Here is a 251,128-nt window from a genome sequence, read left to right on the forward strand (position 1 = left end):
CTTCCCCAGCATTTGTTCTCCCAAGGCTGAAGCCCAGGCTGTAAGTGGCAGTGGTGCAGAACACTTAGCTGCCTCAGGGCTTCCCCTAGCTCTTTGGCTGAAGATGAGCTGCCAGGGTTCAGGTTGGCTGCACAGATTGAGAAAGAAAGAGAGAAAAAGAGTGTGTGTGTGTGTGTGTGTGTGTGTGTGTCTGTGTGTCTTTCAGTAAAGAAAACAATAGTCAAGGAGTACTAGGAAGCCATTTTCTAAGGGGCTGGCCACCTCATTTGGGGGAATTTATCCAACATCACCATCAGCCTGCTGTATCAGGAAAAAGCCCTGCTTTTCTGATTAATTGCTTACCTACACTTTATAGGAAATCCAGAGATTGAAGTGGCCTTGAAGGATTATGAGGTCTATGCCCGTATCCAGGCAAGACTGTATTTAACCACCTAAACAGATGGGAAGCCACATGTTTGTCAAAACTGCCTTGAAGTTGAAGTTAAAATCTCCTTATAGAAGAATATTTGAAGACTTTTTCTATGACCACAAAAAGTTTGAAAATTATGATTTTTTTTACACATTGTTTTTAATTACAAAAGTAGCATTTAAAATATCAAATAATACAGAAATATAAAAGGAAAAAGTTAGTTTTCCACTTTTTCATTCTGTTTCTCAGGGGTAATAACTGTTAATAATTTGGCATATATCCTTATAAACCTTTTCAAAGCATATATGTGCTTATACACATAGATATGTAGGCTCTTTTAAAAATAAATTTATTTATTTTGGGCTGTGTTGGGTCTTCCTTGCGGTATGCAGGCTTCTCACTGCAGTGGCTTCTCTTGTTGTGGAGCACGGCCTCTAGGTGTGTGGGCTTCAGTAGTTGTGGCACATGGGCTCAGCAGTTGTGGCTCGCAGGCTGTAGAGCACAGGCTCAGTAGCTGTGGCGCACGGGCTTAGTTGCTCCGCGGCATGTGGGATCGTCCCAGACCAGGGCTCGAACCTGTGTCCCCTGCCTTGGCAGGCGGATTCCCAACCATTGCACCACCAGGGAAGCCTGATATATAGGCTTTTAATTTTTTGTTTTGTTTTTTACAAAAAAGGGAGCATACTATATGCATTCTACAATCCTTTTTTTAGATATGTCTAAACCATAATTCATTTAGGATCTCACGTTGTAGATATTCTCCTAAATTTGCCATTTGACTTTCTTCAGTGAAGAGAAGTGAGATTTACCTTAAGTTTGAACTGTGCAGCTCATTCTTTGCTCCCCACAACAGCTCTTCCTTCCAAGAGGAGGGAGGCTCTGTACCCTGGGCAGTTCCCGCTGTGTGTTCAGAGAGAACCTTCCTAACCATCATTTCTCCTTCCCTTTCCATTTCCTCTTAGAGATCAATGTCCTGTCCTTTCCCAGCCTAAGAGATAAGATTGAAACTTCAGGTTTACCTTTGTCAGTTATTATGTGCCACTTGAGAGAGAAAATTTAAATTAGCATGGCCTCATTATGAACATCAAATATTCGTAGGCCCCTTATTTGCGGCAGTTTTTTAAATTCACTTTTTAAAAAAGTAATACAGGCTAATTTTTTTTAAAGGTACAAAAGGATACATGATGTGAAAGTGAAAAATACTTCCCTACCTTGTCCCACTCCCTAGAAGAAATCACTGATAAGTTTCTTATTTATCTTTTCACAAATTTTCTAAATCCAAACATGCAAATATGTTTTTTCTTTCTTTTACATAAATGGAAATTATATTATGCATATTCCTAAACAATTTGCTTTTTTTTTTTAACTTGTCCTCACTTTTTGTAACTAGTTTTTGTTTGGTTTGAAGAAAAATCAATATATGTAAATGGTTTTTAAAAAAATAGTTCAAAAGGATACATGATGAAAAGTAAGCCTCCATCCCACTCTGGACTATTTATTCCGTCCCCAGAGGCAACCACAGTTAAGTTTCTTCTTTATCCCTCCAGAGGTTTTCTATATTTATATACTTACATCAGAAGAACGTATGCTGCTTAGACCTCTTTCCACGTCAGCATACCCAAATGTACCTTGTTCTTTCTCTGGCTGCATAGTATCCCATTGTATAAATTTATCATAATTAGTTTTACCAGTCCCTAATGATGATTTTCAGTTTTTTGCTATTATATGTATTGATGAAATGAGCATATTTCATCAATATAATACATACATCACTCATTACATGTGAGAGCGTACCTTTAGGATCAATTCCTAGGAGTGGAATTGTTGGATCATACAGGTATTGATAAAGTACTCTTACAAGGCGCGTGGATTCTCATCAACAGTGTTTGGGAGTGCTTTGTGCAGCTGCTGAGCTGGAAGCTAAGGAGAGATAAAGATAACTAAAACACAGCCCTCTGTGGGGCTGATAAACTAGTTGGGGCAACTGGCACAGATAAAAGAGTACAAGGTAATAGTATTGCATGAAAGAGCCTTGCTGTCTTCTGTGAGTATAATGGAGAAGCACTGCTCGCAGGGCCTGTGCTTGAACTTGAACCATACCAGCGGTGATCAGGCATTTGCTCAGTGGTGGTTTATAGACAGGGTGACCTCGTATTTCAGAATCCCATACCAGGGTACAGTCTTGTGAGCAGGAATATATGTATGGGGAACAACAGGATAAACTACTTTAGGTTGGGAGTGGCCTAGAAAAGCCAGGACACATGGTTATCAATCTGTGAACCCCTGCTTTGGAGAAGGTCAGTAGAGTAATGGCTTGTTGCCCTTGGAAATCCTACCATTTGACCTAACAAAATGAGGGTTTGTCTTGCCTGATCTACAGGATTCATCCCGCCTGGAGAGGATTATATGCATACGGAAGCATACTTAATGGAAGAAATGGGTATCCGAAGTGGCACGTTTGGAGGTCAGCAACTGATACAAGGAGCTGTTTTGTCACTGTTTTAACCAGTTCAGAGTACCAGACCATAATGCTGGTAGCAGAACATCATACCGTAAAGTCAGCCAAGCTGGACTTCTGGTGGCTTTAGCCACCTGCGCACATTCTTTGCTTCAAACACCGAGGCACCTGCTGGGTGCCAGGCACTGTGCTGAGTTCTGAGGCAGAGATAAATGGTTCCAGCTCTTTCCTCAACCCCTTTGCAGGTGAAGGAACTAGAGCTCTTAGAGCTCAGCAGCGGCTGGTGGCTGGGCAGTGTGGTAGGGTAGAAAGACCCTGGACTTTTGAGACCGATACTTGGATTTTAATTCTGGCTTCACAACTTGGTAGCTATGTGACCAACTAACCTTGGGCAAATAACGTAACATCTTTGAACCTCTTCTTGAACTGGGAAGTGGAGACTGGTAACTACTTCGTGGAGTGGTAAGGTAGGTATCAAGCAGGTGCCGAGAACAGTACCCTGGTGTCCAAGCTAACCTGTGACTAGTTCAACGTTCACTCACCATAACTCCTTTACTTTTCTGTCTCTCGTGCCCTGTTAAAAAGTGCATGAAAGACTTCCCTGATCTCCAGCCTTACAGACCTAATTAACCAAAAATAAAAATAACCCAAACATAAAAAAGTAATACTTCAGTCACCGTATTCCTGCTGCAGCTTTTCTCCTCTGAGTGCAAATCCCCCCAGCATGGTGAGCTCTGTGCCCTCTTGTCCTGACAACTGTCAGGAAGCCACCCCCACTCCCGTTTCTGAGCTCTTTGGGTGGCACAGGCCAGATGCTGACGGCACCAACATGGGCAAACAGGGAGCAAGGCTGTGGCAGAGTCCGAGGAGAGCCAGGGAACATCGTTTCCATACAGGTGCTGAGGGAATTTTGTTACTAGTCTGTGACTCCCTACCAAGGGGAACTGCTATCTGAAGATTTTTCTGGGTGAGGAAACTCACCCACCATCACCACCACCAGCAAAACTGTTCTCCAGCCCCCCCCCCCTCCGCCCCTTCACAGCCGTCAAAACAGCAGGAACAAATACCACCCACTCTGATTCCCCAGGGAGAAGTCAGGTCTCCTTTTTATGTGTCTCTTCAACTTAACCCAGTTAGGCTTTCTCTGTAACTAGATTTCAGACAAACCCGTTTTCTGGTGCTGCTAGAACACGCAGGTTGAGAGACTGAGAAGATTTCTCAGACTCCCTCCCTTGCTGACTGCAGGCAGGACTGGTAAACTGGCCTTCCGGCAGGCGGGGCCCACGGTCGACTGCAGTGTATCCCCACGGCCTGAAGTCCTGTGGTTGTTCACAGTGGGCACTCATCAAAATGACCATACCATCCCCTTTTAATAGGCTGTTTACCGAAGGATAGGACAAGGCACCCCAGCGTTGTGGCGCGGTAGCAAACTGCTGTCAACCTAGTTAACTCCCGGTTCAGATCTCTTTCCTCCACTTAACTAGACATGCGATATACAATAGCTTATCCAGGATTCCCTTTTAGAAAGTTTACTGTGGTTTCCTCACACTAGCTAGGATCCTCCACTAAAAGAAAAGGGATGGCCTAGAATGAGACAGCTGAGGGGCGGCCAAGTACTGGAGGCCTCAGAGTATTCCAAAATGTTGTGTTTGTTTTGGTGGGAATGGGGAACCTTCAGCGAGGCTTCATGCTGAGCTCGTTTCTGGGGTCCCAGCACCCAGGGGCAGGACAAGCGCTCAGGGGGACTCTCAATAACAATCACAACCACTTACTAAGCTCATCTCACTCTCTCCACAACCCTCTGAGAAAGGATCATTTCACAAATGAAGGAACTAATGCTCTTCGAGATGAGCGCCCGTCCCCCATCCCTGCCCAGGGTCACACAGTGGCAGAGCTAGAATTGAAACCTAGACTAGTTTGACTTGAAAGCCTGAGATTCCCCACCACACCACACAGCCTGAGAAGGAGAGACAGACCTGGGGACCTCCAGGAATGAGGGTGGAGAGAGTAGGAAGAGGAGAGGAGACGGGAGGGGCCCTGGACTGTTCCTCGACAGCCACCTGTTCTCACCGGCTGCACACAGAACTGACTCCGCCTGCACTTGGGAGGGGGGCTTTTTCCATCTTTTGTGTCTTGAGCGGTTTTTTCCTCGCTTTGCTCTTCCCTCCTCTCTCTCCTTGTTCCTTTTGTAGATAATACTCCCACAGGCCTCCCACGGCAGCTCCAAAACGCAGCCTCCTGAGTTTCTCCTTGTTGACAATGGCTCTGAGCTCTCTCTGAACAGGGCTCCTTCTCAACCTTCCCTTCCCTGTGACTCCCCACTGTGGCCAGTGAGTCAAGAACTGGGGAAAGGGGAGAGGAAGAGGAGATTATAGTGGGGAGCCCAGTGGCCCCTAACCTCCCCACACACACCCTGCCGTGCCCTGTTGTCTTCACGCGCGTGTGTGTGTGCGCGCGTGTGCGTGCGTGCATGGGGGGTGGGTGCGGGGGTTGTGGGGGTGGAAGGAGGAGGCAAGCCAGGTCTGGCAGGAAGACCTGAGGAACTAGGTAAAGTGAAAGAGTGAAGTGGGTTGAGATCTAGACACTCATCTAGACGGAAAAGGCGCCTTAAATCAGGCCAGGCCAAAGCAAAGGGTCAGTGGCTCCATCTCTACCCCATACACACTTTCACACAAATTCTTTGAAGGGCAATGGGGGAAGCGGTTTAAAGCCCAAAACATTGCTGTTTCATTCTGTGATAAGAAGAGTGATCATAACATTCAATAAACGTTAGTATATTTTCTTCTCCCAGAAATGGGAACCAGAGCACCAAAACAGTGACACAGGCATTGTGCCTGGAGCTTCTGGAGGAGGCAGTGCATCTTAACCTCTCCGCCTCAATGTTTTCACCTGTAAATTGGCAATTATAACAGTGACTACCTCACAGAGTTATAATAAAGGTTAACCGGATAATCCAAGGAAGGCACTTAGCACAGTGCTTTGACACCAAGTCGATCTCAGCTATGGTAATTCTTTGGGGCACCCCACGTATTCTGTCTACCGCCTGCTCACCCTGACCCAAAGCATATGGTTTGGCTCGATGTTCAAAACCAGCACAGGCGGATGAGCTTGAAGACTGAAAGTCTGAACACTTGGGCTTCCACGGGAGGGTCATCTGGATCTGATGCACACGCCAGATGACCAGTCCTTGTGAGTGCCACATAGCTAGCCTGGGGTTGTTTCTGAGTCCTCACAGTGGGAGCCGGCTATGCTGGAGTGAGGTAGACTCTGGACCTGGGGTTGGGAGTGTGTCAGGGTTGGAACCTTAGCCATTTACCACCTTGGTTACCTTGAGCGAGTCTCTCCTCTATCTCTGCCTCTGTTTACTCATTTGTGAGATGGAGAGTAAGTAGCATCTACTCTGCATATTTCACAGGGCTCCCATAAGATTCAAAATCAGATAATATTTACATGTTGCAAATGTCACATGCTGTTCTAGATCCTTTAATCTTTTAATCCACCTAACAACCCTCTGAGGTAGTTATTGTTCCCGTTTCACAGAGGAGAAAATTGAGTCACGCAAGGAAAATCACAACAGCAAGTGGCAGAACTATATTCGAACCTGGGTAAGTAGCCTGGTTCTCAAGTTGGGTGCTCTCCCTCATAGCCTCATCCTTTCTCTCAAGGTGAGCCGATTCCTAAACTGCACCCGCTCCTCAGCAGTGCGCTTGAACGTCGCCTGGAGGGGCAAAGATGAGCCGTTGGGGGAGGGGTTACTGTGCAGCCCTGGACCCATGTGAGAGGGTGGGACGCTGGGGACTGGGGGAGGGGGACGCTTCCTCTTTTTCCTGCCCAAGGACCAGCTCATTTTAATACAGGTGCCTGGGGCTTTGGCCCTTGTCACAGATGAGGGGTGGGTGGAGCGGGGGACACTCCTTCCTTTCCGATGCTGCTGACTACGGTTGTGTCTCCTAGAGGGGTGGGGGCGCTGAGCCTTCCGCATCTCTCGTTCGGGAACAAATTGCTGTTTTGGCCACGGCGGTTCCTCTGGGCGCGCGGGCGGTAGCCGCGCTCGCTGGCAAATCGTGGGAGGGAGGAGGAGCGGCGCTGGCAACGCGAGGCTGCTGGGACCGACGCAGCGCTGGAGACCAGTGAGAGACTGCCGCCCAGGGCCCGGCTCCGCACCGCCCGCCGGCCCCTCCTCCCCACCCCCTCGCTGGAGGTGGGGGTCCCTGCAGCCCCCGCTCCCTCTTCAGCGCAGAGCCTAGTTCTCTAGGACTAAAGGCGCTAGGGGCAGCGGAGACTCGGTCCTCTCATTCCCCGCCCGCAAAGACCCACTAGCGCACGGTTAGGAAGTTTCCCCCAGCGTCTGACATCTACCGTACCCTGCCTGTATTTGCAACCTGACCCTTCAGCGCAGCCTGGGAGCGGCAAAGGGGGACAGGGAGAAACACAGGGGCAAGACAAAGGATCTGGGGCGCCCCCATCCCCACACACCTCATTTCCACTCTCCACCCCTCCACCTCCCGGGCACACACGGAGAGCGTCGTCTAAACCCTATTTCCAGGACTACCCACCCTCCTATTTCCTGGCAGCTCCAGCCAGCCGCGGCGTCGCTTAGTGACGGATCGATCCATTCCCTGGAGGGTCAAGTTGAGGCTAAGAAAGGCTTGGATGCCTAAAAGCTGGGTTTAAACCCCCTCCCCCAAATCTCCTTTTAGACTTCCCCTGCCCCAACCTCCGCCAACCACCGGTCTTCACCACCTCCACCTGCTGGCCCAGCCCCCTTTCCCATTACATTTTTCTTAGGGGAAATCTTCTAAACCACGCACCCCCTGCTCATCCCCCGCCTGAGCTCTCCTCAGGTCCCTCCGGGGGAGGAGAGGCTGCCAGGCTCTCTGAGAACCCCCATGCTGCAGAGAAAGACGCCTCGCCCCTGCGGCTGAGTCTGCCCGAGCGGGACCAGGCGCTTGCCCGTCGTTCTCCGAGGGGCGGGCGGGGCGGCTCGGGGTGGCCCGGGCGGCCTGCGTGGCGCGGGGAGGGAGGGAGGGCGCCGCTTCCCCTGCCCCCACGAGGTCCCGAGGGGAGGGGGGAATCCCTCGGCGGGAGGCCTGTCCCTTTAAGGAGGCAGCCCTGCCTGGGTGTGCCCCGTCTCCATGGTTACCCCGGTGCTGGCTGCGGGCGCCGGAGGGAGGGAGGGAGGCTGCCGCTTCTCCCCGACAGAAGGAGGTAGCTGCGGGGATCTGGTGCCCAGCGGAGCCCGAGCCGGAGCCGACCCGCAGCCGAAACGGGAGCCGCTGCTGCAGCCACCTCGAGCCGAAGGTGCCGAGAGCACAGAGGGCGCGGAGCCGGGAGTCCGGGAATCGTGGGCGGCCAGGGCGCGAGGAGCCGCGCGCCATGCTCCGGGCCCCGACGGCGGGGACGCCCCCTTGCGCGCGGGCGGCTGGCGGGACCTGCGAGTCTGGGGTGGGCATTGCCCCCCGACGGCTGCGCTAGGGGGCGCGGGGCCCGGCGGGGGGCGGCCGAGTTGGGCGCCCTCCCCCGGCGCTGAGCCCCCTCGCCCCGGAGGGATGGGGCAGGCGGCCACAGCCGCCTAAGATGCCGGCCATGCGGGGACTCCTGGCGCCGCAGAACACCTTTCTGGACACCATCGCCACGCGCTTCGACGGCACGCGTGAGTCCCGACCCTCGCCCCACTGGCTCCCGGACCAGCTGTCCCTGGCCAGTGTTCCCGTCAGTCCTGCACCCAGACACCTCAGCCTGGAGCCCTCCTGCTCTCGCCCTCTCTTCCCCGAGCCCCACTTTTAGCTGGGACCACCGTCTCCTTCCAGACGCCGTTTCCGAAAAATTCAGAGTCAACACTGCCCCGGGCCAGGCAAAATGGCTAGAACTCTCTGGGTTTGGGGGCCGGTCATGTCGTCTGTTCCTGGGGTCGCGAACCCCGACCTAGTCAGTGTAACCTATCCCATCCCTGCGTCTGGCGCTATCCCACCGAGACTACCCTCGAACTGGCGGGTTGGGAAGTGAGGCAAGGAACCGGTGCTCAAGGGACAGCCTAGAGGCTAAAAAAACAGGTTTAGAAAAGAGGTTTGCAAACCAAGATAGAGTAGGCGGGACTCAGGAGAGCACTGTTAGTCCAACCTCACCTCACCACCTAAACCCACCAGCCTAAACCCACTGAGCCCTCTAGCCCCAAAAGGATAGGTTTGGGGACTCCCACTAAGACTGGGGAAGTTTGGAGAAGGTGACCAGAGCTTCTGGATCCTGGCTTTCCGGGGCTCTGAGCACTGGGAAAGTCGTGAAAGCCCCCTCCCTTCTCCTCCTCCCTCAAACTCACCCCCAGTGGGGCTTCCCAGCTCTCTGCCTCTGTCTCTGGTTCCTGATAGGGGTGGAAGCCCATCTCTGAGACCATCCCCACCCCAGGCTTCTCCATCTGCTTTGCCTGCACTTGGCTCCCGCAGCCTGCTGATTCAGCGCCCCCCACTACCCAATACACTCCAATACAGCTCCAGGCTGCCAGAGCTCAGCTACCGTTCTTACACCCCCATTGTGGATCACATTCACTAATTCCTGAGCCAGGGGCTCAGGCAACTGGGGCTCAAACAGAGTGCAGAATAGATGGTGGCTTGGATTGCCTCTCCGTCCAAGTGTGTCTCGGTGGGAGGAGCCAAATAGCCAACCCGAGTACCTGGCTGGTGAGTGAACCTGGCAGAAGCTGGCGGGGCGGGGGGAGGGGGGCTGAGGCTGGCCTAGAACTGGTCCTGCAGTCCTCCTTTGGATATCCCTAACCCCACCCCTTACCCCAAGCTGCTCAGGTCACACTCCAGAGGGCACAGTACCCACACGGGGCTGCATTCACCAACCTCAGGGCTCACACGTGCCAATTCTTGAATGCACTTATACACACGATGCTAGGAGTGGGACCTTGCAGGGCACCGACACACAGGTGACACTGTAATTCCTGTTCATAAACAGCTCCTGTCCTAACCCTCCCCCAACCCCCCCATCCCAAACACTCACACACAGGATTCCTGGGATTTGTAACACCTACCCTTTGATTGCAGGCAATGGGGAAGGAGGGGTAGTAGACCGTGTGCCCCTTCGCCCCACGCCTCCCCTGAGGGGTGCTCTCTTACAGATAGTAACTTCGTGCTGGGCAACGCCCAGGTGGCGGGGCTCTTCCCTGTGGTCTACTGCTCTGATGGCTTCTGCGACCTCACGGGTTTCTCCCGGGCCGAGGTCATGCAGCGGGGCTGTGCCTGCTCCTTCCTCTATGGGCCAGACACCAGTGAGCTCGTCCGCCAACAGATCCGCAAGGCCCTGGATGAGCACAAGGAGTTCAAGGCCGAGCTGATCCTGTACCGGAAGAGCGGTGAGGGGCCGCCTGGCCAGCCTGCCTTACTTTCGCGGTCTCACCCAGCCTGGTACCCACCCCATCCACAGTCCCTCCTTTCCAGTCCCATCTTCTCCATCTCCCCATCTCATCCCACCTTCCCACATTCCCCTCTCCTCTTTCTCCACCCCTCCTCTTGTTCCTGGCCCCTCCTTTCTTCGGTCCTCACCCCAATCTCAGCTGGTACTCATTTTCCCATCTTGGATTTTCCACCCCAGCAGAAAAATGTCCCCATCTTACTTAGCAGGACAGATCTATGAACACACATGTCTGACTGTCGTCTCTGCTCTCCCTTGCCTTCCCCCACCCTGTTGGACCGAGTCTAAGTGTCCTAAGTGGAGCTGGCATGTGCCTTGACCAGGGGTGTCAATGGCCCCTCTGTCACCTTGCCTCGGACGGAGAATGGGAGCTGGGCTGAGTCTGTCTTTGTGCCCAGGGCTCCCGTTCTGGTGTCTCCTGGATGTGATACCCATAAAGAACGAGAAAGGGGAGGTGGCCCTCTTCCTGGTCTCTCACAAGGACATCAGTGATACCAAGAACCGAGGGGACCCCGACAGCTGGAAGGAGACAGGTGGGTGCCTGTGGGGCTGCCGATTTGGCTGCTGCGGCTGGGGTGTTGGGTACCTCAAGCCTTGGCGGGGCCATGGTGGGCCCCCCACCCCGCCTGCACTCGCGGACCCCTGCTCTGCTGGCCGAGGAGCCTGTGCTGCTCTCATCTCCCCAGGCCCAGGTACGGAGAGCCTGTGGAGACAAAGTTGGACTTTTAAAGTCAACTTTACTAAGAAACTGAAAGAAACAAGTTCCACTAGTGCCCGTGAAGTACCATTTTCCCACCAATTAGTGAGGCTGAGCACAGACCCACCTGGTTCCTTGTCCTCATGCAAACCTGTCTGGGGAGCCCTGGCCAAAGCCCTCTTTTAAGTCCTTGTGGTCTTTCCCCTCTTGCATCCTCTAAGGGCTGGGGGTGGCCTTTGGACAGCTCACGAAGCTGTCTTCAGAAGCTGCTCCAAGGCCTCTTTGCCATTTGGGGGTGTTGGGGGTACTCTCTGTTCCCCATCCCCCGCCCCCAGCCCTGGGCGGCCTCGACTCTGCCCAGTGGCCTCTTGCTAGCTCTGCACTCCCCCACCCTGGGAACTACCTCCCACTCCCCTCTCAGGCCTTTCCCTGTGGTGTTCCTCTCTTGCCTGGATCCAAACCTCCTTCTAGAAGCAGGCACTGGGGGGAGTGTCTGTAAGCACCCCTAGGACTGCCCGTTGCTGGTGTTGGCAAGTGACTCCAGGAAGTGAGAAACGCTGGTGCCCCCAGCTCTAAATAGACTAACTAGGCAGTGAGCCAGACCAGTCCGTGGGCCAGCAACTGGTGTCCTACCCGCAAGCCCCCGGGCTGAGGCGTGTGAGTGCTTCGCCCATCATTCTCTCCCGCCCCTCTTCTTTTGCAGGTGGTGGCCGACGCCGATATGGCCGGGCAGGGTCCAAAGGCTTCAATGCCAACCGGCGACGGAGCCGGGCTGTGCTCTACCACCTGTCTGGGCACCTGCAGAAGCAGCCCAAGGGCAAGCACAAGCTCAATAAGGTGGATTGGCGCTAGGGTGTGTGTTTGGGGGGTGGGGCAGGGTAGGGGCCGGTTGAGGAGATGGAGAAGGGGAACCAAGCCCACCACAGAGAGAATGTCCAGGGGGCTACTCAGGCCCCACCAGCACTTTGGGGCTTGTGGTGAGAATGTCACATGCCTGATCTGTCGAAGGTATGGCGGAGAGTTTTGGACCTGGAGTCAGGTGGGCCCTGGCTCAATCTTGGCTCCTCCCCTAAGCAGCTGTGTGACCTCACCTAAGTCACTTGAGTTCACCGATCCTCAGTCTTCTGATCTATAACAAGGGGACTCTGATGCCTGTGTCAGAGGTTGTTCTGAGAATGCAGGGAGAGAAAGGAGGCAGATGCCTGTCCCAGGCCCTATCCAAACTCAGTCTGTGCCAATTTCCTGTCCTCCCTGCCTGGACCTGCCCTGCCTCTCATTCAGGGGGTGTTTGGAGAGAAGCCAAATTTGCCCGAGTACAAAGTCGCTGCCATCCGGAAGTCACCCTTCATCCTGCTGCACTGTGGGGCACTGAGGGCCACTTGGGACGGCTTCATCCTGCTTGCCACCCTCTACGTGGCTGTCACCGTGCCCTACAGCGTGTGCGTGAGCACAGCCCGGGAGCCCAGTGCCGCCCGTGGCCCTCCCAGCGTCTGCGACCTGGCCGTGGAGGTCCTCTTCATTCTTGGTATGTGTGCTCTGTGCCTCCCACCCCTCCCTGGACCAGTGACCCCGCCGGGCTTTGATGGGGATAGTCTGCATGGCTTCCACTGCCCCCCAGTGTCCCCCTTGCCCTCCCCCGTTTATGACCTGTGGCCCTTGAAATCAGACCTAGGCTCCAAATATGTCTTCATCACTAATGGGTTACTTGGCCCTGAGCTAGTCATAGCCTCTCCAAGCTGGTTTCTCCCTCCATCACATAGGCACACTATCCACCCTCTGGCTTACTGCGAAAACTAAGACAATGCAGGTAAAGGGCCCAGGACAGTGTTACACCCTGAGCAGGTGCCCAGGAAAATGTGGCTCCTCCCCACCGGTGCTGACTCCCGCCCCAACTTCCCCCAGACATCGTGCTGAATTTCCGCACCACGTTCGTGTCCAAGTCGGGCCAGGTGGTGTTTGCCCCAAAGTCCATTTGCCTCCACTACGTTAGCACCTGGTTCCTGCTGGATGTCATTGCGGCGCTGCCCTTCGACCTGCTACACGCCTTCAAGGTCAACGTGGTCAGTGCGGCTGGGCTGGGTGGGCTTTGGGGCAGGACGGGGGGGCCGGCCCTGGGGTGACCTCCCCCTCCCCCCACCTCAGTACTTCGGGGCGCATCTGCTGAAGACCCTGCGCCTGCTGCGCCTGCTGCGCCTGCTCCCGCGGTTGGACCGCTACTCGCAGTACAGCGCCGTGGTGCTGACCCTGCTCATGGCCGTGTTCGCCCTGCTCGCCCACTGGGTGGCCTGCATCTGGTTCTACATCGGCCAGCGGGAAATCGAGAGCAGCGCCTCCGAGCTGCCTGAGATCGGTACTGGAGGCTGCCTCTGTGTGTGTGCGTGTGTGTGTGTGTGTGTGCGTGCGCACGCGTGTGCGTGTGTGTGTGCGTCTGCCCAAGGAATCTGTTCACTTGAGGGTCCGTGCGTCAGGGAAATGTGAGTCCAAGTGTGTGTCTATCAGGGGATGTCCGTGAGCTGATGTAAGGTATCAGAGAGATGTGTGCAAGTCTGCATGTGTACATGCCCATAGGTGTGTATCAGGGGCATGTGTGCCAGTAGGTGTGTGTTTGTAAGGAGAATGAGGGGGCTGGCGTGTGTGTGTGCAGGTGGGAGCGTGACAGAGCCACCACCTCGAGGCAGGCCTGCTCTCCTGCAGGCCCACGTTGCGGAGGAAGCCTGGTGGGCTGCCTGGGGGAGTCTGTTCACCCATCATGGCCTCCTCGTGGTCAAGCTTGTGCCACATTCACATTCGCCCACTCCCTGCCCAGCTGGGTACCCCACCCCTCTCAGAAGACCTCTCCAGGGTTGCTCCGATGCCTGGCGCTTTCCGGCCACCCTCTCAAAAGCTCATCCCCCACCATCTTGGCCCCTAAGGCCCCTTGCCCACTCCTGTCACCTCCGGCAGCATGGTTCTCAGCTGCTTCAGCCCTTCCCCAGCCCGAAATGCAGCCTTTCTCTGCGTCCCACCAGCATCTTCACTCTCATTTCACCTCCCCTCTCGCAGCTCCTCTCTCTGCTCACCTCCCACTCACGTCTTAACTCCTGCCAGGAGGGCTTCCACCTCCACCCCTCAACCCCAAATGTCACCCTGAAGGTCACAGTGACCTTCTGGGGCCAAACTCTTATCCCTTTGAAGTCCCTGTAGCACCTGACCCTGCCAGCCATCTCTCTGCCCTGTGAGGAGGCCTCCTCCTGCCCCGGCCCCCCGCCTTGCTCTCCCTGGGCGATTCCACTGGCACCACGGTGTGAACATCTCAACTTCCATCCTCTCTCACTGTCTCCAGACTGTTCTGTTCCAACGACGTCTAACTCTCCACGCCCGCAGATCCAAAATTGGACACACCTTCTTCCTCCCATGCCCTCCAGCCCTCTGGCAACTTCCCCGTAACTGGCCTTTAGCCCCCGTTTCCAGTCAGTGGGCAAGAGCCCAGCTGCTCAGATGCCTCCCCCCCCGCCATGACTGTCTTCTCTTGATGGAGTCGGTCACCAGGAGTCCAGGTTGGCCTTAGAAACATGCTCTGATCAGTTCCCAGGGACGAGGAGACTCCCGCTGATCCTCCCTCCCTCGCCAAGCCCACGGAGACTGGTGTGTAGCCCAGAGGCCCACTTGGATATTCCCCAAAGCTCTCGCTGCCGAGCACAGGAACCGACACGTTCCAGGCAGTATGTCAGCTCCTCGGCGCCCGCCCTTCCCAGAGGAAGGCTGTGGCGGAGGCGGCTCTGGGGTCAGACGTCCCCAGCGAACATGCTCAGAGGACTGGGAGATGGGTAACAGTGATGTAGAGCCCCAACCCCTACGTGGGTGACACACCAAATCCCCAGGTCAGTCCCCTCCCCACACACAACCCAGACACCCCGTGTCTTGCGTCCATGGGGATCCTCCATTCTGACCACGTCACAGGGGCCGCTGAGCTGACGTGAAGAACACCTTTGGCTCCCAGAAGGGCTCTGAGCCCCTCCACGGAGAGCATGGGGCTTGTAAGGGGCAGGCTGACTGTCGGGCAGACCACACCCTTGAACCCTGAGTTCCAGAGGGGCTAGTTCACACTAGGGGAGTTCCCAAGCCCTTCACATCACCATCTACCCCTTCTTTCTCCAGGGAAGCCACCCCCCAGCTGGGCGGGAGCCACACCCAGACCTCCCTAAGTCCACCTCGGGAGGGATGTCCATGGGTGAGGGTGGCGCCTCTTGTTGGCCCAGCTCTGTCTGGCGGGAGGTGCCTTCCCCTTGCCTCCTTGCCTTGGTTCTACTGCTCCACTGCCCTGGTGTGGACATAAAGTTCCAGCCCCAGAATCCCATTAGCCCAGTGGAGATGGGCTGGATTTTCAAAAGACTGTGCTAAACACTGAGGGAGGTTGCTCAGAGCATTTCTCAGTATGAAAGCCTCCAGGACGGCCTACGCAGAGGGACCATCCCGCCACCAGCTCCAGGGGCTGCCAATGCCCCATGACCAAGACTGAGTAAGGAGGGACCCCTCTGCATCCTGCCCTCATCCTCCTGCTTCTCCACCCTCCAGCCCCCTCCTCACCCAGATACCGGCTTCACCTCAGAGGCCCAACTAAGTAACGACTGAAGGGTTTTGTGTACTTCCTTGCGTTCTCACAGCACATCTCAAATAACAGGAGGGTGAGTCCTCACCTTGGCTCAGGACTTTACACATCCCCCCAACTCCTTAGCCTGGAGTTTGCTCCCTCAGTGCGGACCCCACATTCTAGCTAAGCCAAGCTACTCGCCTGTACTTGTCTCCAGCTCTAGGTTTAGCCCACACCTTTCCCTAGATCAGGAATGACCCCCTCTCAGTTTGTCTCAAAACTACCCATCCTCTGAGACAAACCACCAGTGTCCCCTTTTCCGGGAAGCCTTCTAGCTCTAGCCAATAGCATGTGGGTTTGAGCCCCATCCCGGGACCCTCGGGTGCTGTGTACTTCTGAGACGTCGCTGCAGTAAGCTTCTGGGGGTCCCCCGGCTCCTGGCACACGTGTGTGAGATTGCTGAATGAATGGGTGTGTGGTGAGAGGAGAGGTGTGAGGGCCACAGAGAGCAGCAGCATGTGCGATGTTAGGGTGAGTGCGGAGTAGGGATCTGGGGAGGGGCACGTGGAGAGGTGGGTCCCACCGCAACCTGTGATCCTGAGCCCACCCTCTGGACTTCTATGCTAGATCTGCTCTCTCTCCCTTGCTCCCCATGGCCCCCAGCTCTGCCAGGACCCCTGGGACCTCTGTGGACCCTGGGAACCCCCATCTTACGCCCTAGAATTCCCACAGCCCTCCAGCTGGGCTGAGTGACTCTGGGCGGCTGTGGGCTCCTGAGAGACCCCAGTACGCAGCCCCACCTCCTCCAAGGCCAGACCAGAGAATGGGGGGTTGATGAGGAGACTGGGGCGATCTTTATTCTCCTCTCAGTGTCCCAGGCTGGCTTGTGTCTGCGTGTAGAGAGCTGTGTGCACGGCGGTGGCCTGCCTGTCTGTGGCCTCTGAGTGCACTCACCTGTGTGCTCGTGTCCATGCAGGTGTGTCCCTCTCCTACCTGGGTGTCAGTGTGCAAGCGCCCGCGTACCCTTGTCTCTCCCAAGCATGCACAGGCCGTGGCTGTGCTCCTGGGACTGTGCTCACACACGTGTGTCCTTGTCCTCTCGACTGCGTCTGTAGCCTTACTGGTGTGTGCACACGTCCACGTCGGTGTGCCCGAGAACGCGTGCATGAGGTTGGGTGGTGTGTGTGGTTGTGGGGTGGGGGGGATGAGGCTGAATGGGGGGCGGCTTTCCGGAGCTCAGAGAAAAAGCAAGAGGAGTCTGGGAGGACAAGGCAGAGGAGGCGGCCCTGCGGATGAGGCTGTGGCTGGTGCAATGAACCCCCCAGTCCCTCTGCCCCCTCCAGCTGGGCCCACCGCCCCGGGATTAGCGCCAGCACAGGGAGGAAGGTGCAGAGCTCCTCACTCCAGCCTCGGCACCCAGAGACACCGTCTGGGGAGATGAGTCTCAACCTCGTGTGCTTGTCTTGGGGAGGCGTGAGGGGGTGCACAGGGGCACGCAGGGCTGGCAGAGGAGGGACGGACATGGCAGGAAGCCGTGGGGGGTGGATTTGCAGCCATGTGTGTCCCCCCCCCGGGGGTACCAGCAGGCACACCTGCGCCCGCAGTGCAGCAGTGCTGTCCTGCCCCCTCCCCAGGCTGGCTGCAGGAGCTGGCCCGCCGACTGGAGACCCCCTACTACCTGGTGGGCCGGAGCCCAGCTATAGGGAACAGCTCTGGCCAGAGTGACAACTGTAGCAGCAGCAGCAGCGAGGCCAACAGGACGGGGCCCGAGCTCCTGGGCGGCCCCTCACTGCGCAGCGCCTACATCACCTCCCTCTACTTCGCACTCAGCAGCCTCACCAGCGTGGGCTTCGGCAACGTGTCTGCCAACACGGACACGGAGAAGATCTTCTCCATCTGCACCATGCTCATCGGCGGTGAGGCCTGCCCCGTTCCCAGTCCAGGGCCCTCTCCCCGACTCATGCCCTGGGCCACCCCTCCCTCCCCACCTCCCACAGGGCCCCGAGGTCCTTCCCAGAGGTGCTTCCGCCTAGGGGCCCCAAGGAACCCGAGCCCAGGGCCAGGAGAGCCCACCTGGCCGCAGGACTCCACCCCACACAGCGGCCGGGGGCCTTGCCCAGCACGGGGCTGCGGGTGGGGAGGACAGATGTGTCCCGCACGGTGTCCGGCCGGGCCAGGCTGGTCCTGGAGGTGACCCCTCTCGCCACCCTCCCCAGCCCTGATGCACGCGGTGGTGTTTGGGAACGTGACGGCCATCATCCAGCGCATGTACGCCCGCCGCTTTCTGTACCACAGCCGCACCCGCGACCTGCGCGACTACATCCGCATCCACCGCATCCCCAAGCCCCTCAAGCAGCGCATGCTCGAGTACTTCCAGGCGACCTGGGCGGTGAACAACGGTATCGACACCACCGAGGTGCGCAGGCCTCCAGGGCCGGCCCTTCCAGCCTTTGCTCCGTCAAGGAGTGTGCGCTCGGCCTAAGATTCCCAGGAGCAGCGGGCTGGAGGGCAAGAGATGCAGAATTCTGACACCCCTGCCTCCGCTCTGTCCTGGGCGGCCAGCGGCAAAGAGCAGAAGGCAGCCGGGCTGGCTCGGAGGCCCGTCTCCACGCTCGCTAGGTCTAGAGGCCCTGCTCACTGCCGGCCAGGTCTAAGGCCGGGAGGGGGAAAGCAGGGCTGCCCATGGGAGGCGGGGAGGATAAAGTGATTGAGAGGGAGGCAGAGGCGGCCCCCCTCACTGATTGGACCCTGTGTGGAGCTGGATGCTGTGCGAGTGGGGGGAGGGGGGAAATCAAGGCCCCTCCCACGCCTGCCCTTGCTCCGAGGCCCTCGGGGTGGAAAGGGCTGGCGGGAGGCTGCCTCCCACTCTCCACCCTAACCTTCGGCACCTGATCCCACCCGCAGCTGTTGCAGAGCCTCCCGGACGAGCTCCGCGCAGACATTGCCATGCACCTTCACAAGGAGGTCCTGCAGCTGCCCCTGTTTGAGGCGGCGAGCCGCGGCTGCCTGCGGGCGCTGTCCCTGGCCCTGCGGCCCGCCTTTTGCACGCCTGGCGAGTATCTCATCCACCAAGGCGACGCCCTCCAGGCCCTCTACTTCGTCTGCTCTGGCTCCATGGAGGTGCTCAAGGGCGGCACCGTGCTCGCCATCCTAGGTTTGTGACGGTGGGACGGAGGACGCCAGGGCTTGCGGGGAGGCGGGGGGAACCAGGGCCCCATCTGCAGAAAACGCGGAGAGAAGACGCAGGCAAGGCCACCAGGGAGAAACAGCCAGGGTGGGGTCAGGAGTAGCCATGGAGTCCTGGGCAAAGCTCAGAGCGGACCCAGTGACCACAAGGCGGCAACACAAGGAGGTGAACTCAATCTCACGGGTGCTGTAGGCCAGACTGAGCGAAGGACCAACCTTCTGTCTGTGAGGGGACGGAGGGGAGCACTTCCTGTCAAGGAGGAAAATCAAATGCTAAGGAGGAAAGTGCTGGAAAGAGTGTTCAGGCAGGAGAAAGGGAGGCATGGACGCCATTTTTTTTTTTTTTTTTTTTTTGGGCGGTACGCGGGCCTCTCACTGTTGTGGCCTCTCCCGCCGCGGAGCACAGGCTCTGGACGCGCAGGCTCAGCGGCCATGGCTCACGGGCCCAGCCGCTCCGCGGCATGTGGGATCTTCCCGGACCGGGGCACAAACCCGTGTCCCCTGCATCGGCAGGCGGACTCTCAACCACTGCGCCGCCAGGGAAGCCCTTTTTTTTTTTTTTTTAATTTTTTGAAGTAGAGTCGATTTACAACGCTGTGTTAATTTCTGCTGTACGGCAAAGTTACTCAGTTATACATGTATATATATGTCCTTTTTTTATATTCTTTTCCATTCTGGTTTATCACAGAATATTGAATATAGTTCCCTTTGTTATACAGCAGGACTTGTTGTGTATCCATTCTATGTATAATAGTTTGCATCTGCTAACCCCAAACTTGCAATCCAACCCTCCCCCACCCCCCTCCCCCTTGGCAACCACAAGTCTGTTCTCTATGCCTGTGAGTCTGTTTCTGTTTTGTAGGTATGTTCATGTGTGTCATATTTTAGATTCCACATATAAGTGATAACACGTGGTATTTGTCTTTGTCTGACTGACTTCACTTAGTATGATAATCTCTAGTTCTACCCACGTTGCTGCAAATGGAATTATTTCATTCTTTTTTATGGCCAAGTAGTATTCCATTTTATATATATATATATATATATATGTATATATATATACCACATCTTCTTTATCCATTTGTCTGTCGATGAGCATTTAGGTTGTTTCCATGTCTTGGCTATTGTACATACTGCTGCTGTGAACATAGGGGTGCTTATATCTTTTTGAATTAGAGTTTTGTCTGGATATATGCCCAGGAGTGGGATTGCTGGATCATACGGCAACTCCCTTTTTAGTTTTTTGAGGAAGCTCCATTCTGTTTTCCACAGTGGCTGCACCAACTTGCATTCCCACCGACAGTATAGGAGGGTTCCCTTTTCTCCACACCCTCTCCAGCATTTGTTATTTGTAGACTTTTTAATGATGGCCATTCTGACCGGTGTGACATGGTACCTCATTGAAATTTTGGTTTGCATTTCTCTAATAATTAGCGATGTTGAGCATCTTTTCATGTGCCTCTTGGCCATCTGTATGTCTTCTTTGGAGAAATGTCTGTTTGGTTCTTTTTCGATTGGGTTGTTTTTTATTTTGTTGTTGAGTTGTATGAGCTGTTTGTATATTTTGGGAATTAAGCCCTTGTCGGTCGCATCGTTTGCAAATATTTTCTCCCATTCCATAGGTTGTCTTTTCACTTTGTTTATGGTTTCCTTTGCTATGCAAAAGCTAGTATTTGATTAGGTCCATTCGTTTATTTTTGCTTTTATTTCTATTGCCTTCGGAGACTGATCTAAGAGAACATTGATATGATTTATATCAGAGAATGTTTTGCTAATGTCCCCTTCTAGGGGTATTATGGTGTAATCTCTTATGTTTAAGTTTTTGAGCCGTTTTGAGTTTATTTTTGTGTATGGTGAGAGGGTGTGTTCTAATTTACACGAGGCTGTCCAACTTTCCCAACATCCCTTGCCGAAAAGATTGTCTTTTTCCCATTGTAAATTCTTGCCTCCTTTGTTGAAGATTAACTGACCGGAGGTGTGTGTGAACGCCATGCTTATTCACTGCAACCTCCCCCCGCCCACCCCGGCCAGGCCCAAGAGGGAAGATGCTACTTTCCTAGGGAAGGTCCTCAAACAAGCCCAGGGTTGCGATGGGTGACAGCAGAGCTCAGACTCTGAATACACTTCCCTTCTTGGCAAAAGAAAGAGGTGAAGATGAGGGATCAATTCCCTAGACAAGGACGGGGAGATTGCAGTTTCAGAACTGACATGATAATAATGCTGGCCCCAGGGGTCCCGCAGCGGGGTCAGCCCTGTGTCCCGGCCCTTACATGCTTCAACTCACACAAACCTCACAAAACCCAGTGCGGAGGAATGATCGCTATTCCATTTTGCATAGAAGGGAACTGAGGCTCCAAGAGGTTAATGAACAGGCAGGCTAGGGCTAGAACCTGTTCGGCTAACTCTAAACCTCAGGCTTCTTAACATTGTGTTCTTAGGCGCTCTGCTCTGGGGAGACTCATCCCGCAGAAAGGGCGCGATTTCAGGGTAGCGGGCAACACGGGGCTGCAGGCTTCGGGGCTGTGGGAGGCTTTCAGCAGGGACCCCAGAGGGTGGGGACGCTGTGATCTGCGTGGGTCACGGAGGGCCTCACACACTGATGGAAAGCGCCAGGACCACAGCCAAATCCTCAGGCAGCAGCACTTGCAGACTCCCTGTGGGGACAGCTGACGCCTGGAGGGGCTGAAGTTTGTCATTAACCTGGAGAACCAGCAAGACCACACGCCCAGCAGCGACTGTGTGTCCATCCTCTCTTCCTTGAGGAGGATGGTCTTCCAACAGGAAACAGAAGAAAGAAATACCATGCGAGCTGAGAGAGGTGTCATTCATGAGTTTGACTTCTCGCCCTACGTGGAGTTAATGCCAGGACTCTGAACAAACGGAGTTATGGCCACTCACATATGGCTGGCAGTCCTTGAGAAATGATGGGGAACTGGAGAGATTCAGAAGGGCAAAAAGGCAGATTTTGACAGTGGCCGACTGGTCACTCCAAAGCAAGATTGTCTAGTGGATTTTTAAGCAGATGGTTTTCAGCTGGGAGCTGAGGAAGCAGCGTGGCTGGGAGCTGGCATGGGTCCTGAAAGAATCTCTCTTCTCTGATGCCAGGCACCAGGTCTCAGAATATCCACGTTCAGTATTAAGACAGCTTCACGGGTGGCCACCGCCTGTGCCGTGGCCTTTGCCTCCAGAATTCCCCAGCACCGGGACTTAAGCCACCTTTGATCCATCCTGTCCCTACCCACATGTTCCAGATGAACTGTTTCCTCTGTTGACGTGGCCCCTCTGGATGCCTTGGTGGATGCCTGGTTCCCCAGCCCTCATCATGGCCTGGTTTTCTGCTTTGCCTTCACCCCATCCCCCACCTGCCTCCTTAGTTGAACATCCAGGTGCTTCCTGCCTGCTCTTTGCAGCTAAGGCTCACGGCACATCTAGCAGTGTCAATTCTGGCCCTTACCTCTGTGTATGAACTAAGAGCTAAGTGTGCAAAGTTAGTTGGGGAGGAAAGAGGCAAGACGAAGAGAGGTGAGCTGGGCGACGGTGCAGGGAGGACCTTACAGGCCTTGATGAGCTGAGCTGGAGGCTGTGTCTGAGAGGCCAGCCTGGAGGGCAGCCTCTGGTCCCTGAGACCAGTGGTATGGAACTCCGTCCTCGGTCCTGTCCTATTTCTCGTTTTTATCTCCCCTCTTGGATGAAGACAAGAAATACATACTTATCCTATTTCCAGATGACACACGTGAGGACAGAGAGCTCATTCATCAGATGATCACACTGAGATCCAAACAGCTCTCCGAAGGAACCAGAAGGATGGCCTGAAACCAAGAAAATAAGATTTAACGACGATGCGTTCTGCACTTAAATTTGAGCAAAAGTCCATGAACATTTAGAGGAGGCCTTTAAGCTCAGTGAGTTCTGCTGGCAGCGTGAGGCAGCCCACAGCGGGGGTGGCAGCGAGCCATCGTTTTCCTTAAGGATAAGGAAACGCTGTCTAATCTCGTGAAATGTCTGGCCGTGGGTTGAGCTGCCTTGTGAGGGCCGTGAGTGCTCTGCCCAAGCCCTGGTGGCATGCCATACCTCTTGGGAATGATCGATAGGGGACTCTTTTCGGGAGGGAAGGGAAGGAAATGAACTTTGATTGGCCATCCATGTGTCAGGCACGTTATCTACACTAACTTATCACCACGTCCCTGGTTGGAGACATCCTATTTCATCGATTCTAAGTCACACATTTTTTCCCCACAATTTAACATCTCTGAGATTAGGATGCGGACTCGAGTTGATGCCATTTTACAATCGCTGTCAGCCAGGTGGCAGTCTCAGCCGGGTGGTGGGAAAACCCTCCATTGACACCTTCTGGTAAGATCGCGAAAGCACCACAGACTCAGTTCAATGCAGGATCTCTCATATAGATGAGGCACCAGGGCTCAGGGAGGTGAAATAACACGGCCCCCTGCCTTTTTCACTGTGCCACACAGCACTAACTTGCTGGTTCCACATACTGGTTCCTGGACACGCTCTACCTGCGTCACCTGCAGGGCTTAACAACTGTGGGGTCTCCAGTAGATATTATGATTCTGTAGGTAGTGATGGCCCCGGGGAGTCTGGTTGGTTTAACTTTCCCAGAGGATTCTGATCCACAGGCAACCTGGGAATCACTAGAACTGGTGTCTCAGATCTGAAATTTGGGTTGTTTCAGCACAGTGCTTTGATCCCAAATGTGCTTGAGCACCTGGGTCACAGTGCTCTTCACCCCGAGCCTGTCTGAGGAGCCAGTGAGGCAGGCAGCAGGGGTCAGCCAGGGCCCGGGCCCCGCTACTCCCCTCTTGTCCTGGCTGGAGAGGCCCCACCCAACCCCCATCTCGGCTCGGGTGGCTGAGGGGCAGGGCTTGCTGACCTCTGCTTCCTCTTCCCAGGGAAGGGTGATCTGATAGGCTGTGAGCTGCCCCGGCGTGAGCAGGTGGTCAAGGCCAACGCCGATGTGAAGGGGCTGACGTACTGCGTCCTGCAGTGTCTGCAGCTGGCTGGCCTGCACGAGAGCCTCGCGCTGTACCCCGAGTTCGCCCCCCGCTTCAGCAGGGGCCTCCGAGGGGAGCTCAGCTACAACCTGGGTGCTGGCGGAGGCCCCACAGAGGTGAGGGTGCTGGGGGGCCTGGTGAGGCGGGCAGAGAAGGGGTTTGTGGGAGTGTCGTATGAGCACCCCGCACGTGGTGGTGGTGGGGCTCTACACCCTGCTGCCCCTTCACACTCTCACACTGTCCTTTAGAGCCCAGCCCAGCTCTGCTCAGCCGCCACTCCCAGCTCTCCCGGCCCATGAGACGGCCCGCGAGTCCAGCGGTACCAGACAAGGAGGCTGTGAGGTCACAGATGAGGGGTGGTGCCCATGGGTCGGGGCCAGGCAGGCCGCACACTAGTCTCCAGGCCGCCTCTGCAGAGAGCCCTGCAGTGCCCCCTGCTTCTTCACAGTGACACAGGACTGCTCTGAAGGGCTTTTGAATTTTCCTGCCTTATCTTACTAATTCCAAACCGGTTTTTGGTACCAGGTCCTCCTGGATAGTTCAGTTAGCCTCAGGGACCAAGTAGAGGGACAGCGTGTCCACACTTGGCTAGCATTTTGAGGGACAGCAAACACCTCCGGGGCTTGGTGGCTTTGTGGTGGCAGCAGAAAAGCACCCCATTCCCTTGCCGAGTCTCTTCCTTGGGAGGTGGGAGACACTGGGCATCCTGTTTAACAAAAACAGCTCCTCCCGTCTAGGGCGATGAGACCAGGTCGGGGTGGTGGTGAGTGGGACATAGCGGGAGCTCCCCATGATGATTCCCTGTCCCCCACTATCCCCAGGTGGACACCAGCTCCCTGAGCGGCGACAACACCCTCATGTCCACACTGGAGGAGAAGGAGACAGACGGGGAGCAGGGCCCCGCAGCCTCGCCAGCCCCAGCTGATGAGCCCTCCAGCCCCCTGCTGTCCCCCAGCTGCACCTCATCCTCCTCAGCCGCCAAGCTGCTATCACCACGACGACCGGCATCCCGGCCCCCGCTGGGCGGCAGAGGGCGGCCGGGCAGGGCAGGAGCTTTGCAGGCTGAGGCCGGCCCCTCTGCTCACCCTCAGAGCTTAGAGGGGCTGCGGCTGCCCTCTGTGCCATGGAATGTACCCCCAGATCTGAGCCCCAGGTGAGCGAGCTCTGGGCCACTAAACTCTGGGCAGAGCTGCAGTGATAGGGCTGGGGCCCCGGCCAGGCACACCCCTGCCCTGGATGCCCATCTGTTCCTCCAGCCTCCTCCAAGAAGCCTTCCTTGACTCCTCCTCCTCCCTGCTGCCCCCGTTCCACCATTCATGCCATGCACTGCTCAGAACTCTCTTGCTGTTTCACCTCATTCATGTTTGAATCCCCAGTGAAACTGCGAGCTCCTAGAGGAAGGGACCACGTGTTACCCTTCGCTTGGGGCCCCAAGCCCCCGGCCCAGCTCCAAGCTTCTGCAGCCTCTGCGGACAATGGGGCATCTTGTCCCATGAAACACTGCAGTGGCTGTCTGTCAACTGATTTGTTGTCCTGTGTCCACAGGGTAGTAGATGGCATTGAGGACGGCTGTGGCTCTGACCAGCCCAAGTTCTCTTTCCGGGTGAGGAGGTCTGGCCCAGAATGTAGCAGCAGCCCCTCTCCCGGACCAGGTACTGGGGCCCGGGTCCGGGGGGAAGTTGGCAGGGCAGCCCCTTTGCCCTGGGAGCCTCTGAGAAAGTGGCAGGGCACAGACTTTGGGTGCCCTCTTGCCCTCACCCACCTGCATGGTTTGGGCAGGGCGGTGGGTAAGACCAGCACCTTGGTGTTGGAAGGTAGCTGGAATGGAGCTTGGTGAGATCTCTGCTGCCACATCTCTGTGTGACCTCGGTTCTCACCCCAGCTTCCCGTCTGTAAAAAGGTGGTTGTGCATGTTAAATGAGATAATGGTGCTGAAACCCTCAGCACCGTGTCTGGCCCACTGGGGGGGATACAGGACTGGGGAAGCAGAGTTGGAAGTGGCCCCTGGGCAGGCCAGGCGGCCCAGGTAGTGTCCCCTTGCCTGGAGGACAGAACAAGAGACAGGCACAAAGGCAGCTTCCTGAGAGAGAAGCACAAGCCAGTGTGCCCGAGGCCCCCTGGCGGTTTGCACAGAATTCAGCAACTCAGGTAAGGCTGTAAGTGGCTGTTCCTGGCGGCAGCAGGCCTGGCCAGGCCAGTGTGGTCTGCGCTAAGCGGGCGGAGGCCTGGACCCCACGCTGTCTTCATTCGCCAGCCCTGCCTGGTAACCCCACCCTACTGTCCACAGAGAACAGCCTGCTCACTGTCCCCCTTGGGCCCAGCGAGGTGAGGAACACAGACATGCTGGACAAGCTTCGGCAGGCGGTGGGTGAGGGGCAAGGGTGGGGGCGCCTGCTGTTGTACGGTCCCCAGCCCACTGACCATGCCCTCCTCCCACCCTCCTCCCTTCCCTGCAGGTGATGGAGCTGTCTGAGCAGGTGCTGCAGATGCGGGAGGGGCTGCAGTCCCTTCGCCAGGCTGTGCAGCTCATCCTGGCACCCCATGGGGAGGGCCCATCCCCTCGGGCGTCAGGAGAGGGGCCCTGCCCGGCCAGCGCCTCTGGGCTCCTGCAGCCTCTGTGTGTGGACACTGGGACGTCCTCCTACTGCCTGCAGCCCCCAGCTGGCTCTGTCTTGAGTGGGACCCGGCCCCACCCTCGTCCAGGGCCCCCTCCCCTCGTGGCACCCTGGCCCTGGGGCCCCCCGGCGTCTCAGAGCTCCCCCTGGCCTCAAGCCACAGCTTTTTGGACCTCCACCTCTGACTCAGAGCCCCCAGGCTCAGGAGAACTCTGCCCCGAGCCCAGCACCCCAGGCCCACCGCCTCCTGAGGAAGGGGCTAGGACTGGGCCCCCGGAGCCCATGAACCAGGCCGAGGCTGCTAGTACCGGAGAGCCCCCGCCAGGGTCAGGGGGCCTGGCCTTGCCCTGGGAACCCCAAAGCCTGGAGATGGTGCTGATTGGCTGCCACGGCTCTGACACAGTCCAGTGGGCCCAGGAAGAAGGCACAGGGGTCTGACCGCCAGCCCCAAAGCTGCTGCCGGACATGCTGCCATCGGCCCAGCCTCAGGGGAGGAGGAAGGGTGGCAGCCACGCCTGGGACTCCGTGCTGCCCGCTGGCTCAGGGCAGGGAGCTTGAGAGCAAACAAACAAGGGCCTGGCCCCGGACTCTCACAGGGAGGGCTAGAACTTCTTCAGCCGCAGGCCCCAGGCTAGGAATCTTTGGGCTCCTACTCCTGGGGCCCTTCCTCACCTCAGCCTGCTCCTCTGACGTCTCATCTCCCTCTGCAGGCTGGGGGACAGTGGCCTGAGGCCAAGGAGGGGGTTCTGCTATCCCCTGCATGTGCCCCTGCCTCACCTGTCCCCATATTTTTTATATTAAAAAAAGAATAATAAAAGAAACTACTTGGGAACTCAGTGCTTTGTATTTACAAAAGAAAAATAATGAAAAGTCTGAAGCTAATCAGCTGGAGACACGGAGCAAAGGTGGGAGTCTGGGGGAGAGGGTAGGGGCCTCTGCAGAGACAGAAGGCGAGGGGCTCTGGCACTAAGGCAGCCTGAGGGTCCCAGCCTCTGGGGGCTTCTCCAGGGCCAGCCCCGCCCTCCCACAGAGGCTCAGATCAAGGGGCCAGGAGCTGAGTCTCCCGCAGCCCCCTCTGGTTTTTCCAGGAGCCTGAGTTGCCAGCTCCAGGGGTCTGGGAGGGCAGGGGAAACTGAGGCCAGAGAGAGCCCGTGGGTCCTGCCACCACTTCTCACTGTGGTGTGATCTTGGCAGCCTCGGCCCGAATAAGGGCAATGAGGTCCTGGTTGATGAGGAAGACGAATCGCAGGCTGGCGATCTGCGGGCGGGAGAGAAGGGTGGCTAAGGACGGAGGTGAGACTGGGGGCCGGGGCAGGCCCACACGCTGCCTCACCACACCATGGGGCTCATCCCGGCCTTTCCACCTCCCCCCAGCTCACCTCCACCACGGAGTTGTTGCTAAGGCGCCATTTGGAGCCACAAAGCACAGGTCGTCCATCGATGTAGATGGGCCGCCGGCCCTCATTGGCAATGAAGAAATCACCGTTGTTCTTCAGCTTGATGACACCTATGGGAATAGAGAGGAACGGGGGTATGATGGGATGGGGGGAAGGCCAGAAGAGGGCCTGAAACCCCCATGTTCCCTCTGCTTCCTGGGGCTGCTAGAAGGCACCCAGGACTCCCAAGTTAGAGATCTTAAAATGCCAGCTCCTCAGCCCCACCCAGTCCCTGAGGTTCCCACGGAGACCAAGCCCCAGGGCTGGAGGGCAGTGAGAGGCTGGGAGCAACATCCTCACACTGCTTCCCGCTGGTACCTTGCTTCCGGGAGATCTTCCAGGCCGGACCCTCCAGAGACAGGTCCACATCAATCTGGTTATCCTTGGTTGCTCTGCCTAGGGTGATCTGGGGAAATGGGGCAGGTGAGGGCTGGAACCTGAGGAATGGGGAGGAGTCCACACAGGCCCAGGAAAGATGAGAAATCAGGGACCAGACATAGAAAGGGCAGTGAGGGGAAGATCGACAGAGAAGGGGAACCTAGGAAGGGGGAGGTAGGGGTGGGGATGGGGATGAGGACAGCGAGGGCTGGGCCGGCCTCACCTCTCTCGAGCGCATCAGGTACCGCACCATGCGGCCCCGCAGCACTGCCAGGGTCTGGTTGTCAAAGTCCGGAGAGCTCATGCCTGGGGGAGAGCAGCTCATGTCAGAGAGGAGCCCACTCTTAAGAGCCACAGCATGGAAGGCAGGGAGCCAGGGCAAGATCCACTGAGGGAAAGGAGCTAGAGGTCTGGGAAATGAGGGTGAACCCAGCCAAGCAACCAAGGGGGCTCAGGGAGGGGCAAAGGGATTTGGAGCACGACCCTGCTGGTCGCCTGGCCTTCTCACCTGTGATGCTATCTACTAGCACCTGCCACTTATGCAGTTCCTGTTCCAACTGCCGAATCTCTCGTTTCTGGCGCCGGTCAGCCACTGTCAGCTCTGGGGTGAGGTGGGGTGGTAATGAAGGACACTCTGAGGTCACCAGCACCTTGTACTGTTTCTCTCTGTTCCAGCAGGAGCTCCCACCCCCTCACTGTCCCCACCAGGGCACACTCACCATGTTCTAGGACTTCATCTCGCATTTCCCTGGGGGGCGAGAAGGGAAGGATGAATCAGGCTCCAATTTGAGCTCACCTGCCATCACCATTAGGTGCTACTGGGCTCAGTAGGATCCCTCAGTCCCTCAGCCCAGTGGTCCCGTGGGCTGCTCCTCTGGCCTTAGCCTAGCTTCCCTCCCTGGGGTGGGGGTAAGATACAACGGGGGTGGGGGGCTGGGGAGGGCGCTTAGCAGGGAGACTAACAGCTACAACTGGAGCTCCAGGCCGAGTCTGGGCTGGGCTCCGTTCCCTGCAGCAGGAGAGGCAGGGCCAGGCAGCACAGGGAGCTCTGTCCTGGGGAGACACTCAGCTCTCTGTGCCCTGCCTGTGGCCCCAGCCACTCACTTGAGCTTACTGTCATCAATCAAGTCCTCTGCATCGGAGAAATTCAGCACTTGGTCCCCCTTGGGCAGCGGCTGCACTGAACGAAGGACAGAGGGAGGGTCAGCGCCAATGCTCCTACTCAACCACAAGCTGCTGAGCAGACAAATGAACTAAGAGGACAAACTGTAAAGACAGCCCATGGGGATGGTCTCGTGCTGAAATCAACAAAAGTTAACCTGATACAGGTAACAGCATGCATGCAGATCAGACTGCACGCTACTTTGGCACAAAGCATTCCTGGGGTTTGCTGGGGGGCAGAGGTGGTTCTAGAAAGGGAAGGGAATTAAAATTGACCTTTGGGGCTTCCCTGGTGGCGCAGTAGTTAAGAATCCGCCGGCCAACGCAGGGGACACGGGTTCGAATCCTGGTCCGGGAAGATCCCACATGCCGCGGAGCAACTAAGCCCGTGTGCCACAACTACTGAGCCTGCGCTCTACAGCCTGCGCTCCACAACTACTGAAGCCCGCACGCCTAGAGCCCATGTTCTGCAACAAGAGAAGCCACTGCAATGAGAAGCCCGTGCACTTCAATGAAGAGTAGCCCCCGCTTGCCGCAACTAGAGAAAGCCCGTGTGCAGCAACAAAGACCCAACGCAGCCAAAAATAAATAAAAATAAAATAATTTTTAAAAAAAAGTTGACCTTTGCACGCTCTTTTCAGTGTGCGAAGAGTTCTCACTTACAAAGACTTGAACTACGTAGGGAAGGCATTACTATTAGCTGCACGTTACAGATGAGAAAACAGATACAGGAGGAAGGGTTAAGCTATGTGACTAGTTCAGGACACAGCCAGGAATCAAGGCCTGCTTTCCTGATTCCAAATCCAAACTGCCTCTTCTACCACATCACATGCTCCCAAACATTTTCTGCCACATTCGGCAAGGGGCTGAGAGGCACATGCCTGTCAAGTCTCACTCAGGATGTGTCAGAAGGGAGCCTTAAGCCAGTGTTTTCAAATTGTGGGTCATGACACGTTAAAAGGTCATGAAATTCACTTTTTTCCAAAAAAAAAAGGAAAGAAATGGAATGCAATAATATCAGAATCCATCAGATGTATTCAGGATAAATACTGTTTTATGAAAGTTTTTCAGTTCTTTTCTGGTCAAAATGTAAAAGCGATTGGGGTCCCCAAATCTGAGAACTCCTGCCTTAGTGTCAGTTGTTCCCAGGGCTGCAGCGTCTGCTCAGCCGCAGCTCCGACTAGCTAGTGAGACTGCCGGTTGAGGAGTCTGACAACCCCTGCGGTATCATCACTGCCAGGGAAGCGAGGGGGGCTGCACAGGAGCCACAAATGCTCCACCACCACCGCCCTCCACCTTAGTTCAGACTGTGGGGAGATGGGGTTGGGGCAGTCACCCTGCCAGAACTGCCTGAATCCTACCAACCTAATATTCAGCTGACTTGATAGGTAAGCAGTGTACACTCCCTGTTCCTAGGGACTCCAAGCATGAAATAGCAAAGGAGAAATCAAATATCCACATAAGACGACCCCTGAAGAGAAAAATTATACTTTTACGTTAACAAATATACACAATAGGGGCTTCCCTGGTGGCGCAGTGGTTAAGAACCCGCCTGCCAATGCAGGGGACATGGGTTCGAGCCCTGGTCCAGGAAGATACCACATGCTGCGGAGCAATTAAGCCCGGGCGCCACAACTACTGAGCCTGCGTGCCACAACTACTGAAGCCTGCGTGCCTACAGCCCGTGCTCTGCAACAAGAGAAGCCACCGCAACAAGAAGCCCACGCACTGCAATGGAGAGTAGCCCCCGCTCGCCACAACTAGAGAAAGCCAGTGCGCAGCAATGAAGACCCAATGCAGCCAAAAATAAAATAAACTTGTTAAAAACAAACAAATAAACTTTATCCAGTGTCTGTTCTCTCTGCAGGAGGTCATAGCTGAGCCTGAGGAAGCAGCAGATATCTGGAATAAAGACGGCTGCCCACTAGGCACTAAATTCAGAGATCCTCAGGAAGGAAAGATGGGGCCTCCCCTGACAAGATTTCCTAAAATCCTCTGGTAGGAATCTTTTATTATCCAGAAGCTGCAGGGCCTAGCGAGTAAGGTGACAGGCAGAACTGCAGCTTCATTTTCAGAACAGTATGAACAACTACATAGTAGCCAACGTGCAATAACCTTTAGGAAGTAAAGTGTGCTTGGACTGTGAAAGTCTGACCCTGAAACCCAAATCTAACTGAAGAGCTTCCTGCAGTTTAATCAGACTGCTTTCCTAGTATCTGTTATTAGGAGAGTGAGAGTTTTGCTGGTGAGGGAAGAGAGGAAGCTTTCTGGCCCTTGGGAAAGGAGAAAGACAGGCGGCCTGGGTTAAAGTCCCTGCAGGGATTTGGGAATGGCCTGAAGACAGCCCCACAGCACAAATGCTTGGTGGAAGGAGAGGCAGTGAGAAGGAGTGTGGAGAGAGGGAAGGGGCAGAAAGCCTTAGAGAAAGTGGGTGGGAAAGGGGGGCAGGTGAGCGGTGAAGGGACTTTCACATTTTACTCATGTTTGAATGTTACTTGTGAAGAATATACTATTATTTATGTAATGGTAAAACATGTCAAAAAAACCAAAAAAGTCAAGAAGTGGGAGACAACTCTGCCATTTAGTCTTTTTGTTCAGGATTCTAGGCAATTTTGGCTACCCTCACCATGATCCTAAGACCATTCCAGCCACTTTCCCTCCCTCTGGAAGGAAGTGGTTTTTGCTGCAAAGAGAGATGAACAAGACACCGGGGGCCATGGAGGGATTTGTTACAGGGCACCTGAGGGCAGCTGTGTCCAGCCCCCTTCACACTCACATACACGCACCCTCACTCTGCCAGCTCCTGGGCCCAGTTACCTGTCTGGTCCTCCAACAGGTAATACTGCTTCATGAGCTGCCAATGGGCCTGCAGAGCCTTGGCAGTACGGGCCAGGTAGAAGGCATCAGGGTGTCTGTGCAGCAGGTCCTGGAAGGTCTCCAAGGTGGGCTGGCTGGTCTGGAGGGCAAGAAGCACACTCTGGGCATCTGGGTTTCCTTGCTCCTGTCTCTGCTGTACCATCCGTGCCCCCTGCCCCAGTCCCCAGAAGGAGGTGGAAAAAGTGATAGCTACTGCCGCCCAGGAAGCCAGGCTTGGCTCTCCCTGAGGACCCGGTCCACAAAGGCCCTGTAGGTGTACGTGCGTCTCCAAGCAGTGGAGCCTCCCCGCAGTCAGTTTTCCAGGTTAGCCGGCTCCTGCCCTGCCCCTCGGCATTACCAGCCCTCAGCCTTACCGATCCCACTTTGCTCAGCAGCTGCTCTTCAGCCTTGCTAAACAGGGCCTTGCTCTGGATGGCGGCAATGGCCTCTGGGTGCAGCTGTCTCATGGCCTGGCAGGCCAGCCTGGGCAGGAGGGAGATAGAGGGCAGGGCAGGGTTGAAGGAAGGGTATCAGGCAATCTGGGGTTCCTACTTCTCCAAAGCCTGCAGGCCTCTGAGATCCAGAACTCAAAGATCCAGGCCCTCAACAGGAAGAGCCCAAGGCTTTAGCACAGGACCTGTGACCTCGTGCGTCTGCCGAAAACATCAACAGGCAACTCAGAGAACTCAGCTTCCTGTGTTCAACCCCGTGAAGAGGCTCAAGGGCACAGCCGCCTACAGGCCAGTCCGGAGGGAGATCCTGAGACCAGCTGCTGCTCCTGCCCCAAGAACTTTCTCCTTACTTGGCCAAAGCTGCCACCCACTAGCCACCTCCTCTTTCCCAAGCTGTGCCCTGCCCACTTCCTGGTGTATCAGGGCTGTGGCTATAGCTTAAGTGGTGACAGGGGCTGTGGAGTAGAAGATGGGTGTTAAGCATCCGACCAAATTCTGATGATGTCAAACGAAGTGACTGAGAAGGAAGAGTGTGTGTTGTGTGTGTGCATAGGTGTATTTGGACTATTGGAGCTGGAAGAGGCCCTGGTGCTCTTCTGTTCCAACTCCTTCTTCTGGAGGAAGAAACTGTGGGAGGTCAGTGTGGGAAGGCTGGGAGGTGACCGCCCCAAACCACAATGCACACGGTGGTAGAACAGGACTCCTGGCACTCATGTGGTGTTTTCTCTCATGCTACTTCGTTGGCTTCCAGGTCCTTGCTCCTGACATCCAGCCTGGATTAGCAGGGTTGGTATCAGGAAGCAGCTTCCCCCTGAAGCCTGGCAGGTCTCCAGTATCATCTCAGAAGATACAAGGCCCCAAGGAGCCCTGCCTCCCAGGCCCCTCCCCTGTACAATTCTTTCTGTTCAGGAGCCAAATTCTGGTGTCCCCAGTACCACGCCGCTGCTGGGGCCAGCCCACTCACTTGGAGATGACAGGATCGTAGAGCAGGGCGTACCAGCGCTCCTGGACTTCCCGCAGGGTGAAGCGGCAGCTGAACTTCACGCCCAGGTGGACAGATGTCAGGTCATTGGTCTGCAAGGCCCCAGAGTGGTTTGCTCCAGCCTCAGAGCTGGGAAGAACCCTCCCGTGCCACCTACAGGACACTGCCGGGCTAGATGGGGGGCTGGGAACTGGAGGCTGCGGGGAGAAGGCGAACACAACCCCTGTGGTGGGAAGCACTACCTGCAACACGGCATTGATGAGCAGGAGGTCGTCCGCAGGCTTCCAGCGGCCCAGATCCTTGGTCACCTGGAGTGGCTGTTTGCTCTTCTTCACACGTTTGGTGAGTCCAGGGGCTGGGGCTGGGCTGGGCGGCACAGGGGTGCTGGGGGCCTTGGACACCTGGGCAGAGGGCAGGAGCAGAGTGAGCTCATCAGGGCAGCTAGGGCTTCAGGCCTAGAGCTTCACACACTGTGTGGCAGCTCCAGCCCCACCCAACAACAAGCCACAGGCAGGGGGCCTAGCTTTCCAGGGCCCATCCCTCCCCCTTCCCGCCCCCATCAAAGTACTTCTACACAGTCCTTGACCATATGGGGTCTTCTTTTTGCTGGTGGCGCCCCCCCAACCCCAGCATGGAGGGTGGGTGGGGAGGATACCAGGAAAACTCTTGCTGGTACAGTGTCTGGGGCCAGAGCAATGCCACCTGGGGGTTATTTTTACAGCCAGCAATGCTCGGAACAGGCTGTCTGCTCCCAGAATAGATGCATGCTCTATGCCTCCCACACAGAATGTGATACAGGATGCACTGACAGGGTGGTGATGGGTGCAGCAAGAAAAGCAGAGTAGCGAGAGATGGGCTCCCAGGAGGGAGGCATCTGAGGTGGGCCGGGGCAGCTTGATCCTCTCACAAGCCTCCTCTGCAGGGCTCTTGCCAGCTGGCAAAGGTTGTGGGGAAACACAAAATCTGGCACTGGCCCCCACCCCTCTCCATTCCCCACGTCTCCCAATCCTTACCTTCTTCTTCTCACTGGAGGAGGGTTCACTCCCCGAACAGCGCCCTGGTTCCACCCCACTGGCCCCCTTTGCCCGGGTAGAGGACTTAGCCAGGCTGCTCTCCACCAGCTCATCGTCAAACTTCTTTCTCTTGATGAACCTGAGAAGAGTCCTACCCAGTGAACGCTCTGTGCCCCAACCCCAGTACCCACTCACACACACCCAGCCCCCAAAGTAGAGCAGGTTCCCAGCAGGTAGGATGCTAACTGCTCTGGCTCAGTGGATGGGGCATGGAACTGCTATGCTCCACCCCTGAGATGACAGTGTACTGCACCACAAAGATTTCCTGTCCAAAACCTAAGATCTCCCTCCCTTGCTCTCAGTCTCATTGGGAGGGACTTAGTAGGGACAGGAAAAGCACAAGAGTCTGCCAACAGTTGGGCTCCAGAGGGGCTCAGGGAGCCATTCCCAACAGGGGTGAAGGCATGCAGCAGTCTCAGTCTCTGGCCCTTCAAACCCTAGTACCTGGAGGAGCTTCTCCGTTTAGGGATGGTGCCCAAAGCCTGTGAGGAGGCCCGCTTCTGCCCTGCCAGTGACTCCTCATCCTCTGAGCGGCTGGCAGTGCCTGATGCCATCAGGGATGAATCTAGCAGCCCCTGAGAATCTAGAAGAAGAGAAGTGGTGAATCCAGGCCTCCTAAATGCCTAGCAGAGCCCTGAGCCTCTGTACATGGGACCCCTCCTCAGCCCCCCTTCCCCTGCCAGCCCTCTTGGTCCCTCCCCTGCTTCCTTGACACTTGAAGTTTTAAGGTGGGAGTTCCTTGGCCATCCAGATCCCATCTGGGCCCAGACCTTCCACGCTGGGCAGTTCTCCCGGTGCCACGTGTCATGTCGTGCAGCACATGGTGCTCAGGTCAGACTGGTGATGCCGACACACCGGGCTCTGGGCATAACTGCTCCCTCTGCCATCAAAATGCAGCCATGCCAAAGAGCGTCAGCTCAACAGCAAGTCAGTCAACTGTGGCCTCTGCTGAGAGGTACGTGGGTGGTGCTGGCCCAGGGGGAGGTGGCAATGCCCAGCCAGGACCGAAAGACACACGTGCAAGGCACGGGGTGGAATCAGCAGATGCTTGGCGCCTGAGCGTTTGGGGAGCTGGCCCGGCCTCATACTACCTTTGTCCATCCTCTCACAGTCCCAAAGCCACTGGTTCCAAACCACAGGGCTAGAAGGAAGGGTCCCACAGGTTCATCCAAGGATTCTGACCAGGTGAGCTTAGAGGCTGAGAAGAGATTCTGCAAAGAAGAAATGAGGCTCCCTGAGGCTCAGGTTTCGAACTGGCCAGCTTCACCTCCTTATACTGGAACAGGTCCCCAGGATCCCATAAGCTAGGGAAAACACCAGGAGAAGAGACACAATATATTCTGCCAATATGACCCTGATAAACCAGTAGCCTTTCGAAGGTCACCGACATCTCTGAGACAGTGATAAAAGCTATGGACCCTAGAAAAATGTACACATTAGAGTGGTTCACAAACCACTCTAATTCTACTCATAGCCCCTAGGTTAAGGGCCTTGACTATAAACTAGCAAGAAACAGGCGATTCTTGGCTCACTTTTTGTCAGCTGCCCATTCAGCTCCCCTCCCAGCCCAAAGCAGGGAAAAGGAAACGGAGATTGAACTCCCACCAGTCCATCTCACTTTTTTTCATCTGAAGCTCTGGCTGAAGATTTAGTGGGTGGTACCTCGTGGAAGCTAAAAAACGCGACTGGGGAACTGAGCAAATATCAACCACCCTGGGTGGGGGGCCCTCGCCTAAGCCCGGAGAACTCAGGTAGTAGGGACTCTGCGGAGCGCGCCGCTTCGGAGAGTCCCGCCCCTTCTGACCAGGGCGTCTCTCCGCGCAGCGTTCTAGCTCTGCCCCCAGGTGCGCTCCTCGCGCCGTACCATTTGATACGGCTGGGAATCTTGCCACCTGGGGAGAGGGTGAAGGGCCCGATTCCGCGGGTAGACTGGGGCAGGGTCAGCGCCGCCTGCCTTCTCCGGCCCTCCACCCCTCGTTCTCCCCCCAAGGGCACACCCACAGTAGGGGATTAGTCCAGGTCTGTTTCACGGGCTCGGGATAGGAGTGGTGACGAAGTCAGCCCTGCAACGCAAAAGCAAAGCATCGAGTGAACCCCGATGCCCTCGCAGCCTTGGTTTAAGCCCCACGAGCCGGTGGCGGGGAAAGGGTGAACTCCCAAACCAATTCTCACCCCACCTTCGGCATGCCACCTTTGCGCATGCGTAACTTCTAGGACCAGATTCTGGCCCGGTCCGGCCCACGCATGCGCAGATTATCGGGGCGCTCCCGGGGCGGGGCCCCAAACCTGGCGGGGTGTAGTCCCCAGCGGCACTCTGGAGAACTCCATTTCATCCCCAACTCTGCTCAGAACACTCAGAGGCGAACCGCGAGGTCTCACCATTCCTAGGCTGCCAGCTCCAACAATTTCTCCGCGGCGACGGCAGCAGCCGCAGGGCCAAAGCCGGCTTCCGTGAGGCCCGTCTACTTCCGGGTCTACGAACTAAGGGCTGCGCAACCCCTTCCGGTTCACCCCGGTAACTTGGGTAAGGGGGCGTGGCCGTGGCCGTGGTAGCGAAGGTCTGGCTGTTTTGTTAAGAGCCAGAATTAAAGGCTTTCCCAATTGGGACAACATATAGGGAGGCATCAGGGGTTATAGGTTACAGGTTGGAGAAAGTGATTAAAGGGAAAGTCGAGAATTGGGGCAGGATAGCCTGAGTAGCGAGATGAGGCAACGCTGGAAGGGGCTGGCCCGAGGGTGGGGCCGGGCGGCCGACTAGATTTCGGCTTCCGAATCTTGCAGCCTCCTGAGACATCTAGGACTCTTTGATAGTTTCTCAGGACCAATTATGGATTGTTTGATTCCACCAAAGGTTTTAGAGAAACTACTCTGTGGCAGGCCCTGTGCTAGGCACAACACGGGGAGATGATGTTGAGCTTCCTCCAGCCGGAGAGATGTGACATATAGAAGGGGCAGGGAGGTTGATGTCTAAGGAACGGAGGGAGGGTTGTAGGCCGCGGTTCTAGAAGGTAGAGGCCCTGGGAGAAGGAGTGCCCTTCCCATCAGCCCGACCCCACCTGGATTCCTGGAGGCAGCTGTGGGCCCCGGGAGGTAAGACGACCTAAGGATGCACCTTCAGAGGAGAGTGCCCTGGAGATGGGAGGACAAAACTACAGGAAAAGTTGGGAGTTTGGGGGTGTGAGAGCTATCTTGAGAAACCAGAAAGACTGTCCTCTAAAAGAGGGTTTCTATTTGTTTTATGCTTCCTTGGAGGGGCACAAAAGGGTAATAGCCTTAGAGAAACATACTGCGGCTCAGAATAAGAAAGATACAATTCCAAAGCTGTCCAGCAGATAGGGTGGTCCCCTCAGTGGAGGTGTCAAGCACACATCACCTGGACATTGCCAGGCGATTCAAGTGTCAGATGGGAGGCTAGCGCTTCTGGCCCTGACAGTGTATGATAGCCTTCTGCTTCAAGAGTCCCCTGTTCATTTGTGATTTTGCTTAATGAGTATTAACCTATTTTATTTCCCCTGAAAGATTGTGTTTTCTGATACAAGGTGTGATGGACTATACTAGATATAGCATAGTAGCTATACTAGGTGAGAGTTATCAGGGAGGTCTCTAAGGAGGTGACAATTGAATTGAGATTTGACAGCTGATAAGGGACCAGTTAGGCAAAGGGCTGGGCTAAGATGACCTAGTCAGAGGGGACAGCATAACTCCAAAGCAGAAAAGAGCTTGGTGAGTTTGAGGAGGAGGAAGGAGGAAGGCTGGAACAGGATGATCAAGAAAAAGAGGGAGGTAGATGAGAATAGAGAGGTCATCAGGGCAGATCACATTAGGCCTTGTAGTTCATGGTATAGATTTTGATCTTTATTCTTTTTTTTTTTTTGCGGTACGCGGGCCTCTCACTGTTGTGGCCTCTCCCGTTGTGGAGCACAGGCTCCAGACGCGCAGGCTCAGCGGCCATGGTTCACGGGCCTAGCCGCTCCGTGGCATGTGGGATCTTCCCGGACCGGGGCATGAACCCGTGTCCCCTGCATCGGCAGGCGGACTCTCAACCACTGAGCCACCAGGGAAGCCCCCGATCTTTATTCTTTGTTTAAACAATTTTATTTATTTATTTATTTATTGCCATGCCGCACAGCACGCAGGATCTTAGTTCCCCCACCAGGGATCGAACCCATGTCCCCTGCAGTGGAAGCACAGAGTCTCAACCACTGGACCCCTAGGGAAGTCCCCTTGGCCCTTATTCTTAACGCATTAGAAAGCCCTTAAAGTATGACAAGCAAAAGCATCCATCCTGTGATATGACTTAAGTTTTTAAATGATCCCTTTGTCTACTTGTGGAGAATGGATTGTAGGGGGGCAAGAAAGGAAGGAAAGAGATCAGATGAAGAGGCCATTGTAGCAATCCAAGTGAGAGAGGTAAACTCGGGGTTTAGCTGGGTTGTGGGGGCAGTGAAGATGGGCAGAAATAGTGACTTTGATGTATATTTTGCAGGTAGAATCACAAGGACTTACTGATGGATTGAATATAGGATATGAGGGAAAAGGAAGAATCAAGGATAAGATCTGGATTTGGGGCCTGAGTACCTGGATGGATATGAGACAACCCCCCCTCTTTAGAATATATCCAGAATCTGGTCATATCTCACCAGCTCCAACACTATTTCCTGATCTAAATACCCTGAATTCACCTTCTCTCACCTGGACTATTGCAAGAGCTCCCTAACTAGTCTCCCAGCTTTCATCTTTACCGCCTCTCCTCCAATTTCTTCACAGCAGCTAAAAGAAATGGAAATCCACTCATGTCAAGCCTCTGTTCAAAATCCTCCATCATCCTTGGAGTAAAAGCTCATGAGGTCATGACCTCATCTCCTGCTTCTCTCACTTGGTCTTTTAAAAATTTCAGTCCCCATCCCCTGCATTTTGTATCCCTTCCCTGCTTTGTTTTTTCGTTAGCATTTATTTTCTCCTAATGTGTGATGTAATTTACTTATTTTTTTCCTGTTTATCATATGTCCCCCAGCAGTAGAATATAAGGTCTATGAGGGCAGGGGGTTTTGCCTGTTTTGTTCACTGCTATAGTAGGTACTTAATAAATATTTGTTGAATAAGCATGTTAAATAAACCTAGGGGAAAGGGAAAGTCTGTGGGAGGAGGAGGTTTGTGTAGGCACAGAAATGAAGAGTTCTGTTTAGACATGTTAAGTATGAGATGCCTGTGAGGTATCCTGGTGGAGGTGTTGAGCAGAGAGGTGGGCACACTAGTCCAGTCACGGAGGAGACCTGGGCTGGAGATATACATTAGGGAATCATTCTCATGAAGATAGGATCTCTCTGCTGTTGGCTCAAATATACCTTCTTAGGAAGGCAAGTTTAATAAAGCTGTTGACCAGTACAAAGTTGCCTTTGGATTCACAATGCATTTTAAGTCAACATGAACTCTACTTGATATCTGTACACCTTTTTTTTTTTCTCTAAGGGAGGAGAAACCATTTGCAAAGGATGAGTCTCATACACAGACTGAATCTCTCTGAAATATCAATCCCCAAGGTGGAGAATCACAAACTTTATGAAACATCCGACTTATTTAACATGACAAAATGTATATATCTCAGTCCGAAAGCCAGCATCACAATGAGGAAACCTAAATTATTCCCATTGAAGTTAGGTATTCCACAAGGATGGCCCCTGTGACTATTTTTATTTAACACTGCTTTGGAAGTACTAGCCTACTTAATTACAGAAGAGAGAGGAATGAGATAAAAAAACTAGAGAAGAAGAGGTGAAATTACCATTATTTATTTATGATATAATAGCCTAACTGGAAAATCCAAGGATATCAACTGAAAAACTAATACAAATAAGACATTTTAGCAAAGTGGGTACAAATTAATATATAAAAAGTCAATGAACAACAGCCAATTAGAAAGTATATGAGAATAAAATGTATCATTTACAATAGCAATGAAAATGTAATGTAACCAAGAGTAATCTTAACAGTGTGCTAGATCTAGGTGCCCAAAACTAAAAATGCTATTGAAGGACACAAAAGGAGACATGAATAAATGGAAAGGCATACTCTATTTTTGGGTTGAAAGACTCACTGTCATAAAGACGTCAGCTCTCATTAATCTATAAATTTAACACAATCTAATTCCAACAGACTACATAACCTGAATACAAAGTTCATATGGAAATTTTTGCATCAAGAATAACCATGAACATTCTGAAAAAGAAAGTTAATGAAAGGGAATAGCTCTATTGGATATTAAACCAATAAAAGCTACAATATCTAAAATCGTAAAATCCAGAGGACACTAGTGCAAGCATAGACAATTTGATCAAGAGAACAAAATAAAGAGTCCAGAAATAGACACAAGACATTTAAAATGTTAGTATATGATAAAGATGGCATTCTCTATCAGTAGGGAAAAGACGGATTATACAGTAAGTGGTATTGAGACAATTGTGTAGCCACCTGAAAAAAAATAATGTGGTATCTCTACTTTAGTCCTTACGCTAAAATAAATCCATATGAATCAATTGTGTTTAAATAAATGTAAAATAGTAAAACTATAAATTTATATGTCGTAGTGGAGAAAATATCTCAGAATAGCACAAAGTTTCCCAAAGCATTAAAAAATACAATTCTGTCAACATAAAAATCTATAATTTCTGCAGAGCAAAAAACACCATAAACAAAGACAAATGGCAAACTGGGGGAAATATTTGCAGCTCATACCACAGACAAAAGGACTAATTTGCTCGGTATATACAAAATCCCTTCAAATCAATATGAAAAAGAACAAAAATCCAATAACAAAATGGGATGGTTAACATAAAAGGAAAGATAAATGGCTCTTAGACATATGAAAAAATGCTCAATCTCATACACAAGAAAATTGAAACTACATTTAGATATCATTTTTCACCTATAGACAGGCAAAAAAATCCAAATGTTTGACAATATGCCCTTGGCCTGGTTATGGAGAAACAGGCCCTTATATATGTTACCGGTAGAACCGTAAATTGTCAGTACTTGCCAAAATTACAAATGAATATAATTTCTAATCCAATATACTTTCACACATGCAAAATAAACTATATATAAAATTTTCAACAATAGCATTATTTACGGTAGCAAAAGTTTACAAACAATTCAAACATCTATCACTAGAGAACTACTTAAATAAATTATGGTCCACCATACAATGGAATATCATACAGCCAGGCTGAAGAGCTGTCGCACAAGTCTTTATAGGCCGTGATTAAATTCATGAAAAGCTATTAAAAAGTTTTTAAACGGGCATGGTATGAGATCTGGATTTTAGAAAGATCTCTCTGGCTTAGTATGGAGCATAGACTGACAGAGCAAAACTAGAGACAGGGAGATCAGTCAGTAGCCTAAATTAGGGTAGTCACGAAGGAGAAGACACATAAAATGTAGACTGGATAGGGCTTGATAACAGACTGGGTTTAGGGGTACAAGAGATGAGGCACTGATGGTACCCTGGTTTCTGGCTTTGGCAGTAAATGGAGAGTGATAGTTATGCATTGAGATAGGGAGCATAAGTGGAGAAGCTCGTTTGGGTAAGAAGGAAAGATGATGAGTTTTATTTGGATGAATTGAGTTGGAGGTGCCAGTGGGCAATCAGTTGAGATGCTTGGTTGGGTGTCTGGGTATACAGCTCTATGACTCCGGGGAGAGATTGGGACTAGGGATAAATTGGGGGATCGTCATCATATAGCTGATGTTTGAAGCCATAAGGGAAGATGAAGTCATCTTGGGATATCCTGAGGCATGAGGAGAGGTGAGGAGAGTGTCCAGGCCCTGAAGCGACCCCTGGAGTACAGGCAGAAGACTGTGCACTCCTACTAGAGCCAGAAGAGTGTGGGGAACAGGAGGGAAACCGAGTATCACATGACAGAAGCAAGGGAAGACTGTGGTAGCGTTTTAGTGGTCCATGTCTCTCACTTGGTTATAATATCCTTAAGGACATAAACTGGGTCTTATTTTTGTTTTCTCCCTGTCTGCTCCATCCCCACCTTCAGTCAATACAAGGTTTTGCACATAATCGAGATGTCTGTGAACAAAATAAGGGCATGAATGAGTAAATCCATTCAAAGCTGGGTCTTTACACTATTTTAGTTCAAATCGTCACTACTGTTCCTCTGATTGGTCTCCCTGCATCCATTCTCTAGCCTCTCCACATTGCCACGGCTGCCTCTCTAAAGTGCAGATCTAGTAACATCACTCTTTTCCTTGAAAATCATCAGTGGCTTTCCACTGCTGAGGAAAATCCTCAGCTTGGCCTTCAAGCTCATCCAAACCCAATCTCAGCCCAGCTTTGCTCCTGTAACACCTGGCTTCTTACCCACGAACTACGCCACACTGACTACTTTTTGGCCCGTAAACATGCTCCGTGCTTATAGTATTCTATTCCCTCGGATTCCCCACCCCCCTGCCACCTGCGTTAGTTCTATCCATCCTTCAGCTTTCTGTTGAAATCCCACTTAGACCTGAAGGCCTTTCCAGACCCTCACTGCAATGAACGTCTCCTTCTCCTGTTCTCCAATTATTTTGCATCTGTATTACATCACCTGCCCTGTACTGTATTTGTGTTTGTTACATATGCCAGCTCCCCCCTATTTACTACCCTGTCTCCACACTGGACTGTGAAAAGGGATTGTGTCTCAGTGTCATCATTACATCCAGCCTTCACACAGTACCCTAAGTAATTGCCGAATAAGTGACGGGTGGATGGGTGGACGGTAAGTCCTTGGGAGTACAAGGACCTAGTTCTATTTATTTTTATTCCCTCTACAGTGCTTTGCATGTGGTGTGTACCCTATGTTTGCAGTAAGCTCCTTAGAAGTTTGTTTTATTGACTTTTATACTCTTACTGCCTAGTACAGAGCATAACATCACAGTGGGTGCTCAATAAATGTTTAAGGACTCAATAATTACTCATTTAATTTGCTCTCAGTAGCCTCCAGAGAGGCCAATGGCTTTGGCAAACAGTGTTTGGTATGTGCTTCTTGCCAGCTCTGACAGGTTGCCTTTGCAGGCCATTGACAAGCTATGTCGTGTAGTATGGCTAACAGACCGAATTAGGGCTGTCATGATGGTTAAGCATTTAACACAAAGAGATGTGGCTCTCCAGGCAGAAACACAGCCCGGAAGAAGCCTCAGAGGCAAGAGCAAGGCAGCTCAACTACGGAGGGATGGGATCACTTATTCCTTAGAGAAAATTCTGACTTGGTTTCTACTATGTGCACAGCACTCTGTACTGGAGGCAGCTACAGCTGTGAAAGCAACTGGACATCTGCTCTTAAAGAGTTTAAGATCTGGGGGGATGAGGACAGCCCACCAATAATCCCAGAACAAAGACAAGACTGACCATTGCTGGAAGAGATGCATGAACAAAGGTTGAGAGAGCCTCCAGGAGAAGGGGGCATCTTAGGGAGGATTAGGAGAGGCATCTTGGTAGGGGGAATAGCATTTGTGCTCATTTCCTAAACTTTCCTGAATGCAAAAGGAATTGTCAGTGTTCAACTGGTCTCCCTGTTTCCCCCTTCTCAGACTTCAGTCTGTTCACATCACTATGGCCAGAGCAATGCTCTTGAAGGTGAGGTCCGATTATGTCACTTCTCTGCTCAAAATTCTGCAATGGTTTCCATTTTATTCAGAGTAAAAAATGGCTCCTATTCTTTCAGAGTGAAAATAAAGTCCTTACCGTGGCCTACAAGGCCTTATGTGATCTGTCCCTCCAGTCATTCTCCAACACTTTCCTTGCTTTTCTCCTCCCACTCACTCACCTGGCACCAGTCACAATGGAGATACGGCCATTCCTTGACTATGCCAGGCATGCTCCCACCTCAGACTGTTCCCTCGGCCTGCACACCCTTCCCCATGGCTCGCTTCTTCATCTCCTTCAAGTCTTTACTCAAGTGTCATCTCAGTGAGGCCTATTTTATGCCCTGTTTTAAACGGTAACCTTGGGACTTCCCTGGGAGTCCAGTGGCTAGGACTCGGCGCTTTTACTACCATGGGCATGGGTTCGATCCCTGGTCGGGGGACTAAGATCCCAAAAGCCTAGCGGTGCGGCCAAAAAAAAAAAGGTAAACTCTACATTCTGGTACGTTACCCCTCGTCGAAATCTGTGTTTCTCCATGGCATCTTTTACTATCTGACATACTGTGTATTTTACTAATTTTTTATTTGTCCATTTTTGCCCAATAGAATGTAAGCTCTGCAAAATCACTTTAAAAAAAAAAACAACTAGTTTCTTCAGCACTGTATCCCTAATGCCTACAATAGTGCCTAGTGTTAGTTACCCAATAGGTATTTGTTGAATGAATGAGGACGTGATACATGTTTGAAGAAGTCTTCAGGAAGGGCTTTCTGGAGGAGTTCCTAAAAAATAGTTGCCTGAAGAATCACTGACAAGGAGAGATCTCTGAACTGCACAGCTGAGGACCCTGCTGGGGGTGAGTGGTCAAGTGAGGAGGAAGTGGCCCTAGGCTGAAGCCACCAAGAATTGTCTGCAGGATCCAGATGTCCAAAGGATGGGTCAGGAATCCCTTGTCTCATTCCCCTACCTTTGCCATACTAGCTTTCCTCACTCAGCCAAGCACCTTCTCAGATGAACTCCACCCAGCTTCAGCTGTGTCCATCCTTCAGCGGTTCTGATACTTTTCATTTGGCCCTCTTGTTCTCGGGGCCAGCCGAGGCCCTTCAACAAGCACTTTGCTGCCTCCTTGTGGCTCCTGCAGTAAAGGAACTCTCTTCTGAAAGTGAGGTGACAGAGGCCTACACAGGGACTCTTAGAATGGGGGCTGTGGGAGAGGAAACCTGAATCTTCTTGACCCCCATGGAGACCCTGAATTATTGGCAGCTGCCCTCCCGCCCACAGACATTACTGCTAATAGCGACGACCATCCCCTCAGCAGACAGCAGAGCCCTGACAGGTATGCCAGCTGGACTCAGCTTTGGTTGTTCCAGGTTAGGTCACCTTTGGGGAAAGAAATTTATTTATTTATTTAGCTGCGTCATGGGATCTTCGCTGCGGTGCGAGGGCTTCTCTTTAGTTGTGGCTCACGGGCTCAGTTGCCCTGTGGCATGTGGGATCCTAGTTCCCCGATCAGGGATAGAACCCGTGTCCCCTGCATTGGTAGGCAGATTCTTAACCACTGGACCACCAGGGAAGTCCCCTGGGGAAAGAATCTGAGGCAACAGTCAGGTCCCAGGGCCTACCTTGAGGGGCATTCAGGCCAGTCAACTAGTATATCTAGCCTCTACCTACTCGGCCTCCTCCCAGCTCACAGCCAATAGTTTTTAAGGGGTGATGCAGCCACCAGCCAGCTCAGGGCTGGGTGTGTGTAAAGAGAGGAGGGGGCTGGGTGTGACACGAGTAGGAAGGCTGGGCACTGTGGAGAACTGGAGCCCATGCCCTGGAGGACACTGCTTCGCTGAGCCACTGCTCAGTTCCAGCCCGTTACTGTTTCTGCAGGTAACTGAAACCCACCTAAGCTAATATCAGCCCTTAAACAGGGGAATGTCCTGGAATACCACTGGGTTATCTTGTAGACCTATAAGGCAGGGATACAGCCAGGCCTCAGTAACCATCTGGCTGGCAAAGTTTCTGATGAGAAGACTTCTTACTTTCCTATGTAATTTGTTTTTCTTTCTGGCAGCTTTCAAGATGTTCTCTTATCTTTGGTTTCAGCAGTTAAGACTATGCTATGCTTAGGTGTTTTGTGTTTATCCTGTTTGGGGTTCTCTGACATTCTTGGATCTGTGGTTTGTTCTCTTTCATTAATTTGGGAAATTCTTGGTGATTATCTCTTCATATATTTCTTCTGCCCCATTCTGTCTCCCTTCTTCTAGGACTTCAATTATGTGTATTAGACCATTTGTCATTGTCCCACTCAAGTCAGTGCTTAGTTTTGGGTTTGCTCAATTATTCCTTTGTTTACTCTTTATGTTACAGTTTGTTTACATTTCTTCTGACTTAGCTTCAAGCTCACAGATTTTTTTCCTCTGCTTTTGTCCAGTTTGTTGATTAACTGGTTGAGGGAATTGTTCATCTCTGATATTAAGGTTTTCACTTCTAGCATTTCCGGTTTTCCATTTCTTTTTTACAGTTTCCTATTCTCTTCTCAAATTCCCCATCTGTTCATGCATGTTGTTCACCTTTTCCACTAGACTAGATCCTTTAACATGGTAAATATAGCTATCTCAAAGTCCCCAATTGATAGTTTCATCTTAGCCATGCTCATATTCTTTTTCTTTTGCGTTACGCGGGCCTCTCACTGTTGTGGCCTCTCCCGTTGCGGAGCACAGGCTCCGGACGCGCAGGCTCAGCGGCCATGGCTCACGGGCCCAGCCGCTCTGCGGCATGTGGGATCTTCCTGGACCGGGGCACAAACCCATGTCCTCTGCATCGCCAGGCGGACTCTCAACCACTGTGCCACCAGGGAAGCCCTCTTTTTTTTTTTTTCAAGAAGATGACTCCTCCAATCATAGTCATGCTCATTCTTTTTCTGACTTTTTCTAAGTTGGCCTCCCCAGCACATGGAACACACCAGACCCTGCATGGCTTTCACCTCCCTGGCTCTTTGGTTGGGTTGTTTACAAAAGGTTTTTATCCCTTCCACTTCACCGATGTCTCCTTGAAGGTCACAGTCAGGGCTAAAGTAGACCCTTCTCTCATGCCCCCTTTCACATTAGTGTTGATTCCTCATCTTGGAGAACCCTGAGGCCATGAGCCATGTAAGCAGAGATATGGCCAACTCCCAAATCTGGCTTGAAGAAATACACCAGTACTCCTTCTCATGCCCTGGCTTCCCCAAGTTTTTTTGAGGCAATATCTTGTTTGACCAAATACATCAACTTTGCTCTGAAAAAAAAAATGAGGTTCTTGGATAGTATTAAATAACCTCATTACCAGAAAAACACCATATACTATATCTATATATCTCCTTGGGTTTCAACCCAGCTTGGCCATCTATCAGACACTCTGCTTGTTTGCCAGAGAGCTTGCTAGAGGACAACCAAAAAGTCAAAGTCCTCCATCACCGGGGCAGGTTTAGCTGCTGGGCACCTTAATTTAAGCACAGTGCCGAAAGCGTATGGAAACATCTGAAACCTTTAAAAATGTCATTGGTGGGACTTCCCTGGCGGTCCAGTGGTTAGGACTGCACGCTTCCACTATGGGGGGCCCGGGTTTGATCCCTGGTCAAGGAACTAAGATCCCACATGCCGAGGCTTAAAGAATAGATAGTAAAAATAAATAAATAAATAATGTCATTGGCACCAAAATACAAAAATATATGTAATTAAATGTTTATAAAACATAATACTGTCAGTTTCATTATTCTGTCAAATTTAATATTCAGAATATTCTCATCTTATTTACAAAACTTGTTAGATTTCATCTCTATGCATGATGATTGCTGAGAAGTCACAGCCAACTATACATTAAAAAAACTTACTCATAGTCGTTTAATTTCCAAAGCAAAGTTATAAAATTCCCTTCAAATTATTTATAAAGCAATAAATTTAGTATGAGGGCATTTTAATATGTTGGCTACAGTGGGGTGAGGCCTCCAGAAAATAAGCCTGAAAGGCTAGACATGGCCCTTCCCTGCCACAGCTGTCCCATGTGTGTGACCTGCATCAGAAACGCCTCTCACCTTCCTCCCTCCGCCAGGCTTCCTTGTGATACGTTGAGCTGTGGTTCAGAAATTAAATCCTACTCTGGCATCATCCAAGGGCCATCAGTTTGCATCCAACATCCTCCTTTTCCTTCCAGAATTTCAACCTTAAGCAAGGATGGGTGTTCCATTCCTAAGAAACAGAATCACTGGATTGTGGGGCCTCTGAGAACAGGGTAATTTCCTAGCTAACGTTTTATCATGCCTGGTCCCTAGGTCTGGTCTGGCTAGGCGGGAGGAGGGGGAGGGGAGTGCAAGGGAGAGTGAGGATGGGGCGGTGCTCGTAAGCTGTATGAACCAACCAAAGTAGTGTCTTCCCTGAATTAAGACAATTAATTAATGGACAGGGATGGCCTCCTAAGCCCACACCATCTAGATTTGGAACCTCCGTGTCTCTATCTCTTCCATCTTTGTCCTCACTTCTTAGAGATGCACTCACCTTTGCTCCCACACCCAGTCACACCTTGCTCTGACTTGTACTCAGTACCTTCTCCTGTTCTTACCTTCTGAGTTTCACGATCATCATCAGTATATCTGTCACGTATTTGTCTGTGTCTCTGATTGATTTTAGAGTTACTGAGCCCTGCTGTGTGCCAGGCACTAATTATGGCCGTCTTGGCTGGTCGGCTCCCAGAGGGCAGACACAACACTGGGGGGATCCTCTGTGACTGGTGTCTAAGTCAGTGGCCAGGTGGTCATGCATCTGGTTTCAAAAATGAGTGAGTTGAGGAGGTGTGGGTTTTAGCAATGAGGCAGAAAATTTTAAAAATAAACACATCTCTATTTTATTAAAAATGTACAGTTTGGGGACTGAAGGAGAAAAGTAGTGTTTCTCAAAGTTCTAGGATTACTTAGCAGTACCCAGAGTGTTTGTTTAAAAACACCAGCTGGGAATCTGCATTTGGAACAACTTTGAGAATCACTGGTTAAGGCATGGAGCAAGGACTGCAATTGTCTCGATCCTTCTGGCTTTTTAGGGTTCCGGGGAAGGACTCGTTTGACTTTTTACAAACAAGCTCAGCTGGCTCCTCTGGGTGTTCCTGGCCTTCCTTTCTTTGGGTCACTGAGGCACTGAAACAGTTAATACAGTTACCGGTTGGGAAGCAGATGAAACAAGGCCCTGAGATGTGAGTGCCCACCCAGCCCACCCGAGAGCTTCCCTGGTCGTCTCTGGGAGACCAGCCCAGGGCTGGGCCCAGACTGACCCAGATGTGGAACTGCTTAACACAACATTTCTGCCACATCCCAGGGGCTCTGCTTCTTTTCTTGTGAATCTTCCTCCCGTTTCACGTTACAGAATACTCCCTCTTCCCTCCCCTCACTCTTCCCTGCTCCTTCCTACCCATCCACGTTTCTTCCTCTCCACCCCCACCTTGGTTCCTTCCCAGAAACCAAGTTTATAAGCTCTCTCTTCTGTCGGCACCACGTTGGAAGTCTGTGAATCCACAATCACTGCATCTCAGCACACGCGTGTGAACCATCGTGTACTTTGTGCAGAAATAGGCTCTGAGCAAGGGAGGGCAGGGCAGTTAGAGTCGAGGTTAAGATACTTCTCCAACTGCAGACAGCGCTCGGTGTGTACAGGCACATAGCTATCTTACCTGTCAGACAGACAGTCCAGGGGAGACACCTGTAAGACAAAGCAGAAAAAAGATCTTGGAGAAGGGCGTCTGCTGGTTTTTGAAGGACACGGTCCCAAATCACAGAGGGAAGATTAATAGCCCTTCCCCACATGCTGAGAGGACACCCCGGCGGGCGTTTGATGAGACAGGTTGCCAACGCCAGGCAGACCAGGAGAATGGGACAGTCGGTGCGAGGCTGGCCCTAGTTATGAAACTAGCTGGTGCTGTGAACTGGACAACTTGGCCAGGGGACCTGGTGAGGTCAGCAGGATCGTGAAGAGGTGAGTGACCTGGACCCACACAACAGGTGGGCCTGCAGATTTGAGGTGGGCCAGGGGCAGGCGGCCAAAGAGAAGGTGCACTTTTGGGAGTGGAAGCAGTGTGTCTCCAGAGGTGCACACGCACGGAGAATGCACAAAGAAAGCAGCACGACCACCACCCTAGGGCAGCAGTAGCCTGGGCAGCGGCAGATTCTCATGCCACAGCAGCAAGATCCCAAGACAATGTAGGCAGCACCCACACTAAAATCTCGAGGACCAGCTTGACACACAGGTAGGTGGTGCCAACCTGGCATGTGGATAAAGAAGACAGAAGCAGCAGGGCTTGGTCTCTACACCTGGTAGTGTGATAAACTGAAAAAACTGCTGTAGAGTTTGAAAAAGGGGAAGAAAATTGTATTCACCTAAATTCCCCTGGAAAGGAGAAACTGTCTTTGCTGGGAACAATATTTTGATTAGTGCTTAAGTCTGAAGCTGAGATCCCAGTGGCGGCATGGGTGTAGGTGGAACAGCTCTGCATGAGAGACGGGAAAGAGTTTTTGAATTTTGCATGTTAAACCAAAGAGAGAGGGGAAGAAAGGAGGCTGCTCTTCGGTACTGTTCACTGTGAGGCCCTTTCCCTATCGCCCCGCTAAATTTTCAGAAAGTTATGAAGATCGTGAAATGCTTGGGGTCAAGTGGAGTGTGTATACTTGATATTTACGTGCACATATTCACGTGTGCGGGGTTGGTGCCTCAGGTTGAAACAGATGACGAGCAGAGCCCAGGCACTGGCAGGGATGCAGAGGGAGAGAAGGCGCTCAGAGAGGAGAGATACCACTATAGGGGTGCTAGAGGCAGGGGCAAGTTTAGCCAAATCTCAGCAGGGTGCGGCCCCAGTTGATTTCTGGGTGACTAAATTCTGCCAGTGTCGTTTTGGTTATTCTCAGTTCTGTTTGCTGTATCCAAATCAACTAACAACAACAACAACAACCACACACACACACACACACACACACACACGGAAACTCTTCAGGAACTGAAAACCAGGTATCTATGTACTAGGTGGGCTATAATGTTGATGTCCAGCTGGGACTCTCAGGCCCACTTCAGAGCGGAATCACAGCCAAGGACCAGCCTCCTTTGATGTTGCCATGCCACCCCATCTTCCCTAAGTTCCTGTCGAGAGGATGAGGGTGGCACCAGCATCTTGCAGCCTTGGTTCTGGTTAGGTCTACACTGGCAGGCATCAGTGCCCTCTCCCTGTCAAAGATATTATTGATTGCTTGCTGGATCTTAGTTCCCCAACCAGGGATCCAACCTGGGCCCTGGCAGTGAAAGCACCGAGTCCTAACCACTAGACTGCCGGGAAATTCCCATCCCTGTCAAAGATCTTTAACTGGGGCAGGGCCAGGGCCACAAGAGGCAGCTGGGGTTAGTAATCTAGAAAGGCTCCTCGAAAGAGCCTTGAGTCTTCAATATTGACATCTTCAAGCCAAGAGAGGCAGAGTTGAACCTTCCTAACCAGAAAAGTCCCTTGTTGGCCCACTGAGTCCTGCCCGCCTCCCCTCAGCTGCTCTTCCCAGGGGCAGTTCTTGAAGGCAATAAGGAAATGACAATGCCAAAGACGGGCCCAGTTTATCCTGAGATTTTTGGTCTCTCTCATCTCTCCATACCTGCACCTGGCTCTCCTTGAGAATAACCCCCAGGCCTAGGGCAAGAAACACCTCTTGAGCAATTCACGTGCAGCCCAGGAAGCAAGTGGGAAGGAATGACTTCTGTCGTGATCTTCTGAGATGCCGTGTGGAGTCCTTTGAGAGAACTAGAATGGTGCTGGCGTGGGGACCCAAGCTCATGGCCAATGAGGCAGGTAAGCATCTCTCTGTCTGATGTGGTACAGTAAATGAGGTCATTATTAATGTTTGGAAAGATAGCTGTTGGGCGGTTGGACACAGAAGTGTGTACCCTTGGTGGGCAGATCTCCCTGAATCCAGATTAACCGTCCAGGCTTGCATCTTACCAGGCCTTGAGGGACATCAAGCTTTTGTGGTAGGAGGAATGCACATCCAATGCCGACAGCCGGGGAATATCTGGGTACCCCCCTAGCTGGTCCCAGGACAGGCTGGTGGGGGTCTTCTTTTCTACTGGGTGACTGGAGGAGGCCACATCAGTCTTCCAGATGGCCTCCAGCTGGTTCCCCTGTTGGCTGGGGTGTGAAGGTTGAAAGTGTAAGAAGAGATGAGGAGGTCTTTACAGAAAGGGAGAGACTGGGAAGCAACAAGCTCTGCAGGGTTTTCTTCCCTTCTCAAATAGTTGTCACTGCCTTCCTTGCCGCATCTCTTCCCTTCCCAACTCTAAATCTCACCTCTTTGGGTCTCCTCTAGCTGAGGAGCTACTGGAAGAGGCTGCCGAGACAGCCCCTGTTCCTCCAGGCACATGCTCTGGGCCTGAAGCCCCGAACTGGCCACACTAGGGGGGTGTGGATGTGTCTCTTCTTGGCTGCCAGAGACTCGTGGTGTCTCTCTTTGAGCCCAGGGGTCACGTGGTGGGAAGGATCAGGTTGATTTATATGGATGGACCAGGGGCAGGGGCCAGACCAATGCTCAGGGTGGAGATGGTTGTAAGTTCTCAGCTGTGGGTCCCAGGAGTCTTTCAGTTGCATAGTTTGAAACATACTTGGTCAGGCTGTGCCGTGAAGCCCACACACCACATACACACATATCCCCATCTGGGCCAATGGCCAGAGCTGGGCAGGCAGCTGAGAAGCTAGGTTCCTTGCAACTCATGGGGTGAGCTTTGCCTGTCTGTACCTTCACTGAGCTGCCAGCCCGCCCCCCCACCCCGAGTCTGGTCACCCCTGCTCCCTGCCTCCCTCACCCACCTAGCCAGCTACCCCTGGCTTCCGTGCACCTACTGGGCCATCCGCAGGGGCACACATTGCTGGTGCTTGGTCATAAAGAGTTCCAGGTGTCGCTTGCAGGAGGGGCTGCTGGAATGGATGTTCCGCAGTAAGGATGGGGGAGGTTTGCTTTTCCTTGACTTTGGGGAGGTGGCCACAGGGGTGTTCAGGTTAATGTTCCACTCCTGCTGGAGCTAAGAGGAACCAGCAGAGAGGCATCAGGGAGAAAGGAATTCATCCTCTCTCTAGTGCCAGAGGAGGCATTGCCTGACTTGGGGCAGAGCAGAAAGGGTGAGGCCCAGGGAATGCCTCCAATTAGATATGCGTGGGACCTCAGGGTATTGCATTTCCCAGAAATTCCTTGAATTGTTCTTTGCTGGTTTAGTTCCTGTTTTCTCCTTTGTTGTGGAGAATCTGGACAATGGGCAAAAAAGCAAGGAAAAAACTAAAGGAAGCCAGAGCAGCTGGAACTGTGAGAGACTCATGTTACCGGGCCAGGTTGTGTCAGGAATGCTCTCCATGTCTTGTCATTCAGCCTCTGCCCTGGCCCTGGGGAAGGAGCTGGAGGAACCCTCACAGCCATCTAAAACATTAATATATATAAGGTCCCTTTCCTTCTCAACCTCAAAACCAATTTAGCAAGTCAAGACACCTACAGGAGGTGAACAGGACTAATATAAAGTGACAGGAAACTGAATTGGGAGATATCCCCATGGCCAAGGCTCTTCCAACTGCCTTATGCCGGCACTTACACTGAATCCCTCAGGACACTGCTTCCCCCAGACTCTGGCCGTGGCTGCTCAGGACTCAGTGGGGTAACCTCCTGGCCCAGCCCTAGAGGAGATCTCAGCAGATTCTGAGTCACTGCTGCGGGATTCTGCAATCCCTCCAAGCCATCAGCTAGCCTCCTGTGGACCATGTCAGCACTCGCTGCTTTTCTGACCCTGGTAGCAGGGGAAAGAGTAGAGGAAACTGAAGGCAGACCTTAGAGAATAAAAATAGGTCAAACCCAATGGATTAAGACTCCGAATGACTTTGGACTCTCAACAGCAACACCAAAACCTAGAAGGCAATGAATGAGCAGTGCCTTCAAAATTGTGAGGGAAAATGAATTCTAACCTAGACTTCTGTATCCAGGCAAACTGTCAATTAAGAGTCAAGGGTAGGGGGGCTTCCCTGGTGGTGCAGTGGTTAAGAATCCGCCTGCCAATGCAGAAGACACAGGTTCAAGCCCTGGTCTGGGAAGATGCCACATGCCATGGAGCAACTAAGCCAATGCACCACAACTACTGAAGTCCACATGCCTAGAGCCCATGCTCCATAACAAGAGAAGCCACTGCAATGAAGAGTAGACCCCGCTCGCCACAACTAGAGAAAGCCCGCACGCAGCAACGAAGACCCAATGCAGCCAAAAAGAAAAAAATAAAATAAAAATAAAAATAAAAGGATTTAAGGGTAGGGACTTCCCTGGTGGTGCAATGGTTAAGAATCTGGCTGCTGGGGACTTCCCTGGTGACCCAGTGGTTAAGACTTCACCTTCTAATGCAGGGGATGCAAGTTCGATCCCTGGTCGGGGAGCTAAGATCCCACATGCCTTGCGGCCAAAAAAACCAAAACACAGAACAGAAGCAATATTTTAACAAATTTAATAAAGACTTTAAAAATGGTCCACATCAAAGAATCTGCCTGCCAATGCAGGGGACATGGGTTCAATCCCTGGTCCAGGAAGATCCCACATGCTGCGGAGCAACTAAGCCTGTGCGCCACAACTACTAAGCCTGTGCTCTGGAGCCCACGAGCCACAACTACTGGGCCTGTGCCACAACTACTGAAGCCTGTGCGCCCTACAGCCTGCGCACTGCAACTACTGAGCTCATGTGTCGTAACTACTGAAGCCCGCACGCTCTAGGAACTGAATGCCACAATTACTGAGATCCCACATGCCACAGAGCAACTAAGCCCGTGTACCACAACTGCTGAGCCTGCACTCTGGAACCCACGAGCCACAACTACTGAAGCCTGTGCACCCTACATCCCATGCACCGCAACTACTTAGCTCGTGTGCTGCAACTACCGAAGACCACGCACCTAGAGCCCATGCTCGGCAACAAGAGAAGCCACCGCAATGAGAAGCCTGCACACCACAACGAAAAGTAGCCCCTGCTCACCGTGACTAGAGAAAGCCCGCATGCAGCAATGAAGACCCAACACAGCCAAAAATTTTAAAAAATTTAAAAGAAAAGAGTTAAGGGTAGATATTAAGTAAAGACATTTTCAGACAACCAGGGTCTCAATGATTTTACATGCCAGGAACCCTTTGTCAGGAAGTGACCAGAGGAGGTACTCCACTAAAACGAGGGAGACCTGGCATCTAGAAAGCAGGGGAGGGGCTTCCCTGGTGGCGCAGTGGTTAAGAATCTGCCTGCCAATGCAGGGGACACAGGTTTGAGCCCTGGTCCCAGAAGATCCCACATGCCGCAGAGCAGCTAAGCCCGTGCACAACTACTGAGCCTGCACTCTAGAGCCCACGAGCTACAACTACTGAAGCCCACGCACCTAGAGCCCGTGCTCCGCAACAAGAAGCCACCGCAATGAGAAGCCCGTGCACTGCAACAAAGAGCAGCCCCCGCGCGCTGCAACTAGAGAAAGCCTGAGTGCACAGTAACGAAGACCCAATGCAGCCAAAAAAAAAAAAAAAGTTCTACCTCATAACAACAAAAACAAAGCACATTAAAAAAAAAAAAGGGCTTCCCTGCTGACGCAGTGGTTGGGAGTCCACCTGCCGATGCAGGGGATACAGGTTCGTGCCCCGGTCCGGGAAGATCCCACATGCCGTGGAGCGGCTGGGCCCGTGAGCCATGGCCGATGAGCCTGTGCGTCCGGAGCCTGTGCTCCGCAGTGGGAGAGGCCACAACACTGAGAGGCCGCGTACCGCAAAAAAAAAAAAAAAAAAAGAGAGAAAGCAGGGGAGCTGTCCCCAGAGAGAAGCAAAGGGAGTCGCCAGCACGAGGGTGAAGAAGACAGCTGTGACCAAGCCTGAAGAGCAAGCAGATCAGACAAGAGCAGGACAGGGAGACCCACAGGGGAGGGAGAATCTGAGCACAGAGTCGGGACTGCAGGCTCCAACTACCTCCCCTCCAGAAGAAGCTTTCTTGTCCAGCTCCTTTAGAGGGTCCCTCCCTCTCTTGCTCTCCCCATATATGGAGATTGGAAAACTGGCCTTCCTTACACTCAGGCTGTCTCCTGCCTTCCCCTCTTCCTGGTTCAGAGGCTTTAATCTGCTCTCTTACTTCCCAACTGCTCCCCCATGCCCAGGTACACCCCACAGCCCCATGGCTCCACCCTGGCCCCATCCCTGCTGGCTGTGCTGACCCCTGAGAAGGTCGCCGGGTGGGAGGCCCACCTTGGGGAACATGGTCACCATGGTGCTCAGGCACTCTCGGCGCTTCTCCTCCAGGTCCCTCTGCTTGTCTGTCCAGGCCTGCAGCTGGAGGTTCTGCAGGCCGACGTTTTCCAGGAAGAGGTAGAGGTTCTGGGCCTTGTAGGCAGCCCCAGCTTCTCGCACAACTTGTACGTGGTTGATCACTTCTTGTCTGGGAAGAGAGGGAAGTGATTTAGTGGGTGAAGGAGCCTCCTCCTGCCCCCAGCTCTCTGTTAACCAGAGATGACTCTGTGTCTGTGAGAGCTGGGGAAAACAGGGAACAGAGAAGCAGGAGGTGGTGTCAGGTGAGGAAGCTCGGGCTGGGCTGGAAACAGGAATAAAAGTAAGGCAAATGGGGGAGCGTGTTAGGCGGGTTACGGACAGGGCAGTAGGAAGACAGGAAGAAAGGCTTGCAGGAAAGCTCACTAGAGGGACAGCAGTGTGTAAGTGCTTGACCTCCCACACCTTCAGGGCTGCCCAAGGCTCCGAGGTCAGGTGTCCTTCACAGCTACCCTTCCTCAGGGGGACCTTGTCCGGGCCTGGGGTGATTCTCCCCATCCCACTTGCCCATGCTCCTCCTTTCTCACTGGGTTCTGGCTCTGCCCATATACTGCAGCGGTGTGGGTGGGTGCCGGTGGGTGCCAGGGAGGACCTACCGGAGGCTCTGGAAATGTCTGTAGAGGATGTACTTTTGGCACAGGCACCACAGCTTGAGCACGTTCAGCTCCACGGCGGTGGTGGTGAGCTCCCGCACCTTGTTGCTCAGGTAGTGGGGCAGCCCCAGCTGATCCTCCTCAGTCAGGAGCTGCAGGTTCTTCCTCTGGGCCTCCACGTCCACGTGGTATACCTTCCCCTTCGGAGTTACTGGGGATGTGTGCAAAGGGGGCTGGGCCACTTTTCGGAGGGATGTCCCCGTGACAGGAAGGGAGGCCGTCTTCTTGGGCTTCATGGGAACACAGCGGGCCCGTGGTTTCTGAGTAAACTCGGCTGAACTCATGGTCCTCTGGTTTCCAGGGGCAGGCTGCTGGGTCTTAGGGGACCTGGGCAAGTGTGGCCTCCTGCGTTGGTGAGCAGATTGGGCCTGGCTTGGGGGAGGTGCCAGTGATGCCTCCTCCAAGTCCCTCCATCGACTGGTGGGCACGAAGCCCATTCTCTCCACGTCCCCTCCTGTCCGCTCCGGCCCCCTCCATGGGCCCCCTTGCTCCTGGGCCAATCTCCACTGCCACCCCCTCGCTGCTTCCCCCTGCTCCCACTGCCGCTGCTTCTCCCGGTGTCCCACTCCAGCAGGGCCCACTTCTCTTGCCACTGCAGCCACATCTCCTCCTCCAGCCACTGCTGCCTTTGCCTCTCCCAGCTGAGTTCCTCTTCCCAGTGCTCTGCCTTGCTCTCCAAGGCCACCTTCCTAGAGCTCTCTGGGGACAGCTGCTTCTGAAAATGGGACTTCATCTGGAGTCCTTCCTTCTCCTGGGTCACTTCCTGGAAGAAGTCCTTCTGGTCTTTGACTCTGTGGCCTGGGCTTTCTGCTGATGGTCTTTCCCATTTCTTAGGAAACTTGTGATGCATGGAGGATGGCAACACGGGCTGAAGATTTTCAGTGTCCTGGCTGCTGTACACATCTGCAATCCTTGAATGCACAGTCATGGTGGAAAGTGGTTGACACGTGGAAGGCCTAGCACTACTATCCCAGGTCATGGCCAGGCGACTTGGGGAGAGCGGTGAAAACTGCTCCTCCTTGGGTTCCTGTTGGGTTTCCTCTATGACTGTTTCTTTCTTTTGGAGGGCCTCTTTCTTGGCAGGGGCTGGGGAGTCAACCAAGATCTTGACTGAGTATTCTGCTTGACCTCTAGCAGACTGAGCCTTGTTCAGCTGGAACTCTAAGGCATGCTTCCTCAGGAGAAGGTCATGGTACTTTCCCCCTAGAATTTCTACCTGCTTTAGTAGGGCATCTCTCTTACTCTTGAGGACTTGGAGGGACTTCTGGAAGTACAGCCTCTGGCTGCTGAGTTCTTTGGTCATCTCTATTTTCAGGTGCCTGTATTTGGCCTCCAGGCTTCTGTTCTCCTTGTGCTGGAGCATCAAGGCCTTGTTGAGGTTCTCGACCACAGCAGACATGTACCTGATGGCCCGAACCTCCCCCTGGTTGAACATTGTGGAGTCCAGGAGTTCCTGCAGCATGGACTTCACCTCGGAGACCCTTATGCAGGTAGTGTGCTTGTCCTGGAGCATCTGCTCTGGGCTCAGTGGCTGAGGGCAGGATATCACTTTTTGTGGGCTTTGTTCCCGCCAGCCCTGCCAGAAAGTGTGTTTGGACACTAGGAGAGGTGGAGAGAACAAAGGCAATAAACTCCCATGGATCCAAGGATTATACTGATTCTCCACACCCTGCTTGGCCAAATTCCCATCCAACCTTCTTAGGGCTTTGGCAATAAGGAGCTGGGGCATTATATGAGGCCAGGGGAGATATTGTCAGGAGAGATCTCTGCTGGGCTCAGAGCTTGCTCAGAGCTTACCTGTCAGGGTCTGTGAGCTCTACAGCACCTGCAGGACCCAGAGGGGTCTGGACCTATTCGAACCAGTTCAACCCAATTCAACACGCCCCTGATCCTCCATATTTCCCTGGAGTAGAGTGATTTTTCTAATCATGCTACTTCCCAGTCTCAATACCTCTGTTTGGCTACCTATTGCCAACTATCTAAATTCTGGAAGCCCACCTGGCACTTAGACTCTAGATCACCTGGGAAGTTGTATTTCCCTTTCCTGTTACCACTGGACTGTGTCTGTAGAGAATTTAACACATGGTCCTGCAATGGTTTACATTCTTTTATAATGACTAATATCTTTCTCCATTTTGGGGGTCATGAATTCCTTTGATACTTTGATGAAAGCAGGAAAATGTACATAAACACCGGTTGTGCACTTTGTGTTCAAACCCATTCATATGCAGACTTCAGCTCCTCAGGGATGGTCCACGGTCATAGCTGTATCCCCTTGGATCTACTATGTATAGAGCTGCTGGAGTGATTATCTTGGAGCATCCATTCATTTCTCATTCAGTGAACATCACTGGCAGACAAAACACTGGCTAACTTTGGATGAGGGGCTAAAGGAAATATGGAAATTAAATGACACTGAAATCAAGCCAGCATTTAGCTAATACTGTCAGAGAGGCCATATGCTCTAACGGTTCAGAGCATGGATTCTAGAGTCAGATAACTCGGACTTGAATCCCATCCCTACCACTTGCCTTAGGCAAGTTTCCTAACTTCTCAGCACCTCTATTTCTGAAAAATGGGGATAATCATAGCATTTACTTCATGGGACGTAAGTAGATTATGCATGTTTAGTACCAAGCACTGTACCAGGTACCTAGAAAGTGCTCAATAACTAATCCCTAAAAAAATGAATAAGACACAGCCTTTGCCCTCCAGAAATTTATAACCTAGCAAGGAAATAAATCAAGTAAACAAATAACTATATTTCAAGACATAATATGACAAGGATAGTAGGAGACATTGTCTCCTTCTCCTCCACCTTTCCTTGCTTCCTCCCTCCCCCATCTATCGACCTTGCTTAACTGGTAAGGAACCTGGCCATGAAAATCAATGGTAAAATGATAATGTCAGCTCTTGTTTATTAAGCCCTGAGTGTGTGTTCTGAGCACAGTGCCAGATGCCTCACACCACGTGCAACCCTGTAAGGTAGACAATGCTCTCCTCACTTTGCATATGAGGAAAGTGAGGTTCAGAGAGAGGGAGTAACTTGCCCAAAGTCACACAGCTAGAAATTGGGATTCAAACTCAGGTTTGTCTGACTCCGAAGCCCATGCTCTCGAGTAAGATTAAGAAGCCAGAAAACCTGTGCGTGGGGCCTAGGTTTGCCACAGGCTTTCCTTGTGGATCCTTCTCTCCTCTGAGCTTCAATGTTCTCATCTACAAAATGTGGCAGTTAGATAATCCGGGCCCATTCTAGTGCTGAGAGCAGTGATATTTCAAGGTTGAGCCATGTTGCTGACTGGCTACTTCTGGAGTAGCCACAATCGAGAAGGTTCTAGAAGGGCCTCCAGCTGAGTCTCACCAGACTGCTTGGCTCTGCATCTGGGTTTGGTTTAAGGAAAGGATGTTCCTCTAGCTCTAGCTATAAACTCCACCCTTTCTGACCTTCCAGCCTTGTTCCCCAGAACCTGCACGAGGCCGCAGCTCCAGGGACCACCAACGAGGACCTGTCTCCACATCACACCTTCCTTCAGCCCTGAGGGACAGCCCAGAACTGCTCACTTCTCAGCTTGGGTCCACCACCCCAAACTCTTACCACTGACCATCCATCTCAGCTAAAGCTTTTGTTATGGAGGAGAATCAGAAAGACTCCCATAGACCCTGGTGTGTGACTTCTTTCCTTGAGATGGCATCTGCCCCAGCTCCCCTGCCAGGTGCTCCTGGAACCTACTTTGTGCCCCTTTCCTTTGTCCTTCAATGAGAGTGGAGCAGAGGGAAATGAGAGACTCGATGCCTCCTTTGGTGGCGATGAGGGAGAGAGGTAACCCCTTCTCCATCACCTCGATCCATTCATCCAGGGCTTCCTCTTCCTCCTCACTCTACCTGTTCCTGATCTCATAGGTCAGACTGTCACCTGGAGAGAGAGTGGGAGATGCAGGCTGAGAATAGTCTGTCCTCTAGGGAGCCCCAAATAGCCCTATAGGATAGGGGTTACACCAGCAGGCTTTGAGGTTGGATTGGTTTAACCTCTTATTAGCTGTATGATGTTGAGCAAGTCACTTATTTCCCTAGCCTTAGTATCCTTGCCAAAAAAGGGTTGGGTATGGATTAAATAATACTAGTGAAATGATTAACATGAGACCTGCCATGTAGAAAATATGCATAGACATAGAACAGCACTGTTGTACTACAAGGTCAGCAATGTGCCTATCTTGTTATTGCTCTATCCTCACTGCCTAGTCCAATATCTGGACAATTAAATGAATTAACTGCAGTCAACAGCCCTGCTTAGTTCTTGGGGGCAGCTGAAGGACCACTGAGCCGAGAGCTCCTCAGGGGCAGGGCAACGTGAGTAGGGGTAGGGCATATCCGTATACCACCTTCCTCCAACACTGCAGCATCCGCCATACCTCACACCAGACTGAGGTCTCCTGATCGGATAACTCTGGTCTTAACAGGGGTAGCATCTGGCTCCAGGGCTGCATGCTGCTGGTCCACACCCAAATGGCTATACCAGTTGCTTACAGCTGGCATCAGTGCTGTTTGGCTCAGTATCCATTCAGTACTTTGAATATCACCCTTGAGTCCCTCTATAAAATAGCTAGTGTGCTTCACAAAAAACAATTAGAACTAATAAACAAATTCAATAAAGTTACAGGATCCAAAATCAACATATAAAAGTCAGTTGCATTTCTACACACTAACAATTAACTATCCAAAAAAGAAATAAAGAAAACAATCCCATTTACAATAGCATCAAAACAATAAAATACTTAGGAATACATTTAACAAAGGAGGTGAAGGATCTCTACAGTGAAAACCATAAGACATGAATGAAAGAAATTAAAGAAGACACGTGTAAATGGAAAGATAACCCATGTTCATGGATCAGAAGAATTAATATTGTTAAAATGTCTATACTACCCAAAGTCATCCATAGATTCAGTGCAATCCCTATCAAAATCTCAATGGCATTTTCCACAGAACTAGGAAGAACAATCCTGAAATTCATACGGAACCACAAAAGACCCCAAATAGCCAAAGCATTCTTGAGAAAGAAAAACAAGGCTGGAGGCATCACACTACCTGATTTTAAGCTATATTACAAAGCTATAGTAAACAAAACACTATGGCACGGGCATATAAACAGACACATAGATAAATGGGCCAGAATCAAGAGCTCAGAAATAAACCCATGCATATACGGTCAGCTAATATTTGACAAGGGAGCCAAGAACACTCAATGGGGAAAGGATAATCTCTTCAATAAGTGGTGCTGGTAAACGTGTACATTTACATGCAAAAAAATGAAATTGGGGCTTCCCTGGTGGCACAGTGGTTGAGAGTCCGCCTGCTGATGCAGGGGACACGGGTTCGTGCCCCGGTCCGGGAAGATCCCACATGCCGCAGAGCGGCTAGGCCCGTGAGCCTTGGCCGCTGAGCCTGCGTGTCCGGAGCCTGTGCTCCGCAACGGGAGAGGCCACGACAGTGAGAGGCCTGCGTACTGCAAAAAAAAAAAAAAAAAAAAAAGAAATTGGACTCCTATCTTATACCACTCACAAAAATTAACTCTAAATTAATTAAAAACTTAAATACAAGCCCAGAAACCATAAAACACCTAAAAGAAAACATAGGGGAAAAGCTTCGTGATATTGGTCTTGGCAATGATTTTTTTTGGGTATGACATCAAAAGCAAAGGCAACAAAAGCAAAAATAAATAAGTGGAACTACATCAAATTTAAAAGTTTCTGCACAGTAAAAGAAATGATTATCAAAGTGAAAAGCCTCAACCTACAGAACGGGAGAAAATACATGCAAACCATGTATTTAATAAGGAGTTAATATCCAAAATCTATAAGGAACTCACACAACTTAATAGCAAAAAAACAAATAATCTGATTAAAAGATGGGCAAAGGATATGAATAGACATTTTTCTAAAGAAGATATACAAATGGCCAACAGGTATATGAAAAGGTGTTCAACATCACTAATTATCAGGGAAATGCAAATCAAAGCCACAACGAGATAGTACCTCAGACCTGTTAGGATGGCTATTATGTATAAAAGACGAGATAACAAGCAATGGTGAGGACCTGAAGAAAAGGGGACCCTTGTGCACAGTTGGTGGGAATGTAAATTGGTATAACCATTTTGGAAACCAGTATGGAGGTTCCTAAAAAAAATTAAAAATAGAATTACCATATAGTCCAGCAATCCCACTTCTGGGTATATATCCATAGGAAACAAAATCACTGTCTCCAAGAGATTTCTGCATGCCCATGTTCACTGAAGCATAATTTACAACAGTCAAGACATGGAAAAAACCTAAGTGTCAGTCAGTGGATGAATGGATAGAGAAAATGTAGTATATATAATGAAATACAGATAGTCCCCAACTTATGATGGTTCAACTTATGATTTATTGACTTTACAATGAGACGAAAGTGATACACATTCAGTAGAAGTCATGCTTTGAATTTTGATCTTTTCCCACGCTAGTGAAATATGGTACAATACTCTCTCATGATGCTAGGCAGTAACAGCAAGCTACAGCTCTAAGTGGCCACAAAATCACAGGGGTAAACGATGGATACACTTACAACCATCTGTATGCATACAGCCATTCTGTTTTTCACTTTCAGTATAGTCTTCAATAAATTACATGAGATATTAAACACTTTATTATAAAATAGGCTTTGTGTTAGATGATCTTGCCCAACTGTAGGCTAATGCAAGTGTTCCGAACACATTTAAGGTAGGCTAGGCTAAGCTGTGATGTTTGGTAGGTTAGACGTATTAAACACATTTTCAATTTATGGTATTTTCAACTTATGATAGGGTTATTGGGACATAACCCCATCATAAACTAAGGAAGATCTATATTATTAAGTCATAACACAGAAGGAAATCCTGCCATTTGCAACAACATGAATGGACCCTGAGGGTATTACACTAAGTGAAATAAGTCAGACAGAGAAAGAAAGACAAATACCGTATGATCTCACTTATATGTGGAATCTAAAAAAAGTTGAACTCACAGAAACAGAGAGTAAATTGGTGGTTATCAGAGGCTGGGAGGTGAGAGAAATGGGGAGATGTTGGTCAAAGGGTACAAACTTTCAATTATAAGATGAATAAGTTCTGGAGATCTAATGTACAGCATGGTGACTACAGTTAATAACACTGTATTGTATACAGGCATACCGCATTTTATTGCACTTTGCTTTACTGTTGTTTGCAAATACTGCATTTTTTAAAAATTGAAAGTTTGTGCAAACCCTGCATTGTCAGATGATGGTTAGCACTTTTTTTTTAAATTTTTTATTTATTTACTTATTTATTTATTTATGGCTGTGTTGGGTCTTTGTTTCTGTGCAAGGGCTTTCTTTAGTTGCGGTAAGCGGGGGCCACTCTTCATCGCGGTGCGCGGGCCTTTCACTATCACGGCCTCTCTTGTTGCAGAGCACAGGCTCCAGACGCGCAGGCTCAGTAATTGTGGCTCACAGGCCTAGTTGCTCCGCGGCATGTGGGATCTTCCCAGACCAGGGCTCGAACCCGTTTCCCCTGCATTGGCAGGTGGACTCTCAACCACTGCGCCACCAGGGAAGCCCCCGATGGTTAGCACTTTTTAGCGATAAAGTATATTTAATGTACATTGTTTTCTTAGACATAATGCTATTGCACACTTAATAGACTACAGTAGAGTATAAACATAACTTTTACAGGTACTGGGAAGCCAAAACATTCACATGATTCACTTTATTATGATATCCACTTTATTGTGGTGGTCTAGAACTGAACCTGCAATATCCAAGGTATGCCTATATTTGAAATTTGCTAAGAGAGTAGATTAAATATTCTCACCACACACACAACAAAGGGTGACTATGTGAGGTGATATGTTATTGTGATAATCATTTCACTATATACATATATGTTTATATATAAAATAATCACATGTACACTTTAAATTTACAATGTTGTTTGTCAGTTATATCTCAATAAAGCTGGAAAAATAAAAAATAAAACAGCTAGTGTGAGTTTGCACTTAGGTTCTATCTTACTAAAAAATGAGATGTAATAATGAACCCAGGACTTAGGCTTCATCACATATGCACCTAATATCACAATCTATTATGTTTTGGACAATGACATGTTTGCCTCTCTAGGGAATAGAGGTGATATGCTACGACATGAGTGGGACAATGTTTCACTGGAGAGGCGCTGCGATGTGTCTTTTGCGCCCTCTGCACCCACCACCCTGCACTCCCCTCCCAGCAAATGCTGACCTAGGGTAGGGGAAAGGAGGAGGCTGAGTGAGCTGGGACCAGCATCTTGGGGGGGAAGGCACCCGCCCTCAGGACTGCACCCAGCCTGCAAACTCACCCCAGTCACCTAGCCAGTGGAGAATTTCATACAAGTGCTTTTCTTTAGTCTTAGCATCATTGGAGAGTGAGGTAATTTTCTCCAGCAAGATGAATGTGTTCTTGCCCTTTCGCTCTGTCTGGTGAGACTTTGCCTTTGTTTTGAAATCATATCCTAATTCTTCCTGGAAGCGGCTGATGGCACAGCTGACATTGTCCAAGATGTCTGGGAGCTGGGAAGAAATATCCTATGCGGGAGGCAGCAGACTGTAGTGTTTTGGGGTGTGAACTCTGGCGCCAGATGCCATGTCCTAGTAGTGTGATCTTAGACAAGTCAGTTAATTTCTTGGGGCCTCAGTTTTCTTATTTGTAAAGTGTAGATAATTATAGTACCTGTGTCACAGGGGTTTTGTAAAGATTAAATGAACCAGTATTTGTAAAGCACTTAGGACAGCGCCTGGCACATAAAGTAAGTGTTAGCTCTAATTACTGTCATTTTGATTATTAAGACCAGCTCGGGGAGAGAATACTAAAAATCCACAGCAAACATTTCTTCAGAATTTGCTGGGGACTTCTGGACATCTCTCCTCACAAGGATCCAGAGGCAACAAACTAGAAAAATGAGGCCCCAAGAAACCCTCAGGATCACAGGCTCCCGTTAAAAAAATGCACCAGAGGCTCACGTGCAGGGTGATTTGAATCTTTGGCCATTTCCCTGTGAGTTTCTAGGGCTCAGCTTGGGGCACTCTGACAGGTTGCCAAGAACAGACCCCAATCAGGAACTCTGGGCTCCTCCTCCTGCCCTGGTAGGACCCACCACGATGTGTCTCAGGGCCAACCTAAGGCTTCCCTGTGGGCTGTCTGCTTCCTGGGCCCATCCCTGCCTCGGGGGCAGTTTGATTCCAGCTCACCCTCCACTAAACTGTCCACAAACCCAGCTTGCTGAGGATCCCAGGACCCCTGAGGGCCCAGAGCTGGAATCTTACCCAAATCTGGGCTCAGTCCCTAGCCTCCACATCAGACCCCAACAGAAGGGTGACACCCTCATCTCAAGGGGTTACCTCCTGAGCCCGAGTTAGTTGGGCAGCCTCAATTCTTGAGATGATGGCTTTCACCGACACAGGGGTCACCAACAGTGGGGGTTCGTCTTTCTCCATTTGGGATCACTCTGTCAGTCACAAAGATGTCCGGTGTCTCTGGTACAGGGGCCTGGACACATGATGTTGGCTGCTTGCGGGTTAAGGACTCCAGGGCAGCTTGAGTACCCTCTTCCTAGCCACAGCTCCCTGTAACTGCCAGACATCACGTTCCAACTGACCTTCTTTTCTCCAGTGACATCATCAGGTTGATTGGAAGAATGACTCCCTGTCATCTATCTGCTTGATTATCTAGCTTTTTAATCCATCACCTAATATATATTAACTTGACCTGTTGCTTTTTAAAAATCGTTAAATGTTATGCTCCCAAACTAAATATTAACGGCTAAAAGTAGGAAACAGCAATTAGAAAAAGTTCTTTTCCCAAAGAACTTTTAATTAAAAAAAAATTACAGCCCATCAATAACTAATGGGAATATATTTCAATTTGCACCAGGGGTCAGGGCTTAACCAACACTGTCACTGAAGGTAATCATCAGTGCCAGAGGCCTTTTTAAAACAAATGATTAAAATGGACATCACTGTATGCCCAGGACTAGAACTTTGCCTGGTATATAGTAGGCACTTAATAAACATTTGTTGAATTAATGAATCTGTAAGTAAAAATACATATATGTGCAAATTATTCTTCCATGTTACTGAAACATTTAACAGATAAGGAATTAAACATTGTAACTTCAGTTCTTAGCAGTGCCATAGCCACTTAACAACTTGTCACCTGACACCCACCTGTCTTTTACATACTATCATTCATTCACTTATTCAAAGTTAATTCTTTCATTGCCTCACTTACTCAACGAACACTTATTGGTAACGTTCTATGTTCCAGGCATGGGGCTAGATGCTAGAAATACAAAAAACAGTGAGACCTAGTTCTGTCTTTGAGGCAGTCACACCCTGGTTTATGGATACCTGTCTATCTATACATCTGGCACTGGATGGTCCTTTAATCCCTTATGATTTCAGAGCATGTTGTAGGTTACAAATAACTTATTTATCCTTACAAACATGTAGAGCCAGCTGAGGCTCAGAGTTATGAGACTTATCTAAAGTTACAGAGCTGGGAAGTACAGACTCAGGACTTCAACCTGCTTTTCTGATTCCCAATCTGAGGTCCTTTCCCCTTTTCTCCCTTTCCCTCCCCACTTCTTCTTTCTTTTACATATAATCATACTGATAATTAGATCACAAATAGGTACTTCCCTGGTGGTCCAGTGGTTAAATCTGCCTTCCAATGCAGGGAATGTGGGTTCAATCCCTGGGCAGGGAACTAAGATGCCACATGCCGCGGGACATCTAAGCTGGCGAGCTCTAGAGCCCACGTACCACAGCTAGAGAGCCCACGTACTGCAATTACTGAGCCCGTGCACTCTGGAGCCTGTGTGCCACAACTAGAGAGAAGCCCGTGCACCACAACGAAGAGCCCGTGTGCCGCAACAAAAGATCCCACATGCCACAACTAAGACCCGATGCAGCTAAATAAGTTAATTAATTTTTAAAAACCCATACATTTATTTAAAAAATTAGATCACAAATAAATGATCTAAACAAGCCAATTAAAAGATAGATTATAAGATTCAATTAAGAAAAACCCAATACTCAACTATGTTCTGTCTACAAGAAACACACTTTAAATAAAAAGATACATATACATTAAAAAATGAATAGAAATAAACCATGCTAATACTAATCAAAAGAAAGCTAGAGTGGCTATATTAATTTCACATTTTAGAACAAGAAAGATTAGCAAAGATAAAAAGGGAGGGATATTCCATAATGATAAAGGTGTTAACTAATAAAGATGACATAATCTTTCATATATATATATATATATATATATATGAGCCTAATAAGATAGCTTCAAAATACATGAAGTGAAAAACTTATAGAAGTGAAAGGAGAAATGGATAAATCCACAATTAGAGTTAGAGATTTCAACACTTTTCTTTCAGGAATTGGAAAAAGTAGAAAAAAAAAAAGTAAGGATATAGAGGTTTTGAAAAACACTATCAACCAGCTTGACTCAATTGACATTTATAGAACATCTCACCCAACAACAGCAGGATGCATTATTTCCAAATGCATATGGAATAATAATCTGGACCATAAAACAAATATCAATAAACTTAAGAAGATTAGAATCATATAAAATATGTTCTCTGATCACAATGGAATTAAACTATAAGTCAATAATTGAGAGATATCTGGGAAAATTCACAAATATTTGTAAATTAAACAACACACTTCTATATAATCCATGAATCAAAGCAGAAATGACAAGGAAAATTATGAAATTTTGAACTGAGTGAAAATGAAAACATGACATATCAAGATTTGTAGGATACTGCCAAAGCAGTGCTTAGAGGAAGAAACTAGATAAGGAAGAACAGAGAAACTCAAGCAGAAGGAAATAATATGGTTAAGAATAAAATAAATAAAACAGAAAACAAACAAACAAAAATGGAGAAAATCAATGCAATTACCAAAACCTGGTTTTTTGAAAAGATTAATAAATTGATAAAGCTTTAGCCAGCTTTTACCAGGGGAAAAAAAAGACACAATTTACAAACATCAGGAATAACAAGGGGACATCATTACAGACTCTACAGTGGGAATAATAAGAGAGTATTATGAAAAAATGTTATGCCAATAAACTTGGTGAATTAGACAAATTCCTTTAATAGATATCATCTATTAAAGCTCAATAAGAAAGAAAACCTGAAAAGCCCTCAATCAACCAAAGATATTAAATTAATAATTAAAAACCTTTCCTTCAAGGAAAACTCCAGCCCCAGACAGCTTTATTGGTAAATTTTTTGCCAAACATTTAAGGAAAACATAATACAACTCTATATAAACTCTTTGAGAAAACTGAACAGTATGGAACACTTCTCAAATCATTTTATTCGGTTAGCATTACCTTGCTACAAAAGCCAGACAAAATATTACAAGAAAAACACAGACATAACATAGACATAAAAGAAAATAAAATGGAAGCTGCTGACAGGAAAAAAAATTATCTGCAAAACATGTATTTGATAAAGGACTTGTACCCAGAATATATAAAGAACCACTATAACTCCATTACAAGAAGGAAAACAATCCAGTTTTTAAATAGGTAGAAAATTTGAATAGACACATCACTAAAGAGGATATTCAAATGGTAAATAAGCACATGAAAAGATTCTCAGCGTCATTAGGGAAACAAAACTACGACTTGTTAACCTGTGACAAAGTGAGAGAGTGGCATGGACGTATATACACTACCAAACGTAAAATAGATAGCTAGTGGGAAGCAGCCGCATAGCACAGGGAGATCAGCTCGGTGCTTTGTGACCACCTACAGGGGTGGGATAGGGAGGGTGGGAGGGAGGGAGACGAAAAAGGGAAGAGATATGGGAACATATGTATATGTATAACTGATTCAGTTTGTTATAAAGCAGAAATTAACACACATTGTAAAGCAATTATACCCCAATAAAGATGTTAAAAAAAAAAAAAAGTGAGGATACCAAGTGTTGAGGATGTTGGGAAAGTGAAACCCTTGTATATTACTGGTGAGAATGTAAAATGGTACAGCCACTTCAGAAAAGTGTTTGGCAGTTTTTTAAAAGTTAAGTATACATTATCACACAATTCCCATTCCTAAGTATTTAGCCAAGAGAAATGAAATTTACCCAAGAGAAATGAAAACATATGTCCACACACAGATCTATATGCACAAATATTTATAAACAGCTCTATTTGTTATAGCTCAAACCTACAAACAACCTAAATGTCCATCAACTGGTGAATGCATAAACAAATTGCAGTATGTCCATGCAAGAAATACACTACTTCACATTAAAAAAGAATGAACTGGGCTTCCCTGGTGGCGCAGTGGTTGAGAGTCCGCCTGCCGATGCAGGGGCCGCGGGTTCGTGCCCTGGTCCGGGAAGATCCCACATGCCGCGGAGCGGCTGGGCCCGTGAGCCATGGCCGCTGAGCCTGAGTGTCCGGAGCCTGTGCTTCGCAACGGGAGAGGCCACAACAGTGAGAGGCCTGCGTACCGCAAAAAAAAAAAAAAAAGAATGAACTACTGATACATGCAACAACATGGATAATCTCAAAAGCTTTATACCAAGTGAAAGAAGGCAGGCACAAACTACCACACACTGTATGACTCCATTCATATGAAATTCTAGAGATGCAAAACTATAGTGACAGAAAGCAGATCAGTAGGTGACAGGACCCAGATGAGGGAGAAGCGACTGACTGCAAAAGGGAACAAAGAACGTTTCTGAGGGAAGGAAATGTTTTATGTCATGATTATGGTGGTGTTTACATGACTGTACCATTTGTGAAAATTCACTGTACCCTACACTTAAAATTGGTGAATTTTATTATGTGTAAACTATACCTCAATAAAGCTGATTTTTAAAAATGCAATGTTTTATAATGCCCAAGACTGTGGCGGGATTGTGGGCAGACAGTGCAAGGGGCTGGAAGTTAGGAGGGTATAAGGAAATAACTCTTTCTCTTTTCTCAGGTGGCAAGTCTTCTCTTTTTTCCTTCCCTTTACCCTTGGGGCTGGGATGCTCCCTCCTCCAAGCCCCTCTCCCATGCAGTTCAGGCCAGTAGCAGCTCCTTCACCACAGTTCAAGGGTCACACTAGTTGATCACTAGCCCAGAAGAGATGTTTCTAAACCTTTTTTAAAAAAGCAGCTAACCCCCTTTTGCAAGCAAAGCCTTCTGAAGAACCTCACTATCTAAAACAGATAAAAGCAATGTCTTATTAGAATACATTTGTAAGTTCAACTTCATGATATCTCTGTATTATAAAATCATTCGATATCAACAAGCTTGTTCTGACAAACCCAAAAATTTGATACGTAGGACATTTGAGTGTATATATTTTTAAACTACTGTTTTAAAAATATTTAAAATATATTTAAAGTTTCTGGGTAAAAATGGTAGATTGAACACACGTATCTAATTCTGTTCTACTAAAAATATACTAAAACTATAGCAAAGGGATTTTTTTAAGGCATAAGTGCACAAAGACAGGGAAACAGGAGAGGAGACGAGCAAAATACTTTAGGAAGCTGTTAAGCATATGGATGAGTGGTTGTTGATAGACTAGAGACGGATGAATCCTAAGGCAGAAGTGGGGCAACCATATGGCAAATGGAATTAGTTGTGCCAGATTGCTGACCACCCCAAGAAGGAAGACCTAAAGATGTGACATCAGAGGTTCCCTGCAGTGAAGCTCTTGGAGACAAGCCCCACCCATGTACCTCAACCCACAGAGCACAAACGCTTCTCACTGGGATTTTGGTAACCCATCCTTAAATGTGAGCAGACAACCAGGGATTATAAGACCTTCAAGCAAAGAATCTAACATGAAAGAGATCAAAACCACAGAAAAAGAAATTTAGAGAAAACAGTGATTATGCAAGAGAAGAAAACTTAAACCATCATTAGTAGTGTCAGAGATAAGCTATTGCAACATTGAAACAAAATAATATGCTATAAAAAGGAATAGCTAGAGAACAAAAATAAAGTGAGAGTAATAAAAGTCTTTAAAATATTGAAAAACTCAGTAGAAGAATAGGAAGATTTGAGGAAATCTCCCAAAGACAAAGTAAAAAAGATGAAAAGTAGGAGAGAAAAACAAGAAATGAGAAGGACCAGTCCAGCAGATCCATCATCTGAATTATAGGAGTTCCAAAAAAGAAATAAGAAAGAAAATGGAAGTGAAGAAATCACTAGTGGGATGATTCAAGATTATTTCCCAGAAGTTAGGGGCACTGAGTGCCCAGCACTGCCAATAGCTTCTCTAAGACATATCACTGCCATTTTAGAACCCTGGAGACAAGGAGAGGTTCAGAGAGGGGGTAGAGCCCTTGCTCCACAACAAGAGAAGCCACTGCAACGAAGAGTAGCCCCCGCTCGCCACAACTAGAGAAAGCCCACGCACAGCAACGATGACCCAACACAGACAAAAATAAAAATAAATAAATAAGTAAATTAAAAAAAAAAACTGTAAAAATAAAATGTGACTGATAAAAGTTTATGGAACCTCTGAACCACTTCTGCTGTGCCTAGAGGTCTCAATAATAATGTTTGAAAACAACAGGACTAGGCCTTCATTTGAGGCCATCTAGGTATTACAATGAAAACCAGATGAAGTTTTGGAATTCCCTGGTGGTCCAGCGGTTAGGACTCCACCCTTCCACTACAGGGGGCATGGGTTCCATCCCTGGTTGGGGAGCTAAGATCCCCCCACGTCACAGGGCGCTGCCAAAAACAAAAACAAAACACCCACATGAAGTTTCTCTCTACGTCGGCCCAAGAACGACTCTCTCTTCCTTTCCTCCCATTTGTCACCTTTAATTTAGGACTTCTACTTCGTATTTGTTGCTTTCCTACCTCTCCCCTGCTAGACTCTAAGCGCCTTGGAATTGGACCCAGGTGAGACTTCTTTGTATCTTCAGGACCTAGCACAGTACCAAGCACGGAGCACAGGCTCAATTAAGTGTTGATAAATAAAGGAAAAAAGAAACACCTTTACCCGGGCCTTGGACAGAAGGTGCTCGACCTTTCTGCACCCGTATGCCTGGAGCTCTGTAAGTTACTAGCCCTGAGACGTTCAGCAGTCATTAAATAGCTTTAGGCTATAATTCCCTTACCTGTACAACATAACATTTATCTCACATCTTTATTCCTAAAATAAATTGGGCCCCTCGCCTCACGATTTCACCACTTGGTGGGAGCCAAATCTCAAAAGAAGTACCTTTGGGGTCACGTAAGAAGCCCGTGTACGCCGCACAAGGGCAGGAGTTTCCCGGGATCTGTCTGCTTTTTTTCCCCACTGCTATTTGCCCAGTGCCTGGAACACTTCCTGGCACATAACAGGTGCTCAGTAGTTGTTGAATGAGTGAATTAAAGTGCTAAAAATACGCATCGAACCAAAAAAACGCTCTGTGAAGCGCAAAGATATCCCTACATTCGGAATGAATACTTGGGTCCAGCCTCTGGTCCTGGGAGCGAGCGCGTGGGATCCAGCCGCTCCGCGCGCCCTTGCAGTCGAGCCGCGAAGGCGGAGAAGCGGCGGGCCGAGGTCTGGAGGCGGCCGGCGGGAAGGGTGGGAAGGGTGGGAAGGGCGGAAAGGCAGGAGAGTCGCGGGCGCGCGCTGAAGGGTCGGGACCCAAACTCAGGCCGCGAACCGCAGCCTGGCGTCGGCCCTCCGGCCGTCACTCAGAGCGCGGAGCGGGCGTGCCCCGCGTCCCGCCCCCCGGTAGGCGGACCCCGGACCAGGAGGCGCAGGGGTGGGGCCTTGCTCTCCGCGCCGGGGGTGGGGCCGGGCCGGGGCTCTCTGGGCCGGTGGAGGACCCGGCTGGTCGGCGGGAGCGACCGGAGCCCCGGCCACCAGGGCGTGCGACCCCCCACTGGCCCCGCCTTCCCGGCTGCGGCCGGCCAATCAGAGCGGCTTTTACTGGTGGGTGGGCCGAGCCGGCCCAGCTGCTCGGAGCCTCTGGCATGGTAACGTCCCCGCGCGGGTGTGGAGGGTCCTGGGTCGGTCCCACAGCGCCCCCGGCGGCCCGGGCCTGGGCCGGGGGGGCGGGGAGGCCGCCGGGGGTACCCGGGACCCCGGGGCAGAGCTAGGGGAATGAGGGGTTAGGGAGAGAAGCCAGGGAGGGGGGAGGGGGCGGGGATTTGGGGGAGAAGGGGCGGGGGAGGCCATGATGGAGGATGGCGGAGGGTGGGGGTGTTGAGGGGAACTAGGGTTGCGGGACTGGGTGAGGAGGAGGAAGGGATGAAGCGAAGAGTGCGTTTGTGGAGAAAGGTCGAGAAAAAAGAGGGGGCGAGAGATGTGGGAACCGGTGGACTAGGGGAAAGCTGGGGGCCACAGTTTCCCCCCCTGGGATATTTGGCGTGCGACATGCCCCTTACCCAGACTCAGTGCTTCAACCCTTTGGAAGCCCTGGGTGCCCCATAAGACCTCTTGGAGACCCCCTCCTTCATTTCCCCGCATTGTCTGCTGAGGTGAGGAGGGGGCATTGTTTCCTGAGGAAAGAGAGGCTTCCGGCCCCCACGCAGTGCTGGACAGTCCAAGAAATGGGAGAGCAGAGGCTCCTTGGTCCCAATCCTGGCTCTGCCGTCAACAAACTCTGTAACAACTCTGTGTGACCTTGGGCAAGTCACTACCTTTCTTTGGGCCTCAGATTTCCTATCGATTAAAAAAAAAAAAAAAAAAGGAAGATGCATGGGAATGATATCCTAGATCTCTTTCTGCTCCAAAACGGGGGGGTTCTTGAGAGAGTTCAGGAGAATGGGTTCTAGGACGTCGGGAAGCAAAAGAAAGAAAGACGAAGATGGAGGCTAGGCCTTCAGCTGGGGGCTGCAGAAAATCCCCAGGGATGTGGGGGGGAATGGTAGGCACAAAGCAAGGATGGGGCAGGCTAGCCAGCGCCTCTGGAATCCTGTTGGAGGGATGGGAGAACTCTAAGTAGAGGAGGGGTTGAGACCTAACCCAAGAAAGATGAAGACCAGAAGTAACATTCTGTCCATCAGAAGGAGAGTGATGAGATGGCAGGATCAGAGAGAAGCAATGGAAGGTATTTTCTAGTATCTTTGGGGAGCAGGAGGAATAATGAGGCTGGTACAGGGGAGTGGGGACTAGAATGGTTTCGAAAACAGGGAGGGAGAGGCTGGTGCTGTTTGGGGCAGCTGAAGAAGGGCAGCAGGTAGATAATTAGAGCACAGGGTAATCAGCTGGTCTCTCAGTCTCCATGATACTTTTCTTTTTGATGATGGCTACCTCCTGAGAGGTGTGCCTCCCAGCCTTCATTTTCCAGCACAAATCCCTTCAGGGAGTGAGTTAGACCTGGCCAACCTTGGGATCCCCTGGCTGTTTGAGGATTTCAGGATTTTGTGAGGATTGGGGTAAAAAAGAAAAGAGGGGAATGAATTTGAATGTGAGAAATACCTGTGGCACTATTGTCCTTGTTGGGAGGCCGCTTTGGGGTCAGACTGCTTGGATTCCAAACTTGCCTCTGCCATTTAATCTCTTGGAACCTTGGTCAAGTTACTTGATCTCTCCGAACCTCAGTTTCTTTATCTGTAAAATGGGGATAATAACCTCTAATATAATTGCAAGGATTAAACGAGTGTTTGGCATGGTATCTGGCTCATAATAAGCACTCAGTAAATGTTATTTTTCCCTCTTTCCATTCTCTTTCTTCTGTCTCTCCAGTCTTCTCCTTTTCTCCTTTTGTTCTTTCTTCTGAATCTTCAGTTCTGAGATGCCCCTCAGATGTGGAGGCTGAGAAAAACTGATTGTATCTGGCGGGGCCAGGGGTGGTGGGGTGGTGGGGGAAATCCTCCAACTGGCCCAGGTGAACACATGATGATCAGATGATCAGTTATCTCTTCACTGTCTGTCCCCAGCCTACAAATGTGTTTTTGTTCCAGGGAAGACACATGATCTGCTTCTCTTTCAGCCCCCTTTCCTATATCCCTCTCTCATACAAGTTACGTCTTCAGATTCTCACACGGAAGTATAATAAGACCTGAAGTTGTATAGGCACTGCAGCAAGTGAGATAGGGGCAGGGGTGTTTCAGGAAAGAAAGGCTACACGTCACACAGGGGAGGCTCAGGGAAGGGAGGGCTTTGGAAGTTCCATAGTAATTTATGTTCATTCCATTGCTGTGTCCTCTCTGGGGAACTGTCCAAAACAGGCTAGCGTCTGGATTCTGGCCAGGGGTCTCCATTCCAAGTTAAAGATGGTCATATACAGTTAGTTTTTAAAATTGTTTAGGTTTTCCCGTGCCAGTATTTGGTTCTAGTTCACTTTCCCCAGCCACACAGACCTCTGCCAAACTGCCTCTCTCTCACATCACGGTCAGCTTTTACCCAGAGAATTTATACAAATGTACCTGGGTACATGTGCACACACATACACATTTGTCTGTTGTAGGATATTCCAGTATGCAAAAATAAGGGGTGAGTCTGCATCTTGTCACAGCACTTTGTGTGCAGGGCCCTGACTAGACACTTCAGAGGAGGCTTAAAAGGAGAAAACCCAATCCCTAAATGTAGGGAAATCCCCACCTGAGTAGGGAGACAGGCAGTCCCATGTGAAACACCCAGCAAGCATCCACAGAGTAGCGTGTCACTCTGCAAAGTAGTGCAGCATTTATCCTGAGGTAGGAGTGTGTATGTGTGGAGGATAGTCATAAAGGTAACCTGAAGGAGGTGACTATTGGATCATCTTGAACAAAATAAGAGACAAAGAATAAAAGAAACACATGGAGTAATCTAACAGTTTGTGCAAAGAGGAGGAGGGGAGCCATTGAGTCAGGGTGAGCCAAGAGGAGTGTGGGATGGGTCTTGTTTAAAGGCTTTGAATGAGATGAGATGAGAGATTCTGTAGGGTGGGCAATAGGGACCCACCACTGGTTTTCAAGCAAGAAAATGTTGGAACCTTCCCGGTTTAACCACATGGGTCTCAGGGGATATGCTAGAGTGAAGAAAACAGAACTGCTTCCTGTGGTAAGGACTGTGCTTTTAAGGGAGTAGGGCTAGAGGGCAGATTGGATCCAGCCCTGGGACCAATTAGTCCCCCTTAGTTTTTTATCTGAAAAATGAGGACTGCCTAGAGTGGTTGCCAGCATCCTCTCCAGCTCTGACATTCTGTGTTACCTGAATAACTGCTAGACCTTAAGATGGCTTTGTTTTGTGGGATTTGCCAAGACCATTCAGTCAGTAAGTCAAGAAATAATAGCACATACTGTGCGCCAATAGGAGGTGGTGAGGAAAATACAATGGGCATAGGATATTGGAGTAAGCAAAAACAGAGTCCCTGCCCCTTAGAGTTTTCAGCCTAGTGGAGGTGCCAGATATTTCATTGATTCTAAGACTCACATTTTAACATTTCTGAAGTCAAGATGCATCTTAAAATCAGTGGAGTATCATAATTTAATTGGCAGCATTTGTTTTTTATTAGTGCCACATAAAATAAGAATACAGTCAGAATTGTACAAATAACTGTAAAATTCCAGTGGATAATTGCTGAAGGGGGAGGTAACATGGTGTCTGAGTGTGTAAAAGAGGGCTCTGACTAGTCCGCTGGGTTGGAGAAAGGCATTCCTGAAGAAACGATGACTGCCAGATGTGAAGGATATGTAGGCGAGTTGTGTGGGCTTGGAAGGAAGATTGCCCCAGGCAGAGGTGGATGTCTGAGGTGGGAGGATTGAGAGAAGGAGCTCAGCATGGGTGAAGTAGGCAAGGCAGTTGGGGAGCAAACGTGCCACAGCCTCCCAGACCCATTAAAGAGTTTTAAGCAGGGGAGTAACATGCGTGGCCTGAGGTTGGAGTGGGTGTCGGGAGACCAGTCAAGAGGCCACTGAGGTAGGTCAGATGAAAAAAGAGGGGTGGTAGGGGTGGAGGAGGAAACAGAGAGAAATAGATGGATTCAAGAAATCTTTAGGAGGTAAAATTAACAGGACTCATTGATGTATTGACAAGAAAGAAGGAGGTGTGGTGAGTGACTCACAGATTTCTATCTTGGACAACTGTATGAATGGTGGCACCAGTCTCTGAGATGGGCGACCCTGGAGCCTGGGAGGACCCAAAGATGGTTACGTAGCATCTGGGAGGTTAGAGAGGATCCTGAGGCAGCTTGGGTGGGAAAGTGTGGCACAGAGAATTGGATTTCCTCCCATGTTGATTGGTTTCTGACTTCCACGTGGAAGAAAGTTTCAGGGGGCAGGAGCAGGTTTTGAATACAGGGCTTAGAGTGTGTGATCCCTGAGAAAAGGTGATCCATGTTGGAGTAGTTTGACTTACCCTTCCTTCTCAGGACAGGATGGGTGGGAAGAGAGGAAGTACAGATATTGCTAAAAGTAGAGATCAGAAGCATTTTTAAATGCTGAGCCTTCATACCATAGGGATAATTGGGAAAGTGGGGAAATTGGGCAGCAGTGAGCCAGCTCCCACCTTTCTATGGAACTCCTCCCTACCACCCCCCACCTTCCAAGCAAAGAGGAAGAAGGGCAGAGCCTTTTAGCTGCATCTCTGTGCCCTAGTTTACTTTAAAAAATTTTTTGAAAGGGTAAATATAGTCATATTCAAAGTTACAAAAGGGCAAACAGAATTCTCCTTTCCACCTGTCCCCATTCTCATTTCTTGTATGTCATCTTTTGTCTCCAATTTTTATACAAGTAATAAAACTTTGCTGCACTTTGCTTCCCCCCCCCCACTTGTTTATGTATCTTAGAGATTATTCCCTATCAAGACAATGAGCCTCTTCATTCTTTTCTATGACTGCATAGTATTCCATTTTATGTTTGTGTAAAAGTCCATAGTTCCTTGTTGATATTTAGGCTATTATAGTCTTCTGGTTTTACAAATAATGCTGATCTGAAAACCTTGTACACACATGTAGGGCTATATCTATAGGATGAATTTTTAGAATCGGAAGTTTCTATATAAAGAGGATTTGTTCCTTCATTTGTTCGTTCATTCACTTAATATTTGTTGAGTACCCATTATGTGCCAGACACTGCAGCAGATACCAGGAATCCAGCTTTCAACAAGTCAGATACGATCTCTGCCCTCATGGAATGTTATTATTCTCTGGTAAGGGGAAACATATCCAAGCAAACATAATAATTACGAAATTGTATATGTAAGGAAACTAAAAAGGGGATCACAATAAATTGGAAGTGCTTTAAATAGAGTCAGGAAGGCTTTTTAGAGCAAGTGATAATTACTCTGAGAACTAAGTGGGGTGCTGTGGCTAGCCATTAGGTGTAGGATAGGGAGACCTAGGCTGTTCAAAGCCTCATGCACTGGGACATGAATTCAGAATCTGTAGGGGAGGTGATGGCCACTGAGTGCAGGGACTGGGGAGTAAAGCTAAAGAGAAGAGGGAGGGAATGGGAATGGAAGATGTCAGAGTGAGTGAGTGACTAAAGATGAGGCCAATTAGGGGAGGGGACTGGTAGTAAAGAGAGGAGAGTTAGGGAAACTAGTACTTAGGAAGGACTAGTGACTATGTTTAGAGACCTTTGGGTTGAGTCTCTGTACTGGGTGAATTCAGGTAGGCGAACAGGAAAAGAGGCCACTTCCTCCCTGAGTACTTGGGGATGAGAGACCTCTGTTTGCCTGGTTTAAGAGAAGCACAGCCTTGCCCACAGGCAGGAGGGTGGGTGAAAAGCCTTGGGAAGAGCCCATCTGTGCCTGTAGTAGAGCCTCCTCCATCTTTTCTTGGCTTTGGCAAAGTGGAAACTTCCAAAATAAAGATGACATTGAAGGAGCTCAGCCAGCTGGCTCTGAGCTAGCAGAAGAGAGAGCAGAGCTACCCAGGGCTCAGAGCTGGGAGCGGGCAGGAAAATGGGCTTGGAGACCCTTCCTCTGAACTTTTGCTCCTTTTTCATCCTCACCCCTCTGCTTCCCTTCTGCAAAAGCCCATCTCTTTGCCCATCCTGGGTCCTATGACTTTTCTCTCCCTCAACAGTCGGTTCCCGATTCTGGTCCCCGGCCCCCAGCAGCGCCTGCCCCCTTCCCACCGGGGCCCCCCATGATGCCACCACCCTTCGTAAGTTTTATGTCTTTCCCTGGGCTTGGCTTTTCCAGCCTGCACCCCCAACTCCTTAGTCCCTAGCACTGCTGCATCGCCAGTATGGTTTTTGTGTAATGCCTCCGTCTGTTGCCCTTGGATGAGGGATGGTTTTGTTTGGGCATCGGGGTGGGAGGAGCTACTTTTAAGCTCTCAGTCCATAAAGTTGACAGTTCTCCCTTTGTCTTTTTGTCCTTGGGACACACAGGGGCTGGGGAAAGGAGAAGTGGATGGGAAAAGACCCCCTTAGTGTGAGGGCAGGGTGGGGCTGTCTTTCTCTTTCACTGCTCCTTGTCTATATTCTTTTTTTTTTTTTTTTTTTTTGGCCGTGCCTCATGGCTTGCGGGATCTCAGTTTCCCGACCAGGGATTGAACCCGCACCCTCAGCAGTGAAAGTGCCGAGTCCTGACCACTGGATTGTCAGGGAATTCCCCTTGTCTGTATTCTTTATACAAAAAAGTCAGGCTGGAATAGCAACTGGTGGTCATCAAACTGGGGAAAAAGAGGTAGGAGGCAGGGGACTGGGGGATTTGGGACTGGACACCTGCCTCTGGCCCTGCATCTGAAAGGCCTCTTTGGGGACAGGCATTGAAGCAGTGGAGCCTTCCAGTTGCAGTCTGGTGGCAGTTCCACCTCCCTTTTCCCTCTCCCTTCCCTGCCTCAAGAAGCTTCGTGCTTGCCTGTTATACCCAGAGGGACCCCCTGTTATCAGTCTCAGTGGTGAGGAGGGAGGCGGTTTCATGCCTCTCAAACCGAAACCTTGGAATTGTCTCAGAGCCAGGGTGGAGGGTTGGGGTGGGAGCCGAGTGGCTCTTTCCTGACAGGTACAAAGCAGTGTCTTCTCTGCTCAGGATCTCTTCCTTTCCTCATTTCCAGATGCCTCCTCCAGGAATCCCCCCACCTTTTCCTCCAATGGGGCTCCCCCCGATGAGTCAGAGACCACCGGCCATCCCCCCCATGCCACCTGGCATCATGCCCCCAATGCTTCCACCAATAGGGGCGCCACCACCACTCACACAGGTAATCCTCTCCCCTGTACCGGGGCCTCAGAAAACCCTTGTCATTTTAGCTGCGGGTAGAGGTGAGAGTGGATATCCGGACTTCAGAAGCTGGGGTGGGGAGGGAGGGAACGTGGGGCCAGGCCCAGGTGGATTTGTCTGCTGAATGGCTGGAGGACAGTCTGAGGCTCGGCTAAGAGCCCAGAGCCTGGGGATTGCCTGCGGAGGCGCCCATGTGAGGGTCACAGCCCCGACAGGATCTCTCAGGACCCTTTACAGCCTGTGCTTACCTTCACCTTGGTAGCTGGTTTTTGTCTTCTTTGTATCCATAGATACCAGGAATGGTACCACCCATGATGCCAGGGATGCTGATGCCAGCGGTGCCCGTCACCGCAGCGGTAAGCACTGAGGGGACAGGAAGTAGGTTCTGCCCTGCAGCCCAGTGGGCCTGACTTGGAGCACAGGGACATGGCTTCCATTCTTTCCCTCTTCTTATCGCATCCACCCTCGGCCCAGCTGCACTCCCCACACTGAGTCCTCCTCTCCAGTCCAGCCATGTACTCAGCTCTTCTAGTTTCTCACTCTTCCCCAAAGGCACATACATTCTCTCTTTTTACTCCCCCTGCTATGCCCAGCTCCCTTAAGGAAACACACTCATGCCAGACACTGCTTACCCTCACAGAGTTAGCACTGTGGACACTTGAATACAATTTCCTCTTCATCTTCTGTGTCTCTGGAGGAAGCAGCAGTACCTGGGGATCTCTCTGTACCTTCTTGTGCTGTTGTTCAGTGTAGTAGAGTCTGGGTACGATGTGGCATTTGGTGTTCACTGTGGAAAAGATGTGCCATGGAGGTTTACTCAACAAAATACTCTCACTTGAAAACGAAGAAAGGAGCTGCTGTGCAATTTCCCTCTGGGGTCTTAGAGCCATGGCCCCAGAGGGCAGGGGAAGCCTGTTAGGGAGCAGAGATCCCTGGGAGCAGGATACTTGGATCCTGGCCTGGCCTGCTTCTTCATCCCCCATGGCCTGGGTCTTGGGGGCCACTGGGCTTGGCCCCAACCCTTCCCCCTCCTCTTTCTTCGGCAGACGGCTCCAGGTGCGGACACCGCCAGCTGTGAGTCTTCTGGGGGTCTGTTCCCCCCAGGCTCGGAGGTTGGGGGGGAGAGGGGACCATGGACTAGAGCCCACCCCGGATCATGCCTGTTGGGATGCCAGGGATCCTGGGATGTTGATGGGACCAGGGGATATTTATTGGGGATGGAATAAGGGAGGAATAGATGGGGATCAGATAGGGGTTGGAGCAAGGACTTAATATGTTTCCTTTGGCTTCTTTTCTAGCTGCTGTGGCTGGGACGGGCCCTCCGGTGAGTTCTTTCAGCTCAGGGGTCTCTGGGTAGAAAGGCTGAAAAGGGGTGCTAATCGTTAAATTTTTGGGGTGAGGAGAAGACGCTTTGGGAAAGGGGCCTTGACCACCATTCTGTGCACCCTCCCCTCCCCCAGAGGGCCCTGTGGAGTGAGCATGTGGCCCCTGATGGGCGCATCTACTACTACAATGCTGACGACAAGCAGTCCGTGTGGGAGAAGCCCAGCGTGCTCAAGTCCAAGGCAGAGGTCCTGAGTGGGGCTTTCTCTCCCTTCCTTTCAGCTGCCCTGACCCTTCCACGTCCTTGGCTTCCCCTGAGTATCTAACCATACACGTGGTTCCTCTGATCCCAAGATCCCTGACCATTCCCCGACCTCCCTAGGATCTCAGGAAGTCCACCTTCCCCCACGTTGAGCCAGGCCAGGTGGTCGCTAAACACTTCTGTGTCCCTTACTCACTGGGTCCCCTTAGCTCCCCCAACTGTGGTATGCCCAGCCCACTGATGTTCCCTGGCCCGTCCTCTTACAGCTCCTGCTATCCCAGTGTCCCTGGAAAGAGTACAAGTCGGACACAGGCAAACCTTACTACTATAACAACCAGAGTAAGGAGTCCCGCTGGACCCGGCCCAAGGACCTGGATGACCTGGAGGGTGAGGAGGGGGTGGGCCCAGGCAGGGGCTCTGGGTGTGGCCCTTGCTACCCTATAACCATGTTATCCTTTCCTGTTGCAGCTCTAGTCAAACAAGAGGCTGCAGGGTGAGTGACTTGCCCACCTTGCCTACCTATCCACCTGTACCTGGGGCCACCTAAGGGGTGGGAGTGGCCTCTCCCCATGATCCCTACTCTGTGGGAGGAAGAGCCAGCTCTCAGTCTCCTTGTGGAGTGGTCTGCTCTGGCCCCAGTCCTTCACAGGATAGAAAGACCAGCCAGCCCCTGACCACCTCTATCCCTGCTCTACTGGACACTGCCCTTCCGGCTCACCTGCAGGAAACGGCAGCAGCCACGGACACTACAGCCTCAGCCTTCTCAGCCACAGCCTGACCCCCCACCTGTGCCGCCTGGCCCCACCTTGGTGCCCACGGGCCTCCTAGAACCTGAGCCAGGTGGGAGTGAAGATTGCGATGTGTCAGAGGCTGCCCAGCCTCTGGAGCAGGGGTTCCTGCAGCAGCCAGAGGAGGGCCCCAGCAGGTGAGGGCTGCCCCCCATGGCATTCCAGACACTGGCCTCAGGCTCCCAGCTGGGTTCAACCCTTGACCTCTGCCAGGTTTCTCGGGAAGGGTGTGAAGATCTGGGCATGACCTCTGAGGAAAAGAAAATGGCTTCCCTGGGGAGCAAGGGGGAGTGTCCTGATCGCGCAGGACACTGAAAGCTATAGGGACTGGGGGACACTGTGGCTGAGTCCCCTTTGCCCCCCAGTTCTGCTGGACAGCATCAGCCACCACAGCAGGAGGAAGAGGAATCAAAGCCAGAACCGGAGAGGTCTGGCCTCAGTTGGAGCAATCGGGAGAAGGCAAAGCAGGCCTTCAAGGAGCTGCTGAGGGATAAGGTGCTGAGAGTGGGGCTCCCAGGGTAGGCCTGGAGGGGGCAAGAGATGGGCAGGCCCCATGACCCCCGCCTGCTCCATTCCAGGCTGTCCCCTCCAATGCTTCGTGGGAACAGGCCATGAAGATGGTGGTCACCGACCCCCGTTACAGGTAGGTCTGGGCAGGCCCTCCAGACCTTGTTCATGGGGGCAGCTGAGCCAGGGATTCCCCAGGAAACCCCAAGGGGGCCAGGGTGAGGAGAGTGATAGATGGGTGAGTGTGCTGGGAAAGAGAAGCTGGAGAGCCTCCAGGAGAAGGAGGGGAAAGGGATCTGACGTGAGACATTCAATAAATGCTTGTTGAATTGAATTGATTTGAATTGAATTAATTGGGGAAACAGGGGGCTGGATAGGGCAGGGGCCTGACGGCAACTTGAGAACCCCAAAGCAAAAGGGCCCAGTGTTAGCAGTGTCTTAGAGCCCCGTCTTGTCCCCTCACTGCTTCTTAACCCTCCCCACATCCCAGAGACCTACCTGTCTTGCCTCCCTGTGCCTTTGGAGCCCCTGCAGCCTGCTGTGCCCATGCATGGACACCTGTTAGTTCTATGAGACCTGTCCCCAGTGTGCCATGACCCTGCTTTGTGGGCTGTGCAGCGTGGTTCAGGCTGACTCCTCTGTCCCCATCCCACTCCCACCCTGTCCACCCCAGTGCCTTGCCCAAACTGAGTGAGAAAAAGCAGGCATTCAATGCCTACAAGGCGCAGCGGGAGAAGGAGGAGAAGGAAGAGGCCCGGCTAAAAGCCAAGGAGGCCAAGCAGACCTTGCAGCATTTCTTGGAGCAGCATGAGCGCATGACCTCCACCACCCGCTACCGGTCAGGGGGCCGGGCTGGGGTGGGGCCTGGGAACCCTGAGAACCTGTGGGCCCAGTCTCTGTTCTCTGCCTGCCTACTCACGGCCCATATGCTCCACAGGCGGGCAGAACAGACCTTTGGAGAGCTGGAGGTCTGGGCTGTGGTCCCCGAGAGGGATCGAAAAGAGGTTTATGATGATGTCCTTTTCTTCCTGGCCAAGAAGGAGAAGGTAACAGTCACTGGGCTGGATCCATCAGTCACAGTCTCATCTAAGACCTTCCATGTTTTTGCTTCCTTGTGGACCCAGCCATTTACTTCTTGCTGCCCCCAGGGTCCCAGCTCCTTACTCAGAAGCTGGTGTGGCACCTATACATCCCCCATTTATGCTTTGGGCCTACAGCTCTGGGTGTGGGAGAACAGGAAGGTCTCTGAGGGCTTGGTCTGTAACCTGTTTTCTTCCCCTTTCCGGGGGCATGAAGGCCTTGAGTCTGGCCATCCCAGAGTCCCCAGGCTGCCTGCCTTTCCCCAGGTATTCCTCTACCCAGGCCCACTTGAGTAGCTCCAGCCTGCCCTGCCTCACCCTGACCCTGTGGCTCCCTAGGAACAGGCCAAGCAGCTCCGGCGCCGCAACATCCAGGCCCTGAAGAGCATCCTGGATGGGATGAGTAGCGTCAACTTCCAAACCACATGGTCCCAGGCCCAGCAGTACCTCATGGATAACCCCAGCTTTGCTCAGGACCATCAGCTACAGAGTAAGCCTGGGTCTCCACTCCTTCCTGTCCCTTCCCTTTTCCACACTGACCCCTAGCACCAGCCTCAAACCACTCCCCTGCACCTCTTGCCCTCCTGGATGTCTAGGAGTCCCCAGCACTTACTCAGCCCAGAACCTCTCTGGACTCTGGAGATCCCAGAGTGCTTCGGGACACCTCCTTTCTCCCTCCAGGGTCCACTGTTGACCTGGACAATGTGTGTCCTTGGGGGAAGAGCACTGGAGTAGGAATCAGAAGACTTGGAGATGATTTTTATAGCTCATGTGAATATGGTCTTAAATTGTTTGGTAGGGTGGGCCTTAAGTGGTCACACATGTTGCAATAAGCAGCTGTTGGCCTATCATCACAGGCAGTATCTTCAGATATTCACCTTCTGAAGTTATATCAAAGCCTGATTGATTCCCAGTCCCATAAAAAATGAAATCTCAGATCCTGAGATAACTGATTTCGTATGATGACTTCTAGTAACCAAATTCACAAGAGCTGAATACTTCTAATTTTTTCTCATATAATCAAGAAACCCTCCTCAAGAACCATCATTCCAATAGCTTCTCCTGCAGAGGCCCCTGCTCTCCCAACCCCACCACCCTGGGTGTCCCCAACACCTACAGGGGCAGCATCTTTGAAGCACTGGGGGTTCTGGGTCTGAGAGGGTACCCTGCTGGTGTGGTGCCCACTGAGCCTCCTCCCTGCGGTTAGACATGGACAAGGAAGATGCACTGATCTGCTTTGAGGAGCACATCCGTGCTTTGGAGAGGGAGGAGGAGGAGGAGCGAGAGAGGGCCCGGCTTCGGGAGCGGCGCCAGCAGCGCAAGAACCGGGAGGCCTTTCAGGTAGCTTTGCTGCCCTCTGGATCAGAGCTCAGCTCTGCCCCAGACCGTCACCTCTTCACCCATGCCCTGCCTCTTCTCGGCCAGTCCCACTGCTTTCTCTATGCCCAGCCCTGTCCCAGCTCCACAAGGCCTCTCTGTGCCTGCACTTTTGCTCCCGCTGTGTTCCCTCAACCTTGGGCTGTGCTCCTCTAGGGAGACTAGACATATGCACCACCCAGAAACTGCCAGCAGAGAGCGCTCTACAAGCGTGGCTCACCAGCTAGGCCAAGTTTATTTCCCTTCGCTGGGGAGCCAGACAGGCATAGCTAGCTTGTCCCCCAGCTTGGAGGTGGCCTTGGTATTGGTAGTGGTGGGGGTTACTTGGCTGTAACACATTTGGGAAGTTGAAACCAAGTCATGGGAAGATAATGCTGCAGGCAAGTTTCCACTGCTTTGCTTCCTGGTCCTGCTCATTTTCCTTTTAAGTCTGTCCCCTTCTGTTTTACACTCTGTGCTTTCACATTGCTCTCTGCCTCCCTATCCATATCTCTTCATCTCTGCCTCTTGCCTGCATTTCCTCAGTCTGGGTTGTCCCTGCCTCTCTCTGCCAGCTCTTGTCTTCTTCCCCAGTCTTTGGCTCTGCCTCCCTCCCTTGCTCACTCTCCCTGTAACTGGCCTCTCCCTGCTTAGACCTTCCTGGATGAGCTGCACGAGACAGGGCAGCTGCACTCTATGTCCACCTGGATGGAGCTGTACCCAGCGGTCAGCACTGATGTCCGCTTTGCCAACATGCTGGGCCAGCCGGGTAAGGCAGCTGGGCTCCCCCTCCTCTAGCCTGGCTTTCTGCCCTGCCAGCCTCTCTGCACTCCCACTCCCTGGTCCTGTCCTCAACCCCACCCTCAAACCTTGGGAAGCTGCCGCCCGCCAGGCCCCCCTCCCTCCCTTCCCCGCAGGCTCCACCCCTCTGGACTTATTCAAGTTCTATGTGGAGGAGTTGAAGGCACGATTCCATGATGAGAAGAAGATCATTAAGGACATCCTTAAGGTGAGGGAAGCCTGGGCCTGTGGATGGAGGCAGGTTGGGTGCAGGGCAAGCTCCCAGGACAGAACTCCCCAGTAAGGCCTGTTTTGTGGGAGCATTGCAGCTCGGTTCAGAAGATAGCTACTGTGATCCTTTACTGTGTGCTGGGGACACACAAATGAATAAGATACAATTTCTGCCCATAAGGAGCTCATGGTCTCGTAGGAAGGATGACAGTGGCTATACAGAGGGGCAAGTGTTAAGACAGAGAATCGAAAGTATTGCTATTTGAACTGCACCTCTAAGAACGAGTAGGTGGAGGAGGGTGGAAGTCCTGGGCGTAGGGTACCACAGGAGCAAAGAGGAGCGAGCAGCACAGCTAATCATAAACTGGTAGCCCACAGATATGTTCCTTCTGCCTGTACAGAGTTTTAGAAAAATTTGGAATTTGATGCTAACATGTTAAAATCAAGAGATTACAATTAAAATCTGGATCTTCAGCGTCTCTTGGAAATTTGGATTATCTAGCAGCACTAGGCTCGTTTTGTGAGTCATTCAGTGGACTTGAGCTGAGATGCCACTGCCTTTTAGAAGGGGCCTGTCCTCCTTATCTATCCTCACTCCTCCCTGTCACCTCCGTGATGTGGGAGCGAATTCACCTGCCATTTTTGATCGCACGTGCACGTTGGAGAATTCTCAATATCCATGTCTATCAAAGGGGGAAAAGTGAGTGATGGACTAAGAGAGCCCCATGTTTCAGAAAAAGATAACAAAGAGAAGCATGTTTTTTTGTGGAAGTGAAGACCATTCTCATGGGTTTGAGAGGGCAGTGTGGATAGTGGTTAGGAGCAGGACTGTGAAGGCAGACTGCAGGGGTAGAAGTCCAGCTTAACCACTTACAAATTGTGTGACCTTGAGCAGATTACTTAATCTTTCTGAGCATGTTTCCTCGTCTGAAAAATGGGGAGTATTCCTTCAGACTTCACCTGATTACCAAGGGGAGTAACTTGGTACCTGAGGTGGAGAGGGTCTGAGAACAAAGCGGGGAATGTCCCACTGCATACACATTTCTTTAAAGTCCTGTGTTTTGCCTTAAGAATTCATGCAGGTGTTGCATTTTAATACCATAATACTTCTCTGTTAATATAAACTTAATATTTTAAAATTACTTACCATTAGGTAAGATGTATCATAATGTCCTGTGGCTTCCTCTGTTTCTCTGGAACCACATGCCCCAGTTGGGAAGGAGAGCCCTGCCTGTAAAATTCCTTGAATGCTAAAATAAGGAATTTGGATTTTTATCTTGTAAGTAATGGGGAGCTGGGAATGATGTGATTAGCTGATGTCTTGGAAAAGCCCAGGTGGTTGTGTAGAGCAGCGCTTGCAGCCAGAGTGCTTGTACGCTTAGGGATAGGCGTGGTAGGAGGACAGGACTCGAAGCCCCAGGATACTAGAAGTGGTAGTGGCCAGTGATTAAGATAAATTCTGAGCTTGAGTCTTCCTCACTCACCCCCAGACCGCTTTCCTGCTGCTGGGGCCATTTGCTAGAAAAATCTGGGCAGCATGGACTCAAGGCAGGGTTCGAAGCATGGGGGGTGAATAGGGAGACCAGGCAGGAGCTGCTGCAGTGATCTAGGTGGGAGTGAACTCGGCGAGGGCAGTGGGGATGGCCAGTGAGCAGAGCTGTGATGTTCCAGTAGTTTCTGAAACTCCCTAGGTCTCCTCAGAGGGGCCTTGGGACAAGCCGGAGGGGGTGGGGGAGTGGGGGGGACTTTATGCTCCTTCCTGTATTTTCAAGTGTAACAGCTTGTTTCTCTTTTATACATCGAGGTTCTGCATAAGATTTTTATGGAAAAAAATGTTTCTGCTGTTAAAATAGAAAGAAAGTTTAAAACCAGTAGGCTAGAGTCACGCAGAAGTAGAATTGACGCATTTTTTTGTGAAACTGAGGGAAGGAAGGAGTTGGAGATGTCAGGAGTGGATCGATGGCACCATTGGTAAGGATTAAGCAGGAAGAACAGGGCTGGAGAAAATAGGAATTCCACTTCTGGAATTATTCTCAAAAGCAACCAGGGGCAGGGAGGAATAAAGCACATACCAAATTTTAAATAGGATAATTATATAAAGTAGAAATATCTAATCCAAGGAGAGCTAAATTTTATTGGACTCTTAACTTTTAGCCACAGAGCGGCCGGTACTGCTGACAGGCCTGTGGGAGTCCTATCCTTGCTGAGTCCTGTGTCTCCACACCTCCTGAGAAAGAATCTTCTTTAGATAGTTCCTCCTTCCTCTTCCCCCTTTTGGGCTCCTGCCTATGGAAGGCAGATGAACCCAGGGCTCCCTGAGACCATCTACCAGCCAGGCAGACTGTGATGGTACCTCGCATCCCATAGGGTAGTGCAGAGTCCTGGACTTGGAATAGCTGAAAGACAGAAGATCTGGGACTGAGAGATCCATGGGAGTGGGTTGGGGGTCTCCCAGGAAATGAATTCTCTTGGGATCTGCTGAATTTGAAGTGTCTGCGAAATATCCAGTCTAGTATGGGTCTGAAAATCAGGAGAGAGGTGGGGAATGAGATTGCGAAGGACAGTGTAGATTGAAAAGACTAACTGCACGTCTCAGGGGAACAAGCACATGCAAGAGAGGTGATAAAAGAGGTCAGAGACAGGAGGGGACCCTGGAGAGGGGAGCACTGAAGAAGTGAACAGAGGACGAGAAGAGTGGGGACCAAGGCGTCCTTGGAGTTGACTCTTGGGACATGCAACCTCTAGGAGAGCAGTGTCCGTGAAGAGGGCAGAGTGAGTGCAGCACAGGCTTTAGAGTTGGGTAACTCCTGGCTGTTTATTGGTTGAGACCTCTGCAAGTTATATAATGTCTCTGAGCCTCAGTTTCCTAATCTGTAAAATGGGGATGATAACACGTGCAAGGTCGTGAAATTAAATAACATTTGTAGTATCTTGCTTATAGTAGGCTTAATAAATGTTTGTTTTCCTTTGCGCTGCATTTAAAGATTTTGAAACAAAGGGAAAGAAGCAGAGGTTGTTAACTTGAGGAAGGTGGAGAGCAGAGTGGAAGGGGTGTTCCAGGTTAAGTGAGCTGTGTGCTTGACGGAAGGAGCCAGTGAAGAGGTGAGACTGAAGCTTGCAGTTCCCTAAGCGAGAGAGATTGGTATGTTTGAGGAGAAGGGCTGGAGAGCGTGGGTTGAGGAAGTCCTCTTGGAAGAAGCAAGAAGAGTGCGCCTCTGCCATCAGCAGGAAGGCCGGGGCAAGTTCGAGCTGAGTGGAGGGAGAGGGAGGGAACCTGGGCCCGTGCCCCAGACCTCGCACGCCAGTGGCTCCACTTTCCACTGAGTCATCTTGCGCCAAGTGAGAGAACTCCTAAGCCTCTGCTTCACTGGGGTGTTTTGAGGCTTAGGTGAGAAGCACAGCGCCAGGTCTGTGTGTGGTGTTTTTAATAGTGTTTCGGGAGTTGTACACCAGATGGCCTCTGTTTGTCCCGTGGATGAGGTGATCTGTGTGGGTGTAGTGCTTAAAAGTAGGGGCTTTGTTGTTAGAAAGACCTGGGGCAGAATTCTCCTTCAGCCGTATATTAGCCCTGAAGACCTTGGGCAATTGGCGCTAGTTCCTCCAAACCTTGGTTTCTTTTTCTGCATAAAATTAGGATACTAGGACTTGTGCTTAAATTCAGATACGTGAGGATTAAATGAGGTAATGTGTGTGAGCATGGTACCTGGTACATAGTAAGCACTCAATAAATATAGCCAGAGGGTGGGACCTGCAGATGCTGGAATGCAAGGAACTTACTGAGCAGCAGGAGGACCCAGTAGGGGCTCAAGCTTTAAGCCAAAGGGACAAAGAATTAATTGTGAGAAACACACACACCCTGCACACCTGCCCCTGTGATCCAACCCCCGCCCCCAGTTCCCTGTGACAACCAAGCCAAGGGTGGGCCATGGGAGTCTTAATTATCAGATGGTGAGGACTTGGACGACTTGGTCTCCAAGTGCATCCCAGTCCTGTGGATCCCTTCTGGGGGAGGGGCCTCCTTGAGCATCCTGTAGTCTGACCCTTGCCTGCCCTGGAGGCCAGCCAGCTTCAGGTTCGGGCCTGTGGTGCCCCCTGCTTCATGCGCTGCTGTGCCCACAGGACCGGGGCTTCTGCGTGGAGGTGAACACAGCCTTTGAGGACTTCGCCCACGTCATAAGCTTTGACAAGAGGGCTGCTGCGCTGGATGCAGGCAACATCAAGCTGACTTTCAATAGTGTGAGGGGCCACGTGGGGTGGGGCTGTAGCCAGGGCTCCGTTCTCAGACTCGTCCCTCACTCTTGTTCCGTGCCTTCTCACTCACTGCCCCAGTGTGACTCTTCCCCCAGTTCAGGGAATGATAGTAGGAGCCCAGGCTCCAACTTCCCACCTTTTAAGGTATGTCTGGGTGAGTCGGGGCGCCCACCCTCCTGGGTGACGCTGTTCTGTGTCCCGTCTGCCCTCAGCTGCTGGAGAAAGCAGAGGCGCGGGAGAGAGAGCGGGAGAAGGAGGAGGCACGAAGGCTGCGGCGCAGAGAAGCTGCCTTTCGAAGCATGCTGAGGCAGGCTGTGCCTGCTGTGGAGCTGGGCACTGCCTGGGAAGAGGTCAGGACTGCAGCCTGGCACCAAACACCACCCCCTCAGTCCTGAGGGCAGCGGTGCTTCTCCACCACCGGGGGCCCACCCCAGTCATAGCACAGCTCGGGGCCAGCTTCGGCTCCCTTCCTTCCTCTGCCCCAGCCCTGCCCTGTGCTCATGGCGGCATCATGCTGTGCTGGGGCTGGTCTGATCAGCAGTGCTCTCCTGTTCAAGGTCCGTGAGCGCTTTGTGTGCGACTCAGCCTTTGAGCAGATCACCCTGGAGTCGGAGCGGATCCGGCTCTTCCGGGAGTTCCTGCAGGTACTGGAGGTGAGGCAGAGCTTCTCGTCCTCTGTATCTGCCCCAGGCTCTTGAACACCTGAGGCTAGCTTAACGGAAGCCTCGGTAACCTCTTATCACCAGGGCTCTCCTTTCCCGGACAACTAAGGAAGGGGAGGTCTTGGGGTACCCTGGATAGACCTAAGGCCCTAGCCTCAGAAGAGGAGGCAAAACTGGATTGTGGAATGCAGGGTCCTTCCTGGGGCTAACCTTCCTCACCCCTCCCTCTGCCTCCACCAGACTGAATGCCAGCACCTCCACAGCAAAGGCCGGAAACACGGCAGAAAGGGCAAGAAGCACCATCGCAAGCGTTCCCACTCGCCCTCAGTGAGTTGGCGGGTAGAAAGGATGTGGGGTGAGGGTGGATTGTCTGGGGGAAATGAGAGCCACTTTTCTTGCTTTTCTCCTACATCACCTCCCCTGGAGGAAGATCTGAGGATTCCTTTGGTCCTGGATTCTCCTCTTTGTCCCCAGTTCCCATACTTGAGGGCCTCTGGAGCCCAGGTAACCTCTGTGCTGACACATGTCTGCCTGTCTCCCCAGGGCTCTGAGTCAGAAGATGAAGAGCTGCCCCCACCATCTCTCCGGCCCCCCAGGCGGAGGCGGCGGAACCCCTCAGAGTCAGGCTCTGAGCCCTCTTCCTCACTTGATTCTGTTGAAAGTGGGGGTGCTGCCCTTGGAGGACGGGGTTCCCCATCCTCCCGCCTTCTCCTTGGATCAGGTAAGCAGTTGGGAGCTGGAGAGGAGGCCTTCGGGGAGCCCCACCCTCTGAGGGTAGAGTGGATTGGGACGGCTGCACCTGTCGGAGAGTAAGGAGAACTTCCCGTCCCTGCCCAGGCAGGAAACAGAGAGAAGGAAGGAAAACTGGACTGAGACTTCCTCAGACAGGTCCCTGTCTGTGAAGAATGAGCAGAGAAAAGGATGAGGCCTCCCTTCTCCCAAAGGACTTAGTGGGGATTTTTCTGTCTCCAGATCATGGCCTTCGGAAAGTCAAGAAACCAAAAAAGAGAACTAAGAAGAGAAGACACAAGTCGGTGCGTAGAGAAGGAACTTCCATCCAAGGCCCTGCTGTTTTATGAGATGTCTTCACCCGCCTCCTGGGCTGTTCTCCACAGGAACTGAGGAGGCGGGCTCTGGGCTCTTACAGAACAGTCCTGAGAGCGAGACAGACCCTGAGGAGAAAGCGGGCAAGGAGAGTGATGAGAAAGAACCAGAGCAGGACAAGGACAGGGACCTCCGGCGGGCAGAGCTCCCTAACCGCTCCGCAGGCTTTGGAATCAAGAAGGAGAAGGTGAGAGGCAGGCACCCGGCCCCAGCCCAGTCAGCGCTGTGCCCAGGCCTCGGCAGCCCTCGGGGGGAAGCTGTGGGTGAGCTGTGCCTTTGCTCCACCAGACGGGCTGGGACACGTCGGAAAGCGAGCTGAGCGAGGGTGAGCTGGAAAGACGGCGGCGGACGCTCCTGCAGCAGCTGGATGACCACCAGTGACCTGATGAGGCACCGTGCCTCGGGTCTGTGTGAGGCTGTGGCCTAGTTTACCCTCGCTGTCTGCCCCAGACTTCTTCCTTAGTTGGGTCTGTGTCCGCTTTTCCTCAAGTAGCCCCAACCCCAACACGTCATCGCCAGCACCTCCCAAGGTTGCTCGCGGTGTTCAAGGGTCCTCCCAGCTTCCCGGACAGCTAGTGTGGTCCCTGCCCTCAGCCCCAGACCAGCGATTGGTGGTGAATGCCATGTGGGTGGGTGGTGCCAGTAATGTGAGAAGGGGCCCCCAGGAAGAGTGACAGGCTGGTGGACACAGCCTGGGTGGCAGAGGGCGGGGTCCTTACCCTCTAGCATCAGTACCTGCTCCTGCCTGCCCGGGCCCCGGGGCCCAGTGTATGTGTGTTTCGTTTTGGTTTTGGTTTTGTTTTTTAAATAACAATATTTATAACGTGCCCAGTGGCTCTTTTGTCTTCTCTGTGTGCTTGCACTGGGGCTGGCTGGGGCTGGACAGGTGCCCGCATGGCCAGCAGGGGGCACTGGTGCCACACGGCAGGCCTGCCTCCCTTTGTGTGGCTGGAGCCCATCTAGCCAGGTTCTCCTTCTCCAGGCTTCCGCACTCACCTCCCCAGAGCGTGGCAGCTCTGCCCAGCCTCCTTTCTATCCCTGTGGCTCGGGTCAGCCTAAAGGGCCAGCTTAGCCCCACCGCCACACTCAGAAAGAGGAGACAGAGTCAGGCCTGGTATTTCAAGCCTTTGTTGAGAGAAGGAAAGTCTGGAGTTTATGTACAAGAGAGAAGGAAGTGGTACATGTACAAAAAGGAGTGGGCCCCTGTATTCCCTCCCAGGGGCCGAGAAGAAACCGGCAGGGGACGGAGAAAATAGCTAAGACCGACACGACCCCGCCCCTGCCAACAAAACCTAGCTGGGGGAAGAAGGTGAGGACGTTCTTGGCACACCCTTTCTCTAGGCAGAGAAAACTAGTCCTCTGCCCACCTCGGCAAGGATAGTCAGCCTAGAACGCAAAGGGCCAAGGGCAGGGAGCATGGCATCTCTCCTCTCCCCTTATCACTAGGGCACACTGCCCAGGCTTAGGAGAGCCTTGCTCCTGGTAAAAGACGATCTGAGACTGGCAGGGCCCCACCCCAGGGCTCCCTAAGCTTGGACACTTCTAGATCGCAGCTGACCATTGGGTTGCAAAAAGTAAGGGGGAAAAAAGAAGGAAAAAATTGCTTTCTCCTCTCGTCCCTCTGGCTCTAGTGGTGGTGGGCCTAGGTGCCCATTCATAGCCTAAAGCTGGAAATGGTTTTCTCCAGCCCTGAGCTGACCCTTGAGGAAATGATGTTGAAGACCTTGGGAGCAAAGTGCAGTACTGGAGGCACCAGGGAAGTGCCAGGCCCTGAAAGACCTAGTGCCCACAGTGGCGGCAGGCAAGATGCAGCTTTGAGAGCTAGGATGGACACTGGGTTGAGAGCAGCATAGCCCTCTGCTGGGCCCTTGGCCAATTCCAGGGCTTCAGGTCCACTGGTTGGACTTGAAGGACTCAGGGTTGAAGTGCTTCTGCCTCCAAGAAGGTCTCAGTGGGGGCCTGGAGCCCGAGGGGGGCCAGCAGGTGGTGCGGCACTCCTGGCTTGGTGGCGAACGACAAGGGGCTGGTGGTAGAGGCCTGTAGGGGAAACAGAGGCCTGTGAACAGGCAGGGAGGCTGGGCCAGGCCCACCTTCTGAGGGCCCAGCCGCACAGGCAGGGCCAGCCAAGAGCCAGCCGTGAGGTCGATGAGGGAGAAGATTAAAGAGAGACTGGAGGGGATGGTCAGGGAGATTTCTGGGGCGGGCTCTGCACATTCAGAAGAACAGGTGGGGGTACTAGAGGCCACTGGGGAGTGACAGAAACAAGGTAGACTCAGCAAGATCTAGAAGCTGGGAAGAGACCCCAGGCAGGTTGGATATCAGGAAACAGAGGTCAAGGGTCATCTGATGCCCCTGGGCAGAAGCCACTGCCAGAGCTCTTACAGGAGACAAGGACAAATGATACCTGGGCCCAGGACCAGAGACTCTCAGCCTCAGTGATCAGCGGCGGCGCGCCTGGTCCTGCCTGTTTTGGCAACTCCCTACCCCTTAGGTCTTAGTAGAAGCCAGACAGCATTAGTGGGAGAGATAACCACTTCCCTGAGGGCACATGCAGGGGATAAGCCATGCTTCTCAGAGCATGGGGCATGCAAGGGAAGGAGTATGTGTCCCCATCACCACGGGGCTGCCAGAGGATGGTTCCAAGTCATGCAGGAGAGGAGGCGCCTGTGGGACCCAGCAGGAGTCCTGGGAGGTGGGCATGCAGAGAGGGCAGCTGTGGTGCCCAGTACCTGTCAAGGGCCCCAGCCTTGGGGGTTAACAGTTTGACTCATCATGATGGGCTGCATCGCAGAAGAAGCGTGAGCCCCGCTTGGCAGTACGGGCCGTGAAAGGGACACTCTTCAGCACTGTGGCCCAGGAGAGAGACACGGTGGTCAGGCCCCATGGGGGTGGGGTAGGAGGAGGAGGGCCCAAAGGGCTATGGTTGGGGTTTGGGAGCTGGGCCCAGTGGCCAGGAACCAGGGACGGAAAAGAGCCCCACCTGTGATGATGTCCTCAATGGTACCATCCTTCCCCTCGTAAACAGGCCGGTGCTCCTTGGCCTGGCGCCGCCTCAACTCTGCAATTAGCTCCTGCTGTTGCCACTTGTTCCGCTGGGATGGGGTCTAGAGCCGAGCATTTGAAGAGATAGGGAGTCACCGCTAACGTACCACGGGGCTGGTTCCTGCCCCAAGATGCAGTCTGAGGATGCCCTTGATTGTGCTCGCCAGCCCAGCCCCCATCATTGCCTAGGAATCCCCTCCCATAGGCCCCCTCTCCATCCCTCTGGACTCCATCATCAGGCCCTCTGGGTGGTCTGTGGGCTCCAGTTCTCCATCTCCTCTCCAGCTCTCTGCTCCACCCCCTCCTAATCCTTTGCCGTGTTTTCCAGGCCCCAGTTCTTGGTCCCACCCACCTTGGCATCCAGTTTCTTGGCTTCCTGAGCCAGCTGCTTCTCCCGCATTACCTCCTCCTGCTTCTTGCGGGCTTCATTCTCTTGTTCTGCTTCCTAAGAACCATGAAAGATGGTGTGTGTGTGTGTGTGTGTGTGTGTGTGTGTGTGTGTGTGTGTGTGTGTGTGTGTGTGTGTGTGTGTGTCACAGGGGCTGTGAGCTGTGAGGGGAGGGGCTGACACTGAGGGTGGAGAGTGGGTGTCAGTGGGACCAGCAACCCCAGGTGGCCACCCTCTGGAGGGGCACTTCCTGCCCCAAACAATGACAGGAAGGGCCTGGGCCCCCACCCTGCCCACCAGTTCACAGCTAAGAGGCCTGTGGCCAGCTTCCATCGCTCCCTCGCAGGACTCAGAGGAGGAGACGGAAAAGGCCCAAGCTTGAAGCCCAGCCCTCTCTCCCCCTACCAGTTTTCTCTCAGCCAAACTCCTCTTTAAAAGCCTCTCTTCTGCTCACCTTGTAAGAACGAATGAATCGGACAAATACTGGGAAGAATACAGAAGGAGGCGTGGTCTTGGGACTCTCACCGAAGTAGCGCACAACAGCATTGTAGGCCTCCTGGGGAGGGGGTGGGCAGAAGGGGTCAGCCTGGCGGGGAAGGAGAAGCCCGGCTCCCAGCAGGGGCAGGAGGCCCACAGGAAGCCGCAGCCCCCCACAGCCCCTGTGGGAGGGCAAAGAACTAGGGGCTCACCAAGCCCCCTAGAGTGCGTCTCCAGAGGCAGCTACCTGCCATCCCCAGCGCCCCCTCTCCCCCACGCTCAGCCAGCCAGCTGCTTGACAAAAGTTCTTTGACCCAAGAACCAGAACTAAGCCCGCCAGAGGCTCACGGCACCTTGGCCCCAGCCTCTCCCACCCGCCTCCACCCTGTGCTCACCTCGGCTGTCTTGGCATCACGCTGGAGCTTGTCCAGTTTGCCTTCGTTGGTGCTAAGGAAGTTGCGCAGGACGCTGTTGTCATGTATGCTGCACTCCCGCCGAATCAGCTCCATGCCCCGGCCCAGCTCCTTCACGTCTAGCAGCACGTTCTCCAGGGACACTGTTGTCACCAGAGCCTGGGCTGAGGACTACAGCCCAGGACTACAGCAAGCTCCAGCCCTCCCGCTCAGCATGGGCTCACTCGGTTCCTCACGCCCCCCTTCCAGAGCTACCAGCGTGGACGGAGAGGGGCGAACCAAGCTAGCCAAGCTCTCACAGGGGCAAGGAAAAGGAAAAGAGGCCGTGGGCTCATGACCCCGAAGGTAGCAAGGGAAGGTGAGCCGCAGACTGCTGGGCTCCAAAACAGAGCTGCCCCAGGCCTGCCCCAGTTTCACGAGGGGGGCAAAAATAACAGCCACCCTATGTCTGTGGGGGGCTTTGTGGGTTTTCTAAGCACTTCACATACATCACAGAGACACAGGCTCTGGGGCCAGCTCGGGGGAGGTGGCAGTGAAGAGCCACCGCTGCCTTTCCCTTCCAGCTCCCACAGCACCCAAGTGGAAAGGGCTGGGTGGGGCCTGGTGCCTGTAGGAAGGCTCCCTCTGGGGTGGCCCCTGCCCATGGCCCCAGCGGAAAACTTTGAAGTGGTCAGAAAAAAGAAAACAAAAGCAAGAAAGAAAGGCACCCAAGTGCTCCCCCTCTTCATAGCTTCCAGGGATTGTCCTGAGCTGGACACGAGGCAGGCTTGCTGGGCCAGGCTCCCCTCACCTGCTGCAGCTTTCTCCACAAAGTGCAGCTCATGCCAGAAGTTAGCCAGGTCTGGGTATTTCTCCTTTACCGTCAGGGCGATGAAATGCAGCAGTGTCATCTTCCTGTCAGTGGACTTGGTGTCCAGCAGCTGGTAGAGGGGGACAGGGGTCAGTGCAAGAGGGCTAAACACGCTGGCGCCACAGCCGCTGCCCCATCCAGCTTCCTGGCCACTTGCTGTCCCCACCATCTTACCAGATCCAGGCTCTGGAGCTTGAAGCCATACACAGCTCCCCGCTTGCTGCTGTTCATGTAGTTCCCCAGGGCAAGTATGATCTGTCCAAAGGAGGCACGGGAGGAACTCAGGGCAAGACCCGAGGGCTCCTTCCTCCTCTCTGTATAGCGCCAGGCCCCCACCCAGGACCTGGGAAGCCCCGGCACCTCCATCCCCAACCTCTCCCCACCTCCAACATCTGCTTCAGCTTCTGTGAGGACTTGACGGAGGCAGAGGCTGCAATGATGGCGTTGAGTTGCTGGAAGGCAAGATGAATAGCTGAGTGACCCCATGCCGGGATGCGGCAAAGTCAGAGAGGGGCTGGCAGGGGAGGGGACTAGCAGGTAAAGGGCGGAGGGCCGGCCGCAGACAACCATGATACAGGCGGGGGCCGTACCGGCGTGAGCATCTGCAGGTTGTCCTGGAAGTTGCCCAGGAAGGCCATGCCAGCCATTCGCTGGGTCAGCCGCTCCACCTTGCTGAAGAGCAGCATGAAGCGGTCCTCGGCCGCCAGCTCCTCCAGGGGCTGCCGCTCCCGCTCGTATTGCCGCAGCAGCTTCACCTCAGCCTCTGTGGGCAGGAAGCGCATCAGGCACTCTACGAAGTCCACGGGTAGTGTCTGGAGGTCAAACCTGTGTAGGAGGGAGGGACCACCTCAGGTCTTGCCTTTGCCCACATTATCTGTCATCCCTTCATTTTCCAGCTCCTACAAGGACGGAGGGTGGGGTCTTGAGCGGCACACAGCCAGAGGCAGAGGACTCACTGTCTCACCTCCAGTAACTCCAGGGCTCGTGTTACTCAGCACCAGTAGCAATCCTAGGGTCACATTCCATGCCCTGTTTAAGAACCCTTCAATGTCTTCCCTCTGCAACTAGGGAGAAGTCTTAACACCTGGACGTGGCTTAGGAGGCCCAGCCCGCAAGACTTCTACTCGCCTCTCTACTCTGTCTCTCCTACTCCCCTCCTTACACTAAAGCCAGAGTCAATTTTCAGTACTCAGGGCACCATGCCTCTCCCTCCAGGCCCTGACCTGGAGTTCATATACATCCTTCAGGTCGCAAGTGAGACATCACCTCCTCCAGGAAGCCTTCCCTGATCACCAAGCTCAGCTACCTAGCCCTCCCTGTTCTCCCAAAGGTGCCTGTACCTCCACTGGACTGTTCCCATTAGACTGGGAGCTCCTTTTTTTTTTTTTGCGGTACGCGGGCCTCTCACTGTTGCGGCCTCTCCCGTTGCGGAGCACAGGCTCCGGACGCACAGGCTCAGCGGCCATGGCTCATGGGCCCAGCTGCTCCGCGGCATGTGGGATCTTCCCGGACCGGGGCACGAACCCGTGTCCCCTGCATCGGCAGGCGGACTCTCAACCACTGCGCCACCAGGGAAGCCCTAGGCTAGGAGCTCCTTGAATGAAGGTCCGGGCTGACTCCCCAGCACCTCACAGTGCCTGGCACACAGCACAGATGCAGTAAATTCTGGCCAAGCCACTGGATGACTGAGGGAGTTCTGTCAATGCCCTGGAATCCAGGGAAGGCTAGGATCCTAGGTGGAGATCCTAGGTGGGTTACCAACTAGCTGGGGACCAGGGCAAGGTCAGTGGGAGCCTCACGTGTGGATGGCCCTGCAGATCTCCTCAGCTGAGCGGCCAGCCTTGCGGAGGGTGATGGCCAGGTTCTTGGCACGATTGGCTTCCAGCAGGGTCACCTTGCTGGCAGCCTTTTGTGCTGTCTTGTTCTTGGAGCAGATGAGGTCGAGGGCAGGGCCCTGGGCTTTTGTCTTGAACAGTTCTTCAAACTTGTCCAGATCCAGGTCCTGGCAGGAGTTGATGAGAAGGGAAAATGCTGTGGCCTCATCCTACAAGAGGACCCGCTGGCAGCACACCAGCATCAGCTCAGCTCTGGTACATGGAGGGCTGAGTCTGAGGGCTCTTCCAAAGCCAAGAGATCTACCTTAAAGGGCAACCTGGTCCCCAGCTCCCAACCCCAGCCCTGAGGGCCCCAGGCCCTGCTACCTCCAAGATCTTCTCATCATCAAGTTCGCTAAAGACAGTGCCGCTGATCTGGTTGGGTTTCAGTGCTGTCCAGTTGAAGACGGGCAGCCGGAACTTGGTCTTGATAGGTTTCTTAATGCGAATGGCTAATTTGGAAGGAGGATCAGTGAGGCAGGAGCCAAGGACACACTCCCTCGGTCCCACTAGCCCTGCCCAGAGCCCTCGGGACACTCACCTGACAGGCCTACTGTCAACACCACAGAGGGAGCAGCGCCGGGGAGAGGTGGGGCTGGGGGACACTTGTCTGGGAAAAGAAGAAACAGCACAGTGACCCAGGGGCCAAGAGACTCCCCTCTGTCCACCCTACCTGTCCTTAAAGACTATCAGGGAAGGAGGCTGCATGAACTCCCTGCCCAAGTGGCTCCCAGGGGTCCTAACTGACGGGGCAGGTCGTGCTGTCTCTGACCCACTCTCTCCTGCTTTGGTCTAAGCCCTCTCCTTGGATGTCTTCAGAGGAATCAGGAGCGGCATCTTTACGCTCCTTAAAACAGATCCACATCTGCTCATAGACATCCCTTCCCTAGTAATCTGAGCCTCCCTCGGATTCTAACCCTCCCTCAGCCTCTCCCACCTGACTTTACATCCTTCCAGCCACATCCCCAGTTTCTCCCTGTGGAGATGCTGCTGACTGGGCTTTTGGTCTGGCCCCACAATAAGGCTGCACCTCTTGCCTTTTACCAGGTAAGGGTCCTGCTTACCTGGTAACGGGGGAGGTGGAGGGGGTAAGGGAGGAGCCGGCGGCGGAGGCAGAGGTAGGGCCTCATCGGGGGGCGGGGCCGGAGCCAGGAGGTCCAAGTCGGAGGGGGGCATGCCCTCATTCAGTTCCTCAGGGCCTACCCGGGCCAGGGCCTCGCTGCCCACTGACTCTAGGTCCCGGGCGGTGGGCTCCAAGTGGCATCGGCGCTGGAAGGCCTCCTCCTTCTCTTTAATGAGCCGCCGCAGGGTGTGTACCTGGTGGCTCGTGTTCTCGTAAGTCTCCTATTGGGCAGACAGCACCATTAAGAAAAGAGCACCTGAAGGCGTGGCAGGCGATGCTCCTGGGAGTGAGACTTCCTACCCAAGGGTCTCCAGGAGGGTACTCAGAGGCAGAGAGCGGCAGAAACCCAGGGAAAACTGGAATGCAGCAGAACAAAAGAGGGGGGCGGAAGAGCAAGCCTGCTTGGCCGGCGCCCTGCAGTGTCCTTCCTCACTGCTCCAGCCCAGTCTCACTGGTCCCTCAAGGCCCAGGTAGAAGGCTGCCCTTGTGAAACTCTCCTTAACCCACCAGCAGCCTGCTATGGCAGCTCTCAGCCCTCTGTGCCTCAGTCCTGCTCTCATTTCATTTGGTTTGTACAGTCGCTCAATTGGAAGCCCCCTACAGACAAGACCCTGCCTTAGCCACCTCTGTATCCTCCATACTCCCAATTCAGCGCTTCAGACTCTTAGCAGGGGCTTGGCACATATGTACTGAGCTCAACAGAGCCAGCATAATTGTATTCCTGTGGAAGAAGAGATGGGTTGGGGCATGATTTTATAACTAACAAAAAGTTAGGTGAGGGACAGAGAAGACACTGAAATGTGAGGAGGCCCTGCTCTCCAATTTGGAATACCTGGGAGATATCCTAATAAACAGCCCCAAGTACCTGGGCTATTCTGAGCCTGTTCATTACGCTGGGCTGGGGAAGCACGTGGAGGTGCGGGTGAGGGAGAAGCAAGGGGGGTGGGCTGGCAGGAGGAGACAGGGGCCCCAGAGGTGCCCCACCTGCTCCCACCCCCCTGTGTGTCTGGCCCACTCTGGCTCCAGCTTCCCTCTCCAGCTAAAACACGGGGTGAAATCATCAGCCCACCCTCACCTGAGTGCCTCAGGGGTGAATTAATATCGGGATTCTCGAGGACGTGACATGACTGACATGGAACGAAAAGCAAGATCCCCAGGCCCCAGCACCCAGTACCAGTCAGGGGCTCCCTTCCCCATGTAGCCTGGTACCTTGACGCTCTCGAGTTCCTTCTCCCGCTGCAGCAGCTGCTTCTCTAGCTCTGCCACACGCATCATGTTCTCATTCTCTAGGTCCAGAAGCTTCTCTGTGAGCTGCAGGATGAAAAGGGCAGGTTTGGGGATGGCCCTAAAGTCTGGGCACTCAGCACAGCCTGAACCCCAGTCAGGACCCAGGCCCGACCCCTCCACCCAGGGCCCCAAAGGCAGCTTGGCCCCGTGGCTTCCCTATGTCACTCCTGTGAGCCCAGGGTCTGAGACCACATGAAAGAGTGCAAGACAAATGGCCACATCTGCCTCTCTCGAGCCTGAGGCCACCTCACACCCAGTCCTGAGGTCAACGTGTGTTCCACCGCGGATGAACTAGTGTCTCAGCCAGAGCATGCGCTAGAGAGCCCCAGTGGATTCTGAGGCTTCCCTGAGGCTCAGTCGGGAGGTAAGCAGGTCAGCTCAGGATTCCTGGGACTCAGATGTCCCCACTCTCTCCCCACCCTCAACAGTGGTTCTGGCAGCAAAGGAAGACCACCTACATGGGACACATGCTCCTCCAGCTCTTCCACCTTCTCCAGGGCCACATTCTTGGTCTCGGCATCCTCCAGCAAACCCCCCACATCAAACACGTTGTCCAGGTATGCCTGGATCTGCACCTGCAGCTTCTCGCTCTCTGTGTGCCTTGACTTCTGGGGGAAAGCAGAGAGAGTAGTAGTTGGGGGCGCCTCCTCATCGGCCTCCATGACCCCTTCCTAGAGCCTAGGACCCAGGGAGCTCCTGCTGTAGCCGTGTCAGATTCTCGCCCTGTGGAGCTGACTGACTGAGGAGCCCTCTGCACAAAGGCCAGAGTCCCAGGTCACAGAAGACAGGCAGGGTGCCAGGAGCATCCGTGACTAGGCTCTTGTAAAAGAAAAACTCCTCGTGATACAGCTAAGCTGGTCCTCTTCCCCGAAGCGCCTCATCCCGTGAGGACTACAGCCCAGCTCACCTGCAGGAACTCCTCCAGCCCCAGCTTTGTAAACTCATACTGCAGGTGGACCCGGAAGTTCATGTCCTCCACCGAGTGCACCACGATGTTGATAAACTGCATGCAGGCCACCTGGGGAAGGAGCAGCCCAGAGGGGCAGAGAGAGCGGAGACATGGAGGGGAGGCGGCTGTTAGAGCCAGCATCATCAGGTGGATAATCAAAAGGAGTAGAAAAGGTAAGTCTTTCAGGGAGCAATAAGAGAATTTTAACTTAAAAAACATCAAACTTAATATTCATTTTACGAAGACAAGTAAATTACATGAGAAATAGGTGTAAATGAAGATTTGGCGGATTTCCTTTGCACACCAGCAGGTATTCCTTGAGACAACCCTACTAGCTGTATACCCTAGACTGGGGGGAAGTGAAGCTAGAGGAGAAGCTGGGGAAGAGGAAAGCAGCTCAGAAAGGGTCCAAATCAGGGACAGTACGGCCACACAAAGCGGGAAAGGAGGCAGACCCAAGACAGAAATTGTCCTGGAGTTTCTAAAAGCTTTCTGGGGTGAGTGAGTGAGTGGATGAGGAGCGTTTACTGAGTAGAGAACCACTCTGGGTCCTACACAGAACGTCAGAGTACGCTGTCGGCCCAGCCCCGTTCTCAAGGAGTGGACGGCCCTGCTGGGCATGCACCTGACCCAGGACCAGCTCCTCACCATGAAGTCGATGTTGCTGTCCTCATTCCGGAAATACTCCATCAGCTTCTCAAAGCGGTGCAACTCCTTGCATACCTGAACAAGCAAACTTTCTCAGTAACAGGATCTGTCCCATGCAGAACCCAAGCCCCTGAGTCCTGGTTCCCAGGAACATCCAGCAAAGGGACTGGTACAGACCAAGTGTAACCACAATTCTTTCTATGTAATGGGTCACTTGGGACATGACAGAAGAAAGCCTGGGACCTGGCATCTGCTCTGGGTCCCTGAGGGAGCTCAGTAAAGCGTGTGCCCTTAGTCTGGGCTCTGGGTGCCTCTGAGTGTAGGCCAAGAAGAAACACAGGGGTCTGGTGTTGCCGAGCTATTGAAGGAAAGAGGGAGGGTGGAGGAAGGTTGGAGGCCATGGCTGAGGCAGAGGCTGAAGTCCTAGTGGGGACGCAGGAGAGAGGCCTGGGTGCAGGAAAGCCTCTGTGCTGAGAGGGGTCCAGAGACTCCTCTGAGCCTCTGGCTTCAAGGAGGAAAAGTCATTTCCTGGCTTGAACAATGGATGCTAGGGAAGAGGTCCAAAAAGGAGGAAGAGGTGGGACCAGCAGCTGCAGCTGTATGCCGAGGAATCCTATGTTCAAGCAGATGGGGGTTTCAAAGCCAGGCCAAGTCTGGGGAATTCCAAGTAGGAGCTCCCTCTCCCCTCACCAACGACAGCCAACACCCCAGGAGGATCCCTGCTTGCCTTCTCCTCCCACTACAAATATAACTGCCTCGGGTTCTACCAGTGGGTTCACTGCCTCAGAACGACCTGGGGAGCCTGTTAAAGCACAGATGGCCAGGCCTCCCAGGGGTCTGTGCATTTAACACACGCTCTTCAGGTATTCTGCTGCACAGCAGGTTAGAACTGCTGGACTATAGCCCTCAAGTGAGGGCATCCTTCGCTGGCCAATCAGGAGCTTTCCCGGCACAAGATCTAGTAAGAATGAAGTTTTGGTTTTGGTTTAAAAAAGCAGGGGGCAGACTACCTAGCTAAAAGCACTAGGCTGTTAAAATCCCTAGGATGTGTGAGACCACAGGAAAGGGCGCTTACCTACCTGGCTTACACCTCCTCCCCGCCAAAAACACACACACACACACACACACGCACGCACGCACGCACACACACGGGTATAGGAAACTGACCTCTTTGAAATTGTCAAAGGCAGCAAGAATGATCTCGTGACCTCCCCGTACCAAACACACGGCTGCCAGGAGCTCTAAGACAAGTGCTTTGGTCCTAAGGGGTGGAGAATGAAGATTAACACCCTAGCCCCTGACCCTGGCCACCACACAGCTCACTTCCACAACTGGGTGAGTCCTTTCAAGAGAGTAGAGACAGCCTCGGTGGTGAGGGAGAGGGTGGGTTTGGGAAAGAAGGCAGGGGAAGGTAGGCTTTCTCCCTCCCTAAGCTGTGTAGACCAGAGGAGAGCAGAACACTCCTCCTCCAGCAGAGGTGAGGGGCCAAACCAAGGCGCTGACCTAAGCCACAGGACCCGAGGCCAGGCAGGGCTTCTTGGCAGGGACAAGTGCAGCCCAGTTTTCCAGAGTCCTGGGCAGAGCGGGGAGGAAAGGGGAGGGAAGCAACTCACCTTGGATTCTTGTTGTTGAGGCTGAGCGCAATCTCATTGACAGCGTGAGGGTGGGACATGACCAGGTTGAATCCATACTGTAGCAAGGGGAAAGGACAGAAGGAGGGGAGACCATGACGGTGGGGAAGACAGGTCCCAGCCGGAGCTCCCTGACTGCAGGCCCAACAGCGAACTTGTCTTTTACAAGCTAGTGCCTTCCTAGCTCTCCTGGTGTGGGAGATGAGGCAGGGCACCCGTGCCTAGTGCTGTCGCCTTACCTGATAGTTCATGATGGCTCTGAGACAAAGGATGCAGACGTGGACGTCATCCTTCTGGCTCACCAGGCGGGAGTTCTTCAGCGCCCTGCGCCCAGGGAGAGTGCTATACCTGGGGGAGAGGGGCTGCTGGTGAAGGGTCTAGAAGCACTTGCCATCACCCAGACAGCAGCAGCAGAAGAAAAGGGGGATGGAGGACCTTGCACCAGCAGCCCAGAGAGATGCAGGGGGCGCAGGTGCAGGGGGCAGGGCACTCCACTGTTTTCACCTCCCTGGAACAGGTCTTTGTCAGTTAACTATCCAGGATCCCAGCATTACAACCAGTGCCCAAACCATCCTAAGCCCAGACGTCCTCCAAAATACAACACGAGGTGTGTAGGCCTTCCTAGACCTCAAGATGGGTCCAGGAGATATTCATTTGAGCCATCCTTCCTCTTCCTTCTAGTCACCGCATCTTCAACACATTCCCTGGGGCAGGGGCATCTTAGCTCCCATCCCACATCTATGTCCTAGAAAAGACAGAGCAGACCCCAAAGGCTATAGAAGGGCTAGGGACTATATCTGACTTTGCCCCTAGTGATGTTTCATGGAAAAAACAGGAAACACAAGTGGTATCTGCTCGTGCATGACTAGAATGGGCAAAACCCAAAGAAGACTGGGAGAAAAGCATGGCTGAGAGACAGAGGCCATGGAAAGGGCCATAGGACCCAAAGGAAAGCCTCCCTCTGTAGGAGGGGCTCTCAGAAATCATCCGGTCCGTCCACCAGCCTCCGGGCAGGATGGCTCTTCAGATACTACAGACAAATGAACACGCTGCAGCCTTGGAGGGAAAAAAAAGGCCTAAAGGAAGAAGTGATGGGAAGGTGAGCGCAGCAGGTTGGGTGGGAGCTGGTCTCCGGGCAGCTGATGGGGCTGCGTGCAGAGCAGAGGGAAACAGACATGAGGGCAGGTGCTGGACCAGCTGGTGAAGACTAAGGAGCTGGGTGAGGACCAGCCCTGCCCAGAGGCCTGGAGGAACGGCAGAGTGAGAATGATGAATGGAGGGGCCCCCAGAGACGGGGAGAGGAGAGGGGAGGGCTGGAACCCCAGATGGGGTGGGCACAGCCGAGGGTGACGTACTTACCCAGGACAGATCGCTGGGCAGAGTCAAGGAGACAGAGAGGACAGACCAGAAACAGACTGGCAGGCAGAGGGCAAGAGAGCTGAGCCTGGAAGCAAGAGTGAAGGGAGGAGCATGAGCACTCACCGCTGTCACCCAAGACCTGGACGGGGACGAGGGTGGGAGGCAGGCGGGCAGAGCGAGAGCACACATACCGGAGCACAGACTGGCGCGCAGAGCGAGCGAGGCTGTTGGTGAAGGGGGCTGACAGGGCGCTGGGTGGCTGCAGGTCCTCGATGGACCTGCTCCAGGACCGGAGCTTGTCAAATGCACCATCGTCACCACTCTCCAGAGCCTCAAAGTCAAACCTGGAGCAGGAAAGGACACAAGCGCACACACAGGAGAAATTCAGTGCCAAGCCGCCTGGTGAGCCCACCCCCGCCCTTTAGACGTCTAGGGCAACAAGAAGCAAGGGCAGCAGAAGAGAAAGCGGAATTGGGCAGCAGAGACCCAACCCTGGTCAGGAGGGCCGAGGAGGGCAGAGTAGTCACCGGCAGCAACCAGGAGGGGGATCTGAGGAGATGCGGGTGCTGACCGAGGCCAGCCGCTGCCCCCCACTGGCCTCCAGGAGTCACCTCCCCATGGGCCCGAAGGGACGCAGGGAGCTGGCAGACTTTCTGCACTCCCAGCCATAGAGGGGACATCTCAGAGAAGCTGCCGCTCCCCTCGGAGAATCTGCCCTGCAGAGCAGTGGTGGGGAACAGGCCAACTGAAGGGATTACTAGGGGGCAAATGGCAGCCCCCAAAGGGGCCTCTCAGTGCCCTGAGGGTGGGGCCCAGGTGGCTCTGGACTAGGTTCACGAGGCCAGGTCTGAGTGGAAGGGAATGGGGGTCCCGAGAAACCCAGAGTGGGACAGGCCTCTGTGTTCAGGAAAAGCACCATGGTCTCATCCTAGCACTGGGTTTTAATGACCGGGTTTTCTTTCCACGGTTCTACTTGAGGCTTCTAGGTTTTTCTGGTTTAGAGGCTCCTTGGGCTTCAGCTTCCCTCGGGGAAGAAATCACAGGTCGAGGGTGTGAACCAGGGTCCTTAGTCCCCACAGGAGTTGGGATGGTTTCTACGTCACTTCCTGCTGCTGGGACCAGACATCTCCCACCACCAGCAGTTTGGGAGCGTAGCCAGGGCAAGGAGGACAGCTCAAGATCACAAACCCACAAGGCCTTCTCCTTTACATATCACCATATCGGGATCTACCCCCTCTGAGAAACAAGCCCCACTCCTCTTTCCTGTCCTCTTCCCCCAGTAGGCCACCCAGGACTGAGCAAGCATTTCCTACAGGCTCTTCCCCCAAGGAGCCTTCTGCTCAGACACGCACAGCCCCAGGGTCAAAGGCACAGAGGCCGAGGCTCTCTGAAATAGGAAGTGGTATCTGCAGATGCCTGAGTGTTCCCAAGGAAGCAGGAGCAGACTTCAGGATCCTGACCATCAGATGCTTAACGGGGCTCTCAAGCAGACATCAGAGGAGTCTCCCGGACAGGGAAGCCACTTGCCAGTGGTTTCCCTCCGTGAATAATAGTCTTCCCCAGAGCTGGGATGTGCAGTTTACGAATAAGTGCCTTCACTCAAACTCAATTTGGCTTCGCTCTTTTCCCCTCAACCCTTCCCAAAACACACACTCTTACCTCACCTGCTCCGAGTCTTTCTTTCAAAAACACAGTCAAAGGTACTGCTGTGGACACTACAATACTGAGGTTCCAGTGTATTTTGGTTTCAAGCAGCTGGAATTTGTTTGCTTTTGAAGCAAGATATGCTTATTTGGAAAAATAATCTACATCTTTTTCTATAAAAGCTCTGAATTTAAAAAAAAATCGCTTCAGCAAATGTTTTTCATTTCTTTCTATAAAAAGAGTGAGTTTCTTTTAAGGGATAGGAGGATCATGAGGCTTGGCTTCTGTAGGGACGGGAATGGGGAGTGGGCCACTCTTGGTTTTAACAGGCGATGACCTGCAAAAAATGACAAAGGCCAAACCTAGGAGAGGCATTAGTTTGAAACCCTAAGGAGATGAGGGTGAAAACCTGCTGAGGAAGGAGAACAGCCCAGGGGCAAGGACAGTAGCAAGGAAAGTGGAAGTCGAGGCTGGGGCTGAGTCCCAGAACTGAGGAGTTCCCCAGGATGCGGGACTTTCAGCGCAAACACTCGGGAAAGTCACGGGCAAACCGGGGTGATCAGTCACCCGAGGGCCAACATAAGTCTTGGGTCTGCGTCTGAATGTGCTGGCCATGCCATGAACGATCAATATAATCCCTCTTTCCATATATTTAGGTAATTATGGTAGGGAACAACACCTTAAATAATAACAACTAACAAATAAAAAGCAGCCACCACAGTATAGACTATGTTCCAAATACTTCAACTGCTTTACACACGTTATCATCTAATCCTTATGGCAACCCTGGAATATGGATCTCCTCTTACATAAGAGGCCCTCAGCAAACTTGCCTGAGGTCACACAGACAGTAAAGGACAGAAGAGACCCACACCCGGCTTTGGGCTTTGTCTTAACTTGAAAGCCCTCGTTCCTTCCACTACCCACTGCCTTCTCCTCTGCGCTAATTCACTTCCAGCTGCCTCCAAACCCCCCACCTGCTTGCAAAAGGCTCCTGAACGCTTCACTTTCAGTCTGCGTCAAAGGTCATGCTCACTGCTCCTGGGGTGACCTGGAGTAGCCCTCTCACAACTGGAGACCCAAAGTTGCTTCTTGAAGACTGAGCTCTCCCAAAGCAAACGAATCCCACAGGGCCTCCCTCCCAGAAGCCAGGACATTTCCTTGGAGGCTCCCAACATGGAGTCTGGATCCTTTGGGCTCGATTCTGAGCTCCCTTTCCACATCTCTCCTCCTGCTCCCCAAAATGCACCTTCTACTCCAGCCACCTGGCATTCTTCACTGATCTCAGACAGCCCCTTGGCCACCTGTCCACCCCCACGCTGCTGCCCAGGCCCTCCCCTCCTGCCTGGGGTTCCCATTCCCATCTTCACTACTGCAAGCTCACCCTTCCTCGTCAAAGCAGAATGGGACCATGTCCTTCCTCACCGTTCCCCAACCCTCGTCCCAGGTGGTACTCACATGACGGAACATTGGGCAAATGACAGGTAATCCACCAGCACATCCAGGCCTTTGTTTTCATCATTCAGAAACTCCCGCACCCAGCTGCAGATAAAGGAAACACACTGGAGGGGTCTGCTAAAGTGGATTGAGGGGGAGGAGGAAAAGGTGTCTCTGACAAAACGACACCCCCTCCTGGATCCTCTGGAACTCAGCACCAGGCTGGGAGAATTCTGAAGATCAAAGCCTGTGGCAGACCCAGCCATGGTCACGTCACCGGCCTGGACCGCCCCTAGGCGGCAGAGCCAGGGATAAGGAAAGATACAGGCCTTCCAACACCATGTTAGCCAAACCAGCTTTCAGGAGCCCCCTCCTCAAGGGCCAGGGCCCCACTCAATCACGTTCTAGGTCTCTGGTGTCTAGCACGTGGCTGGGCGCACCGTCCTGATGCCACGTTCCTGGGAGGAATTGAGGGTTAGACAGAGCATTTACTGTAGCCCTCGTGCAGAGCTGTTCCCGACAGAAGCCAGCAGGTCCCCGACTTGACCGAAGTCTCAGTTAAAAGACAGGCAGGGAGCGTCAAAGAGGGTCCGGAACAGAGGCATACTGGGCCAAAAGGCTCTCCACCAAGTTCGAGGAAAGGTATTTTGGGAAGTAGTGAGCAGAGGGATACGTGGGACTTCAGTGTTTTGTCAGGGTGAGTCTGGCAGAATAGGAAAAGGATGCGGGGACAGTCAGGAACTCAAGTAACCCCAGAATGGCTCTGGCCACTAAGAGGGTGAACCAGGGAGGCAGCAGGGAAGACAACTAGGCACCCTAAAGACACTGGACCGGGGCATGTTCACCCTTCTGCCTTCAGGCCTTTTGAACTCAGACATCCCTGGAAGGAAAGTCAGGAGCGAGTCCCAGGCCTGTTACAGGACAGGCTCATTCCTGTCCTATAGACATACAGGACCCAGAGAGACATAAAACTCTCAGGATGAACCCTGACTCTCCTGTGCTCTGTTCCCTCCGAGCGTCCAGGTGTCCTTCTAGGTCAGCTGCGCCAAACAGCCCTGCAAGGCCGCTTCTCCCCCACAGCTGGAACACCAGCGCCATGTTTGATGGCCACACCCCGGGCTACAGAGAGAGGCCGGGCCAGAGCACCAGGCCTGGCTAAGATCTGGCAGCAGGCTCTGGCTGCGGCTGACTGACACCGGAGCTGCCTGAAGTTAGCTTCCTCTCTGGGGGCCGACAGGCCTCCCGTTTCCTGTCTGTCTGCGCTCCAGCTCCCCACCCCCTTCTCATTTCCTGTCTGAGTCTACACTGCTATTTTCGGGATCTTGACACTTTGAGGAGAGGTTAAAGGGCACTTAGGCAAGGCCGCAAACCAATACAAACCAGGGAGAGGAGGAGCAGGAGAGGCTCTGGAATCCTACTTCCCAGCCCGCCCACTCCAGGCCCGAGTTCCCATCTTTGCAGGCCTGGGGCTGATCGGGCTGCTGCCGAAGCAAGATCCTCCTCTCCCTACCTTGCCCTGGGCTCCTACTGCCCTGAAGCACCCACACCCAAGCCTGACAGCCTGACAAACTCTTCCTGCCCCAAAATTCGGGACGGATCCGGGCACTCCCACATAACTCTCCCAGAGAAGCCACAGTCCGGATGACAGGAGCTCCTAAAATGCCAGACACTAAGCTGCTCCTGGGAACCAAGGACCAGGTCCAGACCTCTAGCTTGTGTGCCAACCACCAAGAGGCCCGGGCCTGGGAACCATGCTGCTCTGGCCCCAGCTCCTGGCCAGTGGCCAGGGGGGATGGCGCCAGGTAGAAGGGGCAGGCAGAGGGGACTGCCCCGCACTGCTCTGTGGCCCTCTCCTGAGAAAAGCAGGCCCCCATCCTCACGTAGCAGGACTTAATAAGGAAGACAGGAGGGCCTGAGAGAGAAGGGAGCGGGGAGGGGTAAAGGCCCTGTGGAGCAAGGCAGGGTGGGAGATGGCGTCTGGAGCTGCCATCTGCGTCACTCTTGCTCTCTCACATGGGGTAGCTGCTGAGGCTCTGCAGTTTTTCCTGCTGGGAGCGTCACCAAATAAAGGTGAAGGCTAGTTACACATTTCCAAGCAGGTCAGTTCTCAATGTCTGGTTCACAGAAGAGGTGTGAAAGCCAACTCTGGCCATCAAGCACAGCTACTGAGGCCAGGAACTGCCCCTTTCCTGTTCTTTCCTGTGCCATTTCCCCTACCACTGTTGCTGAGGCAGCTGGCTGCATACAGGTAGCCTCCATAAGAACCCCAAGCAGCCTCAGCCTGGGGAGCGGACAGGAGGGCAAGGCATATGATGTCATTTGGCTCTTTCTACCCCTGCTCTCAGGAAGCCCAGGACCCTGGGGCTGGAACCTGCCCAGAAACCTCCACCCCGAACCCAGGCTCGACTTCTCACTTGTGTAAGCTCTCATTGTTCATGCCAGGCCCCTCGGTCAGGCCTGTAGCCCTGCCTGCAGTTCTCCATCAGGTGTCCCTCACTGTCCTTTGGGTATATACACACACACACACACACTCTCTCTCTCTCTCTCTCTCTCCCTCTCTCTCTCTCTCTCACTTTCACTATATTTACTCTGGCTGGTTACGGTTTTATAAAACTGAGACCATAGCCGTCTTTCACTGTATCTCACGCATTAGCCCTCTGTCTGTTCAGCAGGTCCTGGTTCCCCACTTCTCTGGCAAAAAAGACGCATGTAGTTTCTAGGGGCCCCGTCAATGGGTTGGCAGTACCCTGGTCAGTGAATACGGAAGATGTTCAGCTCCTGGCCCCCACTGCCTTAGATCTTTCCTGGTACTTCAGGAAGCTGCTTCTGCTCATGAACTAAAATTGTCTTATAATCAAGCAAATAATCTTCTGGGCACCAAACAGTCCATGAACTAGGTAGGTCTCGGCTACCCAGTGCAACACACTCCTCCATCCCCAGCCTTCTCTGGGCCTCCCTTGGCCCAGCCCCAGGCCACAGGCAGACTCCAGTCTCAGCTGCTGTGGGAATGTCTTCCACTCAAAGCCACAGGCTGAGGACCCCAGGAGAGGCCCCAAGCTTGCCAGCAGCATCCAGTCAGCAGCTGGCAGAGCTGAGGGGGAGAAAAGCCAGAAAAGGAACCGTCTGAAGCTCTCTGGGGAAATAAAAGCCATTCAAGAGCAAATCTGCCCCGTGGCAGGGAGATGAAACCAGGTCCTAAGAGGCCAGGTGAAAAGGCTCTGATGGTCACATCGGACTCACCCAATGTGGTTGGTACGAAGTGAGATCTCCAGCTCTCTCAGTACTTTGGTTGACTCCTGCACTCTTCTCCTGAACTTCTGTAAACATGGAATTTTCTGTCACTGATGGAGGTCCCCAAGCCAACTTTACAATACAAGCAAAAGGGGTAGAAAAAGAAAGGGAAGGCATACAAGAAGGCAGTTATAGTCTCTCCCTCTGTTACTAGCCAGCCACTCCAGGGCCATGGCCTCAGAACACAGAAACCCAACTCCCATTGCTCAGAAGCAGTCCCAACCCAAGTCAAACGGTTTGCCCCACAGGACAGTAAAGGGCAGCAAAACGGGGACTCCCTGCCTCGCACTTCACCTTCCGAGTTACGCTGGGGTCCAAGAAGCTCTGGAGTTTCTGGATGTAAGTGTGGGGAGGATTCTTCACCTGGAATCGTTCCTGTAAGGGAAACACGTGTGTGTACACAGACACCCAAGGTTCTGAGGGGAGTGCTGAGGAAGTAGGGCACTCACAGTGTTTGATGTGAGGGGACTCCTGAAGTTATCACCTGGCCCTTAACATCACCCAAACCATAGGTTCCCCTTCTTGACTTATCCTCAGCTACTTCTCATCTGTTGCCATCTTCTCCTCGTTCAATTAGTACTCCCTGACCCTCAAATATTTTTCTATATTAAAAATTATTTTAAGAGCCTGCTGCTTGCTAAGAAGATGCGGGGATTACATAGCTCTAAACAGCACCCAAAATAAAGACATGATTGGGAAATGTTGTTCACTTCCTAGCCAGCTAATGGACAGTGGTTAGGAAGGCGAAGGGGAGGGGAGCTAGGCCTTGTAGAAGCCAACTTTCTGAGCCCTGAGCCCAGACTTGGGACTAGACTGGTTTTGCTGTGATAACACAACTTAGGAGTGCAAACACACTTTCTGCTCCTTGCCCAGGTCCCAGGCCCCCACAATCCAAGCAACCCCAAATGCTGCAGGCTGCTTTCAGCAAGATCACTGCTCCGTCCCCTTCCACACAGGGCACAGGCTCCCCATTGTGGCCCAACCCTCTCATCTGACCCAAGGGAAAACTCAGGGAAAACTCTTAAGCATTCTGGTCCTGTAAGGGCCTCCACAACGGAGATATCTGAAGAGTTAGGGGCTGGAGAGGGTCCAGGAGAATGATATAATGTTAGGAAACAGAACCTAAAAACAAATGAAAGAAAAAAAGGAAAGGTTTAAGAAAGAGCTGACATTATGTGACCTAGAAAAGACTGAGAGATTATCAATTAAAGAAACTCAGTACCAAAGGGCTACTGTTCTCCAAACCCCAGGTAGGTGCTCAACTCCGCTTAATGCAGAATTCAAGGAAATTGGCCTTCCCTGGATAAGAAGCGACCTGGACTAGGTTCTCTGAAGCATGATTCTACCTTAGGTCAAGCAGCATGACTTGGGAAGCAGAGGAGCACAATAGTTAGCACAGATGGAGTTGGCAGCCTGAGCCCTGGCTCTATCACCTACCAGTGAAAGGCAAGTTACTGAGCCTCAGGTTCTGCTCCTATAAAATGTAACAGTGCCTTCCTCAGAGGGTTTCTGTGAGGATTTAAAAAAAAAAAAATATATATATATATATATATATATATATATATATATATATATATATAAGTGCTTGGTCCATAATAAGTACTCAATAAATGTTAGCTATTGTGATTTTTGTGATTTTGTTCAGGGCTTGAAAAAAATTATGTTTATGACAAAACTCCATCAGAAAGTGCTGGGTAAACAGAATGCCTACACTCTGGGCCAGGTGCTTCCATACCTCCCAAGAGGTAAAGCCAACTCTCCCAGCAGTGCAGACAGGCCTGTCTGAGTTCAGAAACTCATGACTTGTGATCTTCAAATGTGGGCAGGGGAAAGAGCAAGGCTGCAGGCATTAGTTCTTGATTCTGAGCTAAGTGATAATCTCTATTTTCTCTTCTGTCTATAAACACTTTCGTGTAGGGAGAGCTTCCAATCCTCAAGTTCTGAGATTTGGGAACAGGAGACTAGAGGACCGGGGCTTCTCATTCCTAGAGGCCTGTAAATAATTGGGAAAACCCTGCTATTTGCCAGGTCTGGAGCAGAGTGAGAGAAAAATGGTGCTTTGAATTTCCCAGCCAGGGACAGCCCTCACCCTGGGGAAAGGCAGAAACAAGCTCTGCTGGGAAAAACACCAAACTCCTCCACAGCAGACCCTATACCTCAGACCTACACAAACCTCCTTGAGGCTGCTGCTCACTGGGAAGAAATCAAGACAGTTCTTTGTGGCAGCTAGAGGGGAACTTGGCCTACCAGCCCTGTCTCTGTTAGGAGAGGCGTTTTGGATCAGGAAGTAAGCATGGACTGATGCCACGCCCAGGCCAGGGTTCCTCAAGGAACCCCAGAGCTGCAGTCAATGCCCACGGTCCTGCTGCCTCGTCCAGCTCAAGACACACCCCCCACTTCCGGGCCCACTGCAAACCCCGTACCTGGTCACAGATCAGATCCCACTTCTTCTCGTTGTCATACTGCCGCAGGAGCCGGGCTTTGTCAGGAGGCAGGTTCATGGAGCTCTGAGGAGAGAACCTGAGTCAACAGGGCTGATAGGCTTCCCTTAGGCCTGGTCCCTCAGGCTTCACCCTGACACTCTGTGGCTCATAAGGAAGGCTCAGAGAGGCATGACCATCCTCCTGCTTCCCCTTCATATTTGCTTAAGCTTGGTTGAACAATGTTTTCCAAACCACAGGTTGTGGAATCAATTTAGTCAGTCAAGAGTAACTTTATTTTAAATGAAAATGAACAGATTGGTTATCAGGGGGTGGGGGGGGAGGGATAAACTGGGAGATTGGGACTGACATATACACACTACTATAGATAACTAGTAAGAACTGGCTGTATAGCACAGGGAACTCTACTCAATACTCTGTAATGGCCTATATGGGAAAAGAATTTTTTTAAAGAAGAGTGGATATACGTGTATTTATAACTGATTCACTTTGCTGTACACCTGAAACTAACACGACATTGTAAATCAACTATACTCCAATAAAAATTTTTTCTAAATAAAATTAAATTTAAAAAAAGAAAATGAACAGATTAAAATAGAATAGGATTGAAGATACCAGAATTCATTGTAAGTAGGAAGTATAAATAATGTTTCACGGACTTCCCTGGTGGCGCAGTGGTTAAGAATCCATCTGCCAGTGGAGGGGATGCAGGTTCGATCCCCAGTCCAGAAAGATGCCACATGCCACGGAGCAACTAAGCTCGTGCACCACAACTACTAAGCCTGTGCTGTAGAGCCTGTGAGCCACAACTACTGAGCCTGCGAGCCACAACTACTGAAGCCTGCGCGCTCTAGGGCCTGCATACCGCAACTACTGAGCCCGAGTGCTGCAACTACTGAAGCTCACGTGCCATGCTCCAAGAGAAGCCACCACAATAAGCCCGTGCACTGCAACAAAAAGTAGCCCCCGCTCACCGCAACTAGAGAAAAGTCCCACGTGCAGCAACGAAGACCCAACACAGCCAAAAATAGATAAATAAAATAAAAGTTTCATGAAGTTTTGTTTCTTTTTATATGTTATGTATACACATACACACACACACACACGTATAGATCACGCTGTACTGTAAAATGTGTTTCTTAACATGGAACTGGGCAAAAAAGTTTGAAAGCTCCCAGTCTAAAGTGGCAACCTTCAATCGATTTACCCCCACGGTCTGAGAGCTGAGCGGGCTTCCTGCACCACGTGTGCCCACGGGTGAATCCTAAGCCACCCACAGCCTGTGCAGATGTCACAAGTCTACCCCTTTCCCTCATATCAGGATACAAGTGAATGAGCAGAACATTAACATAAAGGTAACTGCTCAAATTTTTAAGGAAATAATTTACAAAATTTCAGGACTTTATTATTAGTATCAATTACTTATGACACAGCTCCCAATTATTTAAGACACAGTAAAGTGTCCCAACCCCTCGTTGAGACACTCTAACCTAGAGTACAGGACAGACCAGGAGTCATTTTATTTTGTTCACTACTGTTTGCTGAGTGAATAAACGAATACAAGTGTAAATGAGTAAAAGCCAAGACATCCATGGGTGAGCTCCACCCAGACCAGCAGCCCTACCTTTCCCTCCCTTTTTACCCCTGTCCAGCCAAGGCCCTCCTCTAGCCAGTCCGGTGGCTGCCTTGGTGGCAGTCACAGCCCTTGCCTCCAAAGGCAGATCACTCACCTGCACCCCACCCCCAACTCCTGAATCAGATATGATCTCCTACCTGAAGTATCAGAGCTGTCTGACTACCCACAAATCTGGCCTCTTCCCCCAGCATACTCAGGCCACCTGGAAGGCCTTCCTCTCATCTTTCTCTCCTTTACCTACTGCTCCAAGTTCAGCTCTTAACTCCCGGGTAAACGAAGCATGACCACTTGGTTTACCTCTACCCACTCCTTGACATCCTCATCCCTGGGAACATGAATCGTGTGTGCCCGGGATCCCAAGGAGTCACACAGGCCCTGCATTATTCCAAAAGCATCAGGAGTATCCTGGGAGTGGGGCCTCCATTTTCTAAGAAACCAAAAGAAAATCCTTAAACACCATTTATTTCTGTTACATGTATCTATTTATTATGCATTTATTTACATACATACGATTAAGCCAGTTGTATGCTCATCTAGCTCCTAAAGGACTGTATCTATTCATACGATCTCCAACCCCCAATAATGTCTAACCCTGTGACAGGCGCTGAGTGGAGAGTAAGTTGATGGTAAACCTATGGTTAAGATGTCCCGGTTCTGAGCTCTGGGCCCAGCTCCTTGCTGGAAACAGGGTCACTATGGTTCAAAAAAGAAGTAGCGTTGGGATCTCTGCTCAGTGTTTAGAAGTAGAAGAACTCAGGAATACAGAAGAGGTCAAGAGAAGAAAAGAAGGGGAAGAGACCACCACTTCACACCTCTCCCCATGGTTTCTGCTGCCCTATTAACCTGCCTGAGCTTCTGCAGGCAAGAGGGGCTAACCGAATCCTCCCCACTGCCGATGTAGCAGGGATGGCCGGACGGGCAAATACAACCCCAGATGTTTCTCTCTGGAATTACTTTGCTAAGGGCCAATCTCAGCATGTCTCTGTGGATAACAGGACAGGAGCAGGAGGCCATAACAGAACAGGGACCCAAAGATCAAAGGTGGCCCAGAGCAAGTTCTCCCACCTAACCAGGGCCAGGCTGCTGCTAGCTGAGCCCAAGTGAGACCAGGCCTGGTTCTGGCTCTGTGTGCGTCCTGAGATGACTTCACTGTCATCTGCTCCTTTCTCCCAAGTCTGTGCCGTGAAGGTAGAAACAGTTGTCTCCCCTGGAAGAACGCGACCGGGCCGGGGGTGGGAGCTTGTTGCTACTGTGACAGACATCACATCCCGTCTACACCAACCTCCTCCCTCAGCCACCCACTGTCAGCTGCTGTGGCCTCACACTTCCCCACCAGGTGAACTGGTGAGAAAACGTCCCCCCAGGGCTTCAAAGACGAAGCAGGGTCACCACCTTTGGGAACCCTAGCCTAAGAGCATGGAGGAGGAACCTCAGGGACCCGGGCAAAATTTAGATGCCCAGGAGAGAGGGACATCAGTGTATGGAAATGGGTGGCAGAAGCATGAATCAGCTCCAACCACAGGCCTACATCCTCCAGTCCAGAGTTCTGGGTGGCACTTTCTGGACAGTGATGGCGGTCTTCTCTGCTCCTTTGGGGCCAAAGTGTGATGGGGAAGGAGGTGGGTGGGGGAATTCCCCAGCCTCCAACACTCACAAGAAGCCCATCACTGACTGGGGGGTGGGAGCCACTGGCTAGAGGGCAGGACCAGGGCCTGGCAGTTCTCCCCCTGCCAGACTAGGGAATCGGGGCTTCTGCCTCCACCAGAAAACATGCGTGAGGCCAGCAGGGCTCAACGTCCTGAGGAAGGGCAGCTTCCTGAGTTCCGGGGACAGCCAGGGAGCAAATCTGACATGGTTCCTTCTGGTCTCGGTCAGAGGTTTGTTTCCTTGACATTTTCCTGCTGTGGTTCCGCAGAGACCTCAGGCTCTCTTGAGGCAGAAGTTGGGCTGAGTTCTTGCTAACTCCTCACTGAGATCCTTGCTGAACAGAAAGGAGGTTCAGCTGTCTCAGAGCAGGGGGCACTGAAGGTGGAATCAGACAGCCCAAGATCAACTTCAGGCTCTTCAGAGTCACAGAACCTCAGTGAGCTCACCCATAAAATGGAGATAATCTCACGACTTCACAGGGTTTTATGAGGATTAAATGATAAATACTTTGGGCCCGTATGTGTCTGGAACACACAGTTCCCTGCCCGCTCTTCCTAGAAACACTGAGTAATGTTCTGACATCCCAAGGACCTGCCCTCTGGCTCCTGGATTGTCCCTCTATCTCTGCCTCTGTCCCTCCTCCTTCAGCACTGCTTCTCCACACTCTGGGGACAGAGCAATCCCTTACCCCTCCTTTGATCCCTCTCTGGTTTCCTCTAAGCCTAGGAGGAAATGAAATACCACCATCCTTGGGGAGGGAAGGGGAGACCCCAGGGAGATGGGAAGAGAGGGGGAAGAGGAACTCAGACTGAAAGCAACTCCGGGGCTAATTCCTAAATCAGAGGGAACCAGCCAGAAGTCTAATAATAAAAACCTACAACAGGAAGAAGCAGAAAGGGGTGGATCTGATGCTTCTCCGGCAAGGCCGCTCTGGTTTACTGCCAGTCTGCGGCCAGGCAGAGTGCCCTGCTCAGGGGCCAACCCCTTCCTGGGCTCTGCGGGGGCAAAAGGGCCCAGTCCCCCCAAGCGAGGCTTCCTTACTCCCCAGCGGACCCCTGTTGGCCCCAGAGAAGCAGAGGAGGAGGGAGGTGGCTCTAGTCGCAGAGGTTCCTTTCCCTTTCCTGCTCTGCACCCCAGGTCAGTTAGCCCCTCCTCGTTTCCTTCCCACTGCAGGGGAAGGGAAATGCCGGTAGGGTTGGAGTTTCCTTCAAAGCTGTGGCTCCTGTGCTGGGACTCACCCCTGCCTCTGTCAGTCTCCTTGGGCCAGGCCTGGGGAAAACCCAACAAACAGAAATAGGAACCACCCAAAATTCCCAGCTGCTTCTATTGGTCCCAGTCAATCACGATAAATCTCAGGAATAGAGACAAAAATGGCATAGGTCCTCTGAGGAGAGGGAGAGAGATGTCTGAAACTTTCCTGTGAAGGGGATTCTGGAGGCTTGAGGGAAGGCAGGCAAGGGCTGTCTATTTTGAGCAAATACAGAATGCGAGCTGGTGGTTTTCTTCATGTCTTCCCTCTCAGAACCACCTCCCCACCAAGTCCCCTACAGCTGGCCACTTCTCCCCAGTGTGGCAGCCCCAGCCGCCAGGCTCAGCCCACGGGGGTGGGGAGCCCTGGGAAGCTGAGTCTACAACTTCCCCAGAGATGAAATGAGGCACTGTCCTGGGCACTACATGCTGCTGAGCCCCAGCTCCGGGTCACAGCAGCCAGCAAAGCCTCTCGGGCATCCACAGATCAGTCCATTATACAGATGGCAGAGGAGAATGCAGTGAGGTCCCAGTTTGGGAGTCCAGGAGACTGCTGTAGGAGCAGCTGGAGCTCTGCGCTCCCGCCCTGTGTTCCTGCCAGGATCCCCTCACATCTCATGCCCCCAAGTCAATGGCGAAACAGGCAACACTGGGCACAAAGGGCCATGCCCAGCCACCAAAAGGACAGAGTGTTAGGAGTGGCCCGGCCTACTCTCCACGTGTCTCTCCTGGTGGGCAGTAGACGCAGCTGTGGCCAGCTGGGCACTGCTCCCAAAGGGCAAGAGCCCAAGGAGGTGGGAGGTACCGGCCCCTGCTGCCTCGGCCCCCTTGGCGGCCACAGCCAGACCTGCCAGCCCTGCGCAGTAGCAGCTCCCAGACAATGAGAGTTATTTTCAGCCAGAGCTTTAACACAAGCCAGCTGGCCAGTGTGCAGGGCGGGAGTCCTCCTCCACCCAGCCGGCCCAGACGGCAGGCCCAGCCTGCTGCTTACGCTGCTGCCGCCTCTGCGTCACTGTTTGTTTATCTCGTTGTTTCAGCACAGCTCCTCCTAACTGCCCCCCAGAAGTACAATCCTGGCAAAAGGAAACCAAAAAAATCAGAGAATTTGGTCAAAGGTCCAAGAGCTAAAATTAAGAAGGTCCAGACATGGGAAGCACAGCAGTCCCTGCAAACACCCACACCTTCCCCCAGCCCCGTGACTGGCGGGAGTAGTGCAGGGGAGGAAGCAGACCAGGTCGGTGGCCAGGTCTCACTGCAGCTCCCACAGACCGAGCCCAAGCCTGGCTTTGCTGCCAACCTGGGAGACGAAGCTCAGGATGGCTCTCCTTGCCTGCCTCCCTCCCATCCTTCTTTTCAGAGCTCAGGTTTGGAGAAGATAACTTGAGACAGAGTCTGGAATGAGCCTGAGCCAACTGGGAAAGGCTCTGGGAGAACTGTATCCTGCAGCAGAAAGGAAATCACAAGAACAGTTCACGACACTTGGCTGGAGGAAGAGGTAGCCCTGCCCGTGATGGAGTGGGATGAACACTTCAAGAATAGGAAGGGGTGGACAGCAGCAGTCACCTCCCTGGACTCGAGGCTTCCTGCCCTGGTGCTACCAAACCCCATAGCCTCAATGGTACAGCTGCCCCTCCCTCCTCACCTCCCTCTATCTGCAGCCCCATGCACAGGGGCTCATGGGTGTGACACAGCTCTAGCCAAACACACAGTTTCCTCAAGGTCTAAGCTACCCTACTAGACTTATGGGTGGGTGCTCCTTGACTTAAGTGTCTGTAAAGGCTTAGGTCTGGCTTTCTGGTTTTGTTTACTTGAAGCTATCACTTTGGGGACAAGCTGCCAGGGAAAAGCCAGCTTTCAGAGCCCTGTCTGGAGAACGTGCTTCTGTGGTCACTGATGACTCTATAACCAGAAATGACTTGTTGAGCAGTTACGGGCCAAGTCCCTGAGCAGCCTGGAGGAAAAAGAGATGGATTCGCCAGATGTCTCAGGCTGAGCTCTGCAACTCACACCAGGGAAGCCGGGTAAAGGAGAGGTCCTAGAAGGTCAGCATCAATCAAAGAGGCGGCTTTATCCAAATACAACTATACTCCCCGAGGCCTCTTCTTCACCCTGGAACACTTCCGCGTTGGATCCTGAGCCGGCACAGGAAGTTGGCCATGACCCCAGTGCCAGCAAAGCCCCCCAGCTCTACCCTCTGCCACACTGTCGGCCTCATACCTGACATCAGGTAACCTCGGCAGGTAACCTGGCCCTGGCTAAGGACACCTTTCTGGCCTACTCAGTCAAGAAGCACACAGCCTCGGATAGAAGGACTTTTGTTAGCTAGAAGCCCCAAGCCCCAGCTTGAAAAGTCACTGCCACAGCAACTTGATCTATCTGCTGGCTCCTCAGCCCCTCCTCGCGGTTAGCCAGACCCACACAGTCCCCAGTTACGCAGAATGGAAACTATTCTGCTGGGGGCAGCTGGCTTTCCAAAGCTAAGGAGTCTTGGGGCAGAGCCTCACATTATCCCAGTAGCCAACCAAGGTCGACCCTTCTCTTCATGACATTCTGCCCTCCCGCCAGGGGAGACCTAATAGGCAGTGCTACCTCACAGAGGACACAACGTTTCTGGGGTAACATCCTACAAAAGGCATCTTCTTCTCTCTCCTCAGACCACAGCCCATTACCACTAGGACCCAGGGCGTGTCCTTCCCAGGGTCTCTCATCCATACCTTCCCTTCCCTTCCATTCCCACTGCCACCATCAGATAGGCCCTTGTTCACTCCTGACCTTCTGGGATAACCTTCTAGCTGGCACCCCTACTTCCAAACTGCATGTGGATGAAATTTCTAAACTTCCTAGCACATAAGATAAATCATGTTTCTTTTCAGTTCAGAAATCTTCTCTGACTCCTTACCATTTACACAAGAAAACCTAAACTCCTTGGCCTACTGTTCTTAGCATCTTAAATAAGAAAGAGCTTCACAGGTAAGATTCTCCCTGGGTTGGCCCCAGCATCTCTGACCAGCTCATTCTCTCCTGGACTCTCTCTCGGAACAACCACTCTTGCCATAGGATTTGCTTATAACTGACGTTTCCCCAGTCTTCTGAATCCCTACCTATTACTACCTGACTCAAAATCCAACCCTGTGACTACCCAACACAGCTCAATCCCTCTTCTGAGCTCCAAAGCATAATCATATGTGAAGGATGATATGGCAGAGACCTGCTTGTTATCCCCAACCTCCTCTCACCTTCCTTATTAATGAACCTCCAATGTTCAGCTGAGCACTTAGCAACCCAGAATTAATATATTTCTATAAACAACAAGGTCCTACTGTATAGCACAGGGAACTATATTCAATATCCTGGGATAAACCATAATGGAAAATAATATAAAAAAGAATGTATATATGTGTATAACTGAGTCACTTTGCTGTAGAGCAGAAATTAATACAACATTGTAAATCAACTATGCTTGAACTTAAAAAATAAATTTAAAAAATTAAAAGAATTAATATATTTCTCATCTTCCCTAGCATTCAGGTGTGGCTATGTGACCGTGTGGGATGCAAGTAGAAGTAGTGTGTACAACTTCTGAGAAGTATCATTAAAGGGAGGGGGTATACCCTTCTTTTCTCCTTCCTCTGTCCAGCTGGTTGGAATGCAGAGGTAATGGCTAGAACTTCAGCAGCTATTCTGGACCATGAGGTGACCTTGGAAATGAAGTCCAGATGAGTGAAGCAAAGAGGAAAACAATAGCTGGTCACTGATACCATGGATCTTAACACAAACTGAATGAAGTCATATAGTGTCTTTTCATGTGTGTATTTCCTTTATTTACAATTAGAACATGAACTCCTGGAGGGTAGAGGTCATGCCTTATCCTTCTTTGAATCATGAGCAGGTGCTTAATAAATAACTGATTGATCCTGCTACTACCTCTCCCATCACCAAGTCTCTGGTTCAGTCCCTGGTTATTTCTGGAGGGGATTATCCAAATTCTTACAATTGTCCTTGCTATTTCTGGTCCCTCTCCTATAATCTGCCTAATGTGCTACAGCCCAAGTCACTTTCCTTAATGCTGCTTCTCCCTCAGCAAACTCCCACTTCTCATTCTGAGTTTCAACTCTGTCCTTCAGTTCACGCCATAAATCTAAGACACTCCCCTGACTCATCTTCTAACCAGACTCATCTTCTTAAAGCCCGCTAGCCCACAAGCTCCTGAGCACAGGCACCATCATCACCAGCTTGTTTATCACTGTAGTAGGTGCTCAATAAAGTTTGGGCAAATTGAATTTCCCCATACATATACTCCTCTTTTTCCTGCCCCTAAGATTTCTATTCTACATTATCCTCAGAGATCATCTCCTTCCCAATTGCCAGCCATGCCCCTCATCCAATTCACAACGGGTGAAATCCCACCTTCTCTAGCAAATCTTTCATAAGCAAGACTGGTAAGGTCTACACTCGCCCCCTAACAGTGTCTCCACACATTTACTAACGCCTTTAAAATATGTTCATGGAGTTGTAATTTATAGCTAATGTCTCTTCACCTTTTCTTGGGTGTCCAATAAATAGCCTATCACAAATCTCAGAGTGGTTAAAGCACAGAATGAGGAGCCACACTGCCCTGGTATGAATCTCGGTTCCACCACTTACTAGTGTGGCCTTGGGAGACTTATTTAATCTCTATGAGCCTCAGTTTCCTCATCTATAAAATGGAGGTAGAAATAATACTTACTTCATAGGGTTGTTATGATGATTAAAGTTAGTATACATAAAGCATTTAAGTCAGAAGTAGGTAGTAAACGTTACACATAAAGCTAGCTATGCTTTTTCAGGGGGGTGCGGTTTGGATTTCTTATTCAACAATCAGCTGGAAAATAACAATATGCCAATCACTAAGCTAGGAGCTGGGGATATAAAAATAAATAGGACAGGATCCTTACATTCAGGAAGTTTATATCCAGAGGGCAAGGTAGACAAGCAAACCAGGGATGAGTGCATACAGCACAGCTGTGAAACAGGTGCACGTGGCACCGTAGGATCCCGAGGATGCAAAATCTAATAGAGGAGTCGAGTAAGGCTTCCTGGAAGAAATGCTATAGGATTTAGTCTTAAAACATCAAGCAGGAGGAAGGCAGGAAAAGCAATGAAGCAGGGGAAGATGGTGATATGCTAGGCAAGGACATAGCAATTGCAAGTACACAGACACACAAAACGCCATAAAAAGTCTGGGAGTCCCTGATTTACAATAATGGAATAAAAGTATATATGAGGATATTACAGCAGGCAGGGAACAGCCAGATGACACAAGGTCTAGGGAACTAAGGTAAGTAGGTAGGCATGAGTAGGATAATAATGATACTACTATTAAAATGATAAAATAATGACAAAAGCTAACATTTATTGACAAAACTTTGATAAGAACTCTGTATGAGGGATATCCCTGGTGGTCCAGTGGTTAAGAATCCATCTTGCAATGCAAGGGACGCTGGTCAGGGAACTAAGATCCCACATGCTGCGGGGCTACTGAGCCCTCGTGCCACAACTAGAGAGCCCTCACACCACAACTAATGAGGCTGCGTGCCACAACTAGAGAGAAGCCCTTGCACTGCCATCAAGAGCCCACGCGCCGTAACAAAAGATCCGACATGCCACAACTAAGACCTGATGCAGCCCCAAAATAAATAAATATTTTTAAAAAATAAGAACTTTATACGATTATCTCATTTAATTCTCACAAGAACCCTATGAAGTTGGGACTAACATCATTCCTATTTTACAGGTGAGGAAACAAAGGCTTCGAAAGGCAGGCCGTGGAACTTGCCCAGGGTCACACAGCCAGTACGCGATAGAGCTGAGATTTGAATCCAGGTCTGACCCTGAGTTTGTATTCCCATACAATGCCTCTTCTGAGACAACCAATTGTTTTAGCCCTTCTCTGAACCTTTTCAAATTGCATGCATCCTTCAGGATCAATACGATCAATGTTCCTCATGAAGCCCCCTCCAAACAACCCAGGCCTCTGCACACTCCTTCCCCTGAACTTCTGTGGGGCTTCCTGCCCTTGCTTCCCATCCACAATTATATTCAATCATTCCTTCAATACTAAATACTGGTGTCTTCTAGGCATCATACACTGTGCCAACTGGAAGTCCTATTTTGCCTTGCGATAACTCTTGTATATTTACCAAAAAAGGGAAAACTATGGCCTATAAACGTCTACTCTGGGCCAAGCACTATGCTAGATCTTTTAATTATAAGATTTCACACAAAAAATTACTGCACTCTCATATTACTACTCACATTCTGTATTATTTCCTGAACTAGACTGTAAGCTTTGTGAGGGCATGGACTTTCCTTGACCACACCTGTTCCTAGACAAGGATGTCTGACACACAGAAAAAGCTTAATAGGTGCTGTGAGCTGCCTGTGTGGATGGCAGAGGCCGGCTGGGGGCAGCACTCCATCTCACCCAGTGTACCAGCTGGGGGCCTGGCTTGGGGTTTCTAGGCATCTCATAAATCCAGGAGCTTATTATCAAAACATAAAACTTAATGAATCCCTTCCTACATCCAGACTACATGTGGGAGGGGCACGACTCCTGCTTTATGCCCCAGCATGAGCTCACATCTGTCACCAGTCATATCAGCTGGGGAGAGGCAATACAAGTCCTTTGTCTCTCCTTGCTTTTTCAATTGCTGTCAAATGGAGGTGCATCTCAGTGCCTCAGTGCTCCTCTGCTCTTTGGGGAGGAATCATAAAGACCCCAGTCTGCTCTTGATCCACAAGCCACCCTCCCAACATTGTGCCTCCTCATGACTTTAAAGGCCAGAGCTTGACACAGAGGTTATGACTGCCCACACCCTACCCCATCTTTGAGTGTCCCAGCTTTTTTACATCTCATTTGATTGTCCAGCTAGAAAAACACCTCTTTGGAAGTAGCCTTCTGAGAGTTCCCACCCCAGAGAGACCCTGAATCTTGTCTGCTTCTCTCAATGTCTGGTGTCCTAGGTGCCATATTCACTTGGGGCCACAGATGGGGAGGAAAACATTACTGAGCGTCTCTTATATGCCAGGCACTTTTCTCACAAAATCTCACTTACTGCTCCTAATAACCAGTGGAGGTAAGTGGTATTATGCCTGTTTAACTGGTGAGAGAATTAAGAATCTGAGACCAACTGGCTCAAAGTCATACAGAAAGTGGCAGAACCCAGATTCAAACCCAGATATGTGACCTCCAATAGAACTTTTGCCAGGACATGGCTTTTTCCACCATACCCTGCCATCTCCTTACAAAGAAATCAAATCTCCATTTCTAACTTGGGAAGGTCCATCTGTGTTTGTCTGACTGGCTTTGGTTGATCATTAAATGGTGCCTCCCTGTCCAGCAAGCCTGGGTGAAACTAGCTGAACGAGGTATGTGTGCCAAACACCTGAAGTTCAAGGTTTCTGTCTCAGAGTAAGAAGGACACCACGCAGAGCAAAAAGACAAGGGAACTCCCCTCTTGGACACCACAAGGTGACAATTCCCTCATACCTGAATGGCATTTTAAACATTCAGAGAGCTATAAATAACAGCATGGGCTTTGGAACAGAGAGGACCTGTTCCTAGAGGACCTGTTCGTAGAGGACCTGTTCCTCTAGATTTGAATCCTGGTGCTTTTCATGAGACAGTGGGAAAGTTACTAGCCTTCTCTGAATCTCAGTTTCTTCATCTATAAAATGTGAATCACAATCTCTACCTCCTATAAGAATTAAGTGAAGGGATGAAAGAATGAAAAGGAGTTTGAATAGTGCCTGGCCCAGGAGAAGGGCTCTATAAATGGTAACTGGGATGAGCTACTCCAAAGAGTTGCAGGTGACTCAAAGATAGCTTCTAAGCACATTCATAAAATATAATTTCACAGTACTTTAAAATGCATAAAAGAGAGAGTATACATGTAGCTGAAGAGTATAGGTTAAATATATTTATACACTTATTAATTCTCTAGGTTAGAGCAGTTGCACACACGCCCCTCCGAAAGGTAAGACTGAAAACACCAACAGCCACCCAGAGGATTCACAGGAAAGCTGGGACCAGAATTTGGGGGGACAGAATTGAGGCACCGACTAACTAAGGTGCTCTGCTGAGTGATCTGGGACAATTCCTCTAACCTTTGGGATGAGATTTTGCAAAGAAAATTGTTTTTCGTGTTCCACCTTATCTCAAGTCCCTCACCTCCCCGTTGTCTCCCAACTTCTGCAGGTTAAACCTGCCGTCTGCAAACCTGAGGTTTGATCTACCACAAATCTCTGTTTTCGGCCCCCTCAGCTAACTACTCTTCTCAACAACTGTTTCTCTCCTTGTGACCTTGCATAAGTCTCAGGAGTTTTCCCTCCCAGTCCCTGAAGGCCTGTGCTGTCTGTGGGAATATAGAGAGAGGCATGAGAATGTTTTGACCCCAAATTTTATTTGACCAGGAGATACCAATGACTCTCAAATATGCATTTCCATCTCAAACTAGAAATCTGGGTATCATCCTGAATTCCCCCCTTTTCCCTTATCTCTACCTTTCCAATGTCAAATCTAATCCATCACTGAGTCCCCAAATTTAATCTTTTAAACCATTTATTGAGTCTGTCCTATCATCTCCACCATGCAAACCAGCTCTGGTTCAGGCTCCCATCATCATCACCACACTAGAAAGCCTCCCACTCGGCTGCCCACCTCCAGTTCTGATTCCCTTCCCATGGCTGCCACACTGACCCACTCACACCTCAAAATCTGACCATGACACTCTCCAACAAAAAGCATGAAGTATGGTCCATCCGCATGGCATTCAAAGCCCTCCTTACTGCTCTAGCCATCCCCACCCCACCACCACTGTCTGCCTTACACCTTACACTCCAAGAGCCCCGCGCAGCAGTGGGAGGATTCTCTGAATACATCACTCTGCCTCACCCTGATGCCGCCACTCTACCTGCTTTCTCTTCCACACTTCTCTCCAACTCCTAATTATCCCTTTAGCCAGCAGAGATTTCCTCCTACAGGCAGTATTCCCCAAGCCCCTCCCTGTGCTCCCCAGATGCTCCTGCATGTCTACACCATTGTGCTTCCCAAGCTGAAGACTGCAATTAGATGTTTAATGTGTTTGTCTTCCCCTCCAGACTGAACTCCTAGGGGCAGACACTGTCTCAGTCATCTTTATTTCTCTGGCACTTAACACAATCCTAAGTGCTCAATAAGTGCTTGCTGAGCGAATGAACACCGTGCTGCACTCGGGAGTCTCTGAGGGCTGGTACTGCATCCCTCTCCCTTCCTTGTCTCCAGGCGAGGAAGATGACACCTGCGCCATTCTCAGTTCGCAGCCTCCAGAGGCCTTCCAGAGTCCTGAGTAAATTTCCGCCTCGCCATAGGATAAGGCTGGAATAACCTCTCTGCCCTCTCACCTCCAAGACAGTCAGAAGCAGCTAGTAGTGCTTTTACAACATTATGACACCATTTGACCTTTCCCTACAGGCATCCATAGGCAACAAGTACTAGATGGTTTCTTTACAATTCTTGGAGGGAATCAACCGAGAAGCCAAATGCCACCCAATACTGTCTGGCTGGCTACCCTTCAATTCCTGAGGTTTTGCTCACAACTTTTAACAAGGGTATTCTGGGGAAATGACAGATAAACGCTTTGGGAGCTCACCAGGCCCTGCTGCCCCATAAAAGCATAAGAGATTCTTAATTCCTTACATACGAGGCCAGCAGTAATTAGCCAAGCCCAAAGGGAGCAATTGATAGTTGCTATTGCACTGTCAACCTGGAACTCGTGCCAGATACATCAGAAAATAACCTGTAGACGTGAGCACTTTACAAGGGACTCACCAAGTGCCCTGACTGCCAAGGGCCTGAGGATAATGAGTGTCTGTGTGATGCTGATTCTGCTGAGCGGCAAGTAAAAACAAAATAACCACAACCATTAGCAAGAAGTCTGTGCCAAGTAAGGGGCCCAAGCATACTCTGGACACAGAAGGTTCAAACTAAGATGCTCCTTCCCACTTAGCTATCTTTCGTCCATCAATTCTAGAACATTGTCTGGGCCTCACTCTGAGGCTGGTTTTGAGGGGAAGGGAGTCTGTGATCCCTTCAATCTGCAAATGAACCCACATAACAGTGGCCACCACCACCCCAGAGTTCAATACAGTCACAGGAGCAGAGGTCTGGACCTCGGTAGCCCTATGCTGGCTACTCTGGCCTTGGTAAGTTCCCCAGTCCAGAAGACTCTTAAAGGCCGATCCTTCCATGGCTGTACTAGAGATGAAATGTGCTAAAGGATAGGCCAAGGGCCACGTTAGTTCCTGGAGATCCTAAGGCCCGTGCAGAGGTCATGACAAGGCCAACATGGAGTAGGAAAGCCAGGTGACTAATATGTGGTGTGCAATTCAGTGATTTCACAACTTTGAGGTACACAGAACCAGTCTCTTACCCATCAATAATAATCCATATTTCTTGAATATTTTCGCTGGGCTCCTTAATACCAGACCCCTGACTTTAAGAGGTTAGTGGTCTTAGAATATTTCAACTTAAAATTTATTGAGCACCCACTATGCCAGACACTGTCCTGGATCCTTTATATATGTTATTTAATGCTCACCAAATCCCTAGAAGTCAAGTATTCCTATCCTGATTATATAGATAAAGAAAACGAGGCTTGAGGAAGTTACAGCACTGGCCCAAGGTCACAGAGCTAATAAATGGCAGAGCCGGGATTCAAATCCAAATCCATTGAGCCCCAAAGCCCCTGAAAAAGGCCTGGTGAGCAGCAGGCACAGGCAGAAGGAACCCCTGCACTCCTTGCAGCTTCCCAGGCCAGACTTCTTAGTCCTCCTCTAGCCAAGAACACACGGTGACTTCAGGAAATCTTGAGAGGATCAGGCTTGAGGAGCCCTGGAAAGACAAGTATCTATTTACAGTTAACCAGCACCCTGCCCAGCCCTGCAGACAGCTCTGACCAGTGGAGCCGGGAAGAGGCAACCACAGGCTCTGACTGGGCCCACCTGGGCTAGGAAGCAGCCAGGCCCCCCGCTGAGCATGGACCTAACCCTGCCCTGCTCAGGGAGCCCCTGTCCTGGGGGGCTCTCGGGAGCTGGGGTCCAGAGTCCACAGAAAGTTGTCTTCACTATTCCACTTCTCTCCTGTACTTCAACCCCTCAAACTGCCACTTCATTAAAATAGTGCCCCTCTTACTCGCCACCCCTTTACCTTCTTTTTCTTCATGGCACTTATCCCTGCTCAACATTCTATGACAGACCTGTATATGTGTTTATTGTTGTCCCCAACAAAAACGTGAACTCTGTGGGGCAAGTCCCTTTGTCTCTTTTGTTCACTATGGGATCCCTAATGTCTAAAATACAGAGTAAACACTCAATACATTTGTGTTGAATGAATAAATGAGTGATCACTCAATCAAACATTTAAAAACTCTACTTCCCTCCAAGTGGGTTATATGAGAGGCAAGACTGAATAACGCCAACCTCCCAGGAAGCGCCATCAAACCTGTTGTTGGACCCTAAATTCCCTTCGAAATATCTCCCTAAAGCTCACCCCCAGGCCCCAAAACCCTAACTCACTGCAGAGCAGGTACTCAAGGGAGAAAATGGAGCAGCGCTTAGGGAGGAGACACATTTCTCCTCCAGTTAAATACAGCCCAGGACCCCTGCAAATTAAAAGCTCCCTCTTTACTGAATCCACTCAGCTTTAGTTATAGGTCACACTTTTTATTTTTGTAACCAGCCAACCCACCAAATTATAGGCTCAGACCATGGACAGGCACACTAAACACTGGGGCCAGCCTAGCAGAGGCACTGCCCTTTCTGGCCTGAGGAGGGTGTAGCAAGGAGGGTTGAACACCAGTCAAACCTGAAAGAGCAGAGGGCACGATCACTCTGCTGGGCAGAGTTGACTGAGGAGCCCGGTCACTTCCCAAACTCCTTATCAAGGCTGATAAGGTTCCATGGCCTAAGCCCTGCTCACCTTTCTTCTGCCTTCCCTGATGTCTCTTTAGCATCCTTGCTGACCAATCTGGCATCTCTTCAGTTCCTCGAAATGTGCAAAGTTCCTTCCCATCCCAAGCTTTACTCTCTCTTCCTAGAAAACCTCTCACCCAGATCTTTACACATGGCTATAAGGATGAATGGGGGGTGGGGGGCAGGAAGGTGGAGCTAGGTCTGCAAGGCTGGAGTAGAGAGACAACTAAGGAGTCTACTACAATGGACCAGGCAAGAGATGAGGATCCTCTGCCCCAGCAGGTGGGGCTCCTGGCTGCCCTTCATATATCTGGCTAATTCTTCCTCTTTAATCCCCTCCCACACTGCTCTGGCCTTCAGTCTCCTCTCTCCTGATCCACACCTGTCCCCTGTAAGACCTGACAAAGTCCATGTCTTCCTGAGACCACTGCCTGATTAGCAATCCCATGCCACGCTAATCCTTCCCTAACCCTCTAGTCCTTCTGTGCTTGGAGCTGTGTGGCACCTCATCACTTCATGATCTCACTTGGTCTTCACAAAAACATGTGATTGGGCAAGACAAATATCCCCATGTTATGGATAAAATAACTGAGGCACATAGAGAGCCTCACGGATAATCTGAGGACACGCACTTGTTTTAATTCTCTAGTTGTTCAAAGTACAGTTCTATTTTGTCTCTCCAACTTGCATTATCTTCTATTTCTTTGTTATTCTCCAAAGCACTCGAGAAAGTGCTGCATATGCAGTAGGCACCTAAGATCTGTTTCCTTAATAAATCAAGAAAGGAAGGAAAATGAAATGAAAGTAGACAGTCTCTCAGAGATTCCAAGGCTGCCTCTGGCCTTCATTTAGAGGGAAGCCTTGGTTATACTCTCTCGTAACAACCTGTTCTTTGTCTCCCGAGGACATATAACTTGTAGTTAAGTATTTATTTGTTTAATATCTGCATTCCCATAAACTCCATGAAGGCAGAGGTGATATTTGTTTTTCACCACTGTATACCCAGTGCTATCACTGGCACACAGTAAATAAAAAAGGAAATACTTGTTGAATAGTGAAAGTCCTAGTGGGATAGCTGGGATTCAAACCCAAGTCTGGCTGACTCTAAAGCCCGAATCTTCCCACCACACCTCTTAGCAAAGGAAGACTTGTTCTACTTTCCCTGTGTTCTGCCGTAATGTACACAATCCCCACCAAAGCAGTACTGAAGGCAGAGGGGGCGGGCGGTGACCCTGGAAAGAGAAGGAGATTGTGGTTAAGGATGTGGGTTTTGGAGTCAAACTGCTTGGATTCAAATTCTGACGTCACCACCTACTAGCTGTGTGATCCCAGGTGAGCTATTTAACCATCCTGGCCCTCCATTTCCTCATCTATAAAATGGAGATAATTATAACTACTTCATAGTTATGGTGATTAAATGAGATAATGTGTATAAAGAGCTTTGCCAGATGCTTGGCATACCATTAGCATGCAATGAACATTAGCTGTGAAAATGATTAGCTATCCACATTTCTGGGAGACAAGAATCTAGAGAACATAGTTTCCTTGGGGGTTGGGGCTGCTGAACTGACTTAACTTTGAGAAGCTTAGCTGCAGTGAAGCCCAGAGCTTGTTTATTCTCTTTGCTGACTTCACCTGCTAAACTGAGGCTGGAGGTGCAACTTTCACTAGCCTAGAAATGAAACAGGCTAAAAATATACAACTTGGCTGTGTCTGGGAGACCAAGGTTGGGCCTACATTTAAGAATTTAAAATATAGCCTCAGGGCGTAAGGGCATCTCTTAGGATTCTTTCTACTATGAAAACTAGTGCCAAGCTCAGTACAGGGCAAGGAATGACCTCACTGGTGTCCTTTCTCCCTGTTGCTCTCTTCTTTTGGGTCAGCGCAGAGAGTAAGAGAGAGGAGCTTTCTTTTTTGCAATAAAAGTTGAGTCATCCTCCCCTATTTTTATTCCTCCTTTTCCCTTAAAGGAGGAACAAATACATGGGTACATATTGTTAAAAAATTAATCAACTCAAAAGCTTATAGAATAAAAAAGGAGTCACTGGCCCCCAACCCTATCCATCCCCCTCCGTAGGTCACCACAGGGACTAACAGCTTGGTATTGACTGTTCCAGGCCTTTTTTCTAAACATTTACATACAAACATGTGGCTTTATAAAGCATTATATATACTCTTCTTTTAATTCCCTTTTTAGACGATTATATTTATACATACACACACACACATATCTTCGAGATTCCCATCAGCCACAACCATTTATTGAGTGCCTAGCCGGTGCCAGGTATTTGGCTGGACAGTGATAAGCATACAGAAAGTTTCCACCCTCATGGAGTCAACAGTCTGGGGAGACAGATAATAAGCAAGTAATTAAACAAATAATTTTAAAATGGAAAATAATACAAAAGAAGTTAATAGGATGCTAAGAGAATAATAAAGAAGAGAGGCCTCTCTGAGAGGTGGCATTACTAAAACTGAGCCCTGAAGCATAAACTAGATTGAGCCATTTGAAGATCCAGGGGCAAGGCATTCCAGGAGAGGAAACAGCTTGTGCAAAGGCCCTGAGACAAGAAAGGAACTTGTCCCGAACTAAAGGAAGGCTAATGTGGAGGTCGGCAATCAGGAGGGTGAGTAAGGTTACAGAAGTCAGCAGGAGCCAAATAACGCAGGCTTAAGGGCCAAGGCCAGGGGTTTGCTTTCTTTTTTAGTGCAAAAGGAAGGCATTAAAGATTTCTAGGTAGGAAAATGATGCTATTTGACTTATATTTTAAAGTTGGCTGTTTTGTGGAGAATGGCTGGGAGGATGGAGAAAGGAGCAGTAGAAGAAATTGGGAGGCCAACTGTCTGGATGTAATACAAGCCAGAGTTGACATCGGCTTGGACTGAGGCAGTGGCAGTAGAGATAGAGAGAATGGGTAGATCTGAGACATATTTTGAAGATGGAATTGGCAGAGTAATAGACTGAGTATGGAGAAGGAAGAAGGAAAAATTAAGGATAACTCCCAGTATTTGCCGGGAGTAACCAGATGAATGGAAAAGAAACAGATATGGACAGGAAATGGACAATCAGGTTTCTCCCAGGTGTTTACTGTTAAACAATGCAGCCCTGAGGATCCTTTCCATGCACCTTCATGCCATGTGTAAACAGTTCCGTAGGACAGTTTCCCGGAAGTGAGATGACCAAGTTAAAGGGTATGCACATTTGAAACTGGTAGACCCTATAAAACGTCTTCTAAAATGTCTGTACCAAATTACACTACTACTAATGGTGTATTAATGTACCACCAATGACAACCATAGACATTGTCAATCTTTAAAAATTTGCCCAGATTATTAGTATAAAAGTGTATCATTGGGCTTCCCTGGTGGCGCAGTGGTTGGGAGTCTGCCTGCCGATGCAGGGGACATGGGTTCGTGCCCCGGTCTGGGAAGATCCCACATGCCGCGGAGCGGCTGGGCCTGTGAGCCATGGCCGCTGAGCCTGCGCGTTCGGAGCCTGTGCTCCGCAGCGGGAGAGGCCGCGGCGGGGAGAGGCCTGCGTACCGCAAAAAAAAAAAAAAAAGTGTAGCATTGGAATGTTCATTTCCTTGATTTCTAATGAGGTTAAGAATTTTTTATTTAACTTTTAATTATATAACTGACATATAAATACATTCTCCTTGTAAGAAATGTTAACATTATAGATAAAGCTAAATTCCCTTTGACTTTCCTGTTCCTCTTATTATGATTCCCTCCCTACATTTCAGAGGTAATCATTGTTATTAGATTTACTTGTATTCTTCCAAAAATTTTTCTAGGCAGTTTAAAATATATATATATATATAAAATCAAGGATTAAGCATCTTTTAGAAGTTGTGGACTTCCCTGGTGGCACAATGGTTAAGAATCCACCTGCCAGTGCAGGGGACATGGGTTCGATCCCTGGTCCAGGAAGATCCCACATGCCGCGGAGCAGCTAAGCCTGCGAGCCACAACTACTGAGCCCACACGCCACAACTACTGAAGCCTGCGAGCTGCAACTACTGAAGCCCGCACGCCTAGAGCCCGTGCTCCGCAACAAGAAGCCACCACAGTGAGAAGCCCACGCACTGCAACGAAGAGTAGCCCCCGCTCGCCACAACTAGAGAAAGCCTGTACATAGCAACGAAGACTCAACACAGCCAAAAAAAAAGAAAAAAGTTATATTTCTAGCAGTCCTTTTAGCATTAACAAAAAATCTAACCAAAAATTTTTACTTAAGGCCTCTCCAAGTGACATCTAAGCTGAGACTTTCTCAAGGTTACTTAACCCCTCTGAGCCCTGTTTTCATCACCTGTAAAACAGAAATAAAAACCATATTCAAAAAGATACATGCACCCAAATGTTCATTGCAGCACTATTTACAATAGCCAAGGCATGGAAACACCCTAAATGTCCATCAACGAAGGAATGGATAAAGAAGATGTGGTACATATATACAATGGAATACTTCTCAGCCATAGAAAGGAACGAAATAGTGCCATTTGCAGAGATGTGAATAGACCTAGAGACTGTCATACAGAGCGAAATAAGTCAGAAAGAGAAAAATATTGTATAATACCACTTATATGTGGAATCTAGAAAAATGGTACATATGAACAATTGCAAAGCAGAAATAGAGACACAGGTATAGAAAACAAACTTATGCATACCAAGGGGGGAAGGGGGAGCGGGATGAATTGGGAGATTGCGATTTACATATATACACTAGTACATATAAAATAGATAACTAATGAGAACCTACTGTATAGCACAAGAAACTCTACTCAATGCTCTGTGGTTACCAAAATGGGAAGGAAGGGCTTCCCTGGTGGTGCAGTGGTTGAGAGTCCGCCTGCCGATGCAGGGGACACGGGTTCGTGCCCCAGACCGGGAGGATCCCACATGCCGCGGAGCGGCTGGGCCCCTGAGCCATGGCCGCTGAGCCTGCGCGTCCGGAGCCTCTGCTCTGCAGGGGGAGAGGCCACAAAGGTGAGAGGCCCGTGTACCGCAAAAAAAAAAAAAAAAATGGGAAGGAAATCTAAAAGACAGGGGATATATGTATAACTGATTCACTTTGCTGTACAGCAGAAACACAACACTGTAAAGCAACTATACTCCAATAAAAATTAATAAAAAAAGAAGTGAAATAACTGCCTTACAGTATTGTTGTCGAGCTTAATGAGATAATACATGTAAAAGCATGTGGCATATACCCGACAAATGTTGAATTCTCTTTCCTTAACCTATACAAGTTAAATCTAGGCATTTGGTGGAGACCAGAAACTGAGCCATTCCTATAAGGATGAGATGGGAGACTCCACCCAGAAAAAAACAACATTTTTAATGTTGTTCTGAAAAAAACTTTTTTTCATAATAAAGCCCCCAAAAGATCTGAATTTTTCTTCAAAAATTTTGGTATGAAATATTCTGAGCAGTCAAAAAAAGTATAGGTAATTTTTGTTTGTTTGTAAGGTAGAAAGCAAAGGGATTTAAGCATAGAAGTAACTGCTAGAGACTGGATGTCAAAGTCCTCTTTAAGGCACACCCTGGGAAGCCACAACTGCCTGGATTTTCCCAGAGTCCTGAGGCCTGCTGGAGAGAGTTGTGGCTTCGGGCAGACAGTACCTCAAAACATAGGATATGACCTAACTTTTGGGCTTCACTGCAAGGATGCCACTGGTTCCCCTGGCTTGTCAAAGTACATCCTGTCATCCCTACCTGGATGTTCCTGGAGGTTGAGGGTCTGGCTCAAAGGGGAAGACCTCACCACAAAGTATCCTTAGTCAAAGTTAAATTAAGGCATCATCAGAAAATCTACAAACAACAAATGCTAGAGAGGGTGTGGAGAAAAGGGAACCTTCTTGCACTGTTGGTGGGAATGTAAATTGGTACAGCCACTATGGAGAACAGTATGGAGGTTCCTTAAAAAACTAAAACTGGAATTACCGTATGACCCAGCAATCCCACTACTGGGCATATACCCAGAGAAAACCATAATTCAAAAAGACACATGCACCCCAATGTTCACTGCAGCACTGTTTACAATAGCCAGGTCATGGAAGCAACCTAAATGCCCGTCGACAGACGAATGGATAAAGAAGATGTGGTACATATATACAATGGAACATTACTCAGCCATAAAAAGGAATGAAATTGGGTCATTTGTAGAAATGTGGATGGATCTAGAGACTGTCATACAGAGTGAAGTAAGTCAGAAAGAGAAAAACAAATATCGTATATTAACGCATATATGGGGAATATAGAAAAATGGTACAGATGAACCGGTTTGCAATGCAGAAATAGAGACACAGATGTAGAGAACAAACGTATGGACACCAAGGGGGGAAGCGGGGCGGGGTGGGGGGATGAATTGGGAGATTAGGATTAACATATATACACTAATATGTATAAAATAGATAACTAATAAGAAGCTGCTGTATAAAAAATAAATTAATTAAATTAAATTTTTTTTAAGTTAAATTAAGATGTCCAAGGGCCAGAGTATCTCCCTCTGAATGACAGTCAACCAAGTTTCAACAAGCTCTCTTTTTTGGAACCACCAACAGAGGCATTATTTTATCTGAACTGATAGCCCTTTTGTAAGGGCTCCATTCCCCTTACAAAAATATTGAGTACTGTTTGTGTCAAGGAGCTCCTGCAGTGGCTTCTCCTTGCCCAGCTCTCCCTTCCCATTCCTCTAGGCTCAAAGTCAGGGATTCCCTAGCAGATCCAAGAATGGGTTTTAAACCCCCAAAGGACTGTATGTGTGCACAGAATTAGGGGTCACAAGTTTAATCAGATTTTCAAAAGAGTCTTTTACTCAAAAGATCCAGAAGCACTGTTCAAAAAGCTCTCAAACATATTCCCAACCTAAAAGAACGTTTACCCTGGCTTGAGGAGCTAATGGGGTTAGTAAAGGTCAGCAGTGAGGTATGTATACCCCAAACTGCTCCTTGACAAGTTTTAGGGTAGAGCCCACAGTACAGAAGGAACCAGGGAATCAGTCCTTAAACCTACAGACAGAGGTAATAAAAAGATGGATGTCCACCTCTTGCTTGAAGGTGTAATAGGAAACGGGAAAACCAAGAAAGCACCAAAAACTGTTGCTCTGCCTTTACTTTTACTGCTCTTAAAGCTTCATCCCCAACTGGGACACAAGACAACGGAGGTACAGAAGAAAATCCAGGGACTTCCCTGGTGGCGCAGTGGTTAAGAATCTGCCTGCCAACGCAAGGGACACGGGTTCGATCCCTGGTCTGGGAAGATCCCACATGCCGTGGAGCAGCTAAGTCCGTGTGCCACAACTACTGAGCCTGTGCTCTAGAGCCTGCAAGCCACAACTACTGAGCCCACGTGCCTAGAGCCCAGCTCCACAACAAGAGAAGCCACTGCAATGAGAAGGCCGTGCATCGCGACAAAGAGTAGCCCCCGCTTGTCGCAACTAGAGAAAGCCTGCACACAGCAACAAAGAACCAACGCAGCCAAAAATAAATAAATAAAATAAATACATTTATAAAACAAAAAAAAGAAAATCCATAAAAGAGGGGTATATGTATACGTATACCTGACTCACCTTGCTGTACAGTAGAAACTAACACAACATTGTAAATCAACTATACTCCAATAAAAATTAAAAAAAAAAAAAAAAAAGAAACACCTGACTTCCCTGGTGGCGCAGTGGTTAAGAGTCCGCCTGCCAATGCAGGGGACACGGGTTCGAGCCCTGGTCTGGGAAGATCCCCCATGCCACGGAGCAACTAAGCCCGTGCGCCACAACTACTGAGCCTGCGCTCTAGAGCCCGTGAGCCACAACTACTGAGCCCGCGTGCCACAACTACTGAAGACCGCACGCCTAGAGCCTGTGCTCCACAACAAGAGAAGCCACTGCAATGAGAAGCCCACGCACTGCAACGAAGAGCAGCCCCCGCTCGCCGCAACTAGAGAAAGCCTGCACGCAGCAACGAAGACCCAATGCAGCCAAAAATAAATAAGTAAATAAATTTTTAAAAAACCAAAAAAACAGAGTTATCCAAAAAAATAAAGACAACAGAGGTACAGATTAGTAGAAGATAATTCTCAGCAGAAGCGCTATCAGCATTTTGGGTAAGATCATTCTTTACTGTGTGGGACTGACCCACATGCTGTAGGATGGTTAACATCCCCAGCCCTCGGGCACTAAATGTCAGAAGTAACTCGCCCCTCCCCACTCCAAGTCAGTGTGATAACCAAAACATCCTCACTTGCCAAAAAGCTCCCTCCTGGGACAGTACCTCCCCCAGCTGAAAACCACTTTAACTGATGGGAATAGGGGTGGTATATACTGGGTAATGTATATGCCACAAACATTTAATTGTAGAACCTTTATAGATTATAAACTATTTTCATTATGTTGTCTACTTTAAACATCTTCAAAACCCTTTAAAGTAGGTATGATCATCACCAATTTCATAAGGATGAAATTGGCTCAGAAAAGTTATAGACTTTGCCTAAGGTCATCAGCTGGGGAAAAAGAAAAAAAAAAAGGGTATCAAGCTGGACCAGAACCCAAGTCTTCTGATTCCAAAACTGATGTTTTTTCTTTCAAAACATCCTAAGCCTGCAAGAGTCTCAAACCAGCTACTTCCTTCCAGGACATATTTTTTTCAAGGTTTCACGGGAAATACTGGGAAGATCTAGGGACTGGCTCTCCAGCTCCCTGCAAGGAAGCTGGTAAAAACTGAGCGGAAACTAACTCTGCTCTAAACTGTAGCTAGTCCTTAAAACAAGATAACCATCTCCAAAAGTACCCAAACACAAGGCTCATGCCCAGCTCTTACTTAGAGATGGCATGAGCAATTGGAGGAGGGCTGTGACACTCTCTAGGCCAGGTCTAAGTAGAAATGAGCAAGCAGGGCAAGAAGAGAGTATATTCCTTCCCCGTTAATGTTTTTAGGGACCCAGAGGCAGGACCACCAGCCCATCCAGCTCTGTCAATAACCCGGGTGAGGGTGAGAAGGTGGTAAAAGAGATGGGGAGGGAACGAGGAAAGAGATGAGGACAAGAATTGAACTATCACGAGCATACAACAGCCTAAATCCTTCCTCTACTTGCAAAATTTGTCACGTAAATAATTCTGATATCCCCTCGTGGTTCTGAACATTGTTTAGAACACCCTTCAAGTACCTCAAAGTACTTTATAAACTGAGAAGAGTATGCATATTAGTAAAGGGGGGGGGGGAACTGCTCCGCCAAAACCCTATCCAGGTCCTCCCCTACCCACCACACAAACTTCCAACCCACAACTTCGTTGTAAAGTGATGGAAGACAGAAAGCATAAGAGATTCTGGAAAGAGGATTCTGAAAGGTGAAAACAGAAGAAGTAGAGAGGAGTGTGGGAGGCACAGACAACCAGAGTATTTTAAGGACAGAGAGGCAGCCTAATACCTTTATATCTTTCTTGGGGGACTCATTCTCCCATGGAAGGAAAACAAGATAGAAAAATGTGGCTCTGCTGAGGGAGGCGGAGAGACTGGAAATGGGAACTCAGGGATTCTAGCTGCCTAGTTCATCTCTATTCTGGAAACCTCTTCTTCATGGATGACAACCTCGAAACCCTTCAGTTCCCATGTGGTGCTATTCAAAAAGAGGGGGCCCTAGAGTACCCAGCAAGGAGCAGGGGGCGGGGGCTGTGTAGAGACAGCACCCTCTTTTATCTTTTAAGAAAAAGGTCCTTCCTCTTCTCTGAAGTGCATTTCCGAACTGGAATGAACCCCTGGCCTTTCCCTGGCGCTGCTTCAGCTCAGCGCAGACTTAGGAGAAACATTCCCCAGAATGGAGGTGACCAGCCTGGCTGAGCAGATAACACGCTGACTTCAGGCCGCCAGCGCTGCTGTCCCCTGGGCCGACTACAGTCAGCTCTGGGGCAGATTCTTTGGTCTCGACCACGGAACTGGGGCCCTGGCTCCGACCAGCCTTCCCAGGCAACCCCAGGGGCAGGGGAGGATCTGTGGTCTCATTTCCTCTCCACCTTGGCTTCTTTTTTCACTTCATTGAAGATTAGCTATTTCCACCACAACCAGTTCCTGTTCTCACCAGCTGCAGCGGTTGTTTCCCCACAGACAGAGCTATGAAGCACTGGTGTGGCTGCCACCTGGACTGTCCCAGCTGCAGAAACAGACCCAATAAGTCCTGAGCTAAAGGGCTTTTTCATCCCAGATAAAATAGCAGAGAGAAGAAATTAAGGGGCAGGAAGCAATTCCAAGAACTCTCCAGTGGATACACTGTTATCCATTTCATTATTATTTTAATCTTACATAATAGTTATATATGCTCTTTCATATATGAAAAATATTTTATAATGAACAAGTGTGGAAACATATACATTTATTACATAGAAATATGTATGTATAATAAATCTCCAGCAGAGAGCTAAGAACACATATAAAAGATGGCCAAGTGCTCGCTTTGGCAGCACATATACTAAAACTGGAACGATACAGAGAAGATTAGCATGGCCCCTGCGCAAGGATAATACGCAAATTCGTGATGTGTTCCATATTTTTAAAGATGTTAAAAAAAAAAAAAGATGGCCAAAACACTTATGATGAAATGTTAAAAGAAATACAAATTAAAACAAAATACCATTGCTCACTAATTAAACTGGCAAAGGTGTTTAAAGTTAAACCATGCAGTAATGGTTAGCTTATGGAGAAAGGGAGACACACTATCAGTGGAAAAGACAACTGGTACAACTTTTTTAGAAGGCATACTTCTCAAAGGCCTTTAAAAGCAATTTATCCCAAGGAAATAATCAGACATGCACCCAAATATTTATGCACATAAAATTCATCACAATGTTAATTATAGTAGCAAAAAGCGGAGACAGAGAGAAATATAAGGCAGTAATAAAATACTGTATTATGGAATATTTTACTAGCCATGAAATCATAAGACTGAAGAATATTTAGACAAATGAGAAAATGCTTCAAATAGTAAAATTAAAAATCAGTTTACAAAACAATATGCACAGTATGACTCTAACTGTTAAAATATGTATATCAAAATGTTAATAGTAAATGGAGAGATTACAGGTGATTTTAATGCTCTTTTCCATATGTTTTATACTTTTCACACTTTTTACTTCTAAATTTGCTTACTAAATATGTCTTATTTTCATAATCAGGAGAAAAGAAGCTATCCTCAATCCTGCAACCTCCCTTTAAGGACACTCACATGAAGTACTCTCTTTTAAAAAAAAATGTGGAAATATGTATTTAGGACCTTAAAAACATTATATCCTACAATCTAGGAAGTTCAATTTGGGGTTTCTATCCCAAGGAAAACTCTAACTATTGAAAAAGTACACCAAGATGTTCATCACAGCATTGTTTATGATGGCAAATAGAGGCAAACAACCTAAATGTCCAACAAGAGGAGAGTTAAGTAAACAATGGTACATTCACTTGATGGACCATTGTACAAGCATTTAAAAATGTTTACAGTGACTATCCTGGGAAAACTAATGAAATAACAAAAGCAAAAAAAAAAAAAAGCCATGTTGGATAAATATATGTGTGTGTACACACACACACACACACACTACTATCACAACATTGTACAAAACCCTATGCAGAGGGCTTCCCTGATGGAGCAGTGGTTAAGAATCTGCCTGCCAATGCAGGGGACACAGGTTCAAGCCCTGGTCTGGGAAGAGCCCATGTGCCGTGGAGCAACTAAGCCCGTGCTCCACAACTACTGAGCCTGCGCTCTAGAGCCTGCAAGCCACAACTACTGAAGCCCGTGCGCCTAGAGCTTGTGCTCTGCAACAAGAGAAGCCACCACAATGAGAAGCCCACGCACTGCAACAAAGAGTAGCCCCTGCTCTCTGCAACTAGAGAAAGCTCGCGCACAGCAACAAAGACCCAACGCAGCCAAAAATAAATAAATAAAATTAATTAATTAAAAAAAAAACCCTATGCAAAGACAAAAACATGAAAAGTTTTAACACACATTGTCGGGCTTCCCTGGTGGCTCAGTGGTTAAGAGTCTGCCTGCCAATGCAGGGAACACGGGTTTGAGCCCTGGTCTGGGAAGATCCCACATGCCACAGAGCAACTAAGCCTGTGAGCCACAACTACTGAGCCTGAGCTATAGAGCCCGCGAGCCACAACTACTGAGACCGTGTGCCACAACTACTGAAGCCTACACGCCTAGAGCCTGTGCTCCGAGACAAGAAAAGCCACCACAATGAGAAGCCCACACACTGCAATGAAGAGTAGCCCCTGCTCTCCACAACCAGAGAAAAGCCTGCACGCAGCAACAAAGACCCAATACCGCCAAAAATAAAACAATAAATTTAAAAAAATAATAAAAATAAAAAAAAAAAACACATTGCCTCCATTTGCTAAAGGAATGGAGAAAATATGGACTTTTTCCTTCAACCTAAATCTTCAATCTTTTCTTCTTTCTAAATTGCCCAAACTTGTTTTTAGAGAATGAGTATTACTTTAAGGGAAAAAAGGAAAAAAGCTGAGTTTCCCTTTGAGCCATGAAAACATTCCCAAATCACAAGGAGTCCACTGCATCAGTTCCATCTCCCTCCCACCTACCCCTACACCTCCCCAATCTAAAGCAGGGTCATATGGGAAAGTCAAGGAATGAGGTTTCCCTCTGTGCCCTAGGGTCTTCTCAGTGGGGTCTCTAAACGAGGGGGTTGCTCTGACAGCTGTCAAGGGCCCTTACCCTCCCCCAAGTTCTATCCCAGCCTGAACTAATTCACCACAATCCCCAGGGCTGGGAAAAACATTTCCACCATGGCGATTTGGAACTTGATATTTAGTCCAAGTTTTTCCCAGCCCCTTTCTATGTCAAAGGAGGCCTCTCAAAGCCTCTTGACAACTAGCACCCAGGCCAGCTTAGCTCCCACATCAATGCTACACTTATAGCAAAACCCCAAGTCATCAGTCTTCACCAGGGAAATGTGAAAGGAGGGGCCACGGCAGGGACAGCCCATCACACAGCCCCACCCTCATGCCCTGAGAGCCTCCTCTTGAGGGATATCCAGGGCTTTTTCTGGCATTAGAGCCTTTAGACTTCGTTTCAAATCTGTAGTAAGCCAGTAAACAGAAAAATCAGGGTGCAAACACAACAAAAGCAGACAGCTATCCTTTTAAAGCCATTAAAGCCCTCTGCCTCCCCTCTCTATCTAAGGAAAGGCCAGTACTGGCCAGCATACTAGCTTCTGAGCAACTAAGGTAGTAGACTAGTCAGGACTGAAACACAGAAGGGGGCTTTACCGGACCAGAGATCTCATCCTGGTATTAATAAAGAGGAGCTCCAATAACTGACCATCCTAAACTTCTCAGTCCTCAACAGAATAGGGGCTGCTGCCAAGGCAGGGGGTAAGGAAGGATCCCAAGAAAACAGTGTAACACAGCAGCTTCACAACCTTTTTAATATCAGGGCACACCTAGAAAATACTATTTGCACAGTACACAGGGTAAATGGTGGAAGCTGATCCAGCCAGACGGGACCAACCTGGGACCTGAGCTGCTGCCAGGGCTGAGGGGATCAGTATCCCAGCACACCAGTAGGAAAGCCCTGGATTAGGGCACTGGGCTGGGGTAGGACTATGTCCTGCACAAACCACCTCATGGCTTCAGACGAGTTAGCCAACCTCGGCTGACAGGCTGTGGGTCAGATCATGTGTCTGCACCAGAAAGCTGGGAGCCTGGGGTCTTGACTCAGCAACGATACAACTTCCCCAGCCAGGGTGCTTTTCAGGGGGGGTTTCCATAGATACACTGGGACTGGGGAAGCCCTCCATGTAACAGCAGCAGCATATCCTGAGTCTGGCTATACAGAACGGGGTAACTGGTTTCATCAGATTACTGAACCGTTTTGGGAATACAAATGATCTCAGATCTGAGTCACTGCTGAGAGTTACACATTTAAAAACTGCCATTTACCAAGCACACAGCAGATGCCAGACTCTGCTAACTAAGTACTTAACTTCTAGTTTCCTTAAATTCACACAATAACCTCATGTGGCAAATACTATTATTATCCTCATTTATAAGAGGGAACTGGGACTCAAAGAGATTAAGTAACTTGATTAAGGTCAAACACTTTTCTAACTGGAGACTGTGAGGAGCCAGTATCTGAGCCCACTTTGACTTGAAAATCCATATGCTTAACCAGGACACCAGCACATCACTTCAGCAAAACCAACAAATAGCTTGTCCGTAAACCAAATCAATCGGGGGAAGAAAATGGTATAAAAGGAGCAACCTGTCGTACTCTTTTACACAATCAAGAAAAGAAACTGATCTATACTGAGTACCTACTGTGTGCCAAGCACCTTATATACACCCCTCAATTCTCAAAATCCCACCAGGATGGTAATCATTAGCCCCATTGTACAGATGAGCAAATCTAGGCTCAGAGAGGTAAAGACGATCGCTAAGACACCGCTCCTGCTCTTTCTACTGTACTATGCTTCTCCTGACTGTCAGGAAATATACATGAGCCTGTTCCAGGGTCAAACATCCAACAGTCAGTACTGTTCCCAAAGGATGGTGGAAAGGGCATGTTTTAGGAACAGAGGAAAGAGGGATCTTTAAGAGTCCCTAGCGAAGAACTCAAATCCCCAAGAAAGCATGATTTCCCTGTTAGAAAACTGAGGTAAAATCTCCTCCCTTCCTAAGACAGCTAATTAGCCCTGGCCTGCCCTGTTACAACTCCCCATTAGCAGCGGCTCAGGCACACAGTAACAAGACCAAAACAAAAGCCAGGAGGAAAGAAATCAAAACTTTATGCTGAAAGTTAGGTTTACACGTGGGTGGTACGGTCCCCAGTTTGACCTAGGCTCTCTGGCTAGTAATCAGGATACCATATGCATTTTGTAAATATTAAGCCATTAATCTGCCAACTAAACAAATGTGTCAACCAAACTCCAGTGAGGACATGACCAACTCTGGTTCTGAGCTCTCACAACAAACAGCCTGGTAGCGCCTACCTAAGGCAGCCCCCTACCCAGTCCACCTCTGAACATCCCTTTACATCCCTTTTTCTCCGATTTCTGTAGCTACCTCATGCCACTCCATGGGGGTTTTCACACCCCCACTGGAGGGCAGATTCCCTCCCACTCTTTTCCCCCAACAGTTGAGCTCTTGTTTGCAAGGGCACCAAGTCCCGGGCTCTCCTCAGCCTCTGAGATGGCCACAGCACATTAGTAATCACTGACTCACCCCATCCCCCTGAGGATGCTGGGGGAAATGCAGAGGGCCACAAGACATGTGGCCCAGATCCCTTTGGCCCTTCACAGAGCTGATGGGCAGATAGGTGCCAGCTTCCCCTTGGAACCCCGTGAACCCTCTCTGATCTGGCTATGGTGCCAGTGGGCTGATGTCAGGCTCTGCACCATCGGAGAGGCCAGGATCTCTAGACAGCTTCACTGGTGCCAACAGATCTAATCTTCCTATTCCAAAGCAGATGAAATCCAATAAGGCTGCTAAGTCACAACTTAACCCTCCTCACAGGCAAAGGCAAAGTCAGCCTTTCAGGCCACAGTAACAATAACGGCAGCATTAACACTGCCTCTTAGAGAGTTCTTTGAGGAACTGGGAACTATTTCCCCAAGTTTCTCTAAGATTTACCTCTGTTAGCAAACGTTCCTTCACCTAGCTCACTTTCTTTCTCCAAAACTTCATTTTTAGCTCCGACATATTCTCTGCCTCCATCTCAGTGATACCAGCTCAGACGCTCTCTGTCCACAGAGCCACCGACATCAATGTCCAGTTCCCACATCAAAGAAGAATCCCAAAGTCAGCTCTAAAAACTCAGCCATACAGATCATTTAGGAACCTACAGAAAGACTAAAAAGAAGCACAGGCAAAAAACACAAACCAGCCACTAGGGCTTAACATAAAAGGGGTGGGGTGGGGGAGGCAGGATGGTTTGTGTATTGTTTCAATTGGAAAAATACACTAGTGAAATGGCTTATCCACATGTTCAGCTCTTTTAGGCAAACCCACTGTAACTTTGCAGGATGCCTGCAGGCCGTTCTGAAAGTAAGTAGAATGGCATCACTCTTTATTCCACCCCCTTCACGAGCTGCCAGTCCCCCTCCATTCCCCCTCCTCTCCCCCAAACATCTGGTCTGGGCTGGGAGTAGGACCCACTCCCTGGAAAGCCTCCATGTTAACACGAGAGGCGGTCTCCCCAGTCAGAGAACCCGGACTTAGGCTGGGGAGTGGGCCGGCCCTGAGCTTCTGAATTCCCCCGCACCAGCCAAAGGTTTAGGAATGAGAATCCTAGGGACCTGCGGAGACTGTCAGGGAAGTGAGGAGAAGTGCGAAGGGCGGCAGAAGGGGAAGGGAAGAGGAAGAAGTCTGGATCCTGGGGCGGTCCCGGGTTGGGGACCCCTCCTCCTAAGTGTCCAGCGGTTGAGGCGTCGGTTGGGAGGTCCCCGACGGGGCTGCTCAGAGGTTCCTGGGAAGGCGCTGGGGGCCGAGACCCATCGGGGGCCCTGACTGAAGGGGTGGGCCGGACCAAGGAACCCACCCGGGGCGCTGGGACCTGCGGGGCGGTAGGAGGGGGAAGGGACTAGGCTCAGCTCTCACCAGCACCAAGGCGAACCTCTCTTCCAGCTCACAGGGCTCAGGCATCGGCATTTTGCCGGGCGGCGGCAGCAGCGAGACAGAGGGAGGCTCGCCCTGGCCGCCCTCGGCGCTCTCCAGGTTGCCCATAGCGGCGGGGCCCCCTCGGGGGCCTCAGCCCCCCACCTCCACGCCCGGGGGTCTTTGGCGCGGCCGTTCGGACCCGACTCCTCCCTCAGCGCCGGCTACCCCAGACCCGACTCCTCCGCCGGGTCGGGGGCTCTTCGGGGTCCGGCAGGAGGCGGCGCAGCGGACAGCGGCACCGAAGCGACAGGAACCACGGCCACGGCTCTAGCTTACACCCGCCGCCTCGCCGCTCTCGGCGCGCCGCCCCGGCGCTGCCCCTCCCCGCCCCCCGCGTTCTTTCCCTCCCCTCCCCACCTCGCTTCCTCCCACCCACTCCCGGCCGGGACTCCCGCTTCCCCCCCGAGCGCCGACTGCAGCCGCGCGCCTCGCGCCCCATTCATGCAGGCCCCGCCTCTCGCCCACGGGCCTCTAGGGCGGCCCGCCCCACCCTGCCCCCGCCTGCGCCCGATTGACTGCCGCAACTGCCAATCACAGCGCCTCCAGCCCCCGGCTGCCTCGAGCCTGGCGCTTGGCGCGCCCTGGCGGCCTTGGTGCGTATCTAATCACCGCAGTTGCTGCCGCGGGAAACGGCCCTTTTCCACAACAGCTCGTAATGTGTACAAATAAGTAAGATATAGGGTACAGTGTGAAAAGATAACGACAAGAGAAGTAGAAACAACTAGGATGCTCAGAAGTGGGAGAGAGACCACATCTGTTAAAGAGTCATGGTAAGGGAGATCATATTTGAACCGGGCATTTAGGGACGGGGAATACCTTAACTGACAGAGACAGGTGAAAAGGCATTTAGGAGGAGAGGACCTTACCAACGTTCAGGGATTGATCTAGTTGGAGGTGAAAATGGAGGGGCAGGAGAAGAATGTTGTTCTGGACTAGGTCTGCTGGGTGGGCCATCATCTATGATGTGATAGACATCTGTTGTTTCTGCTGGCCAAATCTACATCCCTCTTCTTCAAGTGATAGCACCCCATTTCCTTTTAGGGAACTACATTCCCCTGTTCTCAGTCTACGTAGAGCTGAACTTCACCCCCATCCCAGGAAGCCCCATGACCCAGGCCTGGCCAGTCACAGCATTTTCTTGCTCTACCTTTAGAGACTGTTTTAGGGATTGACACTTGACCCAAGCCAGAATATAAAACTCATTTCTAAGGCTTTCACTGGAATAATTAGGAAAGAGGCACTCTCTTCCCATTAAGGCTGCTGAATTGTGAGAATGTAAATCTGGAGCTGCTGGTAGCCAGCGTGCCATTACCCGTAACACCTCAAGCCTGTTTGAGAATGAAGTCAATGCAGAGGAAAGCGAAGCTAAGAGAGTTCTAATAGCATGCTGAGAACCTGACTCCAACCATTTTCATTCATTTATTCAACAAATATTTACTGAAAAGTTCATTATAGGTCAGATACTGTTTTAGGCATCGAAGATACAGCTGTGAACAAAAACAGGCATAGAGGGAATTCCCTGGTGGCCCAGTGGTTGGGACTCTGTGCTTCCACTGCTGGAGGCCTGGGATGATCCCTGGTTGGGGAACTAGGATCCTGCAAGGCGCGCTGCACGGCCGAAGGAAAAAAAAAAGAAAAGAAAAAAAAAGGCATACATCTTGCTCTCCTGGAATTTACATTCTGGGTAGGAGAAGAGATAAACAATAAACTAAATAAGTAAAATGTACAGATGTTAGTGATCCATGTTAATAAAAATAAAATTGAAAGGGGATAGAGGTGGAAGGGGATTACAATTTTAAATAGGACGATCAGAGCAGACCTCACTATTAAGATAACATTTGGATAAAGATCTGAAGAAAGTGAGGAATTAAGCCATGTGACTATCTGGAGGAAGAATGATCCAAACAGAGGGAATGACAGGTACATACTATGCCTGATGTGTTAAGAGGAACAGAAAGGAGGCCAATGTGGCTGGAGTGCATTGAGCAAGGGAAAGAGTAGTAAAAGATGAGGTCAGAAAGGTAACGAGAAGCCATATTGTGCGGGGCATTGTAGGCTGTTGCAATGACTTTGGTTTTTCTCTAAGTAGGATCAGTAGCCACTGGAAGATTTTGAGCAGAGGAGTGACATGATCTAACTTATGTTTTAAAGGATCTTCTGGCTCTTGCATGGAAAATAAACTGAATAGAGGCATGGGCAGGAAGCCCAGTTAGGTTAGGTGAGAGATGATGGTGGTTTGGAGTGAGGTAGTAGCTGTACAGGTAGAGAGAAATGGTCAGATTTTCAATGGATTGAAAGTAGAGCCAATAGAATTATTTGACAGTTTGGAATGTGGAGGGCGAATGAAAGTTAACTCCAAAGCATTTGACCTGAGCAACTGGGAGAGTGGAGTTTTCATTAACTGAAATTGAGAAAGATTGTGGGAGGAGTAGATTTGGTGAGGGACAGCCAGAAAGGGAAGATCAGGAACAGTGTTTTGGCCATGTTGAGCTTGATTTGCTGATTGGACATCAAAGTAGAGTTAGCCACTAGGCATTTGGGTATGTATGAGACTGGAGATCCAGGCTGGCAATGTCAATTTAAAAATCATCAGGGGGTACTTCCCTGGTGGTGCAGTGGTTAAGAATCTGCCTGCCAATGCAGGGGCACGGGTTCGATCCCTGGTCCAGGAAGATCCCACATGCTGCGGAGCAACTAAGCCCGTGAGCCACAACTACTGAAGCCCATGAGCCTAGAGACCATGCTCCTCAACAAGAGAAGCCACCGCAATGAGAAGCCTGCGCACCGCAACGAAGAGTAGCCCTTACTCACCGCAACTAGAGAAAGCCCGCATGCAGCAACAAAGACCCAACACAGCCAAAAATAAATAAACTTATAAAAATTATCAGGAGGGCTTCCCTGGTGGCGCAGTGGTTGGGAGTCCGCCTGCCGATGCAGGGGACACGGGTTCGTAGCCCGGTCTGGGAGAATCCCATACGCCGCGGAGCGGCTGGTCCCATGAGCCATGGCCGCTGACCCTGCGCGTCCGGAGCCTGTGCTCTGCAGTGGGAGAGGCCACAACAGTGAGAGGCCCGCGTACCGCAAAAAAAAAAAAATTATCAGGACACTTCCTTGGTGGCGCAGTGGTTAAGACTCTGAGCTCCCAATGCAGTGCGCCCGGGGTTCGATCCCTGGTCAGGGAACTAAATCCCACATGCCACGGAGAAACTGAGAGTTTGCATGCCACAACTGAGCCCGCCCGCCGCAACTAAGACCCAGCACAAACACCCCCCCAAAAAAAAAATTGCTTAAAAATAAAAACCATCAGCATATTGATGCAATTTAAAGCTGGTAGATTCTACTTTTTTGTAAGTCAGTCTGAGTTAGGTTTCTAATGTTTACAACCAAAAAGTGAAGTCCCTGTCTTTGCAAACCATTGAAACTCCCGAAAAGCTCAGCCTCCTCCAGTCGGTTGGACAAATCAGTTAACTCACATCTTATCCCCTCTCCTCCTCCCCCCACCCCAAACACACTTTCCCAATTGCTGTAGCAGACTCTTCTAGGACAGATGAGTTATAGCACAGCTGAAGACTTCCACTAGACTTCCACTAGACAAAAAATTTAGAATTCAAGAGAGGAAATAACTCATCAGTCATTTATTATGGATTCTCAAGGAACATGTAGCAGAAAGGAGAGACTTGACAGTAAACAGCAATGTATTCACTTTGGTGCAGATTCTTGGTCCCAAACCTTTTATTTGTGGTTTTATTTGATCACCAAATATACATACTCTAGGGTCTTCTGGAGTCTGCTAGATTAATTCTTTCATTGTTAACTCTCTGCTCACCCACATTCAAAGCTTTCTTACTTTATACAGATAAAGCCGAAACTTAATCTGGTATTCAATGATCTGTATCATCTCCAAACCCCAATGCCTCTTCAATCTACTTTTCCTATCTCTTACCTGGCTCTAATATTCAGAAACCCTTTGCTTCAGCTGGAATGGTCCTTCTCCTAACATTAGCTGTGCATTCTTATGTCTTCAGCTTTGTTCTAGACAGAATAATGGCTCCCCAAAGTACCACATCCTAATCCCCAGAACCTGTGAATATGTTATTTTATGTGGCAAAAGGGACTTTGCAGATAAGATTAAGTTAAGGATCTTGAGATGAGAAGGTTATCCGGGATTATCTGGGTGGGCTCAAGGTAGCCACAAGGGTCCTTAAAGGGGGAGGCAGGAGGGTCAGAATGAGAGAAGGAGATGTGACAACAGAAGCAGAGGTTAGAGTGATGCAGGGTCACCAGCCAAAGAATGCAGCAGCCCCTAGAAACTGGAAAAGGTAAGGAAGCAGATTCTCCCCTAGAGCTTTTAGAAGGAACACAGCCCTAACACTTTAATTTTAGCCCTGTAGGATCTGTTTTCAGACTTCTAACCTCTAGAACTGTAAGATAATAAATCTGTATTGTTTTAACCCACTAAGTTTGTGGTAATTTGTTAGAACAGCAATAGGAAACACATACACTCCTGCTGTGTCCCTGATCTGTATTTCTGCTTTCTTCTGTGCAGCCTATTCAAATCCACCCCCACCCCAGGTTCAGCATAATCTTTGGTATTTAACAAAATGCAACAAACTCTATTGGATGCTTATCACATGCAAAGCATCTGGCTAAATACCAGTAGATAAAGAAGGCAAGATACAAAGATGAGTGAGAGACTCGCCCCTCCCCACTTCAAAAGAGCTCAGGGTCTGGAGCAGAGGAGGTAAGGTAGAGAGGAGGAGTATGGATGAAGTTTGAAGGCACCAGATAGGATAATTGGTGTTATTTTAGCGGATACCAGCTTTTAAATCCCATCCTGGATTTCTCCCAGATTTAAATGATCATAATTCTTATTTTCTCTACTTTTCCTTTGGAACTTAATTCAGTGATATTACTGAGAGTCTACTACATGCAAGACACTGGGCTAGGTGCCATGGAGGATACCTGATAACTCGTGGTTCCTCTACTGCCTTTTTTGTTTAATTTTTTTGTGTATGTCTTGTCTGGGCTGTGGGGTTTTTTGGTTTGTTTATGTAAGACATGCGTATGCAGTACTTGCTTTGTTTCAAGTACAAAAGAAGATTCAGTGATGGATAAGTGTCTTTCTTTCAGGTTCTCAGAATCTAGTAGGAAAGACTCTGAAAATAGTGTTTACAAAACAATGTGATAAGTTTTGTAACAGAAAGTTGTGCAAAGTGCTGCCTAAGGCTTCAGGGAGCAGATGACATTAGATCCAGGGCTGAAGGATAAATAGAGGTGCCAGTGGAAAAAGTGAGACAGTGTGAATGAGAAGGTGATGGAAGGAGGGGTGATCAGGAAGGGGAAAAGGCGTTTCAGGAAGGAGGAACCATACAGGTGAAAGTGGAGAAGTGTGAAAAGAGCACAGAATGTCTGAGCAATGGTAAGAATTTCAGTGAGGCTGGGGCATACGGTATGTAGTGGGAGGACAGGAGACAAAGCTAGAAAGGCATGGGAATCAAGTTTAGAGGAGTCTCATGCTCAGCTGAGTCTTTTATGCTGTAGATAGTCCTGTGTCCTAGTCAGTTTTTAAGTATACTCTTTGGAAGGATTCCTTTAGCAGCATTTGAGAATACAGAGATGATACGGAGAAGACAAGGGCCTGAACAGAATCAGGATAGGGGATGAAGAGAAGTAAAACAGGCTGCGGGGGCAGGGGGGAGGCAGAGATTACATTAGTCTGCTCAGGATGCTGTAGTAAAATACCAGAGACTGGGTGTCCTAAACAACAGAGATTTATTTTCTCACAGTCTTGGAAGCTAGAAATCCAAGATCAAGGTGCCATCAGGGTTGGTTTCTGGTGAGACCTCTCTTCCTGGCTTGTAGATGTCTGCCTTCTTGCTGTGCCCTCACCTGGGCTTTCCTCTGTACTCATATGGAGAGAGGGCTCTAGTCTCTCTTCCTCTTCTTAATAAAGACACCGTCCTGTTGGATTAGCACCCCACCTTTATGACCTCCTTTAACCTTAATTGCCTCCTTAAAGGCCCTGTCACCAAATACAGTCACATTGTCCACGTACAAATTTGGGGAGGACACAATTCAGTCTATAACAGAGATATACCTGTGATAGAATCAACAAGACTTAGGCACCTACTTGATAATAGTGACTGATATTTTTATAGCCCTTTATAATTTACAACATTTTTTTTCATATCCACTCTCTGGTTTGACCTTCACAACACTGTGGGAGGGAGATACTATCATTATCCTCATTGCATAGATGAGTAAACAGACTAAAAGAAGTTAAATAATATGTCCAAGACCTTATAGCTCATAAGCAGAGACCCTGGCACTGAACCTGGCTGTGGACTCGGAATCCCATGCCATTCTGATTCTCTTGTGAGAAGTGAGGGGTAAAGAGGACTGAAAAGTTGAGGCCAGCTTGAGGTTGCCTTACCCTTATTCTCTAGGGAAGCCCAGAATCTCTCTTAGGTCAACTGCTTCCACCCCCTTACTCAAAACACTTTCAAACTCCTGCCTCTGCCTGCTCTCTCCCCATCTAGGAGGCGCCTACATTATCCCCAGCCACCTCCTCTAAGGTCTTTAGAGACACACATCTGCTCTCTCCTTCTCTCTCCTGGGAAGGTGTGTGTGTGTGTGTGTGTGTGTGTGTGTGTGTGTGTGTGTAGGGGATGTGAATACAGACATTTAAAACTTTTTGATAATAACTTAAACTGTTATTGATAGAAGGATCTTCCCCTTCCTCTTGGCTGGCTAATTCTTATTCATCCATCAAAACTAGGCTTAGGGCTTCCCTGGTGGCACAGTGGTTGAGAGTCTGCCTGCCGATGCAGGGGACACGGGTTCGTGCCCCGGTCCGGGAAGATCCTACATGCCGCGGAGCGGCTGGGCCCGTGAGCCATGGCCGCTGAGCCTGTGCGTCCGGAGCCTGTGCTCCGCAACGGGAGAGGCCACAACAGTGAGAGGCCCGCGTGCCGCAAAAAAAAAAAAAAAAAAAAACTAGGCTTGGTCACCTCTTTCATGACTTCTCCATATTTGATGAGAACATGTCTATGAGCACATAGTTTCCTAATATATCTCTGTCATCAGATCATGAACCATCAGATTGCGTAAGCTCCTTCAGGGCAAGCTGATATTCCTAGTATCTAGCAACAGCGCCCACTTTGTGTCTGTTACATGCTCATTGAACAAATGAATGATTTCATACATTGTGACATTCTTCCCACACCACTGAGCCCTTTTACTCTTCATCATTCCTCTCAGATACAGTCTGACTGCTTGTATGACTGAGGGTTCAATGCAGGAAACAAAAAAGCCCTCCAAGTAGTACAAGGATAGCTCTAGCAATGAGCTCCAGAACATGATAAAAGTGCTCTGTCAGGGAAGGTGCTACCTCTGCCATAGTCAGAGAGGGTGGGGCACCTAGAGGTTTCCACTGATGATGGGGCTTGAGAACAAGTGGTTGCCAACTGTGATCCAAGGATCTGGAATCTATGATCAGGACACTGCCGCTGCTACACTGTGATGCAACCACCTCTCGATATTTGCAAAGGTTGAGACATCATTGGATTACCACAGTAGAAATAGATCATATCTCTATGGGCTTGCTTGCCTGGGGAAATAGCCCAAGCAGCAGCATGATGGCCTTTGTCTCACTTCTGCTTTCTAAATCTCACCCGCATACATCTGACTGGCTACAGGGTATTCTGAGAAATATAATCCTTACCTTTTCAGCCTCTGCAGTATAAGAAAGCACACTAGAAGGAAAATACATGCTGGGAATGTGGGAAGATATGCTGAATGCTAATAAACTATATCCACTACTCTGCTTGTGCGAAAATCCACCCAATGTCTTAATCACCCGCAACTGGGTCTCTTCCTCTTCCCCCACCCCCCTTGCCCAGGGCACCCCCCCCCCCCCCGACTGTCTCTGGCCCTGTCTCTTCAATCCTCTCCTTCAGGCTACAGTTTGCCCTTTTCTGTGACCTGGGTGAGGCAAAATTTCTTAGTTATCCTTAGCACAATCCTTAAAAAGACAAATGGATATACTGGACTTCGTCAAAACTAAAAACTAATGCTCTTTGAAAGGCATTGTTAAGAGAACTAAAAATAAGGCACGAACTAGGAGAAACTATTGCAAATCACATATCTGACAAAGGACTTGTATCCAGAACATAGAAATAGCTCTCAAAAATCAATAATAAGAATGGGACTTCCTTGATGGTCCAGTGGTTAAGACTCTGCATTCCCAATGCAGGGGGCCTGGGTTTGATCCGTGGTCGGGGAACTAGGATCCCACATACCGCATCTAGAGAAGCCCATAGGCCACAGCTAGAGAGCCCGCGTGCTGTAATGAAGACCCAGCACAGCCAAGATAAAATAAATTAATTAATTTTAAAAAAACAAAAAAATGTTTTTAAAAACTCAATAATAAGAAAACAAACAGCCCAATAAAAAAATTGGGCAAAGGATTTAGAGGATTGTTCAGCAAAGAAGATATATGGATGACAAATAAACACATGAAAAGATATTTAACATCATTAGTCATTAGGGAAATGCAAATAAAACCACTATACATACACCTAAAATTCAAAAGTCTGATCTGAGTGTTGATAAGGGTGTGGAGAAACTGGATTTCTCATACGCTGCTGGTGGGAGTGTAAAATGAATGGTGCGACCACTTTGGAAACAATTTGGCAATTTTTTTTAAAGTTAAACATATATCTACCATATGATTCAACCATTCTACTCCCAGATACTTACCCCAGGGAAGAAGAAACAGATGAGCACAGAAAGACTTGTACACAAATATTCTTGGCACCATATTTATAATGACAAAAAAAAAACCCACAAAAAAACTGGAAACAAACCCAGAATTCATCACCAGGTAAATGAATAAACAATTCATGGTAATCCATACAATGGGATACTTCTCAGGAATAAAAAGAAATGAACTATGGTACCACACAATGAATGAATCTTGAATTTATGCTGAGAAAAAAGAGGCCAAAGAAATAAAGTATATATTGTATGATTCCACTTACATAAAATTCAAACTAATCTATAGTGATAGAAAGCAGAAGTGGTTGCTTGGGGATAGGGGAGGGTGAAGGCAAGAGAGATTACAAAGGGGCATGAGGGGGCTTCCCTGGTGGCGCAGTGGTTGAGAGTCTGCCTGCCGATGCAGGGGACACGGGTTCGTGCCCCAGTCCAGAAGGATCCCACATGTCGTGGAGCGGCTGGGCCCGTGAGCCATGGCCGCTGAGCCTGCGCGTCCGGAGCCTGTGCTTCACAACGGGAGAGGCCACAACAGTGAGAGGCCTGCGTACCGCAAAAAAAAAAAAAAAAAAAGGGGGGGGCATGAGGAAGTTTGGGGGAATAATGGATATGTTCATCATCTTGATTATAATGATGGTTTCATGTCAAAAACTCACAAAATTATACACTTTAAATGTGTGCAGTTTATTATATTCCAATTATACCTAAATAAAGTTATTTAAGTATTAAAGCAGAGACATTTGGACTAGGGAAAAATACCCTATACTCCTTGTGTATATTCACTTACGTGATTTGTTGTTGTTTTTGCCACACCACGTGGCTTGCGGGATCTTAGTTCCCCAACCACGGATCAAACCCACCTGCCCAGTCCACCCCCCCTCCCGCCCCCCACCCCCTTCCCTCCAGCCCCAGCAGTGAAAGAGCGGAGTCCTAGCCACTGGACCACCAGGGAATTCCCTCACTTCCCTTACTTATGTGATTGTTTGATGTCTGTCTTCCCTAGTAGAGTGAAAACTCCATAACGGCTGGGGCCATGCCTATTTACATCTCTAATGTTTAACATAGAATCTGGTGCACTTTAGGGATTTGACAGATATTTAAAGAAAGAAAAGAGAGAGAGAACAGTTGAGAATAACTCCAAGTGTTAACTCTGAGTGAAAGAGAGAATGCATTGTTGTTGATAGATGTGGAGGAATGAGGAGGAAAGGCAGAGATGGTACAGTCTGAGAGGGTGAAGGGAAGCCAGGTAACGCTGTGCCAGCAAAGCCAAAGGAACACGGAGTTTCAGGGAGGAGAAGAATTAGGAAAAGGCCTTTGGATTTTTGGATTCAGCAGTTACAAGGCATTGGCTTCCCCGAAGAAAGTGACTTCAGACAGAAGCCAGGTTGTTTTTCCTTCCCCCAGTCTTCCCCAAACACAAAACACAAAACTTCCCTATACAGTAAAATATCCATTTGGTTCCCTCCATCTTCACAAGTTGCCATTTTAGTCCAGGCCCTCATTCTCTCTCACTTTTTCTGTTCCAATAGCTTAACTCCTTTCTTGGATGCCACTCTTGTTCTCTTTTGTTAGAATGTTGGTTTTAAAACCCTAATCAGGTCATGTGCCTAGTTCTTCCACAGAATCTCCTTGTCATTTAGTTCCCCTCTTTACCCCAAGGACTGGCACCCAAATGTGTTCAAGCTATGAAACTCTCAAGCTACGTCACATCATCAGCTGGAATCAAGAATGGAAACTAAATAAGAGTATTAGTTATATATTTCTGCCTAACAAATAACCCCGAAACTTTGAGGCTTGAAACAAAAACAACCAAAGCAACGTTTATTATCCTACAGTTTCTGAGAGTCAGGAATCTGGGAGAGGCTTTGCTGGGTGCTTCTGACTCAGGGTGTCTCATGAGGTTGCAATAAAGCTATGGACTAGAGCTCCAGTCATCTGAAGGCTTGACTACCTTTTTTTTTTGGCTGCGTTGGGTCTTTGTTGCTGCGCTCGGGCTTTCTCTAGTTGCGGTGAGCGGGGGCTGCTCTTGGTTGTGGTGCGCGGGCTTCTCATTGCGGTGGCTTCTCTTGTTGTGGAGCATGGGCTCTAGTTGCACGGGCCCAGTAGTTGTGGCTCATGGGCTCTAGAGCGCAGGCTCAGTAGTTGTGGCTCATGGACTCTAGAGCGCAGGCTCAGTAGTTGTGGTGCACGGGCTTAGTTGCTCCACAGCATGTGGGATCTTCCCGGACCAGGGCTTGAACCTGTGTCTCCTGCATTGGCAGGCATATTCTTAACCTAACTGCACCACCAGGGAAGTGGTGTATTTTATTTTTTTCTTTTTTGGCTACGCCGCATGGCTTGCGGGATCTTAGTTCCCCGACCCTCGCCCTTGGCAGTGAAAGCACAATTCTTAGCCACTGGACCGCCACTCCTTTTAAGATGCCTCACTCACATGGCTGTTGGCAGGATCCCTCAGTTCCTTGCTAGTTGTTGGCAAAAGACCTCAGTTCCTGACCACCTGGGACTTTCCACAGGGCTGCTTGAGTGTCCTCCTGACATGGCAGCTGGTCATGAGTGATCAGAGAGAGAGCGGAGAGGAAGCTGCAGTGCTTTTTCTGACTTAGTCTTCCTAATCTTCATCACTTCTACTTTATAGGTAGTCCCCAACTCACCATTGTTAAACTTACAATTTTTCAGCTTTATGAGGGTGTGAAAGTGATACATATTCATTAGAAACTGTAGTTAGAATTTTGAATTTTAATCTTTTCCTAGGCTATTGATATGCAGTACCATAATCTTTCCTGATGCTGGGCAGAAGCAGGGAACTGCAGCTGCCTGTCAGTCATGTGATCATGAGGATAAACAACTGATACACTTACAACCATTCTATACCCATACAACTGTTATATTTTTCACTTTCAGTATGACATTCAATAAATTACATGAGATATTCAACATTTTATTATAAAATAGACCTTGTGTTAGATGATTTTGCCCAACTGTAGGCTAATAATATAAGTGTTCTGAGCACATTTAAGGTAGGCCAGGCTATGATGCTGGGTAGGTTAGATATATTAAGTGCATTTTCTACTTAAAATATTTTCAATTTTTGATGAGTTTATTGGGATATAGCCCCATTGTAAGTTGAGGAAGTTCTATATTCTATTTATTAGAAGCAACTCATTAAGTCCAGCTTGTGCTTGAAGGGAGGAGAATTAAGCTCCACCTCTTGAAGGGAGAAGTGTCAAGGAACTTGTGGACCTATTTTAAAACCATCACAGTAAGGTAAAGAAAAAAAGATATGTTGAAGCCTTACGGAAGAAAAGATTTGTGTGATTAGTTGTGAATAGTGATTCAAGAAGTCAGTGCAGTAAGCAACGGTTATACAAATGTAGTGCCTTTCTACTGAAACCGAGTCCCCCTAAAACCGAGTTTCCCTGTGGAGTTTATGATTAACCTCTCTATCCAAAACTTTATTCCCTTTCCGGTCCCCTCTGACCTCTATCCTGTACTAACTGAGTGCTAATCAGCCAGAGTCAGATGGCTAAAACTGCTGTTGTCAATAACAGCGTTAATGACTAAAATTGCTGCTGTAGATAATATCGCTACGGTACAAACTCGGATTGTTTCTCCAGGGCAAGATGAGCTAACAGACCCCCAAGCCATGGACCACCTGGCCAGAGACTCATAAACCAGAGATACCCTGGCTTCCCAAACTATGATTAAGAAGTGTCACAGAACTGTCACAAGGTGATGATTAATCCCAGCCTCTTTGCTCTTCCCCTTTAAAAAGCCCCTAACTCAGAGACCAAGTGGGAAAGGATCTGAGGCTTGTCTCGCACTCCCTTACTTGGCACCCTGCAATAAATCCTTACTTTGCTGCAAATTCCCGCTGTCAGAGGTTGGCTTTCTGCGCCTTGGGCACACGAGCCCTTTGCTCTGTTTCACTACCTGCACTACATGACAGAGGCAGGACCAGGGAAAGCAGATGAAGAGGTTGGCCAAGTGTTCGGGGCTTGGAAGTGGTGATGGGATAGAAGAGTGTAGACTTTAGAGTGCTGGGAGATACTAAAGTAATTGATCCGGAACTCAGACTGAAGCTCCACAGTAAAATGGAGAGAGCTAATTACTTCTAAGAATGAAGCATCTGTCATAGCTCTTTACAGAAACTAACTTAATCTAATTGAGTTTCAGATTCCTCATCTGTAAAATGGAACTAATAATATCTGCATTACCTTCTCCACTGAGTTGTTATACAGATAAAGTGAAATGACAGATGGGAAATTACTCTGAAAAGAGTAAAGCGTTCTTCTAATACTCTTGTTACTGTTAATCACTGCACTCTGAAAAGTTAAAAGGGACTGAGTTGATAGTAAAAAATCTTGCAAACTATATTTTTTAGTTTTTTTCTCCTGCCAGTCTTCAGTAGTAATAGCCCACAATACTGTAATTGGAAAAAGAAAGCTCAATTTTCTTCACTCCTGTCCTTCAGACGTCAGTGGAAATGCAAATGAGATCTTGGAAGTGAAAGGGCTCCTCCTGAATCTTAAACAGAATGTTAAATACTCACACATTTATAGGTGATGATGTGGATTTTAATGTGTTTTTTGATTGTTTGTTTGTTTGTTGATTTATTTATTTTGGCTGCATTGGGTCTTTTGTTGCTGCGCGTAGGCTTTCTCTGGTTGTGGCGAGCGGGGGCTACTCTTCGCTGCGATGCGCGGGCTTCTCGTTGCGGTGGCTTCTCTTGTTGCAGAGCACAGGCTCTAGGCTCACGGGCTTCAGTAGTTGCAGCACGTGGGCTCAGTAGTTGTGGCTCGTGGGCTCTAGAGCACAGGCTCAGTAGTTGTGGCGTACGGGCTTAGCTGCTCCGCAGCATGTGGGATCTTCCTGGACCAGGGCTCGAACCCATCTCCCCTGCATTGGCAGGCGGATTCTTAACCACTGAGCCACCAGGGAAGCCCTAATGTGTTTTTTTCCTGTTAGCTGCTTGTTCTCATAACCATAGAGCAGAACAAGGTCAGTGAGTTTGAAGGAGGGAGTGGCGTTATAAAAGTAGACAAGGAAAGGTGTTAGATTCAGAAGACGTGACCTCAGGGAAGCCATGTTTATCACCATTTGTTGGGGAACCACTCAGCCTCCCTACGGTTAAGTTGAGAGTAGGGCCCCCAGTCATTCCAAGTTGTCCTGCTTCTGCTCCTCTCCATCCTTGCCCTAGTCTGAGGAATTCAGCCTGCTTTTCACCTCCTCCCTAACTTCTGGGATGAAGAATCTGTTGCTGTCTTCCCACCCCCTCCCCACCATTTCTTAATCTCCCTTAGCCCTTAAAGTCAAGTACAACTGCTATTTTCTTTCAAAGATTTTATTCAAAAAAAAAAAGACAAAACTTTACAAAATTGCATTAACGTGCAAATACATGCCAATTTTACAGTGAGAGGCAGTAGAGCTTAACGATTAAAAGTACGGGCTTCAATGTGGTACATAAATACAGTGGAACATTACTCAGCCATAAAAAGGAATGAAATTGGGTCATTTGTAGAGACATGGATGGATCTAGAGACTGTCGTACATAGTGAAGTAAGTCAGAAAGAGAAAAACAAATATCATATATTAACACATATATGTGGAATCCAGAAAAATGGTACAAATGAACCAGTTAGCAAGGCAGAAATAGAGACACAGATGTAGAGAACAAATGTATGGACACCAAGGGGGGAAAGAGGGAGGTGGGGGTAGGGGGGGGTAGTGGGATGAATTGGGAGATTGAGATTGACATGTATACACTAATATGTATAAAACAGATAACTAATAAGAACCTGCTGTATAATAAATAAATAAACACATGGAAAAAAAAATGATTGAGGGACTTCCCTGGTGGTCCAGTGGTTAAGATTCCGTGCTCCCAATGCAGGGGAACCAAGTTCAATCCCTGGTCAGGGAACTAGATCCCATATGCCGTGACTAAGAGCCTGCATGCCGCAACTAAAGATCCCGAGTGCCACAACTAAGACCCAGCACAGCCAAAAAAAAAAAAAAAAAAAAAAGTATGGGCTTCAGAATGAGGTACCCAGAGCTCAAATTTGAGCTCTGTGACCTTGGGTGAACTGAGTCTTAGTTTCCTCATCCTAAATGTAATACTTGCTCCTGCCTTGCAGGGTGATTGCAAGGATTAAATTAGTTTATAATATAAAGCATCTTAAACACTGTCTAGCATATAAAAAGCAGCACACAATACATATTAACTAGTATTATTACAGAAAGCAAAGTAAAAAGAAAAAAATTAACCTATAATTACACGTTTTGCTTCTGCTCACTAATAAAAACAGACAAACAATAACATTACAAATATGAGGAAGTTACAGGGTTTAAGAGATCTTCCCGAGGTCTTTTGCTTCTTGGTTATTATTTGCATATATGCTCTTTGAAATAATTGGAAACCCAACAGAATTTTCCTTCAAATTTATTTCTGTGGGGGGAGGTCACTTATCTTTCTCTTCTCCTGCCATGTTCCCTGCCTAGCCCTCCATCCTACACCCCAATTCTGTCCCAGGTTTAGGGCTGGCAATCATCCCAATTTGCCTGTCCTACTTTTAGCACTGAAAGTCCTGCAACCTGGGAAACCTCTCAGACCCAGGTAAATGCTCCCTCAACTTTAGGTTGGACATATACACACTGAGGATCATCAGGTGAACTGGGTGATGGTCATTTCCCTGGGCCTCTGTCCTATATAGAAACAGTCTCCTTGAGCCATTTCCTAAGAATATTTCTATGCTTTCTAAAAGCCAAGTTCCAGGCGCTCCTGGGAGGTGCCTTTTATGTAACTGAGCTTGGCATTGGTGGGTAGAATGGGAACCAAAGGGTAGACAGTGATGTGGACAAATAGAGAAGCAAGGGGGAGAAAAACAAAGTCTAATTTAGGAATCTTGTCAGTTTAAATTTCACAATGTTGTGGGACTTCCCTGGTGGTGCAGTGGTTAAGTCTCCGTGCTCCTTCCATATGCATGCCACAACTAAGAGTTCACATGCCACAACTAAGGAGCCCAACTGCCGCAACAAAGACCCGGTGCAACCAAATAAATAAATAAATATTAAAAAATTTTTTCACAATGTTGTAAAAGGATCTAGGGTACAGTGCCTATCAGATAGTAAGTACTCCAAACATGGCAGCTATGGCTGAATGCCTTACATCACATTTTAAGATGTTCCCCTTTATTTTCCCCCTATTTTCCCCTATCAAGCAGTTAGTTTGCTTTATGCTTATTGCCTTGGGGGAAAAGATGGCAAGTAGGACAGGGTTGGTGTACAAATAATGCCTGCCAAATGTTTTGCTCATTGGCAAAATACTCAAGGGTGTGGGCATAGTGTCTTGGCCAGATAAGAAAGGAGAAGGATCTTCATTTCACCAAACCATGAAGAATTTCCCTCCCCTAGATTAGAGATAGGATGGAGGGGAGGTCTGTAGGGGCCTGAGAGCAGAGGGTGAAGCAGGTAGGGTTTTTAAAAACTATTTGTTTTATATGCAAACCCTGTCTGCTTCATCCATTCATATTCTATCTTGCTAAATTGGATTTCATTGACGCAGACCCACTCAAAACAGATGCACTGCACATACACCTAAAACAAAAAGGATTTTTTAATATTTAAATTTTCATTTTCTTTCAACTTGAAAAGTTTGGGAGAAAAAAAACCCCAGAAAAACGCAGAGAATAAAATAAATGCCCACATTCCCATTGGTTAGAACTAATGAATGTTAAGATTTCATAACTTTTTCTTCAGATAATTTCTCATAAGGATAGGATATTATAGGGCTTCCCTGGTGGCACAGTGGTTAAGAATCCGCCTGCCAATGCAGGGGACACGGGTTCAAGCCCTGGCACGGGAAGATCGCACATGCCACAGAGCAACTAAGCCTGTGTGCCGCAACTACTGAGCCTGCTCTCTAGAGCCCGTGAGCCACAACTTGAATGAACCTTGAATATACTATGCTAAGTTAAAGAAGTTAGACACAAAAGGCCACATATTGTATGATTCTAATACATGAAATGTCCAGAATAGGCAAATTCATAGAGAAAGGAAGTTAATGGTTGCCAACACTGTGGAGAAAGGGGAATGGGGAGGATTGCTCACGGGTACAGGGTTTCTTTTGGGGGTAACAAAAATGTTTTAGAATTAGGTAGTGGTGATGGTTGTGCAACCTTGTTAATATACTAAAAAAAAAATACTGAATTGTACAAGCTCCAAAAGGAGGAATTTTATAGTATGTAAATTATATCTCATTTTTAAAATGGATTACCAAATTTATGAACCTATAAGAGGTATAATGACTTATTGATGAGGATTTAGACTAATGGATAGCAATCAGTTTATTGTACACATCAGAGGATGTGATGATTCTTCAGTGTCCAGGTATCATCTCTTCTTGTTCAGGTTCAGAAATCATGTTCTTCATGTTCTTTACTGTCAAATGTGTCATTGCTGGCTAATTTCATATCTCCAACAAGAAGAAAAGTAATAGTAACACTTTTTTAAAAATTGAAGTATAGTTGATTTATAATATTGTGTTAGTTTCATGTGTACAGCAAAGTGATTCAATTATATATATTTTTTTCAGATTGTTTTACATTATAGTTATTACAAGATATTAAATATAGTTCCCTGTGCTATACAGTAAATCCTTATTGCTTATTTATTTTATATATAAAATAAAAATATTTATTTTATATATAGTGTGTTGATCCCATACTCCTAATTTATCCATCCCCCCTTCCCTTTCCCCTTTGGTAACCATAAGTTTGTTTTCTAAGTCTGTGAGTCAGTTTCTGTTTTGTAAATAAGTTCATTTGTATCATTTTTTAGATTCTACATATATAAGTGATATCATATGATATTTGTCTTATCTGACTTACTTCACTTGGTATGATAATCTCTAGGTCCAACCATGTTGCTACAAATGGCATTATTTCATTCTTTTTATGGCTGAGTAATATTCCACTGTATATATGTACCACATCTTCTTTATCCATTCCACTGTCGGTGGACATTTAGGTTGCTTCCATGACCTGGCTATTGTAAATAGTGCTGCAGTGAACATTGTGGTACATGACTCTTTTTGAATTATGGTTTTCTCTGGGTATATGCCCAGTAGTGGGATTGCTGGGTCATATGGTAATTCTATTTTTAGTTTTTTAAGGAACCTCCATACTGTTCTCCATAGTGGCTGTACCAATTTACATTCCCACCAGCAGTATAGGAGGATTCCCTTTTCTCCACATCCTCTCCAGCATGTATTGTTTGTAGACATTTTTTTTCTAAACCTTATTTTTTTTATTTTTTAATTTTTGGCTGCATTGGGTCTTCGCTGCTGCACATGGGCTTTCTCTAGTTGCAGCAAGCAGGGGTTACTCTTCGTTGCGGTGCACTGGCTTCCCATTACGGTGGCTTCTCTTGTTGTGGAGCACAGGCTTAGTTGCTCCGCGGCCTGTGGGATCTTCCCGGACCAGTGATTGAACCCATATCCTCTGCATTGGCAGGCTGATTCTTAACCACTGCACCACCAGGGAAGCCCTGTTTGTAGACTTTTTGATGATGGCCATTTTGACCAGCATGAGGTGATACCTCATCATAGTCTTGATTTGCATTTCTCTAATAATTAGAAATGTTGAGCATCTTTTCATGTGCTTTTTGGCTATCTGTATGTCTTTAGAGAAATGTCTCTTTAGATCTTCTGCCCATTTTTTGATTGGGTTGTTTAGTAACACTGTTAATGCAATGCCAAGGTCTTTGTACTCTGTTTACAGTGAAACAATATAGATATTCTTGTTCCTGTAGTTCCCTTATACTATTTGTTTTCTCCAGATTATATCATTACCCATGACACCATGTTATCCACATGTCACCCATGACTCTCTCAAAGATTATTACTGTGCTTTGTTTATGGTGACCACAAATGCAAGTCTTACCCAGAATATGCAAGAAAATTTGAACAACAATTTGTTTTATGGTCATGTTAAATTTTCATTCAGAATTTTATACCATAAGCATAGAAAAACACCTCTTCTAACCATATCTTCTCTTATACTCTTTAAACCATAATCACAGCATTCCCAGACTGTGATCTCTTTCAATGTTAACGACATCCTTACCTTCCACACATCATGGATAGAGCAAGAGGAATGATATCATTTGTGCATGTCTCCTTTGGCATGACTTAAGACTGACATGGGTAAGAACATTGTATCACCACAGCATTCAGAAGAAAAAGAGGACATTAGTTGGGAAGGGCCTGTTGGCACTGTGGAGCAACAGTCTCAAAAGCACCCAGAAGTGATCTTGGAGGAGGAAGGGGGGGTTACTCCCAGAGGACTGCCTGACATACGTCCCAGAGTCTTTGGAGGAGATGGAGTGACTACCCTGGGTGCCAGTGGTGGGGTGGGCAGGGGATGGGGGTGGGAGTGGCTTGAGTGTAGTGATGTACAGGATAAAAGATGCCCGCTGTCATTCTGTTGTCCTCTGGTGCTATGGACCACACACAGCTCCACAGTCAGAACACTGACAGGAGAGGATCAATACAGGGACCCATACATACAACTCAAGCCCAAAGGTTAGTAGAAGACTGTTTGTAGCTCAGCGGCCTGAGCTCTTCTTCTGTCTGACCCCCAAGTAGGCATGTCAGCATGATCCTGGAGACCCAATCTCATGCAATTCCACAAAAGAAATACTGTGCTGGCTAGCACGAGTGATCAGCTCACCAGGATGCCCTCTTGGAGTTGAGACATGATCACAGGGCCTTGGGATAATGCCACAGGCATGAGTTTCAGAGCTCCTCAGGCATCCTGGAATTGGAGAACCCCATGAAGGGGAGAAATTGGGAAAAGGGCTCAGCAGGACCTGGTCTAGGCTGAGCCTTGATGGCACTACTGGCCCAGGTTGGTTCCAGGCACATGAGGGAGACTTAGAAAATTTCCAGGAAGGCCTTCCAAAGCATGAGGCCCTCTGAGGCACAAGACCCAGGACAGGGGTCTGGGAATAAGGGTATTATTATAAGTGATTGCAACTTGTGAAGATAAGTTGTAAAAAGAGCTTCCACCTAGTTCTCTGTGTCACTGGGATTGCTCACTCTGGGAGAAGCCAGCCCTCATGCTGTGAGGACACAGCCCTGTGGAGGAGCCCATTTGGAGAGGATCTAAGGCCTCCTTCCAATAGCCAGCACCAACTTGTCAGCCATACCTTGGAAGTAATTCCTCTAGCTCCAGTCAAGCCTTTGGATAACTGCATCCTTGGCTGACATCTGATTGCAACCTCATGAGAGACCCTGAGTCAGAAATGGAGGGAATAATCTATGTCATCAATGAATGAATAAACTATGTCGGTCAACACTGTACAGGCCAAACTCTTAGCAACCTCTTGTTCTAGGTGGAGAATTCAATATTAGCTTGACAAAAGATTTCTTGTGGCTTAAGTATGGCAAGGAAATAGCTACTGCTGTACCTGAAAGGGCCACATCAGTACAAAGGTAAAAACTTCTGCAGCAACCTGTGTGAATTGATGACCAGGAACCAGATAGGCCCTGTTCCCAAGCACTTTAGCCCCAGAAATGTGGCAGAAATTAGGGTGGGGTAGGGAGAGAAACCTCAAGGAAGACTTAATGTATTTTCTCCCACTCCAGTGGAATAAGGTTCAGAGTAAACATTAGGTTGCACTATAGAAAATAAAATGTTTATTGCATATCTGCATTTGTGTACTGAGAATCATACCCTGTCTATTTGTATTCTTTACTGAAAAGATAGTTATTCTAGCCTTCTAGGGATTTCCCTGGCGGTCCAGTGGTTAGGACTGTGCGCTTTCACTGCTGAGGGCCCGGGTTCCGGGTTCCATCCCTGGTCGGGGAGATGCGGCCAAAAAAAAAGCTATTCTATCCTTCTAGAAAGCAGTTTCCTAAATCCTGCATTCTGATTTGATCTTCACTGATCAAATGCTTAATCTAAATTTCTTCTCTTATTTTGCCAGAACATTTTCTGTCCATGGGCCTGTTTCCTTATTTGTAAAATGAGGGGCAGGGGTGGATCTATGTTTTGTGCAGTCCCAAACATCTACAATTATAAGGCTGTATTTAAGAAAAAAAATACAAAATTATGTAATAAAGTCAATATTTATTTAGAATAAGAAATCATTACAGATTTTAAAATGCTGACAAAACCACAAACATAACACAATTCAAAAAACCCACATTATTATTACTAACTTGCCTGTCAACCACTATACGCTTTTTTATCTTTTTCTACTTTTTTTGGCTGCATACTCTTTGCCTCTTCGTATGACCATGTTGTATTATTTTTATAAGATATTAAGCGATACTAGACAGATAAATTAGCAAAAAAAAGTTTTTGAAAAAAATTGATAGTGCATAAACTTTTTTTTTTTAAATCTGTCTCAGAACTCCTTACTGTAAGTTCTCGCTTCTTGTCCTCGGGGAGCTCCAGTCCTTTGATTTTCCTTGGCTTAGTTTCTTCAGGGCTGCCAGAGCAGCTCAGCCAGATAGCCACACTCGTTCCCCTCCCACCCACTGCACTAATACCCACCTCCCCCAAGCAAGGTGGATGGGGAGGTGGTCCTTGCAACCCGCTGGCCCCGCCCAAGACCCCAGGGCCACCACTTAGGCTTACAGTGTGACCTCCAGGGTGAGGTCCGTGCGTCCGATGCAGGACTGGGGCTGCTAATTCCTCCTCGAGTTCCTGGAGAATGCGCTGAGCCCGGCTTCACTAGATTCACGGTAAATTGGCCCTTGTGAGAGCGCTTTTCTAGGTGTTCTCTGAATCTCTTTCCCCCTTTAACAGTCCATGACCAGAATCCCGGGACTTCGCGGTGCTATCCCACCGCGCATATTGGAGGCTGAATTACTTGCTCTGTGTCTTGGGTGGGGCCTGCCCCTCTTCTTTTTGTCCACTAGAGGCGGCTTTGGACCGCGACCCTTTCTTACTATGAGGGAAGAAGGCGGATATCTTTCGCTACGACGCTGGTTGGCGGCTAGAGTCTTGATCGACACGGGCGTTAAGCAAATGGCTCGGAAGTAAGCAGCCATTGTTTATGCACGTACAGCCAATGGAAAGGCAGAAGTGCAACCAACGGCCAATGAGGACTTGCCTTAAGCGGAACGCGGGGGCGGGGCTTCCCTCGAGGGGCGGACGCGAGGTAAAGAGTCCGGAGCGGACCCTGGGAGAGTCAGAAGCACATCCGGTGGTAGGAGAGCTGTCTAGGCTCCTGAGCGGCGGGTTAGAAGGTACGTCTGAAGCTAGGACTGCGCAAGCCGGGAGTGAGAAATGGAAAGAGGGTTAGCAGTTGTTGCTTGAGCAAGAGTGGGAGTAGTCTCCGTTTTCGGACTGACTGCATTCTGGGGAAAGTGGGCCCTGGTCGACAACTGGACTCCGGAAAGCTAGGCGGGGAGGGGAGGAAAACGAGAACTACTACCGCGCATGCGCAACCGTACCGGAGCGGGGGAGGGGCGGGGACGAGTCCAAGGCGCGGATTCTGCATGCTAGCGCTAGCGAAGGCTCCTTCTTGGCCTTCTTTCCCCCCCCCGCCATTGCGCGTCCCTCCTCCTCCTCCGCCTGGTGTAGACGGCCCAGGCCCAGCCTCGATCCCTTGAATTCAGGGCACGTCCCCCTCACCTCCTCCGAGGAGAATGAAAGCGAAACCTTACGGGTTTGTGGTCATCGCCGCCTCACCCGACAGATCCCCGGCCTGTTCTGGCCGCGCCCCATTTGGGTGAGCGGCGGGGGCTGGGACTCAGGAGGGCCTGGTCCGGCAGGCTGCCCTGTCACGGCAGGGCGGGTGATGTCACACTCCTCTGTGACCCGCGAGGCTCCTTAGTTACTTGGAAGCCAACAGCAGAGGCGGGAGGTGAGGAGAGACCCGGGCCAGGCCTGGCTTGCCAGCCCTCCAGGGCAGCCCCGCTCTGGTCTGATTGGTTACCTTTGGACAGGTGAGGTGGCTTTAGCTTTGCTTGGTCCTGGGCCTTGTGGGCGTCTTTCTCAAAGTCCGCTCAGGAAAGGCGTCGTTGGGCGGTTGTTTTTCTTTTTTTCTTGGACGTACTTGCTGGAGCTGTGGTATTTTTGTGTGTTTATTAAGTGAGGAATTGCAGCCCGGTGCCAGCCCAGGTTGCATTGCCTGCCGCATGTGCCTTTCATTGACCAAACAACAACAAAAACCTTTCTGAACTTGAGTCTCTGTTCCAGTAATAGTTAACTTGTGAATGTGTAATCACGTAGAAGAGCTGACTGTGCCTGAAACATAGACAGAAATTTCAAGGTTAAAGGTTAGTGGCGAATGGGTTTTTCTAGTTACTTACTTATTTCAAGTTTATCTTTTGGTTGTATGTGTAGTTTAAGAATTAAGTTCAAGAAAGATAAAAGTTTCATAACTACATTTCTTACAGCTTCTGCAAACACATTTCTGTAATTATTTGATTTACCCTCTTTGGTGTTTTATTATTCCTCCTTGTCTAATATTTTTTTTTGGCCTGGCTTCAAGAGTATGTTGACATTTAGATTCTCTGCCGTTTTCCTCCAGTGGGGTCAGAATGGTTGAATCCTTGAGAAATGCAGTCTGTAATTTGGATTCAGAGTTTCCTTATTCCATTATTCATTTTGTTGTGGAAACCTGGCTTAGTACCCTCTTTCTTCCCTTCTCTCCCTTCCCCAGTATTGATCCAGTGAAGTCTCACTCTCCTAAAGAATAGGAAAGGTAAAATTAATCCAGATATTTGGTCAGCATTTCCACGTCTTTTCTTGATTTATGCATATGGTTCGTACTTACTGTAGAAATGCTGAAAAATGCAGAAAAGTATAATAGGAATCAACATACGTTTGTTGTTGTTGTTTTACAATTTCTCTTGACCTATAGCTGAAACTATAGGAAAACTTGCTTTTCAGCTGTAGGGTGTAATAGTAGAAAGAGCACCAGGCTTGAGAGGTCAGAAGACCCCTAACCTGATTCTGGCTCTACTATTTAAAAAAAAATTTTTATTTATTTATTTTTGGCTGCATTAGGGGTGTTCGTTGCTGCGCGTGGGCTTTCTCTAGTCGTGGCGAGCGGGGGCTATTCGTTGCGGTGCGCGGGCTTCTCCTTGCGGTGGCTTCTCTTGTTGTGGAGCACGGGCTCTAGGCGCGCGGGCTTCAGTAGTTGCTCCGCGGCATGTTGGATCTTCCCGGACCAGGGCTCGAATCTGTGTCCCCTGCATTGGCGGGCGGATTCCTAACCACTGCACCACCAGGGAAGTCCGTGGCTCTACTATTTCAACTTTCTGATGTTGGTCAGTACTAATGTCCATTTAATGTCCATTGTAAAGTGTTTAGCACTTTACAATAATTTCACACAGACTTTCTTATCGGCATTCATTGAGCTTAGTAGAGCAGGTGTTAGCTAATCATCCTTCCAGATGAGGAAGCCTAGATGACCTTAGGTAAAATGATTTACCCAAAGTTATGTGGTAGAATATGGCAGGACTTGTGACTCCAAATCGAGTGCTCGTGCCACTATTATGCTGCCTTTTTGAACTTACTTTTTAAACTTTAAAGTGGGACTAATCATTCTTGCCCTTTCTTCATGTGTGTGATGGTCAAAGGGAATAGTGTATATAATAAAACACTTTGAAATTTGTTTAATTTCATATAAATGCAGTCAGTGGTATTGTTATAAAAGGTACTATTCCTAGCCTGAAGAGTTTCACTTTATTTCATAAACTACCCAAGGGTATTAGTCTCCTCTGGGAAGACACTGAATATTCTCTTGATGCACTATCCTGCTAAATTTTCCTTTGCTACTTTGACTTGGCCGTAGAATCTGCTAGAAGTGTCTTTTACTCCACCTTGTTTTCCTCTAGAGTTTCTAACCAAATTTCATGAAGTAGCTTTTATATTATGCATACTCATTTTTGTTTTCAAAACCAGTATTCAAACCAAGGAGAGAAAAACTGTAGAGACTGGTTTTTAGGGCCACTTCAGTGACCCTCTATTAAGGTAGGCTCCTCTCTGAGCCAGCTGGGGAATGTTGATTTGTGGTCACAACACTTGATTAGATGATGGGGGTCTAGATTTACTCTAGAGACTTAAGTGTGGGGGGTGCTTACAAGGAAAAGTGTGAGAAAAGTTCCTGAACAATTAACTGGAATCCAAAACACTTGGGAAAAAAAGAGCTTCAAGGATGAGGGCTGAGTGGGTGTGCTGTTTGTCCTAATCTATGTCTACTCTCATTTGGGCTAAATATGGTTTTATTGGGCAGGGATTGCTGGTTTATACTGGAGGATGATTATGTATTTAGAACATCAGGACTGTTCTGCGATTCAGTGTCTGTCAAACAGTTGTGCTTATAGAGAGGGAGATTCAGCAAAGTGTGTCAGTTTGATGCAAAAAATAATAATAATTTATTGAAGGAAGTAGGGATTCCATCTCCAGTTACTGGTTTGGTTCTGAGGCAGCCTCCTAGAGATTCAGGGTTACCTAATCCAGGGATTTTGGTTCAAGTTAAGGGGTGGGCTGGGACATCTAGAGTCCAAATCTAGGACAATCAAAGCCCAGCCCTAGTCGAGACAGAATTTCTTGGATTTCCTGAAATCAAACTGACCTACCTCCTAGGGGTGGCAAGGAAAGCATCAAGCTAATAAACATTTACTTCATCAGATTCTCTACCACATCACATTATCACTTAGTGGTCATTAGGCTGTCTCAAAACACCTTTGTGGTCCTGGGGGACAGGAGGTACAGTGTAAATGTGCCAGAGGAGAGGCATGCCATTTAAACAAAAGTCATTTTAATCAGTAGTAAGACTTACCAGGTTCCTTCAAATTCCAGTTTATAATTTTCTTAGACTCCACCTCCCCCCCCATTTAATTTTACTCTCTCATTTGGGTAAATATTATGCCTTCAGGATGTAGCTAGCTGTGAGTTAGTGGTTCAATTATATATATACATATATATATTTTAACATCTTTATTGGAGTATAATTGCTTTACAATGGTTTGTTAGTTTCTGTTTTATAACAAAGTGAATCAGCTATACGTACACATATATCCCCATATCTCCTCCCTCTTGCATCTCCCTCCCACCCTCCCTATCCCACCCCTCTAGGTGGTCACAAAGCACTGAGCTGATCTCCCTCTGCTATGTGGCTGCTTCGCAGTAGCTATCTGTTTTACATTTGGTAGTGTATATATGTCCATGCCACTCTCTCACTTTGTCCCAGCTTACCCTTCCCCCTCCCTGTGTCCTCAAGTCCATTTACTACGTCTGCGTCTTTATTCCTGTCCTGCCCCTAGGTTCTTCAGAACCAATTTTTTTTTTTTTAGTTCCATTTACATGTGTTAGCATACAGTATTTGTTTTTCTGACTTACTTCACTCTGTGTGACAGACTCTAGGCCTATCCATCTCACTACAAATAACTCAATTTCGTTTCTTTTTATGGCTGAGTAATATTCCATTGTATACATGTGCCACAGCTTCTTTGTCCATTCATCCATCGATGGACACTTAGGTTGCTTCCATGTCCCGGCCATTGTAAATAGTGCTGCAGTGAACATTATGGTACATGACTCTTTTTGAATTATGGTTTTCTCTGGGTATATGCCCAGTAGTGGGGTTGCTGGGTCGTATGGTAGTTCTATTTTTAGTTTTTTAAGGAACCTCCATACTATTTTCCATAGTGGCTGTATCAGTTTACATTCCCACCAACAGTGCAAGAAGGTTCCCTTTTCTCCACACCCTCTCCAGCATTTATTTTTTGTAGATTTTTTGATGGCCATTCTGGCTGGTGTGAGGTGATACCTCACTGTAGTTTTGATTTGCATTACTCTAATGATTAGTGATGTTGAGCATCCTTTCATGTGTTTGTTGGCAATTTGTATATTGTCTTTGGAGAAATGTCTATTTAGGTCCTCTGCCCATTTTTGGATTGGGTTGTTTGTTTTTTTGATATTGAGCTGCATGAGCTGCTTGTAAATTTTGGAGATTAATCCTTTGTCAGTTGCTTCATTTGTAAATATTTTGTCCCATTCTGAGGGTTGTCTTTTCGTCTTGTTTATGGTTTCCTTTGCTGTGCAAAAGCTTTTCAGTTTCATTAGGTCCCATTTGTCTTTGTTTTTATTTCCATTTCTCTAGGAGGTGGGTCAAAAAGGATCTTGCTGTGATTTATGTCATAGAGCGTTCTGCCTATGATTTCCTCTAAGAGTTTTATAATGTCTGGCCTTACATTTAGGTCTTTAATCCATTTTGAGTTTATTTTTGTGTATGGTGTTAGGGAGTGTTCTAATTTCATTCATAAATGTAGCTGTCCAGTTTTCCCAGCACCACTTATTGAAGAGGCTGTCTTTTCTCCATTGTATATTCTTGCCTCCTTTATCAAAAATAAGATGACCATATGTGCATGGGTTTATCTCTGGGCTTTCTATCCTGTTCCATTGATCTATATTTCTGTTTTTATGCCAGTACCATACTGTCTTGATTACTGTAGCTTTGTAGTATAGTCTGAAGTCTGGGAGCCTGATTCCTCCAGCTCTGTTTTTCTTTCTCAAGATTGCTTTGGCTATTCGGGGTCTTTTGTGTTTCCATACAAATGGTGAAATTTTTTGTTCTAGTTCTGTGAAAAATGCCATTGGTAGTTTGATAGGGATTGCATTGAATCTGTAGATTGTTTTGGGTAGTATAGTCATTTTCAGTGTTGATTTTTCCAATCCAAGAACATGGTATGTCTCTCCATCTGTTTGTATCATCTTTAATTTTTTTCATCAGTGTCTTATAGTTTTCTGCATACAGGTCTTTTGTCTCCTTAGGTAGGTTTATTCCAAGGTATTTTATTCTTTTTTTGCAGTGGTAAATGGGAGGGTTTCCTTAATTTCTCTTTCAGATTTTTCATCATTATTGTATAGGAATGCACGAGATCTCTGCATTAATTTTGTATCCTGCTACTTTACCAAATTCATTGATTAGCTCTGGTAGTTTTCTGGTAGCATCTTTAGGATTCTCTATGTATAGTATCTTGTCATCTGCAAACAGTGGCACCGTTACTCCTTCTTTTCCAATTTGGATTCCTTTTATTTCATTTTCTTCTCTGATTGCTGTGGCTAAAACTTCCAAAACTGTGTTGAATAATAGTGGTGAGAGTTGCCAAACTTGTCTTGTTCCTGCTCTTAGAGGAAATGGTTTCAGTTTCTCACCATTGAGAACGGTGTTGGCTGTAGGTTTGTCATATATAGCCTTTATTATGTTGAGGTAAGTTCCCTCTATGCCTACTTTCTGGAGGGTTTTTATCATAAGTGGGTGTTGAATTTTGTCAGAAGCTTTTTCTGCATCTATTGAGATGATCATATGGTTTTTCTCCTTCACTTTGTTAATGTGGTGTATCACCTTGATTGATTTGCGTATACTGAAGAATCCTTGCATTCCTGGAATAAACCCCACTTGATCATGGTGTATGATACTTTTAATGTGCTGTTGGATTCTGTTTGCTAGTATTTTGTTGAGGATTTTTGCATCTATGTTCATCAGTGATATTGGCCTGTAGTTTCTTTTCTTTGTGACATCTTTTTCTGGTTTTGGTATCAGGGTGATGGTGGCCTTGTAGGATGAGTTTGGGAGTGTTCCTTACTCTGCTGTATTTTGGAAGAGTTTGAGAAGGATAGGTGTTAGCTCTTATGTAAATGTTTGTTAGAATTTGCTTGTGAAGCCATCTGGCCCTAGGCTTTTGTTTGTTGGAAGATTTTTAATCAGTTTCAGTTTCAGTGCTTGTGATTGGTCTGTTTATATTTTCTGTTTCTTCCTGGTTCAGTCTCAGAGGTTATGCTTTTCTAAGAATTTGTCCATTTCTTCCAGGTTGTCCATTTTATTGGCATGTAGTTGCTTGTAGTAATCTCTCATGATCCTTTGTATTTCTGCAGTGTCAGTTGTTACTTCTCCTTTTTCTTTCTTTCTTTTTTTTTTGCGGGCCTCTCACCGTTGCGGCCTCTCCCGTTGCGGAGCACAGGCTCCGGACGCGCAGGCTCAGCGGCCATGGCTCACGGGCCCAGCCGCTCTGCGGCATGTGGTATCTTCCCGGACCGGGGCACGAACCCGTGTCCCCTGCATCGGCAGGCGGACTCTCAACCACTGCGCCACCAGGGAAGCCCCTCCTTTTTCATTTCTAATTCTTGAATAATACATTTTTAAAATTAAAATACAGAGCATATGTAAATTAGGCCTATGATAAATGTCTTCTAAAACTAGATTTTTTTTTTAATGTGGACCATTTTTAAAGTCTTTATTGAATTTGTTACAATATTGCTTCTGTTTTATGTTTTGGTTTTTTGGCCACTAGGCATGTGGGATCTTAGCTCCTGGACTAGGGATTGAACCCTTACCCCCTCCATTGGAAGTGGAAGGTGAAGTCTTAACCACTGGACTGCCAGGGAAGTCCCTAAAACTAGACTTATAAAAGGGAAAATCATCACCTGTAGCCTTTGAAGGGTGTGTTTGGAACATTCATTAAATGATTATAAACAACAACAAAAATTTAAGAAAAGGGGGAAAATCGTGCACTGAGGACATGAGAGTAATGAATTACACTAGTAAAAACAATGGTTAATATATTGAGCTGGTCTTATGTACGAAGCACTGTTCTTAGCATGAAGCACTATTCTTAGCACGAAGCACTAGTCTTAGCACGTTGTATTATCTCAGTCCTCATCCGTATGAAGTAGGGAATATTAAGTGTTATTATTTTACAAATGAGGAAACTGAAGCACAGTGAGGTTAAGTGCCAGAAACTTGCTCCATCACACAGCTAAGGAAGTAGCCAAGATTCAAACGCAGCAGGCTGTGCTCTTAACCACTATGCTAGGGACATGGTTGTAGAGTCTACAAACTATTCAGTAGAAAGAACTACTAAAAAAAATTACAATTCCCCCAACACCACCACCACCTTTTTTTGTTTAACCACATGAGATTTTTCTTCTCTCAAGTATCAATTTGGTCCCTTTTGGGGGTGTGGGAACAGGATTCAAGATGGTTGAATTACTACAACAGGAATGAAGAACCATATAATTCGTGCACTGAATGTTTAATTAAATGTGTGAACAATGTTTCTTTGGTTGGTTTAATGTTGTTAAATTGTATACACTGAGGCAGCTTCTCGGCTGGATCCAGGAGTCAGCAAGCTTTTCTTTGTTAAAGGCAAGGATTTTTTAAAAATGAACACTAAATGCATGATTGTTTTGCATAGCTTTTGGCCACTTGGCCATGTTTCATATGCATTGTACTTCGTAGGTGTTCGAATAAGATTGAGGAGAATTTTTTTTTTTTTAATTTAAGGCTTGGCTGTTGATAATATTTTGTTTTAGGACATGGGTAAGGAAGATTCTTAGAAAACAACAAGAGATTTAACAATATGTAAGAAGACAAAGATGTTAATTGATAAGAATATCTGTCTCCTCCTACCTGCCCCTGCTGCCCTTCCCTCCTCAAACAAAAAAGCAGACTCCAGGAATACCTAACTCAGAACAATGTGTTTACTTGAGTTTTTCTATCTTGATAAACCTATGCAGTAAGAGTTTTTTTGTTTTTGTTTTTTTGGCAGCATTGGGTCTTCGTTGCTTCGCGCGGGCTTTCTCTAGTTGTGGCTAGCTGGGGCTACTCCTTGTTGCGGTGTGTGTGCTTCTTGTGGTGGCTTCTCTTGTTGTGGAGCACGGGCACTAGGTGCATGGGCTCCAGTAGTTGTGGCGCGCGGGTTCTAGAGTGCAGGCTCAGTAGTTGTGGTGCATGGGCTTAGTTGCTCCATGGCATGTGGGATCTTCCCAGACCAGTGCTCGAACCCGTGGCCCCTGCATTGACAGGGGGATTCTTATCCACTTCGCCACCAGGGAAGTCCTATTGTGCAATAAGTTTTTTGTTTTGTTTTCGGGTGGCTCTGGCAGAGAGGCTGGCCTGGGGAACCACGGATGGTGACACTTCCAACAAAGCTTGAGCAATATATGCATGACAAATTTTGACAAGTTTTGGTATCCTGCCTTTCAGAGGATGAAGGCATAAAATGAGTCTCTAAACTAAATTAAAGGAATTTGGTTATGTAACACCTGAACATTTACTTCTCATTTACAAATGCAGTGCAGGCAAATTTCCCATGGGTCTCTGAGGCACTGTCCACCTCCCTGTTTTAGATTTGAGTATAGAACTCTGTATGAGTTGGGGTCCAGGGTGAGACAGACTATTGCTGGTATCCGTTCCGTAATGGGCTTCAGTGTATGTTAGGGGGAGTCCTATAATGAATAATTTTTGAGTAACTTGTAGTATACGTTTTCCCTTTATTTTGGTAAAATATATATAACATAAAATTTATCATTTTAATGTACTTTTACATTTATTTTTAATTTTTTGGCCGTGCTGCACAGCTTGCAGGATCCTAGTTCCTTGACCAGGGACTGAACCTGGGCACTCGGCAGTGAAAATGCGGAGTCCCAACCACTGGACTGCCAGGGAATTCCCTGTACTTTTTTTTTAAAGCCGAGATTTTCGCTTAACTATGGGGGCCCCTCTGGAATGTTAGCCGAGTTACTTGGTTAATGGTTTTGAATACTTCAGGCCCTGTTGAGAGCTGTCTGTCCCTGGGACTGAAAATACTTTTGGTATGGGAGCTGCTATTTTTGAGTTATGAATGCAATTTAATCTTGTTCAGCTGAGTTTGCATATGAACCATTGAAACGTAGATACCTTTTCTCTACAGCTTCTGAGCACAAGTAGTTGAGGCTAAGATAGAAAACTGGTAAGTTTAGTCTATCTGGCAAAAGTTATAAGAACAGTTTTTTTTGTTTTGTTTTGGTTTTTTTGCGTTACGCGGGCCTCTCACTGTTGTGGCCTCTCCCGTTGCGGAGCACAGGCTCCGGACGCGCAGGCTCAGCGGCCATGGCTCACGGGCCCAGCCGCTGCGCAGCATGTGGGATCTTCCCGGACCGGGGCACAAACCCGTGTCCCCTGCATCGGTAGGCGGACTCTTAACCACTGCGCCACCAGGGAAGCCCTAAGAACAGTTTTAACTCATTACTTATCTGTATGTTAGTTCTTGTCTGTCTAGAACAGACCGAGAGCAAACTGTCATATATTTCCTTGATTCTAAGACCTAACTTTTTTCCCCTCTAACAGTTCTGAAATTATGTCATATATACATCATATCATATTTATTAAATGTATACTTTATTGCAATTTTCCCCATGAAGCTGCTGCTACTAAAATTGCTGTGTACCTTTGCATCTAGAAAATTTGGTGATTACATATTTCACTTAAATTTTAGAGTTGGTAGTAATGTTGGAAAAGTGGTTTTAATTAATTTTTTAATGATTTTAAATTGCAAGGCGCTAAATCATGGAGAAATTCATATTTGATACCTCTGTCCCTACCCTCACAACCTTTGATGGTTTTGGTTTTTCCATCAGCAGTTGTAAGAGAGACAGTCAGTACCCCCTGGGAAATGCCAGAGAGCAAACTGACATTCTCCCGTCCCACAGTTTCCATTCAGTGGGGTCTGGTTACAGAGTGTTGCCCCTTTCTGACTAATAATGCCCAGGGTATTTGCGGATTTAACACACACACACACTTGAACTCTTGAAATTGGAAGCAAGAGGCACTCTAGCTTTGTTGTGAATACTCAGAAACTTGGCTCTGAAGGTTGCTTCAGTGCTGTTGCAAGTTCTGTCTAGGGATGTCATTAAGGCTGTTAATGGAAGCTTTAAACAAAGACACTTTCCAGGTGCTGGATTCTGCCATCCTGTAAGTGTGTTCTCTAGAGGACGGATTCATCATGGTTATGGAAGGCTTTGGTTGGCCGTGCAATAGCCTGCAACCATTGCACCATCTAGATCAAGAGGGCCCAGAACCCCGTGACTTAGAGGTGAGAGGAACAGCTTTAGTAGGTTCTGCAGCTTCTCACTGTATCTATCCTTAAGAACAAAACTAACAATACAATTGAGGTGAGTAGGGATGTTGGTGAGAAAGGAAAGAGGAAATCAGAGAAAGCAAGCCAGCCATTGTAATTGTTCCATATATGAGAGAGAGCCTCAGGAAACACGCGGTAGTGATGCTTGTGAACTCTAAAGATGGCATCTTTCCACTGGCCCAGAATTCCTCGGGAAGAAATTTTGGGGATTGTTACTTTTATTGCTTTGATTAATTTTGCTGAGTTTTGGGCTAGGTGCTGATAGAATGGGTGTGAGTAGTAGGCCTGTCTTTCAAACAACTTAGCTTTAATCCCCTCCTCTCCCCTGTTTTTGGCTGATTTGAAATGAATGGGTATTATGGGTCTAATAAGAATCTGGAGGATTGATATTTAGGAAGGATGAAAGCTCTTGATTAGATTTAGTTCTGTAGGTAAAATGTGTTTATTTAGGATTGCATGTGAGATAGGGGAGAGAGCAAAACTTAAGATCCTGACTTTATGGTATTGATGTAATGTAACCTGGTTGTAGTTCAGTTTTAAAATGCCCTTTCTGACAATTGGGACAGTTGACAAGATCTGAATAAGGTCTGTAGATTAGGTAATGGTATTGTATTGTTAATTTACTGATTTTGATCATTGTTTTCAGGATATACATACTGAAGTGTTCAGATGTAAAGAGGCATTGTGTCTTGCATAGTAAGGAAAAGGTCTCCATATATTGCTATATAGAGGGGGGGGGATAAAGCAAATATGGTGACACACTAACATTTAGGAAATCTGGGTGAAGTGTGCAGAAATTCCTTGTACTATTCCCACTCTTCTGTAAGAAAGGTTCTGAGATTGTGTTTTAAAAAATTCTCTCTGCACAAATTTCTTTTTCATGGAGGAACTTTCCTCTTTTTAAAACTGTGGCTCCCTTACAGTTCAGTTCTAAATTGCATTGGGTGGAAAGTTTCTAAATGTATATTTAAAAAATGCAAGCCCTAGTGTCAGATCCAGCTTTATAATTTTTCTTCTTTATCTTTAAACTTCTGTGCCTTTGCTGAGGGAATTCTCTGGCATCTTGAAAAAATGACAAGTTGCCTTATGTTCCAGTAAGACTGGGTCTCTTTAACTAGCTTGCTAATAGAGAATTTCTCAAAGAAACAAACTGTCTTTTAAAGGGGCAGGATGGGGCTTCCCTGATGGCGCAGTGGTTGAGTGTCCACCTGCCGATGCAGGGGACACGGGTTCGTGCCCCGGTCCGGGAAGATCCCACATGCCACGGAGCGGCTGGGCCCGTGAGCCATGGCCTCTGAGCCTGTGTGTCCAGAGCCTGGGCTCCACAACGGGAGAGGCCACAACAGTGAGAGGCCCGCGTAACGAAGGAAAAAAAAAAAGATGTTAAAGGGGCAGGTTATCTTCTGAAAGAATAGAAATCAAATGCTAGTAATGAAACAGTCTGGGGAGAAGAAGATGGGTTCCTCTGTCCCCTTTAAAATGGTTGCGTATGATTGCAAATGTATTCTAGAAGGAAATATATAAAAATGCAAATAGTGGTGTTAGGGCAGTGGGATTTTAGATATAACTTTCATTTTTCCAAACTTGTATGTTGCTGTTTTTCATAAGAAAGTTGTTTGTTATTTTGTGTGTCCTTGTATCTTTAAAATAACTTTTCTTATTTCCTTGATTCCACAGAGTGGAGGCTGTGTCCCACAGAATCTAGCATCATGAACATATTTGATCGGAAGATCAACTTTGATGCACTCCTTAAATTTTCCCACATGTAAGTGCTTTGACCTTAACTGTACTGTCTTATTACATTTCCCTTTATATCTTGTTTCTTTTCCTTTTCCTGGTGTATTAACTTTTGTGCGTGTAAACTAACATATTAACTTTGCTAGAATCCAGAGGATCTGATAAAAGCACCCAAAGTCTAAGGGCTGTGGTGTGGTCGCTGGAAAGCCATTTAGTTATTTTAGTTTGGGTAATGATTGTTCATAGTTTGGGCATTGGGGCTTTCCTCAGCATTTAAGATTTTCTGTTTGTTAACCTAGTTTTCAAAGCATTCTTTTTTTTTTTTTTGGTTTTGTGGTACGCGGGCCTCCACTGTTGTGGCCTCTCCCGTTGCGGAGCGCAGGCTCAGCGGCCATGGCTCATGGGCCCAGCCGCTCCACGGCATGTGGGATCTTCCTGGACCGGGGCACGAACCCGTGTCCCCTGCATCGGCAGGCGGACTCTCAACCACTGCGCCACCAGGGAAGCCCCCAAAGCATTCTTTTTTTATTGTACCAAAACTTTCACATATTCCCTGGGAAGAAGAAGGAAAATTATTCTTAGCTTAGAGATGAGATTGGTCCTGGAGTAATGGCCATTATTAACATTGTTTCCTAGAACCCCCTCGACGCAGCAGCACCTGAAGAAGGTCTATGCCAGTTTTGCCCTCTGTATGTTTGTGGCGGCTGCCGGGGCCTATGTCCATGTGGTCACCCATTTCATTCAGGTAAGAGCAGTTTTCTCCTCTAGTTGCTGTGGCCCAAATCGCATTAGGAAGAAACTAGCTCAGCAGGGTGTTACAAGCCTATGTCCTTCCTTAATACTTCTCAGTAGTTTGGGATCTGAACCCAGCCAGAGCCAGTTGTAAATCAGGACATGCAGAACCATCTAATTTTTCTGCCAACTCTGCCCTCTCTAGATACTGAAAACAGGATGTTTTGACCCTGACACTGAACCGTGTGCTGCTGACACACAAGACCCCCACCCACTGGGGAGAGGTCTGCATGCTGGGGTGGTTTTGCACAGTAACCTTTTTATCTTTCTTCCTCTTTTTTTGCCTGAATGACTGTGTAGTACTTGGATACAAAACACTGATTATATGATTATCAGGAGAGACAGGGTTGAGACCTTTAAGGATTTGACCCATTTTATTCTTTGAGAAACTCATTTTCCTTTGTTGAGTGAGAGTTTGAGTTTGGCTAGAAGCAATAAAAGGGATGGTTGAGGAATACTCGAAAAGTTTGAAGCTCACCAACCAAGACTTGTCCCTTTTGGAGTGCCCTTTTTAGTGTAAGTACAGGGGTGTAGCTGTGTTGGCATTTGGCACTGCTGAGGAGCGGCATGATCAGGCATCCCCATGCTCAGGCACCTCCTGGCAGAGGTTGTGTGAAAAATTGCTCCAGACACTCAGAGGTAGGGCTTTGATCCCTCGAGTTCAGACTAAAACATATTCTACCTTTTAGACAAAAGTGGCCCTTTTGGTTTCTGGTTGTGTTTTGTTTGTTTTTTAAAGTAATATAGTGAAATATAGTCATCCTCATTATTCATGGATTCCGTATTTGTGATTTACCTACTCAGCAAAACTCATTTGTAACCCCAAAATCAGTTCTAATGGTGTTTTTGTGGACCTTTGCAGCCATACACAGATTGGCAAAAAATTCGAGCTGTCCATTGCACCATGTTCTAGCTGAGGTTGAATGTGGCAACACTGCCTTCTTTCAAGCTCTCATACTGTAAACAATTGTCTTTTTCATAGTCTAGTTAGTGCCACATTTTCTGCATTTTTATAATTTTTCTTGGTGATTTTGATGTTTAAAATGGCCTCAGGCATAGTGCTAAAAAGTGCTGAGTGGTATTACTAAGTGCAAGACTGTGATGTGCCTTATGGAGAAAATACGTGTGTTAGATAAGCTTTGTTCAGGCATGAATTACAGTGCGGCTGGGCACGAGTTCTATGTTGATGAGTCGACAGTATATATCCAAGTGTCTTTAAACAGAAAAGACATATACGACAAGGTTTTGTATTGACCAGTTGATAAAAATGTGACAGGAGGCTTGAAAGAGCTTAAACCTTTATTTCCTCCAGGAGCATTTGTTCAGTATCACTGATTCATTGCTTACAGTGGCTGTATAGAGCAGAACTACTGTGAAAACTGAGGATTGACTCTACCTTTAAAAGAAGGAAGAAACTGGTGTCTACATACATCCTTGATGATTTTCCTCTCTTTCTAATGCTTGTAACTTTTCCCACTTGCTTTAAAACAAAATTTTTTTTCTTATAAAACTAATGCATGTTCATTGTAGAGAATTTAGAAAACAGACTAGTGATAAGAAGGAAATATAAAACTCCATAATCCCATCATCCTAAATTAACTTAACATTTTGGTTCTTACTGTCTTAGTTCATTCTGGCTGCTATAACAGAATACCATAAACTGGGTGGCTTAAACAACAAACGTTTCTCAGAGTTTGGGAGGCTGGGAAGTCCAAGATCATGATAGGTGCTGGCAGATTTGTTCTGTGGTGAGGGCCAGCTTCTCCCGTGTCATCACATGGTAGAAGGGGCAGGGGAGCTCTCTGGGATCTCTTTTATAAGGTCACTAATCTCCCTTTGTGAAGGCTCCACCCTTATGATCTAATCACCTTCCAAAGACCCCACCTCCAAATACCATTAAATTGAGGGTTAGGATTTAAACATGAATTTGAGGGGGCAGCACAATCATTCAGTTTTTTCTGTGTGTGTGTATATACATTTGTGTGTGTGTGTGTGTGTTTTAAAGTGATCAAAGAGAGGTCATTCCTACTTGTTCTGCAGATTGGAATATGCTTCAAGCACTTGTCACTTTGATTCATCTTTTCTGTTTCTTGGGTCAGACTCATAATTTGACTTGGGCAGTTACAGTTGGTGGACTGCCTCCAGCATCCACCATGGTCCTGACCTTGTCCTTCAAGGTTCTGGTTTTTCTCCTCCGCCCTCACTGCCTTTTCTGCTGCCTCCAGGTTAGAAGCAAATATTAGGAAGTCCAGGTGAATATTTGAACCCAATAAGGTCTCTTGCAAAATAAATTTGATACTTTCAAGTGTTTAATTATTGACTGGATCTGACAGGCTGGCCTGCTCTCTGCCTTGGGCTCCCTGGGGTTGATGATTTGGCTGATGGCAACACCTCATAGCCATGAAACTGAGCAAAAAAGACTGGGACTTCTTGCTGGATTTGCTTTCCTTACAGGTATGTTAAGGGATTGGTTTAATTTTGAGGGAGGGACACTGTATTTTTAGTATCTCTTTAGATTAAGGCCCAAGATATATATTTATTCAGATGCACCCCAACTGGCACACTGTACCATCCTATCTTGTATTTGAGTGTGCCTTGTATTGCTTTCTTATTTCATATAGGTGCATCTTGCTTCCCCATCTAGAGGGCTCTTTGTGACTAGTGTCTGTGACTTCTACTTTTGTATCCAAAAATAAGCATTTGTGTGCTTGAATGAATGAGGTTTAAGAGCTTAGGTAGCATAACTTGTTAATGGTGGACATGGGACTAAACTAGGCCAAGGATCTGACTTAGTTGAACTCACATTGGCAACTATCATAGGAGCATCTGTTCTGAATCTTGTGGACAGTTAATTAAAGTCATACATTGAGATCCATCCTACAGGGCACTTTGCTGATTCTCAAGAAAAGAATTAAAAGTGCAGATCTTCTAGAATTGTCATTAAGGAAAATAGGTCTCAAGGTACATAGTAAAAATATTTGCAAAGCAACATTTGAGTTAGTACAACTCGTTCTGAGTGCGTCTAATCTATACAGTGTTGAAATTGTAGAAAGGAAGGGATTTAGAGATTAAGATTTTTAGATCAGGGAAAGCTAGTTTTTGAAGGTATTAAAGGGGTGGGATTATCAGAAGGAGAGAAAAGCCAGAGTAGAGGAGATGTTGGAGCTGGAACAGGTTGCCGCTGCACCCTCCTGTTGGCAGGTGTCCACCTGCAGAACCGGTCTGGCCTTTCCTTCTACAGAGGGAGTCAGCCTTCATGACTACAGGTTGTTGGCCACAAGGCACTGCTTTGCTCTTTATCCTTTTCATCTAATTCCTGATCTGGCCTACATTACAGTCTCACATCACTGCTCTTCAGAGTTTTGCAGCCTTATAATTTAGCTGGAAAATGTTTGACATGCCTGCTTCATTTTTCCTAATGTCTATTCCTACTGGGTCATCTATGATTTTCAGCCAAGGGGACAGTTGTGCAGGTCTGTCCATAAATAACTCAGTCGAGTATTTGTTCTCTGGAAAACAGTTAAGGATGGAAGAGAGAAAGATTTAATTACGTTAGTCCACTTGTTTTGTTGTTTTCTAGGACTGTAGGCATGCCCATGCTATTGATGATCAGCTTTTGGATGAGAATCCTCTTCAGAAATTGGTGTTAATGCTGTGTTCTGTGGCTTTTTGTTTTCTAGGAGTTGGCCTGGGCCCTGCTCTGGACTTGTGCATTGCCATCAACCCCAGGTAACTGTTACTAGTGTCTTATGAATATACCTTCTAAATATACCTTCTAAGTATAGGTTATATACCTGTAGCCCTTGATATAATGGTCTTTTTCCTTAACAGCATCCTTCCCACCGCCTTCCTGGGCACAGCAATGATCTTCACCTGCTTCACCCTGAGTGCACTCTATGCCAGGCGCCGTAGCTACCTCTTTCTGGGAGGTATGTGTGGACTGGAAAATAGGGAGAGAGTCTCCACTTCAGCCAGAATTCTCACTAGGACCTTTCCCCTCGCCTCCAACTTGTGACTGTTGGGTTGAAATTGGAAGCCTTCATTTTGGGGGGCAAGTAAAGAATGGCCTTAATGGGATTGCTTTGCTTCGCTTTGGCTTTTCTCAAGATGGCTTTTTGTCTTCTCTTACAGGTATCTTGATGTCGGCCATGAGCCTGATGCTCTTGTCTTCCCTGGGGAATCTTTTCTTTGGATCCTTTTGGCTTTTCCAGGTGAGATTTGCATATACCTTTGCAGCAGCCATTTACCTTGCATTTCTTTTTCTTGCTTAACCCCCTATAGCCAAGATAGACTAAGAATTCTCATCTTTGTGGGGCAGTGCTCCTGAAGCCTCGCCACTCACCCTCCCAGGACGGAGCCTTCTGCTACGGGTGGAAATACAAACTGAACAGGGGTTGGACATTGCAGTGGAGATGGTTTGCCCAGAGATCATTTTTCTAAAGCCAGTCCAGCAGTGGCTCCTTGTTAAAATGATGGAAGCTCTTCCAGTGACCTGAAAAAATAAGTGCAGAATTGTACCTAGGGAAGTAATATGGTCTTCACTGTGGGCTTCAGTTCCCACGAATGTTAATGTCAGTAGGGTTAGCATTCGATGTACTTTCAAGTGGCCAAGGGCCAGAAAGAGGTATGGCTGTTTTTTCTCTACAATGTCTACCACGTGGTAACCTCATCTCATTCTTCTTTTGTTAGGCAAACCTGTATGTGGGACTAGTGGTCATGTGTGGCTTTGTCCTTTTTGATACTCAGCTCATTATTGAAAAGGCTGAAAATGGAGATAAAGATTATATCTGGTGAGTGTGAAACCTGGTCTTTAATGAGTATGAAGCGGGGAGGCATACTCTTCCATTCGACGACTCTTTTCTCATTCTCTGGGATGATCTTTTGCTTGACTCCCCTTTCTTTCCACATTGGTAGGAATAAGAGTGGCCCAGATGGCACTGGCTGACCTCTGTGGCCACAGGGGCATACATGATCGGATAGCCATGGTTTTGGAACTGTGCACTAAAAAGCATCGTTTCCCTCAATTCCTGAAAGACATCAGATTTTTAAAAGTTGGACTAATAATATGTATTTAATTATCCATACTTTGAATAGTGGTTACCTCTAGGCAGAGGAGAGGGAAAGGAATCTTTCACCTTTTACTCTTAATACTGTTGTATTCTTTAAACCTTTAACAATGAGAAGAAGATATGCATATAATTTTTTTAATGTAGTAATCCTCTCAGAATCTCAACTAGTTAATGGTAGTTCCAGGGTTCAGACTTAGGCCTCTGCAGAGTCTAAATTTTCTTTTCTCTGTGCTCCATGGCTTCGCTGAGTTGAAGAGGATCTCAGACACTAGAGTTTTACTTAGTTGGTGGTGGAGTGCTGGTGAAGTTGACTCTTGGGGTTGGGGCAGGGTTTCTGTGTTCTGCACCTTTGTGGGCTTGTGGATAAAGGAAAGTGGGAAGTGCAGTTTGTGACCTGGTTCTTCTCTTTCAGGCACTGCGTTGACCTCTTCTTAGATTTCGTTACTCTCTTCAGAAAACTCATGATGATCCTGGCTATGAATGAGAAGGTTAGCACCACCTACAGTGAAAGACTGGCTCCTGAGCTCAGCATCTATGTGTACTTAAAGCTTGAGAACTTGCTCACACTGTGTGGGTCCAGGGTAACTGTAAGGCATGCCACTGAGTAAGAGTTCAACTAGAAGTCTTTAGCTGTTGGAGAAAAAGGAACAAGTAAAAATCATCCTTTTTTTTTTTCTTTTTTAAATGAATCCCTGAGATTAGTATCAAAAGGAAAAGAGCTTTAGTGGCAACAAGAAACAATCTACTATATGAGGAATTTAAAGGCTGTAAAGATGGTTGTGACTCAAAAAGATATCCTAGAGGATTTATATAATACCACCAGCTTTTGTATATATATTTTAGAAATAGGCCAGTTTTACCCATTTGTTAGTCTTAATTTTTTTCAAGAGAGGCATTCTATATAGGGTTAGTGAGTGGCAGACATCATCCATTCCAGTAGTAGGGGAACAAATGAAAGCACAGGCCTTTCTTTACAGAACTTAAGGTGGAATGTGAGTCGATGGAGTGGTGATGGAAGCAGTTGACCAGATGGGATTGGTGGTCCTCTGTCTGGTCTGTACCGCGATTGGACTGAGGACCAAGCAGGTCCTCCAGTTTCAGTCAAAACAACATCCTTTTCATCCATGTAGTGATACCCTGGGCTTCCCCCAGTGCAATGAAGAGTTCAGCTGGACTGTATTATTTCGAATGCTGATTTATGCTGAGGATTTGTGCTTTCTTCTCAGGCCTAATGGAAAGTTGATCTTGGCTTGGTCTTGGCCTCTCGTTTAGTTATTTTAGGGTACACCGCTGGTCTGCAGCCTTCAGTGGTTGGGATCTGAGCTGTCGTGGTTGTGAGTAGCCAGGAGTGGGTAGGCAGCCCACCTAGCTACTCATGGGGTAGCAACGGGAACAGCTGCTTAACCTTTATTCTTGTCAAGTCTGTAGCAACTTGGGAGACCACCAGCAGAAGATGGTTAAGATTTAGTTCCTCCTATACTGAAGGAGCATCTCTCCTCCCTTTTTACTGTCCGGATCCCTTCCAATCACTAACCAAAGGCAGTGAGGTATCGGCTGACTCAAGAGTTTTAGCTTAAATGTCAATGCCAGAAGTTAATTGGGTAATTTTCCTCCATTTCTAGGATAAGAAGAAGGAGAAGAAGTGAAATGACCATCCAGCCTTCCCCAGTTTGACTTCCTCTCCCTCCGCCCCTCATTTCCTCTTTGCACACATTACAGGTGGCGTGTTCTGTGATAATGAAAAGCATCAGAAAAGCTTTTGTACTTTGTGGTTTTCTCTGTTTTGAATTTTTTGATCAAAAAACTGATTAGCAAATTATAGTTTGGAGTTTGGCTTCATATTTTTGGGGTTCTTCCCCGCTCCCTTTTCTGTCATCCCCCACCCCTAGCCTCTTCCTCTGCTCAGGCAGCCAGTCCGCCGTGATGAGCGGGATCTGCAGAGTCCGCCTTGTGACTGCGCTTCACCCAGTGGACCTGAACTGTTTCGGTAGAGACGCCTTGCTCGGCCCTTCTTCCCGCAGCGTTGTTTGCTTTATGCGCATTTCCTATGGGACTAGGCAGTGTGTTTTCCATTGGAAAGACGTTTGCTGGTCCCATTGCTACTCAGGCTTATTATGTCTGAGCCGCCGACCCCTGCAGAGAACATGAAAAGCCTCTTCTGGTGGGTGCTTCGCTTCCCCTGAGCTGCTGGAGTCACTGCTGCTCCGGCAGACGTGCCTTCCTGCCTTGCCGTCATGGAAGGAGTGTGGATTTGTGTGGGTTCCCTTTCCACTCCCTTGTCCGGCCCTTGGAATCTGCCTGCCTTCCATCCGTGGGGTGGGAGGGTTTCAGCACAAAGGGAAATTCTTGTCAGGCATCTATGAAGTGGCTGATTATGTATGGCAAGATATAATGTAGAGTTCCCAGACTTGCCCTTTTTTTTTGTTAAATTGATCACTACCTTGGTTACTGAGTGGCCTCTACCAGGTGGCTGTGATTAAAGGTCCCGGGAGAGGAAGGATAGAAAAGGGGCATGGCTGAGCCTCTGAGGTAATTGTGACTAATCCTGCCAGACCCAGATGAGGGCCTGTTTGGGGCAGGGGAGAGTAGTATCTCCCCCATTAACTGAGTGGGTCTTTGTTCACACCAGTGGCACGGGCCGTGATGGCTTGGGAGGCAGCGTTCATAACAGTCCTTAGGTGCGTTTTTGTCTTATCTTGGGCACTAATAGGTAGCGTCAGGCCAGAGATTTGGGGCAGTAGATACATGCCCATTTTACAGATGCACTTCAGGTTTTGGTCTGTTCACCTGTTTCTGGAAATCTGCAGCCTTCTTTAGGCAGGGGCTGGGCGACCAAACCTGCAAGACTTCTGCTTTCCTACAGCTCTGTGTTTGCAAGTGTGTGTGTGGGGGGGCAGTACTAACGGGTCACCAGCTCCTTCCCTGTGAGCTGCCACAGCCACAGCTGGCACAGGTCAGGCAGCCTTGGGAGCATTTGCGGCTCTGGCTGCTCACAGGGCTTCAACGTAAGGGGAACCGAGCCATCGAAAACTCATTGCTAGTAGGACACCATTTTTGGCTTTCCCTGTTCACAACCAGTACACAGTTTGACCCAGGGGCTACTGGTTCGCAGCGCACCACGTCACTGTGCCGTCCCGTGAAGCAGCTCTGTTCGCAGGCTGTGTGGCGCCTGGCGTGGCGATGCCACTCGGAAGGGCTCGCTGATGCAGAGCTGCCCTCCGATTTAACTGCTGCCTCCGGCCTGGGGCTCGAGACTTTACTAAAAGGGACTTCCTTCCCATTCAGCCCCCAACAGCAACTCCCCCTACATTTGTTGATTCTCTGCTAGGCCTGAGAATCTGAGTTACATCTCCTGAAGCCAAACTCCACCTCTTGTGCTTTTTTTGCTTGGGATGAGGAGTTTTTCTTTAGAAACAGTGCCAAGAATGACAAGATATAAAAAACTACTTTTAAAGAACATGCCTAACAGGTTTTTAATACAGTAATCACTGTAATTATCACTTTCTTTTCGAGTTCTTTGGTTTCCAGCTCAGGCTGCATTCTCTAACTCATACTGTGAAGACAAAGGTGTTTTTGATTCAGAAATATATGGAATCTACATAGTCTTAATTTGTAAAAAATAAAGAAAATTCCTTAACCTTCCCTTGTGTAAGTGTGTGTGAAATCCAAGGCCACAGCTGAACGGGAGTTTTGGGGTGCTGTCTCACTTCTTGTTCTTGGGGCTGGGAGTAGGACAGGATTAAGTTTGCTCTAGGTATGAATAGAAATAAATAGAAATAAAGAGAGCCCCACTTGGGCCTCTCAGCCCCAGCTTGCCACAGATGTTGGGGATAGTCTCTGTTCCATACACAGCCCGGGCCTTTTTCTGGTCCTCCTCCTACCCAGCCTTTATCATAGGGGGTTCATGGTAGCAGCACGTGTCGTTGGTTCCAATATACAGCCAAGCTTTGCCATTTGGGGATGCATAATGGAAAAAGCATGACAATTCACTCATTTTGCAAGTACCGTGGTCTGCAATACCTGTGGTCACCCACTGGGCCCGGCTCTATTCCCGATGGTACAGATCATCAGTGAAAATATAAAAATCCTTGTCCTCATAGAGTTTATATATGTGATTATAAACCAAAATTTGCATTACAGTCAGGTTACTCCATTTTGTCACACTTGCCCTCTGGTTGTCACCCTCATTGTAAACAGCTTCCTGTTAATCTGACTCCTGGCTGAGGCCCCAGCTGAGGTGGAGCAGGAAATATGAGGTGTTTCAGGTACTGTCTTCGCACCCTCAATCTTTGTAACCAGAGCAGGGCAGTGAGCTCCCTTTTAGTCTTCTCCCAACTAGCCCGTCAGTCACAAGTTAAACAGAAGAGGTTAACACACCGCTTGTTCCACGCCTAGCAGACCTGCAGGCTGAGCTAGAGCGGGGAAGGCATCGGTGGGCAGCAGAAGTGGAAGGATGTCTGTGCTGGGAGGATAGACGGTCTGTTCTGTGAGGCAGGGGATCAGATGGGGGCGTCCACTTGGTGTCAGGTAATGTGCTCCATGCTGGGGCTAGAGATGGATATAGTTACTGCTTTTCAGTCATCATGGCGGAGCAGTGCAGGAGAGCTACATGCAGACGTTAAGTTCTTACAGGTAAACACAGGGCCATGGATAACAGAGACAGCCCTGCTCCCGGTTCAGGGAAAAAGTGTGTTGGAGGTGAGAACCTGAACTAAGGTGAAATCTCGAAGATTGAGTCAAGTGAGACAAGGGATGAGGTTAGAAAGGCAGTGGTGGGAGTGGGTGTTTTCAGGTCAAGGGATCAGTATGAGAAAAGGTACAGCGTGCGGAGTGCTGGGCGTGCGATTGCTGGTTGTACATGTTACGGAGGGGACCGGTAGGAAATGAGAAGGAGGGGTAACCGGTAACTGAGGGCCTGCTGTTTGGTGCTAAGGAGCTGGCCTTGTCCTGACGGCAGCAGAGAGCACTGCAGGGCTTCTTGAGCAAGGGAACGGTCAGATTTACGTCCTCACATCTCAGGTGACTAGAGAGTAGACTGGGGGAAGGGGCTAGTTGAAAGGCAATTATACACTACTGCCCAGATGTGGTCTCTCTCCTGTCTCATGAAAAGGAAGCAGAGCTCCTTGGAGAAATGGCCCAGGAAATGTACAAGATGAACCTGGAACATAATGTTCTGCCAGAAAGCAAAGGAGCTGTCAAAGATGACTACTGTAGTATCATTCAAAAGGACTCGGGGGCTAATCTAAAGAGGCTCCTCCTGGCCAAAGATGGGATAATTTGAGCATCAGTAAACTCAAAAGTTCATGATATTTTTTAAATGGTCAGCTTTGGTGGATGCTAGAAACCAGTCACTTCGTCAATAAACAGCAGCATTTATCCTTTCTTTTCTGTATAAACTGTACTTCAGGGTAATCAAAAAGTAAGTAAAAGTTTCTCTCTATAGGGGCTTCCCTGGTGGCGCAGTGGTTGAGAATCTGCCTGCTAATGCGGGGGACACGGGTTCGAGCCCTGGTCTGGGAGGATCCCACATGCCGCGGAGCAACTAGGCCTGTGAGCCACAACTACTGAGCCTGCGCGTCTGGAGCCTGTGCTCCGCAACAAGAGAGACCACGACAGTGAGAGGCCCGCGCACCGCAATGAAGAGTGGCCCCCGCTTGCCACAGCTAGAGAAAGCCCTCGCACAGAAACTAAGACCCAACACAGCAAAAATTAATTAATTAATTAACTCTTACCCCCAACATCTTCTTTTAAAAAAAAAAGTTTCTCTCTATAGAAGTACTCCGGCTATTACATGAAGGAATTATAGGATTAGTATCACTATTTTAACTCTGACGAAAAAATGAAGCTAGGAGATGATAATCAATAGCCAACAACATCATATTAAGAGACAACCTGACATATGCCTCCTGATGGAAGTAAGCAACACGTCCAAAAAAAAGTTGAATCTCAGGCATATTACATTCTAGATCAAGTACCAGTTTACAGGGAAGACGGGTCAGAGGACTACGTTAAATGACATAATGGGGATGCAAGCCACAAAATCTAGTAAAACTCTAAGGACAAACCTAGATTCTTTTTTAAGAAAAAGAAAAGGCGAAGAAGGAAGAACGCAATTAAAAGAAAAAAAAAACAATAGAGGGAAAGGAACCTAGAGGTTAAGACTTACGAGCCATATCAAGAAAATGGCAATGATGTAGACCTGAATTGGATCCTGATTCAAATAAACCAACTGTAAATGAGAAATAGGGAGAGAGAGGGAGAACTGGGGCAACTTGAACCTGTGGTAACCATTCTCCAGGATGCCCACCCACCCATCCCTCAAAAATCCTGGCCTCCTGGTATTCATACCCTCTACGTGGAAGCAGGCTGGTACTTATAATGGGACGAATACTGCAGAACCGCGTGATTTACGAAGCTTGGTCATGAAGGGCATTGCAGCTTCCTCCTTGGCTCTCTGGTGCACTTGCTCTGAGGGAAACCAGGCATGGGTTCTGAGGCCGTTCAAGCTGCCCCGTGGAGAGTGCTTGCAGAGAGGACCCAAGCCACAGCCAGCACTGAATTGCCAGCCAGTGTGATTGAGCCACCTGGAAAGCGGATCCTCCAGGAACTGTCAAGCTTTCAAGTGACTGCAATCTCAGGAGACACTGAGCCGGAACTAGCTAAGCTGCTCCTGAATTCCTGACCAACAGAAACTGAGTGACAATAAATGTTTATTGTTATTTTAAACCACTAAGTTACACAGCAATAGATAACTAATACCAACACGGACTAGATAGTTGAGGATTTAAAGTATTGCTAATGCTAAGTATATAATATAATTAATATAAATACTGCTAATCATGTAATTGTGATGATGTTCTTTAAAAGTTATCTTTAGAGGTGCATACGGAAATATCTATAGATGTATTAATATGCTGTCTGAGATTCGCTTCAAAATAATGCAGTTAGGGACTTCCCTGGTGGCGCAGTGGTTAAGAATCCGCCTGCCAATGCAGGGGACACGGGTTCGAGCCCTGGTCCCGGAAGATCCCACATGCCGTGGAGCAGCTAAGCCTGTACGCCACAACTACTGAGGCCTCGTGCCGCAACTGCTGAAGCCCGCACACCTAGAGCCTGGGCTCCGCAAAAAGAGAAGCCGCTGCAATGAGAAGCCCATGCACCGCAACAAAGAGTAGCCCCTGCTCGCTGCAACTGGAGAAAGCCTGCATGCAGCAACGAAGACCCAACGCAGCCATAAATAAATAAATAAATAAATAAATAAATAAATAAATAAATAAATAAATAAATAATGAGGTTAGGTGGCAGCAGGGAGTGGAGGGTATAGGTGAAGTGAATGGTCATGAGTTTATATTGGTCGTAGCTGGGCAATGGACATATTCGCTGTACTATTCTCTCTACCTTTTTGTACGGTTGAAATTTTCTATAATAGTTTTTTTAAAAAAAGGTACTTAGCAATGGTCCAGGCAAGAGAAAAGATGGTCTGAAACAGAGCAGTTGTTATAAGGATAGGAAGGTAGACAATGAAATAAAATATTCAGGAGGTGAAATGTCCAGGCCTTAGTGAATGAATAGATGCAGAGAGGAGAGAGAGAAGAATCTAGGGTAACTCTCAGGTGTCCGGACGGTCCTACCAGCCACTTGCCAGCTCTGCAAACTTGGGAGAATCAGTCAGCCTTTGTGTGTCTCATTTTCCCATGTGTCAAATGGAGGGAAAAACACACTTACCTCATAGGATGATTGTGAGGGTTAAGTTAATTAAAACATGTAAAGAAAGCACTTAGTACGGTGTTTGGCACGTAGTAAGTCCTCCAAGCGTTAGCTCTTCTACTGGGGAAGCCCAGGACTGGGGGTGGGATGGCACTTTTGGTTTTGAACGTGCTGGGGAGGCCACCATCAGGGATTTCCACAAAGGTACCAGGAGGCCTTTGCATATAAATCTGAAGCTCAGGGGAGAAGTCAGGGATAGACATGTGGATGATTTGGCACATTTTAAACCCATACGAACGAGTGAGCTCCTTGAACAGACACTTCACCAAAAAAGATACACAAATAGCAAATAAGCACATGAAAAGCTCTTAAACCTCATTAGGTGTTAGGCAAATGCAAATGAAGTCAACCATGAAACACCACTATACACTGATGAGGATGGCTAAAATTTTTTTTGTTAATTGTGATAAAATCAAGTACTGCTGAGAATGTGGAGCCACTGGATCCCTCACACTGCCAAGTGGTGAGGTAAAATGGTACAACCTCTGGAAAACAACTGGCAGTTTCTTATAAAATTAAACATGTATTAACCATACAACGTAGCAATTGCACTACTGGGTATTTATCCTAGAGAAGTAAAAATTTGTATCCACGCAAAAATCTGAACAGAATGTTCAGAGAAGCTTTATTTGTAATAGCCCAAAACTGGAAACGATCCAACAGGGGAATGTACAAACTAACTAATACATGCATGTAAATACATGCAGAGTAGTGATGGAATGCTACTCTGCAATAAAAAGGAAAAGCTATAGATACATACAACTCAGGTGCATCTCAAAGGCATTATTTTATGAAGATTGAGTGAGCCCAGTGGAATTCCAGGAACCTCACCATTTAAGGAGCGTATGGAAATCTTTTAAATCTGTGCACTACCCTCAAACTCAACTCCTGCTGCCTAGGTGCAGGCCCTACTGAATCTTGCCTGGAATATTGCTCCAGCCTCCTCACCGGCCTCCGAGTACCCAGCCTTGGGTCTCTCCCGTGCACTCTGCACACTATTTCTAGACGAATCTTTCTGATGGTGAGCACTGAACTTTTCAATGACTCATTTTTGCTGTCAGGATAAAGTCCAAACTTCCCATCATACATTCAAGTCTCCTGCTTACCTCTGTCCTCTTATCTTTTAGTCCTCCAGCCATAATACACTCATATTTATGCTAGAATGTTCCATTTGATCCCTCACTGCTAGGCCTTGGTATTTTTATTTTTCTGCCTAGAACTCTCACCCACACCCACTTGGCCTGACTCATCATACCCACCCTGCAGTTCTTAGTTTTGATACCACCTCATCTAGGAAGCCTTCTCTGAGCCCCCAAGACTGGGTTTTAGCCCCTTCTGGGGTCTCCACAGCATCCGGGCACCCTCCATCAGAGCACTACCTGCGCTCTCCTACGATCCATCACCCAGTGACTGGCATCACCCACAAGAACTGTGAGTCCCAAGGGCTGGGACATGCCACATTTATCCCTGGGTCCCTGGTTTAGTTAGCTCAGTGTTCACACCTACTAGGTGCCCAATGAATGTTCCTTGTGTGAACAACAGTGTGGGTGCATGAGGAAATGAAGGAATGAAAGGGGAGGCCCGGCGTGGGGCGCAAGGGCCCCTGCAGAGTGTCCTGACTTCAGAAGGGGCAGGAAGAGAGAGGCAAACCAGGCCCAGAGTCCCTTCTGCTCCCTTGCCAACGCTGCCTGCCTTGGGACTGGCTGTGGGAAAAGTGCCCACCCTGAGGTCCAGCTGGGGCTGGACTGGCAAGGGAGGTTCTAGGTGAAACAGACTCTGACAGGGACAGTTTATGTCCGTCCAAGTCCACATATTCATGTTCTCTGTACTTTGTGCAACGCGTGTATTGGGTGTAGGGAGAGAGTAGCCAGGCTGCGGTGTGATGGTCACCAGGGGTGAAGGGAGGGGACCCTGCATCTCGTCTTCTCGCCACAGAGTGGCACTTCAGGCCTGCAAACCTCTTAGGTGGGCGCTGCCGCTATTGCGCCACCTGGTGGCCACGTATTTTCCGACTGTTCCGTAGGAAACGATTTTTTTCTTTTCAAGTTGAAGAATCTCAAACAAAGAACATATGCGGCATACTTGAATTTGAGGCTTTTAAATAACTCCTTGGATTGCTTCTGCCTTAGAGAAGGCCCCCAGTGCTACCCTGTTAGCTACCCTACCAGTTAACGACGGAAACCCGATTTTCTGGTGGCTTCTGCCACCTTAGGCCCCAGCTGCCCTCTGCTCGGACTCTTCCCTGCCCACTTCCCCTCCCGCAGGAATCATCAGTGGCGCTTATCAGAGACCTGTGTTCAACTCCTGTGCTCCTGTGGGTGGCCCTCCGCCACCCACTGCCCGGTTCCTCGATCTTCACCCCTCCCAGGGCTTTCACTTCTGGCTCATTTCAGCTAGCCTCAGAGTATAGAAGTCTACTCTTCCACTCTCAGCCCACAGCCCACAACGTCCCAGCTCTCGCATGCTCTCTCCCTTGCATTCTGGGTGCATTGAAACTCCAGTCCTGCCCCTTAACCCCTCCACTTTATCCTGCTCCTTTCAAGGCCCCTCAGGCATAACCTCTGTCTTTGTTTAATGCAGACTCTGGAGCTGGACTGCCTGGGTTTGAATCACAGGTCTTCCACAGACAAGCTTTGACCTTGGGCAGCTTGCGTAAGCTCTCTGAGCCTCACTCTCATATTAAAATGGGGATAAAGATAATACCTACCTAAAAAGGTTGTGGTGAGGATGAACTGAATTAATATGTGTGAGCACTTAGAACAGTGCCTGGCACACTGTAAATGCTGTGTATGTGTTTGCTCTTATATGTTGTTATTATTATTGCTCAGGCTGGAGCCTATGGTGGATGACATCACCAGCCACCTCAACAAAGCCCATCCTTGCACTAAGCCCACCATCTTCCTTTTCTAGTCCTAGAACCAGGCCTCTGCACCTGCTAAGAGAAGAAACAGGAACCACAAAAATCCCACTTTCCTGCAGACTGTGCCACTGGACGTTTCTGCTTCTCAGCCTCCATTGGGCTCCAGCCTCCTTTGAAAAATCCTTGACTTGTCCTTACCCTGGTCCCTCTGCTCTGTCTGCAGCGACCACTCGACATCGTCACCCCTTTCCCCAGGCACATGGTATGAAATTCAAAAGGTATAAAAGGTTGCAGTGAAAAAAGAGTCCCTCTGTGGTAACTTGATAAACATGCCACCATATTTTGTAGTCTATCCTCTTGACGCGGGATGACCCTTTGTCTCCCACACTCTGATCCTCACAGCCCTGCACATTCCCTGCTCTGTTCCCGTCTCCCGAAACCCTTCCACTGGGTCCTCTCAAGCTCATGGCTCTTCATCAGCAAACTTCTCACGGACACAGCCTCTTCGAATGTTCCCTTTGACCTCCTGGCTCTCCCTGAGGATGCCCTCCCTGCAGACCTCTCAAGTGGGCGCTGCTGTCTCTCCCTCAGCCCCTGTGCCATAAGGCCAGTGGGTGTGTAGGCACCCCCTGTACTCCTCAGTGCTTTCAGACCGTTTTTCTTCCCTAAAGTCCCTCAGCTTTGAATCTCATGTCAACGGACTATTCCACCCATCATGCCCCTCTTTTCCACTTGTCTATCAATCTCTGGGTTACTTCCTCTTATTTCTTGAGGTTTTGGCTCCTGCCTCACTGTCACCCCCTCTGATGCTAATTCTGTCCTAATTCTGAGAGCTCTCAATATCTACAGAGGTAATCCTCTCAGTACCTTGGCCTCTGCATTCCATGACCTCTTTTCCAATGACCTTGCCCTCTACCCTATCTGAGCCACCCACTCCCATGGTCATCCCCTGGTCCTTCTCATTACCCATAACTGCAACCCTTCTGTATTCGTGTCCCAGGGCTTCCGTAACAAAGTGTCACAGATTGGGTGGCTCAAAAACCAGAAATTAACTTGCTCACAGCTCTGGAGGCTAGAATGATCAAGGTGTTAGTTAGCAGGGTTGCTTCCTTCTGAGGGCTGTTGAAGAATCTGTTCCTCTCAGACCTCTCCCCTAGCTTCTGGTGGTTTGCTGGCAGTCACTGGCATTCCTTGGCTTGCAGATGCATCACCCTGATCTCTGCCATCATGTTCACGTGGCATTCTCCCTGTGTCCAATTTTCCCCTTTTTATAAGGACATCAGTCATTTTGGATTAGGGCCCACTCAAATGACCTCATTTTAACTTGATTACTTCTGTAAGGTCATCTCCCAAGGTACTGGGGTTTAGGACTTCGATATTTTTTAAGGAGGGGAGAGACACAATTCAACCCATAACATCTCCCATTCTCCCATAATCTCAGTTTCATGCATCCCATCCTCTGACTATCACCTCTTTTCTTCCCAACATCTTTCCAACTCATTCCCCCTAGTACTTTATCTCCAAAACTCTTTTGATTCCACCAGGACCTTCAAACTACTGATTCTACCTTCCTTCATCCCTCTCTCCTTTATTGCTCTCTCTTCCCTCTTTAACCAGTGTAAAGCCCACAGCCAGTTAATAGAATCGCTTCCATGCATGTATCTTCGATTCCCTTGCCTCTCTCTCTCTGTTGCACTTATTTGGCAAATTGGCAGCCCTGGCTAATCCAACTTGCTCCCTATTCTGTACCTAATATGGCAGGAGAAAACCGCCCCAACACATTCATATTAGTAAGTCTCACTTTTAATTCCTAATCACCTAAAGTGGACCCTTCATGCTGCCTGGTAATCCTACTATATTCTCTAGCCTATTCACTAACTTTTGAGCTCCTAGATGACTACTCATTCTATCTTCTCTCTTCTCAAACCTCCAACAACTCTTTCTCCCATCCTTCCTCTTGGCCAATGACCGTGATTATTTCCTTGAGAAAATAAAAGCAATCAGAAAAGTTCTTCTGGGACTTCCCTGGTGGCGCAGTGGTTAAGAATCCACCTGCCAATGCAGGGGACATGGGTTCGAGCTCTGGTCCTGGAAGATCCCACTTGCCGTGGAACAACTAAGCCCGTGCGCCGCAACTACTGAGCCCATGCGCCACAACTACTGAAGCCTGCGCGCCTAGAGCTGGTGCTCCGCAACAAGGGAAACCACTGCAATGAGAAGCATGCGCACCGCAACAAAGAGTAGCCCCCACTCGCCGCAACTAGAGAAGTCCGCACGCAGCAACGAAGACCCAACGCAGCCAAAAAATAATAAATAAATAAATAAAGTTTTTCTATAAGTAGACACCACCACATACACTCACCTACCTGCCTTCCTGTACCTGTGGATGCTGCTTAAGTACACTTGTGCACTGAAGCCCAACAATTTCCTCTTTTCTCTCCTGCATCATCAAATTTTCTCTATTTTGTCATCCCCATAAGTATAAGAAAATGCTTTAACTTCTATCTTTAAGAAACCTCTCTTAGAGTCTGGGAACAGCAACTCCCACATAATAATGAGCACACCCAGCCCCCAGATCTTGGTTTCTAGAGATTGTTCCCCACTGAAAGAAACCAGGGCTCTTTGGAAAAATGGCTGATTTCAGGGTTGGGTTTGCGAAGATGAATCTTGAACATGTTACACCAGAAAGTATGCACTCGAAAAGAATGATGGAGATTTGTCAAAAGACAAAACAAAACAAAAGCCAGTTTTAAAGGGATCCTACTGGCCAAATCATGGACAATTTGAGCACCAAAGTAAATAATGGTAGTAATGGATTATAAACCATTGAATAAAATAGGACACCATGAGTCCATACTGATATAAATAAATGCATAAATAGAAAGTTTGATGAAAGTGAAATATTTACATAGTTTCAAAGTACCTTCCCACTATGTTCTGTGCTGTTTCTGCTTCATTTCCTCTGACCTCTAAAGAGATGGAGTATCCCAGGGCTTAGGACTCAGACCTTTCCTCTTCTACTCCCTTGGTGATCTCATACAGTCCCCTGGTTTTAAATAACATCCATATGCTGATGGCTTACCAATTTATATCTCCAGCCCGGGCTTCTTTTCTGAACTCTAGACTTCTATAACCCACTGCTTACTCCACATTTTCCATTGGATATTGTCCAATAGACATCTCAAACTTAACACATCCAGTACTTAACTCCTGAGCTTCCCTCCCTCAAGTCTGCTCTATCCACAGTCTTTTCCATATCAGTTAATGGCAACTTCTTCCTACCAATTGCTCCAAAAACCTTAGAGTTATCCTTTTATAAAAAAAATTTATTTGGTTATTCATTTATTTTTGGCTGCTTTGTGTCTTCATTGCTGCGTGCAGGCTTTCTATAGTTGCGGCGAGCCGGGGGCTACTCTTCGTTGCTCTGCAGCATGTGGGATCTTCCCGGACCAGGGCGCGAACCCATGTACCCTGCATTGGCAGGCAGATTCTTAACCACCGTGCCACCAGGGGAGCCCCCCTCAATGTAGTTTTGATTTGCATTTCTCTAATAATTAGGGATGTTGAGCATCTTTTCATGTGCCTATTGGCCATCTGTATGTCGGAGTTATCCTTGACTCTCCTCTCTTCCCCACATCAATTACATTAGCAAATCTTGTTGTTTATAGTGCCTCTGCCCTGGAACAGGCCCCCATCTCTCACTGGAATTGCCCAAGAGGCTTTCTTACTGGTCTGCTTCCATACTTGCCCTCTACGGTTTATTCTTATCACTCTCTAATTGCTCCCTGTTTCACTCTGAGTAAAAGCCAAAGTCCCTACACTGGGCTCCAAGACTCCAAGACATGATCACTAAATCCTACCAAATTGGCTAAGAATAAAAAGTTTGATACTGGGCTTCCCTGGTGGCGCAGTGGTTGAGAATCTGCCTGCCAATGCAGGGGACATGGGTTCGAGCCCTGGTCTGGGAAGATCCCACATGCTGCGGAGCAACTAGGCCCGTGAGCCACAACTACTGAGGCTGCGCGTCTGGAGCCTGTGCTCTGCAACAAGAGAGGCCGCGATAGTGAGAGGCCTGCGCACTGCGATAAGAGTGGCCCCCGCTTGCCGCAATTAGAGAAAGCCCTTGCACAGAAATGAAGACCCAACACAGCCAAAAATAAATTTAAAAAAAAATTTGATATTACTCAATGATGTAGAAGATAGTCTCACTTATACATTGTTGACGAAGCGCAATTTGTTAATACCTATAAAAGTTTTTAAATTAAGCATATTCTATAATGCAGCAATTCCATTTATAGGAATTTATCTTATGGAAATACACAAGAGTGGCCAAAGACACATATGCAACGTTCACTGCAGCATTGTCATGGGAAAACACGTAAACATTGCACACCCATACAATGGAAGACCGTGTAGGATAATGGATATTCATGGGCTTTGGAAAGATCTCCAAGATACATTAGTAAGTGCTAAAAGAAGCAGATCAGTAATTATAGAATAATCTCATTGTCTAATAAAAGGTCAACATAAACATACTCTGTGTGTTTGCGTGTGTGTGCATTTAAAAAGCAATTTGAGGGAGCTGTCCCTTAGAGCTATCTGAGAGACTGTCTCCTGGGCTTGAAGTCCTCAGAATGTCCACCGAATAAAACATAATTCTCAAAGAAAAAAAAAAAGTGATTTGAAAGGAATTCCAATCAACTTGGGTTATGTCTGGGGAGTAAGACTGGGAGTTGGAATATGAGAGACTTCCTCTTCCTTATATGAATATTCTATTCAATCTCAATTAGTTTTTAAACCATGAACATGCACTTTTATAATCTATGTCTTTAATAATTACAAAAGAAGGTTTTTAAAAAAGATCTTCCTTACCCCAAGATCAAAGAAATGCTCACCTATACTTACTTTAAATTCATATGTCGGGCTTCCCTGGTGGCGCAGTGGTTGGGGGTCTGCCTGCCGATGCGGGGGACGTGGGTTCGTGCTCCGGTCCGGCAAGATGCCGCGGAGTGGCTGGGTCCGTGAGCCATGGCCGCTGGGCCTGCGCGTCCGGAGCCTGTGCTCCGCAACGGGAGAGGCCACGACAGTGAGAGGCCCGCGTACCACACACACACAAAAAAATCATATGTCTTAAAAAAAATTACTTATATGCTTGAATTAACTCACCCAGGACTATAGAAGGGGATACATACCTAGAATTTGCTGCAGAGAATGACTGTTTCCTTTAAAAACTTTTTGATAAAGGAAACAAAACACTATTTGTAGAAAATCTAGAAGAGGGTGAAGAAGAAAATAAAAACCACTGGCAACCCACAGAAAACCTCAGTTAACATTTTGGGACATTTCCTGCAAGAGACAGGGTACCCATTAAGGTGGAATCTGGAACCTTTTTATAGTCTTTTGCTGATGACTTGATGCCATTTGTGGGGGACAAGGAAGGGGGGTCTGAAAGTTTGGGCTTCTTTTGTCTGGGAAATCCAGCAGAAAGGGTCATACACAATGGTAAGGCAAACATTCACCCATTGTTCATGGAGAAAAAAGTGAGGTCACCTTAATTCTGCAAGCAGATGTTGCAAACTGAGATATGAAGTGTCCTGCCATAGTGAGGATCAAGTGGTCTTTTAGCCAAACCCTTCCCTGAAGTACAAAGAGAAATTGGTTTCCTGGGAGTGTCTTGAACTCACCTGTGTGTCCCCTGCCACAGAATTATTTCAGATGGAATATTCTGTTTGTGTGGAGGGCACACACAGTCATGTGCGCCGGGGGTGGCTTGTCTGGGCCCAGCACCCCTTAGTAGCACACTGGGGGACCTAGGGACGAGAGCTGCCCACCTTGGAATAGTTGGTAGGGAAGGGCTGGCTCCAGGTACCAGGTATGGCTGATGCTACTTTGCCCTGGTGACTGGCAGTGAGCTTTTTCTCAGGTGGCCCACGTTGCCCTGGGGCCTAAGAGGCCACCTTGCATTTGCAAACACTGCAGGACAGAGCCCAGCAGCAGACTGAGCAGACCCTGGTGACAGAAACATGCACGGATCCTTGGTCTCAGCTTGTAGGAGGTGGAGTCCAGAGTTGAACCCACCATGCCAAGCTCCTTCCCGGAAAGGAAGTAGGATAAATATCCTGTAGGCGAACAATTCTGTTTTAACAAGGAAATGAGGTAATCCATCAGGTTCAAGCAGAATAAAGGGCTTAAGAAACCAAGAAATAAAAAGTTAAGAGAAGGATGTAGACTTCTTTGAGCCCGCCTGGCAAGAGGCAGAGATCAGCAGCTTGGTAATAACATCCTTAAGCCCCTAAAAGCAGAAGGGACAGCGGCATAGCTACCTGGAAGCAGAAGATAGAAGAAAATGCGATCCTGACATTTGAAGAAAATCAAGATGTCTGACTCGACCCTTCTCTAAGTCGTGTTAATTTCCTCAATGATGACATCAACTAAGGGAAACAGGAGGGAAAACGGCCAGGTTGGGAGAGGGGTGGGAAGAGCAGAGAGCTGAGGAGAAAGCTGGTCTGGTCCAATTTCCCAATCGTCCATAGATAAGGAAAACCAAGGCCCAGAGAAGGGATGTAACTTTCCCCACACAACCAGACTCAGTGGCTAAGAAAGACTCTTGACGCCCAGTCTAGTGTTCTCCAGCCCTGCCCTTCAGAAGTGATCCAAGGCCAAAAAGGGAGGAGGAGATTAAAGTCCTGGCAGAACAGAGTGAAGTTACACACCCAAAAAGAATCACTCCCACCAGGCTCCATCACTTCTCAGCCTTGGAAAATCACTGAATTTTTTTTTTTTTTTTTTTGGCTGCGCCATGTGGCATGCAGGCTCTTAGTTCCCCCACCAGGTATCGAATCCATGCCCCTGCACTGGGAGCACAGAGTCTTAACCACTGGACCACCAAGAAACTCCCCCATTGAATGTTTTTGAGCTTCAATGTCTTCATCTATGAAATGAATCAGGAGGCTGGCAATACGGTAGGTATTTAACGGGGAGTTCTTTCACTGCTCTCTGGACCATTCAGGGCTGGAGAGACACTGCTGGAAGGAGCTAGTATAAAGGGAGGCGTTAACAACCTCCCCGCCCCTGACCTTCCTTGGGCTGGTCAGAGTACAGGATAGCATCCAGTGGTATAACCGAGTTGTGAACAGGCCCAGCACTACTCCCTGTCCAGGCACCCCTTACCTCAGCTTGGCAAGCCTGTGATGTCAACAAAGACCATGTATTCAGTACAGGGCCCCCTATCTCCATGATGAACTGTCCAGAGTCCCAGCCACAAGGCCAGGGGTGTTAAGCATGCATGATGCCCAGGTGGCCTCCAGACGGTATGTCATGGGGAGACGGTGAGTGCAGACAACGGCAGCGGGTGTGCTCTGGACGAGTCACCCCACAGCTTGCAACCTGGGCCGGAAGGAGGCCTTCCTATAGGCTCAACTTGACTGGCCACTGTGAGATGGGCTGGGGCCACCTGGGTCACCTTCAGGTCACTGTCCAACTCCACGCCTAACAGGAAATCCAAGGGCTGGAGGGCGACAACCACTCACCCCATGGCCTTCTCACGTCACACGGAGACCCTTCCACACCGCCTCATTCCTGGCCTCCCCATCCTAAAGTAAGAATTTGAGAGCCAGGGGAACTTCTGGCTGAAATCTGAGGTAGAAATAGGGGCAAGAAGCTCTGAGGAAAGCCCAAAGTCTGTGGAGAGACTAGAAGGCGGCAAGTTGGAGGCCCAGTTGCACCTCACTTCACGACAACGGGAGGTGTGGACACTTAACTCTGTCTACTCCTGGGCCCCGGAAGCTCAGAGTCTGCACGTCCCACCTGAGCTGGTATGTCCAGGGTTTGAGCGCACGCCCAAAGACACCCTCCCCATCTTCTTCTCTCCAAGGGGCAGCCCAGCCTTCTGCCCCGCACAAGGCCTGTGCCAGGGAAATTTCCCCACCCCCAGGCACCATTCCAGGTCTAAACAGACCCCACTTCCCCAACCCTTAGTTACCTTCTAGGGTGACTCCAGCCAGTGGCCCTGGTGGAGGGAGCTGCCTCACAAGGGAGCCTGGAGCAGAGTCCAGGGCCCTGGAGTCCTGCACCCCGGTGCCCACGCAGTCTCCACCTGCCTGTCCATCCCTGAGTCCTCCCACAGAATGAGCTGAGTCAGGGGCAGGGAGGGGCCTCCACGTTTTATTAGGGATACGGCAGAAGCAGAGGCTGGAAGCAGAGCAGCCGCGTTTTTTAACAACAGATAAATTAACCGCAGTGCGGGGATGGGGGGAAGGGGCGCGGGCGGGTGGAGACTGGGCCAGGTGCTTTAATATAAAAAAAAACAACAACAAAAAAGACAACAAATGGGCCCCAAAGACATGGGGCAGGAGAGGGCAGCACCATCCAGACAGCGGGGAGGGCCAGGGCAGACAGAGAGAAGGCAACTTGACCCCTCGCCCCTGAACTCCACCAGCACGGGGCTTCTGAGGCAGGGGAGCTGCCAGGGTGGGTGGAGATGGCACGGCTGGTGGGCAGGAAGCCCAGCACCACAAGATGGCTCAGCCTGAAGTGGGAGCTGGGGGCCGGGACACAGCGGCCTCGAACCCCCAGTCCCGCAGAGGAAGAGCCTTACTCTGGGTGAGAGAAGGGACCAAGGGTGGGGTCTCTCCCTGAGCTGAGAGCGGTCATCTCCTCCACAGCAGCGGCGGGCAGTGGGGTGTGCCGGGGACCCCCTTCACCTTCTTGTCCATCTACCTCCTTGGTCCCTTCAGGGAGGGGCCCCACGGGCCCCGAGGGGGCGGGGCGTGAGGCGAGCCGACGCCAGAGCGGGGCGTGGCCGCTGCAACCGCTCAGCCCTGACTCCCGCAGGAGGACAGCGAGTCATAGAGTGAGTCACTGAGAGACTCTGAGGTCTCCAGCCCCGGGGGGCCCCCACTGGCCACTCTCCCTTCCTCGCCCACGTCCGATGTGCTGGGGGTGCGGCTCCCCCCAAACGCTGGGCCCTGGGGCGCAGGAGCTGGGCGGCTGGGCTCCAGGCTCCGCTTTCCGTCCACGTCCACGGGCAGGGCCTGGGGAAGGAGGGAAGGCTCGGGAGGAAGCTCCTCTCACCCCTCCCCGCCTGAGAGGCTCTGCCCACCTGACGGGGGCGCTGCAGAGGAAGCAGGCTGGAGGCGCGACTGAGCACAGTCCTACAGTCCCACCAAGGTTCCGGAAGGGAGAGAAGCGCTTTCCCCAAGAGGGGTGTGAGAAGGTGGGGGTGGGGGGTGGGCTGCCCACTCAGTCCTCCTCCCGGACAGGGCTGTACCTCACCCCATGTCGTTCCCTCCTGCCCTCCAGTGCTGTTCCCTTTTCCCCTTCGGCCATGCTCACCATGGGGGTCCTGGGCAGCCCCTCCAGTTGTCGGGGTGGGCATAGGAAAGGGTCAGAGGAGCCGCTGGCTGCCCTCGCGTTGGGGAAGGTCCAGTTCTTGGCCAGCTGGACAGGAGCAGGAGGGCCTGGGTCTTCACAAGGATCTATCCGGGGACAAGGGGAAGGTGGGTGGTGGGTGGAGCTCCCAGAGAGGCCCACCCCCCTGCCCAGGCACTCACCGTGGGGACAGGTCTGATGGCCCCGGTGGCCCGGAGCAGCGGTGAGCAGGGCGGGGAAGGCCGGCATGCTGGGGTGCCGCCCGCTCACCAGCAGCTCCTCTATGCCAGGCACCTCACGCTCCAGTGTGTGGGCACGGCGGGGGACTTTGGTAAGGGGTGGGGGCCGAGCTGGGGGCACCCCGGCCGGGGGCTCCAGCCGTGGCGGCTTGGTCTTGGGAAGATTCTTACTGGGGGTCCCACTGCTGCCATGGTCTGGGGGCGGGAAGGTCCCAATGCCACTGTCCAGAGTTCGAGTCAAAGAGCCACAGGCTGGGGAGGGGAGGGGAAGTCAGGGATGTGAAGCTGCAGGCGGCTCAGCCCCTCTGCTTTCTTCTGGCTTTCTGCCCCTGCCCAGGTTCCACCCTTGGTCTGGGCCCCTCCTGGCCCCACCGGCTCAGTCATCCCTGCCTGCCCTGCCCCACCTCCCCTAGTCCTGGGGAAGAGGGCAGGGCAGGTACCCTATTAGGCAGGGAGGGATTTATTCCTGTGCAGCCCCAGTGCCCACTGATGCTTGGCACCAAGATGCTATAGGGCCTGACACCTGCCGTGGTGACAGGAAGGAGTAAAGCAAGCAGGGGGTAAGGGGCAGGTCCCAGCCTTGGCCCTTGACCCTGCTGACCTGTGAAATGTGAGGTGGGCACTGGCTCAGCCAGACTGTCCTCTGAGGGCATCTCTTCCCGCCTCCCCGGCTCGCTGCTTGGCTGTACAGAGTACAGGAGACCTCAGAGCCCATTCCTCCTCCACCCTAATCCCCTCCATCAGGATCCTTGGAGTATGGGTCTGAGAGTCCTGGCAACCTGCCAGCCCTCAGGAGGCCCTCTCCTCTCCCCATTCTCCTCGGAGACCAGAAAGGCATCCAGCAGCTTCCAGGCCCCAGGGAAGGGGAGCCCTCCAGGCGGTAAGAGACCTGGCAGGGCCACAGAGCCAGGCCCTCCACCCAGCCCGCGCCCCAGGAACTTACCTTCCCAGGAGGTTTTCCGCAGCCCTGAAGAGGGCCCACCAGGCCATTTCGGGGCCCACAGGCCGGCCAGGGGTTCTTGGGGTCAGAGGACACTGGCTGGAAATCGCCATACTCAGGTTTGGGCTCCCGCCAGCTCTTGGGGGGCAGCTCCTTGCCATCCACCCTAGGGGAGGCAGTGCAGATTGCTGTGAGGGAGGCCTGAGCCCACTCACACATTCTGGCCTCCCTCCCTCCAATGGTGCTGGGCCTAGTGACGCACCCACTGCTCCCTGCCCCTGGGGAAGAGGACATATCCCTGGTGGCTTCCCACATCAACCTCTCCTGACACCAGCAACAGGCCAAGACCCCAGGTAAAACTCCAGAGGATCAGCAGGGGCAGGGAATATGGGAGAACTCCCCCAAAGCTACCCAGGGTCAAGCCTAGAGACCTCTCCGACAATGTCTGCCGGTAGAGAGCAGACTCGGTCACATACTGGTCCACATGTGACACACCCTGCCTACCCCAGCTGACTTTGAGCGCACTTGCTGTCCAAACCACACCCTACCTGGAGCCCGATTCCTGAGGACATTCTGCCTTACCTGGCCCAGACACAGCAACCCCAAGATGGGGTAGCCCCTTCTCTAAACCACAGCTCCTTTTGCTGAGTCTGTGGCAGGTGCCAAAGGGCAAGATGGGAAGGGAGCCCTCCTTTTTCTACAGGATAGAAAACCCCGGAGGGAGAAGACCTGCATCAGCCCAGTTAGGTACCAGCACTCCCTTAACTACTGCAATGCTGCACCTCAGACAGGCTGCCTCACCTGACTCAAGACAGTCCAAGAAAATGTGGACTGTTAACTCTTCTTAAATGAGAAACTGGGTCTCAGCAAGTTGAATATCAGCCAGCCATAGAGGAGGTGAGCTGGGACACAAACCCCTGGCCCCTTGTTCGAGGCCCCAGTCTCTCCTCTGGGCCAGGCCGTTAACCCTCAAGATGCTTTGGTGCCATTTCATTTGACCTCCTACATCCTTTGACCTCTGGGAAGCCCTAGTTCCTGGGAAAGGCAGTCCCAACCCCAGGGATGCCCGTGTAGGGACCTGCCAGCTGGTCCCAGGCTCTCACCTGTTGAGCAGCTGCTGCATGAAAGTGTCCGCACCCTGGTACATGCCGGCCAGCTGGCCCTGCACCTGCCCCAGGCCTGCACCGGGCCCTGGCGCTGGTCCCCCGGGCCGTGGCCGGGCCCTGCTGCTCAGGTAGGCCTTCTCCTCCTCCAGTGCCCGGCGCAGGTCTTCTGCCTTGGCCATCAGCTTGGAGATGTTGAGGCTCTCGGCCTCCAGCTTCCGGGCTTCCATCTTGACCTCCTTCCGGAGCGGGGAGCCCCCGCCAGCCCCTTCCTTGCCCTTGGCGGCCTCTGTGCGGCGGTTCAGCGCTGGCAGCTTGCTCTTCTTAAGGCCGAACCAGCTGGCGATGCTGCTAGCGTTGCGGTGCTTGGCCTCGGTGCCGGGGGCCCGCTCCTGGCCCTGGAGCCGCAGCATGTTCTCCTCGATGCCCTTCATCACCTTCTCCTCAATGGCCGAGTGTGGGGCCCGCCCCTCAGGGCCTGGGCCTGGGTCGGCAGGGCCAGGTGCTAGGGGTGTGGGCTGGGCCGTAGTGCCGCTGCAGTCTGCCCAGGGTGGGCCCTTCCCCTTGTCAGGTTTGGGGGGCTCCTTGGTGGCTGGTGGGGCCACAGGTCGGGGCACCACCTTGGTGGGCGACTTAGAAGGCAGCTTTGTCGGGCTGCCATGGGGACTCTTATTGGGCTTGCCGAGGCTGGGGGTTGAGGTTGGCACTTTGGCAGGGGTGCGGGGTACCTGGGGGCACAGGGCCCCTGCCAGCCGGCTCTTGGCCAGCTCCACTTTGGTGAGGCAGCTCCTTGGTGAGACAGGCTCCAGGTCCACCCGGGCCCCCATGGAGTGGGAAGAGTAGACTCGGGACCCAGGGTCCCCCAGGAGCCCAGATTCCTGTTGCTTCAGGCTGCTTGTGCCTAAGGCCACGGCCCCCCGCAGGGCCCCCTTGGCTTCTGGCTGCTCAGGGGGCCTGGAGGCAGAGGGCGCTGTGTCTCCAGTGCTCTCCCCTGACTTCCCTCCTCCCCGGGCCTTCTCGGTGCCAGGCCTAGCTGGCACCCCATTCTTTTCTGGGCCCTGGGGCCCCTCGGGGCCAGTCTTCAGTTTCCCCAGGGCTGCTAGTCTGTCCCGCAGAGGTGTGTAGCCAGGATCCCCAGGTCGCCGGCCTGGCCCCTGACCAGGTTTCTTGGACGAGCTGCCGGGGGTCCTGCGGCCAGGGTGGGGAGACTCCGAGCCTGCCTTGTCCAAACTCTTCTCCTGGGCACTCTCATAGGGGCAGGATTCTGGGTGGCAAGGGCTGGAGGGGACTCCAGGGCTTCTGAGGACCTCAGGGGCCCGTGGCACCTCCAGAGTTAGTTGTGGGTAGGTGGGCACCTGCAGCGGAGATGGAGGTGGCTCTGGGGAAGGCCCCCTAAAGGTGCTCCGGGAAAGGTCCAGAATGTTCTCGTAGCAAGGAGACACCACTGGTCCCGGGGAAAGCGTAGTGGACAAGGCTGGCTGGGGAGGTCTGAGCTGTGCAGAATCTGGGGTTGTGGGGCAGGGTGACGGGCTGGTGGGCAGACCCTGCACCCCCTCTGGGGACAGCTCTCCTCCGCCCAGACCCCTGCGGGCCGGCAGCGGGGAGGGGCTGCCGTCTGAGCCACTGTTCCGACAGGGGATTCGGGAGTTCCGGGGGAGCTGGGGGCTGAGCTGGGGGCCCCCTGGGCTGGGTACCTTCTCTGAGGCTGGAGGCAGCTTTAGAAACTTGAGACCTCTGGCTGGAGAGGGCAGAAGGGGTCCTTGGGCTTCCCCGGGAGAAGGGGAGCCAATTTGGAGCTTGCTTTTCACCTGAGATGAGGAGTGGGGGTGGCCAGACCGTGAGCCCAGGGGGGCGTCCCCTGCACCCATGAACACGCTGAGGAAGGGGAGGGGCCCCTGGCCCTCTGAGGTAGCACCAAAGCCCGGCCTGTGGGCCTCCGGGGTACCCCCTCCCCAAGCTGACTTGGGGAGGCCTTTGGACTTGGACAGCTGTTGGGGCCCCTGGTCTGGGGAGGATGGCTGCCTGGGACCCGGCTGTTCCCCGCCGAGTGGGCAAGCAGCCCCGGCCAAGAAGGCCTGTAGGTAAGACTCTGTGTCCTCAAGGAGCTGGCCCAGGTTCAACCGTTTGCGGGCCAGGGCCCCGAGCAGGGTGTCAGGGCTGGGTGCCTCGTTGGGGTCACCTGCCTCATCAGAAGAGGAGGAGGAGCTGCTGCCTGGGGCGCAGGGTGGCCCGGAACCGGTGCCCTGGGCCTGTGGGGAGCCCCTACTAGGGCCCCAGGGCCGCCCAGCACTCTCTTCCTCCCCTGGGGCCCCTAAGAGGCGCTCCCAGTGCAGCAGGCCTCCCAGGCTACCAGGACCTAGTAGCAGGTAGGGGGCCCAGGGAGAGGGTTCAGGCTGAGGTGGGCCACATAGCTCGCCATTGATGGGCTCTGGGGAGCCGGAACCCTCGCCTGGAGGCGGCCAGGGGGTGGCAGGTGAGCACAGAAGCAAGGGGTCAGTCTCTTCCAGGGCTCTCAGCACCTCCAGGATCTGGGCTTTCTTTCGAAGGAACGGGGATAGGGCCTCCAGCGCTGGGGGTGGGGCGGCCGGGGGTCCTGGGCCTCCTGGCCGCAGCTGCTGCTCCCAACACACCTTGGGGGAGAAATGGCATGAGGAGGAGACTGTGTGCAGGCCGGGGACCCGAGCTGGCATAACTGAGTATGCCAGGAACAGAGCTGGCCTGGTTTGTCTGTGTCCCCAAAAAGGAACTGATAGCTTCTGGGATATGCTGGAAAGCTTCCTCAGGAGTCTCTGAGTCCGGGTTACCCCAACTGTCCTTCCTGGCACACCTGGGGTTGGGTGGGCACCCATCTCCCTTTCTGGTTATCTCAGCACCACTTGCTACCAGTATTTGTGGGTCAACAGGGCTGACCACCTACAACCCTGGTATCTATGTTTGCCCCAGGGGAGGGAGGCCTGTCCATTTCTCAGGCTCCAGAAAGAACACAGACTCAAGAAAGGGATGTGATGTGGCCAAGTCCTAAGTCAGTTGCTGCAGGCAAGCCCGGGCCTCCTCAGGTCAGGCAGCTGTCCTGCTGAGCTGATCCCCGTGGAGAAGCAGACTGGGAATGACTCCATTGCAAACCCTTTCCTGCTTCTCCCAGGCCCCTTCTTAGGCCCCGTCTAATCTGGTACAGTGGTTAACTACATGGGCTCTAGAGCCAGATTGTAGGGGTTCAAGACCTAGGTCTACTGCTTAACCAGTTATATGACTTTCAGCAAGTTATTTAATCTCTAAGCTTCATTGTATCACCTGTAAAATAGGATGGTGATTATGTTTAATCTCACAAAATAAGATGAATGAAACCAGATATGCAAAAGAATGAATGAGTAATAGTTCTGCACTGGGATAAGTAAATATGTATATGATTATAAATTTATGCCAAAAATTACCAAAAAAAGAATATAAATGAGATCCGGGTGTCCAGCACAGTGCCTGGCACAGACTAAGAGCTCAGGAAGTATTAACTGTGGGTCTGACTGCTGCACTATAACGCCTTTGCTCACGAGACCAGTGGCTGGGGGTGGGGATCTGTTTTTCTTGGTACGAGGCTGACAGCTGAGGGCTCACACCCAGCCTGGACAAGAATCTGTGTGCCCGGAAGCAGCCCTTCCCCTGGGACTCATTAGGAAACAGCCGTGAAGCACCGGCTGACGAGCCCGGAGCCAGTGGAGCCACAGACCACAGTGCCCAGCGCTCCTACCTCTCTCTGCCCAGCACAGCGCCCCAGAGGCAGCGAGGTGGCCGGTCCCTCAGCGGAGCTCAGGGAGGGAGAGGCTGGTGGCTCTGAAGGCAGCTGGAGTGGGGCGAGTGGGATCTGTAGGGGAGAGGCGAGGTTAGCACAGGTGCTGTCCGTCCCAGGTCCCTACTCCCACAGGAAGCTATGGCTTCCCATCCAGGGGCAGGGAAACATTCTTCCAAGTCTGTTCTTTGGGTGACATCTCCCGGCCCAAGGTGTGGCTCTCACCACTTGGTCAGAGGAGCCTCGGGAGACCACAGCACAGGTAGATTGAAGATGTGCAAGCCCAGGTGGCCGGGAGGTGGGACAGGGTAGGGAGATCTGGAGAAAGAGGAGTGCCCCTGGGCCAGCAGGCAGTGGCAGGCCTAACCCAGGTGTCCAGCGAGCCTCCAGGACCCTCTGCTTTTCTGAGGGTCCTCCTCCCTGATTACAGAGAGGGTGAGCCTCGAGGCCCCTTCTTGTTCTGACTACCCGTGACCCAGCATCCACGGGGTTGGCTGAGACTAAGGGAAGAGGCATTTGTTACTGGGTCCTGGAAAAGAGATGGTGGGAGTTATCACTTCTGTCTCCCCTGAATGGCCTCATGTGAAATCTCTGCTCTGAGGATTACAAAAGTAGTATTGTTTTTGGCTGCACCACACGGCATGTGGGATCTTAGTTCCCCAACCAGGGATCAATCCTACGCCCCCTGCAGTGGAAGAGTGGAGTCCTAACCACTGGACCACCAGGGAATTCCCACAAAAGTAGTACTTAATCATGGATCACTTCTCTCTCATTCCCCTTCTGCTAGGCATGTCGACTAGATACAAGTCAGCTTTAACTCTCCCCGTCTCATTCTCCACGGCTGTTAAATCCTGTCTCTGCGGTGTCTCTGCCTCCCCTCCAGCCTGACCAGCTGCAGCCTCTCCTGCGGCCCACGATCCTCACACCTCTAGCCTGCTCAGCATTTCAGTCTCTCTGACCTGGCTGGGTGGCTTTTCAATCTCCTGTGTACCAGGCAGCCTAAAGCATCTTTTTCTTCTTTGTCTAAAGCGTCTCTGTACTCATAGCCTCCTCTGCCTGCCCACTGCCTCCAGAGACAAGTCTGAAGCCCTCTGCCGGCATTCCGGCCGGGCCTGCTGGTTCTTCCCTGACACCATCCCCAGCTCTCTCTCTCACTCACTCTTTACACATCCTTTGCTCAAGTCCAGCTAAACAACTCTCGGCTCCCTACGATTCCCTGCTCTGTTCCTTCCACAGGAAACCCCTTCTCCCAGACCCCTACTGCAGTCTTTTAAAATCTCCCATCCATCAGGGCCCAGGTCTGACGTCACCTCCTTCAAGGAACCCTCCCCAGCCCATCTCTGATGGCCTCTCTGCCCCTTGGGCTCTTGGTCAGCAGTGTCACACTCTGTAGCCCTGCCTTAGTGTCCAGCAGCCCCAGCTCTCAGCGGTTACGTTCGCTCTGCACAGGCCACAGCTCTGTCCAATTCTGTTGGCAAAGGCACTGCTCACAGTAAGAGCTTAATTAGCATTTGCTCAATGGAGCCTCCATCCTAGCGAAGCACAACTTGGAAATAACATTAATAATGACAACTAGCCACCAGTCATTGACTATGTACTACGGGCCAAGCACTAGATATTATCTCATTTAATCCTCACAACAACCTGCAATAGAGGTATTTTTATCCCCATTTATAAGGGAAAAAACCTGTGGTTTGTGTGGTTAAATAATTTACCCAAGGTCGCACAGCTAAGAATTAGATAAGTTAGGGACCCAACCCAAGTTCATCTGAGGCCAAGGTTCGTGCTCTTTCCATTATGTCATGTTACTTCTGGGAAAGATCAATCTATGGTCCCAAACCCCAAAATTCATTTTAAAATTCCCAATTCAAATCCCAGAATTCATTTAAGTAAAAAACAAATGATTTCAGGATGGTCTACACCTCTGTTATCATCAGTCACTGAGAAGGGTATGGACAACAGGGTAAACTTGGCTGGTGTGGGTCAGGTCTCTGGGGATTCCTGGGTCAACCCTACAGTAGGGACAGACCCAAGGCAGGGGGAGCTGCAGAGTCACTGCCGCTGATTCACCCAGGTCTGCACCGGCCTGGTGAGACAGGGGCTGTGGAAAGGCCATGGTGGTGAGACGCTTTCTCTGCCAGGCGTCAGGTTTCCCAGAGAGCTGAGGGCATCCTGCTCAGGATCTGGGGGCCAAGAGCTGCCTGGTTTGCATCACAGACACACAAATTCAGACATACACACAAGGCGTTTCTCTCCTTGTCAAGGTCGGGGTGGGTTGGCGGTGTGCTGGTTGACCTCAGAACCCACCGTTCACCTCAGGTACCTGGAGCCGCTCCTGACCCACCCAGGTCTCACCCCATCCTTGGGGCTTCCTGACAGAGTGGACCCCAAGTGACATCTTAACTGAGCCCAGGACTTATTCCCAGTAGCCTCCTGCTTCTCCTGGGTAAGGCAGGTTTCAGGGCTAGAAGCAGGGACAGCGTCTGCAGCCATGCTTGGGTCAGTGGGTGAGCACATGCAGCTAGGCATGCAGAGAGTCATCCAGGTGAAGTGCCTTTCCTGACCTCTCTGTGACACCAAGCATTGGGTGCCTTACACCTGGCCCCACCCCTGCCCCTGGCCAAGAAGAAGGCAACGCAGTGGCCAAAGGGGCCCCTTGGGAGCTCGAAATAATGGCATTTTCAGCCTCCACCCATCTGAAGGAGGAGGAAGCAAGGATCTTTTCTGTCAACATGAAGGGATACAGTCCAGCTGGGCGGGGAGCACCTGGGAGGTGGGGGAGAGCCAAGCTTAAGGGAACTCAGGAAGTTTCTCCCTCATCTAAGGCTCAGATCTATCAGGCTAGGTCGGCCTGCCCTGGATGGCCCCAGGCCCCAGAATGGAGGGCAATGGCTGACGGCCTACTTCTGTAGGTGTCTGAGAGAAGAGAGGGTGATGATATTGACAGGGCTGGGGGGAGGCAGGAAGCCGAGATGTGAGGAAGGAAGGAGAATCTCTTGTGCCCACCTGAGGGAGGGAGCCTGCTGTGAGCTGAAGTTTCTGCTGAAACAGGGCGCTCAGCATCTGGTTCTGCCGTTCCAGGTCAAATACCCTCTTCTTCAGCTTGATGCACTCCTCCCGCAGGTCCTGCCACCCCCGGGAGGTGGAGGAAGACAAAGAGAGGATGGTGGGGACAGGGAGAGTGGTATGAGCACAGTCGCCTTCATCAGAGCAGCGGGCACTCCTGCTGGGCATGCCCTTCTCTTGCAACCTCCTTCTTTGAGGGAGCTGACCCTGCCTATGTTTATGGCTATCACATCTTCTGGGGATGGTAAATTTTCTAACGTTTACCACCCCTGGTCAGAGGTAATTCCGTTCCCTTTGGCAACTTTCACAATCCTGGAGCCAATCCCCTGCCTCTTAGAAAGCACACGTCAAAGAAGGGCCCATATAAGGCAGAGGAAGACCTGGGGGTCAGAGTGGCCCACATGTCAAGAAATTACCCACACTACTTGAGTAAATATTTAGATGTCACCTTATGCTTACAACATCAACATTGCTATCAGGGCCATCGAAACCTGGAGAAACTAGCTGGGGCCAGGATAACAGAAGGATTCAAGCCCAAATCAAAGTTACCATAGCTCAGAGACTTGGCCTTACCTAGCCAAGTATGGACTGTCCAAGACAGAGAAAGGGGACTTCACTGGAGGGCCAAGACGCCATTTCCACCCTCCTCTATTCCCTATCTAAACAGGTACAGGGGTCCACAGGAAGGACCTCCCCTGCTGTACCCAGGGCCTCCTCCCAGGGCATCTGGGCTCAGGGCAGAGGGTGAGAAAGTCTCTTGTGGCCTTTTACCTTTTGGTTCAGCAGCGCCTGCACCACATGGTTGGCAACCTGGGGACAGAAAGGCAGAGCTGAGGAAGAGCTGTCAGCCAACCCAGCCTCTGCCTGGAATTGACAAGCTATCCGCCCTGTGGGGAGCATCAGTTCCACAGACCTCGTCCAGACAGCGCTCGTAGGTCTCCCGCTGGTTTTCATTGGCCTGGGCGAGTGCCGAGTTCTCTGCCTGCAGGAAGGAAGAGGAGGGCAAATAGGAAGCTAAGGGATCATTCTTCCCCCGGGCAAGTCCCTCTTGGGGAAGGGGAGGCAAGGAGCCTACTAGCTCTACCCCTGCCCCAGCTCTTGGCTCTGGTCTGATTCTGCCAGGGGGAGGCCTGCAGACCCAGGGCATGAAGAAGGCAGAGCTGAGATGGCTGGTTTTTTGTTACCCCAACTTCAGTCAGTGAGGCTGCAAGGGCTGGGGAGACAGAGCAACCAGGAGGACCGAAGGTGGGAGGTGCCAAAAGTAACCCTTATTTCCCTGGGGAGAGGGCAGAGGAGCCTGGAGGGAGGAGGGCAGGGTCTTAGGAATGTAGTAAAAGGCCTAGTTTAAGGATCCATGTCTTTGTCCCTCAACTCCTGAGACCTTTCTGTGGCCTCTGCGGCCACCCCTTTCCTAGAGCAGGGGCATGAAAGGGGAGAAGAGGGGTAAAGAAGGGAGACATTCTGGGGGTTAGGATGGCCCCCCCCCTTGCGCATGCCTCTTGTCCTGTGCTGGCACGCAGGCTGCAAAGAGCAAGGAAAGGGGTTCTCAGAGGGGCTCTGCTAAAGAAACGTTCAGCTCTGCTCCAGCCTGGCAAAGCAGGCTGAGAGGAAGGCCCCCCGCACCCCAGAACCCACCCAAGCTCCCCAGGGCTCTGGCCAGCACTGCTGCCCCCTGCCGCCCCGTGCCCCACCTCCAGCTCCCGCAGCCGGTGCAGGAGCTCCTGGCAGGTGCCCGGCTCCATGCTGCCCTCACCACCCTCTCCTGGCTTCGGGTTTCCAGGGCTCCCGGCCGGCTGGTCCATGGCCTCCGACATCAGGCCCTGGGGACAAGTGAGAGAAGCCCCGCAGGCTACTCCAGGGCATGGGGAGATGAGCGGAGGCGGAGGAGGACAGAGATGAAAGTTGTCAGTATTCTCGGAGTTTGGATCAGTGTGACCCCCGTGCCACGGACACTGTAACAACTCAGGGCCAGGCTAAGACTCCTGCTCACGGGACAGATACATAGACACACTCTTCCCATCTCAAGAACAGAGACCATTGTTTTATAAAACCCATAATTGCTCTCGCCCTCTCACAGGTCACACAGACACTGGCCAGGAGCCAAGAAACCTGAATTCTCTGCTGACGCTGGCCTCAGACTGGCGCCCGGTATCCTCTCGGGCAGAGTGGGAGGTGGCCTGCAGGTCTCCAAGACTCCCTGCTTGCAGCGAGGCCCCGGGGGACCAGCCTCTGTGCATGCTGGGCCCTCCGCAGGGGTCTCTTGACACCTACCCCCCTACTGCTTGGCCAGCTCCTTCCTATTCATTCTCCAGGGCCCCCACTCCAAGGCCGGGTCAGGTACTGCTCCCGCACGGCTCTGTGACTGTCCCCCAAGACTCTGCGAGGGCAGGGTCACTGTCTTCACTTCACTGTCCACACTCACACTTCTCGGTGTGATACGTGGCGTATAAGAGACAGACTGACAGCTGTACAGACTAGTGTGTCAATGCCCGAGCACACAGAGCCAGGGTTCTGACCTGTATCGCATTATGTGATCCCCGCCCCCCGCCCCCAAACTGTTGCCATAGTGACTGGCTTTACCTGATTAGCCCTCACCTTCCATCTGAGTTTCAATTTCTCCGCTAGAGGAAAGTACTCATTTCCTTCCTCTGCACAAATATTGCAGAAATTTCCAGTAGATGGGAAACCCTTCCTAACATAAAAGGTGGGAGGCCCCCAGTCTACCACCAACTACTTGCCTCCCTGACCCACTGCAGCTCCCACAAAAGGGGCTTAGCACTTTTGGACCAAGGAAGAGAGGAGCCCTCGGCAGCTATCAGGCATCTGAATGCTCTTCCCTCCCGTGGGGCACAGGGGCTGCCTCTCCCACCCCAGCCCTCCTCCTCCAGTCCCCACCACCAGCGCGCACAGGCTCCACAGCCTCTCACCTGTCTCTGCCTTCTCACCCAGGCTGGCACACTCATGCAAGCAGCCAGAATGGTCACCTTGCCTGTGGAGACATAGAGGGAGACGATGTCAGCCATGCATTTATTGGGTTCCTGCGGCCTGGCATCCCGGGCCATAGGGATAAACAAGCTAGAGAAAGCCCTGCCTTTATGAGGCTCTCATTCTGTTGGGGGAGGCAGGTAATACCAGATAAACCAATGAACAGACATCAGGTTCCAAGAAGGCTCTGGAGGTGACAGCAAGGCAGAGACCTGAATGAAGGCTGGATGAAATCCTGGAATGGGAAAAGCATTCCAGGCAGAGGAAAGAGCCAGTGCAAACATCCCCAGCTCTCAGCCAGAGGGGAATGAACAGCCACACAGCCCTTCCAAAATTCTTCTCTAATCCTCATAACCACAAAGGGAATTAAGTGCTATTATCAACACCTATATGTGAGATGAGGAAACTGAGGCACAAGCTATACCACATACCCAGAGTGCACCCTGTGTGCTGGCGCTTTCTCACGCATCATCAATCGCATCCGATTCTCCTACTGACCTCAGAAAAGGAGGGCAAGGCGGGGGTGCCAGCCTGGTCTGCAGCACGCTCCAGAGGCAAAGGATGCTGCCCACATCATATGGCAGGTTCACAAAGCACAGTGGACGGGCCTGGGTCCCCCCTTCCTATGCAACCTCTCTGTACACACACGTTGTACTGTGTGCTCTGTGTAGTTGGTCCCGGTGCTCTCAGAGCTTTGCAGTTAGAGAGATCTGGGTTAGAATCTGACTCTGCAAAATCTGTTCCTCACCTGTAAAATGGGGATAAGAATACTTAGTCCAAAGGGCTGTTGGAGCATGAAGTGAGATATGTAGAGTGTCTTGCATGGACTCAATAAATGGAGGCTTTTCACGTTTTGGAGCCCACTGCTACTTCAGCGGTTCACTTGCAAGTGGACTCTGAGTCCCAGGCCCGTCACCCAGGGGGTCTGAGCAGGAGGGTCTCCTGAAGATGTGAGGTGCTGCCCCTCTGCCCTGCCCTCAGGGGCCTCCTCCTCTTCAACCCCGTCCCTGCCAGCCCTCCAGCTGCAGGGCCAGCCCAGTCCTCATTCTTCTCTGCCTGATACCCTAGAAAGAGAAAGGGTAACAGCAGAAAGGGAGAATGCTCCTTTCTGGGTGGGATGGGGGAGGGAGAGAGAACAAGCATGTGTGCACAATAATGGGAAGGGGGCTTCTGAAAACCAGAATAAAAGGAAAAACTGTGTAATGCTTATTTTTTAACACTCTGCCACAATCTAAAGTCCTTTGTTATTTTAACGTCATAAAAATGTATCAAGTATAACTTCATTTTGCTCGCAACATTATCATGCTTGATATATTTAGAAATGGACAGGCCTCGAAAGAAACGAAAAAAATTCAGGAAAAATCCTCCTTCCCACATACACAAATAGAGGTTAAAACCAAAAAAGGCCTCGGGTTACCTCCACCATTGGACCAGTTCCAGGCCACCCCACATCACCCATCTCTGGGCCACCATCCTCTTGCCAGGCAGAGGCTCCCACTGCTCTAGGAGAGGCCTGTCCCCACAGATCACCAGTGTCCCCTCAGCCCCCTCACCACTTAGTTCCCCAGTGGACACCTCCAGGAGTAGAGGGGCTGGGGTGGGGAGTGTAAAAAAAAAACAGGGGGATGAAGGAGGGGAGTAGGATGCACAGGGCAGTGTCTGGAGGCCAGAAAAGGGAAAGATAAAACAGTAGAAACCTCGAGTCTTTGTTTTCTTCACACAACAAAAACCAAACTAAGGGTGAAGGTGGTTTAGGAGGGTATCTTATCCTAAAAAAAATAAAATAAAATAAAAAAAAAAAAGCATCCAGCTTAGGCATGAGGCCCAGACTGCGAGGGCTGGCTGTGCAGTAGGTATATGTGGCTTTGCGTGTTGAGGAGGGCAGAGACCCAACACACCCCACAAAGCCAACTACTGCCACCCTCCTGATCTGAGCCCCTGGGGATCCCAGGGCAGGGAGGCCTGAGTCCCACTGTGACCTAGGGGAGACCCTCCAAGGGACAAGCCCCCTAAGTGCAACAACTTGGTCATGGGGGTCGGTCTCCGTATCCTGAGCAGGGCCTGGGAGAGGCTCCGGAAATGTCGGCTGAAGGCAGGCTGTGACTCAACCCCACCTTGGGGAGAAGTTTTCTGCCCTCTGCCAAAGTGGTCCAGCCAACTCAGGGCGACGGGTTTTCTCTGTGTCTGCAGGGCCACAAGCAGAGGGCAGGCAGGAAGCTGTCAGCCTGGGTTGCTGAGTCACTCGGAAGAGGCCTGCATTTAAACTTGGCGCTGGGGAGACAACGCACGCACGCTGTGAGCAGGGTGAGTTTGAGCTCAAGATTTCTATGATGAAAAGAAAACTTCCTGCATCTTTACCCTCCTCTAGGGAACATTAAGATCGAGAGAGAGAATACCACCTCTAGCTCCCAATCTGAGCCCAATTAGGAATTTGGCCCTTCAGAGTCTGGGTTTTCGACCCAAATCTCATGAGAAAAAACAAACACAAAAAAAAAAACCCAAAAAAAACTCAGGTCGGTTCCCCAGTGGCTGTCCCTGCAGGGTCAGTGGGACCCACCTCCCCAGGGCCGAGCACCCTCATCCTCCCTCAGGCCCCACAACTGCTACTCACAGCTTCTGTGCTCAGCCCACCTGGGGCCCAGGAAAAGCCCTGGCCTGGGTTTTTCAGGATGGCCCTGGTTTCAGGCATTCCTCTGGTGGTCCCACACCATATCCCAGATGGTGGATGTGGGTCTGGAACACATGGTGCTGGCCAGGATGGGTAGGGACGGAGCTGCAGTGGGTGGGAGCTCGAGCTTGAATGGGAGGCTTCTCCCGCCAGAACTGCCAGCGGGCAATCCCGCCCCGCAAAAGCCTGATTCAGAGGGAGGTGACCTCAGTGCTGAGGGGAGGGAGGGGGCGGAAGGGAGGAAGAGCAGAGCCTCTCTGGCCCTCCTTCAGAGACAGGGAAGGGGGAACAGCTGCTCAGGGGGTTTCTGGGTAACCCGGGGATGAGGTGGGTGCAGCCCTATCCCTGAGTGAATCTGGGTGACCACTATCTCTTCAGCCTAGTCAGTCATGTAAGGCCCCCCAGCCCCAAAAGATGGGACTGTCCTGGCCTTTCAGTCAGCCAGATCAAAGGAGTAGAGTCTGCAGCTCCTACCCCCTCTCCAGCCAGGGCACCAGCAAGACCCCTCCCTAAACTCAGAGTCCAGGCCTGGGAGGAAGGGGCCAGAGAGATGGCAGCAAGCCTGTCCTCCAGGCTCCCTTACCCTGGCCCTTAGCCAAGGCCTTTGGGCCCTGATGAGCCCCTCGCTCACCAGCTGTTCCCCCCCGGAGTCCTCTAGGGAAAAAAGCAAGGGGCCAGGAGGTGGGGGAGGGGTGGGCAGCTGTGGGAAGGCAGAGATGGAGCTCACTTTAATAACAGAATCATCCGTAACACAACCATTTCCCCTCTGCTCCCCCCATCCCCCAGCTGCTTTCTGAAATCCCAGTCACACCCAAAAGTCTACTTGTAAACAGCAACTTCTTCACCCACAGCAAACACTCCCTTCCAGACAAGATCAGCCCTTGCGCTGCCCTGGGGTGTGGGGAGGAAAATGAGGACTGAGGCCCCAGGGCATTCCTAGCCTGAAAGTGGCCACCTTAATCTGGCCTAAAGCATCTTTTAGCCCCAAGTATTCCAACTGGTCTCCTCCCCACTCAGGGAAAGAGGCAGACAAGAATTTCCTTTCCTCCTCCAGACAACTGGCCCCAAGACACAATAGCCCTTCTGAGAGGCAAGTGTCCATGGGGAAGGGGCCCACTGCACCCCTCCTCCAACTTCCTCTTCACAGGCACTCCAAGAACCTCCAGACCATGGTATAGGTTCTTTCAAACTGACAGTAGGACAGTCCCCTGCCTTTCCAGGCAGGGCAGGAGGAAGGGCAGCAGTGTTACAAGCTCAAAAGGCTTACAGATTTCAATACCCTTTATCTCTCCTCCCCCAGATCCTCAACGTTCCCTGTTCACAGCATAACCCGACACTAAAAGCAACTGCTGAGGGTGGGGAGAGGGAAGGGGCACAGGCAGACACAATGGGTTTATTTATAGGGGCACACACCAGGGTTTCTGTGGCCAAGAAGCCCAGGCCCCACTCCCAAAAGCCCAGCAGGCCCATCCCAGCCCGGCCAAGGGTACTGGAAAAAGCCTCAGACCAGAAGGCAGAAGGCTTATAGTCCCAACAATGCAATTTATTTGCTGTGTGACTTTAGGCAAATCACTCAGTTTCTCAAGGATAAGTTCCTTCATGCCAAGTGGAGGTTGTTCTAGAACAGTGGTTCTCAAAGTGTGGTCCAGGGACCCCGAGGCCCTTTCAAGGAATCTACAGGGTCAAAACTATTTTCACAATATCACTAAGACATTACTTACCTTTTTAACTCTCATGAGTACATAGTGGCATTTTCCAGAGACTACGTGATATGTGATAACACGACAGATTGAATACAGAAGCCGATATGAGAATCCAGCTGCCTTCTATTAAGTCAGACATGACAGATTTGCAAAAATGAAGAACAATGCCATTCTTTTCACTATTTTTTGTTTTGGAAAATATATGATTATTTTTCATAAAATATGTTAACATGGGTTTATTGTTACTTTTGAATGAATTAAATAAATGCTTAAAACTCTCAGTTCCAATTTGTATGACAGTAAATGTCAATAGGTACAATCTATATGAATCAAAGCTCTTTGAGGTCTTCAATTTTTATATTGTAGAGGGGTCCTTAGACTCAGCAGTTTGAAAAGAATCACTTTTCTTAGAACAGTGTGGTCCAGTAGACCTTTCTGTGATGATGAAAATGTTTATTCCATGCTGTTCAATATGGCAGCCACCAGCCACACATGGCTACTGAGCATTTGACATGTGGCTAGTCCAACTGAGGAACTGAATTTTAAATTTAAATAGCCATATGCAGCTGGTGGCGACTATACTGGACAGTGAAGTTAGAAGATCCCTGGGATTCCTTGACTTGAGCATTCGAGGTCAATGCTTCTTTCCAGTCTAGAGTAGGGAAGGGAAGGACAGGACTTAACACTCCTGTCCCCAGGCTTTTGCTCACGCTATTTCTCACTCTCTCTTCACCAAAGGAAGGTCATCTCAGCCACATGGGCAGTCCTGCTGGCACTCTTACCAAGGCTTAGAGTTGCTCTCTCATTCTCTGCAACGACTCACACCCTCTCCAATCGCCTCAAACTTCTGGTCTACCACCTCCCCTCGCTTCCCCAGTGGACTGAAGCCAGCAGAGGGGAAACCCCTCAAACCTCCCGCCACCACAGTCCCAGCCCCATCGGAGTCCTTTGTACTTCCTTCTCTCCTCCTGTTACAGCAGAGGGGCTGCCCTTTTCCCAGGCAAGGCCAGTTGTTCCCACCCCAGACCCTCCCCATTTATGTCTTCAGGGTCTACTTCCTGAAGGGATCTTTCCCATCTACCTTTACAACTTCTCAGCTACCTTTCATCTTAAAAATAATTTCCCCCTGACACTTCTCCAGATACTGCCCTCTTTTGCCTTTCACAGCCAAACTTCTCAAAAAAAAGCCATCCTCACTTCTCCCTCCTTCCTCAACGTGGTCCAACTTCAGCAGTAGCTACCACAATGCTAAATCTTACAATATTTTTCAGTCCCCATTGCCTTCTCAAGCACAAATGCCTCTGGTGGCACTTCCTGCTGGACTATGTTTTTTAAAGCTTTGAGACATAGTTCAACACCCACACAACTCACCCATTTAAAGTGTACAATTCAGTGGTTTGTAGTGTATTCACCGATATATACAATCATGGCCATTGTCAATTTTAGAACATTTTCATTACTCCTCAGTTACCAGCCCCTCACGCTCAAACCAAGGCAACCACTAATCTATTTTCTGTCTCTATAGATTTCCCCATTCTGGACATTTCATACGAATGGAATCATACAATAGGTGGTCTTCTGTGACTGGCTTCTTTCACTCTGCATAATGTTTCCAAGGTTCATCTCTGTTGAAGCATGCATCAGTACTACATTCCTTTTTATGGCCACATAATATTCCATTGTATGGCTGTGCCACAATTTGTTTATCCATTCAGCTATTGATGGACATTTGAACTGTTTCCACTTTTTGGCTATTATGCATAACGCTGCTCTAAGCAGTGTACACACCAGTGTACAAATTGTCTGGATGGATGTTTTCATTTCCTCTTGGGTATACACCCAGCAGTGGGATTGCTGGGTTGTATGGTGACTTTAGGTTTAACTTTCTGAGGAACTGCCAAACTGTTTCCCAAAGTGGATGCACCATTTTCCCCGACCAGGGATCGAACCCAAGCCCGAGTTCCATCAACAATATGTGAGGGCTGCAATTTCTCCACATCCTCACCACTTGTTATTGTCTGATTTTCTGATTCTAAGTCACCTTAGTAAATGTGAAGTGATTTTTTTTTTTTTTTTTTTTTTTTGGCTGTGTTGGGTCTTTGTTGTTGTGCACGGGCTTTCTCTAGTTGCGGCGAGTGGGGGCTACTCTTTGTTGCAGCGTGCGGGCTTCTCATTGCAGTGGCTTCTCCTGTTGCGGAGCATGGAAACTAGAGCGCAGGCTCAGCAGTTGTGGCACACGGGTTCAGTTGCTCCGCGGCACGTGGGATCTTCCTGGACCAGAGCTCGAACCCTTGTCCCCTGCATTGGCAGGTGGATTCTTAACCACTGCGCCACCAGGGAAGTCCTGAAGTGATTTTTATGGTTTTGATTTATATTCCTCCGATTGATGATGTTGAACATCTTTTCATTGGCTTATTGGCAATTTGTATATCTTCCCTGGAGACAAGTCTATTCAGATCCCTTTGCCCATTGTTTAGTTGGGTTATGTGTCTTTTTACTGTCAAGTTGTAAGAATTCTTTATATATTCTGAACACAGGTCCCTTACCAGATATATGATTTGCAAATGTTTTCTCCTATTCTGTGGTTGTCTTTCCTGTCTTGATAGTGACCACTTCCTCCTGGACAACGTTTCCCTTGTCTACCACTCTCTGCAGCTATCTTCCACCTCTTCTTCTGTGTTAGTTATTTGTGAGTGTATGTGTGTATACCTTAAAAAAAAACCAAACAAACAGACAGAGCAGCATGCTCTCACTGTTTTACATCACTCATTAGCAAAACAATTAAAAAAAAAAACCCACACGTGGTCCAGTGGGTAACACTCCACGCTCCCAATGCAGGGGGCCCGGGTTCAATCCCTGGTCAGGGAACTAGATCCCGCATGCATGCTGCAACTAAGAGTTCACATGCCACAACTAAGAAGTCCACATGCCGCAACTAAAAATCCCGCATGCCGCAACTAAGACCTGGTGCAGCCAAAATAAATAAATAAATATTAAAAAAAAAAACAATCCATAGACTTTATTTGGATCTTAACCAGTTTTTCCACTGATGTCCTTTCCACTGGTATTCTATCCCAAGATCCGATCCAGGATCCCACATTGTATTTAGTCACCATGACTCCTTAGTCTCCTGTGATCCATGACAGTTCCTCCGTCTTTGTTTTGGCCGCTCCAAGCGGCTTGCAGGATCTTAGTTCCCCGACCAGGGATCGAACCCAAGCCCTCTGTGGTTAAAGCACGGAGTCCTAACCACTGGACCGCCAGGGGATTCCCAGTCTTTGTCTTTTATGACCTTGACACTTTGGAAGGTAACTGGTCAGTACTTTGGAGAATATTTCCTAATATGAGTTTGTTTGATGTTTTCTCCAATGAGATTGAGGTTATGGATTTTGGGAAAGAATATCACAGAGGTGATGTGCCCTTCTCGGTGCATTCTATCAGGGGGTGTGTATACATGATGCTGAGATATCTTATTACTGGTGATGTTAACCTTGATCACTTGGTTAGGTGGCGTCTACTAGTGGGTTTCTGTACAGTAAAATGAAAACATGCTTTTTCTTTTGTTAATAATAAATATTTGGGGGGAGGGCAATACTTTGTGACCATGCAAAATCCTGCTTCTGCTTAAATTTTCACCCACTCATTTTAGGATTCATCAGTGGCTCTTGCTTGCAGCAATTACTATGGTGCCCTAACGATAATTTTCAATTTCCCTCATTCCTTGTAATTTATTAATTGGAAGTTTTCTGTAAGAAAAAGCTGTCTCTTCACTCCCATTTATTTACTTAATTACATATTTGTATGAGTATGGACTCGCGGGCATTATTTTATTCTTTGGATTTTAATCCAATATTATCATCACCACTTATTTTACTGCTTAAATTCCAGCTTCGGCCATGCTTTCAGGTTGGCTCCTGTGTCCTTTCAACATGCCTCCATTAAAAAAAACGTTTACTTATTTTTTAACATTTGCTTAGTTTCTGGCACGAGAAGATGTTCCAGGCTGATCTTGTATTTTCCCTGCTACAATCTCTTTTCCAAGGGAGCTCTACCAGAGCAGTCTTCTTTCTAAAACTGTAAATCTGATTGCGTCCTTCCTGCTTCAAATCTTCCCATGACCTCCTACTGCTTTGGGGACAGATGAAAGCCCTCAACATGGCCCTGGAAGCCCTGCCCTGGGCTGGCCGCAGAGCAACATTCTTCTGAAAAGCTGTCCTGGACTGACATGGCCCACGTTGATCTCTCTTCTTCAAGTGCCTCCTGCAGGATCAGTATTTCAAACTGTAATGCATCCTGTTCTCTAGTACTCCCTGAGAGAAGGGGCAACTTCCATGCTGTTAGAAGGGGAGCTCCCTGAGGAGGGGCCCTGCTTATATTTCCTTTCCCCCACCCCTACTTCCTGCCAGGGCACTGCTCCTGCCAAAGAGGTCCTGAACTTGGTGATCCCCTTTCATTACAGACAGAAAAGACCAGAAAGACAGGACAGGTGAGAAGGTACAGTGGACTCATCAGGTTCCCTTAAAGATCCCCAGTGAGAGTCCCCAACCCAAGTGGCTCTGAAGGTCCATATGACAAGCCACACTGAGAAGTGAGCAAGGACATTTTCAGATTTGTCCCGAACATTGATATGACCTTTTCCAAGCTCTCAACCTTCTCCCAGGTCTCAGTGATGCCCTCTGGCAAAGGGACTAATCTATTCATTCTGCAAATATTCTGGGCAGATCACTCAGTGGGAGGTACAGTGCTGGGTATTGGGAGGCAATTGAGAGATGGGTCAGTTCTTTTCAGACTTCTTGGAGCTTTCAGACTAGTAGGGGATGTAAGACATGTAGGTAAATAGCTGTGCTGTGAAGGAGGTTCCACAAGAGAAGTCTTTGGAGAACTTTAAAAATCAGGAGAGAAATATTAAGCTGGAACAGTTTTTCAGAATTTGAGCATCTAGGGAACTCAGCCTTTATAGACAGATAGGGTTTAGCTACAAGGAAAAGGGAAGGGGGTCATTCTAGGCAGCAGGAGGCAGACGTCTCTGGGTGTGTATGGAACCAGAATGACTCAGTGCAGCTGGACTGAAGGGCATTTGAAGGTGAGTGTTTCTTGGTCCCCTGGCCCATGCCAGTTACCAACTCATCTCCTATCTCCTGACCGAACAGGAGAATCAGCATCTTTTCAACATCCTGGGTGTAACCGGAGACATATGCTGGGTCCCACAGGAGGAACAGAGGCAGAGAGGCTCCTGGAGACAATACCAGAGCTGACAACTGGAACTTCAGCTATCTGCTCTCCGATCCAAGAGAAAAAGGGCCTGGGAGGCTGCACAGCCTATTGGCTCTCAGGCTGCACCTGCAGGCCCCAAAGAGCTGGGCATATACTCAGCCAGCCCCCCATGCTCAGTCCCTAGTACTCACTCCCCCAGGCTTCATATCCTGGCCTCTTTCTTCAAAGGGAACGGGCTCTGGCCAACCAAGTGTCTTCCTGTCCAGGCAGCTTTACTGTTGACTCAGTGGGTGCCATTTGGCCAGAGCCCATAGGTGACCTCTTAAGCTGCCAGCTCTGCTCTGGGAGGAGAAAGTAGCTCTGGTTCACCCACAATTCCGACTAGGCTCTCCTCGTTTGTGCCCATAAATGGGAGTCAGGCTTCCTTGATTCCAGTCTGGCTCAGCCATACTGCATGCCCCTAGGTGAAGCCTAGAAACCCCCGACTCAGTTTTCTTATCTGTCAAATGGGGTGAGCTCCCTCTCTGACTCCTCTCTTCCCAGAGAGCATAGAAGAGAAGGATGAGATCACGTCTGGAAATGGACTGCATCTGAGAAAAGAGATCCCCTTGTGTGGGGTGTGGGATGTGGGGGTGAGGAGCTCAGCAGGGCCTTTAGGGAGAAGCCCTTGGATTTGATGCTGCCTTCCTCCTATGGGCCCCACAGGCTTCCCAGGAAAGCAAGGGGGGTAGAGAGGAAGGGACAGCAAAGCCAAGAGCTTTAGCCTTCTTCTAGCCCCGGGGACAGGAAGTGAGGTGCCGTCTACAGAGGAAGTGAGAAGCAAACACCCCCCAACTTCCCTTCAGCCTGCAGTGGAAAGGAAGGCTCTAGCTTCAGGAGCCCACAGGCCCAGAGCTGGGGAAACAGAAGGCAATGGGATGGAGGCAGGGGAGTAGGCATTTTCAGCACCATCTGGCAGAGAAGGGGGCCTCTTGTCTTGGACACAGTAAAACTCAAGGGGTCCAGGACATCCCACAGACTGGGGTAGTGGGGAGAAGAGACACCACTGAAGTCAAGTTGAGAAACCCAGCTTCCCAGGTCACGTGGTACCATTTCTGCAACCCTGGCCCCAGATTCCTGCCCCAGCTCTGTGATGTGTCATGTGTCTGCCCCTAACACATGCACATCCCTCACACGCCAAGGTGGGGAGGGCCTCTGATTATCTGGTCTCACAGTACTTGTCCTTTTTTTGCAGCCTCCATCACAGCTGTAACTTTATAACTGTTTAATTATTTGATTAACATGGACTTCTGGGATCACCACTGTATCCCCAGAGTCTGGCACACCTAGTACTTAGTAAGAGCTGGCCATAGCTTGAGAATTCCTTGGTTTTGGCATCTGAATGAAGTTTGGTATATGAAGGTAAATGAACCCTGCTCCTGGCCTCGGGTCGACTGGGGGACCCTGAGGTGGGTGGTGAAGGTCAGAAACCAGAGTCCTGACATGGTGGCAGAAGAAATCTCTGTACACACAGATACTGCCAACTGGTGACAGATGAAGACAGTATATTCTATTTGGTATCTTTTGGGCAAGTGGGGGGGGGGGGAAGAATATATACTTGTGTTTATTTTTGTATTAAAAAACCAGGGATATGTAAGAAATTAATAAGTGATTATCTATGGAGGGAGAAGGGGTGGAGGGGGGAGTAAGATTTCTCATTGTATGCCTTTTTGTATCATTTTGATCTTTGGACTATGTAAAAAAAAATCTAGTGAAAAAATAAAAGAATATAAAACAAAAAAAAAATAGAAGGAATAACCACTTGACCAGGTGACTTCTAAAGCCCCTCCCAGACGGGGCCATCTAGTCTCTTCTTCCCACGTTAGGAAGTAAGGACCAGGCCCCAGGACAAGGGAGGGGTGAGGAGGTCTAGACAGATGAGTGTGGGGTCTGGCCAAGGAACACCAGTGTCTTCACTCTCTTTCTTCCCAGCAATCTCTCCCCGACGCAGGGGAGAGGCCTCCCCAGCCCCCGCTGTGGTGGGCGTTCGTAGCAACAAACTATTCAGAAGTTAGGGGACTTCCCTGGTGGCACAGTGGTTAAGAACCCACGTGCCAATGCAGGGGACACGGGTTCGATCCCTGGTCTGGGAAGATCCCACATGCCACGGAGCAACTAAGCCCGTGCGCCACAACTACTGAGCCCGTGCTCTAGAGCCCACGAGCCACAACTACTGAGCCCACGCGCCTACAGCCTCTGCTCCGCAACAAGAGAAGCCACCATCGCAATGAGAAGCCTGTGCACCACAATGAAAGGTGGCCCCCAGTCGCTGCAACTAGAGAAAACCCGCGTGCAGCAACAAAGACCCAATGCAGCCAAAAAAGTAAAATAAATAAATCTCAAAAAAAAAAAAAGTTAGTCAGGGCTACTTCCGCCTGGATAAGAGCTGGGTTCATTCTTACTCCTGGGAAGGGGGTAAGGTCTGGCCAAGGGCAGAGGCAGAGGTGGGAGCTTGAGCAAGGGGAAGGTTTGGGACAGGTAGCGGTAAGGTAGGGTAAAGGACTCCTGAAGAGCCTGGGGCTTCCGCGGGCAGGTTCTGGGGGTGTCTCAACAGATCCTCACACAAAAGGGCCAGTTACAGCCCTCACATCAAGCCAGCTGGGAGTGAAATCAATCAGCCCCTGGAAGAGCAGCTGCTGAGAACCCCACGGCCACACCCCAGGAATTCCAGGGCCTCTCACATTCCCCTCCAGGAAAGACCTCATCATTCTCCTACCCAGAGGGTCTGCAGGGAGGGACAATTTCAAGCCCTGCATTATAGTGAGGACTGCAGACCAGCACCCCAAGCAGCACTCACCACTCAAGTCTTGCAGGCAACAGCATGAGCAGCAGAATAAGGCGTCTCTCCTTTTAAAATACCTATACTTTTTTTTTTTTTTTAAAGCTTAGCGAGTCCTGGAGAACGCCCAGAGCTTAAGGACCGGCATAAGGTTCAGGGAGCTGTGCCTGACTGGGCTCTTCTCAGCAGCTGCTGGATTTTTAGAAATCAGGAAGCGCAGCGATGATAATTCACCTTAATAACAACCTGGCCTCCTCAGGCCTCTTTCATCGGTGTGACTCCCAGAGTAGGGAAAACGTTAATTATCACGCAGGTGCCACACCCCAGTGATGATGTCTTATTAATCTATCAGCACAGACTGGGAAACTGAGGCCCAGGGAGAAAGATCTGGCTCACACGGAGCTAAGGATATAGGTGCCGAGGGCCACTGGGCAGTGAGGAACTAGAGGTGCCAGCTCCATATCTGTCGTGCTTTGGGAAGGTGCTGAAGACAAGGGCACTTCTTTCAGTCAGCCAGACCTGGGTTTGGGGTGAAGGTGAGGAAGACCCCACATATGTGCCCCAAGCCCCATCCCCAGGCTGCCAGGGCCTGGTGGAAGCCTTGGCAGGGAGTCCAGGGTTCCGATCTTGAGCCAAAACACTCCTCTCCCAAAGCACCGTAAAGCAGGCCAACAGCTGCTTTGAGTACCTCCGCCACCTCTGCAACGTGCACAGGCACTACAGGCTAAGGGAGGGCTCAGCTCTCCAAATAGCCCCACGTGACAGGCGCATTCCATGAAGTGGGAGCAGGAGGCACCTGGCAGCCAGGTGGGTAGATCAGATCAAAATCACGTCAAGTGGGGAGACTGCTTCTTTGGGACCCAAGCCCATCTCAGCAGCCCCCACCCACCTTTGGCACTGACCTTAAAATAATGAGATCTTTTCTACAGCAAGGCCTGCCTAGTCGGTCACTGCTTTAGAAACCGGCAGAGGAGGCTCAGCTGGCCTGTGCCTCCTCCAGGAGAGGAGGGGAGGGTGGTCACAGAAGACCAAATATCTTTTCCCACTGTGGCCGTGGAGGGAAGCAGCACACACTTGAATGTGGATGAAGTGTAAAGATGGAGGCACTGCTTGTGCAGATCCGTCTGCAGCCTACTACGTGCTTGGTACTGTGAGAGCTGCTGGGAACAGACACAATCTCAGCTCTGGGGAACCGTAAGTGCCAAGCCAGGGAGCAACCAAAGACCTTGTCTTCCAACCCTCCAGGGTAGGGCCTGGGGAAAAATATTAAGGGTGTTATTCTAAGGGATTTGAAGTTGTTTTTCTTCAGCATGTTAAGAGAGCTGACCAGAGCCCATGGGGGACCCTGAGATAACACTCTGACCCCAAGGGCTTAGCTCTCCACAATATCAGGTTCAAGAGCTGCCCTCTCTGCCTTAAATCTGGCCAGGCCCCCTCATGCACAAGAAATTCAGGCAGAATGGTACAACGTAAAACATTAGACCAGAGTCAGGAGCCCTGCCTCTGACACTCATCATTGTACAAATCACTTCCCCTTCTAGACTTCAGTGTACTCCCCACCTTTTTTTTCAGTTTCCCCATTTTTAACATGAGGGCATTGGACTAGACTGTCTCTAGGATTCCTTCCAGCCTGTGACTCTATGTTGTTTTGACATAGTGGCAGATCCCAGATTGATTTACATAAATTTGCATGTTCAATCAGAAATCCCAAACTCCAAGTATAGAAAATCCAATCAGTCCATTAGTGCAGCCAGACTGGGGCTAGAGGAGTCTGCCAGGTTTGGGTGAGGATTGTCAAAGTAGACAGTGGTAGTGGTGGTGAATTAGGGGAGGAGCCGGGGAAGCAGGGGCAGAAGCGGCATTTGTTCTGAGAGACGCGCTTCTGGTGACCCAAGGCTGATGGAGCCAGGGACCCCTCTTTTGCTATCAGGCAAGAGTCCTTTCTCCTCCTGCTTCTAACGGGGCCTCTGGCTGGCTGGCCTCAGAGCCACACCCCAAGAGGAAACGGCAGCCTCTGCCTAGCAACAGCCACATCCTTCACTCTGACAGGGACTCCACTGTTAACCACTTTCTGGGAAACTGACCTTCCTGGGAGCTTCCATTCTCCATCCCAGGGGTTTCTAGCAGTGAGGAAGGTTTCCTTGGGGTCTAACCTAAATACCTCCTGCTGTAGCTTCACTCTCGTGGGCAGCAGGGCCCAGGGAAGAGGGCTCCTGTGGAGCTAGCAGAGGGAGAAGCAATGCAGGAGAATGTGCTCCACATTCAACCGATCCCACTGCCTTTTTAACCACCACCTCTCCTTTAACATCTCCCTCAGCACCTGGGAGACCAAGGATGAAAACAAACAAGAAGAACGTGAAGGCCTTTGGTTCTTGGGCTAGAGAGCAAGTCCCAGCCAGGAGAGTCCGACTCCTGAGAAAGCTCTACCCCCCAGGAGGGAAGAAGGAGTCTGGGAAAGGTTGGGTTGTGGCAGCCTCTCCCTGCTGCTGCCTGGCTGGCGTGGCAGGGTCTGGGAGGCTGGCTGGGCGAGGGCAGTAGGGAAGATTCCTTACACCCCTTGCCTGGGAGCTGGGGGTGTGAGTACAGAGGTGAGGTGAGTAGGGCCAACGGGTGGGATGGGCAACAGCAGCGGGGCTCTCCTTGTCCTCTTCCCATAACAGGGTAGATGAGTGTGCTGTACTCCCTGGCCCAGATCCTAAAACAAGTCCCAACAGCTGAGATGCAAACTGTCTCCTGGGAATCTGCTTCCCCTGCTGGCCCTTGGCTGCCTCCTCCTCTCTCAACCCCTCCCCAAAGGCACAGCTCAAAGACTGGCCTGCCAGGATGTCTCACCAGAGGCCTTGATGGGTGGGCCAAACCCCAGCCAGCAGGAGTTCATACTCCAAGGCACCACGGGTGAGCAGCACAGTGGCTATTCTTAGGCAGGATAAGGGAGTCTGCGCCCCTCCACCCAAGGTTCTACTCCTAAGCAACTTACCTCTTCAAACTTAGCCACCCTGCTGGAGGACCTTACTCCCCTCCAATTTCACTCATCAGTGGAACCACACAATGTCAAAAAGTGGAAAGGAATAATAGAGCTTTCTAATCCAACTGCTGAATTTTACAGATGGTGGAAAAGAGCACCAGAGAGGCAAACTACCTTGGCTAAGGTCACACAGCAACCTATGAAGAGCAGGGACCAGAGCTTCTGACTCCCAGTCCACAGTGATAACAGCTTGGTCCTCATACACACTGGTTTCTGCTTGCCTATTGTAGAAGGGCCTTTTTCCCTGCAGCCCAGGCCATCTGCCTCTCCAGGCTCTCACTCTCTTCCAAAGGCCTGAACTGGAGAGAGATGCTGGAGGGCTCACACCACCTCATGCACAGACCATAAACGGAAAACAAAGTTGAATGAAGTGGAGATTATCTTCCTAGATAGGGATGCAAGTGTTTCTCTGAGGTAAGAAACCCACTAACCCCACGTTGTTCTTAGAAAGACAGGAACCCAATAAACATGAGAAGTGAATTTTGTGTCCCCTTTCTTGAAAGACAAGGAGTCTCTGAGTCAGCTGGCATATCTTGCAAGAGAGGGTCTGCAACAAGGCAACTGGGCTAGGTTCACTTTCCCTAAAGTACCACCCACAGAACCATTAGACACTGACCCTTAGCTACTGTCCTCCAGGACCACACCTGTCCCAGGCATTTGTTTCCACCACTATCTCTGGCAGACAACTGTACTTAAGCAGGAGGACCTGTGGGGGAGGGAGAGCAGTGGTAGGGAGGGCCTTTACAGCCAGACAACCGGGCAGCCTAAGATCCCTGGCTACTCAGGAAGGCAGGCATTTAAGAAGTAGCAGCTGGACAGGCTGGTGGATAGCGCTGAGACACCTGGAAAACCAGGCCTGTGGGAGGTAAGGGTCCTCCGTGCCCTTGGGGCAGTGCCAGGGCTGGAGAGACCACGGAGGCTGGGGTTCAGACAGCCGCTTTCCTAGTCGGCCTAGGCCAGTGGAGTGTCGAGCACAGATAAATTCTCTGCATTCTTCTGGCACCGCAGCCAGGACCCAGAGAGCCTTTCCTGCAAGAGCTGTCCTGGCTTCACTCCCTGCCCAGCCCTTCTCCCTTCCTCAGCCTCTCTTTAGTGTTCAGCCCACCCAGCTACCCTTCTCCTTCCCGCAGTCCCTCAGAGCCACTGAAGGGTCGTTCCGGGAGACCCCGATCTCTCCGCCTCCCCCCACCTCTCCCCCACCCCACCGCCCCAGGCCACGGAGACAGCAAGGAGTGCGAAGAGAAGCCAGAGGCTCGTCTCCGCGCCTGCGCTTTGGGGAGAGCCTCCCCCGCGCAACAACCCTGCACCGCTAAGCGGCACCCGTACGATGGGATGCGGGTGGGGTGGGGTGCGCAGCTGGGGCAAGGTCAGTGCTTTCAAAGGGGGCGGTAGACCGGCCCCCGGAACATCGCCCTCTCCGGAAAGTTTCCCTTCCGGGGCCACGGAGTGTGCGCGAGGATGGCGCGAGGGGCGGGAGGGGGTGGGGTGGGGGTGGACAGAGTCGCGGCCGGACCCTTCGGCTTGAGTGAGGCGGGAGGGAGGGGAGGCCAGCGAGGTCCGGCAGGAAGCCGCGCCGCCCTCTCCGACCCAAGGTTGCCACGAGAGCCTTACCCTCCATATCTCTCGCCCCCAGCCCAGGCTTACAGACCCCCCCACTTGCCGCCCTTTAAACCGCAAGTGGGCCAAGAACTCACCGAAATCAGGTGTTGAGCTGGGCTAGGGCAGGCCGGATCCGCCAGGTCCATGGCCGCGGCTCGGGGGAGGGGGGCAGAGAAAAAGGGGGGTGCTGGGGCCGCCTCTTGATGTCAAGGCTTTAAAGGGGCCAGTGAGCCCCGCCCCTCGCTCAGACCCCGCCTCCCCCTCCCGCGCAGCCAATCCACGTTCACCCTGGATACGCGCCCCTCCCAGCCCCCTCCAGATGTTCCCAGGACGAGAGCTAGGTCCGCCCGGCCCGAGCGCTCCGCTTCCGCCGTGGAGGAAAGGACCTCCCCTCCCCCCTATAGCGAAACGGACTTCCCAGACCTGGCCGGGTCAGGCCCGGTAAACCTCCCCAGTTCCGGGGTAGGAGAAGCCGGGCTGGGCCGAGCGGGGGTGGAATGGGGGGCATCTATAGCAGAGAAAACTAAGTAGGTGCACGCGGACCCGTGGGCATGCGCGTCTGCTTCTGTAGGGCTGGGCGTGCACGTGTGTATGTGATTGTGAGCGTCGGTGTTTGTAATTTGCCTTCCTGCATACGTGTTGGGTGTAAATCTAATGGAAGAGGCTTGAGTGCCTGCTTGGCCTTAAATGCTCCCATCTCCCTTTTCTTCCTCCCAGATCGGGTCCTTCCAGCAATATGGAAACATGGGCGCTGGGAACAGGCTCTGCGCCTCTCAGAGCAGTGCTGGCCTTTTCCTCACTGGTTAAGGAGGAGGGAAGGCTGACCAGAAAAAGGATAGTCTTGCTCTCAGCCACTTGCTGTCTCAGTGGGGGCGAGTTCCTTCCCTGCTGAACTAACTGCGTGCTTGAAGGAGGAAAAGCAAACAGCCCACCTAGGCCCCAGCAGGGCCTCAGAGCTCCCTTCGATATCATTCTCATTGGTCCTTGGTTAAACAATTATTTGCCCTTGTCTGGATACCATATAATCTTCACAATCTGGCCCCTTAGTGCAGGTTCTGAAGGGGGTTCTGCAGAGAAATACAAAGGGATCCCTAGCCACAGGCTCTGCCCATTTTATTAAAATTGCTTCTATTGCGGGTATACACAGGATGTATTAAAGCACCATATTATCCAATAAATGAACGTAAAAGCTCAGGGAACATAGAGTGCTCAAATTGGCTAGAATTGACCAAGAGTGCCTCTCTGAAGGAGGTTCCTTAATTTAAAATGGGATTTGAAGGGCAGAGAGAACTTGAATAGGATCCAGGTGAAGTAAGGATACAAGGAGATTCACGTAGGAAAGAGCAAATTATCTGCATGGGACAGTGAGCAGATAACGTTGGTAGGGTGGGAAGTGGGAGAAGTTAATGGAGGAAGTTTTGTATGGAGGAGATCAGAATAAGGATATGGATTTGACAGGACAGGTGATTTTAAAAAGTCATTTTGGATTCTTGAGTATAGAGGTAGCTTCATGAAGACTGCCTGAGGATAGTGATTATTGGAGCCTAGAAGATGTCGTGGAGGTCACTCCCACCAGCTCTCTCACCTTTGCTTTAAAACAATTTTTAAAATTGATTTATCTTTTTTTTTTTTTTGCAGTACGCGGGTCTCTCACTGTTGTGGCCTCTCCCGTCGCGGAGCACAGGCTCCAGACGCACAGGCTCAGCGGCCATGGCTCACGGGCCCAGCCGCTCCACAGCATGTGGAATCTTCCTGGACCAGGGCATGAAGGCGGACTCCTAACCACTGCGCCACCAGGGAAGCCTGGTTTATCCTTAACATACAAGAAAATGCACAGATCTTGGGTGTTTTGTTTGGTGAATTTCAACAATAATATATACACTTATGTAACCCCCCAAACAAGATACCGAACCATCACCCCAAAGAATTCCTTCATTCCCCTGTATAGTCAATTACCCTGCACCTACCAACACCCACCCTCTGCAACTTCCTGAATTTTATCACCATGGTTTTGTCTGTTCTTGAATTTCACATAAGTGGAATCATACAGTATGTACTCTTTTGTGTCTATATTCTTTAGCTTAGTAACGTTTTTGAGATTCAGCCATGTGTAGTCTATTCTTTTATATTGCTGAGTAATAGTCCATTGTATGAATATATTGTAATTTGTTTATCCATTCTCCAATTGATGGATATTTGGGTGTTTCCAGTTTGGAGCTATCATGAATAAGGCTGCTCTAAATATTCTTGTGCAGATCTTTTTGTGAATGTGTTTTCATTTTGAAAAAGCTCACCTTGCTTTTTGATTATAGCTAGTGGCATCTTTGTAATCCTGCAGCACTGATTAATTCTATTCATTCAATCATCTAACATTTATTGAATAGGAATCCGTGTCCCAGTCCTGGGCTTACAACAAAAATTAGACACAATCGTTTCCTCCAAGGGCTTAAAAGTCCAGTAAAAGTCCACTAATCTGTTGCATTCCAAAACCATGGGGTAGAAAAACCTTAAGAGTCTGCCAGGCATTTCTAACTATTTTTGGATGTTTCCAAATAAATAAATTTTGGGAAGCAAACAAACCATGTAGATTATTTTTTACTTTACATTCAGATGTTCGCCCATGTTTAATAAACACAGCTGGAACATCTGCACTTGTCAGACAAGTACCTATTCTCCTTAATTTAAAGGCTCTTGCACACTTGAAAGTTTAGACATTCAGATTTGGGCAGATTCTCTATGCTTCACAGACCTTTATCTTCACTGACAGGAGGTGAAAGAAGTATAGCTACCATCGCTCCATGCTTTCTGTCTTTGATGAGGCCCAACACACTTTAATTACCACACTTAGTGGTATTATTCACTTATTAAAAATTACACTGAAGTTCCAATGTTGGTTTTCCACCTTGTTGTATACCACTAATCATAAATTGTTCTTTACTTGAGTTATCTATGTTACAAAACAAGCTAGGCCTTTTAGGTCTCTGGTTGCTGCAAGCTGTTGGTAACAAACCAGTTTGGTGGCATGGTCTAACGGTGCAGATAGGGCTGATGAATGACTGGTAGATGGCATCTCAGAGAACCATGCCCTCACTGCTCACATCAGTACTTTGAATGGGATCCTCTGCTTCAATACTATGTGTTCCTTCATTCAGTGTTGGAGCATCCTCATTCCTCAGTTTGGCATTGTAGCCATTTGGCTACTGTGTTACATTGGTTGATGAACTGACCCCAGTTTAGAATTCCTGACATCAGGAGATGGTCAGGTTGGTAATTGACCTCTCAAAAGATTTTAATAATCTGACTATTCTCCAGGTTGGATTGACTCTGAGGGCATTCTCTTTTTTTTTTTTTTTGGCCGCACCACGCAGCGTGTGGGATCTTAGTTCCCCGACTAGGGAGTCTTAACCACTGAACCACCAGGGAAGTCCTTTGAGTGCATTCTTGATGTCTTTCCTGCTCACTAAGAGGAAGAAAGGAGCTGGGAAGAGGCTATTATTTGGTCCATTTGCTGAATAGGAATAGATCTTTGCTAGTGCTGCTTACTTCTACATAGGACAACATGTTCCTTGGGTTCTGACAGCATTGCCAGTATGGTGCTTTGAAACCTCATACTTGGTACAGATATAATGGATCTGCTTAGGTCCTTGAACCCCTTTCTCCTCATTTTCATTATTCAAAAATTCTTATTGAGTCTTTACTGTATCCCAGGCACTGTGCATATAGTATTAGCTACCTAATAAAGAATTCATGCGGGGTATGATAAGCAATAAGATTGAAAAGATAAGTAGTGGGATGATCATACTTTATCCTAAAAGCAATGCAGAGCCTTTGAATGGTATTAAGCAAGGGGGTGTCATGATTAGAACTGCATTTTAAAAAGATCGCTGTGGTTGCAGTGTGGAGAACAGATAAGAGAGAGCAAGATTTAAGTCAGGGAGACCAGACAGAAAGTTTTTGTAGTAATTGGGAAAAATGAGAAACGATGTGCTCTGGACTAGGAAAATGATAGTGATGAAGGAGAGGAGATGACCTCAAGAAATAAATAGTATTAAAGTCAGGAGGTCTTGGGATTGGAAGTGGAGGGAAGCAGAGTGCTAAGCCAAGACCTCTGGGCCAATCACTGAAATATCAAACACCTGAAGAAGAGCAGGTTTGGGAGATGATATACTCTTCCAAACATGTTGACAATGAAATGCCTGGGAGACGTCCAAGTGGAAATGTCTATCCAAGAGGTCAGAGCTTCCCAACTGTTGTGCCTCAGGAAGAGGTTACAGATGTGCTGCATGTTGATCTTCTCAACCCTCAGAGCAGCACAAGTTCGCTCCAACAGACAGCAATCTCAGTAAGGTGGACTGCCACGAAAACACCATCATTTTCTATGCGTGCCATGATGTGGGAAATGTTGGGAAGTACTAATATATGATGATGTTGGATAAATAATTCTGAAGCTCAGAAGAGATATCTGGACTAGAGATATCTGGACTAAGACATTTGTGAGTCATCAGAACATCAGATCATAGGTGGTAACTAAAGCCAGGGAGTATGGGACTTCCCTGTTGGCACAGTGGTTATGAATCCACCTGCCAGTGCAGGGGACACAGGTTCGAGCCCTCGTCTGGGAAGATCCCATGTGCTGTGAAGCAACTAAGCCCGTGTGCCACAACTACCGAGCCTGAGCTCTGGAGCCCGCGAGCCAAAACTACTGAGCCCAAGAGCCACAATTACTGAAGCCTATGTGCCTAGAGTCCGTGTTCTGCAACAAGAGAAGCCACCGCAATGAGAAGCCCACGCACCGCAAGGAAGACCCAACGCAGCCAAAAAAAAAAAAAAAAAGAAGAAAGATTAAACAAATTTTCAGGTGTTATCTGCCATTATCATTTTCTGTGAATGTCTTTTTTTTTTTTTTTTTTTTGCGGTACGCGGGCCTCTCACTGCTGTGGCCCCTCCCGCTGCGGAGCACAGGCTCCAGACGCACAGGCTCAGCGGCCCTGGCTCACGGGCCTAGCTGCTCCGCGGCATGTGGGATCTTCCCGGACCGGGGCACGAACCCGTGTCCCCTGCATGGGCAGGTGGACTCTCAATCACTGTGCCACCAGGGAAGCCCTGTGAATGTCTTTTTCTAATAGATATATAAGAGTTGGTTGTATTATAATGAAAATTGCCCTTTGTCACATGTATTGCCAATAGCGTTCCTAGTTGGGAGTTTGTCACGTGAGTTTATTGGAATTTTTTTTTTCCTTTGCCTTAGGTAGTCAAATTTATTGATCTTTTTTTTTTATGGCTTTTGTTTTTTTGTGTGTTTAGGACATACTCCAATTTTTTAAATTACCTTTTTTCTCTAGTATGCTTATGGTTTTCTTTTTACTTTAAATATTACATCCAGCAGAAACATGGATGGACCTAGGGACTGTCATACAGAGGGAAGTACGTCAGAAAGAGAAAAACAAATACCGTATAATATCACTTATATGTGGAATCTAGAAAAATGATACAGATGAACTTATTTGCAAAGCAGAAATCAAGACACAGATGTAGAGAATGGACATATGGCCTACTGGTGGGGGGAAGGGGGTGGGATGAATTGGGAAATTGGGATTGACATATATACACTACTATATATAAAATAGATAACTGGACTTCCCTGGTGGTCCAGTGGGTAAGACTCTGCGCTCCCAATGCAGGGGGCCTGGGGTTCAATCCCTGGTTGGGGAACTAGATCCTGCATGCCGCAACTAAGAGTTTGCATGCCACAACTAAGACCTGGCACAGCCTAAAGAAATAAATATTAAAAAAAAAAAAAAAAAGCACAAATGCCTAAACGGGAAGGGTTTCTCTTTAAAAAATAAATAAATAAAATAGATAATAAATGAGAACCTAACTGTATAGCACAGGGAACTCTACTCAACGCTCTGTGGTGACCTAAATGGGGAAGAAATCCAAAAAAGAGGGGATATATGTATATGTAAAGCTGTATAGCAGAAACTAACACAACACTGTAAAGCAACTATACTCCAATAAAAATTAATTTTAAGATATTTTAAAATAATAAATATTCCGTCCAGAATCTATTTAAATGGCGAAGACTATTGTTATTTCTCACTGCTGCTCAGAATGACATCTCCATTCTAGACCAGCCAGTCCTTTCTGTTTTCAATGTACAAAACACACATTCCTGTGTACCGCTGCCGAGAGGTTCCTCTCTACATGGCTCATAGGGCATACTCCTGTCCCTCTTGTTATCATTGCAAAAGCTATACAGCTGTCCCTTGGAAGCCATAGGCAATTGGTTCCAAGACCCCAATTGATACCAAAATCCATGGATGCTCAAGTTCCTCATATAAAATGTACTATTTGCATATAACCTATGCACATCCTCCCTTATACTTTAAATCATCTCTAGATTACATATAATAACTAATATAATGTAAATGCTACATAAATAGTTGTAAGTACAATGTAAATGCTATGCTGGAGGTGAACAGCAAATTCAAGTTTTGCTTTTTGGAACTTTCTGGAAATTTTTTCCCCAAATAGTTTTGATCCATGGTTGGTTAAATCTGTGGATGCAGAACCTGCAGATATGACTTTCAGAGACAGCTCAAATCCCATACGCTCCAGAAATTCTTCCATGCGCACTGTAGTCCACAAAGATTTTTCCTTTTCTGAAGCTCACATGATCACATGCTACCATGTATGAGCCTCTCCTTTTCTCCTCAACTTTAACATAGTTGCTAAAAGAATCAAGTCTAACCTTTAGAAGTCCCGGTTTGTTTAACTGATTTTTCTTTACCCTCCACAGCAGCTAAAAGCATGCTGGGTATATGGAAGGAACTTGATAAATTACTTTTTGATTTGCCGTAAATGTGTAGCATTAGCCACATGTGGCTAATAAGCATCTGAAATGTGGCCAGTCCAGATTGAGATGAGCTGTAAGCATAAAATACACACTAGTTTTTGAAGATGGTATTAAAAAAATAATACATCTCATTAATAATTTTTATATTGACTGCATGTTGAAATGCTAATTTTTTAATATACTGGATTACATATCTATATATTTAAAGTATATCCAGGACCATTCTTCATTCTTGTCCCTCAGTAAGTCTCTTGTCATGTTTGGTGTTGGTTCCCAAATTAGGCTGCTTTGAGGATAGATAAAGATGATCTTTTCTTGAAGCCAAAGATATTCTTACCATCTCCAACGGCCCTCCTAGGCCATTACACAATCATTACCTTCTCGGTACCGAGACCTCATCGTTATAAGCACTATTTACACATCTTTTTTGAAACTAACAGCTACAGACTTCAAATACAACAGTTCCTCCCAACACATCAGGTAACTGCTCAGCCAACAGAAATGTTGGAGGGAAGAGGTCAGGTTCAGATGCTGAAGGATCTCCCGAAGCTTTTACTGATCGAAGATTCCTCAGTTACCCATGTAGATGGAGCCCAGCCTATTCCTGTGGTCACTGTGGCTGTCTTCTGCCGTCAGGAGTTATTTGGGACTGGTGCTGCTTGGCTTGTAGCCTAGTCTCATTGTAGTCAAAGTCCCTGTGTTAGTTTCCTGTTCCTGCTGTAACAAATCATCACAAACTTAGTGGTTTAAAACAACACAAATTTATTCTCTTACAGATCAGAAGTCTAAAATCAAGGTATTGGCAGGGCTGCATTCCTTCTGGAGGCTTCTGGAGAGAATCCATTTCCTTGCCTTTTCTAACTGCATTTCTTGGCTTGTAGCCATTCCTTACATTACTCCAACCTCTTGCTTCTGTCGTGACATCTACTGTGGTCAAATCTCCCTTTGCCTTCCTCTTATAAGGACACTTGTGATTACATTTAGGGCCAACTGTGATAATCCAGATTAATCTCTTGATCTCAAAATCTTTAATCCTTAATCAAGATCCTTAATCTACACAACTGTACACATCTACAAAGTCCGTTTTGCTATCTAAGGTAGCGTTCACGGGTTCCAGGGATTAGGATGTGGACATTTTGGAGGACCAGTATTCAGCCTGCCACAGAACCATATATATTTCTTTGCACTGCCTTGGTGAAGGGAGAGAGCACCAGCAGGGTCACAAGGTTTCAAAGTGTTCTTAAATTAAGATCTACAGAGAAGTAGGCAAATTCACATCTATAATCACTGTTATCACTCTGCGACCATCATAAACCTCATTTCCATTAGCAACGATCACTCTCTCCCTCCCAGCACTGCTTCCTTTAAAATGCTCTGTAGGCTGAAGTTGAACTACTTATTACTCCCTCATCTTAAAAAACAAATTATCTGAAATAGTAAGATGCATGTTTTCTACAGAGATGAGATGTTTTTCTCATAAGTCTTTGATCTAACAGGCATGGTTGTGGTCTGTAGCATGCTTAGAATGTAACAGCACTTTAACAATCCATATTCTGCAAATTACCATCATATCCTTTAGCACATTTGGGCATAGGAAAAGGAAGGTCTTGTTATTTCAGTTGTACAGATGAGTAAACTGAGGCTCAGAAAGGTTAAATGAATTGAATAGGGTGGTCATACAATGAGTTACTGGCAGATCCTGGTTCCAAACCTGATGTTCTATTCACTGCTCTGTTCCCAGGCCAAACTCAATCCCAGAAGGCTGAGGATGACCTAACTGATCTTGGGATCTTAATACATCCTAGAGTTGGCCTTGAAATCCCTACCTCCTGAACATGAAACCCACTTTTTTTTTTTTTTTTTTGCGGTACGTGGGCCTCTCACTGCTGTGGCCTCTCCTGTTGCGGAGCACAGGCTCCGGACGCGCAGGCTCAGCGGCCATGGCTCACGGGCACAGCCGCTCCGCGGCATGTGGGATCTTCCCGGACCGGGGCACGAATCCATGTCCCCTGCACTGGCAGGCAGACTCTCAACCACTGCGCCACCAGGGAAGCCCGAAACCCACTTTTTTGAGGTCCTACCCAGAAGTCAAAGCTAGGGGCAGATTGGGAATTCAGGGGAAGGTCAGGGTTGCTGGCAAGTCAAGGGTACAGTAAGAGGGTAGTTAGGACTTATGGAGACGTAAGAGTGTCTATGTTTGCTGTATGTGCCTATTTAACTGGTAGGCAGCAGCAGGGGTGCTGCTAGGTACTCAACCTAGAATTAGGCCTGATTTCTGCAAGGGGAATTCTAAGAACATCAGGGATAGCTAAGAGTGGCCTGGCTGGGTCTCTTATTCCCAGGTCTGAACACATAACTTGAGGAAGCACAGTAACACCAAAGCCCATGCTCTTTTACACTGGCTCTCTGGAGTCTCTCCTCAGTCTTGATTTCCATGACATTTCAAGGCATAGTAGCCAAGGCCCAGTCTCTGCAGCCACACTGCCTAGGTAAGCCCAGCTCTGCCACTTACAAGGTATGTGACCTTGGGAGAGTCACTTAACCTGTGTGTGCTTCAGTTCCAACATCTGCAAAATGAGGATGATAATAGTATCTACCCCAATAGGGTTAAGGATGTTGGGGCTTCCCTGGTGGGGGGGCTGCATTGGGTCTTCGTTGTTGCGCACGAGCTTTCTCTAGTTGTGGCGAGCGGGGGCTACTCTTTGTTGCAGTGCGCGGGCTTCTCAATGCAGTGGCTTCTCTTGTGGAGCATGGGCTCTAGGCACATGGGCTTCAGTAGTTGTGGCGCGGGGGCTCAGCAGTTGTGGCTCGCGGGCTCTAGAGCGCAGGCTCAGTAGTTGTGCCACAAGGGCTCAGTTGCACTGCAGCATGTAGGATCTTCCTGGACCAGGGCTTGAACCCTTGTCCCCTGCATTGACAGGCAGATTCTTAACCACTGTGCCCAGTATCCTGGGCAGTCTTTTGCCCAATCATATATCTCCCTTTTCTTCTCAGTACTTGAATTCGGGTGCATTTCTTTTTTGTTCACTCACATACTCATTCAACAAGTAATTCTCAGCTGCCTGTCATGTGTCAGACATTGAGCTAGGCCTAGGTATACAAAACTAAGTTGGGCTTGAGGAGCTCAGTCTCCTGGTGGTGAGGAAGAGGCACAGAAACAATTATAATATGATGAGGTAAACACTGTGATAGAGGCCTCTACACAAAATCCTCACTAGAATATAGTAACAAATGCAAACTGCTATAGGAGTTGGGGAAGATTTTTGAGAAAATGTAATATCTGAGCCATTTTTAGGACAAACAGTTGAACCACATTGCAAAGTGGGAGAGGTGGGGGAGAGAGAAGGGAAGCAGGAGTTTGTGCTAAGAAGTTCAGTGTGGCTGATGTGTAGAGGAAAGGCATGAAGACTAGCACTGTACTATACAACTTTCTGCAACAATGGACATTTTCTATATCTGTGCTGTCCAATAAGGTAGTCACTAGTCACATAGGGCTACTGAACACCTGAAATGTGGCTAGTAGGACTGAGGAGCTGAATTTAAAATTTTATTTCATTTTCCTTAATTTAAATTTAAATAGCAAGCGGCTACCTTATTGAACGATATTGGTTTAGGCACTGGATAAAGGACAGGACTCTAGGCACTAGGAAACCACTGAAGGTTTTTAAGCATACTACTAGCATAGCTAAATATTTGAGAAAGGGAACACTAGCAGCAAGACAATGGATTGGAGGGTAGAGGACTTAACATAGAAACCTTTGATAGGCATCAGCCACATGGATGAAATAAGTGGAACTTACATGTTATTGGTAGAATTCACCGGACTTTGTGACTATTTCAATGTGGGAAGTAAAAATGAGGAGAATTAACTGAAGTTTGTAGCTTGAGCAATGGGTGGATGCCAACAATTGAGACAGGATTAGGTTTGGAATGAGGGTAATGAGTTTGCTTTTGGGGTACGTTGAATTTGAGGTGCCAAAGAGCTATCTAGGGGAATATGACTACAAAACAGGAAAAATATTAATCTGGAATTGTGAAGGTGGGGCTTATAACTATTGGGGGTTATTAGCATATAGGTAGTTGTTAAAGGTATGGGAGTGGAGGAACTCACCCCAGGAAAAAAATGTAGAAGAGGACTGGACGGACCCTAAGGAACCCTAAGCATCAAAGTGTGGTCTGTTTCGACTTGCATCATAATCATATGGCATGCCTGTTAAAAAGATTCCCCGTTGTGAATGTATTTAATGCCACAGAATATACGTTTAAAAACAGTTAAGGGCTTCCCTGGGGGCGCAGTGGTTGAGAGGCCGCCTGCTGATGCAGGGGACACGGGTTTGTGCCCCAGTCCGGGAAGATCCCACATGCTGCAGAGCGGCTGGGCCCGTGAGCCATGGCCGCTGAGCCTGCGCGTCCGGAGCCTGTGCTCCGCAACGAGAGAGGCCACAACAGTGAGAGGCCCGCGTACCACAAACAAACAAACAAAAAAAACAGTTAAAATTGTACATTTTATGTTACATATATTTTTCCTCAATAAAAATTGCAAAAAACCCCAAATCAAACCAAACCAGAATCCTGAGCCCCATTTCTGACCTGAATCACAGTTTCTAGAGATGAATCCAGGACTCCCCAGGTAATGCTTATGCAAATTAAAATGTGAACCAATTGCTTAAGGTGTAGAGAGAAACTAAAAGATTGGAAGAGAATAATGGCAGAGAATGGCAGAGAATTAAAGGGAGCATGATTCAATAAGGAAGGAGTCAATAGTGTTGAATGGTTTCATGGCTCAGGAGGAAGACTGAAAAGAGGCCTCAAAATATGGCATTCAGGTGGCCACCGATGAATGGGAGATGAGGAAGCAGAGGTGGTGGCATGTATTCTTTCAAGGGCTTTGCTCATGTATGGTGGTGAAGAGATGGAGATTGCATAAGGCTGAGAGGGAGATAGGACACAGGAAAAGTTGGTGGTTTTGAAGGTGAGA

The 251,128-nt window shown here is 49.4% G+C and overlaps 7 protein-coding genes, 1 long non-coding RNA gene and 1 other non-coding gene across 28 annotated transcripts; 5 read left to right on the plus strand and 4 right to left on the minus strand.

Moving 5' to 3' along the window:
• The first annotated feature begins 7,976 nt into the window (after window positions 1-7,976).
• Window positions 7,977-27,271, plus strand: KCNH3 (potassium voltage-gated channel subfamily H member 3). Its single transcript, XM_022572249.3, has 15 exons — window positions 7,977-8,520; window positions 9,985-10,218; window positions 10,676-10,810; window positions 11,678-11,811; window positions 12,256-12,499; window positions 12,877-13,034; window positions 13,117-13,324; window positions 17,179-17,460; window positions 17,761-17,960; window positions 18,449-18,698; window positions 23,641-23,858; window positions 24,564-24,895; window positions 25,288-25,394; window positions 26,030-26,106; window positions 26,199-27,271. Exons 1-15 carry the CDS (start codon window positions 8,445-8,447, stop codon window positions 26,793-26,795), a joined length of 3,252 nt encoding a protein of 1,083 aa, XP_022427957.2. The 5' UTR covers window positions 7,977-8,444; the 3' UTR covers window positions 26,796-27,271.
• On the minus strand, window positions 27,183-36,707 carry MCRS1 (microspherule protein 1). Of its 2 annotated transcripts, none has more exons than XM_022572253.3 (15): window positions 36,560-36,707; window positions 35,466-35,906; window positions 35,140-35,278; window positions 34,636-34,774; window positions 33,865-34,023; window positions 33,605-33,714; window positions 32,563-32,671; window positions 32,150-32,288; window positions 29,276-29,351; window positions 28,891-28,919; window positions 28,680-28,772; window positions 28,395-28,477; window positions 28,112-28,199; window positions 27,737-27,864; window positions 27,183-27,615 (listed from the first exon to the last, which is right to left on the minus strand). In XM_022572253.3, exons 3-15 carry the CDS (start codon window positions 35,247-35,249, stop codon window positions 27,529-27,531), a joined length of 1,350 nt encoding a protein of 449 aa, XP_022427961.1. In that variant the 5' UTR covers window positions 35,250-35,278; window positions 35,466-35,906; window positions 36,560-36,707; the 3' UTR covers window positions 27,183-27,528. The 2 variants fall into 2 exon arrangements, with proteins under 2 accessions (XP_022427961.1, XP_022427959.1); XM_022572251.3 differs by having other exon boundaries at window positions 35,787-35,906; window positions 36,560-36,706.
• A 268-nt stretch (window positions 36,708-36,975) lies between these two features.
• LOC115803507 (uncharacterized) lies at window positions 36,976-62,786 on the plus strand. Of its 2 annotated transcripts, none has more exons than XR_004024255.2 (5): window positions 36,976-37,785; window positions 39,182-52,153; window positions 58,151-58,290; window positions 58,632-58,806; window positions 60,768-62,786. It is a non-coding gene; the product is annotated as an uncharacterized LOC115803507 (long non-coding RNA). The 2 variants fall into 2 exon arrangements; XR_016394921.1 differs by having other exon boundaries at window positions 60,781-62,786.
• Window positions 49,063-69,303, minus strand: FAM186B (family with sequence similarity 186 member B). The gene is given in 9 exon segments (XM_089920682.1): window positions 49,063-49,475; window positions 52,304-52,489; window positions 53,198-53,376; window positions 56,586-56,775; window positions 57,260-57,881; window positions 57,884-58,915; window positions 61,047-61,229; window positions 65,703-65,928; window positions 66,742-69,303. Coding segments are annotated over 9 exon segments (2,859 nt in total). The 5' UTR covers window positions 66,838-69,303; the 3' UTR covers window positions 49,063-49,330.
• Window positions 69,304-70,223: 920 nt separating this feature from the next.
• On the minus strand, window positions 70,224-150,196 carry FMNL3 (formin like 3). Of its 8 annotated transcripts, XR_016394920.1 has the most exons (28): window positions 149,802-150,194; window positions 116,664-116,747; window positions 114,535-114,615; window positions 114,190-114,266; window positions 110,971-111,054; window positions 108,060-108,212; window positions 106,749-106,857; window positions 106,492-106,568; window positions 106,046-106,139; window positions 104,879-104,953; window positions 104,189-104,299; window positions 103,740-103,889; window positions 103,204-103,305; window positions 101,936-102,215; window positions 101,413-101,481; window positions 101,199-101,323; window positions 100,797-100,999; window positions 99,588-99,822; window positions 99,381-99,449; window positions 99,172-99,252; window positions 98,938-99,067; window positions 98,130-98,290; window positions 97,712-97,813; window positions 97,222-97,314; window positions 96,808-96,931; window positions 82,117-82,271; window positions 75,809-75,940; window positions 70,224-70,878 (listed from the first exon to the last, which is right to left on the minus strand). XR_016394920.1 is itself a non-coding variant. In XM_089920678.1 (27 exons), exons 1-27 carry the CDS (start codon window positions 149,925-149,927, stop codon window positions 75,908-75,910), a joined length of 3,183 nt encoding a protein of 1,060 aa, XP_089776804.1. In that variant the 5' UTR covers window positions 149,928-150,194; the 3' UTR covers window positions 75,478-75,907. The 8 variants fall into 8 exon arrangements, 7 of the variants coding, with proteins under 7 accessions (XP_089776804.1, XP_030618954.1, XP_030618953.1 ...); XM_089920678.1 differs by lacking the exon at window positions 70,224-70,878 and having other exon boundaries at window positions 75,478-75,940; XM_022572239.2 differs by lacking the exons at window positions 70,224-70,878; window positions 75,809-75,940; window positions 82,117-82,271 and adding exons at window positions 95,773-95,864; window positions 96,557-96,673 and having other exon boundaries at window positions 149,802-150,192.
• Window positions 74,268-94,654, plus strand: PRPF40B (pre-mRNA processing factor 40B). 2 transcript variants are annotated; one of them, XM_022572243.2, is made up of 26 exons: window positions 74,268-74,361; window positions 80,343-80,423; window positions 81,321-81,464; window positions 81,775-81,840; window positions 82,531-82,558; window positions 82,783-82,808; window positions 82,945-83,055; window positions 83,336-83,456; window positions 83,538-83,562; window positions 83,794-83,994; window positions 84,223-84,352; window positions 84,436-84,500; window positions 85,038-85,202; window positions 85,302-85,410; window positions 85,783-85,933; window positions 86,651-86,784; window positions 87,454-87,568; window positions 87,717-87,808; window positions 91,930-92,046; window positions 92,274-92,411; window positions 92,619-92,714; window positions 92,964-93,050; window positions 93,267-93,444; window positions 93,696-93,757; window positions 93,871-94,014; window positions 94,116-94,654. In XM_022572243.2, the coding sequence occupies exons 1-26, from the start codon at window positions 74,359-74,361 to the stop codon at window positions 94,206-94,208; spliced, it is 2,682 nt and encodes an 893-aa protein (XP_022427951.1). In that variant the 5' UTR covers window positions 74,268-74,358; the 3' UTR covers window positions 94,209-94,654. The 2 variants fall into 2 exon arrangements, with proteins under 2 accessions (XP_022427951.1, XP_089776806.1); XM_089920680.1 differs by lacking the exon at window positions 74,268-74,361 and adding an exon at window positions 74,562-75,573 and having other exon boundaries at window positions 80,332-80,423.
• On the plus strand, window positions 143,635-143,741 carry LOC115803521 (U6 spliceosomal RNA). The gene has a single exon (XR_004024262.1). It is a non-coding gene; the product is annotated as a U6 spliceosomal RNA (small nuclear RNA).
• Window positions 150,197-171,768: 21,572 nt separating the features above from the next.
• TMBIM6 (transmembrane BAX inhibitor motif containing 6) lies at window positions 171,769-193,799 on the plus strand. Of its 2 annotated transcripts, none has more exons than XM_022572230.3 (10): window positions 171,769-171,891; window positions 184,237-184,324; window positions 184,933-185,041; window positions 187,422-187,542; window positions 188,769-188,817; window positions 188,920-189,017; window positions 189,220-189,299; window positions 189,778-189,878; window positions 190,570-190,645; window positions 191,780-193,799. In XM_022572230.3, the coding sequence occupies exons 2-10, from the start codon at window positions 184,269-184,271 to the stop codon at window positions 191,801-191,803; spliced, it is 714 nt and encodes a 237-aa protein (XP_022427938.1). In that variant the 5' UTR covers window positions 171,769-171,891; window positions 184,237-184,268; the 3' UTR covers window positions 191,804-193,799. The 2 variants fall into 2 exon arrangements, with proteins under 2 accessions (XP_022427938.1, XP_022427939.1); XM_022572231.3 differs by lacking the exon at window positions 171,769-171,891 and adding an exon at window positions 172,496-172,593.
• NCKAP5L (NCK associated protein 5 like) lies at window positions 192,310-239,545 on the minus strand. Of its 9 annotated transcripts, none has more exons than XM_089920684.1 (13): window positions 239,390-239,545; window positions 222,766-223,015; window positions 222,210-222,271; window positions 220,974-221,102; window positions 220,196-220,264; window positions 220,054-220,092; window positions 219,223-219,342; window positions 216,178-216,291; window positions 212,436-215,065; window positions 211,336-211,498; window positions 210,994-211,075; window positions 210,118-210,644; window positions 192,310-209,816 (listed from the first exon to the last, which is right to left on the minus strand). In XM_089920684.1, the coding sequence occupies exons 3-13, from the start codon at window positions 222,243-222,245 to the stop codon at window positions 209,598-209,600; spliced, it is 4,128 nt and encodes a 1,375-aa protein (XP_089776810.1). In that variant the 5' UTR covers window positions 222,246-222,271; window positions 222,766-223,015; window positions 239,390-239,545; the 3' UTR covers window positions 192,310-209,597. The 9 variants fall into 9 exon arrangements, with proteins under 9 accessions (XP_089776810.1, XP_089776811.1, XP_089776813.1 ...); XM_089920685.1 differs by lacking the exon at window positions 239,390-239,545 and having other exon boundaries at window positions 210,118-210,260; window positions 210,336-210,644; window positions 222,766-224,841; XM_089920687.1 differs by lacking the exon at window positions 239,390-239,545 and having other exon boundaries at window positions 210,118-210,260; window positions 210,336-210,644; window positions 220,974-221,131; window positions 222,766-222,874.
• Window positions 239,546-251,128: the final 11,583 nt, after the last annotated feature.

Source organism: Delphinapterus leucas, chromosome 11 (assembly GCF_059928025.1).
Source record: "Delphinapterus leucas isolate spDelLeu-1000000601 "Yukka" chromosome 11, BTC_Dleu_Yukka2, whole genome shotgun sequence".
Classification (NCBI taxonomy): Eukaryota; Metazoa; Chordata; class Mammalia; order Artiodactyla; family Monodontidae; genus Delphinapterus; species Delphinapterus leucas.

What these genes read in the sequence shown, in the direction of transcription:
- KCNH3 (XM_022572249.3), top strand. Translation starts at nt 8,445, where the DNA reads ATGCCGGCCATGCGGGGACTCCTGGCGCCGCAGAACACCTTTCTGGAC. An exon ending in CCCCCAGATCTGAGCCCCAG is followed by an intron (nt 24,896 to 25,287) that starts GTGAGCGAGCTC and finishes CTGTGTCCACAG; the next exon opens with GGTAGTAGATGGCATTGAGG. An exon ending in CAGCCCCTCTCCCGGACCAG is followed by an intron (nt 25,395 to 26,029) that starts GTACTGGGGCCC and finishes TACTGTCCACAG; the next exon opens with AGAACAGCCTGCTCACTGTC.
- MCRS1 (XM_022572251.3), bottom strand. An exon ending in AAACGGAGAAGCTCCTCCAG is followed by an intron (nt 34,775 to 35,139) that starts GTACTAGGGTTT and finishes GACTCTTCTCAG; the next exon opens with GTTCATCAAGAGAAAGAAGT. An exon ending in GAAGATCTCCCGGAAGCAAG is followed by an intron (nt 27,865 to 28,111) that starts GTACCAGCGGGA and finishes CTATTCCCATAG; the next exon opens with GTGTCATCAAGCTGAAGAAC.
- PRPF40B (XM_089920680.1), top strand. Translation starts at nt 75,504, where the DNA reads ATGGTTTCGAAAACAGGGAGGGAGAGGCTGGTGCTGTTTGGGGCAGCT. An exon ending in TGCTCAAGTCCAAGGCAGAG is followed by an intron (nt 83,056 to 83,335) that starts GTCCTGAGTGGG and finishes GTCCTCTTACAG; the next exon opens with CTCCTGCTATCCCAGTGTCC. An exon ending in GGACCTGGATGACCTGGAGG is followed by an intron (nt 83,457 to 83,537) that starts GTGAGGAGGGGG and finishes TTCCTGTTGCAG; the next exon opens with CTCTAGTCAAACAAGAGGCT.
- TMBIM6 (XM_022572230.3), top strand. Translation starts at nt 184,269, where the DNA reads ATGAACATATTTGATCGGAAGATCAACTTTGATGCACTCCTTAAATTT. An exon ending in GATCCTTTTGGCTTTTCCAG is followed by an intron (nt 189,300 to 189,777) that starts GTGAGATTTGCA and finishes TTCTTTTGTTAG; the next exon opens with GCAAACCTGTATGTGGGACT. An exon ending in GGAGATAAAGATTATATCTG is followed by an intron (nt 189,879 to 190,569) that starts GTGAGTGTGAAA and finishes CTTCTCTTTCAG; the next exon opens with GCACTGCGTTGACCTCTTCT.
- NCKAP5L (XM_022572222.3), bottom strand. Translation starts at nt 222,245, where the DNA reads ATGAGTGTGCCAGCCTGGGTGAGAAGGCAGAGACAG. An exon ending in GCTGTGCTGGGCAGAGAGAG is followed by an intron (nt 215,066 to 216,177) that starts GTAGGAGCGCTG and finishes TTCTCCCCCAAG; the next exon opens with GTGTGTTGGGAGCAGCAGCT. An exon ending in GCCCACCTCACATTTCACAG is followed by an intron (nt 210,645 to 210,993) that starts GTCAGCAGGGTC and finishes TCCCCTCCCCAG; the next exon opens with CCTGTGGCTCTTTGACTCGA.
- FMNL3 (XM_030763093.2), bottom strand. Translation starts at nt 149,927, where the DNA reads ATGGGCAACCTGGAGAGCGCCGAGGGCGGCCAGGGCGAGCCTCCCTCT. An exon ending in ATGATGAGAAGATCTTGGAG is followed by an intron (nt 101,000 to 101,198) that starts GTAGCAGGGCCT and finishes AACTCCTGCCAG; the next exon opens with GACCTGGATCTGGACAAGTT. An exon ending in ACCTGCAGATGCTCACGCCG is followed by an intron (nt 99,450 to 99,587) that starts GTACGGCCCCCG and finishes CTTGCCTTCCAG; the next exon opens with CAACTCAACGCCATCATTGC.